Raw genomic sequence first — 288,358 nt, forward strand, 5'->3', positions numbered from 1 at the left:
ATTTTCAGTTTCATCAAAAAATTTGTCACATTTTTCAAATAATTGCTTATGAATACCAAGTGGTCTCTTACTGAACTATCATTGTTCTTTCTAGTGAAGTACTTCATCAGTAATGTCAGTTAAGTCATTTAAATGATTTATAGTTAATGCTAACTTCCTTGTACCAAGTTTCGTGATAACACTTTTATCAACATATAACTGCATACTCTGGTCAGTATTCACCACAGCAGATCAAAAATGTGTAGGAATATCTGTTGTTTCTATTAGGACAAAACTTATGGCACTATCTGACTTTATAATATGCCAATCTTTGGGCAGCTTGATCCCCTCTATGCACTTAAGAAAGCCATTACGTCCACGAAACGTCTTTTCCTGTTCATATTGGCCATGAATTACAACACTGGCTGCGTTAGCTATATGTAAGTTGCCGTTTTCCAGGCGCTCCCGCATCTCATGCCCACTTTCGTTTGAACACGAACCTGACGAAAGGCACTTTGGGCAATTAGGCAGAAAAGATGGTAAGGCTCCTGGTTAAGGCAAGGTTTCGGAAGAGGCACAGAATATTTCTTCCCTGTGGAACTGTCGAAATATTCACTACGTCTCAGAATGAGGTCCTCAGTGAAGTGGAGCTCGCAGACCTTGAAATAATGAGAAAAAATTTTATCAGCTACGTATGATAATACTAAAGGGAAATGATGCCACTAGGTACTAACACAAACACAGGATTAGTGTCAGTTACTTTCAGAACAAATCGATTAATAGTAACTCAGTGTTTTAAGTTATAAAGCTAAAGACATTCCTGCATAAGAAAATCACAGGCTGCCAGTGATTAAATACTGCATACAGTGGACTTGCTCTGCTATAGAAAGGCATCAGGTGAACCGAAATCACGTTGTTACTGAACAACTAGATATCATGCTGCCCTAAACACTCGGTAAGTTGCTCATGCTCTCTATATTAAAACACACATACCCTAAGGCAATCTAACTAAATTGTAAAGACACCAAGCTTACCTTCGAGTTCTGTATGACCTGGAAATTTTCACCGTGTACTGCAACTACCCATTTCTGCTGGAGTTCCGTGCTTTTAGGAAAAGAAAACACCGCTACTCGCGGTCCATTTTGATAATTTCCTCTGCAACGTGGCACACAACACTTGTGCACCATTTTGAATGATTACATCGAAACCTCACAATTAAAACAGATGTACTTTTGTACATCAAGTCTCACGATCAAACAGTATGTTTTGAAATCAACGTAAACGGTAACCAAAGTTCTGTTTACTGTGTAGGTTACGCAACATACACAATTTATTCCGAATTGCTTACTCAGATAAATCCACAGAAATTAACCAGAGAAATATACACCGCAGGATTTTCACTGCATATTGTTTAGTAACCGTCGCTTCTTTCTCTTGCAGTGCTTCATATATTAAATGAAATGAACAAAGCTTCAATCTGTGGCTTTAGTTGCACTGTTGGTACGGCCATTAAATCCAGCTCTGGCCATCAGAAGCGCCAGTTGTAGCAGATTCTGTTGCCCGTAAACGGCGTATCGGAAATGACGTCACATAGCTCACTCGTCTTGGTGGGGAGACCTGTATGTTAGAAGGTTTTGTCACTAAGCTGCGTGGCATATCAAGTAACGTCGGAGGTGACGTTACATGGGAAGCGAGTGTGGCCAACAAGGAATACAGAAGAGACTTCAGCAATGTAGTGTTCGAGGCCAGCGATAAGCCCTTTAGTTTGTTGCTTGGTTTAAAAGATGGGGGAAGGGACCAGACTGCTAGGTCATCTGTCTATCCCTTTGGTCAAATCTTTGACAGTGTAGTAGGGAAGCTTTTAGCAAAGATCTTTGATAAAAGCTAGAGGGAGGGCCGTTGTTTGCATGCCGATTCGCTTGCTTTAGTGCACTTAAGCAATAAAATGACGAAGCACACCGACTACCAAAACTGTAACAAGCAGTTGCAATCTTACGAGGAAATAGTTGCAACAAACAGCTGTATTCGAAGTTGTCACACCGTGGATGATGTGAAGCTTACATATAAAAAGAAACGATGTGGAAGGAGACATAGATGTAAAAACCAAATTTGCTCATAGGATACATAAATGAAATAAATTTATTTAATTGTATTCTAAATAACCTTACTTAACCTTCAGAAATTCGGCATTATGTGATTTATAAATTGGCTCATTGGTTTCTGGAAAAATATGTAAAATGGTACACAGGGATTCGAGTACTGTATCGCAAGCTGGAATAGCTTTCTCCTGTTGCTAGTAATAGCATCCATGATTTAAACGCTGAAAGACTGCGAAAATTACGTATTTTCACAGGACGTTTTGTGAGAATTTATTCTCATGATCAAGCACAAATGTTTACATAGGTATTTTATCTAATGTTTCGGAAAATCGGACAAAAGAAATTTGTCTGATTGCAGTAAACCATAAACTGCAGGGCAAGAGAGGCAAAACAACACACATACAAGCGCCACATAAAATACCTATGTGAATATTTTCTTTTGATAATGAGAATAAATTCTCGAAAAGCCTAATAATAAGCCTGAAAAAATACTAACTAATGCAGTGTTTCATTATTTAAATCACGTATGACACAGAAGCTTTCCAAAAAGCATCGATTAGGAGGAAGGAAATTAAGAAAGGCTTTTTTAAACGTGTATTATCTATGCGAATGTCAGGGACTACTTTCATTGGGGCAAACTGAAACAGTTTTTCGCCCATTCTCAAAAAATCGTTGCTGTTCCTTATGTCCTCGCACTGCAGTTCACGTAACTAATTCTGGTGAACACTTGAAGCCTCTCCTCTAGTTATCTACGGTTTCATCCACTAGTGTTTCAATTTCTCTTTCTTTTCAAGTAGTGCACTCGCCACCAAAGTGTGTGAGGTCATCCATATGAGTGCTAAAAGGAACGCGTTAAACTTCGGTTACACGATAAATCAGCCTAATCTAAAAGCCGTAAATTCAACTAAATACCTAGGTATTACAATCACGAACAACTTAAATTGGAAGGAACACACAGAAAATGTTGTGGGGAAAGCTAACCAAAGGCTGCGTTTTATTGGCAGGACACTTAGAAAATGTAACAGACCTACTAAGAAGACTGCCTACACTACGCTTGTCCGTCCTCTTTTAGAATAGTGCTGTGCAGTGTGGGATCCAGACCAGATAGGACTGACGGAGTACATCGAAAATGTTCAAAGAAAGGCAGCACGTTTTGTTTTATCGCGAAATATGGGAGAGAGTGTCACAGAAATGATACAGGATTTGGGCTGTAAATCGTTAAAAGAAAGGCGTTTTTCGTTGCGACGGAATCTTCTCACGAAATTCCAATCACCAACTCTCTCCTCTGAATGTGAAAATATTTTGTTGATACCGACCTACATAGGGAGGAACGATCACCACGATAAAATAAGGGAAATCAGAGCTCGTACGGAAAGATATAGGTGTTCATTCTTTTCGCGTGCAATACGAGATTGGAATAACAGAGAATTGTGAAGGTGGTTAGATGAACGCTCTGTTAGAAACTTAAATGTGATTTGCAGAACATCCATGTAGATGTAGATGTGCTGTTGTTATCCATACCCAAACACCTATGACAAAAATTTTACTATCGTTAATAACTCCAGTAAAATAGTCTGGTCAAAGAAGTTTGACGAAATCTTTGACAAAATATGCATTTGTGTAGGGCGGCAGTTGACACTAAACTGCTGACGTCACACAGACGTGCACGTAGGCCAGTGTTTATCGTTGGACACGGGAAGCCTGACAGCCGAGCTGTGGCCCTGTGTGCTCAGCTGCTTTGGCGGCGGAGCGTTACTGTCTATGTAGTCTAGTATTGACGCAAACTGTTCTGAGTCATCAAATGGTTCAAATGGCTCTGAGCACTATGGGACTCAACTGCTGTGGTCATAAGTCCCCTAGAACTTAGAACTACTTAAACCTAACTAACCTAAGGACAGCACACACATCCATGCCCGAGGCAGGATTCGAAGCTGCGACCGTAGCGGTCCTGCGGTTCCAGACTGTAGCGCCTCTAACCACTCGGCCACTCCGGCCGGCTATGAGTCATCATCCGGTAACTATACTAATTTCTCGGGAATGTCTACAGGGAACTTCGCCTTCAGGAATTCTTAACACTTCTTCATGAGGAATTGGCTCGTCTCAATAACGAGTTTTATTTAAGTATGTCTCAGAATATTGTCGCAGACTACTCTGTTTAGCATGAAAGGTCTCAGGTGTGAGTACCTGTGTCCTAAGCTCTTCCTGATGGTACGTTGACCAGTACTCAGATAGAAAACAGAAATGCACTTTCAGATTGTTCGTATGTGCCGTGTCAGTGATCCAAATCTTTGCTTAAAGTGACTTTCATCTTCGTCGGTTCTTACTTTACACTGTCTCGCTTAGACACAGAAACTATGACGTTTCACTTACGACACGTTCAAGTTCTGGATTTAATTTATCATTAATTTCTACATCCTTGTGCGAATGCCATGTTCGATTCATGCGTGTTCGATTCATGCGAAGTATCGTCCACTGGAACATTTACTTCACGTGAAACATCATCGGGTGGAATAATTGCATTACTTGGAGGAATATCGTTACGTACAACATCATATAACCGATCACCAATTACAGCATCTGTACACTTTCATAGGGCGGTTCTAGATCGAGTTCTGAAACGCATGAATTTTCAGTTTCAGCATTAGTGAATTCGCTTTGTTCCACCGTCAAGTTCCATGTTGCAGTTTTCTCTTGTAGGCATGGCAATGTTCTTTCCTATTTTGACCATAACACGCAGTTTAAACTAAAAATGTTTAAAAGAATTTTGAATAACTTAAAATCTGAAAAGGTATCTAGTCGGTAACAGTGCTTAACATTTACGGTTATCAGAACCAGGAACTAAAGATCGTGCGTACAACAACAGAAAATGTTCAAATGTGTGTGAAATCTTGTGGGACTTAGCTGCTAAGGTCATCAGTCCCTAAGATTACACACTACTCAACCTAAATTATCCTAAGGACAAACACACACATCCTTGCCCGAGGGAGGACTCGAACCTCCACCGGGACCAGCCGCACAGTCCATGACTGCAGCGCCTGAGACCGCTCGGCTAATCCCGCGCGGCGTGCGTACAACAATGTGGCGTGACTTCGCCATTACATGGAGTATGTTGCTATAACGGCCATCTTGTGACCGGAAAAACTGTCACATAATTTAATTTATTTTACATATAGTTAAAAAATTTTACTTGTAATGGACCAAGATCTTGATGTCAAAAGTTGTACACACAGTAAAAATGAGGAAAATGTCTTTACTTTAAGTTGTGAAGTCTAATTAATTCGGAAGAACAATTCCCTTCTTTTTCCTTTTTTTTAAATTTATTACCGTTCTTTCTTTCCAATCATTTTCCTTTCCATGGCTTAGTTTAGTACTTCTTCCCATCATAATTGTTCTCCATAGGGTGTATCGAACATGAGATACGAAACAAGGTGAGATATCTGAACGGCCTGTCGTTGTCTCGCCATTATAAGTTCTTATTGTCTTTAGTGAATAAGTCAATGTTATTTGTCTCACATGATTAGCAAGAAGAGAAAGTGGTATTATTTTAATGATGGGACCGACGGTAAAATCCGCACAATCAATAATTGTTGATCCATTACTAACAGAGCTATGTCCGACGGTGAGAAGAAATATAACTATTTCAACGACAGTATTTGCGTCGAACTTCATCAAACGAATTTTGAATCAACGCAGGTTCTTTTATTGATCACGCAATATCCATTTAAGGCATGTTGTTGTTGTGGTCTTCAGTCCTGAGACTGGTTTGATGCAGCTCTCCATGCTACTCTATCCTGTGCAAGCTGCTTCATCTCCCAGTACGTACTGCAGCCTACATCCTTCTGAATCTGCTTAGTGTATTCATCTCTTGGCCTCCCTCTACGATTTTTACCCTCCACGCTGCCCTCCAATACTAAATTGGTGATCCCTTGATGCCTCAAAATATGTTCTACCAACCGATCCCTTCTTCTAGTGAAGTTGTGCCACAAATTTCTCTTCTCTCCAATTCTGTTCAATATCTCCTCATTAGTTATGTGATCTACCCATCGAATCTTCAGCATTCTTCTGTAGCACCACATTTCGAAAGCTTCTATTCTCCTTTTGTCTAAACTATTTATCGTCCACGTTTCACTTCCATACATGGCTACGCTCCATACAAATACTTTCAGAAAAGACTTCCTGAAAAGACTTCCTGGCACTGAAATCTATACTCGATGTTTACAAATTTCTCTTCTTCAGAACGCTTTCCTTGCCATTGCCAGTCTACATTTTATATCCTCTCTACTTCGACCATCATCAGTTATTTTGCTCCCCAAATAGCAAAACTCCTTTACTACTTTAAGTGTGCCAGTTCCTTATCTAATTCCCTCAGCATCACCCGAGTTAACCCGACTACATTCCATTATCCTCGGTTTGCTTTTGTTGATGTTCATCTTATATCCTCATTTCAAGACACTGTCCATTCCGTTCAGCTGCTCTTCCAGGTCCTTTGCTGTCTCAGAGAATTACAACGTCGTCGGCAAACCTCAAAGTCTTTATTTCTTCTCCATGGATTTTAATTCATACTCCGAATTTCATAAGAAATGGTAGTTTCGTCGCGATACCATGTATCTAGAATGTCTAGACTTCCCCCTATCAAACTATAGATATGTGGCGTCTCGTTTGCCTAGTCCATATATTAAAAGCAGCAGCTTCTGACACAAATTCCAGTCACTTCTACTGTAGAATGCTTTCTCTAAGCATATCCATAAAATCTGTATAATATTTTTAAACTAATACGACATATTCCTGTAGGCAACGAATTATAACGTGGTTTGTGTGTTGAAAGAATCAGATATTTTTCCATACAATACACTTAGATAAAGCGTCGAGTCACTATTAGCTTAGTGTAGTGTACACGTTTCCACCGGAATGCTAAAATAGGTTTTCCAGTGGTTTGTATCTAATAGTGATCCACGTGCTTTTTTCCCCCTTGCTTTTCGTTTTATGAAATCATTCTACTTTAGATTGCTTTGGCTGGTTACTTCCAAAAATTTTATGACTCCACAGCTTGTGGCTATTGGGAAAGAATAACACAGCATTCAGAATCCAAATAAAGAATGTCTCACAAATCACACTCCACTAATCTAACACCAGTATTAAAATGACTCGAGGGAAGAGGACTTAGCAAATTTCAGCAACTTATCTCCCCGTGTTTTACATACAGAACCAGAGTACATAGCACTTTAGCAAACGAATGGATGCCTACTAGCTTACACTACAACAGACCCAGTCAACCTTCATGTACCGTTATTATCATTATTCCCCCCTCTCAGTAGACAAACTGCAGAACGATATATTTAATATGGGGTGATTTAAGTCTGCTCTACACATTGGTTGCTTTATGTGTCATCCACCTCTAACTAGAACTTCGATGCATGGTATATCACTGTAACAATGTCATGGATTGAGAAAAGATATGTTTCCCTAGCTTTAATGTAGCACTCATGTAAAATATCTCTGTCGTCTATGTTAACAAACACCTTCTACGATACGTCTGTCAGTTCCCCCAGAGTATCCTACAAGTTGCATTATGTGCACCTGTCACTCTCCTTTTTCTAGTAGAGTATAGCTGTGTGGCACTGCCCCCCAGCCATTCAGAGAATTACTATAGACGACCTTTGTTAACAAAGATTCGAAACCATGAATTGGGTATTACACAGGGTGGTCCAAGTAATAGTGGCCTGGAGAACAGAGTTCCAGGGTGCAAAGAAAAACAGCAGAGAAAATACAGTACTAATCTGACTATAGCAGATATTGAAAGTGACCAACGTCCATCTCTTGCCACTTTTGGCACCTGGTCAGTAAATTGATGAAGGCGGATTGAAGCTCTATACTGCTGAATGCTGCAGTCTCATCCGGAATGTTCTCCTGCAGTTCTCGTAGATCATGAGCGTTGTTGAGATACTCCTTAGGCTAGAGGGATCCACACACAAAGTAATCGCACACTGACACTTCAAGTGACCTGGATGGCCAGCTAGGGTCATGACAAGACTGACTTCTGTTAACAACTCTGTCAGGCGTGAAGTCCGTGTAAATGTGCTCCAAGGTCTGACTGGCTGTATGCATCATCATGTTGGAAGTAACTGTAGGTCTCTTCCTCCTCCGTTAATGATGACATAAATGGTCTCAAAATGTTGGCAATGTAATGCGCTGAAGTCACCATCTGATCAAAGAGGATGGGACCAATAATGCGGCGTGCAGACACCGCACACCAAACTCCAATCTTCTCATATGCTGTGGTATTTTGTGGAAGTTATACAGATTCTCTGCTGCCCAGAACCTGAGATTCTGTAAGTTGACATACCAACTCAGGTGAAACCTGGCTTCATCAGACATAAAGAACAGATGGAAGTCCAAGCTATTCATTGTTATCTCATTGAACAGACACTCACTGGAGGCGCTGAGGAGCTTCTGCTGGTTTTAATGAATGAAAAATAGACACTCTGTGTGGATGCATTGCAGGTCCAGGTGGCGTATTCGTCCATTTGATCAAAGTTATACGCCAGTCTCTTGCGACAGACATTGGGTTGATTTGATAGCCCTGTGAAGCACTTTCTGGTGAACTGCAGCCACCTTTTCTGGTGTGCGGGCACGCTTTGCAATGTTTTTTGACTCGTGCAAAACAGGTTCTGTCTGACGCCGTTTTCGGACTAAGCATTGTATGGCACTCTTTGCTCACACTTTGACACCATTAAATATCTCAGCAGACAACTGACCACACCGTTTCCACGACTTTGTTGTCACGTAATTTTCCACAACGAACACCAGCTGCTCCACTTTCAGTACCGCTGCTCCGTTCTCACTGCTCCACTCACATTGACACAGCCTGCACTATGCTCTGAACCGGTATGGATCACGTGGCGGGCGTATACGTGGTGTGTGCATCAGGGGGTGTGGTTATCTACCGTACATTCATGTCTAGTCATATCCACCCGTCTGGGCCACTTTTATTTGAACCACCCTGTACGTAAATGTAGTGTTAAAAGGGTGAAAATATATTTTTTCTCAGTACAGGACTTTGTTAAAGTGATGTAACATACCCTGAAATTTTAAATCGTGATGGGTAATACCTAAAGTAACTACGGCGTCGAGCAAACTTAAACCACTCCCTATTGAAGATTTCGTTCTGCAATATGTCCACAGGGAGGGAAGGAGGGCGGAAGTGGAGGAGGTGGATAGTGGCAATCATCATCATCAGCTATCTGCTGTACAGGGTGTTACAAAAAGGTACGGCCAAACTTTCAGGAAACAGTCCTCACACACAGATAAAGAAAATATGTTATGTGGACATGTGTCCGGAAACGCTTACTTTCCATGTTAGAGCTAATTTTATTACTTCTCTTCAAATCACATTAATCATGGAATGGAAACACAGAGCAACAGAACGTACCAGCGTGACTTCAAATACTTTGTTACAGGAAATGTTCAAAATGTCCTCCGTTAGCGAGGATACATGCATCCACCCTCCGTCGCATAGAATCCCTGATGCGCTGATGCAGCCCTGGAGAATGGCGTATTGTATCACAGCTGTCCACAATACGAGCACGAAGAGTGTCTACATTTGGTACCGGAGTTGCGTAGACAAGAGCTTTCAAATGCCCCCATAAATGAAAGTCAAGAGGGTTGAGGTCAGGAGAGCGTGGAGGCCATGGAATTGGTCCGCCTCTACCAATCCATCGGTCACCGAATCTGTTGTTGAGAAGCGTACGAACACTTCGACTGAAATGTGCAGGAGCTCCATCGCACATGAACCACATGTTGTGTCGTACTTGTAAAAGCACATGTTCTAGCAGCACAGGTAGCGTATCCCATATGAAATCATGATAACGTGCTCCATTGAGCGTAGGTGGAAGAACATGGGGTCCAATCAAGACATCACCAACAATGCCTGCCCAAACGTTCACAGACAATCTGTGTTGATGACGTGATTGCACGATTGCGTGCGGATTCTCGTCAGCCCACACATGTTCATTGTGAAAATTTACAATTTGATAACGATGGAATGACGAAACTAAAATGAGCTCTAACATGGAAATTAAGGGTCTCCGGACACATTTCCACATAACATCTTTTCTTTATTTGTGTGTGAGGAATGTTTCCTGAAAGTTTGGCCGTACCTTTTTGTAACACCCTGTATTAGCAGGTCCTTTGCTTCTCCATTTTCTGCGATCCATTGCTTCCTTCTTAAGGCTGCTGTATGTTGTACCGTCCATCATGCCCTCCAGTATCTGGAATCTCTTCCTTCCTCGCTTCCTTTTCCCTTCTACATAACCTTCTAAAACTGTTTTTATCAGTCCGTCATTCTTTCTTAATATATGCCCGATCCAATTTCTTTTTCTTCTCTTTATTATATAGTGGCAATAAGGACACACAAAAGTTGACTGGTTGTATTGTGGTGTATCCATTCGTTTGCTGAAGTGCTACAGTTTCCAGTGCTATCCATAAAAGTGGAGGGATAAATGTTTATGACATGATAAGTCCTTTTGCCTCAAGTTATTTTACTATGGATGTTAGTTTAGTGAAGTAACACTTGTCAGACATTCTTTATTTGAATTCTGAATGTTGTGGTATTCTTCCCCAATACGAACGAAGTGTCAATAATACGTATTTGCAGCTGCAAACTACGTGCATGCGCAACATGAGTAGCAAAGTCCCGCCAGCAAATATCAAGTGATTATCGGCAGTAGCGTAACAGAACAGTAGCGTTTCAGTTCGCCTCTTTGTAGGCAATACGTTGCATTTACCTGTGTCAAGATGGCTGTAGCAATCATCCATTCTCTACGATTCGATATTAGATAGAAACCACCGGAAATTGTATTTCACCGTTCCAGAGACAACATTTTCACTCAACTAAGCTAGAAGCAACTCGATGCTGTATTGGAGTGTATTCCATGGGAACATATCAAATTCTGTCACCACACAAACCATACTTAACATAGGCTAAAGAAATCGTCAATCTGAAGATTGTTTTGCATGCCACAGTGCTTTACTAGGCATGGTCCTGTTCGCGGTGATATGTCTTTGCCTTTCTCTGACCTTTGAACTGACTGACCTGGATAGTTATAGGGGACACCTATAGTTTAACGTGGACTGCAAACTACAGTCAATTTGGTATTTCTCACATCAACAAGCATTGCCGGAGGAGAAAGAAATGATGAGAGACAAACATCCCAGGTTTGACAGGGCATAGAACTCAAGACGTTTTCATCTGTAGTGTGCACTTTATCACTCAACCACCCAGCCACTACCAGTTATAGGTCGCTGCCTACAGTCATATGTCATATTAGTGGTGTTGGTGTGTCCCAGTGACACACTGTGTCATATATAATTTTGCATTGTGAATTAAGATAACATATACTACTATTCTTAAGTAGGGTAATCTCTCTCTGATGATCCTTCCTGTATGATCGACAGGCCTCGAATGGCGAGGCTCACACAGTTGCACTAGAGAGGAAAAGAAGAGGGGTGAACTTGATTTTGTACCTATTTTAAGTCTTTTAATTGGTCAGATCAAGGGCACGGAGGAAATACGTGGGGAGGAGAATGGGAAATATTTTCCCACAAATTTTTAGTCACGCAATAGGTGGAAGGGTGTTGGAGGAAGATTGCCATGTGACTGGTAACAGGTTACATCCTGATGTGACTCTTCAAGTTTTGTCGGCGGATATGTTGTAAATAAACTGTACGGGTTTGCCGCCGGATCACGTTGTGCAAATTCCGCAATATTTCCTCGGAGCAACCTTCCGACATCTTCAGGTGGTTCAACCTTGCTGGTGGCTAGGTACGACTGACGGTATCCGCTCGTCGACGCCCCGTTTCTAGAATATGTATGCAAAGAATGCGCAGAGGCGGAAATCGCGCATGCGCAATGATTTGCAGATAGATGGTGTCATATTCACACACCCTCTGCCGAAAATCGCAAAGTGGCTCTCCTGCACGTGTGCTGTACACTGCGTTTGCCGACAGTGCGGCCAGAAGTTACTCTCCAACGGCCCTACTAGACCAATGTTATGACGGGCCTGTTATCAAAGAATCTTGATTTTCGCGTCGTGACTTAACAGCAGCCGATGCAGGGTTACAGGCTGTGCTCAGTTGAAATCCCGCATCCCTGTTGATGAGATTATGAGCTGTACAGATATGTATCGCCTCCTTAATGATGCAACCCAGAAAGATGATGCCGGGGATAAAACTTCTGTCTTTTCATAAATCATGCAATGTCCTGTATTCAGACAGTGTTCCGCAATTGCTGACCTTACGGTTGACGAAGGTGCATATGACACTGATGTTCATCGCAGTGTTCTTGTACTGTGCAGCATGTCTGACCTATGTACGCTGCCCCACATTGACAAGGAATCCTGTACACACCAGGCCAAGGTCATCCTTAACTGAACCCAACAGGTTTCTCAGTTTTGCAGCTGGTTGAAAAACACACTTAATTCCACATCTTCTGAGGACTCTTCTGATTCTTGACGACATGGCACCAAAGTACAGGAAAAAGGCCAAAGTGGTGGGTGTCTTCGTATCTTCGTGCTGCTCTATAGATTGAACTCGCCTGGGCCTGAATGCGTTACGTATCTGTATCTCAGATCACTGTCTTCAAATGTTGCCTTTCACTCGACAGGATTTCAGGACCAGATACCACATGTGTTGCGGTATGTGGATGATACATTTGTGGTGTGGCTACATGGACTTGATGCTCTACCTACATTTCATCAGCATCTGAATTCGCTCCATCCGAATATAAACTTCACAATGGAAGTGGAAAAAGGTGGTATCTTAGCTTTTCTTGATGTTTTGGTACAAAGGAAAGCCAATGGAACCTTGGGACACAACGTCTAATGCAAGCCAATGCATACAGATCTATATCTGCAGGCCACAATCTGCCATCATCCTGCACAATGCGGTAGTGCATTACGTGCATTAGTTCATGTCTGAATACAGCACATCGCATGATTTATGAAAAGACGGAAGTTTTATCCCCGGTATCGTAGGGGGAGACCAAGAGATGAATACACTAAGCAGATTCAGAAGGATGTAGGTTGCAATAGGTACTGGGACATGAAGAAGATTGCACAGGATAGAGTAGCATGGAGAGCTGCATCAAACCAGTCTCAGGACTGAAGACCACAACAACAACATCATCTTTCTGGGGTTGCATCATTAAGGAAGGAATACATATCTGTACAGCTCATAATCTCATCAACAGGGATGTGGGATTTCAACTGAGCACAGCCTGTAACCCTGCATCGGCTGCTGTTAAGTCACGACGCGAAAATCAAGATTCTTTGATAACAGACCCGTCATAGAATTGGTCTAGTATGACCATTGGTAAGTAACGTCTGGCTGCACTGTTGGCAAATGCAGCGTTTAGCACACGCGCAGAGAGCCGCTCTGCGATTTTCTGCAGAGGGTATCTGAATATGGCACCAACTATCTGCAAATCATTGCGCATGTCCGATTTCCGCATGTTCTAAAAACGGGGCGTCGACGTGCGGATAGCGTCAGTCGGACCTAGTCACCTGCAAGGTTGAACCACCTGAAGATGTCAGACAGTTGCTCCGAGGAAATATTGTGGAATTTGCACAACATGATCTGGCGGCAAAAGTGTGAAGACTATTTACAGGTTACTTTCTGACCTTGAATACTCATATATCTCATGTAATTGCTAGACAGGTGTGGGTGGGATAGGTTACACTGTGTCCTTGAGATAAGATATCTGTACCAGAACCCACATTCATCCACTACTAATACGAGGGCAGTTCAATAAGTAATGCAACACATTTTTTTTCTCGGCCAATTTTGGTTAAAAAACCGGAAATTTCTTGTGGAATATTTTCAAACATTCCCGCTTCGTCTCGTATAGTTTCATTGACTTCCGACAGGTGGCAGCGCTGTACGCGTTGCAAACAACGGGCAGTGATCGAGTTTCTTTTGGCGGAAAACCAGGGCATCTCAGATATTCATAGGCGCTTGCAGAATGTCTACGGTGATCTGGCAGTGGACAAAATCACGGTGAGTAGTTGGGCAAAGCGTGTGTCGTCATCGCCGCAAGGTCAAGCAAGACTGTCTGATCTCCCGCGTGCGGGCCGGCCGTGCACAGCTGTGACTCCTGCAATGGCGGAGCGTGCGAACACACTCGTTCCAGATGATCGACGGATCACCATCAAACAACTCAGTGCTCAACTCGACATCTCTGTTGGTAGTGCTGTCACAATTGTTCACCAGTTGGGATATTCAAAGGTTTGTTCCCGCTGGGTGCCTCGTTGTCTAACCGAACACCATAAAGAGCAAAGGGGAACCATCTGTACGGAATTGCTTGCTCGTCATGTGGCTGAGGGTGACAATTTCTTGTCAAAGATTGTTACAGGCGATGAAACATGGGTTCATCACTTCGAACCTGAAACAAAACGGCAATCAATGGAGTGGCGCCACACCCACTCCCCTACCAAGAAAAAGTTTAAAGCCATACCCTCAGCCGGTAAAGTCATGGTTACAGTCTTCTGGGACGCTGAAGGGGTTATTCTGTTCGATGTCCTTCCCCATGGTCAAACGATCAACTCTGAAGTGTATTGTGCTACTCTTCAGAAATTGAAGAAACGACTTCAGCATGTTCGTAGGCACAAAAATCTGAACGAACTTCTCCTTCTTCATGACAACGCAAGACCTCACACAAGTCTTCGCACCCGAGAGGAGCTCACAAAACTTCAGTGGACTGTTCTTCCTCATGCACCCTACAGCCCCGATCTCGCACCGTCGGATTTCCATATGTTTGGCCCAATGAAGGACGCAATCCGTGGGAGGCACTACGCGGATGATGAAGAAGTTATTGATGCAGTACGACGTTGGCTCCGACATCGACCAGTGGAATGGTACCGTGCAGGCATACAGGCCCTCATTTCAAGGTGGCGTAAGGCCGCAGCATTGAATGGAGATTACGTTGAAAAATAGTGTTGTGTAGCTAAAAGATTGGGGAATAACCTGGTGTATTTCAATGTTGAATAAAATAACCCCTGTTTCAGAAAAAAAAATGTGTTGCATTACTTATTGAACTGCCCTCGTAACTTGTACCTCCCAATAATGGAGTTTACGTGAGTTGTCATATGTCAGTGTGAATCAATTGTAATGGCTCTGAAACTCTTGAACCAACGTTATGGAATGGAAGTCTGGTTTGCTCCGCTTTACGAAACATGTCGTGCAAGTGACAAGTTCTTTACTCGCTTCAGGAGACAAGGTTACACCGTTTCTAGAATCTGCTAGTTTATTGCCGCTTTCTCTTTTCTCTCTAGTCTGCGCCAAAAATCTCATCTACCGGTGCCACAGGATAATGGCATTTAAATTACGAGCTGTTCTTAGATTAGCAGTCAACTTCGTTGTGTGTGTTTAGTACCTACAGGTTATTTATCAGTCTTACTAAACACACGGGTGTTGCCCCTCCGTTGTGTTGCAGCCTGCATACGTAAATTTTACCTTGTGATCGTTATTAACCATTGCGCTAGCTGACAGATCATTAGCAGAAATTTTAAGCACATTTAATAAATCTGTTACCTAAATTCTTCTGTTTTCATAACCATTCAGAGGGCAGTGGAGTTTTAGTGGTAACAGTTATGGTTAAGTACTTGTGTATACATCCAGTCACATCAATTTTTCATGTGCATTGTGACACTTGAGTACACATATGTTACGTCCCGGTTCACTGAATGTGAAGCAGCTGTACAACTAGCGATGATCGTTTTAACTTTCCGTGATCATCTTTATGTCTTTTTCTCCGCCACGCGGCAACGCCTGGCATTGTGGCCGCATCTGTTGTTTGAAGCACCGCTGCCCCTAATTGCCTTTCGCTGTGTTTTGCTTGCGCACCTGTTGCCCTTGAACGTGCCTTTCCTCTGAGAAGATGACTGAACTCTCCGGGTCGTCTTGTAAAAGCATTGTTTTTATTGTATCTGCAGCTATTCTTATTCCAGAGCTTTCGATTCCCGGTATCACTGAAGCGTTTCAAACAACTCGGGCAACATTAATAATCTAAGCCATACCCTTCACTAATATCACATTTAATGTTCCTTAATTTGAGAACAGTTGGAATCTTTTTGTTCCTACATTCTTCATCACCTACAGACGATTGCAGAGGAGTGTAATGAAGCCCTTTGGTAATGCAACTCGTCTGTTTAAATGAGGGTCTTGGGAATCTCCAGATTCTCACAGGCATTGTTAGCTATAAACGGGAACTCACAAAAGGAGTTGCGCTCTTTCCCTGATTTCTTCCTTTGGTCTAGTGTTGACACTGCACACACTGTCTCAAAGTTCATCTAGTTATAAACAAGGTTGTAGTGGTGAATTATTTCTGTTGGTATTTCACACCTTACAGGAGAAACAAATGGTAAGCGTCAGTGCACACTGTAATATAATAAAAACAAAACGGCGCAACACGAAGGAATTATCCGAATGGGACAGAAATGGTTAGATGTGGTGTACACGTACTGTAGGTAGACTGTTTAAGTTTTTATGTTGGTAACGCCACGCAGCGCTCGCTCTCTATTGAAATCGCTGACTGCGCTGTGTGCAGTCTGTGGCTGGTTGGATTCATTGTTGGAAGTTATTCGCCAGTGTAGTGTTGGGCAGTTGGACGTGAACAGCCCGTAGCGTTGGGCAGTTGGAGGTGAGCTGCCAGCAGTGGTGGATGTGGGGAGAGAGATGCCAAAGTTTTGAAATGTTAATATGAGCGGACGATCTAGACGTATGTCCGTCAGAAAAAGGAAATCTGTTAAACTGGATTTCAAGAATATATAATGACTTCTCAACATTATTAAGGTAAACACATTGTTTGTTCTCTATCAAAAGCTTTCACTTTCTAACTATGCGTCTATCGGTAGTTAGTGCCTTCAGTAGTTAGAATCTTTTATTTAGCTGTCAGTATTGGCGCTCGCTGTATTGCAATAGATCGAGTAACGAAGATTTTTGTGAGGTAAGTGAGTGATTCATGAAGGGCATAGGTTATTGTTAGTCAGGGATATTCTTTTGTAGAGATTATTGAAAGTCAGATTGCGTTGCGCTAAAATATTGTGTGGCAGCGTAGAAATAATCAGAATAAGTAAAGAGAAAACTGTCTCAGAACGTTCAGTTTCACTCTGGAGTTTGAAAATAAAGTACCATAGAAGTTTTACCAGCACAGTCATTCTTTACATCCAAAGGGGAAGTTTCATATGTGAAGATGACAAACGCTGTATGCTATGTAACAGTCATAGCCTAAACAGGAAGATGATATAATTTCATCCATTTTGACAGGAACGTACGGGAAGTAACAGCAGAAATGGCAGAATTCGATGTCAGGACCTCAAGGACCTTTGAACTTTTTTTCAAAGTGACTCCACAGCAAATTAATTCAGTTCTAAGCATGTACAGTACAGTTCTGAGTCACAAGGCGGGAAAATGGACAAATTTTCGAACCTTCCCTGTCCTAAACGGTGTTAGACAGTTTAAAATTGACGTCCACCGATATGTCCCCTCATATATCAAGGTCTGCAGATGGAAAGCGGTCGTAATGTATTAAGGATAGCCACGAACGTGTTCAGGGTGTGGCAAGGAAGGACATGTACGACGTGAATATGTGCAGAGAAGCGTGGCCGAATTACCAGTGGGAGAAGTAGCTGCCCCCGCACAAATGTCGACATGACGGTTGACATATGTTGCAGCAGTCAGGAGGGCAGGACCAAAGTCTTTACAAACTGAGGAGGTATAGGAGTTGTAAGCTATCTAATTTATGCATATATGAAATACTGAATATTCTTTTTCATAAACATTGTCCGTGTGTAACGTGCCCTTAAGATACAGTATTCAGCTACTGAGGAATACTAACTGTAGGTTGGCCCTTATTGCGCTTGAGAACAGTATTGTGAAAAAAAACTTTAATGCTAGTGAAATGCTGAATTTGAAATAATGAAAATGAATGTAATTAAATCCCGAAAGAAACTAATTCTGTTCTCAGTGCAAACTATTTAACTGAAATGCAACACAGAAATAGGCCTGCGTTATTAAGTTTCCGCAACATGAACTGCAATGTCCAACTTAAAATATCCATAAAATAAAATCTGTTCAGCTCGGAAGACAATAACTGTTTAAGATTACCTCCACTGTTCACTGTAAATTTATCTGCTTACTTAGCAGAACACCTGAAAATTTTGAGTACGTATTGTTTGCAGGCAAAAATGCCTGCAAGAAAAGTAACTTACCTCTTGTTCAGCAAGCTATTTTGTTTCTGGTGTACTGACGCTGTCGAAAGCAAATTGAAATCGGCGAATGCAGCAGCTAAAGGAAAATAATCTAATCACTACTAAATTTTTCTCTGTTTGTCAGAAGCAAGGTGTGGCTGCGTGTACATAAGGTGACATGATGGACGTAGGTTTCACTTTAAAGAAAGGCGTTCTTGAAAAATTGAACCCTGAATATTGTCAAAAAAAAAAAAAAAAAAAAAAAAAGGCTGTACAGCTCAAGAAAACTCTAACAAATACGATATTCAGTCATTACAAAAATTACAGTATTTAAAACAATTGTGTTATTTGTGATATAATGAAAACAAAAAGATCACATTAACACTAACAATGAATATTATTAGTTATGTAAGGGACAAAGATTTCCAGCAATCAATAGTTCTGACAAACAAACATATTTCATTCTCGTGCACCAATTGCTTACCTCGAAATAGTCCTCCAAAAATCTTCTCCATCCACACAGTAGAGAATATATCTTTAGAAACAAATTCCATAAAAAAAGGATAACAGTTAATTTTTCCCAGATTCACAAACATCAAATCTCCTTCTGTAAAAATCAACTGCTCACTAATGTGCCTCTAATAAGAATGGCCTAACGCTGCACAACTGTCTGGCAGCTGAGAGCACCACTGATTATATAAACACAGAGAAAGTATCTTATCCACTACTCTTGCAGCACACTCTTGCATCTTTTACCAATACAATAAAGGTGAAATATTTACATTCACAGGCAGCATATGAAAACCTCACAGAGTGACAACTGCTGGGACACACATCACACTGATAGACTTGGACCAGACAGAGGCGACAGAATCGTGTCCTGAATCAATGGTTCAACGGGCAGCCAATGATGGAGTAGGAGAAATCAGACAGGTCCCAACTGAAAATGTCAGGCGACAGGAGGTGGATGACCCGATTTTGCCAGAGCTGAGCACACTTTCAGCTCGTTAAGCGAGAAGACCACGGTACTCACCACGAAAATACAAAAAAAAAAAAAAAAAAAAAAAACAGATAGCGCCCCCAAACACAGACCAAAAGATGAGGGAGATCCATGAAAGAGATCAGGTAGCTCATCCTGCGCCTGTCCTTAAGCTGGCCACCCATCCAGGGAACCCCATCCACCCATGGAACCCCACCCACCCAGGGAATCCCACCCACCAATAACCCTACCCACCTGGAACCCCACTCACCCGAAACCCCAGCCACCCAGAACCCCATCCACCTTCACAACAGAGTGAGATGTATGGGACACAGAAAACAACACTGAACAGCCTACCCATACTGTGCCACATTGTTGGGATGGTGTCAAGGTGCCTCAGGAAGGCAAGCAGCTAGGCAGATGATGTGGAACGTGATCTTTTGGGTGGGGACATGAATGAAGAGATGATGGTAAGCGTCAGGACAGGGGAAGTGCACTGAGTTGAGGGTCACACAGATGGGGCAATGACCCACCTGTCTGAGATTAATTCAGTAGGTGCCACAGATAAGGATAGGGACATCCTGGCTCCCCCAAAGTGTACAAAATAAGGACGGACAACATCAACAGTGTAAGCAGCTGCCTGAAGCTCGACACTTTATGTCACATGCTGTATACCGCCGAGTTAGGCGTTGTCCTACTGCAGGAGTTGACAAATATACACCTCCAAAAGATTAGTTGGTATACAACTTTCACTCATCCAGCAACAGCAAAAGGTTTGGGACAGCAATACTTATGAAGGAAGGAACACTAGTGAAAGACGTGAAGCACCTGGCAACAGCCCAAGGTATTGCGTTCGCCATACACAACAACGTGCTTTATTAACGTTTACGCACCTTCAGATTCTGGCAACAGAGGTAAATGGGCGGAATGTTTTTAAGAAGAAATGACACCATTATTCGCATGAAATTACGACCGCATTATCTTCAGGAATGAATGCAATTGCATCCTGTCCCTGAAAGACCAAATGTAGCATTTTAACAATTGCCTAGAACTAGTAACTCTAATATGGCAACTGCCTTTGATTGATACTTTGAAGTACGTAAATGGCGAATGACCAGGATTTACACCTGTCACGAACCACTCTGTAAACAGACTTTGATCGCATTTACGTGACAACGGCCTTAAGTCATAAAATTTTGCAGACAGATATATGGCTGACAATCTTTCTGACCACGCAGTATGCGTTTGAACAATCGATCTCCAAAGACAAGGGACGTACCGTGGGAGAGGATGCCGGAAGTTGAACGTCTCGCGTTTGTGTTGGTCGGAATGCCATGAAATATTCGACATGAGATGGGCAGCTTGGGAAAGAAAGTGTCCTCAATATGCCTTTGCGCTAGAGTGGTGGTTAAATTGTGTAAAACCGGCGATCAGGAAAGCCCTCACCATACACTCGCGAGAGGTGATGGAACGGTACAGCCTCACGATGGATTTCTATTTTCAGGTCCTCCGTGACTTATTTTGGCCGGACGCGTCGGTTGTCGACAATCACCTTGAAATACAGAGGGTAAAAGCCACGATTATGGCGTTAACACGTAAAAAATTAGAGCGCGACTTCGAGACGCCGGCCAATGCGAACAACCTTCCACACACCAGGTGATTAGGGAGCGCATAGGTAGGCGCAGGAAGCTCATCACTAAACTACAAACGGTAGGCACACAACTACTACTGTAACATCTAGAGACCAGAGCTGAGATGAAGACATGTTATGAGACGTTCTACGCCACTACGCTTCTGGATCCGGTGGCGATGGAGGACATACCGATGGGAATAATCTGCAGGATCAACAAGACGGAGGAAGTTAGTTTCTGAATTGACAGAAGAGGAAGTGGACGACGTGCTGATTGAAGGCCCAGAGAACAAGTCAGCCTTTAGAATGGTATACCGGCGCAATTCTACCTCAAATTTAAACGTCAGATGTTACCGAAACTAACGTGTACATGTCTGAAATTGATGGACTCAAAGACATTCCACAAAATTTTAGCGAAATAACACATCAAAAAAAGTTTTGCATCACTTCGGTCCCTAGAGTTCCGGAATAGATATCAACATAAATATCATTTCCGCTATTTTTATTGCTCATGAAAACCACATATTGCATGTTGAACCACCGTACAGTGAGACCTTCAGAGGTCGGGGTTCAGATTGCTATACAGACTGGCACCTCTAATACCCAGTACCATGTCCTCTTGCATTGATGCATGCCTGTATTCGTCGTGGCATACAATCCACAAGTTCATCAAGGCACTGTTGGTCCAGATTCGGCGTACATCCCTCAGAGTGGGTCACGTCCATAAGCAGCCCTTTTCACTCTATCCCAGGCATGTTCAAAAGGGTTCGTGTCTGGAGAACATGCTGGCCACTAGTCGAGCGATGTCGTTATCCTGAAGGAACTCATTCACAAGATGTGTACGATGGAGGCGCGAATTGTCGTCCATGAAGACGAATGCCTCGCCAATATGCTGCCGATATTGTTTCACTGTCGGTCGGAGGATGGCATTCACGTCTCGTGCAGCCGTCACGGCGCCTTCTATGACGACCAGCGGCGTCCAGCAGCCCCGCATAATGCCACCCCAAAACAGCCGGGAACCTCCACATTGCTGCACTCGCTGGACAGTGTGTCTAAGGCGTTCAGCCTCACCGGGTTGCCCCCAAACACACCTCCGACGATTGTCTGGTTGAAGGCATATGCGACACTCATCGGTGAAGAAAACGTGACGCCGATCCTGAGCGGTCCATGCGACATGTTGTTGGGCCCATCTGTACCGCGCTGCATGGTGTAGTGGTTGCCATGGACATCGGGAGTGAAGTTGCGCATCATGCAGCCTACTGCGCACAGTTTGAGTCGTAACACGACGTCCTGTGGCTGCACGATAAGAATTATTCACCATGATGGCGTTGCTGTCAGGGTTCCTCCGAGCAATAATCCGTGGGTAGACGTCTTTCACTGCAGTAGTGGCACTTGGACGGCCTGAGCGAGGCATGTCATCGACAGTTTCTGTCTCTCTGTATCTCCTCCATGTCCGAAAAATATCGATTTGCTTCACTCCGAGACGCCTGGACACTTCCCTTGTTGATAGGCCTTCATGGCACTAAGTAACAATGCGGACGCGATCGAACAGCGGTATTGACCGTCTAGGCATGGTTGAACTACAGACAACACGGGCCTTGTACCCCTTCCTGGTGGAATGACTGGAACTGATCGACTGTCTGACCCCCGCCGTCTAATAGGCGCTGCTCATGCATGGTTGTTTACATCTTTGGGCGAGTTGGTGACATCTCTGAACAGTGAAGGGGACTGTGCCTGTGACACAATATCCACAGTCAACGTCTATCTTCAGGTGTTCTGGGAACCAGGGTGATGCAAAACTTTTTTTGATGTGTGTATTATACCGGTTCCTAAAACGCCAACGGGGAAATCAGCAATACGTCACCGCCCGTTAACCTTCTTAAACAGTTACTACAGGATGTTTGCTAGGAATAGCTGGGAGGCTAAAGCCGTTATCGAAGACAGTCAGAGCCGCGGAACAAACTAGTGTCGGTAAAGGCCGCTCCACATTCACGATACCTGTGTTAATATCGAAACATAATCGCGATAGTGGCCGCCTGTCGCATCCCGTTGACCATGCTTACATTCGATTTTGACATTATGTTTGACACGGTAAACCACGAGTATTTACTGAAGATCATGCAGACAAAGAACTTTCCATAACGTTCCGTGACAATAATCGTCCGAACTTTGCGAAAGTCGCATTCCACAATACTAATAAACGGTCGACCGGTGGGGTCGATAACGATCAACAGCTCGATTAGACAATGCTGCCGATGCCAGTGGCACTATTTACTATAGCCATCGAGCCACTGTTAACTGCTGTGAACAGACACTCAGAGAGTCAGGACACAGGGTGTGAGTTCGTCTGCCGTGCCTGGAGTTTCTGGTGAAAACCAATACCGAGATACAAAGGGTGAAGGACGTAGTAGAGCAGAATAGGAAGGCGACAAGAGCTAATCTGTGTGTGATGAAGTCCGGTGTCCTAAATATCGGCCGCGGACTGTGGGTTTCTACTCAAGGGCAGACAGAGGAGATCATGGCCGTGAAGCACCTGGAAGTGAGATACACTCGAGACATTCGGCGCACGGTTGCAGTCAGATACAAAGATTTACTCAATAAAGTACGCGCGAGTGTATCTCAGCATACCCTCCGAACCTTGGGCGAACTACAATGGATGCCCCTGGTGAACGCTTATCTCTCACTAAAGTAAACTGTACTGAGGTGACGAAAGTGATGGGATACCTCCTAATATCGTCTCGGACATCTTTTTGCCCAGCGTAGTCAGCAACTCGACGTGGAATGGACTCAACAAGTCGTTGGAAGTCTCCTGCAGAACCATTGAGCCATGCTGTTTCTATGGCTCTCCATAACTGCGAAACTGTTGCCGATGCAGGGTGTTGTGCACGAACTGACCTCTCGATTATATCCCATAAATGTTCGATGAGATTCATGTGTCGTAATCTGGGTGGTCAAATCATTCGCTCGAATTGTTCAGAATGTCCTTCGAAGCAGTTCCGAACAAATGTGGCCCAGTGACATGAGATCGTTCTTTGGGAACATGAAGTCCATGAATGGCTGCAAATGGTCATCAAATAGCGGAACAAAAACGATTTCCTGTCTATGATGGGTCCAATAGGACAAGGCGACCCAGCCCGGTCCATGTAAACAAAGCCCACGCCATTATCGAGCCACTACCAGCTCGTACAGTGACTTGACGACAACTTGGGTCCCTGGATTCATGTGGCCTGCGCCATACTCGAACCCTGCCACCAGCTATTACCAACTGAAATCGAGATTAAATCGAGACTTATCCGACCAGCCCACGGTTTTCCAGTCGTCTAGGGTCCAACCGAAATGGTCATGAGCCCAGGATAGGCACCGCAGGCGATTCGTGCTGTTAGCAATGACTCTCGCTTCGGTCGTGTGCTGCCAGAGCTGATTAACGACAAATTTCGCCGTACTGTCCTGATGGAGACGTTTGTCGCACATCCCACATTGATTTCCGCGGTTATTTCACACAGTGTTGCTTGTCTCTTAGCTCTGACAATTCTACACAAACGCCGCTGCTCTCGGTCGTTAAGTGAAGGTCGTCGGCAACTGTGTTTTCCGTGGTGAGAGGTAATGCGTGAAATTTGCTATTCTCGGCACACTCTTAACATAGTGGATGTCGGAATATTGAATACCGGATTCCCATGCACCTAACTCCAACTAATATCTCGCGTTTAGAGTCTGTTAATTCCTGCTGTGTAGCCAAAGTCACGTAGGAAACCTTTTCATCTGAATAAAAATGACAGCTCCCTCAAAGCTCCGCCAATGCACTGCCCTTTTATACATTGTGTACGCGATACTACCGCCATCTGTATTTGTGTATATCACTATCCCATGACCGAGCGAGGTGGCGCAGTGGTTAGACACTGGACTCGCATTCGGGAGGACGACGGTTCAATCCCGCGTCCGGCCATCCTGATTTAGGTTTTCCGTGATTTCCCTAAATCGCTCCAGGCCAATGCCGGGATGGTTCCTTTAAAAAGGGCACGGCCGACTTCCTCTCCCGTCCTTCCCTAATCCGATGAGACCGATGACCTCGCTGTCTGGTCTCCTTCCCAAAACAACGCAACGCAACTATCCCATGACTTTTGTCACATTAGTGTTCACTGATTAGTCAGAACATCATGGCTACCTACCTAATAGCCGATATGTTCACCTTTGGCACAGAAAACAGTGGCGACACGTCGTGGCATGGAAGCAGTGAGGCTTTAGTGGGTCGCTGGAGGAAGCCGGAACCACATGTGCGCACACAAGTCACCTAATTCTAGCAAATTCCGGGAAGGAGGGTGACGAGCTCTTTTGTCACGTTCAATCACATCCCAGGTATATTTGATCGGTTTCAAATCTCGTGAGTTGGGGGGCCAGCACATCAATTGGAACTCGCCACTGTGTTCCTCGAACCACTCCACCACACTCCTGACCTTGTGACATGGTGCTTTATCTTGCTGAAAAACGGCATTGGCGGCGGGAAACATGATCGTCATGAATAGGTGTACGTGGTCTGCAACTCCTTGGCCGTCGTGGTGCCTTTCACGAGCTCCACTGGATCCATTGACGACCACGTGAATGTTCCCCAGAGCAAATGGAGCCACCGCCATCTTGTCTCCATCCCGCAGTACGCGTTTCCAGGAGCTGTTCACCTGTAACATGAAGGATTCGCTACCTTCCATCGGCATGATGAAGAAGGTATCGGGTCTATCAGACCATGCAACGCTCTGCCACTGCGCCAAAGTCCAGTGCCGATGGTCACGTTCCCTTTCCAGTGCTAGTTGCCGATGGCGTGGTGTTACCATTGGTACATGGGCGAGTCGTTGGCTAAGGAGGGTCATCGTAAGGAGTGTTCGGTGCACTGTGTATTAAGATACACTTGTACTCTGTCCAGCATTAAATTGCGATGTTAGTTCCGTCACAGTTCGCCGGCTGTCCTGTTTTGAAATCTGACATCGGTAATGAGGGGTGGCCGTCTGGACGTGTTTTCACCATGGCTTCGCCACGTGTTGAAGGAACTCACTGCAGCACTTCGCGAACATCCGACAAGTCGTGCAGTCTCAGAAATGCTCCTGCCGACCCTCCGGGTCATCTGTCCTTGGTCGAACTCAGATAGATTGTGCGGCTTCCCCATTCAGCACATGGACAGCACGTTTATTGATACTACATGCACCATACGTGTGCCTGACGAGTCATTCCTCTCCAGGAGACGAGACGCTGCTATCGCATGGACGGGTTTATATCGAAAGTAGGTCAGTGGTCATAATGTTCTGTGCATATGGCATGAGTGCTCCCGCTATGCCCCGGGATAACAAACAGGGAAGACGCTAGATTCACCCCAGTAACATTTCTCCATGATGTCACTATGACGTGTATATGCACAGTTTTGACCGATAGGTACGTCTGTAGACTTCCGTTGTCGTATCGATTCTGAGTGAGACATCCGTCTTGAGTTCACGGAGAGGTGAGCCTACAGTCCCATGGTTTCACTTGAGGCCGGCCGCGGTGGTCGTGCTGTTGTAGGCGTTGCAGTGCGGAACCGCGGGACTGCTACTGTCGCAGGTTCGAATCATGCCTCGGGCGTGGATGTGTGTGAGTGTGATGTCCTTAGGTTAGTTAGGTTTAAGTAGTTCTAAGTTCTAGGAGAATCTACGTTTAGAGCATTTGCAGATTTAGAGAAAGCTTTTGACAGTATTGACTGGAATATACTCTCATTGAAATTCTGAAGGTAGGAGGGGTAAAATGTATGGATGAAAGGCTATTTACAACTTTTACAGAAAAAGGGGCGTGAAAGGGAAGCTGTGGGTGAGAAGGGAGCGAGCCAAGTTGTAGCCAATCCCAAATGTTATTCAGTCTGTTCATTGTGCAAGCAGTAAAGGAAATGAAAGAAAAATTTGGAGTAGGAATTAAAGTTCAGGGAGAAGAAATAAAATCTTTGACATTTGCCAATGACACTCTAATTCTGTCAGAGATGGCAAAAGACCTAGAAGAGCAATTGAACAGAATGGACAATCTCTGGAAAAGAGGATATAAAACAAGGATGATCGAATATAGTCAAACTAAATTACGTGTTGATGAGGGAATTAGATTAGGAAACGAGAAACTGAAAGTAGTAGATTAATTTTGCTATCTGGGCAACAATATAACTGATGATAGTCGAAGTAGAGAGGGTATAAAATGTTGTTCAACAGTTAGCTACACCTTCCAGCCACTTCCGTACATAGTCGTCGCTCTGAGTTAGACATTTGTCGAAGTATTGTACTAAGTTTCTACTACGCTCGTCATAGAAAGCAGCCACTTGTGCTTTCTGCCAATTTTCTACGTCAGGTGTAGGCAAATAGTGGCCCGCCAAGACAGAAAGAATTTTAATGTTACACTTTATACCTTTCCTGAAATGAAAAGTTAACAAACACACGCAGTCATTTTAAAAGACGCGGCCCTCTGCTTTCTTCCACAAAGTGGCCCCCGAGCCAATACGTTTGCCCATCCCTGCTCCATGCTAGTCTACAATTCTTTGTCTGTGCCAAAACGTTGTCTTCAGCGATTCACGTAATCAGAGATCAAAGAGATAAGCAAGTCCGGGTTGTATGGTGGGCGATCAAATGTTTCCCATCGAAATCGCTGCAGGGGCGACTTCACTGCCCCTACAGTGTGCGGCCGAAAACTGTTACGATGAAGGAACTGCACGACAGTTACGTTATGTGGGCTGCATGAAATCAGTCGAAATCTTACACAAGGCACTCCTACTTGTTGAGAGTCACTATTGTTCTAGGCATCTTTTCGTGCTCGCTGTACGGTCAGAACTAAAAAGAGAGACGTGATGCGATCCACAGGCATACTAGGGACACTCCCCAACACTTCTGTGAAAAGCTTCATCGGTTTTTATCTATGGCTTCCATTTCGCGACCGATCGGGCCTTAATAAACGAATAATCCTTGTACAGAAGGTGGAAGCATTCGCCGAATAGTGTCATCACCTTTTTCTACATCTACATCTACATGGATACTTTGCAAATCACACTTAAGTGCCTGGCAGAGGGTTCATCGAACGACCTTCACAATTATCTATTATTCCAATCTCGTATAGCGCGCGGAAAGAATGAACACATATATCATTCCGTACGAGCTCTGATTTCCCTTATTTTATCGTGGTGATCGTTCCACCTTATGTAGGTCGGTGTCAACAAAATATTTTCGCATTCGGAGGAGAAAGTTGGTGATTGGAATTTCGTGAGTAGATTCCGTCGCAACGAAAAACGCCTTTCTTTTAACGATTTCCAGCCCAAATCCTGTAACATTTCTGTGACACTCTCCCCCAATTTCGTGATAATACAAAACGTGCTGCCTTTCTTTGAACTTTTTCATTGTACTCCGTCAGTCCTACCGGGTAAGGATCCCACACCGTGCAGCAGTATTCTAAAAGAGGACGGACAAGAGTAGTGTAGGCAGTCTCCTTAGTAGGTCTGTTACATTTTCTAAGTGTGCTGCCAATAAAACACAGTCTTTGATTAGCCTTCCCCACAACATTTTCTACGTGTTCTTTCCAATTTAAGTTGTTCGTAATTGTAATACCTAAGTATTTAGTTGAATTTACGGATTTTAGATTAGATTGATTTATCGTGTAACCGAAGTTTAACAAGTTCCTTTTAGCACTCACGTGGATGACCTCACGCTTTTCGTTATTTAGGGTCAACTGCCACTTTTCGCACCATTCAGATATTTTTTCTAAGTCGTTTTGCAGTTTGTTTTGATCTTCTGATTATTTTATTAGTCGATAAACGACAGCGTCATCTGCAAACAACCGAAGATGGCTGCCCAGATTGTCTCCAAAATCGTTTTTATAGATAAGGAACAGCAAAGGGCCTAAAACACTACCTTGGGGAACGCCTGAAATCACTTCTGTTTTATTCGATGAATTTCCGTCAATTACTACGAACTGTGACCTCTCTGACAGGACATCGCAAATCCAGTCACATAACTGAGACGATATTCCATAAGCACGCAATTTTACTACGAGCAGCTTGTGTGGTAGAGTGTTAAAAGCCTTCCGGAACTAAATAATGTCAACCAACCATGCACGTTCATCACGTACCAAATTACCCGAAACATCTCAAATACTTTTTGACTGAAAATGCAGATAGCCACAGTCCGAGCAGTGTACAAATATCCGATCGCGCGCAAGTCGCGGGAGGTCGATTGGAACATAATATGGAAAAGTGTCCATAACTCACATTTGACAACGAGTGCTAGAGAAGCTATTTCGTCAAAAACTGACATTATATATAGGTTGACTCTTACACAGAGGATTACAGCAACTCCGTGTGATGAAACTTTTAGGTGTGTGAGTGGTGCTTTACATTATGTTCATACATATACGCAAAAAAGTACATTAAACAGTTTTCGTTGCTGCAAGATGATAAGCGACCTGAACTGGAACGTTGGTGCGGACTCTTCATTGGTACCACCACCCGAAGGAAGTTTCGTCAAGTGGGGAAACGAAACACGTAATGTAATGTAAAACGTGAACCAGCCGTCTGAAGATGAACCTATCGGTTCGAAACCTGTAACGACGCTGTTTAAATAGATAAATAGCATTGTAAAAAGTGGCTGGTTGCTGTAATCTTCTGTGTTAGAGTCAACCTATAGAGCGCTAGGGATTTGTGGTATCATGTGGTCTATAGGAGACTCGCCACGAATTCGCGATAGCATGCGATACATTTGGCGGACTTTCCCCTCTGAGCAGCCTGCCGCATGCGAGATACTGAAGAACACCAATCCGTAGGCCGAACGACGCGTGAAATATCGAAGCTGATTAGAAAACCTCCTGACATTTCTCTTACGTACGTACCCGCACAACATCAAACTTAATAGTCTATAATTTCCCAGAAGATGACCTTTACCGTAATGCGAAGAGAAACGCCGTCAACTGGCTGAAAGGACAGGCGGTATATTATACAGTCTCCAATATAAAACGCGCTGTTGGAGATTTCTGGACATACCCGAAAACACAGCATTATCGACTTCAACGAATCCCACATTACGGGAATACACACGCAGACTTTCTCATAAAAGCAATTGTGGGTCCCGTAGCGAAATGGAGAGTCTAAAGTTGCATATGATGATTGAGAGAATGGTGGGAAGGAGCGCAACAGAGTAAAGTAGTAAAATGACGGGAATATACAGGAGTGAAGACAAGGCGGCCTGAGAAGATCAACTTTACAGCTTCGCTGACCGCCGTGGGCAAAATACGGTCAGACACCAGAAGAAGATCAGACAGCGAAAAGACACGAAATCATCAACGGCGGTGGAGATGGCGAATCGGGTGGTTTCGTTCAGAGAGGTGGCAAAAATGTGATGATGCCAACCCTCATATTTCTTTTAAATTACACTGTAATACACATTTTCATCTACTGCAGGTCACTTACGTTTAGACTGTACTGCTGGGTGAAAAAGCTGAAGCATGGAAGATAGCCAGAGAGGACAAAAAGGTGGGGAGATGGGTGGGCTATGAGGGGAAAAGGGATGCCCACAATGTAAAAAAGAAAAAAAGAAAAAGAAAAGAAAATAAAAAAACGTGGTTAAGGCGACCGCTCGTGGTAAGTGGGAAATCCGGCTTCGAGTCCAGGTGTGGCACTACTAGCTGACGCCCTTGGCTTTCCCCAGGTATTTATTTTGTCAGTTTTCTATTAGAAACGAAAAAAGTGAACTCTTTATAGTGTACATTACGGACAGTTTCTGTATGTTTCTACAACGCGATTTTGTAAACGTCTCCATGGCAACACCATAACTCTGTAGGCGGCTATTGTTCTCGCCTACAGCCGTTTGCTCTTCGCAGTTGAAAGCTGTCAAAAGCACTGCCAAATGTCAGGGAGTTCCTTAAGTTGACTCGACTGTAGAAGTTTCTTAATAGTATGCAATAAGTATATTAAAATTCATGATTGATGTGGCATTTTAACGCGAATCTTTGTTTATAACGTCATATCCCTTGAAATATGTGTCTTATAATGATGTATTTGTGTAGGTAGATTCAGCGGCACATATGGATGCTTTCTGCAAGGTGTGTTACGAACAGAGCTAGTAGCACAGAAGTAATCAATCTAAAAGTCGTGCATGATGCCGCCTTTTTCACGCATCATTGTTTGTGACATCATATCTCCTGATCTGTGATAGGCTGGTGGTTCTTACCGCAACAGCGATTGTTCTCTGACGGTAACAGATATGAGTACGCAGTTTGGTTGAAACCGGTCCGATGGTTTAGGACGCGCTGTAGAACACACACACACACACACATTTTCATAATATATATTAATTACGTAATAAATCTATACCTATTACAGCTTATGTCAAAGAATTCGTATTCAGCGAATTAAATTTCGAAAGACGAAATTCTTCTTTTTCAAAAAAACATTACTCGGCTGTGAAGACAGTAAAATATTTTCTTTGGTTACTGGAAACTACAGGGTGACCCACTCGAAAGAGGCCTCACAAACAAACATTTGCTTTAAAAAACAAGAAATGAAATGAAATGAACACGCCATATCATGTTCAGGGGGGACATAAAGGTGAATCACAAAATCTGCTGGGAATGAGCGCCCTCGACCTCTGAACACAGTTGTGCTCGACGCTGCAGATTGTCCAATGTTGCTGCCAGATTCTCTGGCGTCACTGCCTGGATTTCACAGATGGTGTTGCCTCTTAAATCTTCCAAGTTTTGTGGTTTGTCCCTGTAGACCTTGCCTTTTAGCCCACCCCAGAGGAAAAATTCAGGTGGACCGCAGTCCCTTCGAAATCATTCTGTCGGCGAAAAGTGATTCGTCCTCAGCCATAGTCACTCGAGACATGTGGCACGTGGCGCCATCCTGTTGGTACCAGTCGACGGTAAGATCTTCATCGTCCAGCTGGTTCACAAATTCCCGAAGCATTTCGATGTAAACTGCGCTTGTCACAGTAGACTCGAATGAAATTGGTCCGATGATGCGACGTTGCGGTACTGCACAGAGCACGTCAATCTTTTGTGAATGCAGGGCTTGCGCGACCAGTGAAAGTGGATTTTAACCCACGATCACTCGCGTTGTTAGAAAAAATTTAACTATTATAACTTTAGTTAAACATTCCAGCACCTTTCAAAGCTAATGGATTGATAATATGGAAAGGCTTTCTTTCATATCCCGTGCTTCAATTAATCTGTGACTCGACAGTCAAATTTGAATGGCTAGTTATGCCATTATTTGAAGTGGTGCTCAGTGTTAGATTTTTTCTAACACGGGAGTTTTTACGTAACAATTACTTCTCCTTTCGTGGAGTACCGCCCCGCTTCACTTTTAGTCTGTTTCTTGTACTTGTAACATGCGGCTATGTTTTCTCCGGAAAGTGTTCACCGCATGTTACGTCTTTTATAAGAAAAGTAAGTATTCTTATTGGGTTTTACGAATTGAATGAAGCAATTGTTTATACAGAGTACATGACGATCTCTGTCGGATATGAAAATATACAAAACTTTTCAGGGAAGAAGTCATGTCAGAGGAACCGATATTGATGTGGCTAAATCAACCACTAGACGAGGAGATATTTACATAGAGGGACTGTCATCAGATACTGACACATCCTCTGAGCATGAAGGGATCGATACCGCAACAGATCAGTCAGACAGCGAATCTGATACTTCTGCTACAGCTGTTTTTCAATATACAGATCGTGAAACCTTTCTTGGTAAGGGTGGAATGGTTGAAGCAACACGCTCCTCCAGCGAAAACTGCCCGTCAGAATATCGTAACACAGTTTCCAGGTGTGAATGGTGTTGCAAAATATTCAAAAACAATTTTGGAATGCTCGAAATTATTTTTTCCAGATAGTGTAATTGGTCGCGTTGTTGAGTACACAAACCAAGAACTTGACAGAATGGCAGCATCTTATTCACGCAGTGCTCGAGACTGCCCACGGACAGATTTTGAAGAGTTATCTGCTTTCTTTGGGGTATCAGGAGTGAAAAAGGCACAGCATCTCAATACTAATGAGCTATGAGCCACTGACGGGACTGCACCGGATTTCTTTATTGCATCGATGAGCAAACGAAGGTTCCACACACTTCTCTAAGCTATACATTTTGACGACAAATCTATGAGAGCTCATAGAAAGGAAACATATAATCTTGCAGCTATTATAGAAATATTTGACGAATTTGTGAACGTTTGCAAGAAGAGCTATAGTACCGGTGCATTGACAATGATAGACGAGATGTTAAAACCATTCCGTTGACGTTGCAGATTCGGGCAGTATATAGCAAACAAGCCTGCAAAATATGGTATCAAGTTATGTGATGCCAGAACGTTTTATACGCTAAATATAGAAGTATATGCAGACAAACAGCCTACTGGGTCATATCAAGTACTCAATGGTGCAGAGAATGTGGTGTTGTGATTGATTCGAATGGTTTAAATAGCTCTGAGCACTATGGGATTTAACATCTGATGTCATCAAATGGCTCTGAGCACTATGGGACTTAACATCTATGGTCGTCAGTCCCCTAGAACTTAGAACTACTTAAACCTAACTAAGGACAGCACACAACACCCAGTCGTCACGAGGCAGAGAAAATCCCTGACCCCGCCGGGAATCGATCCCGGGAACCCGGGTGTGGGAAGCGAGAACGCTACCGCACGACCACGAGCTGCGGACTGAGGTCATCAGTCCCCTAGAACTGCTCGAGGTAGGATTCGAACCTGCGACGGTGGCGGTCGCGCGGTTCCAGACTGAAGCGCCTAGAACAGCTCGGCCACTCCGGCCGGCGCTTGATTAGACCGACTGACAAAACAGGCAGAAACGTGACGATGGACAATTATTTTACATCTATACCATTGGCTAACAAAATGTACGCCAATCATCGACTCACGGTAGTAGTTACTCTACGGAAGAATGAAAGAGAAATTCCACCGGAACTTCTGGACGTAAAGTGTAGGCAACTAAACAGCAGCATATTCACATTTGGAGAAAAACCAAGCAACAACTGCTTGATTTGCTCATACGTGCAAAAAAGAAACAGAAAAAGAATGTTCTAATGCTATCCACCATGCACAGCGCCGATCCTATAGACACTGCCAGAGTCGTTCCGAACAAACCTGAAGTCCTTACATTTTACAATCTCACAAGAAGAGGTGTAGACGTTTCGATCGTTTAAAATCAGAATATTCTGTTTCAAGAATAAGCAACCACTTGCCTCTTACACTGTCTTTCAGCTTCTTGAACATCGGAGCAAAAAATGCTCAAATAATACGTAAGGTAAACACAAATGAGTTAATTTCACGGAGAAGATTCATCACAGAATTGAGTATGACGCTTAGAAAAACCCACATGATCAAACGCATGTCGATTCCGAGGATACCACTTCGCCTGAAGAAGAAAATAAAAGGTGTTGTACACATTTGCAAACTACCGACAGCTAAAGAAGAAAATGAATCAAGGGGAGAAACAAAATGTCACTACTGCCCTAAAAGGAAAACCAGATTCACACAGCATCGCTGCCATCATTGTTCCAGCCCTATCTGTAAAGAACATACAGCATCGAGTGTTCTTATTTGCCAGGAGTGTATGTCACAAGAGGCCATATCTGAATCTGACGAGTTAAAAAGGAGTGTCCTCAACCTTAATTCACCACTTACTATAAATATTACGAACTGCTGTCCACAAGGTGTTGTAATTGTAATCAAAAAAGTTTGTGAAATCTTAGCATGTTGAAATATTTTTAAGTTTAGCAATTTACGTGTTCCATACCATGTTTATACTAATTTGTAATGCTTTGGTAATAATAAGTTATTTATTGTATAAACGTGTCTTTGTCTGGCATAAAGAGATAAAAAAGGTGCAAGCTCTCACTGTTAGAAAAAATCTGACTCTGGAGTTATCGCGTGACAACAATATACGCGAGCGACCGCGGGGTAATTACACCACAAACCTATACTGAGAGTTTTCGTAGCCAGAGACGTGGAACCACGCCTCATCACTGAACCATGTGTACTGCCGTATTCCTAGTCTCTAAACAAGAAATTGCTGAAACCAACAGCAAAATGTAATGCGTTTGTCTCTGTCACTGAAATTCAGTTCCTGAACAACTGTAAGCCTGTCGGCTTTCTTCGCAGCTCTGTGACACGAGCTTTGTGACAGTCCACATTCCTAAGATTAACATCGACCAGACTTTGCAGGAGAGGCCAACAATCGTTTCACGTCAGTCACTTTTTCTTCCGATAATGATGGCCGTCCCCCGCCGAGAAGTTCCAACACCCTTCCACTGCTCTTGTTCACTAAATTTTGAATGCAGCAGCTACACGGTGTATACTGGTCACCAAACCGTTCAGCAAACATTTGCTGAGCCAGTAATCCAATATTGTTTCACAAGAAACGCGCGTTCTGCGACAGAATAGCGATGTTGTTGTTGTGGTCTTCAGTCCAAAGACTGGTTTGATGCAGCTCTCCATGCTACTCTATCCTGTGCGAGCTTCTTCATCTCCCCGTACCTACTGCAACCTACATCCTTCTGAACCTGTTTAGTGTATTCATCTCTTGTTCTCCCTCTATGATTTTTGCCCTCCGCGCTGCCCTCCAGTACTAAATTGGTGATCCCTTGATGCCTCAGAATATATCCAACCAATCGAACCCTTCTTCTCGACAAGTTGTCCCACAAATTTCTCTTCTCCCCAATCCTATTCAATACCTCCTCATTAGTTATGTAATCTACCCATCTAATCTTCAGCATTTTTCTGTAGCATCACATTTCTAAAGCTTCTATTCTCTTTTTGTCTAAACTATTTATCGTCCACGTTTCACTTCCATACATGGCTACGCTCCATACAAATACTTTCAGAAAAGACTTCCTGACACTGAAATCTATACTCGATGTTAACAAATTTCTCTTCTTCAGAAACGCTTTCCTTGCCATTGCCAGTCTACATTTTACACTCCTGGAAATGGAAAAAAGAACACATTGACACCGGTGTGTCAGACCCACCATACTTGCTCCGGACACTGCGAGAGGGCTGTACAAGCAATGATCACACGCACGGCACAGCGGACACACCAGGAACCGCGGTGTTGGCCGTCGAATGGCGCTAGCTGCGCAGCATTTGTGCACCGCCGCCGTCAGTGTCAGCCAGTTTGCCGTGGCATACGGAGCTCCATCGCAGTCTTTAACACTGGTAGCATGCCGCGACAGCGTGGACGTGAACCGTATGTGCAGTTGACGGACTTTGAGCGAGGGCGTATAGTGGGCATGCGGGAGGCCGGGTGGACGTACCGCCGAATTGCTCAACACGTGGGGCGTGAGGTCTCCACAGTACATCGATGTTGTCGCCAGTGGTCGGCGGAAGGTGCACGTGCCCGTCGACCTGGGACCGGACCGCAGCGACGCACGGATGCACGCCAAGACCGTAGGATCCTACGCAGTGCCGTAGGGGACCGCACCGCCACTTCCCAGCAAATTAGGGACACTGTTGCTCCTGGGGTATCGGCGAGGACCATTCGCAACCGTCTCCATGAAGCTGGGCTACGGTCCCGCACACCGTTAGGCCGTCTTCCGCTCACGCCCCAACATCGTGCAGCCCGCCTCCAGTGGTGTCGCGACAGGCGTGAATGGAGGGACGAATGGAGACGTGTCGTCTTCAGCGATGAGAGTCGCTTCTGCCTTGGTGCCAATGATGGTCGTATGCGTGTTTGGCGCCGTGCAGGTGAGCGCCACAATCAGGACTGCATACGACCGAGGCACACAGGACCAACACCCGGCATCATGGTGTGGGGAGCGATCTCCTACACTGGCTGTACACCACTGGTGATCGTCGAGGGGACACTGAATAGTGCACGGTACATCCAAACCGTCATCGAACCCATCGTTCTACCATTCCTAGACCGGCAAGGGAACTTGCTGTTCCAACAGGACAATGCACGTCCGCATGTATCCCGTGCCACCCAACGTGCTCTAGAAGGTGTAAGTCAACTACCCTGGCCAGCAAGATCTCCGGATCTGTCCCCCATTGAGCATGTTTGGGACTGGATGAAGCGTCGCCTCACGCGGTCTGCACGTCCAGCACGAACGCTGGTCCAACTGAGGCGCCAGGTGGAAATGGCATGGCAAGCCGTTCCACAGGACTACATCCAGCATCTCTACGATCGTCTCCATGGGAGAATAGCAGCCTGCATTGCTGCGAAAGGTGGATATACACTGTACTAGTGCCGACATTGTGCATGCTCTGTTGCCTGTGTCTATGTGCCTGTGGTTCTGTCAGTGTGATCATGTGATGTATCTGACCCCAGGAATGTGTCAATAAAGTTTCCCCTTCCTGGGACAATGAATTCACGGTGTTCTTATTTCAATTTCCAGGAGTGTATATCGTCTCTACTTCGACCATCATCAATTATTTTGCTCCCCAAATAGCAAAACTAATTTACTGCTTTAAGCGTCTCATTTCCTAATCTAATACCCTTAGCATCACCCGATTTACACTACTGGCCATTAAAATTGTTACACCAAGAAGAAATGCAGATGATAAACGGATATTCATTTGACAAATACATTATACTAGAAAAGACATGTGATTACATTTTGCCGGCCGGAGTCGCCGTGAGGTTCTGGGCGCTACAGTCTGGAACCGAGCGACCGCTACGGTCGCAGGTTGGAATCCTGCCTCGGGCATGGATGTGTGTGACGTCCTTAGGTTAGTTAGGTTTAATTAGTTTTAAGTTCTAGGCGACTGATGACCTCAGAAGTTGAGTCGCATAGTGCTCAGAGCCATTTGAACCATTTGATTACATTTTCACGCAGTTTGGGTGCATAGATCCTGAGACATCAGTACCCAGAACAACCACCTCTGGCCGTGATAACGGCCTTGATACGCCTGGGCGTTGAGTCAAACAGAGCTCGGATGGCGTGTACAGGTACAGCTGAAGTTATTGTGAGCAGTTCAGTGATAGGCTGGTTCTCTTCCGAATCGACAACAAACCAGCAACGACAACGATACTTCAGGTACACATGCCGACGTCGCTAGCAGAAGATGAAGAGATAGAGAAAGTGTATGAGGACATTGAACGGGTAATTCAGCACGTAAAGCAAGATGAAAATCAAATACTCATGGGGGACTGGAATGAGATTATAGGGGAAGGAGTAGAAGAAAGGCTTACGGGAGAATATGGGTTTGGTACTAGGAATGAGAGAGGAGAAAGACTAATTGAGTTCTGGAATAAATTTCAGCTAGTACTCTGTTCAAGGATAACAAGAGGATGAGATATACTTGGAAAAGGCTGCGAGATACGGGAAGATAAGCAGAGATTCCGAAATCAGATATTGGATTGTGAGGCGTTCCCAAGAGAAAGTATAGGCTCACGTCACAATTTAATAGTAATGAACAGCAGGGTGAAGATTGAGAGAATAATCAGGAAGAATCTATGCGAAAGAAGTGAGATACGGAAGTACTAAAGAATGAAGAGGTACGCTTCAAGTTGTCTGAGGCTACAGACACTGCGATTAGGAATAGCTCAGTACGCAGTTCGTTTCAAGAGGCACGGGCATATCTAAAAACACCAATCAGAGAAGCTGTAAAGAAAACCATCGGTACAAAGAAGGTAACTCCGAAGAAACCATAGGTAACAGAAAAAAAAAACTTGACCGGATCGACGAAAGAAGGAAGAACAACAATGTTCGAGGAAATTCACTAATACATAAATGCAAGTCACTTACGGTTCAAATGGATCTGAGCACTATGGGACTTAACTTCTGAGGTCATCAGTCCCCTAGAACTTAGAACTACTTAAACCTAACTAACCTAAGGACATCACACACATCCATGCCCGAGGCAGGATTCGAACCTGCGACCGTAGAGGTCGCGCGGTTCCAGACTGTAGCGCCTAGAACTGCTCGGTCACCTCGGCCGGCGCAGGTCACTTAGAAATGAAATAAATTGGGAGTGCAGGGAAGCTAAGGCGAAATGGCTGTGTGAAAAATGTGAAGAAATCGAAAATGAAATGGGAATCGGAAGGACAGATTCAGAATATAGGAAACTGAAAACAACCTTCGTTGAAATTAAAAGGAAGGACGGTAACATTAAGAGTGCAATGGGAAATCCTCGTTAAAAGTAGAGGAGAGAGAGGATAAGTGGAAAGAGTACATTTAAGGCCTCTACGAGGGGGAGGACTTTTCTCATGACGTGACAGATACAGAAATCGATATAGAAGAGATTAGTGGATCCAATATTAGAATCTAAAAGAGCTCTGGATAACTTAAAATCAAATAAGGTAGAAGGGATAGATAACATTCCATTGGAATTTCTAAAATCAATGGGACAAGTGGCAACAAAACGACGCTTCACGTTGGTGTGTAGAATGTATGAGTCTGGCGACATACCATCTAACTTCCGGAAAAATATCATTCACACAATTCCGAACATTGCAAGAGCTGACAAGTGACAGAATTATATCACAATCAACTTAACAGCTCCAGCATCCAAGTAGCTGGCAAGAATAATATAGAGAAGAATGGGAAAGAGAGTTGAGGCTGTGTTAGATGATCAGTTGGCTTTAGGAAGGGTAAAGGCATCAGAGAGGCAGTTCTGACGTTGCGGTTAATAATGGAAGCTAGACTAAATAAAAATCAAGACGCTTTCATAGGAACTGTCGATCTGGAAAAAGCGTTACACAATGTAAAATGGCGCAAGATGTTCGAAAGTCTGAGAAAAACAGGGGTGGCTATAGGGAAACACAGGTAATATACAGTATATACAACGAAGAGGGAGCAGTATAGTGGAAGACCAAGAAAGAAGTGCTCGGATTAAAAAGACTGTAAGACAGGGTTGCAGTCTTTCGCCCCTACTGTTCAATCTATACATCGAAGAAGCAATGACGGAAATCAAAGAAAGGTCAAACAGTGTAACTGAAATTCAAAGTGAAAGGATATAAATGATAAGATGCGCTGATAACTAACATTGCTATCCTCAGTGAAAGTGAAGAAGAATTGCAGGATCTGATGAATGGAATGAACAGTCTAAAGAGTGCAAAATATGGACTGAGAGAACATCGAAGAAAGACGAAAGTAATGAGAACACAGAGAAACTTAACATGAGGATTGATGGTCACGAAGTAGATGAAGTTCAGGATGTCTGCTATCAAGGCAGTAAAATAACACGTCGGACAGAGCAAGGAGGATATAAAAAGCTGACTAGCACTGGCAAAAGGGCATTTCTGGCCAAGAGAAGTCGACTAGTATGAAACGTCGAGCTTCATTTGAAGAAGAAACTTGTGAGAATGTACAATTGGAACACAGCATTGTATGGCAGTGAAAGACGGACTATGGGAAAACTGGAAAAGGAGAGACTCGAATTCTTTGAAGTGTGGTGTTACAGATTAATGTTGAAAATTGGGTGGACGTATAAGATAAGGAGTGAGGAGGTTCTCCGCAGAATAAGCGAGGAAAGGAATATACGGAAAAGAATGACAAGCAGAAGGGACAGGATGGTAGGACATCAGTTAAGACATTAAGGTATAACTTCCATGGTACTAGAGGGAGCTGTAGAGGGTAAAAACTATAGAGGAAGACAGAGATTGGAATACGTCCAGCAAATAACTGAGGACGTATTTTGCAAGTGCTACTCCGAAATGAGTTTGGCACAGGAAACGAATTCGTGACGGGTTGCATCAAACCAATCAGAAGAGTGTTGAAAAAAAAAGTATGTAGAACTATGTGGTATACTTTGTTATTCATGGATTATATTTCGTATTTTGACAGCGTTTTCTCATGTTTTGTCCTGCTAATTTGTATTTGTGAGGCCGGCCGGTGTGGCCGTGCGGTTAAAGGCGCTTCAGTCTGGAACCGCGTGACCGCTACGGTCGCAGGTTCGAATCCTGCCTCGGGCATGGATGTGTGTGATGTCCTTAGGTTAGTTAGGTTTAATTAGTTCTAAGTTCTAGGCGACTGATGACCTCAGAAGTTAAGTCGCATAGTGCTCAGAGCCATTTGAACCATTTTTTTTGTATTTGTGAATACCGCGTCTTGTTATTTTGCTGTGGCTTGGACAGATGTTTCACTGCACAAATTTGAGTATCTGATGTGCTGCCGACTATCGATTGTTTACTTCTTTGTTTAGGACACGCAACAAAATCTGATGTAGCCTATTTCTTAACTTAAACATAGTCTGTATGTATGTATTTCAGAAAAGTAAAGCAAAAAATCCACTGAAGATGCTACAACTTTGGCGAAACATGTTTGGGTGTTCAAGCAAAACAATAATTTGTGCATTTGCAAAAAAGACGGACTCGTCCGTAATTCATTATTAATTTCTGCAATCACGAGAACTGAACCCAGAGCTCCCATATGGCAGATATGAACATATTTTGCAGCATTGTGCACTGCATACGGTAGAGGAAGAGTTGGCAGACGATGACTGTTTGTATCAAGATGATAATGCACCCTGTCATAAAACAGCATCTGTGAGGGAATGGTTTGTGGACCACTCTCATAAAACAGCACCTGTGAGACAATAGTTTGTGGACGCCCAGAGTTCCGACATGAGCCCAAACAGTTCACTTTCAATATATGTCAGAACATCAACTTCACTCCAGACACCATCGTCTACATTACATCATTCTCCGGTTTCGGCTTATGAGGAAGAATGAACACCCACTCCTCCACTAACATTCAGACACGTCGTTGAAAGTGACCCCAACAGACTTCAGTCCGTCATAAAGGCAAAGGGTAGACACGCCCCGTATTAATGTCCACTAACAGGTGTCTGGAGAATGTTGATCAGATAGTGTACAACGCCACTAGCAAACATGTGTGTTTTTTTTGCGTGAACTTTACTTCTTGAGTCGGTGGGTTTCTGGCGCCAGGTGATATCGATTCTTACTTCCATCTTTGATCGTTGTCCCTGTGCCTTGTTCTCTTTGCGTCTTTGAGCCAAGCTATTTATGGTAACGCGCGTGCGCAAGTCAAGGAGAGTGGGTCCGCGCACGAGCCGAGTCAGTCTGTGACGTGACGTGCTTTCGATGTCGTTGTGGGGAGTTGGCGACACCATGTCACGTGGCATAGCCGTATGCCGTGAGGACCAGTTGAGTTGGAGCAACGAAGAAGCATGGGTCGCTGCCGGAAAGTATTAAAGTTATACTGACACGGCTGGGCAGTGGCGACCAGGATTTGCTGATACCTCGAGAGTTATGTGGATGGATGGCGTGTGAATTTCACATGAAGAAGAAAAAATTAATCGCCAAGCTTTCGTGGTGGGTTCTTCCTTCTATAGTGAATATTATTGGGTACTTAAGGACTGTTGACTGTTGCAATTGGTCGTGCTAGTGGCCAGCAAAACATACACTGCAATGGTGGAAAGGCGAGTTATGTTTTGTAACGGCCATGAAATTATGTTATTAAAGTGGCTAGAAATAGCGCCCCGCATTTGTAAGTTTGGATTTGGTGCTTAGTGACACGCTTAAGGTAGCTGGTTCACTTGAACGTCATTTCTTAATTCAGTTATAGATTTAGAATTTTCTGGTTTTACGAATTAGTAGTAGTTGTTCTTTCTTAATAATTTCTTGTGTGTATCGACTGTCACGTTAGGTACTTAGTATCTAGATTTATTTATTTTTGGATCAAAGGAAACTAAGCTCCTTAATTCTGTTCGTTGGTTGACTTGTAATATGTTTATATTAAGGTATTGCTTTCCTATGCATGTATTTGTGTAACTTGTATATAGTACAGTGTGTCTGCCGCTCATGTTTTCCTGTTTTCAGAAACGTGTGTAGTGGTTGACGAGAGCAAACCTCGCCCCGCGAGCTTGCAGTGTGACAGAAATCTCAGGATTTGAACTCAGGGCCGTCCGGACCCCATTAACGCGCGATTTCTCTATTCCATTCAACGAGAGGATTTTTTTTAGGCAGAAGATTTCCTACTGCCCAAAGTTGAGTTTAAGTTCACCCTTTGGAAGGTGTGTTTGTGCAATCGTAATAGATTGGCGTTTGCTCGCGTCCATCACACGTTCATCAAATTGACGTTTTGCCTTAAGCTTGGATAAAGTCTCGAATCTTCCGGACGTTGAGTATAGTAGAATGCTAAGTGTAAACAGAACAATTAATAGTACCCTTCAGGTCAGATAGCATCAAATTAGTTTTACCTTTTCAGTAAGCGTAAAACTGAGTGAGAAAGGCGATAGCCGACATTGTAAACATTTGTTAATCTGTTGTTACCGGCACGCAAAGGGGCCATTGTCACAAGTGTGACGGTTAATATTGTAAATACTAATTGTGGATAGGGCCTTGATATGCAAATGTTGTTAATTGATTATTACTGCTGATGAATTCATGTGTATGTGTAATCAATAAAGAAGTGTTGCAACTACAAACTGGTTGTGTTACTGGTATACAAGGTTAGAGTGTGCAATCGCCACACCACTTCTCTTTCCAAATTTCTTCCTGGTTTCTTTCACAGTTTGCTCAATATACAGACTGAACAACATTGAGAAATCAGGTTTGATTCCATTAGGAAGCAGTTGTACCCAGCCACTGTATTTATTTGAATTACTAAAGACTACAGCCGTTCGTCGTAAGTATTTGTGACCGATTGCCTTACTCTTCACTACTTGGAACATGGGGATATCCTGTAATCCTGCCTCACTCCCTTCTGAACTACTGGTTCAGTTTCATGCCCTCCGAGTGTTAGAACTGTATTCTGCTTTCTGGACAAGTAAATAACCTTTCGTTACACGTATTTTACCTGACTGAGCTACGCTGAGGTGACAAAACTCACGGAATACCTCCTAATATCGAGTCGAACTTTCTTTTGCTTAAACGTAATGCGGCAACTCGACGTGGCATGAACTCGAGAAGGTGTTGGAAGTCCCCTACAAAAATATTTAACCATGCTGCCTCTATACCCGTCCGTAATAGCTGAAGTGTTGCTGGTGCAGGATTTTGTTCACGAATTGACCCCTCCTATACATGTTCGATAGGATTCAGGTGAAATCATTCCATTGAAGTGTCCAGAATAGTCTTCAAATCAATCGCGAACAACTGCGGCCTCGTGTCAAGGCGCATGTCATCCATAAAATTCCATGGTCGTTTGGAAACATGAATCCATGCATCTCTGCGAATCGTCTCCAAGTAGCCGAACATAACCAAATCCACTCACTGATCTGTTCAGTTGAACCAGAGGACGCAGTAAATTCCGTGTTAACTCAGCCCACACCATTATGGAGCCGCCATCAGCTAGCGCAGTGCGTTGTTGACAACTTGGGCTTCGTGAGGTCTGCGCCCCACTGGAAGCCTACTATCAGGTCTCAGCAACTGAAATCGGGACTCATCCTTCCAGGCACGGTTTTCCAGTCGCCCAGCGTCCGACCGAAGTGGTCACGAGCCCAGGAGAGGAGCTGCAGGCGATGTGGCGCGTCTGTCTTCTGCTGCCATGGCCCTTTAAAGCCAAATTTCTCCGCGCTGTTGTAACGGATACGTTCATCATACACCCTACATTGATTTCTGCGATTATTTCACGCAGTGTTGCTCCTCTGTTAGCTCTGACAACTCCATGCAAACGCTACTGCTGTCGGTCGTTAAGTGAAGGCCTCGGCCACCGTGTTGAGCGTAATGAGCAGTAATATCTGAAATTTGGTATTCTGGAACGCTCTAGATACTGCGCATCTCGGAACGGTGAATTTCCTAACGATTTCAGAGATAGAATGTCCCATGCGTCTCGTTCCAACTGCCATTCCGCGTTCAAAGTCTGTTAACTCCCGTCGTGCGGCAATAATCACGTTGGAAACTGTTCCACATGAAGCATCTGAGAACAAATGACAGCTCCGTCTATGCACTGCCCATTTGTACACTACTGGCCATTAAAATTGCTACACCAAGAAGAAATGCAGATGAGAAACGGGTATTCATTGGACAAATATATTATACTAGAACTGACAAGTGATTACATTTTCGCGCAGTTTGGGTGCATAGATTCTGAGAAATCAGTACCCAGAACAACCACCTCTGGCCGTAATAACGGCCTTGATACGTCTGGGCATTGCGTCAAACAGAGCTTGGATGGCGTGTACAGGTACAGCTGCCCATGCAGCTTCAACACGATACCACAGTTCATCAAGAGTATGACTGGCGTATTGTGACGAGCCAGTTGCTCGGCCACCATTGACCTGACGTTTTCAGTAGGTGAGAGATCTGGAGAATGTGCTGGCCAGGGCAGCAGTCGAACATTTTCTGTATCCAGAAAGGCCCGTACAGGACCTGCAACATGCGCTCGTGCATTATCCTGCTGAAATGTAGGGTTTCGCAGGGATCGAATGAAGGGTGGAGCCACGGGTCGTAACGCATCTGAAATGTAACGTCCACTGCTCAAAGTGCCGTCAATGCGAACAAGAGGTGACCGAGACGTGTAACCTGTGGCACCCCAGACCATCATGCCGGGTGATACGCCAGTATGGAGATGACGAATACACGCTTCCAATGTGCGTTCACTGCGATGTCGCCAAACACGGATGCGACCATCATGATGCTGTAAACAGAACCTGGGTTCATCCGAAAAAATGAAGTTTTGACATTCGTGCACCCAGATTCGTCGTTGAGTACACCATCGCAGGCGCTCCTGTCTGTGATGCAGCGTCAAGGGTAACCGCAGCCAAGGTCTCCGAGCTGACAGTCCATGCTGCTGCAAACGTCGTCGAACTGTTGGTGCAGATGGTTGTTGTCTTGCAAACGTCCCCATCTGTTGACTCAGGGATCGAGACGTGGCTGCTCGATCCGTTGAAGCCTTGCGGATAAGATGCCTGTCATCTCGACTGCTAGTGATACGAGGCCGTTGGGATCAAGCACGGCGTTCCGTATTACCCTCCTGAACCCACCGATTCCATATTCTGCTAACAGTCATTGGAACTCGACCAACGCGAGCAGCAATGTCGCGATACGATAAACCGCAATCGCGATAGGCTACAATCCGACCTTTATCAAAGTCGGAAACGTGATGGTACGCATTTCTCCTCCTTATACGAGGCATCACAACAACGTTTCACCAGGCAACGCCGGTCAACTTTTGTTTGTGTATGAGAAATCGGTTGGAAACTTTCCTCGTGTCAGCACGTTGTAGGTGTCGCCACCTGCGCCAACGTTGTGTGAATACTCTGAAAAGCTAATCATTCGCATCCCACAGCATCTTCTTCCTGTCGGTTAAATTTCGCGTCTGTAGCACGTCATCTTCGTGGTGTAGCAATTTTAATGGCCAGTAATGTATCTTGTGTACTCGATACTACACTTTTTGTAGATGTGCGTATCGGTAGCTCATGATTTTTGCTACCTCATTGTATAAAATTTCTCTAATTTTACAAATGCTGTAATCGTAGGCTTCTCTTCCTTCAACCTATCTTCAAGGATAAGTAGTAGGAGGAGTGCTGACCCTTGTGTTCGTATATTTCTCCAGAAATGTCAGCTTTTTTCTTCTGTAAATGAATTCGTGTCAATATTGAGCAACCAGTGGTTTTGTACTGATAACACTGGTCAACACTCATTTTCTTGCCAAGGAAATTTGAGTGGCTTTAGGATGGGTTAGTGGTGCTGAGGACGAATATAGCAACCATTTATGCAGTTTGGCTCTAGTTTTTGAGATAATGCATGATTTATTCAAAAAATTAGAAAAAATTGCTAATACTGAACTCGAGCGCTACAAACTACAATGAAAAAAGAAAATAATCTTTATAAATAGCTTCTATGAAAACCTGATAGGCATTTGTCCACGTATAAAACATAATTGAAAAGTTTCTCTATAAGTATATCATTTTCCGTCCATGACGAACCGCTTCCTGCACGCTTTCCTTTTATAGGTCTCTTCAGAACAGTCACGTTGCAGATTCAAGCAATAATCTTCCATCATATGCCTGTCCCATCTTCCTTTATATCTTTCCTCTATTCCTTTCATATCTTGATGGAACCGCTCTCCTTGTTCCTCACTGAAATCACCTAGATTACGAGGAAATCGATCCAAGTGGCTGTGAAGGAAGTGCAATTTTATGCTCATGTTAGCTCCTAAGTTTTGAAAGTTAGTGAGCATGTTTTTGACCAGTTCCTCGTAATTGGGAGCTTTATGATTGCCCAAAAAACATTCCAGGCCGATGCTTCAGTGACAGTCATGACACTTGTAAAATTGGTATCGTTGATGAGCCTGCGAATTTGAGGACCATCAAATATTCCTGCCTTAAGTTTTTCACTACTGAGTCCAGGGAACGTATTGCAGATGTATGTGAAGCAATTACCATTTCTGTCTAAAGCTTTGGTGAATTGCTTCATTAGTCCTAACTTAATATGTAATGGTGGAAGAACAATCTTGTCCCTACTAACCAGAGGTTCATTAATGATGTTTGCTTCACCAACAGCCATATGTTCCCTTGGAGGCATTGTTTTCTGCTTCCAATGTTCGTGCTTTGCCCTACTATCCCACATGCAGATAAAACATGGGTGCTTTGTGTATCCACTTTGTTGTCCAAGCAAGAAGTTCACCATTTTCAAATCAACACAAATCAACCACTGGTGCTGAATATACTGAATTTTCTGCAAAACCATCTTGATGTTAGCATATGCTTCACAAAGTTTTGTTGAGTGGGCAATTGGAATAGATGCGTAACGATTGCCATTGTGTAGGAGAACACATTTTAAACTTCTAGTGGAACTGTCTATGAAGAGACGCCAGTCCTCTGGTCTTTATTCCGGCAGCCCCAATTCAAGTAAAAGTCCAGGTATATTGCTGCAATACACTATAATCTCTTCTTGGTTGAAGTATGGAAGAAGGTTTTCTTCTCTCGTCCGGTAAGCTGTTATTTTAACACTTGGATGAAGACAGTTCTTTTCCTTAAGCCTGGATGCTAAGAGTTCTGATGCTTGCTTTGAAAGATTGAGTTCTCGTATCAAGTCACTGAGCTCCTTCTGGTCGAACTGCTGGGGTTGTGTCTCACGTCCTTCGTATTCCGAACCACTACTTGTACATTCCTCGCCGTGCACATCGTCATCTGATGATGTTAGCGTGGGTAATGTTGTGAAGGTTGGTACAGGAACATCGTTGCTGTGCACCACCGGTCTTCTTGCTGACTCCAAATCGGGATATTCCCACTTTCGTTTTTTGAACCTATTAAAACCTTTCACATTAACAATGCAAAAATAGCAATCATCTGTATGGTTCTTCTGCTCTCGCCATACCATAGGCACTCCGAAGTTTAAGCTTTTCCTTTTTCGTTTTGTCCACTGCCGTAAGCACTCCACACAGCATTTACAAACTTTATGGGGTGCCCACGCCTTGTCTTGATCTCCAAGTTTAATTCCGAAATATGCCAGATACGCTTCCTTCACAAAAGGAGTGATATTCTTCCTGTTCTTTTGAAGAACGTATTCACCACAAATGTAGCAGAACTCATCTGGATGGTTCACGCGAAGACGGCGTGAAGAACTCATGTTTTCCTAAAACAAAATTGCACAAATACTACATATTATGCAGAACTTTCTTGTATTTGCATGTCAATCACATCCAACAAACATCATTAATTGTTTTGTGTGAAATGAATACTCACCTCTGGCGGCCGAAGTGGCCGTGCGGTTAAAGGCGCTGCAGTCTGGAACCGCGAGGCCGCTACGGTCGCAGGTTCGAATCCTGTCTCGGGCATGGATGTTTGTGATGTCCTTCGGTTTAACTAGTTCTAAGTTCTAGGGGACTAATGACCTCAGCAGTTGAGTCCCATAGTGCTCAGAGCCATTTGAATACTCACCTCTTATTTGCTACGTCACGATGAAAAGGTTCTATCTCCTTGAAGCTGCACTGCACATGTGTGTGACTTTCGACCATCGCCATTTTTCTTGTTTACACTGAACGCTACCTATCGGATGTTGCGGGGATTACCTCGGCCAACAAATGAATGTCGAGTACCGCCGAATTCAAATCTGCACAACCCTCAATATCTTCAACACACGCACCGCACAACAGGACTGAATACATGCTGACAGTGTGATGTTTGCATGATGTAATCCTCAACCACACAGATGCACTCCCTGAGCACAATTGTTTAATAAAGATAGTACAATATCACTAATTAAAAAACAGATAGCAAATACATTACACCATATATGGACCCTGCAGTCAAAAACCAGAGCCAATTTGGAAAAAGTACAAATATACTCGGAATGAGTATCATAACAATATCCCATTTTCGTTCAAACTTCCCTGGCAACGAAAAAAAAAAATTATTTTGTAGAGCTGTGTAATTTCTCAGTATTCACACCAGTCACCACATCGAATTTGATAAAGTACGTACGGAAAACTCTGGCTGTTGAGAATTATCGTTAGAGCAGTTGCGTTTTATCAAGGACGGGGCCACATTCCGGTGCGTAACTGCCCGCGCGCTGCGATTATACGTTGAGCTGCATCAGCTCGCCCGCCGCCAGCACAGAACTGCTCTTTCGGCTAGGGCACGCGGCGGTTTGTGCAGCCCTGGCGGCCTCCGCGATCGTTAGGCGCGCGCTCGGGCGCGTTGCCAGGCGACGGCCGTGGCGTGACGCGGAGCGAGACGGCCGCTCCGTTACCCGCTCGCCGGCTCTCCGCTATTACCGCAAGATGGCGCACTTACCCGCCGGCTCGCGGGCTGCTCGCGCTACTTGCGGTCTGGCGTTGAGGGCACGGCTGACGCGGGTATTGGAACAGGTGGCAGACAACGGTGTTGTTACAAAATTTTATTGGTCAAGTTTATCAATAGATTTCATTTGTACTAGGCGAGTTTGTTTTAGCCCGTAATTGCAGGCACATAATTACAGACACAAAAAGGTGTGACGAAACATTTAGAAAATATTGCTCACACGGCGAGCAAGAAAAATCTCATATGGACATGGACCCAGAACTGTTTGGTTTTCTACACAACTATTCGGTATTTCGGTAATTTCCAAAAAAGATAGCCTATCGAAGTCACTGGGTCCAAACGATACGTATCGAACTTTTGATCGGAAATCGTGCATGAGAATTTGGCGGCCGTAAAGTTTACGTTGGTCACTACAGCAACGACAAAAGAAGAGCGTTACAAAAATACTTATAATTGCGAAGGAGACGACTTACCTTACTCGTCGTCGGTTTTGTCGTCATGTGAAAGTCCATTATGGTGGTCTGGACGGATAATTTGGAAGAGTCGAACGATGTATTCTTACTGATACTCGTTCCTTTTTCGCACTGTCCGCAATGCAATTGTAACGGTATTTCAGTATCGAAACTGTTCTCACTATGTTTTACACACTTCGCACCACCACGGTCTACACAGTCACTTCTTTCCTCTTCCAGTAGTACTCCATATTTGCTACAAAAAGTCGAACAATTTTCTACGCTGGATAAACGTGGAATTAGATTCTTCCATGTGAGAGAATCCGCCGAAGAAACGTCAAGAACACCAGACATCCCTGTCCCTAACGACATAAGTCGTGTGGGCTTCCCTAGCATCCTCACAAATAATTCGCGGGGGTATGTAATTTAGAGCAAGTAAGGGAACGACGGAAAACAGATAAAAATGACGATCACAAATAATTGATCACAACGCTCGCCACCGCTGTCGCATGATCGATTTCCGATCGTTAGTTCGATATGTATCGTTTGGACCCAGCGACTTCGATAGGCAGTCTTTCTTGGAAATTACCGGTCTTTCAGTCAGGTATCCGGTGTTTGGTACCGACGCATGAATGGTTCGGTATTTTTAGAATCCCTCTCATATCTCTAACTTAATTATTGATTTGTTATATTTTCTTCTTCTTCTTCTGCTTTTATAACTTCATTAGACCATTTCACGCATTCATTTTCTGGCCATCTTCTTTTATAGGTTTTCTTTCCGAATTCCCCAGTCTCTTTCCATTCGTTCTGCTTCATTTTCTGTTCCTCCTCTGTAAATACACTTTTTATTGCGCATTTTCAGCTTCTCACGACGAAATGATTAGTCCATTAAATTTCGGGCATGCATCTACGCAAATAAAATTTCTTCCACTGATATTTCGGTCGCGTATCGTCCGGCCATCCTTAGAGTAAGTCGCAAGACTGTCTTGTCTTGCGACTTACTCTGAGGATGGCCGGACGAAACGCGGCCGAAACATCAGTGGAAGAAATTTTATTTGCGTGGCTGCATGGCAAAAATTTAGTGGACTACGCTTTTTATTGTTTGTCTATTTTTGGTTTAAATGACATTTTCATATTTTTCAATTTCCTTAAATCGTCTGTTTTCTTTTTCAAATCGTTCAGGTTTAATTCTAGCTCTTTCATATTCTCCATCATTTCCTTTATCGACTCTACTTGTTGCTTCATGTTCCAAAGTTTCTCTACAGTGTCTGTACGCAATATGGTTTGCGGTCTCCTCACAATCTGACCAAAAAGCTGATTCGTTTTTTTTCCCATACAGTATCTATAATAGGCTCCAGGTCGCTGCGCATGACTTCATTTAGCACTATCCGCCATTGTCCGTTGCTCGTTGCTATTTTCTACTTCATTTATTAAATTTATTTCAGAAAGATACTAAAAGTTCTGGAATCTGGAACGATAAATCCTGTAGAATTGTATAATATTATGTTCACACTAGAAGAGGATACTGAATCACACGAGAACGACTGTTTCTTCAGAGAAAAAACTAACCAAGAAATCAATCTTATGTTGTTCCTAGCTAGGCGTACTGCCAAAGACTGGGACGTGTTTAATTTTTTGACTGCGTATCAGCTCTTAATTCAGACGATTGCTTTCTTGCAATGTAATTTTACGGTTTCTCAAAATTTCATTCTGATGAAGACATCCTTAAAGGTGTCAAAACCTAGGTCAGTGTACTAAACAGTTATTTTCAGCCGGTTGGCCGAGTGATTCCTAGGTTGAAATTGATATATGGTTGCTGAGAAACAGTCATGTTTAAAACTGAAACCAAGAAATGTTAAAACAAAATCGAGTCGAAAGAAGTAAATTCAAGAATGGATCACTCGTAGTCTGAGCCGAAAATTATTTTAAAGACTGGTTTGACTACGAAAACGCTCCTTTTACGTTTTTCTGTTATGTGGATGCAGAAGTAACTCATACATATGAAAACTATGTGCAGGGATCAAAGGTGGTGGGTACTGAAGGAGATTTTGATAAAATAGTGTTGACGGCCGGGAGTCCCACCTGGGGAAGTTCCGTCGTCGAGTTGCAGGTCTTTACAGGTGGCGCCACTTTGAGTGACTTCTGTGTCAATGAGGGCCAGCCGCGGTGGCTGAGCGGTTCTAGGCGCTTCAGTCCGGAACCGCGCGACTACTATGGTCGCAGGTTCGAATCCTGCCTCGGGCATGGATGTGTGTGATGTCCTTAGGTTAGTTAGGTTTAGCTAGTTCTAAGTTCTAGGGGACTGATGACCTTAGATGTTAAGTCCCATAGTGCTCAGAGTCATTTGAACCATTTTTTTTTTTTTTTGTGTCGATGAGGATTGAATGATGAGGAGGACAACACAATAGACAGTGTAAGCAGGCTGTTGCTGTTTAGGTTTTTATGTTGGTAACGCCACGTAGCGCTCTGTATGAAAATCACTGACTGTGCTGTGTGCAGTCTGTGGCTGGTTAGCATTGTTGGAATATTCGCTGTTGTAGTGTTGGGCAGTTGGAAGTGTACAGCGCGCAGCGTTGCGCAGTTGCAGGTGAGCCGCCAGCAGTGGTGGATGTGGGGAGAGAGATGGCAGAATTTTAAGAGCGGACGATCTGGACGTGTGTCCGCCAGAAAGAATAAATTTGTAATACTGGATATCATGAACTGATATATATATATATATATATATATATATATATATATATATATATATATATATATATATATATATATGATGACTTCTGAATATTATTAAGGTAAATACATTGTTTGTTCTCTATCAAAATCTTTCATTTGCTGAGTATGCCTATCAGTAGTTAGTGCCTTCAGTAGTTTGAATCTTTTATTTAGCTGGCAGTAGTGGCGCTCGCTGTGTTGCAGTAGTTCGAGTAACGAAGGTTTTTGTGAGGTAAGTGCTTCATGAAAAGTATAGGTTATTGTTAGTCAAGGCCATTCTTTTGTAGGGATTTTTGAAAATCAGATTGCGTTGCGCTAAAAACATTGTGTGTCAGTTTAGTGTTGATCAGAATAAGTAAAGAGAGTAATGTCTGAGTACGTTCAGTTTTGCTCAGCTGTTTGAAAATCAAATAACCAGCACTGTCATTCATAAATTTTTCAAAGGGGATGTTTCAACAGTCCGCTAGCCGAGAATTTCTCAAACCCGGCCGGGACTCGAAGCCGAGCTCGCTGCCTAGCAGTCACAAGCGCTAAACATCACCTAAGGAGGCGGACAGAGGACATAAGGATAGTTTATACGATAGGATCTGTATACTAAATGAAATTATGAAACAATTACAAAGTGAAGCGTCTTCGTCCACAAACTCGTTTTCGGTGGTAAACGTTTTTAAACGGAGAAGAAACGCCGCCAGAAATAAAAGCATAATGGCGTTTCCATGCAGCAGTGTCTATATATAAAGAGACTTCAGTTACATGAGTCATTATGGCTGGACGCTACAAATAAACCGAGTTTCATTATAGCAATAACGGAATCATACATTCGTTATAATTTGGAGTTTGCAACAGGCGACGACTTTTAGCAAAAAAATTGAAAGTAACAAAAACTTGTTGAAACCTAGAACTGGCAATAATATTCCAATGTTTACTGTGTTATTGTGTTACACTCAGCTGAGCAAATCGTTTCGCCAAGCAATGTTCGGTAATTTTGTCAATTTAATCTGGCAATCCCGCTCCGGAAAGGCTTTATTTTCTTGCTAGAGCACACTTTCTACAACTCTTCGAAACATTTAACGCGGGAAACACAAAGTAAAGAGACGTACTGAGCGTAGTATGAAACAGTTTCCTAAATGAAATATACGGAATGGCCTCCGTCACCAAGGATGCATGAATCAGCCGGACATCACATTGAACCCCTGATGCGCTGATGTATCCCTGGTGAACAGCGTATTGTTTTACAGCCTTCCATAATATGTGGACGAAGCTTCTGTACATCTTGTACCGGGCTTCCGTACGCAAGAGTATTCAAATGCTCCACAAATGAAAATCTGCTGGGTTTAGGTACGAAGAGAGTGGAGGCCAAGGAATTGGCCCACCTCTACCTATCTAACGGAATCTATTATTTAGAGGCTTACGAACATTAACACTGAAATGAAGAGGAGGTCCATGTGTATGAAGTACACGTTTTGATTCATTCGTAAAGGGACATGTTTTAGAAGAACGGGTACGAAATTCTTTAAGAAAGCGTGGTAAGATTCTCCGTGGAGCCTGGACGGAAGAGCGTGAGAGCCTAACATACTAACGATGCCGGCTCAATCATTGTTGACGACGTACAATTTCGTGAGAATTCTCGATAGCTCATAAGAAGGATGTAATGCGCCAAACCGTCTTCAGCCCGAAAAATAGCGCATCGGTTGTTTATATCTCCTCAACTTCTAATCGTTTTTATGTGCTAGGTGAATGAAGAATTTGTTTAGTTGTTTGTATAGTTTTCTTATATTTTTGTGTTGAAATGTTGTAGATGTGTGACACTGGCCACTATGAACGTTTGCAGGCGTTCGTTAAAGAGAGAATTAGCGTGATATGTTTGTTCGCAGAGAATGGTTCTCGGCTTCTTCTCGTTTTAGCCTTTAGTAGTATCCGAGTATTGTTCGAGTAGTGAGCTTCAAGAGAGATTATTTCAGGAGTGTGATGAGATCGGCTCACAAGTACGATACGCGAATTAGTGTGTAATGGCAATAGAACTCAAGTATGTTCAAGGCAGTTCTAAGTCGTTTAGAAATATATTTTAAGACGATTATTGGCTTGTGTAGAAAATGATCATTTGAGCGATTTTGGTAGGGTGTAGACTCGCCAGGTATTGGAAAAGCTCCGATTTATTGAAATGTGAGATTAGTTTTTCCTATGTGAGATTACTGATGCGTTGTGTCGCTTGGTAGCCAAGTGTTTGTAGGGGAACCGTATGTCAATATTTTTGTGAAATTTTCCGTTGGGTGGTGTATACGCAGACAAGTGTTCACGTAAAGTCGTTTAGTTATTTTGTGGTTGACGGATAGTAGGGGAGTAAGTAAGGGGTAGTAGCGCTGCATTGGATAATTGTGGTTGTGAAGGTGAATACAATCACTGAGGAATGTTGGCTTAGCGTTATTTGGCTAGGATTTATTGTGTGACTTCGGCGTGAGAGTCGAAATATAGTAAATTCCGGAACTCTCGGTGGATGCACTAAATGTGTAGTCTACCTACATTAAAAGGAACGGTCGTCCTACGAATAGTTATTTATTGAGAAACAATCGGAAGTTTACTGAGAACTAGATAGCTTTCCTCTTGTCCCTAAACGACAAATCAAGAACCATTCATTAGAAAACACGGTAATACTCTCTAAAAGAGATCATCGAGTGCTGCGTTTTCAGTTTAAATGTTAGTGGGTCGCGGAAGTCAGCACCTGAGGTGGTTGAGTTTTGTTTCATTATTTAAAGTTCATATAGTTGAAAAGAGGCGGTGACATTTAAGCTTTTTGTTTTTTTTTTTTGTTACACTTCCGCGTAGTGGGGTTTGGAATACAGCACCAGCACTTGTGAAATAAAGCGCTGACTTGCACCTGTAAACAATCAGTTGTGGAGATAAAGAATCAACGGTTGTTAACTGAGGAAGTCGGTATCCGACTTCTCCTTTATTCGCAAACTATTAAAAACAGTAAAAATCGAAAGCTTACTTCAAAGCACACTAATATCTTGAATATACCTTTTCAGAATAGAGTAAATGCAAAGGCCACTAAAGTAAAAGACTGGAACATTGGTAAAAGTATTAAAGAGAACGATTAGTATTTTTCAGTTAATAATTGCAACGGAAAGAATGACAATTAATCTTTATTTAGATAGGAAATGCAAGTTTACGTTTTATTAAAAAGTTATTCATTATAAATGAAAAGTTATTTCATTTAATTCTAAAACGTTGAGATTAAAGAAATAGTTTATTATGATAAAATTTCAATAGGGTCAAGGATATTGTTGTAGGAGGGCGCTAGTTATAGAGGTTATCGTTGATTGGCAACGAGAGATAATATTAAATTATTTCTTTGTCTCGTGAAGGTATTTTCTAAATTTGTAACCACGCTGATTACTTGTATATATGATTATTCGTTGAGGCTTTATAAGAGAAGCACCTACAAGAGGCAACGGATCTATATGACGTATTCATCAGTTATATACGAAAGCTTTCGTTTCTGGTGACTACGTTGCTGAGAAAGTGTTTAGTTGTGATGTCAGAGTCACAGAGTAAGCTTCCCTATAGGTTGCTGTTATTGGTAAAGTAAGTACATCATTCCTATCCCCCCCCCCCACCCCGCCACCCCCCCCCCCCCCATAGATTCTCGCATTTAGTGTTTTCCTGGTGACTGATACTAGCTTTGGTGGTAGTTTATCTCTCGAAGCTAATGTACCCTGATAGATGTGTGATAGATGCGTTGTTGTAATTACTATCCAGATAGCTACCATTGACCCCACTATACCACGAAAAGTGTTATTGTGTCCTTCCTTTAGTACGGGGTGTTCAAAACGTCTCTCCGCAGTGCCGTATGCTGCAGTGAATATACCGAAATGAAATTCAGTGAAATACAAATCATTAATTTATTGAATATTCATTTTTACTTACAAATTTTCACATTAAAAGTGTCCCCCCTGTTGTTGTATACGCTATTCAATTCGCCTAATCATGTTTCCAAACATAAGCTGTAACATTTCTTCTGTAACAGAAGCAGTGCAAGTGGATATAAGAAGAAATCGGCTAGTGTTGGGTCAGGCGATCGTGGAGGCCAAAGTCCCTGTGAAATTGTGCGATCACCAAAAACATAAGCAAGCAGTGACATCGAAACGCGAGCTGTATGCGCGGTTGCACCATCTTGTTGAAAATAACCGTTCAGTATTTCACTTAACACAAGTTCTCCTATGAATCGGTACAGAAAATCACTGCTGTATTGTTGTGAGTATATTGTTTCGTTGAAAAATATGGGACCTACAATCCGACGTCTAGAAATTGCAATCCAAACTCCTATTTTCACAGAATGAAGTGGTTCCTTATGAATACACAATGGTTTTGCAGTAGTCCACATACGAGAATTTTGCGAGTTCATGTACCTGGATAAAAGAAACCACGCCTCATCAACGAAAAACGTTTCATTAAGAATATCCCTTCCATTTTGTTGAACGACATTTTTGAACCATTGACAATAATGCAGTCTCTTGCCATGATCAGTGTTTTTCAGTTCTTGAACGACTGTCACTTTGTATGGGAAAAGTTCTAATTTTTTCCTTACAGCTGTGTGGGTCGTTCCGACACTAAAATCGATTTCCTGGGCGAGTTTTCTTACTGACTTGTTCGGACTCATGGACACTTTACCGGAAATATCGAGTAGTTTATCCTTAGATAAAACGCTAGGATGGCCACTTCTCGGTGCATCTGTCACTGAACCCGCACTCCGAAATTTGTTAGTCAAATCTCGCACATTATCGCGATGTGGGAGCGTTGTCTCCGGGAAGACTGAATTAAATGTTTGACGAAATGAAACTTTGTATTTACCGCCAGCTTTGAACACTTGTTCGACTAAAAACACACGTTCTTCAATGGTTAGCATTTTAACAATGGCAAAAACGAATCAAATGAACAAAGGAACTAAACTTAAACGTTCACGTCAACACGTAACGACACACACCAACGATACTACTGACGCTGGCTGAGATAAACGAAACAGTGGAATGTTGGGAGAGTCCGCTTGAAGGGAAGTAACCCAGGCAGGCGAACTACAGCACGCGCGACTAACAGTCATACGGCACTGCGGAGAGGCTTTTTGAACACCCCGTAGAAGTGGTGTCGTAGCGAGTTGCTGTGTGTTATAGCGTGAGAAGCTGAATATCAAATCTTACGTGACGTCGTTGTGTTAGTACAGACGATTGTTTCGTGTTAGATTACGTCGTTGAGCGTAGGCAAGCTCTCGTCAGTTGTCCTTATTGTACTGAGCTACATTATCCGACGTTGCTTGTCGCCTAGCGTATTGCAGTGCTATCAGAGCCTATTCATACAGTATATCTACTACGAGTTAGTGGTATCAAAGAGTGGCGAAGTACAAGGAACAGGAATGCATCCAAAACGTCCACGCAAACTATCTTCTTGTGGGACTCCGTTCGTGATTTCTCCCTTGTCAGTAAAATTTGTTTCTCATCCCAACATTGTTCGAATTATTCAGCACAGTTTCTTGCATTCTGTTTGTTGAGTATGATTCAAAACAATAAGCCGACTAAAATTACTTGACAGTTGACATTTTGTCTGTTGCCGCTTCAGTATGGCCGCCTTTGCTGCCGGCTACCTCTCTGTTATACCTGTAGGCGAGACAGAAATACGGCGGGTCACTTCACAAATGCTGTTAATGTTTTAACGCGGATTAGTGCTGGAAGCAGCCGCCGTCAGATATAACGGAAATGGAAGATACTTTGCCGACAGTTGATGTCAAATGACTGAACTGCGACAAACAGCGCGTTTTGAAGCCTTGAATTTAAACTCAGGGTGTTGTGTGCTGTCCTTAGGTTAGTTAGGTTTAAGTAGTTCTAAGTTCTAGGGGACTGATGACCATAGATGTTAAGTCCCATAGTGCTCAGAGCCATTTGAACCATTTAAACTCATGTCCTAATCTAATCGCGTGAAGTGCAATGGATCCGAGGAAACGGTGGTCAGTAATCTGCAGCAGAAATAAAGTCACGATTGCTTTGTTCATGGCGATTAAAGCTAACCTCTAGGAGCAAACTCTCGACAGAAAAATTCCAGTTTCAGTGCTAAAAGCAAACAGTAATTTATCGCCATCATTCCTTACCTGAAACTATCCTCTTACTGAATACACGAGACTGGCACATTACCAACCGATGAGTAGATCCGGTTGGTAGATGGCTGCAGATTATAGGCGATACGAGCGGATACCAAACAAAAAAAGAGTGATTGGATGAAAAAAAGAACAAATAAGAAAGTTAATACGATGATGAAAATGTGGCGGCAAAGCACAAAAACAAAAAAAAAAAAATACATTTAAACCAATTAACGGAATAAAAACAGTAATAGAAGGCTTTAGACTAGGTATAAAAATAATTTGTTAAATTTGTAACTCTGGTGACCCAGTCGTAACGATGATTTGGCTTCACAGAATGTGATGCGAAGTATATCTAATGCAAGCCGACCTCTGTGATTGTAAAGGCTCGTTTACGCTGGGGCAACTTCTTGCAATATTGTGGCATGCTACGGAAATGTGGCTTGCGTCATCTTGTAGTATGCTACAAAATGCAACATCTTGCGGCCCATGTTGCATGCGGCAGGTTAATTTATATAAAAGCAACAGAATTTGCGCCACACTGAGTCGGTCTTGCAAGAGAATGGGTGATAAAGTGATGGCAGCGGCTGCTTACTTGGTCATCGCAAATGCCGCTAACAATGGAAATGAAAATAAACGGAAAAGGAAACGATAGTGGAAGAAAAGAATATTTAAAGAAGGTCCACGGACGAGTATACTAGGAGACCTAGCAGCAGATGATGGTGCATTATTTAGTAATTTTAGGAGAATGTCCAATGACGACTTCAATTATTTACTACAATTAACTACACCTCTTATTCTAAAGAAAGATACCAATTGCCAAGACAGTATTTCACCAAGAATTCGACTGGCCATCGCATTACGATTTTTAGCCACTGGGGACTCCTACTTATTCAAAGTATCATATTCTGCTATTTCCCTCATAATGCCAGAAGTATGTAAAGCTATTTCATCAGTGTTAAAAAATTACATAAAGGTAAGTACACAACATTCAATACTCACTTTATTTAAATAATTTTTTATTTTCATTTCTGAGCAAGTTATAATCGAAATTACATAATTGGTATAAAATATATCACTTATTTTTAAAATCGCAAAAATTGACGGTCTTCTTCTGATGTACCTGGTACATCGATGAATTCTTCACTCTCACCAGTATCATTCTCAACGTATATAATTTCGCAGTTAACTTCTGGACAGCTTATTTCTGCACTGTTTTCCAATACGACAACCGGTAATGATGTGATGTTCGGAGTTCACTTCTCATACTCCTCCAACGCTGCTTTGAATAGCACAGTTCCAGTTATGTGCTTCACATATGTTTGTGTTGTCGGGGAAATTTTCTCACGTCATTGGCGATGAACTCTCCTTACACACTCCACTCATCTCTGTTGTTATCGGTTTTTAAAATCTGGTAAGCTTCCTCAACTCGAGCATCTCTCTCCACTTCCTGAGCTGTTCTTTTTTGGGTTTAGTAATTCTTTTCTCTGTGTTTCCCCATGAGACGTAATTGGTGTCAGAGGCACATTGTCTTGAGAAGGCTGACTTGCATCTCCATCTTTTGTTTCCGTGTCAATGTTTTACTTTTCAGATTCCAAAGGATACTGAAGAAAATTGCCAGAAATTCCGAAGTGAAGTGGAACTTCCTTCACTGTGTAGGAGCCATAGATGGCAAACATATGCAAATTATATGTCCTGCCAATACTGGAAGTGAATATATTAACTACTATAAAACATTTAGCATCGTCCATATGGCGATTGCAGAAGCTTATTACTGCTTTCAAAGTTGGTTGACAGGGCCGCATATCAGATGGAGGCGTTTTCAAGAACACTTCTTTTGATAAAGCGTTAACGGAAAATAAATTAAACATTCCTCCCACAGAATACCTTCCGGGAAGAGAAAATTTGACACCATATGTTTTAGTAGCGGACGAGGCATTTCCATTGACCGCACATATAATGAAACCGGATGCTGCGCAGTTACAAAGGTGAGTGGAAAGAATATTAATTACCAACTTTCTCGCCCACGACGTACTGTCGAAAACGCTTTCCGAATAATGTCCTCTATTTTTAGAGGGTTTAGCAATCCATTATTACTTAAAGTCGAGAGCACTGAAATACTTACAAAATCTTGTACGTATCTCCATAATTTTTTAAGACAAAGTGCAATGTCCAGAACTAGTTATTCACGTCCAAATAGTTTTTATACAGAAGACGTAGACCATCATGTAATTACTGTTGGAGAGTTGAGAGAACCTACCCGCGACTATACAGGCTTAACGAATTTGTCAGTGGTACCTCGAGGACCTTCCTGTGATGCACAGGCAGTAAGAGAGGAATTCAAAGAATATTTTATGACACCATATGGAAAGGTTGAGTGGAAAGAGAGATACCAATAATATCATCTTGTACCAATGTACATTAATTATGTTCATACTACAATGTATTTCATTTACGTAAATGAATAGAATCATCTAGATGAACTCAAACTTTTTAGTTACCGGTACTTTCTTCCTACACACTTGATTGTGTGTTCCACTGTCGTAAAACTTGTTTTACAACTACATTTTACATCTACCGATTACATACTTATTCGAAAGCATTTGGTAGAAGATACTATATGTAGCCCATTCATCACAACAATTTTTAAAAAATAGGACTTTCTAAGAACAGAATAAAATTTCCTATTTTACAAATATTGATAATTTTGTTGCCATGGTTAATTGACTGATTGATTAATTGAGAGGGGTTATGGGACCAGTTTGTTGCCATGGTTTGCTATACTACAGTACTCAGTTAAAAAATGTGGACAGTTATTGAAATCGAGATACTTACAATTCAGCTGTCCATTCCTGCGCGTGGTTCCGTCACATCTAAGATGAATTTCAATGATTCAGATGCGAACCGTTTTCTTTCCGTGTTATCCGCTAAGCCCTTTTTTTATTCGTCACACGCATGTGGCCGACCGCGGTGGTCTAGCGGTTCTAGGCGCTCAGTCCGGAGCCGCGCGACTGCTACCGTCGCAGGTTCGAATCCTGCCTCGGGCATGGATGTGTGTGATGTCCTTAGGTTAGTTAGGTTTAAGTAGTTCTAAGTTTTAGGGGACTGATGACCACAGATGTTAAGTCCCATAGTGCTCAGAGCCATTTGAACCATTTTTTGAACACACATGTGTTCGCGATGAAACGCACTCCTCAGGTTTTTGATCTTCTTCCTCATAGCATTCTCATCGATTTCGTATTTTGATGCGAGATTTCGAATAACGTCTCTTTTCACTACAGTGTTTTTATAATTACTTTCACATCCGTTCGACAGAACCTCAGCGTGTCAGTAGTCATCTATGAATGCAAAATACTTCTTGTTCGACGACACCATATTTTCAAATTTACCGCTGCCGCACAGAAAATATCGCACACGAACCCACTGAGCTCGGGATTTAGCTGCGGCACATTGCGGCAGCTTGCGACATGACGCACGGTGTTGTCTATGCCGCATGAATCATTCGACAACGTGCGTCTTGTAGCATGCGGCACTGTTGCATGCCACAATGCAAGAAGTTGCCCCAGCGTAAATGAGGCTTCATAACTGTACACGTGACACTGAATCGCGTCTTGTGCGGAAGGATCCGGTAGGGTTTGGGTAGTGCCTTGTATGAAATGTGTTTAGTCGGCACTATTTTGTGTGTGTGTGTGTGTGTGTGTGTGTGTGTGTGTGTGTGTGCGTGTGTGTGTGTATGAGCGTGCGTGTGTATGTGTTGTGTAATGGTTATCAAGCGTGAAGAAATACGGAATATAAGGAATAAAAGGGACAGGCTCAGAATTCGGGATCCAAACACATCAAGTAAGAAAGTCAGACGAGGAACTGGAAATGAAATAAGTCCCGGATCTACGATATTTCCGTATCGGGGCAGAAACTTGATAGTGGCGCCCCCCCCCCCCCCCCTCCACTCTCGAGCGTTTGAAATAGGACGTCAAAAATTTCAAAAAATCAATTTTTCAAAAAGTGTTCATTTTCTAGCGTACATGTTTCTGAAGAGTTTGATGTATAAAACATACGTGTTCGAGGAAATGTAAGATATGCTAGTTGGTCTTAAGTGTGCCAAACTGCAGTGCGACGCCTCTTCACAAAGCACTCTTCTATCGCCATGTCACGGTATTTCGTTCTGTGGAATTCAAACCCGTATATTTTGTGATAGAAGCTATCAAACCTATATTCGGGACAGCGGCAATTAAAATGTTTTGTGGTGCCTCTCCTGCTCCCAGTCGGCCGGTTAACTACCCAACACCCCTTAAAAAAAACTCACAATTAATGCTGGGTGGGATTATTTGTGACCAGGAGAACAAGAACTCTTAAGAAAAGTTGCACTCTCTGCTGCCTATTAGCTAACAACTTTCTCTTCTGGGTGACATGAAATTAAATATAGCAAAAATAAAACCAGTGAAGACAAGAGACAAGCGAAATAGTACACACTTCCTCAATCCTTAGGTCCCAGCATTTTCTTCTCTCTAGTTTTGGTACAGCTCTAAACGGGGTGCTTTCCTTTCTGCGAAAGACTCTATTACCTCATCAAAGCTCGTCAAACTATTTGCTACATGAAAAATCAAAATGTCGTTGTCTAATAATGAAGACACTGCTAATAAGAATAGTACCCAACACTGATGAGGCTTCTACATTTGATTACGTCTGTTTTGCTACTGTCTGCTAGACAAAATGAAATAGGCCTTTCTAATATTTCAGGAATTGTAACACACGTCAAATACGCGGGACTGTTTTGGCACAAATGGTCATTTTTATCTACCACATTTACATAAATAACACGACAGAATATAATTCAGGAAGTATCAATGGTTCAAATGGCTCTGAGCACTATGGGACTCAACTGCTGTGGTCATAAGTCCCCTAGAACTTAGAACTACTTAAACCTAACTAACCTAAGGACAGCACACAACACCCAGCCATCACGAGGCAGAGAAAATCCCTGACCCCGCCGGGAATCGCACCCGGGAACCCGGGCGTGGGAAGCGAGAACGCTACCGCACGACCACGAGATGCGGGCGGAAGTATCAATATCAAATGCCTATTAGACCAATTACAAGCAAAAAGTTTTACGGTAGGAAATCGTTTCACATTTCATTCGTAGTCTCCAGTTTCTCAAGCATGGGATCGAAAAGTAGTAGTAGTACTAGCAGTACGATATTTTCATATAAATTTGGAATCGTCATATTCCTCCCTATAATTTGTGTAATGTCCCCGTTTCTTCTCCTTCCTCGTTCTAATAAACAATCTTCCCATCACTGATTCTGTAACTATTCGTGCCATTGTTAAACATATTCTCCGTTTAACTTCACTAACCCTGCCAGAACCACCGGTTTAGTTATCCCGCGTTTATTCTTCGGTTAGGCGTTATTACGTGTTCGTACAAAGCGTTTTCCGCGCTATTCCGAGAACAGAAATTAAGCGGCTGCTAACCGGGGACTTCACAACTGATCCTTAGTAGTGTGGCGATCAGGCAAAAAATTTCTGTCAAAATTTCATTTTCTTGGATACACCGAGAAGATAATATGTAATCTTCCTTACCTGATATTCCTGTTAGTCGTTTATTTCCACTCTGGTCGTCTGAATCTATGGATTCCGCTAATATTTATAACAACGCTCATCATTCGTACACCCAGTCAACCACATAAGCAAACAGCGATTGGTATTCACCCGTTCAGGTTTATACGGCTCAGCTCGTATAGCGCCCTCCCGTTTGTCTGCAGGAAAGTTTTCTATTTCTTGGTGCGACGGGGATTCCCCTATTAGAGACATCACGGACGCTATGCACGCATTCAAAAATCAGCTTATGATTCGTTCATAAATCAACTTAGAAAGTGTTCAGAAATGTTAAAAGGCAACAGGGGTGCGTTTCAAAATCATATGAATAATCGATAGGTCAACATGCGCTGGATGCTAGGCGCTTTGTGAAACAAGGCCTTTTTCTTCAAGAATATGAATTTGGCGCCACCTGATTGCCGCTCGGGGCGGATACTCCAGTCTGCCCATCCCTAGATCAGGGCCTACCAATTCTTGTAGCAGTTTGGCGACGGCGAACGTTGAGAGCTCTGATTGATGGAAGCTAGTGCCAACGCGTGGAGTGTCAACTAACAAGTAATTTTAATTGGACTATAATTGTGTTACCCATGATTAATGCGATACATAAAGAAGCAGAAAATGATCTCTAACGTGCATATCTACATCTACATCTACATCTACATCTATACTCCGCGAGCCACCTTACGGTGTGTGGCGGAGGGTACTTATTGTACCACTATCTGATCCCCCCTTCCCTGTTCCATTCACGAATTGTGCGTGGGAAGAACGACTGCTTGTAAGTCTCCGTATTTGCTCTAATTTCTCGGATCTTTTCGTTGTGATCATTACGCGAGATATATGTGGGCGGTAGTAATATGTTGCCCATCTCTTCCCGGAATGTGCTCTCTCGTAATTTCGATAATAAACCTCTCCGTATTGTGTAACGCCTTTATTGAAGTGTCCGCCACTGGAGCTTGTTCAGCATCTCCGTAACGCTCTCGCGCTGACTAAATGTCCCCATGACGAATCGCGCTGCTTTTCGCTGGATCATTTCTATCTCTTCTATTAATCCAACCTGGTAAGGGTCCCATACTGATGAGCAATACTCAAGAATCGGACGAACAAGCGTTTTGTAAGCTACTTCTTTCGTCGATGAGTCACATTTTCTTAGAATTCTTCCTATGAATCTCAACCTGGCGCCTGCTTTTCCCACTATTTGTTTTATGTGATCATTCCACTTCAGATCGCTCCGGATAGTAACTCCTAAGTATTTTACGGTCGTTACCGCTTCCAATGATTTACCACCTATGTCATAATCGTACTGGAATGGATTTCTGCCCCTATGTATGCGCATTATATTACATTTATCTACGTTTAGGGAAAGCTGCCAGCTGTCGCACCATGCATTAATCCTCTGCAGGTCCTCCTGGAGTACGTACGAGTCTTCTGATGTTGCTACTTTCTTGTAGACAACTGTGTCATCTGCAAATAGCCTCACGGAGCTACCGATGTTGTCAACTAAGTCATTTATGTATATTGTAAACAATAAAGGTCCTATCACGCTTCCCTGCGGTACTCCCGAAATTACCTCTACATCTGCAGATTTTGAACCGTTAAGAATGACATGTTGTGTTCTTTCTTCTAGGAAATCCTGAATTCAATCACAAACCTGGTCCGATATTCCGTAAGCTCGTATTTTTTTCACTAAACGTAAGTGCGGAACCGTATCAAATGCCTTCCTGAAGTCCAGGAATACGGCATCAATCTGCTCGCCAGTGTCTACGGCACTGTGAATTTCTTGGGCAAATAAAACATTTTCTGAATCATGTCCATATAACACACTTTATTCTTCTATGTGAGATTCTTGAAAGTTTGGCCACACGTTTTTGTTACAGGACAATGAAACTGTGCTGTACAAGAACCAGCTGGGTTCCGTAGACAGAGGTCTCACTGGGGCTGTTCGTCCTTGAGCTCAAGAGCACCGTTGACATTGGCTCCCAGGTCAATGATTTGTTCCTCGACTTCAGGTTGGCATTTGATGCATGCCGCACTCACGTTTCGTGAACAAGATACGAACTTACCGAGTATCGAACGAGATTTGTGTCTGGATTGAGGATGTTATAGGGCCATTAATGGTTACAGTAGGCTATATGTAAATTATCTTGCAGATAATGTTAGAGTCGTTTTGCTACAATGTTGCTATCTATAGGAAGGTTGAAAAGACAGAAGACTGTCACTCACAGAAGACCTCCAGAGAGTAACTGTCAAATATTTAGGACTAACAGTTCATAGCGGTCTAAAGAGGAACGACCACATAACAGTAACTGTAGGACAAGCAGATGCCAGCCTGAGATTTGTTGGAAGAATCTTAAGGAAATGTAGATCACTCACGAAATAAGCGTCTTACAAAACTCTTGTTCGACCGATTCTTGAGAATTTTTCATCAGTTTAGTGCACTTACCAAGCAGGAGACAGAGAAAATCCGACGATGAGTGACGAGTTTCGCTACGGGATCCCCTACAGACATTCTGAGCTATCTTCGTAAGTAGGCTGTTTAGGTTTTTATGTTGGTAACGCCACGTAGTGCTCTGTATGGCCGCGCGGGATTAGCCGAGCGGTCTAAGGTGCTGCAGTCATGGACTGTGCGGCTGGTCCCGGCGGAGATTCGAGGCCTCCCTCGGGCGTGGGTGTGTGTGTTTGTCCTTAGGACAATTTAGGTTAAGAAGTGTGTAAGCTTAGGGACTGATGACCTTAGCAGTTAAGTCCCATAAGATTTCACACACATTTGAACATTTTTGAACCTGTTGGTGGACATTAATACGGGGTGTGTCTACCCTTTACCTTTGTGACGGACTGAAGTCTGCTGGGGTCACTTTCAACGATGTATCTGAATGTTTGTGGAGGAGTGGGTGTTCATTCTTCCTCATAAGCCGAAACCGGAGAATGACTGGGCGCATTATCATCTTGAAATAAACCGTCATCGTCTGCCAACTCTTCCTCTACTGTATGCAATACACAAGGCTGGAAAATATCTTGGTATCTGCCATATATATATTATGACTTTTAAAAATTATTAAGGTAAATGCATTGTTCGTTCTCTATCAAAATATTTAATTTGCTAACTATGCCTATTAGTAGTTAGTGCCTTCAGTAGTTAGAATCTTTTATTACCTGGCAGTATTGGCGCTCGCTGTATTGCAGTAGTTCGAGTAACGAAGATTTTTGTGAGGTAAGAGATTCATGAAAGATATAGGTTATTGTTTGTCAGGACCTTTCTTTTGTAGGGATTATTGAAAGTCAAGATTGCGTTGCTATAAAAAAATATTGCGTGTCAGTTTAGTGATGATCAGAATAAGTAAAGAGAGAACTGAGTACGTTCAGTTTTGCTCAGCTGTTTGAAAATCAAATAACGTAGAAGCTTACCAGCATAGTCATTCTTAATTTTTGAAGGGGAAGTTTCAACTTCAGTGGCAATTGGTTCAGGAGATGCGTTGTGTGTTACGGTGTGAGATACTGCTCAGATTCCGAGAGCGTACGTCGAAGAAGAGCCGGGTGACAATCTACGTTCTTCCACGTATGCCCCGCTAAAAGGCCGCGACTACAAAGTCAGAGCTCGTACGTAAGTTCACCGACAGCTGTTCTTGCCGCGCCACTTGCGAATGGATCACGGCAGGAGCAGGCTATAGTGGTACCAGACGTCCGTCCGCCACGCTCTGTCAGGTGGCTTGTAGATGTACGTGTAGATGTAGATGGACTACCAGTGAAACAGACTCTTGCAATATGCATCTACACTACGAAAAAAAAAAAAAAAACGACGCACCACGAAGAAATGATCCGAATAGGTAGACGTGATAGACGTGATGTATATGTACAGGCAAATAAAGGCTCACAATTTCAGAAAAATTGGATGATTTATTGAAGAGAAACAGCCTCATAAAGTGAGAAAGTCGATAATCCGTTGCTCCACCTTTGGCCCTTTTGCAAGCAGTTATCCGGCTTGGCACTGACTTATAAAGAGTTGCTGGCTGTCCATCTGAGGGAATCGTGCCAAATTCTGTCCAATTGACACGTTAGATCGTCAAAATCCCGAAATGGTTGGTCAGGCCTGCTCATAATGGTCCAAACGTTCCCAATTGGGGAGAGATCGGTAGGCCTTGCTGACCACGATAGGGTTTGGAAAGGACAATGACAAGCAGCAGAAACTCTCGCCGTATGCAGGCGGATATTATCTTGCTGAAGTATGAGGCCAGGATGGATTGCTATGAAGGGCAAAAAATGTAAATACCGTCGACTTACCATTGTGCTGTAAGGGAGCTACAGATGTCAAACAAAGAGGACTTGCTATAAAGTGAAATGACACCCCTGAACATTGCCCCTGGTTGTCGGGGCATATGTCGGGTGAAAGTCACAACTTTGCTGGTCATCGGGGTTCAATCCGATGTCGGTATCATCACAGAAGACATTCCTATTCCAGTCAGTGAGATTCCAGGCGGAATGTGACCGACACCACTGGAAATGGACTTGTTGGTGTACAGAAGTCAATTATAGTCGGCACAAGGGGCCCGTGAGTTTAGTTCCCTTTCTGTGAGCTATGTGTTAATTTTCCTTGTGGTCAATAAAGAAACACTTGCGCGTCGGCTCAGTGATAACGATGAATCCGGGGCTCTGAGTGCCTCTCTGACGATTGCTTGGGACTCACGTTCTGCCCGTCTCCATAGGTCGACCGGTTCCTTCTCGACACTGTGGTCGGCCATGGTTCACCCATTCCTGCCAACATCGTCGAATAGTGGCATCGCTCTTATTCAAACGGTTTCTTTGTGCTTTACTACACATCCTCTCTCAAATTCTGATACCTGTGTATACTATTCATCCGCCTGCCTGCAAGGCACAGTTACTGTACAGCTGATTACACGAAATGAAATTCGCAAAATACTTTATGCACTGGTATCGACGTGCCCCCTGTTTACTATCCTGCAAGGTGAAGTTACCCTCCATCTACATCATACTCCACAAGCCACCTAATAGTGCGTGGCGCAGAGTACTCTTTCTACCACTAATTGAGTCCCCCAACCCTGTTCCACTTCCGAATAGTGCACGAGAAGAATGATCATCGGTAAGCCTTTGTTCTATCTATCGCTTGCAGGGTCGGCCATGGTTAACCAGAGTTGGCATGTTAATTTTAGGGGTGACCAGATGCCCTTCCTGCCGCTACCCTGTACCCCCCCAAGACGGAATTAGTGAACCCCACCTGTCTGTGTCGAGTGAAAATCGTGGAATGTGTTGCAAATGTCTGTGAGTCGTGTAACTGGGGCGCAACGTGGGGAGTAGCCCGGTATTCACCTAGTAGGATGTGGAAAACCGCCTAAAAACCACATACAGGCTGGCTGGCACACCGGGCGTCGTCGTTAATCCGCCGGCCGGATTGGATCCGGGGCGGAGCTCCTACCAGAGTCCAGGAAGCAGCGCGTTAGCGCTCTCGGCTGTCCTGGCGGGTTTTATCGGTAAGCTTGAAACGTCCCCTTTGAACAATTATACATGACTGTGCTTAAACTGACACACAATATTTTGTTAGCGCAACGCAATCTGACTTTCAAAATTCCCTACAAAAGAATGGCCCTGACTAACATTAAACTATACCTTTCACAAATCACTTACCTCACAAAAATCTTCGCTGCTCAAGCTACCGCAATACAGCGAGCGCCACTACTGCCAGCTAAATAAAAGATTCAAACTATGGAAGGCACTAACTACTGATAGGCATAGTTAGCAAATGAAAGATATTAATAGAGAACAAACAATATATTTACCTTGATATCATCATATATAAATATAGCAGTTCATGACAAATTTCAAAACTCCGCCATCTCTCTCCCCACATCCACCACTGCTGGCGGCTCACCTCCAACTGCGCAACGCTACGCGCTGTTCACAGCCAGCTGCCTAACACTACAATGGCGAGTATTACAACAATGCAAAGCAGCCACAGACTGCACACAGCACAGCCAGTGATTTTCATATTGAGCGCTACGTAACGTTGCCAATAAGAACCTAAACAGCCTACTTACATAAAGAAAACATAAACAGCCTACTTACAAGCTCTAATTTCTCGAATTTTCTCCTCACGGTCATTTGCGAGACGTATGTAGTCGGAAGTAATATATTGTCCGACTATTCCCTGAAAGTGCTCTTTCGAAATTTCAATAGTAAATCTTCCTGTGATTTACAACGCCTCTCTTGTAACGTCTGCCAGTGGAGTTTGTTTAGTATCTCCGTAACGCTCTCTCGGTAGCTAAACAAGCCGAGCGGTTCTAGGCCCTACAGCCTGGAAGCGTGAGACCGCTACGGTCGCAGGTTCGAATCCTGCCTCGGGCATGGGTGTGTGTGATGTCCTTAGATTAGTTAGGTTTAAGTAGTTCTAAGTTCTTCTGATGACCTCAGAAGTTAAGTCTCGTAGTGCTCAGAGCCATTTGAACCAGCTAAACGATCCCGTGACGAAACGCGCCGCTCTTCGTCGAATCTTCTCTATCTCTTCTATCAGTCCTACCTGGCAGGGATCCCAGACAGATGAACAGTACTCAAGAATGGGTCGAACAAGCACCTCATAAGCCACTTCCTTCGTGGATGAGTTACATTTCCTTAAAATTTTTTCTGTGAATTTGAGTCTGGCATCTCCTGTATCCACTATATGTTTCATATGGCCATGCCACTGAAGGTCGCTCCGGATCGCTACGCCTAGATATTTTATGGCAGACGCTGTCTCCAGCTATTTGTCATCAATAGTGTAGATGTACAGTAGTGGATTCCTTTTCCTATTTGTGAGCAATATGTTACATTTATTTACGCTCATGGTCAACTGCAAGAGCGTGCACCATTCATCATTTCTCTTGAGGTCTGCAAGTCGTTACTATCTTCTGGCGTTGTTACTTTGGTATAGACAACCGCATCATCTGCGAACAGCCTTAAACAGCATCCGATGCTTTCTACTAGATAATTTATATATATTGTAAACAGTAACGGTTCCATCACACTTCCCTGGGGTACATCGGAAATTACGTTTACATTTGTCGATTTTTTTTTCCTGTAAGGACATTATGTGTACATTAAGCCAAAACGCTGCTTTGTGTAGCAGTTGTTATTATTGTGACTTTATTTTCATTGGCTATAGGCCTATTTCGATTCAAAGGCCATTTTCAAGCACTCTGCAACATATAGTACGGTATTTAGATCACATAACTGTGATTTTACGCAAATATAAATAATTATTTTGTACATTTGGCGTAAGACTACTTCCATATTACGTCGTTGACGCTCTTGCTGTCATATGTCTTACTTGGTGCGTTTTTAAGCAAAGCACAGGCGAAATTATAAATTACTCGCTAAGTAATGTCTCAGCAGTGGAATTTTTCTTTGTTGGTCAGTATCGTTAAGATCTTGTTAACATTTTGTAAGTTTGACAGTTTCGAGTTATGTCAGAGATGTTACAAGGTTACATATTTGTTTTTATAAATCTATGGAGTTGTGTGATAGTAAAATCTTTGCAGCTGTGTATTGGTGCTCGTTTTATGAAATTATCTGTGGTCAATAATTTCAATACTTCGGCCATAGATATTGGTAGACTGGTCATGACGTATATTTCGTGGCACCATCACTACTGCTATACCACGTGACTATTGGCAAAACAGTGGTGGTATCCTGTTGTGCTTATGGTTGTACCGAGCGTTTTGTGAAGGGAAGTAACATTAAATTTCACGTGTAAGTATTATTAGTATAATTTAGCGGCATTTCTTGAATACTGATAAGCTATTGTGTGTATCATATCCTTACCCAGAACGCCACAGTTACGTAAATTGGCGGTTTGAAGTGCTGTGTGTGTTTCCAGGCGCACATTGCAATCGTATATATTTCTTGAAATGGTAAGCTACAAAGCTGCTTTTTCTCTTTCGTATAGGTTTCCAAAGGATGAAGGGCGCAGGCAGATGTGGATACAGGCAGTGAAACGAAAAGATTTCAAGCCTACTGCGCACACACGCACCTGTTCGAAGCACTTTGAAGAAGATATATATATTGTGTGTGTGTGTGTGTGTGTGTGTGTGTGTGAGAGAGAGAGAGAGATATTTATTACCAATAACCCTTCCCACTCCAAAAGCAATGGCAATGTGCATTGCTACTACATAAGAAGAAAGGATGATTTTTACTATCCTGGATTAAATCTGACTTTGGTACAAGAAGGGGTGAATTATGCTGGTATTATTTTAAAGAACAATTTGCAAAAACAAGTTAGGGGTTTGATTTCTCATCAGGGTTTAGTTTTATTTTGTACTTCCCAGTTACAAAACATACGAATATCAGAAACAGATACTGAATACCATTTGCAGAAAGGTAGTTGTATGGCCTATGTTAGTTTCCAGATAATAAGCTGTAATGTATGGGATAAATAATATGCTGCTACAAAAATCTTTGGTCATTTACCAAAAAGCATTAAAAGCCTGACAGATAGCCAACCAGCATTTAAAATCAAACTAAAAGAATCTATGAATGACAGCTCCTACTCAGTAGACGATTTTTTAGGTATAAATAAGTGATTGGAAGAATTGTCATGTAATGATAGGTCTACCTTTCATTAAACTGACACGTCATTGCGAAGTATCGTATTCATGATCTGTGGAACAAGTATTCATGTAAGTAGGTACTGATTTTGTAGATATCTTATTTGATACATCTACGAAACAAACTGTTTAAACCAAAAAAGAGCTTTCAAATGAAACTGCTTTACGTTTTATGGGTGAACGACACAATTGAGTTCGTTACATTCGATGTGAACACGTGTGTTTACGTTACAGGTTTCGTTGTTTATGCCGATTTATGAAGTCTATAACACTTTCTACAACCAAGGCACTAAAACACACACACGCAATATTTACATTTTATGCAGTGCATAACGCGTATTGTTAGTAGAGAATGCATCTCATAATTGGTAACACTGAAATATTCGCGGCGAATATATTGCCGGACATCGAAAGTGTTTCAGCAGTTCACAAAGTTCATTGTGAAGTAATGGCTGTAAAACTAAATTTGTGCAGTGGTTACGCAATAATTTATCACTTCTAGCTGTGTTTACATAAGCTACATTTAATGTGGTGAAGTTAGCAGGAAATCCACTGAGAAATACTGGAAGTGAAATCAGGAATCAGAATGCTGCCTTGAACTCCCGCCGACGTTCTGCCAACAGTCACGTGATTCTATGTTGCAGCCACGCCAGATGTATAGCCGCTGCACTGCTTGCCCAGTCTATTAGTATCTATGGTCGAAGTTTCAATAACATTATCAAAATAGTTTTTATGTTTGAAATCGGTTTGTTCGTTTAAATTTTTTTCTGGATGTTTGCGGGTGTGCATATAGATTTGTATCTCTTCCAAAATGTTCAGTATTTGGCCTTTTGGTGTTATGTGGAGAATTTGCATCGAATTTTCAATCTGGTCTATGTTGTGATTTTCAGTTTTTACATGTTAAATAATGTAGATGGGTTTGTGTCGCTGTTTCTGGTATGTTCTCAGTATCTAATTTGGACATTTCTGCTTGTTCGGCCTATATAGAATTTTCTGCAGTCATTACAATTAATTTTGTATACGCCAGGGTACGAATGCACTGGTAGTTTCGTTAATTCGTGTCTTTAGGTTGTGTGCAGTGAGTGTATGCAAATCCAACTGTGGTCTTCTCTAGTAAAGCGTTACATTTGCTGGATATATTGCCTATATATGTTTGTGGTATGTATGTTAGTTTTTGTTTCGTTGGTATCTCTCTACTTAATTTTATGTCGCTATGACTCTTAGTGTGAGACGGTTTGTTTTGTTTAGTGTAGGTTTTGTTTCCAATGTTTGGATTGAAGTTGTTTTGTTGTGCTATATATCTCAGGATTTCTAGCTCTCTTTGTATTGCAGATTGTTGTGATGGAAGATTTTTCAGTCTGTTTGACACTTTTGTCGACTTTGTTTCCTTAAGACCGACGTGTTGAATTCTGTCTGCAAGGAAGGCCTGAATCTGCTATGATACTCGATAAGCTCGTATTTTTTTCTCTAAACGGCAGTGCGGGACGTGGTCAAAAGCCTTCCTGAAGTCAAGGAACATGGCATCAGCCTGATCGTCATTGTCTACGGCGTTGTTGATTTCATGGATGAACAGAGTGAGCTGAGTTTCGCAGGCTGTCTGTTTGCGGAATTCATGTTGATTTTTTTAGAGGAGATTTTCCTTCTCCAAGAACTTCAAATCCTTGAGCATAAAACATGTTCCATAATTCTTCAACAGATTGACGTCAAAGATATAGGTCTATGATTGTGTGCATCTGTCCTACGGTCCTTCTTAAAAACGGGAATGACCTGCGCTTTCTTCCAGTCTCTACGTACCCTTTGTTGCTCAAGCGATCTATGATAAATTACTGCTAGAAGGGAAACAAGTTCTGTTTCATAATCTTTGTACAATCTTATAGGTATCTCATTTGGTCTTGACGCCTTTCTACTACTAAGCGATTGTAGTTGTTTCTCTATTCCGCGATCGGTTATTTCATTATCTGCCATTTTGACGTTTGTATACTGTTACGATCTTCCGCAGTGAAACAATTTTGGAAGACTGAATTCAGTATTTCGGGCTTCTCTCTGTCATTTTCCGTTTCGGTGCCAGTATGGTCGCTGAGTGAATGAACTGATAATTTTGATTTTACATAGGACCAAAACCTCTTAGGGTTGTTACTCAGATCGGTTGACAAAGCTTTACTTTCAAAGTCATTGAACGTATCTCTCATTGCTCTCCTTAAGCCCATTTCGTTTCGTTCAGCTTTTGTTTGTCAGCCAGGTTTTTACTTCTGTTGAATCTGAGGTGAAGTCATCTTTGTTTACGAAGCATTTCTCTAACATGAATATTATATCATGGCGGGTCTTTCCGATCCCTTGAGACCTTACTCGGAACATATTTGTCTAGGCCATACTGCACTATTCCTTTGAACTTTTCCGTTTGTTTTCCACATCTTCATCGTTATCACCGAATATTTGATGCTGACTGCTCAGATACCCTGATATTTTTGTCCTGTCACTCTTTCCAAGCGAAAATATCTTCCTACTTTTCTTAACATTCTTTGTGAGACCCGTTGTCATGGGTACTATCAGAGCCTTATGATCACTGATACCTTCCTTTACGTTAATTAATTCGATAAGTTCAGGTTGCCAGGAGGTCTAAGACGTTATCCTCACGAGTTGATTCTCTAACTGTCTGCTCAAAGTAATTTTTGGGCAAGACGCCCAGAACAATGTCACACTAATCTCTGTCCCTGTCTGCAGCGTCGCACAATCATCCATCGGTCGCCAAAGTTTACAATTTTGCATTTGCCGTCATGGTTTGTCTTTTTCTTTTGTCTTAGAGAGTCTCTTGGAGCACTGTAGCTCGTTTTTCACAAGCGCTAAAGTGTCACTCCCTAAGATACGACGGCTTCGCAGGCCATTACGAAATGCCACAAATTAAACTTGGAACATCTGATGATAAATCTTCCACTTCTAACTACGCATCTTCTTATTTTTCTTGTGCCTTACTCGCGCGTCTACGAGGAGTCTGCACGTTAGGAGCTGATTTAGCAGCGTTGATTTAAATGTTAAGGTGAAGATGTATTCTTCAACTGTTTGGTTATAATGTGATGCTTATAGTGTTAGCCATGTGGAAGAGTGCGAACGTTTTCTAAATGTTTGCCAATAATGGTACGAGTGCAGTATTCAGCTTGTGGGATGTGGGAAACGGCCTAAAAGCCACATCCTGGCTGGTCGCCACCCCGGTTCTTGCCATTAATTCGGCGCGCCTATCCCAATACCGATAGCGGCGTGCTGCACGGGCCAGTCTACTTTGGTTCAAATGGCTCCAAGGACTATGGGACTTAACATCTGATGTCATCAGTCCCCTAGAACTTAGAACTACTTAAACCTAACTAACCTTAGGACATCACACACATCCATGCCCGAGGCAGGCTTCGAACCTGCGACCGTAGCAGCAGCGCGGTTCCGGACTGAAGCGCCTAGAACCGCACGGCCACAACGGTCGGCGGCCAGTCTAGTCCTAAAGACGTACAGGAAACTACAACGAAAATATGTCCAGTTTTATTCGTAAAATATATATTTCCCTGTGTCTGTGTGCCAATTGAAAACATTGTGGATTCGTTACCAATACTTTCCAATCCTTACTTTGAGCAACTAATGAAGCATTAGAAAGAAATAGAGGTATGATAATAACATAGAGTCCCATGTTGAGGGAATGAGTGTTGCGGGGCACACAGCCTGAATGTTACTTTATAAATGTATTAAAAAGTAGCCCCAATTTTAATTCACACATGAAAATATTATAAATAATTTTACAAAATGGTTCAAATGGCTCTGAGCACTATGCGACTTACCTGCTGAGGTCATCAGTCGCCTAGAACTTAGAACTACTTAAACCTAACTAACCTAAGGACATCACACACATCCATGCCCGAGGAAGAATTCGAACCTGCGACCGTAGCGGTCGCTCGGTTCCAGGTTGTAGCGCCTAGAACCACACGGCCACTCTGGCCGGCTAAATAATTTTACATATACAGGGTGCTACAAAAAGGTACCGCCAAACTTTCAGGAAACATTCCTCATGCACAAATAAAGAAAAGATGTTATGTGGACATGTGTCCGGAGACGCTTAATTTCCATGTTAGAGCTCATTTTAGTCTCTTCCTCCTACACTCAGTGGAGCACGTTATCATGATTTGATACGGGATACTCTACCTGTGTACGCTTATCAACAACAGATTCGGTGACCGATGGGTTGGTAGAGGCGGACCAATTCCATGGCCTCCACGTTCTCCTGACCTCAACCCTCTTGACTTTCATTTATGGGGGCATTTGAAAGCTCTTGTCTACGCAACCCCGGTACCAAATGTAGAGACTCTTCGTACTCGTATTGTGGATGGCTATGATACAATACGCCATTCTCCAGGGCTGCATCAGCGCATCAGGGATTCCATGCGACGGAGGGTGGATGCATGTATCCTCGCCAACGGAGGAAATTTTGAACATTTCCTGTAACAAAGTGTTTGAAGTCACGCTGGTACGTTCTGTTGCTGTGTGTTTCCATTCCATGATTAATGTGATTTGAAGAGAAGTAATAAAATGAGCTCTAACATGGAAAGTAAGCGTTTCCGGACACATGTCCACATAACATATTTTCTTTCTTTGTGTGTGAGGAATGTTTCCTGAAAGTTTAGCCGTACCTTTTTGTAGCACTCTGTATAAATAAATTTGTATAGCAACTGAAAGAAACGATGTAATAATGAGATGATGTATTTTTAATTATTGATGAATAATTTTGTAAAGAACTATCCATGAGTTAACATGTGTAAAGCAAACTCTGTGAAACAAAACGTAGCTGGCGCATTCAGTTGTCTAACAATATAAAACAGTGGAACGCGACTTCTCTCTTTCTCTTTTGCCCCTCGCTGCCAAGATAAGCTGTGTGAGTGGCACTTGTACGCTTTTGTTGAATAATTATGTTAATTTGATGTTAAGTAGCCGTGTTTCACGTCGAATGTGATTTTGATGTGAATTTTCTTTTCAGTCCAGTTTCAGGCTGCACCGAAGAGAAGTTGCTGCCGCATTGTTTTGTGGTCACTGTTAGTGTTCATTCGCCGTTTGATCCCTCAGATCATAATTCATACGTCCTTGAAACCATTTTTAGCGATCTTTTTCTTTCAAAATCCGGGTAATGTTATTACGCGAACCAGATCGGTCATTGGCCACCCTAACAATGTCGTCTACCAACGCACTCGCCGATCTGATGTACTGACATAACTGGAAGGTAGAGTTCAGCTTAATTAGAGAAGGAAGTAAAATTTTTCTGTGCCATATTTTACCATATCAATAGTATTGCCTCCAGCAGAGCAAGAAACGTTCGTGTAGTGTTCTCAACCTGTACTTACCAATTACTCAATAGTCATGTTTACTAGCAGAGATAAAACTCTGTTAACATTCCATTTTAATTAATTAATTCATATCTACCTAACCAATGATAGTAAAAGATATCTTCTTCTTTATATTTTTTGTTGAGGGACGCTGCAAGTCTGCTCCTCTAGAATAGCACCCATACGACTGTCGGATCACCGTCGGCAGCGCCGCACACCCTCGCTTCTTGAGACAGTGCGGAGAGGTTGGAATTTACTGCACGACAGCCTTTTACACTACCATCTCTCCCCGCCTTGCCGGCCAACGACAGGCAGTGAAAATTTTCCACCATCGGGATTCGTACCGGATCACCTCCTCTTCTCGCACCACCGCTCATGCATGCATTCTTCGACTTCGGCTGTAGAGGCGGGTAGAAATGATACGGGCAATTAACCTTCCTTTATTAACGTGGTATTATTTTACACAAGTGGTAGTGTGGGGTCCAGTGGATCTCCATGATATATTAATATTGCTACATAAGTATAATATTAATAACTAGGTTATTTAATACGAATTAATGTAGAGGCAACCATACAAATTGTGAAATTGAATAAGTTAATGCTTATTTGAAGAAATAATGCTTTTCATTACATTAGATAAAAGATAATACCTACAGTTGTGCTTACGCAATATGAGCTGGATATTCAGTGATTCAACAGTCTTCTTTTGAGGACTCATTACTACTACCATTTAGAAACTGATCACAGACTCTAAGGAAATCTTTCATGCACATACGAGGTGCGACAATAAAGTAAGGAGACAGATGTGAAAAAAAATGTTGCTTACCGTTTTAGACAACTTTAGTGTTGTCTCCTTCAAAGTAGTTCCCTTCTGATTGCACACACTTTTTTCCAGCGCTTCTGCTATTGATGGTAACATTTCTGGAACTCATCTTCTGTAATATCCTCCAAGACCCTCGTCACAGCTTTTTGGACATCTTGTGTTGTTTGAAAATGGTGTCCCTTGACCGCCGTTTTGACCCTTGGAAATAGAAAAAAGTCGCAAGGTGCGATATCTGGTGAATAACGTGGCTGCGGTAGTACTGAAATTTATTTTGAGGTTAAAAATTGCTGTACTGATAGAGCTGTATGGGATGGTGCATTATCGTGATGCAGAATCCAATTATCAGCAATGTTGGCATGGCCACGAGGAACTCTTTTACGAAGTCTTTCTAAAATTTCTTTGTAGTAATATTGGTTAACTGTTTGTCCAGGAGACACCCACTCTTTATGAACAATTCCCTTGGAATCAAAGAAGCACACAAGCATACACGGTCGTCCACTGCGGTCTTAATCTTCAACATTTCTTCTGCCTTCACTAAACATTTTATGCCAACGAAAAACTTGAGCTCTTGACATAACCTCCTCTCCAAAAGCCTTCTGAAGCTTACCGTAAGTTGTCATCGCGTTTTCACCCAATTTAACGCAAAAAGAAATGGCATACCGTTGCGCAATATTATGCCGTTCCATTTCCGTGACGAGACACACAAACACGTGTTAACTTATTACAGCACAACTCACGACTGAGCAGTTGCATCGATGTTCTGCTTGGACTAGAAACAGCAAGGTCAAAGATACAGTGCCTACACAAGCCTGGTTGCCACATCTTGCAAAGAAAATCAGTCTCATTACTTTATTGTCGCACCTCTTATGTTTTCCACACTGATGGCAAGTAAACTGAGTTTTTACATCCTTATTTGTAAGCCACATGATGCATCTTCTTTTCGCAGCTGGCATTTCTTCTTGTGGTGGTTTGTCATTAACAGCAGATGTTGATCCAATCATTTTTGCTGCCCTCTGGCGAATATCTCTGCGTAAGCAATCCCATATTCTCTTCTTCTTTAGCTGTTCTTGCACAAAGCCGAATCCAATTTCCCAAAGAAAATCCATCATTAACATTTTAAGCATGAGTATGAGAATATACACCTACATGTTCGGCACTATCTTCTAACGAAAGTGTTAATGTGAGAGTCTAGGAATTTCCCAGACCCTAAATAACTGTCAAACGCTAATAACAACGAGCAGTACAAGAATGAAAAACTGGTGACGGGAAGTAAACAGATGTGAGAGAGGATTGCTAGACGGCAGGCAGTGTTGCCAACTTTGTCCGTATAAATTTAACTAAACTAAATGTGCTGGGGACACTATGTTAACAATTAAAGGTTAAATATGCAGACCATAAAGCCATGTTGCCACTGTCGGAGGAATAACTACGATTAAAGATGGGAAAAAGAGTATCGAGAGACGATGATTGTGGGAAACACTGCATTGATTATCATCAAACATGAAGGTACCGTCGAAAGATCATTAGAACGAAAGACCGTGTAATAAGCAAATTCTGCTGTGACAAAAAATGGAAATTGTGTGAAGGGAATAAGAAATAGAATATTTATGGGTGCAAATGTCGACGGAATGTGGTGTGTCTCTCATCTGGCAACAAACGTGCCCCATTCACCGACGGTACTCGCTGTTGACAGTAGTAAGGCCTCTTTACACTCTTCGCCCACAAGCTCGCGTTCCGGCCGTCTTAGTTGTACGGTAGCAGTATGCGTGAGTTTACTGGTGAAGAGTAGGCCGATACGCGCCTCGAGTGTGGATTTACTAAACGACGCGTAGCTGATGTGTTCCCCCAGCGACGGCGACCACGTCACACAGTACTTAGGCACCTGAGGGTTGCTGCATTGCTCTGTGTTTGGTGTGCGTTTCGGTGATTACACGTTACAGACCATTTTTCACGATTGTGGATGTATTTTCACCGAAACAAGACAAACTAGACGCACAAAGTTTTATCTATAATTGACACTCTTGTTCCCTACTGCCTTATCTCTGACGCACGAGCGTCTACTCTGCAGTAAAGTGTGCAGTGGTTTTAATTACGTCACAAACTCACCTTGAACACAGCAGTAGAGTTGTCAGTCAGTCGAAATGTCGGAAGAAGAAGAAACGCCATCCCGGATACACACTAGAAACGTGATGGACTATTTTATCCTGCTGTAAAGCATCGAAAAACGCATCAAGTAGGATGGATAGACGGACCCGAGTCTAGCGCAATCCAAACCGGTACGGCGTCACGAGCGAGCACCAGCCTGGCGGTTTAATGTCGATCGTGTGACTAACGTGACGAGAACACCACCGAAGTTGCGTTTTTGTTTATTTGTATTCTTCCGGTACCGTTTCAAACGTGACCATCCTCAAACCGAAGTGTGCTCTAGAACCTGTAGCGCTTATTGTTACAGAAAAGGCTCCGCAGTTTTACGCGAAAACTAAAACAGAGTGCAGCTTGGCACGTTTCACAGAAATAACCTACTGTCAGAGGTGAAAGGAGGCATACATCTTCCAAAAGTATGCAAGGATCGAATGGAGATTTTATTTGTAGTCTGGTAATCACTGTTGTTGTTGTCTTCAATCCGAAGACTGGTTTGGTCCAAGTCCCCGTTGTAGGCCGGGCGGTACAAGCCTCCCCATCTCTGCGTAACTACAGCAGCCTATGTCCGTCTGAAACTGTTTAGGGTTCTGTGCACAAGCTCTGTTTCTTTATTCTTTATTGAATTTCGATTCCCTCCGAGGGGGTGGGCTGGCATCAGCTTAGTACGCTGCTCTTCAGCCTACAGAATTTTTCAAACATATGAAGATAAGAATCAATAAAAGCAGGCAATAAAACGGTGACTTAAATTGTAAAACGGCGGAAAATTGTGGAAAGTTTAAACATAAAACAAAGGGTGGGCGATGGTAATAAAATACACAGGAAGCAGACAGGTAAAATAGTAGACAGACAATTAAAAAACACGGCGACAGTGTGGTTTCTGTTCGCAAGAGATAGAAAAATCATACCCAGCGACAGTATGATGTCCGTTCGCAACACTTCGGAAAAGACGTACAACACTTAACAATCACTGGAAACACTACACTAAAAAGTCGGCACAAAGATGACACACCACAGCCAAGGACAGATTTGGGGGGGGGGGGGGGGGGACCTGGACAGATGAGGGGAAAAAAAGGGAGAGGAAAAACGAAACGGGGCCGGGAACCGACAGAGGGAGAGGACTCAAAATGGTTCAAATGGCTCTGAGCACTATGGGACTTAACATCTGTGGTCATCAGTCCCCTAGAACTTAGAACTAATTAAACCTAACTAACCTAAGGACATCACACACATCCATGCCCCAGGCAGGATTCGAACCTGCGACCGTAGCAGTCACGCAGTTCCGGACTGCGCGCCTAGAACCGCTAGACCACCGCGGCCGGCATGGAGAGGACTCATAAGTGGGTGGGGCAGGGCAGATTCGAGAGGGAGTGGGGAAAGGCAGAGGAGGGAAATGCAAAAGGACTCGGGGGAGAGAAGAAAGGCCGAGAGAGGGGGTAGGCAGGGAAAAAAAACAGGATGGAAGGGGGTGGAGAGGAAGCCCAGGTAAAGGACAGAGGAAGAGGTGAGGATCAGAGTTGATAGGAGGGATAAATGGAGGGAGAGAGGACATCATCCAGGAGGAGGAGCTGAAGGAATCCACCTTGGGGAAGGAGATGAAGGGTGTAGAGATGGATGGTAGGGGGGACACAACAGTGAAGGCGCGGCCGAGGGTAGGGGTGAGAGAGGAGAGGAGCAACCAGGGGATGAGGAGGATCAAGGCTGCGGGAGGTATAGAGTATGGGGATACGTTCGAAAAATAGGAGCAGATGGGCGAAAGGAATGAGGTCATAGAGGATCCGCGTGGGGTATAGGAGGCTTATACGGAAGGCGAGTCGGAGTGCATGACGCTCAAGGATCTGGAGGGACTTATAGAATTTGGGGGGGGGGGGGGGCAGATATCCAGGCGGGACTGGCATAGCAGAGGATGGGACGGATTAAGGATTTGTAGGTGTGGAGGATGGCTGAGGGGTTCAACCCCCATGTCTGGCCCGAGAGGAGTTTTTAGGAGTCGGAGGCAATTGTGGGCTTTGGATTGGATAGAGTGGAGATGAGGGAGCCAGGTGAGATGATGGTCAATGGCGAGGCCAAGGTAAGTGAGGGTGAGGGAGAGGTGGACAGGACAGGAGCAGATGGTAAGGGAGAAATCAAGGAGCCGGAAGGAGCGAGTGGTACGATCTACGACGATTGCCTGGGAGTTGGAAGGATTTATTTTCAGGAGCCACTGGTTACACCATGTGGCAAAAAGGTCAAGGTGAGTCTGGAGAAGGCGTTGGGACCGTTGGAGGGTAGGAGAGAGGGCAAGGAATGCGGTGCATCGGCATATTGCAAGAGGTGTACTGGAGGGGAGGAGGGGGGGGGGGGGTTTGGGTCATATCTGCCACGTACAGGAGGTAGAGGAGAGGGGAGAGGACAGAGCCCTGGACGCTCTGCTCTCCCTCTACGATTTTTATGCCTCACACCTCCATTACTAAATTCATAATTCTGTTTCATGCCAACCACGTCTTTGATTCTTTCTTTTGCAGGGGTGGGGGGTGGCGTAGGGGCCTTCAGTAATTAACGCAACAGATCTTTTTCCTCGGCCGATTTCAGTTGAAAAAATGCGAAACTTGTTTTGAGACATCGTTAAACATTGCCGCTTCAGCCACTGCAGTTTCACGAAATTACAATAGGTTGCAGTGCTATACGTAGCCTTCAAAATGGCGTCTGTAACGGAGGTGCGTTCCAAGCAGAGAGCTGTCATTGAGTGTCTTTTGACGGAAAACCAGAGCATCACAGATATACATAGGCACTTGCAGGATGGCTACGGAGACCTGGCAGTGAACAAAAGCACGGTGAGTCGTTACGCGAGGCGTCTGTCATCACCGCAACGAGGAGGTGCAAACCTGACCCATCTCCCACCTGCGGACCGGCCGCACACAGCTGTGACTCCTGCAATGTTGGAATATGCGGACACACTCATTCGAGGCGATCGATAGATCACAATCAAACACCTCGCTGCTCAACTAGACATCTTTGTTGGTAGTGCTGACACACACGTCCACTAGTTAGGGTTTACAAAGGTGTGTGTCTGCTAGATTCCTCGCCGAACAGGAGACCACAAAGAGCAACTAAGGATCATCTGCGCGGAATTGCTTGTGCGTTACGAGGCTCATCGTAACAATTTTTTGTCGAAAAATATCACATGTTCATCACTTCGAACCGTAAACGAACCGGAAATATAAGGTGTGACGCCACGCCACCTCTCCTCCGAAGAAAAAGTTCAGAGCCGCCCCCTCAGCCGATATAATCGTGGCGACGGTCTTGTGGGTCTCTGACGTGGCTACTCTGTTTGATGTCCTGCCTCGTGGTGTAACGATCAATGGTGAATTGTATTGTGCTACCCTCACGAAATTGAAGAAACCGAGTCGGCCGCTGTGGCCGAGCGGTTCTGGGCGCTTCAGTCCGGAACCGCGCTGCTGCTACGGTCGCAGGTTCGAATCCTGCCTCGGGCATGGATGTGTGTGATGTCCTTAGGTTTAAGTAGTTTTAAGTCTAGGGGACTGATGACCTCAGATGTTAAGTCCCATAGCGCTCAGAGCCATTTGAAGAAACCGACTTCAGCGTGTTCGTCGCCACAAAAATACAAACGAACTTCTCCTTCTGCATGACAATGCTAGGCCTCACAAAAGTCGCACCAGAGAGGAGGTCACAAAACGTCATTTGACTGTTCTTCCTCTTCCACCCTGCAGCCCAGACCTCGCACGTTCCATTTTCCCTCCGTCTGGCCCGATGAAGGATGCACTATACCGGAAGCAATACGTAGATTGTGGTACCATGCGGACAATAAGCCATGTGGCGTAAGGCCGTCGCATTGAACAGAGATTGTGTTGAATAATAGGGTTTTCTAGGTGAAAGAGTGTGGAACAATTTGGTGTATTGCTGTTCTAAATAAAGCCAACCTGCTATCATAAAAAAGTATATGGTGTTACTTATTGAAAGCCCCTCGTAGTGTGGTTATGTCATACATTTCCTTTTTTCTCCAATTCGATTTACTAACTCCTCATTACGTATTCAGTAGTCCCATCTAATTATTAGCATTTTCCCACAGCATCAAAAGCTTCTATTCTCTTGTCTGAACTCTTCATTTCTTTTCCGCACAAGGGTACACGTCACACAAATACCTTCGGGAAGGTGTCCCTAACACTTACATTTGCATTAGATGTTAACGAATTTCACTTTTTCAGTAATACTTTTCTTTCTATCGCCACTCTGCATTTTATATCCCCTCTATTTCGGCTATCGTCATTTACTTTACTACCCAGATAGTAAAACTCGGCTACTTTTAGTATCACATATCCTAAACTAATCCCCTCAGCATCGCCTGATTCAGTTCGACTACATTCCATTACGTTTGCTTTACTATTGTTTGCGTTCGTCTTAAAACTTCGTTTGATTCTGTTGCTCCTGGAAGTCTTCTGCCGTCCCTGACAGAATTACGCTTCATTGGCAAACCGCAAAGTTTGCGTTTCTTCTCCCTCACTTCAATTCTCTTCCCAAATTTCTCTCCGCTTTCCTTTACTGCTTGCTCAGTTTAGAGATTAAACAGTACCGAGAAGATCAAAAATCACCTCTCAATCACTGCTTTCCTTTCGTTTTCTTCGAGTTGTATAATTACAATCAGGTTTCTGTACATGGTGTAGATAACTTGTCACTCCCTGTATTTTATCGCTGCTACCTTCAGAATTTCACAGTGTACTCCAGACAAAATCGTCAAAAGCTTTCTCATGATGTATTGTAATTGCAGTTTCTTTTGCCTTAGCTGCTTCTGTTATGCTTCAAGGTAATATTTTTTGTAATTATAATTGAACGCTGTTGGCTGCTTAGCGTCTTATTTTTTTACTTTCAAGTGTCACCACATGTAGACTACGAGTTATGGATCGCATTGTATACTTGACGTTTCACTTTACTTTAGAGCTGAATGTCATCTTGCTTCACCTGTCTTAGACTGGATTATGCAACACCTAATCATTTTGCTGTGACTTCCTTAGCAGTTTTCTTGGTTTTAAGGTGCCATCTTACGTACACCATTAACTGTGGATCGTGTTGTATACTTCACACTTCATGTTACCTTAGAACTGCACGTCACCTTGTTTCACTTGTTTTAACGAGGATTATGCATGGACTAATCATTTGGTTGTGACCTTTACGTACTTCTATCATGAAATTTGTCCTTGCTTATATCCATGTGCAATATATCGCGTTACTACATGTTTTACTTACTTGTATGGCTATACTACTATTTCATCGAAATTTTTTAGTGTCTCAGTAATTTTTCTTACACTGTTGCCACATTATTATTTTCGTTTTGAGATTTTAATGTTTTCCCTTTGTAACGGTTGCTGAGAGTACACAATCATACATAGACCTCGGGCTACGTATTGTGTTGTATGTCCAACAGGCTTTTTGCGCAGTTGACCTCCTGTAATGCGTTCACCACGGCAAGTGTGTACCAAAGACACTGATATTGAATTTACTTAATGAAGATTAGCCTCTTTGTCGTAATTGACTACATATGGCGCTCTATACAGTGTAATTTCATCGTCTACTGGGTTTCTGCTGTGCATCACCGCCGTGACCTGAAGTTATACCCGCTGTGCCACTCCAAAAGCTTCGGAGAAAGGGATCTCGCCCCAGAACGCCGCCTTACTCATCGACGACGGTGATCCACGATAGTGCGAAACCGCAATTCGTCCCTGACTGCACTGCGACTCCATGCCTGAGCCATCCATGATTTCCAGTCACAGAACTACTGCAGACGCCTTTGTGTTGTGGTTTTAAGGGCAGCCTGTGCGTAGGACGGTAATTGCCTAGTCCGGCTGCTGCGAGTCTCCGACCAACGGTGTGCAGTGAAACAATGTCGCAGAGAGTCCTTACTTGTTCTCGGATGGCAGGTACAGACTTGTTTCATGCACAGTATGGAGATGTTCGCTTGTGGTGTTCAAAGGTGATCGACTGGACCTTGGTGAAGGGTGGGCCTGCCCTCACGCTTCCATGCAGTCCGAAACTGGGTCACTGACACATCTGAATACCCCAAAATTCTGAACATTGTTCTATGCGACCGTCCATCCTTATAGGAGCCCATCGTGAGGCCCCTTCCAAACCCTGTAAGGTGCTGATAACGCTGTCTCACACAAGTATGAGGCCAATTTACATACCCACTAACGGTGAGCATGCATACGAAGTTACAGTCACTTCCGCCCACATCTTCTGTGCACTTACCTTCTTCATCAGACATGTTTTGTGTTCTTTGATAGATTCTGATTTTCAAAAACCCGTAACGCCCTGTGCAAACACCCTTGCCTTACTGGTCACACCGGTTCCACTCAGGTCACCGAATTCAAGCACTGTCGGGCTTGGCTAGCAGTCGGATCGGTGACCGTGTAAGTAGGCTGTTTAGGTTTTTATACTGGTAACGCCACGTAGCGCTCTGTATGAAAATCACTGGCTGTGCTGTGTGCAGTCTGTGGCTGGGTGGCATTGTTGGAATAGTCGCTATTGTAGTGTTGGGCAGCTGGCTGTGAACAGCGCGTAGCGTTGCGCAGTTGGAGGTGAGCCGCCAGCAGTGGTGGATGTGGGGAGAGAGACGGCGGAGTTTTGAGAGCGGATGATCTGGACGTGTGTCCATCAGAGAGAGTAAATTTGTAATACTGGATATCATGAACTGATTATATATATATATATATATATATATATATATATATATATATATATATATATACTGGATATCATGAACTGATTATATATATATATATATATATATATATATATAATCAGTTCATGATATCCAGTATATATATATATATATATATATATATATATATATATATATATATATATATATATAACTTCTCAGGTCATCAGTCCCCTAGAACTTAGAACTACTTAAACCTAACCTAACTAACCTAAGGACATCACACACATCCATGCCCGAGGCAGGATTCGAACCTGCGACCGTAGCGGTCGCGCGGTTCCAGACTGTAGCGCCTAGAACCGCTCGGCCAGTAGTTAGAATCTTTTATTTATCTGGCAGTAGTGGCGCTCGCTGTATTGCAGTAGTTCGAGTAACGAAGATTTTTGTGAGGTAAGTGATTCATGAAAGGTATAGGTTATTGTTAGTCAGGGCCATTCTTTTGTAGGGATTTTTGAAAGTCAGACTGCGTTGCGCTAAAAACATTGTTTGTCAGTTTAAGCACAGTCATTTATAATTTTTCTAAGGGGACGTTTCAACCGTCTGTGTCTGCTGAACGATGTTGGCAAGTGGGGTGCCAATTGAGGCGCTGCTTGACTGAGAAGTAGCTGCTTCAGTCATGAAAACTTGACAACAGCTGGTTAGTGTGCTGACTGCAGGCCCCTCCCCACCCCCTCCCTCCACCTTCCACATTTGGCCGACTGAGCGAGATGGCGCAGTGGTTAGCACGCTGTACTCGCGTTTTGGAGGACGACGGTTTAAACCTGAGCCTGACCATCCTGATTTAGGTTTTCTGTGATATTCCAAACTAGCTTCAGGCAAATCCCAGGATGATTCCTTTGAAAGGGCACGCCCGACTTCCTTCCCTAATCTGATACGACTGATGACCTCGCTGTTTGGTCCCCTCCCCCCTAATCAATAACTAACCAACTGTTCCACATCTGATCCAGTGGCGCCTGTGGGCTGACAATGACTCGGGGATCAGTCAGGCCATCAAGGTCTGATCGGACAGAGTAACATCTTGTGGAATTCTTGCTACTATGTGTTTCCTCCATCTTCCTTCTTAATCTGTTTCATTTCTTAAATAGGGAAATTTGCTTACCATTTCAAAAACGTCCAGTCCATTGAAAGCTGTCTTTTATACATGCATATTTGCCAACTTATTATTGGGGAGCAAGCTACACTCTTATCTTTGAATCCACAGATCGACATACGCTAAGGCGTCTGGTATGCCAGGGTATCTGCAATGAGGTGTTCAGGTGCATACTAGTTAGCCACGCTTTTTTTAATTTCGAAGAAGAACAAAGAGAGTGTGGCTACTTCCCATTGCGTTTGTGACTGTGACAACAAGGTACTTCATTGCAGTGTGAAATGGTGTGGTATTCCAAATGGCTACATTTATACTCACTGAGAAAGAGAGCTATAAAAGGTGTAACGGGTATAAACGAAGATATTTTTTATGTGTGGTACGTTGATATGTTCATACATCAGTGTGTTAGTTGAATCTCCTTTGCGTCAAACAGTCTTCCTATAAACTCCTCACAAACTATACGTTATGATGTTTTCTGCTCACTCGTACTGCACCACTGAGTGGACTACGCCTGTCAATATACAACAGGGGTGCACCACATTTGGCCTGTGGGCCATATGCGGCCCATTACATCTGTCGCTATGGCCCGCGGGAGAATCTGCGAAGAATGACGACTTCCAATCTATTTTAATATAATACAATAACCTTTTAGATGAATCTGTTATGACAATAAATCTAGATATCATTTAAAAATTCTTTACCCACCAGGGTAGCAGAGGGCACTAATGCGCTGCTTCCTGGACTCGGGTGTGTGCGCCGGCCCTGGATCGAATCCGCCTGGTGGATTACTGATGAGGGCCGGTCTGCTGGCCAGCCTGGATATGATTTTAGGCGGTTTTCCACATCCCGCTAGGTGAATACTGGGCTGGTCCCCAAGTTCCGCCTCAGTTACACGACTTGCAGACATTTGAAAACGTTCGCACTATTCCATGGTTTACACTAGACGCAGAGAGCTGGGGTTCACTAATTCTGTGCCGGGGATTCAGGGTGGCTGCAGGAAGGGCATCCAGCCACCCTCTGCAACTAACACTGCCTAATCGAGATCGACCCTACGTCAACATGGGCAAAGGCCTCAAGAAAGACAGACATCATTTAAAAATTCTTTGACTTGTTAGCAGTGGCACTCTCTGTGACAGCTAGGTTAAAATAGATTTACAGTATTAAACTTATTAATAATGGAAGTGATTGCGTTAAGGTGGCAGTTCTGAGCTTGAGTCCAGTGATGCTACAATTAAACAGCGGTCAAAATGAAAATGCACTTCCAATGCACTCCAGTAAACAGGTGGTTTGCGCACAGGCCAAGTGGCCTACAACTAGTGATTTAGTGTGGGGGAAGTTACTTGATCGCCTCCTGTCCCTTGTGGACAGAGACGTGAGAATAAGCTAGTTATTTCACACGCACATACACACACACACACACGCGCACACACACACACACACACACACACACACACACACACACACACACAATGCATGTAATGGTTACACTTTCAAGCGACGAGTGATGTGTTTGCAGTAGCTAGAAGCTGTAAAACTATCTGTCCGAACAGGCCATGAAGACCCAACGGTACCGACCGGCCGCCGTGTCATCCTCAGTCCACAAGCGTCCTGGATGCAGATACGGAGGGGCATGTGGTCATCACACCGCTCTCCCAGCCGCATGTCAATTTACGAGACCAGAACCACTACATCTCAATCGAACAGCTCCTCAGTTTGCCTTACAAGTGCTGAGTGCACCCGCTCGCCAACAGCGCTCGGCAGACCGGATGGTGACCGATCCAAGTGCTAGCCCAGCCCAACAGCGCTTAACTTTGGTGATCTGATGGGAACCGGTGTTACCACTACAGCAAGGCAGTGCAATATGGCGATCTGTACAAAAAAGTTTTTTTGCTGAAAATCTCGTCTGCAGAAGAAAATGGCGGACAGAGATACGCATTGGCAGGAATAGCAGTTTGGCAGGTAAATTCAGTAAGAGCCAATCAGAATGCTCCATTCATTTACAAGTCATTCTTTATGCTGGGACGTAGGAGACTCTTCATAGTGGTGACTATGTTTACCGTTCTGAGATGTATGTTGAAAGCAGGGCGTTACGATTTTGGGAAGGGAGGTCTTGTTAGCACCATCAGGAAGAATGCGTTCGGTGTTATTTGGAGCTATTTTCGTAAACAGCTCCTGTTAGGGCAAGACATCATGAAAGCTCCTACAACAACAATAAGAGCGACTGTTAACTATTTCTGTGACACTTTACGATTTCTGTGGGTGACAGATATGTGATGGACGGGCTTTGGCATTAGGAGCATCAGGAGGAATGCATTCGGTGTTATTCTGGACTATTTTTGTTAACAGTTCTGAACGCGCTGCAGCAGATTTCTATAGCGCATCCAGAGGGAGACTTGGCTGTTATTTACATAGATATGAGACATCAATATAACACTGACAGCCTTTTAGCTGTGCCTGCACGGGTGAGTAGCTGAGCAGATATCTCTTGCTTGGCAATAGGGCCTGCACTGGACCAGCAGGTACACGTGGTGGCTGGGTAAATATGTATCCAGCTGCAGGTATCTCGCGTGTCCCGTTAGGATCGCTATGCAGAATGCACCCTGTGCTATTCTGGGAAGCATCGCAACAGATTTCTATAGCGCGTTCAGAGGGAGGCTTGGCTCCTGTTTACATAGATATGTGACATAAGTAAACACTCGAAGAATTATAACTGTATCCCCAAAAATAGGTGCAATTTTCTCATGCTGGCTGTAGGCAGCATCAGCGTGAGAGCGATGGCTCGCGCACCGGCGTTCATCTCTCCGGAGGTGGCTCACATTTGGCTCACCCTGCAAAACGCGTCTGTGAGTCAGCGGGATCGGCGTGTATCATGTTGGAACCTCTGTAGGAAACAGTTCTCTAATACATCGCAATCGAATTTGTTAACGATAGTTCGAAAGCGATTTTACTTGCAATGAGTGTTTGTGCACTGCACTATTTTCGGCTGTTTAAGCGTTGTGAGCGTGATTGCAGAGCATTATATATGCATTACTTTGACAATTTTACGTGTTGTGAACGTGCCTGTTGCATTATTTTGTGCACAGGTTTGCAGGCTGTGCTATGCATTATTTCGATAATATACGAGTTGTTTGCGTATCTGTACATCAGTGTACTGCGTTACAGTTTTACACCTGACCTGCTGCCCGGTGGAATAAGCATTAATTGCTTGCTCTTGTCAGATGTACTTGAAGATACTAAATAACCTAAAAATATACAGCTTATAATGTCCGTAATTATTGGTCTATGAATAACGTAAATACTGGCGTAATGTTGTTCAGTACACCGTCCTCAGTTACCATTAGAAGTATATGCACTTTCACCTGTTACACCCTCCATATGCATACATGACAGCAGCAAAGGTTTTTTTTGTGTGTGAGATATTTCATTAATAACAAAGCTCCTCTCTTGCAACAGCTTTGGACAAAAGGTATCACTTTTGCGTTTACTGAATATTTGCGAGCCATGTCGAAATCTCCTTGGATTAAATATCAACTGTTGTGGCAGAGTGGCTCTTGCGAATGTGATTCAGTGAGGTAGTTTCCGTTTTATTCGTGAACTGTGTATATCTCGCGTGAAATTTAGCAAGTCGGGATTTTCATTCACCATATAGGCTGTCTTCCAAGATTTTTCAGTGTACATTGAATAACTGGTCTTTGTATGGGAGTGCAGAGCAAGAGTTCCAAGTCTCTGTAATGGATATAACCTATGTAGATGGTGTATAGTCGGAGTTATATATATCTTATTGCACACCTTTCGTTTCAGATCCTTACCATTCACATACTTAGTTAAAGGAGGTACCTTTATAGTGAGATAATACTTGCGGGTAAATATGAAAACATAGCACAAATGCTTTGTGCGGAAGTGACTATACTAAATGTTTTGTGGCTGATTCACGTTTGAGTCAACATTACAAGCCACTCTCCGCCTAATTAAGCTATCTGCAGGTCGTGCAAGGTAAGACTCCTCGAGAACCGCGAGAGAGCGGATGTATCACATTCTGATTACATGTTTTGCTCACAGTGGCACTGCCAGCTCGCTGAAAGACAGTCACGTTATACATGAATCAAGAAACTTGGAACCATATGCCACTAATGACAGACGAGCTAGATATCGTTAGGAAGGCTTTTTTCTGGTTTCAGCGAAAGGACAGTTAACCAGCGACTCAAATTATTTTAGGCATCAAATATAATGTCCGTTGCACTATTTAAGCACCGGTGTCTGAGGGTCCCAGCTGTGACTACTCAGATTGCGTTACGCTGATTTGGGATTTACTCATTTATTAGCGAACCCAGCAATGCTTCGCAATTGCTAAATATGTAGGGGAACTGGATGTATGTCATAATCTCTGTCTCCGCCTCTCTGTCTGTGAGTGTTCACCTCCCCCCCCCCCCCTCTTTCTTTGTCTATCTCCTCCTCCTCCCTCCATTCTCTGGCCATCATCTCCTCCTTCCTCTCTCTGTCATTCTCCTTCTGATCCCTCTCTCTGCCTATCTTCTTCTTCCTCTTCGTTTCCTTCCCCCCTACGTCCCTTTCAATGGAAACCTTGATTGGAAATTGAAACCGCTTAAAATGAAAGGGTAGGGCGGCTGGGATCTTTGGTGTACAGGGTATGAGGGAGACTTCTCTAGTTGCTTAATCTGTGAGGATAGCATCTTCAACAACAGTATTTCGCATGGTTTTAATCTGCTAAAGGGTAGGTTTACAAAGTTTCGCAATTGCGAAATCGTAAGCCGATAAGCCAAAAATACAACTTTCCCGTTTTCTGTTAAAGCTGACTGCGAGGAGTTAAACGAAACAGCAGATTGTTATGTACGCAAACTTTGGGTAAAACTTCATAGATAGAATGTCTATAGGAGAAACAATAATTGTTTCACGATTAGACAAATTATTTGTCTAATGGTTTAAATGTGCTGATATTGTAGTTAAAACTGCCTGCGAGAAAGAAAACTGAACCACACATTTTCACATCTCCGCACAGCACAGCTTTTCTTTGCTCGCAGTCGGTTCTCACGGAAAAACTGTACACTGTTGTTAAAATGAAGCCTATGTGTGAATATTTTTAGAGTATTGTGCAAAAAATTTTAAGTAAATCAATCGAGAACTTTTCTAGATTTTTGCCAACAGCAATTGCCTGTTGTATCCTATCTGTGTTCATATACCATATATATTTAAAAAATATATAGTCTATGTCATTCAGAATCCTTATTATTGCGTAAAAATTCGAAGTAAATTGGTCAAAAACTTTTCGTGATTTTTGCTGACAACTTCTCGGTTGTATGATGTATACAGATATATTTATATATTTCATACATCGAAAAGGATACAGCCTATTATACCAGCCCCTGCCTACCTTTTATTTGATTTCGTGTGCATGTAGCGCATCAGCAGAACTGAAATTCGCGCTCGCTTCAAATTACGGCGATCGCGATAAAAATTGTTATTGCTACTAATTTGGTAGTCGCTGCGCTTGCAATCGGGCAATAATCGACCGTTAGCGCGAACTGGCTTCTTACGAAGCGAAAAGATAAATCGTGTGGCTGTGGTTGCCGTTTAATTAACCTTTCCCAAATCACAAGCAAGCACACGTGCATATGATATTAATTTTTGTGTCCCGGTTATTTTGAACACATCTTTGGCAGTGGCTAATATAAACATTCACGGTCACTAAATGGCTCTGAGCACTAAGGGACTTAACTTCTGATGTCATCAGTCCCCTAGAACTTAGAGCTACTTAAACCTAAGCTGTTTAGTCCCCCTTAAACATCCCAACAACCACCACCACCACCACTTAAACCTAACTAACCTAAGGACATCACACACATCCATGCCCGAGGCAGGATTCGAACCTGCGACTGTAGCAGTGACAGTCACTAATTTGCATTTGATATTAATAACTTTTACGTAATGAATGGAAATGCGACTGTAGGCCGCCAAGAAAGTTAATCTTTGTCAGTAACTTTGAGCAATGCTCTAATTTTCTCTCTCTGAACAAAAAAAAAAAAAAAAAAAAAAAAAAAAGAAAAAAAAAAACTTTTTAATTGCGTACACTTTAATTTTGCAAATATAAATAATAAAATAATATTTATATTCAGCTCTCAAGGTTATTACGGCCGTGTAATATGAATTTACATTTACTGTCAGTTCAAAGGCGTCTAACCGCCACTGACTAAGCAATACTGCAAGCAAACGGCCAATCCGATAATCAATTGGTACGATGGGATGGGGAAGAGGAAAATGACTTTTTGGATAAATTAAAGGTAACACATAAATTTTAGAATCTATATTCCGCAGAATTACACTTACATTCTCAGACGAGAGCAGACAGGCAGCGTTTTTACAGATTTCGTCACCAATGGCGGCGATTGAGACCTACTTCCAAGAAACGAGACCAAAGACAGTGTCCGTCTTCAACAAACGAACAAGAACAATGATAATAATAATTTTACACTGTCAGTGATTTTATCTCAATTACATAAAAACACGTTGGTTCTTTTAATGACCACACTTATATTTCAATGTTTGTTTGTCATTACTGTCTTTGACAGTGTCTTTAATTTTTATGAAAAAAGTTTATGGCAGGGATGGCAGACTATGTGCGTCCAAAATTTTCTTAGAGTATCGTGTAAAAATTTCAAGTAAACCAGTGAAGAACATTTCGAGATTTTTGCGAAAACGTTTCGGTAGCGTATGTCCGTCTGAATGTTTATTAAAGTTTCATGTAAAAATTTGAAGTAAATCGGTCAAAAACGTTTCGAGATTTTGGTAACAACAGTACCTTATGACTTGTTTCACTTTAGGAGTATAGACTGTATACCAATATACCTATATACCGTACATATTACAAATATGAAGTCTATGACTATCCGGAAGTTTACTAGAGTATAGTGTAAAAATTTGAAGTTAATAGGTCAAGAATTTTCCGAAATTCTTGCTAAAAACCTTTCTGCGTTATACAGTATATATATGTTGATGTATTGCATTCAGGCTGTTCGGAAATTCCCGTTACAAACTTCTAGGATTTGTAGAGCGCAGTGAGTACGTAATACCGGGTGATCAAAAAATCAGTATAAATTTAAAAACTGAGTAAATCACGGAATAATGTAGATAGAGAGGTACAAATTGACACACATGCTTGGAATGTCATGAGGTTTTATTAGAACCAAAAAAATACAAACGTTCAAATAATGTCCGACATATGGCGCTTCATCTGATCAGAATAGCAATAATTAGCATAACAAAGTAAGACAAAGCAAAGATGATGTTCTTTACAGGAAATGTTCAATATGTCCAACATCATTCCTCAACAATAGCTGTAGTCGAGAAATAATGTTGTGAACAGCACTGTAAAGCATGTCCGGAGTTATGGTGAGGCATTGGCGTCGGATATTGTCTTTCAGCATCCCTAGAGATGTCGGTCCATCACGATACACTTGCGACTTCAGGTAACCCCAAAGCCAATAATCGCACGGACTGAGGTCTGGGGAACTGGGAGGCCAAGCATGACGAAAGTGGCGGCTGAGCACACGATCATCACCAAACGACGAGCGCAAGAGATCTTTCACGCGTCTTGCAATATGAGGTGTTTTGTTTTGGTTCTAATAAAACCCCATGTCATTCCAAGCATGTGTGTCAATTTTTACCTCTCTATCTACATTATTCCGTGGTTTATTAAGTTTTCAAATTTATACTGACTTTTTGATCACCCGGTATTTTGAATAGGAACCCATGTCCGAACACGTCCCGTTTCCGTACTACACCCGTTTGAAAACATGTTTGCTAGGTCGGTATGCAAGAGGGTAGTCATGCTGAGGGGGGCTTACGTCGGATCGTCTGATGTCATTTGACGTCCGTTCTACCTCTCCGACCTTGTCCGAGCCTTACTGTTCAACATGTGTGTGTGTGTGTGTGTGTGTGTGTGTGTGTGTGTGTGTCAACCTTGTTATTGTGTCAACATGGTAGAGTACACATTTGCAGAATACACCTACATGATCCTTCTCAATGACGAAGTTCACGGTAAGGGAGAGCTGCTCGTCGCCTTTATCAAGATCGTTCTCCACAACGTCCAACTCCATCGCGTACCTTTTCCACCACAATTACGCAACGGCTTCGAGAAAGGGCTACCTTCACGTCAGCAAGCGTGACTGTTCACTGTAGTGCTACAAGTAGATGCCGCACAACTGAAGCGGAAAAGGACGTACCGCATCGCGTTGAAGAGAACACGTCAACGATTACACGAGCAATTGTGTGTGCATCGGATGTTGCTCCCAGCACCGTCTGGAGTGTTGTGGATCACCAACAACTACGTTCGCACCATCTACAACACTCCACGCCACCTCTAACACTCACAGACACTTGACTGAGGTTCGAACCAGATGAGAAGATGAGAGAGGTGTGATAGACGCCAAATGACGCCAGACGACCCGACGTAAGCACCCCTCAGCATGACTACCCTGTTGCATACCTACCTAGCAAACACTTTGCCAAACGTCTGTAGCACGTAAACTGTACGTTTCCGGACATAGGTTTCTATTCCAAATATTATGTACTCTCTCCCCTCTTCAAATCCTATAAGTTTGTAACGGAAATTTTCGAATAGCCTGTAGATTATAAATGTTTAGCCCTTGTCCACCCTGACGTTTATTAGAGTAACGCGTAAAAGTCTGAATTAAATCGGTCAAGAACATTTCGAGACTTTCAGTAAAACGTTAAGCTACGCCTTTTCTTTGTGAGCACGAAGTCTTGCCATGATTATAAAAATTTATAACAGAATAACCGTTTGACATAATAAGTTACATTTGATGCCGTTACATAGGTTAGTGTTACTAGATTTTTTTAAGAGCACTTACTTTAGTAAACCTCAATGTGTGCTGTCTTGGTAGCTCGGAGAATGTCGAGGCGGTATTCCAGTTCCCGACAGGTGTTTCTTAACATGTGTTCTGTCACAGTACCCACAGCAGCTTGTATCCTAGCGTTTAGTTCGTCGACGTCAGCAACTGGTGTGACGAAGACTCTGTCCTTGATATAGCCCCAGAAAAAAAGGTCAAGGGGCGTAATGTCTGGAGAGCGGGGTGGCCAGGGAATTGGACCGTTCCTTCCAATCCATCGATCCGGACATTACTCCCCTGGTAAGTACTTCATCACTTTGAAAAGAAAATATTTTCCATTGGTTTTCAATGTTCATTGTACTGGTATAGTTTATAATTTACTCATTTCTTGCATCCGTTAGGTTCTCGTGCCGTCAATTGACGTCAGCGGTCAAGTCCATTTGTCGGTGTTATTGCAGATGAGATACAGGTTTGTATTGTTCATTGAAGTTCATTACAGTGCACTTTTCCTCGCTTTTAACGAAGGAAAGGGTTCATTTTTGTCGTTTGATAGACTATTTTGTCGTTGTTCACAGATCCGGTCGTACGTAAGAACTGAAGTGCGTAACTTCAGGTGTGCCACAAGTGTTTAGACCCGGAGAAGGCATGGAGATCACTTCCGACGTCACAGTTTACTGATTTGGTTATCCAATGTTCTAAGGTTAGTGTTCGTCATACGTTGAATTATTAGCATTTTGAAGTGCTCCATAAGTTGCTCCTCCGGTCGCTTGCATGGCATTACATAGTTAGTTTCTCATGTTGTTAGTGAGTGCGGGCGCACTCCGACGATAATTGTTCGCGACAGCTTGCGCTCGTCGTCAAACGTAATTGGCATAATGTCTTTGTTTAGAGTCGTTCGGACTGCAAATTTCACCGTATCACGTCGTTGTCATTGTTCGCATTCACACACAAGACCTAATAACGCACTTGTTCATACACGCGAATAACTTCACACGTCAACACACTGATCACATTGTGTTTGACAAAAGTTTCGATTTGTAGACATTTATATATTCTGGTCCTTTTCTACACTCTTGTCCTTATTTACAGGTATAGATCAATACATTGACATGGAAATAAAATTAAGAATACAATTACAACTATATTTCTCACTCATTCATGTGAGGGTTTCATGCTAGACATGTACAATATTATTCACATTTCTCCTTCTGTTGTGATCTAGTTTTCACAACTAAATAACATAATGAAATAAGTATCCTTTGTCAACAAGGTATGGAAAGAATTGTTTTCAAATCAAAAATTCAACGAATATATACAAGTTTAAATTCACCTGAAAATAGAGACTATAAGACAAAATACATCATAACTAGAGCACTGGACCCTGAGGCGCTTATTAAACACAAATGTTACTGCGTAACGAAAAGGAAATTTATTCAGTAAATCATAACCTAAGGTAACCATGCAATTAATTGGCCACTGTGTTCGCGTCACTCAGTGTCGTGTGTTTTTGTCTCAAATCGCTGTGCTCAAGAATTTCTATTTTTTCCGCAGGCGTGCGTGTGAATCGGTGTCACAATCTACACATCGCACTGCAAACTTCTTTAATAGATGTGCCTTGCACAATCATGTATACTTAATAACAAATAATATCACTTACCTTCTATCTTAATGACTATAATATTCAGCATCAGCGTTATGCAATCATGTCTCCTTTCTTCAGTCAGGTACATAAATATTACGTCATTAATATTAGTATCCTCTGCCTGTCATTAATCAGTGCATTCCCTTAAAACTACTATTTACATGTAGTTATTCTGTGTTGTACTTTTTAATATCTTTATGCGGATATAATCCTATGATCTTGTTATTTCTCCTGTTCTATAGTAAGTACGGTCCTGGATGCGGTATCCCGTGGTTCATGTATGGACCGTCGTAGACAAGTCTCCACTTAGCATTCCTACGCATCAGAGCTGAGGATTTGTGGTGAGTAGGCAAAAGTACAAGTTCACCTTGCTTGTAGTTTAGTCTTTTCTTAGTTTGTTTACTGTAGTGTCCTTTTCTTATCTTACTTTCCCTTTCCATTGTAATGTAGACTTCTCTTAGCTTGTCTTCTAGTGGGATTTCTTCTTGTTTCAACTTCGATATTGGATTACACCATTCATTTCTTTCTGCTATGTTAAACATGATTTCCATAGGTGTATAGGTAGTGTCATATATGTTTAGATTATTGTACACCTCCTCAAATGAGTTCAATAAGCTTACCCATTTGGTTTGCTTATTTGGTATGTAAGTCCTGATAAACCGATTGAGTTCCCTAAATACTCGTTCTGCAGGGTTACCTTGTGGTGCAAATTTACTAATGAATATGGGTTGTATGTTGTTGACGGATAAAAATTTCCTCCAACGAAATCCTGTATAGTATGTGGCATTGTCTGATTTTAACAGGTTTTCCTACATGTGGTATGTAATCGTTCTTAAATCTCCTGATAATAGTATTTGCTGTTGCAGATTTCAGTGCAAATAATTTTACATGTTTGCTAAAAACATCATAAAATAAAAGTATATATTTTGCTCCCCCAGAGCTTGTAGGATGAGGTCCAGATATGTCAGTACTAATTATTTCCGATGGTTTGGTAGGCAGTATTGAATGTAGTTCTGTTCTGTGTGACTGGTTACTTGCGTTTGCTTTCTGACATATGGTACAAGTTTTGAGTGTGTTATGTACTTTTCTCCTCATGTTCGTGAAGTAACAGTGTGAGCTTAATTTAGAAAAACATTTCTTAGATCCATAATGACCAAAGAGAAAATGTGTATGCCAAATAAGATATCCTTCATATTCCTGGGGAATACAAGCGCACCAGTTTTTACTCAAAATGTGTCTTCTGTAAAATAATACTCTTCTATCTAGTTTATATCTACTACACAGTGTGTGCAGAGGCTGATCTGTGATAACTTTCCTAATTTTTGACCAGTGAGGGTCTGCCATCTGTAGTGTTTCCATGTTTGTACACAAGTCTTTGTAATACTGAGTATAGTTGCTATTCTGCATTAGCAAAATTTTGTAATCATGGAGGTTCTTTGGTTCTGTTGCATCCTTACTTAATGCTTGTGTAAGTCGTGATTGTGTGTCTGCTATGACATTATCTGTACCTTTAATGTGGATTATTTCAAATGAGTATCCTTGAAGGAAAATCGCCCACCTGGCTAATCTGAGGTGTAATAATTTACATGATAGAAGAAATGTCAACGCATGATGATCTGTGTATACCCTTGTGTGCTTGCCAAAAATATAATAGTTAAATTTCTTGAAACCCCAGACTATGGCTAATGTTTCTAGTTCTGTAGTTGTGTAAGATCTTTCACATTCGGTCAAAGTTCTGCTAGCAAATCCTATAATTCTAACTTTTTCCTTACCATCTTTATTTACAACTTGGAAAAGACATGCTCCTAAACCATAGTTGGAAGCATCACAAGCTAAACAGAATTCTGAGCTAAAATCTGGGTGGCATAATATGTCTGCATTCATTAGTGCATGTTTAATTTCCTCAAAGCCTTCCTGACACTCGTTACTCCAATGCCAAGTCTGGTTTTTCTTAAGTAGTTTGAGTAGATGTGGGTTGTTTAGAAGTGGGTGAGGTAAAACTTTTCTAAAAAATGAGAAAAACCCAATTAGTGACCTTAGTTGTTTCTTTGTTCTTGGTGCTGGGAGATTATTCAGTGCATCCAGCTTGATGGGATCTGGCCTTATGCCTTGTGCATTTATTATATGTACTAGAAATTTTATTTGTTCACAAGCCAACTTAGACTTAGATAGACTCACTGTAACACTACATTCCGTAAATCTGTTTAATAGCTTGTTAAGAATGTATGAATGTTCTTCCCATGTGTGAGTGGCTATCAAAAGATCATCCACGTAGTGTGTGACAAAATGTTTTAAGTCTTCATTCAGTACCGTCTCTAAGTCTGAGATGAAAACACCAGAGCTGATATTCAAGCCAAAAGGCAGTACACAAAATTGATAACTCTTTCCATTAAACGAAAAAGCTGTGTATTTTCTACACTGAGGTTCCAGTCTAGTTTGCCAGAAGGAATTGACCAAATCTAAGGAACTAAAATATCTTGCATCTAGAAATTTCTGCAGTTGCTCTTCAAGGTTCTCAGGCTTAGTTCTAACAGGTAGTATAATCTGGTTTATTGCCCTAGCATCTAATACAAGTCTAATGCTACCATTAGCTTTCCTTACAACTAATAGTGGGCTGCAGTATGAAGATGTGCTGGGCTCAATAATATTCCACTCCAGCATCTGTTTTAACTCTTTCCAAACTGCTGCTTTCTGTGAGTGTGGTACACTATATGATTTGTGGTGGAATACTGTATGAGGCTTCACTGCAATGTTATAAGAGTATGTGTTAATTACTCCTGGTCTATTTGAGAAAACACTGGCATATCTATGCAATAGTTCTGCTAGTTCACTTCGTTCATCCTCAGATAAGGCCGATGATTGCTGTACCTTACTCTGTATAATTGTATCTGTCTCAAACATGTCTTGCTTAGGTACTGGTGTGCATGTCTCTGTATCATTATGTTCATGTATTATCTGTAACTTGTATCCTGGACAGTGTTTATCATGTGTTACTTCTCTAGTTTCTAAGTGCATGGCGTACTGATTGCCAAAATCCTTAAAACTACATGTTTGTACAGAAAAGTCAATTATAGCGTTCTTTTCACACAAGAAAGTCCCAGTATAGCATCACATATTAAATTAGGTACAACTAAGAATGCCCAATTGATCGATCCATTCTCTACTTGAACTGGTATATAAACTTGCTTCTTAATGCTAATAGGGTTGTTACCTTCAGCAGTCAGTATGTTGCATCCTTGCACTGGAAACACATCCACTTGTCCATGTTCTTGCATTAAATTGTAAAATTCTCTGATAATACGCTTACAGCTGCACCAGTATCTAATGTGAGACTTGTAGTTATACCTCCTACGTTTGCTTTAGTGGAAGCAAGTACTACTATTTTGTGTGATGAATGGCAAATATTGTCATCATTTTCAGTGAGTTCATCTGATAAATTTTGATCATTATTATAACGTAAGAATAACACTGGTTTATGTTTGCAAATACTTCTTACCTTTTCTTGTTCAGCACTTACTGTGTCAGTCTTAAATAATTCTTGTAAATCAAAGTCGCCCCCATAGTATTTCTCAGTCACAACTTGGGGTCTAGTAATGGCTGTCATTAGTTTAAATGTCTATCTTGTGTTCGTCAGTCTGTCTTGGTGTAGGTGGATTATTGTCTAGCTCTATTATGTTTACATTCGGGTACTGTCTATTCCAGTCACCCGCATTCCTTCCTTGTGGCTGTGTGGAAGTTGCATCAGGTGTCGGTTGTGTTGTGTTCTGTACTGCATTGCTGTAATTCCTCTGCGGCGGTGGCTGTGATTGAGTTTGATGTTGCCATGCGCTGTTGTTTACATTCTGAGGCTGCGGATATGCTGGATATTTCATTCCGTAGTTTGGGTTATTACTGTACCAAACCTGCCCCTGTTGGTTTTGGTTACCGTTGTAATTAAAATTTTGTCGGTTATTTTGCCAGTTCTGGCCATTTTCATAATTGCAGTTTTGTTTATTGTTCCGCCTGCGCTTGTAGCCATTGTCGCTAGGCGAAAATGTGGGTTTAGTGTTCAAGATGGGTGGTTGCATATTAGGTACATTGTTGCCAGCATAATTTGCATTCGCTGCAGGGTCAAATTGCGGCGCAACATATGCTACGGTAGGTGGCGTGTATTGATGAGGTTGACTATACTGCTTGTTTTAATTGGAAATACGACTGTCATATTGTTTGTTGTCATGTCGGCCGCTACGCTGATCTTCAAATAACAGATCAACAGTATCTAGAGCCTGGAGAAAATATTCTATGTCGTAATCCGGGATATGTAACAACTTCTCTTTGATATAGAACGGTAAACGTGCTTTCAACGCACGGAGCAGATCTCTAGACGCGACAGGTTCTGACAAGAAATGCGTCATATTTATATACTTCTCAAAGTAACGTCTAAGATTTCCTCCTTTGATTAAATGGTTCGGGTTCTACGATCTGTCTTCTTATTCTTTCCTGCACGGTATGTGACCAGAATTCTGACAGGAACGCATTTTCGAATTGCTGAAAAGTTTGGCATCTGCCTATCTCATTATAGGCCCAAATAGTTGCGTTTTCTTGTATATAAGATACTCCAAAATTAATTTTCCTCCGCTCACTCCACGTGCGAGGAAATGCGTCTTTGAAAGCTTTCATGAAAATTACAGGGTGAATGGTTTTCTTGTCTGAAGTAAAAGGTTGAAAGGTTCGGTGTTTTATAAAACTTTCTTGCTGTCGGTCAGATTGATCTATGTTTCCTCTTCTCGTCCTTCGTCTCTGATACATTTCAGGACAAGAAGACTGTGGGTCAGAATCATTTCCGAAATTTCGGTTTTGTTCTATTTTTCTGTATTTACATCTGTCTGAGTTGTCTGAATAAGTTTCTCTCTTACGTCTGTTACGTCTCGACAATTTATGTCGGTTGTGTGTTTGAATGTAACTATCACTGTGATCTGAATTGTCTGTACTGTCAACGTCATGTACACGTTTGTTTACACATATTCTTGTGTGTGCGGCATCAGGTACTTTGCTCGCTTTCGTTACAACATATTCATCTACAGTCTGTTTGACTACTGCCGGTACGTTTATCCTAATGCATTCGTCAAGATGCTTGTCTTTTCTGTCAATTCACTCATGAAATTCTTCATTAATTTTGGAAAAACGTCTGTCTGTATCTAATTTGATTGTCTGGTCAATTATCTTTGTCATGGTTTCTAAATCTGTCTGTACTTGTGTGACACGCTTCGTGATGTCACCATGAGCAGTGACGCACTGTTCTACTTTTGTCGTCACCGTGTCACACGTGCTATTTAACTGTTTGACATTGGTTTCAAGAACATTGATTTTGGTTTCATTATGTTTTGCTAAAACTGTTAGTTTTGAAAACTTCGTGTCCAATTCATCGATCCTTTTGTTTAAGTAAGTACCAATTTTGGTTAATGTAGCGTCATTACCGTCAAGTTTTTTGTTTATTTCCTGAAATTTTTCCGCAAACTGTTTTTCATTGTTCTGTAAACTTGTATTCATCTGGTGAAAATGTTGCCTGACTGCGTTGATAAATTCTGAGAAATTTACTGTTTGAACATTATTTGCCCCCGGTAAATCGTGAGAATTTACTGCCTGTGATTCAGTTTCCATATCTTGAGACTCTATGTTACTGTCTTTTGCTACGGCTAGATTGTATAAGTTCTGCATTTCATTTAATGTTTCGCTTGTTTGAGCATTAGTGTTTTGAGCAAGCGTAATTTGATTCTGTGCTTCTTCATTGGATACGGAACTTGCAGTAGGCGAACTGTTTATGTTATCCATTCTATTTGCCATACTACGAGTCGTGACCATATCAGTAGCATAAATGTAATAAATTTTTTTGAAAATTCAGTAAAGTAAATGCATGAAATATTTTTAAACTCGTCTCTACAGCCAATGAGTATCTACAATGTTTAGCTTCTATGTAACTGTTATTCAAACAATGCATAGAGTTGATCTATTATTGACCATGTTGCCTGTACTAAGCTGTGTACCGGCCATATTGCAATAATTATTGTTGTACTTTGAAAACCTGAATAAAATTTTGAAAAAATCACACTCATTAGTAAAAATCACTTCTTTTTGCAAAAGTTCACTATATATCGCGAGTTAATGAAAGATTGCGCCAGAGTCAAATGCGATAGATATGATAAGTCTGTCCTACCTTCTCTGTTGTGGTGATTGTTGTCACAGTCTGACCAGATTTTCCATTATGCTTTCTGGATTTAATATTCTTTCCATTCCTTCTTGGTGATTTCTCAGAGTAATGTTTGCGATGAAACATGAAACAAAAAAAAAAAACAAAAAAAAAATATTAGCTCACAAATAACGTCCTCACCAACGTGTCGCCAATGTAAATAATTGAATAATATATATATATATATATATATATATATATATATATGATTGTTTATATTATTTTGGTTTTTTTATAATTTTTGTTGAACTGAATTGAGATGGATGGAAATATTTAAAAATCAGTGAATATATTTAAACCATGATAAGGTGGCATCGGACGTATACTTTGAGAATTTCGTCGCCGTAAGAAGGAGGTTCGTGGGCCACATTATTTCTGAGATAAATACTGAAAATACAGTTTACATACAATGTTGAAATTTTAGGATCTTGGATTAAACAAATAATGAAATCACAATAGCGTTAATCATAACTATAATTCTGAAGTGCACTATGCTACTTACATTGGGAATACAATATTAATCACTAGTGATATGTTGATTATCCGCACGTCGGTATCTCGCCGTGCACAGTGGAAATTTCCTTATATAATTACTAGTATGTGCGAGTATGCGCCCTGCAGTACACAGTGACTTTAAATAAAATTAAAGAGTTTAAATTAGAGCGGCCAGTCTAACGCGCGAGGCTCTCCCTCGACTCCATTCCAGAACAGATAACAGAAGAAGTAATTAACAAAAGACTAGACACCCTTTCTGTGTCGCACCAGCGATCACATGCGACCGCTCACAAGATAACTTGCATTGGCTTTCATGCTTTGTTAAACAGGGTTCTCTGATTAAGAAAAAATAGATTTACATGCTATGGTTAAAAATGTGCCTTAAAAATGTGCATACTAAAATTCTCAAACAAAAGTTCAGTTAACTAGAATCAGTACAAGATTTAATTCAAAGGCACAAACGATGGTCAAGGTCCAGCTTCAGTTATTATCTTAACAACGCCGCAGACTCATACCACCACAATAGGCCCTCGATGCCGCTAAGGGGTACTGCTGCGTTTTTAGAAGAAACGCTACACGGTTACGCGAAGTGTTAAGGTATACAATGCAAATACAATTGCCCCACTATAAATCACAGATTTGGTCAGTTACTATCAAGGAACGGGGGCCAATGTTGGAAAAGGCGTGCCGTACATAAACAAGATACGCTCAGGTTTCAAATATAAAATCAGATACTCACCGCTCACTGCCCTTCGACCACAAAACAACGTCAGCAAAACAGCAGCCCTGCACATAGATTTGAGCCCGTCAGTCGCACCTTGCCTGTGCACAAGCCGTGACATACGTATCTAACCAGCCTGGACCACAACACTTCCACCCCACTTGTCACTGGCCGCAAAAGTGTGAGGGGAATTCTATAACTAATGCACTAATTTTTTTTTCTGAAAGCAGCTTGGTTTTTATTCAGGATTCCAATACATCATATTATTCCCCACTGTTTGGGCTATAAAGTACTATTTTTCAACGTAATATCGGTTCAATGCGACTGCCTTACACCATCTTGCTAGGGGGGTCTGTTTGCCTCCATAGTAAAACTCTACTGATCGACGTCGGAGCCAACGTCTTGCTGCATCAATAACCTCCACAGTCAGCCTCGTAACGCGCAAGAAATTCCGAACAGTTAATCCGCCGTTGCTCTTTATGGTCTCCTTTTAGGCGGCAAGGAACCAAGCGGTCACACACCATTGAGTACCCCAACTGGTGGACAGCTGTGTCAGCACTACCAACAGAGACGTCCAGTTGAGCAGCGATATGTTCCACTGTGATCCGTCGATCACCTCGAATGAGAGTGCCCGCACGTTCCAATATTGCAGGAGTCACAGCTGTGTGCGGCCATTACAACGATGACAGACGACTCGCCCAACGACTCAGCGTGCTTTTGTTCACTGCCAGATATCCGTAGACATTCTGCAAGCGCCTATGAATATCTTCGATGCTCTGGTTTTCCGCCAAAAGTAAGTCAGTAGCAGCTCTCTGTTTGGAACGCATCTCCATTACAGAGCGATTTGGAAGGCTGTGGAGTACATCGAAAAAGTTCAAAGAAAGGCAGCACGTTTTGTATTATCGCGAAATGTGGGAGAGTGTGTCACAGAAATGATACAGGATTTGGGCTGGAAATCATTAAAAGAAAGGCGTTTTTCGTTGCTACGGAATCTTGTCACGAAATTCCAATCACCAACTTTCTCCTCCGAATGCGAAAATATTTTGTTGACACCGACCTACATAGGGCGGAACGATCACCACGATGAAATAAGGGAAATCAGAGCTCGTACGGAAAGATATAGGTGTTCATTCTTTTCGCGCGCAATACGAGATTGGAATAATAGAGAATTGTGAAGGTGGTTCGATGAACACTCTGCCAGGCACTTAAATGTGATTTTCAGAATATCCATGTAGATGTAGATGTAGATGTAGATATAGATGTAGATGTACATACGTATAGTGCCACCATCTACTGGAACTTCATGAAACTATAGGCGCTGAAGCAGGGCGTCACTGACTTTTAGCGGAAAACCAGAGCATGGAAGATATTCATTGCAGAATGTCTACGGAGATCTGGCAGTGAACAAAAGCACGGCGAGTCGTTGGGCAAGTCGTCTGTCATCGTCATTATGGCCGGACCGCACACAGCTGTGACTCCTGCAATGCTGGAACGTGCGGACACTCTCATTCGAGGTGATTGACGGCTTACAGTCAAACATCTCACTACACAACTGGGACGTCCCACAGCAAAATTCCGCATTTTTTCGGCGGAAACTAGCAGAGAAAAGAAAGTGTTGCATTACTTATTGAATGCAGCTCGTTTCATCTCCCAGACGCTGCCAGCGATGACGTTAATGATTAACCACGTGAAGAATGAACAGGACATATTGGTGCCCAAACACATCATTGAACCAACGCTCAGAGTTGTTTGGGTCTCAGAGATCCACAAAGCCACTCGTTCTAGTGCTTCCTTACTCAAATCGGTAGCGACGCCAAGAGAACAATAAATACTCGGCGGCCGGCTGCGCGCTCTTCTGAGACTGTGTGGGGCCGAGGGAGTTTCAAATCGTTGCGCGCGTAGTGACGGCTAGGACCGTCACACCACGAGTACTTGGAAGTATGTGTTGCTGAGCACTGCATTCATCACATTCGTAACTTTCAAACATTGGGTGAGATTTAGCAGTTTTACAGTTTATCGTGTCTCCGTAATGTCTCGTAAGGTGCTGTGAAATCAGTAAGTGCAACGCAGGCGTTGGTTGGGTGGTGCTTGGCGGTTAACAGTAGGGTAGCGTGGGGCTTTCTGAATCGTGAGCCTGCGTGGGTACAAATGGAAAATATTCCACTGCAGAACCCGTGTGCGGAGCTTCGACACCATTACATCACGGGACCGCTGCTAGACAAGTCGCGCACAAGCCGCAACAAGCTTTTTCCAAATATGTTTAGTCCAGACAGCAATCATCCAGAAATAAATAGAAGAGGTAAGACAGCATTGCTTATAACAACCCACCATGCAATATTAGATCTGTTTAAAATAAGACCTGTTGTTGAAATAAGTGAATGATAGTTATAAATCTTCCCGCTACCAGTTATTTAGGATCTCCCACGTCGGTAAACAGAACAACTAGCGGAATTGTTATACATTTGAGCAACTGCTTACATTTAAAAAAATAATAACAGAATGGGACTGTCAATCTGCCTTCTTGGGGCTTTCTTAATCTGAATATAATATCCATTACTTCTTCTTTTTTAAAGTATTCATGCCGCCTGAACGGTAAAATTACTACTGGTTCACCAAAGGTTATTAATCTCAATCAATACACAAAATGTAAAGTGGAAGTAGGTTCCAAGGTATAACTGGTGAAATTACACACAATCTTCAGTAAAACTTTTTATTCAAATTTGGTTCAAGACCTTACGATATTTAAAAAAAAAAAGAACAATCATTTAACAAATAAGTCTCAATTTACGATAGGAAAGGACTTTTAAATTATTAAATTATTATAAAGAATTCCACGCCAGTAAAAGGCAAGTAAAAGGCAAGTACACCCACGCTCAGGAAGATTCCTTTCGCGACGAGCAGTTAACGCCCCATACCACGGAGCCGCTGCTCGCGTCGCTTACGCTGATGCCGCGGTCTGCGTGCTGTCCCTGTAGCACCAGCAGAGAAGTCGCTTCTCGATGCCCCGACTGCCAACTCTCCACGAGAGCCCATCCAGCCACTTCTTAAACCCACGCGAACAGCCCACTTTTCCCCTTTCCCGCTAGAGGGAGACACCGAAGCCTTCAATTGCGGCAAAGGCGCCACCGCCAGAAAACGGAGGTCGACTGCTTCACGCCACGCGCTGCGGCGCGCTTTTCAAAGCTAATTTTACTACGGCTCACCGCCTAATTATGCACAAGAATCCCTCAGCCGACATCACAAAAAATTTCTTTAGTAAAGTTTCCGATGTCGTCTGCAAATCTGTAGCTAATGTCAGAAATGTTGTGAAGAGATTTGAACCCCAACAAAATAGCATCACACAAATTCCCTCCTTCGTCCAAATTCCTGAATGATGAATCCCTCTCTTTTAGCACAGAATTAGGAGTAAACCCAGGCCCTGTATCTCTCTCTAATCTTCCGAGAAATTCGGGAAGTCGGAGCTCAGTAACACTATCTTCACTATATTCTTCTGGTTTGCCAACCACAACTAAAACCACACCTACAAGGAGAGAGAAACATTCAGCTTCTCATCTGACTTTACCAGTTCATATCAGAGAAAATCCCATTTTTAAAACTCCCAAAGAAAGGTCAAGTGCTGCAGCAATGCACTGGATGTTCAATAGAAACTTTCAGATACAGAAGAGGATTTATTTTCATCTTCGTATGAAGCTGAGTCGGACGAAGAACACATACCTTGTGGTTTCTCCAACATCAGATATTAAGGCCCTAGTAGACCTGTGAGGAAAGGAATTGGACCAGGTGTGATAATTGCAAGATATGGTTTCACGAAATTTGTATGGGGACTGCTAGCCCTAAACAGTTCCGCTGCGAAAAATGCCTGTAACAACTACTGGAACAGTTAAGAAGTTAATCTTTCGTATTGTGCACAGTTTACCATTATTCACGTTGTCCTATTTACGATTCAAATAGCCACACAAATTTTCAATTTTTTCACTGTTTCAACATTTTAGATTTTGATTTTTACAGTGAAGAAGAATAGATCTTGAAGAATGTACGTTCACCACACAAAACGTATAATTTAACTTGCATAGTAAAATATTTACCATCCCTTCGGGGTTCAAAATATTCAAATGATTCATTTAGCCGTAGCTTAACCTACTACTGGCGCCAGAGATTCCTTTAGGATTAACATCACGTCGACGATGATGTCACTAGCGACAGAACACAAACTCGGATTATCGTCTACAATTTTTGGATCTCCTGGTACATATCACGCCAAGTTTCTAAATAAAGGGTAAGTAAACGGATGTGTTATTGTCATCTTCCAATGAGAAGACTGATTTGATGTATTTCTTGATGGTAGTCTGTACTGTCCAAAACTGTTCATCTCTGCGTTAACTGGACCCTGCGCTCAAACATAATGAGGTATCTGGAGCAGAATGACCTGCATACCAGCCATCATGGATCGTATGAAAAGAAACTTGCACTTTTCTCACGTGGTTTCCTGAAAGCCATGGATCAAGTTGAAACTTGCCCATTGAATGTAAAGAATGACTGTGCTGGTAAAACTTCTATGTTACTTTATTTTCAAACTCCAGAGTGAAACTGAACGTACTCTGTACTGTGACTGTTTTCTCTTTACTTATTCTGATCATTTCTAAACTGACCCACAATATTTTAGCGCAAAGCAATCTGACTTTTAATAATCCCTACAAAAGAATGGCGCTGACTAACAATAACCTATACCCTTCATGACACTTACCTCACAAAAATCTTCGTTACTGGAACTACTACAATACTGCCAGCTAAATAGAAGATTCTAACTACTAAAGGCACTAACTACTGATAGGCATACAGGTATCAAATGAAAGATTTTGATAGAGAATAAACAATGTATTAACCTTAATAGTGTTCAAAAGCCTTAGCTTATGGTTCATTGTTTTGGAGCGTTAAAAAGTAATTGCTGAGCATTTGTTTCAGCAGTACGTCAATAGAAGGTTCAACTTTTTCTTTTTTAACCGGTTCTCCATATTTTCTTCTCTATGCTCCGTATTGAGATTAAGTTTGCAGACGAAACATACCTGAGTACAAACGACAGAAGATCCCGCCATCAGTTTTTGTGTCCCAGTATCTGGCACATGCTTAGTGGCTTCTTCACCACCGATCGGTATTGTGGAAAAATTAAGAGTATAAAAGTTTCTCTTTTTTGAATTCAGCTCAAATGATCATTTTTGTCATAAATATTTCTTTGAGTACTGAAAATTAATTCAGAGAATCTAAGCTCGTAGCATGTCAAGTTTGTTTTTTCTTTGAAATAATAAAACAGTTCAAATTACATGAAGCCAGTTTGGATGCTCATCAATGCGAATCACTACTTTCTCCATAACATCCTGTCTGTAAGCAGCTTAAAAGCACTATTTGTTATGATATGATGTGCAGTACAAATGACAGAAGGAGCTGTGTACCTGTATTGATGAGGAGAGTAAATCCGCCACGTTTATGACGCCACTTTCTCCAGTCCTTATATGCCTATAATTATTCATGCAGATCAACACCCGCGTTATCGGGGGTTTAATTAAATAATTTATTAATGATCATTTCAAATTTTTTGGCTGGCCAAGCCTTTGCTCTCCGGGCTAAAATCTCTCCAGGGTGTGTGTGGAAAGTGAATTTGCCGTATGTAAATGCAAAGTGAGCGATCTCAGACGGTCATGGCAACAAACGTAGTAACTATCACAGACTTAGGTTTACTGGCTAGTCTCAGAACAGGTACAGCAACCTTTTATGTGCCAACCTTGTCCCAGAATAATACATTACCTTAAATATAAATAGACGACTAAAATATTGTATGGCGTTGCATGAAAAATTAGTATAAATGTGGAAGTAAAAGAAAATTCATGAACAATGTTACCTGAAAATTAATTTTTGTCGATACCTTCAAAACCTGGCGTGATGGCGGAAAATAGTTTTCAGATTCCAAACCACCATAAAAATCCACTGGAGAAAATCCACTAGCTTGTTTATCAGTGTCATGTGATATCACACACAAAATTCTTGACTGGAGGAAGGGGAACGCAGCTTATTATGCTGGATCGAGAAAGACCGACAGAAATAGAAGTAACTTCACGAATTCCCCAGGGACGTGTGTTGTGGCCATTGTTGCTGATGTACGAGGAGTATTCAGTAAGTAAAGCAACACGTTGTTTTTCTGAAAGCAAGCTGAATTATTTAGGATTCCAAGACACCATATTATTCTTGACTCTTTTGGCTATAAAACCCTATTTCCGAACATAATCTCCGTACAATGCTACGACCGTCGGCCAGATTACTGAGACAGCCTGTATGTCCGCACTGTACCACTAATGGTTGACGTCGCAGCCAACGTTTTGGTGCGTCAATAACCTCCACATACTGCTTCCCGCAAAGTGTGTCCTTCATTGGGTCAAACACACGGAAGCCGGAAGGTGCGAGATCTGGGCTGTAGGGTGGATGAGGAAGAACAGCGGACTCATTTTTTGTGAGCTGCTCTCGGGTGCGAAGATTTGTGTGAGGCCTTGTGTTGTGGAGAACGAGAATTTCGTTTGCATTTTTGTGGCGACGAACACGCTGAACTCGTTTCTTAATTTCCTGATGGTAGAACAACTGTATGCGGTTGTCCTTCGCTCGGGAGATCGGACAGGTTTGCGCGACCTTGTTGCGATGATGATAGACGCCTCTGCCATCGACTCTCCGTGCTTTTGTTCACTGCAAGTTTTCCGTACACATTCTACAAGCGCCTATGAATATCTGTGATGCTCTGATTTTTCGCCAAAAGAAACTGAATGACAGGTCTTTGCTTGGAATGCCCCAACGTTATAGATGCCATTTTGAAGGCAACGCATAGCGCCGAAACCTATCGTAACTCCACGAAACTATAGATGCTCACGCGGGAATATTCCACGAAACAACAATTTCCGCATTTTTTCAACCGAAACTGACCGAGAAAAAAAGTGTTGCATTATTTATTGAACGCTCCTCGTATATAGTGACACCGTTACATTAGACCGCTCTCTCACAAGTGACTGTTTTTCCCTCGATTGTGCGCACGCCGGTAACTTGGGACGGGAGAGTCCATTTCCTCGGAGGTAAGGTAGGTATGTCAACAACGTGTGCTATCAGCGACAATAGTGGATTCCATAGCATAGTGTCTCCACAGCAGTGTTGCCATTATTTAAGTTCCATCCTACGTATGAAAGTGGTCCAAACATTGAGAACCTGTTGTGTACGTCAGAAATGTAAAGTTCTGCACTTTATGAAACTTCCTGGCACGTTAAAACTGTATGCCGGACAGAGACTCGAACTCGGGAACTTTGTCTGGTAGAGCACTTGCCCGCGATAGGCAAAGGCCCCGAGTTCGAGTCTCGGTCCGGATCACAGTTTTAATGTGCCAGGAAGTTTCATATCAGCGCACACTCCGCTGCAGAGTGAAAAATCTCAATCTTGTGCACTTTATAACGCTGAAAAGTAGAATCGTATGACTACATATCAAGTAGTCAGAAAAGAAATCAATTATCTGGTACAAATACCTGAGGAAAATCTGGAACGATCACAGGGGTTCAGTCGCGGGTAACTTCGATTCGTTGGCAGGATACGGGCAAAATGCTGCCAGTCTGCAAAGAAGACTGCTTACGAATCACTTGCATGTCCCTTCTTTGGATACTGCTCAAGTCTGTGGTGCGCGTACCTTATCAGTCGCGCGGTTCCGGACTGAAGCGCCTACAACCGCTCGGCCACCACGGCCGGCGAGGGGAGAGGGGGGGGGGGAATAATCTTCTCCACCTTCCTCAGTGTTGGCAGGACACATACGATTTTTACGTCGTGCCTGTCAACTACTATTGTATCAGGCATGTGGCACACACAAATAATGTTTCGTGGAAGCACATTTTTACAGACTCGTAAACGATCAAACATTTTGTTAAACGTAACTATGCTTGCTAAATATTTGACCGTGTACGGTGTTGTTTGACGTGTTCGTCAAGCATATATCGTGTTTGACGTATTTGTGAGAAATTTTGATTGACGGAAAGTTTGACAAGATTGCGTACGTTGTTCGTTTCGATGCGTCAGGAAGTGTTTTATTACAACTTATCTTACTGTATCGCGAGTTTCCACAACTATGAAAGGCACAGTCAAGTATGAAAACAAAATAGCACTGAAATTACTAAAATGGTAGAGGTATCTCATCATTCCCAGACACATACTGCTCATCAAGAGGTTATGAACAAAATCAATATTATATGCATACAGTAACATACAAGCGGGGTGGAATGAAATAACAGAAATAGAAATTTTCCGGTTCTTCCACGGGTGTTGTGATATTTTACTGAAATGTCATTAGAGGACCAAGTAGACGAGAATAAATTTTGACGTACTTGTCTCTTCTTTTTCAATGTGAGGATGAAGAAACGCCAAACAAATTACTAAACGTTTCACAGTCCATCCGCGGAAAGTTGATATAATCATTAGATTATGAGTATAACATATGCTTTAACAAGTTTTCAGTTGTATATCGCTCATTTTAAACAATTCCCTGGACCAGTGTCTTGCTTTCTTCTTCTTTAAACACAGTGCCAGAAGCAGCGTTAGAAATACTTTACCTGCATTTGTAGCCATTCCACTAATGCCAAAATACAGCATACACGGAAAGCGTCTGCCTCAAAAGTAAGTCCGCAGCTCGTGGTCGTGCGGTAGCGTTCTCGCTTCCCACGCCCGGGTTCCCGGGTTCGATTCCCGGCGGGGTCAGGGATTTTCTCTGCCTCGTGATGACTGGGTGTTGTGTGATGTCCTTAGGTTAGTTAGGTTTAAGTAGTTCTAAGTTCTAGGGGACTGATGACCATAGATGTTAAGTCCCATAGTGCTCAGAGCCATTTGAACCTCAAAAGTAAGCTTTCTTGGTATGTGCACGGGCTTGTTTGACAGCCTTGGCTACATAAGAGCGTTCTTGACAAGCCACTTTGCTCTTTTAGGAGGGTCTTAAGAAGTTTTAAAAAGTTTCATTGTCCATTCGAAGAAAGTTGATGTAATCGTCGGGTTCTGAGAGTAATATTTCCTTTAGCAGATTTTCATGGGTAAATCATTTTAAGCCATTCCCTGGACCAGATTCTTGTTTTCTTCTTCTTCTTTAAACACAATGCCAAATTCAGTGCCAGGACTCCTTTGTCTGCATTTGTGGTCGTTCTCATTTTCAAAATACACACGAACAACAACAGCGTCTCCTTCGAAGTGAAGTTAAACTGACAAACATTGTTTGAAAGTATACGGGCTTGGTTCGAATGGTTCAAATGGCTCTGAGCACTATGGGATTTAACATCTGAGGTCATCAGTCCCATAGAATTTAGAACTACTTAAACCTAACTAACCTAAGGACATCAACACATCCAGGCCCGAGGCAGGATGCGAACCCGTGACCGTAACGGTCGCGCGGTTCCAGACTGAAGCGCCTAGAACCGCTCGGCCACATCGGCCGGCGTACGGGCTTGGTTGGCAAATCCGTGGCTAGATAAGAGCGATTTTGTCAAACACGTGTGATTGTGTATGGGCGGCTTTAGAGACACACACCAACCGTGTGAAATTTTCCTTCCTTTGCAATTCTGAAAGTAGCCAAGTATGAAGCTCTTGCTAAATTAGTATCAGAGTTAATATCATTTGCCATGCATTTGGATTCTTTTTTACAAAACGCAGATTCCCTTTGAAGTTAGTCAATAGTTTAACCAACTACCTCAGAGAGCTTGGAATTTTGGGGATGTTTTAATAAAGAAGGCTTCATACTTTGATTTGAAAGCATTTCTAAGCATACAACGCATTCGGGGATTGGCTATCGTTAGTTTCTGTAACGACGTTTACTGAAAAGCCAGATAATAAGTAGCTTTCATCATACTTGTGATTAGGTATTGGTTTAGGTTTTTTGATTGCATTCTTCGAAATAGAAGTAACTTCTTGATGAAAAGTCGCTTAATGGTTAACCTAATACAGATTCTCGTACAAGGCAAACAGTCAAGTTAAACCTCACACCACAATAATAGTAGTCAAGTCGCTTAACGTGACACCCAACAAAGCGACAATATCAGCAATAAATCATTCACAGCGTAATGGCCACTGCAGCTCCACACATCGGTACACCACATAAGCAGCAGGTGCACTAATACTTTCGAATTCTTACCGACAAGACACGGTCAAAATATCGCCAACGTCAAACCAAGATGATCACTCCCTGCCACGTGTAAGGTGCTCCTTCTGTTCAAGCCACATTTTATTTCCTTATCTTCCAGTATTGTAATTCTATATCGCGTCTCTCAGGTAGCACTCAGCGAGTAAAGCGGTTCGTGCTTAAGGGGGGACGTTGAAGAAAAACACACACTATTTCAAAAATGCACCAAATCTGCAGTTTTGGAGATATGGCAATGAAATTTTGTACCACGCTTTACATGAAAGTAACACATTTACATATAAAATACTTTGATTATACATATTCAACTTTTTTTAAATGAAATTTGAAGTTTTATTTTCAAAAAATTATGTATGTTTCTTTTTCTCAGTAAGTATTCAAGAGATCTCTACAAAAATTTCTCTGTTTTATCTCTTCATGTTTTAAACTTCTCTCACGAGGGTTTTGGAATAGGTCAAATAGAAGAATTTTCATAATTTTTTATTATAATTCCACAAGTACAATTTTAAATTCATGCAAAATTCCAAGCACTTTGCCCCATATCTCAGCTTGCAATCAGAATTTCAAAATTTGGTCTTGAGACAACGTTTATTAGGTTTACAGGAATATGTGTACAAAATTTCATAATTCTAGCATTCATAGAATCCGAGGAAAAGGTACATAAACTTTAAAAAACAAACTTTTCAGGAAGCTCAATTTAAAGTTCAACCTAACTTTTTTCCTTCTCTCACTTCTTCAGAAGGCACCACATTTGTTCTCTGGGTCGTCTTTCCCTTCAAGGCTTCTCTTCTGGTTTCTTGTTGTCTGTCTTCTTTCCTTTATCAGGTCTTCAACTGACTTTTCAGCTCCAGAGACACGCTGTAATTTTTTTTTTTTCTCAGGATGTCTTGAGTAAAATTTCCTATCTTGAAGCCCCATTGTTTCTAATACCTTCATCCTCTCATCCTCCCGACGTTCCCGTCATTAAATGCAATAACTGCATCATAAGTTGCAATTCTGACAACTGTAGCAGAGGCAAATGTGCTTTTAGGGCATCGTTTCCATATGAGTGACTTTAGAGAGCCGTTTATAAGATACGGAACAGTCAAAGATGATCTATAAAACCAAAGAGTATGTATCATGGACTTCTAGATGCATCACGAACACGTTTGGTTGAAAGTAATACACAGAATCGTTGTTCACTGAGCTGGTATTGAAGTGCTGCTTCAAAACGTGGGCGTAGCAGGGAGGCCGCGTCACACTTTTAATTAATTTTCAGGCACTTCGGATGCGATTTCAACATTGAAACTTTGTGAACGTATTGTCCATGAGTTGTACTAAGAAATAAAAAATAAATTGAAAATTGACATTTTTGTTGAATTTCATCAACGTCCTCCCTTAATTAACTGAAAACTAATACTTTACTGAGAGCATGGTCTTACGACAGAAGCAGGTAAGAAGGCATCTTATCGGCGGCTGGCGACTAGGGCACGCAGGGCTATTGGGAAAGTAAGGTCCGATCGGTTGCTAAATAGAAACCACAGTGAAAGTCAAAAGTGTTTCATTTGTAACAGTTAGATACACCTTCCAGCTACTTCTCTACATAGTCGCCAATCCGACGTAGATATCTGTCGTAGCGTTTTACCAATACCCTCGTCGTAGAGGACAGCCGCCTGTGGTTTCCACCAATTCTCGACGCTGGTCCGAGCCAAAATGTCGTCTTCATAGCCAGCGGTTTATGTGAGCAGAGATGAAAGCCAGGAAGAACTAATTACGGCCTGTATTGTGGACGATCAAACACTTCCCCACAGAAAACGCTGTAGGAGCATCTTCATTGCCCTGTAGAGTGCGCCCGAGAATTGTTATGAATAAAGGAAACGCGTGACTGTTACGTTGTGTGGGCTGCACGACATCGGGCGAAATCTCTCACCAGGTCTTCATATTTGGCAGGAGACACTACTTTCTAGGCATCTATACGCACTCACTGTGCGCTCAGAACTGAAAAGAGTGACAGGCATACTAGAGGCACTGCCCTACACATCTCTGCATAGTTTCATCGGATTTTCACTGTAGTTTCCATTGTGTGCCCGTTCGGACCTTATTTTTCGAATAGCCCTCATATTTGCTAATAAAAGTTGCTTTTTCCAATACACATTTTAGGACAAGCCTATAGATGATAAGTACTTTCTTACGACGCCAGAAATTGATCACTTTCATAAATAAACGAATAATGACTAAGCTAACGAAAATATACGAACATCTACGGAATGTCACGAGTGCGAAGTACGAAGTATAGGCTGCGTGCCCTAGTCGCCAGTCGCCGATAAGATGCCTTCTTACCTGCTTCTGTCGTAAGACCATGCTCTCAGTAAAGTATTAGTTTTCAGTTAACCATCATTAATTGTGTCGATACTATCAGTGTTTAGTAAATAAATACATCGTAAAGGCTTTCCTTTTTGAGTAGTATAGCTCTCCGCTTCATCACTCAAAATCACAGGAAGTAGAACTGTACTTTACAGAGAACCAGACGGCGCTGATACTGCTTCTGCGAGGGACATGAACTTCGAAAGTTTCTCAGCTCAACAGGTAGAAACAATCCTACACGACGGGTCACTAAGATTGTGCAGTGTCAGCAAAACGCGGACGGGAAAGCACGTCCGATCATACTGTATTTCTCTTATACCGTCCTCTACTGATTCGCTGGCCAAATTTATGCAAGTTTAGTACATATGAGAGGTTCTTGTACAAGGCAGCGACGACTAGTAGGGCGCTACGGTCGCAGGTTCGAATCCTGCCTCGGGCATGGATGTGTGTGGTGTCCTTAGGTTAGTTAGGTTTAAGTAGTTCTAAGTTCTAGGGGACTGATGACCTTAGATGTTAAGTCCCATAGTGCTCAGAGCCATTTGAACTAGTGGGGGGGGGAGGGGTGGAGAGGGTACAGTTCAACCTTCCTGTGTCCCGTATACAGTTTCTAACAGATATCCTGCGGGAAATCCATCTTCTTTAACATTATACAGATACTTTTTTCTGTCAGTTTACTCACTGTCGTTTAACATAAGAGAATTATTTTACATATGCCAATACGTGTTTTGTTTACTTGTATGCGAATCGCCCGTAATGTCCTTACGTACCAACAGTGAGAGGCTACTACCGTGTGGCAGCCCCTGCTGTAGACCCTTTCCTCAGTTACTTCAATAACCAGGCAAGTTTTACGAATATATGAGACAGAGAGTGAAACGTTCTGTTACATATCCCAGTCTAATCGTGGTCATACTGAAACGCAAGTTTGCAAATACTCTGCGCAACTTCAAATAAATTCAGCAAAACAGGTAAATGACAGTTAATCTGCAACGAATGACATTCAGAATATGTGTGAAGTACTAGAATAATATGCTCTGAACAGGTAAGACGGTGAAAAGGGGAAACACAAACTCGACATCTACAAACTGCCTCATATAGCAGAACCACCGTCCTACTGACACAGGAACACGAGTAAGCAATTATAGTAAGTCGGTGACAACTAATGGCGACCAACCACATCGGGAGAAAATTCCAATACAATAACTTTAAGTATGAAAATTTACATATGGCACCTTTCTCACTTGAACATTTAATTTTTTGCGGTTTTTTTCGATACAGATGTTGCCCGTATTGCAGATGACGTGCTGCGTTAGCCATAGACATGAGGCCGAACTGGCTGACTGTCACAGAAGACGGATAATGTAATGCAAGGCAACGTTCAGTTAATTATTATTAAATTTTTAAGTTGTTCGAAACATATGGTTTCCAGTAAAGTAGCGATTTCAGGCCACAGACTCCGAGACGTATCCCAGATGTGATATTTCTCACACTTTGGATGCCAGTAACTCTTTGTTACATGTGCTAAACGTATAATAGGGTGACCAATTTTCCTGTGTTTCGATGGATCTGCTACCTATAGGCTAACTCCACTAAAACTTGGTCCACAGATATTGGTGAAATGGAAAGTGTTGTACGGTTTTCAGAGAATGGATTGTAGTCCGGGGCTCGTATTGTTAGCCAATAAACAGACTGTAATAATAATAAGAAAGCGTTTTTTTTGTCCGAACATACACTTTTTAAGTGGAACAATGCCTGCTGACATTGACAGACTAAAAGTAGGGTAAATTAGAATGTCAGTGGTGTTTGTTGCAGGATTCTTGTGCGAGGCGTTTACGAGATATCGTATTTTGAAAAGTTTATCCACCGACATTTGTTTGTATCATTCAACCTTCATAGTTCAAATGGTTCAAATGGCTCTGAGCACTATGGTACTTAACATCTGTGGTCATCAGTCCCCTAGAAATTAGAACTACTTAAACCTAACTAACCTAAGGACATCACACACATCCATGCCCGAGGCAGGATTCGAACCTGCGACTGCAGCAGTCGCGCGGTTCCGGACTGCGCGCCTAGAACCGCGAGACCACCGCAACCTTCATAGTTGCTAGGTACGATCCTCTTATTTTTTCTTCCAGTGTGCTTGTGTGCTAATTGAGTGTACTGCGACTTGCTAGTCAGTTAGTGCGTGACAGCTTAAGCAGTAGGCTGTGAGCGCACGATGGGATTTATCAACGTGGAAAAAGCCGACATGCTCATGGTCTATGGAGCGTATAAGGAGTATGCAGTTCTTTCGTGTACGGTATATGCGGCAAGATATCCCAACAGACGTCAACCATCTCGGCAATTATTTATCAGCCTCTTCCACCAGCCCGCAGCTCGTGGTCGTGCGGTAGTGTTCTCGCTTCCCACGCCCGGGTTCCCGGGTTCGATTCCCGGCGGGGTCAGGGATTTTCTCTGCCTCGTGATGGCTGGGTGTTGTGTGACGTCCTTAGATTAGTTAGGTTTAAGTAGTTCTAAGTTCTAGGGGACTGATGACCATAGATGTTAAGTCCCATAGTGCTCAGAGCCATTTCTTCCACCAGCTACGTCAAAGTGGTAGTGTAACACTAGGAAACGTAACAGAAGGAAACAGAAGAAAAGAATGTTCTTGCTGCTGTTGCAGTTGATCCGCACGTTAGCTACTGTGCAACTGCACGAGGAAGTGGCGTGAGTCAGGCGGGTGTCCTACACATTTTCTATCGTCACAGATTCCATCCCTCCCACATTTCTCTCCATTAAGAGCTGCATGAAAATGATTATGACAACCGTGTTAACTTCAGTACATGGGCATTAAGAGAGGATACTCCAGATGTATCATGTACACTCCTGGAAATTGAAATAAGAACACCGTGAATTCATTGTCCCAGGAAGGGGAAACTTTATTGACACATTCCTGGGGTCAGATACATCACATGATCACACTGACAGAACCACAGGCACATAGACACAGGCAACAGAGCATGCACAATGTCGGCACTAGTACAGTGTATATCCGCCTTTCGCAGCAATGCAGGCTGCTATTCTCCCATGGAGACGATCGTAGAGATGCTGGATGTAGTCCTGTGGAACGGCTTGCCATGCCATTTCCACCTGGCGCCTCAGTTGGACCAGCGTTCATGCTGGACGTGCAGACCGCGTGAGACGACGCTTCATCCAGTCCCAAACATGCTCAATGGGGGACAGATCCGGAGTTCTTGCTGGCCAGGGTAGTTGACTTACACCTTCTAGAGCACGTTGGGTGGCACGGGATACATGCGGACGTGCATTGTCCTGTTGGAACAGCAAGTTCCCTTGCCGGTCTAGGAATGGTAGAACGATGGGTTCGATGACGGTTTGGATGTACCGTGCACTATTCAGTGTCCCCTCGACGATCACCAGTGGTGTACGGCCAGTGTAGGAGATCGCTCCCCACACCATGATGCCGGGTGTTGGCCCTGTGTGCCTCGGTCGTATGCAGTCCTGATTGTGGCGCTCACCTGTACGGCGCCAAACACGCATACGACCATCGTTGGCACCAAGGCAGAAGCGACTCTCATCGCTGAAGACGACACGTCTCCATTCGTCCCTCCATTCACGCCTGTCGCGACACCACTGGAGGCGGGCTGCACGATGTTGGGGCGTGAGCGGAAGACGGCCTAACGGTGTGCGGGACCGTAGCCCAGCTTCATGGAGACGGTTGCGAATGGTCCTCGCCGATACCCCAGGAGCAACAGTGTCCCTAATTTGCTGGGAAGTGGCGGTGCGGTCCCCTACGGCACTGCGTAGGATCCTACGGTCTTGGCGTGCATCCGTGCGTCGCTGCGGTCCGGTCCCAGGTCGACGGGCACGTGCACCTTCCGCCGACCACTGGCGACAACATCGATGTACTGTGGAGACCTCACGCCCCACGTGTTGAGCAATTCGGCGGTACGTCCACCCGGCCTCCCGCATGCCCACTATACGCCCTCGCTCAAAGTCCGTCAACTGCACATACGGTTCACGTTCACGCTGTCGCGGCATGCTACCAGTGTTAAAGACTGCGATGGAGCTCCGTACGCCACGGCAAACTGGCTGACACTGACGGCGGCGGTGCACAAATGCTGCGCAGCTAGCGCCATTCGACGGCCAACACCGCGGTTCCTGGAGTGTCCGCTGTGCCGTGCGTGTGATCATTGCTTGTACAGCCCTCTCGCAGTGACCGGAGCAAGTATGGTGGGTCTGACACACCGGTGTCAATGTGTTCTTTTTTCCATTTCCAGGAGTGTATATTGTTTAGTGATGAAGCCACATTTACCAATCACGGCCAGGTAAACCGCTGAAACATGCACTACTGATCTGTCGACAATCCCCGTTGACTTAGTCAAGTGGAACGTTAACTGTATGGAGAGTAAACGTGTGGTGCCTGGAATAGTGAACCATCACCCTATACGCCCGTGTTTCAGAGACGGAACACTTAACGCGAGCAAGTATCGCAGTTTCCCAACAGACCATCTTCACGGATGCTAGAAGACGTTCCTCTGCAGGCTAGGAGGAACTTGTGGTGCCAGCATGATGACTGTCCAGCCCATAGTGTACGAAGTACTATAGCATGTCTTCACGAATTTTTCCCAGATCGCTGGATTGGATTCAGACGGCCTGTACCTGGCTGGCCCGTTTGATGCCTGTACAGTTTTTTCTGTGGGGAAAGCTGAAAGAAACTATCTGCAAGGACATACCAACTACACCAGTTGATATGCAACGACGTACTACTGCAGCCTGCTCGAGCATCTCCGCTGAAATGCTAGCACGTGTGCAGCACTTGTTCCATACCAGAATGGGAGCTGTATTGCCGCTGCCGGTAGTCATTTTGAACACAACCTGTGATGGTCAGTTTTCTCGTTGCTGGTCAGAATCTACATAACAAGCGCATACACTTGTGCTATTCTTTAGTGTGTGCTACCACAGGTATTGTGTAAGTACCGGGGTGGGAACTTTTCAAAATACGATATCTCGTAAACAATTAGCACTAGAATCCTGCAACAAACACCAGTGACATACCAATTTGTCCTACTTTTATTTTATTAATGTCAGTAGCCACTGCTCCATTTAAAAAGCGTATCTTTGTACAAAAAATACACTTTTTAAGTATTATTACAATCTGTGTATTGGCTAACAATACGAGCTCCTAACTACCAAGCAATTCCGGGAAAACCGAACATCAGTAGCACTTTCCTTAACCGCAGTATTAGCGGTGCAAGTTTTAGGTGATTCACCCTGTATAGCAACACTTTCAGACAGAACATGCAGGTAGGCGGCGGATGGTGCGTACACCAGATATGGATGATGTTCTACAAGATATCGAGACGAACCCTAGTACAAGCCCCAAATGTGGTTTATGCACAGTCCGCCGCTTCCCTGCACAACAGTCTCTCTGAAATGTCTTGAAATGTTGTGTGATGTGGTTGGCGTCCGTGAGGGTACTTGTTTTGGTGTAGTTGTGCTGTCTCTCGACCGTTTCCATCGGCTTGGCCGTACAGTAACACTATTTCGACTTGTTCCCGACATGAGTACCGGACCATTTTGCTGTTTACGGTACGCTGCGTCAATCAAACAGCCCACAACACACGAGAAACACAGGCCACGTTGTCAGAGGAACTGTCATTCGTCAGCGCCATCTACCTTGCCAACGATGCGTTTCCGGACACATGTGCATAGCACATTCCAGCCGGGAATCGGTCCCTGCAGTTCGTCTGTTTTATTAATGTTCATCCTGTATTTGCGCATTATATGCGATGAACATTAAAATGGTTTGATTAGATTCGTTTAGTTTTATTTTTCAGTTCATAGACCCAAAAATGAGGGGGTTGTCGTAGGTGCCGAACATGTCAGAAAACATAACAAAAACATTTAGAAAGTTTGATCTCCCCTGAGTCCTTTTTGCTCTCCCCTCCACTGCCTTTCCCAGTCCTTCTCGCGTCCGCCCTGCCCGCCCCCCTTTTCTATGTCCCCTCCGTCCATCATCGGCTCCCCCTTTTTTCTTTTCCTCTCTTCTCCCCCTTTTTCCCCTCATCGGTCCGGGTCCCCCCCCCCCCCCCCCCCATCTACCGCCGTGTCACCTGTATAGTGCTGTTTTAAGAGAGTGTCCAGTGTTGTGCGACCCCTGTCAGTATGCGAACGGCTACCATACTGTCGCTAGTTGTGTAATTTCTCTTGCTCGAACAGAAACCAGACTTTCACCTTTTTTTTTAAATTGTGCCTGTCTACTTATTGTGTGTCTTCATCCGCATCGTCACCACAGTGTTTTTATACAGGGTGCGTCAAAAAAATGTATACACACTTTGAAGCGTCATAGAAAGTTTATTTCCCGTTCTACAATGTTAAACTTCTGGAAATGGAAAGCTTAAAGTCCAATTGGAAAAATAAATGTACTTTACAAATGTGATTAATGTTCAAACTGGTGGCCTTCAGCATCAATACATTTCTGAGTACGAGTCACCACTGATTCCGTACATCGTACCAAAGTGTCCAATGAGATTTCTGCGCACACCGCCTGAATCTCATTCCAAAGTGTGTCCAGGTTACGTGGTTTACGTTTGTACACCTCATCTTTTACTGTGCCCCATAAGAAGAAATCCAGCGGCGTGAGGTCTGGAGAGCGTGCAGGAAACTCGATTGGTCTCCTGCGTCCTATGCACTGGCCTGGCACATTGTGATCCAGGTATGCTCGTACGTCCCTATGATAGAGCGGCGGGGCGCCATCTTGTTGGAAATAAAACTCATCATTACCGTATAATGCACGAATGGCAGGGAATATGGAGTCAGCAAGCACTGTTAGGTATGTTTCTCCAGTAGCAGTACCTTCAAAGCGGAAAGGCCCACTGAGTCGCCTTGCAGACAAACCACACCACACATTTACACCAGGAAGATTCACAGACTTTTCAGCTGTAATGTGAGGATTATCTTCAGCCCAGTACACACAATTGCGCCTATTGACAGTTCCATTGAGTTTCAATTGGGCTTCATCCGACCAAATTATGCTACCCATAAATCCCGGTTCACGTCTCGCCATCTCGTGAACCCATTCACAAAATTCTAACCTTCGATCTGGATCGTCGTCACTTAGCTGTTGCACCAGCCTTGGAATGTACACACGACACTTGTCTTTCTTCAGAATGCGTAGCACACTACTAGCACTTACATTACTCTCATGTGCCGCTTGCCTTGAAGATTTTTGAGGCGAACGCTGAAACAGTTCCAAGACAGCAGTTGTGGAATCATCACTTGTAGCTGTACGAGGTCGCCCTGATCGACCTTCATGCACATCACACACTGTTCCATGAATTTCGAATTTGTCTCGTAGACGTGTAATTGTTAACCTTGAAGGTGGTTCTGTACCATACTCACTTCTCCACTGTCTTCGAACTGCATCTACATTCTCAAACTTCCAGTACCACTTAATTATCTGCTTCGCGCTTCAAAGCTCAAACGCACGTCCGCCATCTTGCAATTACTTCCTTGCCACTGCTGCCACCTGTTGAAGAAACTTAACATTACTTTCTCACAGATATTTAACCTTGTAGAAGGGGAAATAAATTGTCTATGACAGTTCAAAGTGTGTATACATCTTTTTTGACGCACCCTGTATTTTAAATTCCACAACTTTCCGCCAATTTATAGTTTTCTATAATGCCACCGTTTTATCGCCTTTTTTCTTGTTTATTTATATTCTCATTATGTTTTTTTAACTTTTCTGTGGGCTATAGAGCAGCATATTACGCTGCTGCCAGCTCGCCCCCCTCACCTCCAGTGGGGGGGGGGGGGGGGTGAGGGGATATCGAAATGCAATAAAGGAAAAAAATAGAAAGTTTGAGTGTAATATTAATTTATGAATTTACACCATAAATGAGTCTTATAAGCTTTTGCATTCTAAAAACTTCCTTTTGCTTTGTAGCCCAAAATATGACACCGTATAACATAATAGAGTAACAGCAAGCAAAGTATGTTATCTTTCTATACTTTTATCTTCATTGCCACCAATTCCAATAAAACGGGAAGCAGATGTGCAGCTCAAATTCATTGCAACTAAATCTCCCTTAAACCTCTAATAAAATCGTGATCAGATGTTGGTCATCTCCCTAAGAATCGTAATCATATGTTAGTCGCCCTAGCGTATAAGTTCCTCATAGTCCTCGTTTTGTGATTCAGAAAATGAAAAAGAAAAGAAAATGATCCTAATTACGCCGATCGTCGTACGAAGTCCTTACCCTCGGGCACTTACTGGCTTACTGATTTGGAAAGTCCGTCTGTTTTTGGCCGATGTCGGTCGTCGGTGGAATGCCCCGATGTCGGTGCCACTGTGACTGCGGCCTCCCAAAGCTCGTATCCGCTATCGGAACAGGAAGAAAGCTTGACATGTGGCAGACTCTCCCACGCACTTCACAGTGATTTCCACAGTATGTACCGGGTGGTTATAATTAAACTCTCCCTATTTAACACGTTATAACATGGACACTAATTACAGCATGAGTACCAAACTTGGTAGCATTAAGGACAAGGACATGGGGAAGAGAAATAATGGAGAATCAGTCCAATCCAAACACGTTTAATGTGGTGCTACGGTACACCATTCCAAACATACCAGTACCATTACAGCTACGAAAGAGGCTCAATATGGTGTCCATCAGTGTCCAGAAGAGTCTGAAAACGTATGATTGGATTCTGCACAGCAGAACGAAGCATGTCTCTAGGTATGCTGGCTACCTCTCTTGATATGCTGTGCTTCAGATCAGCACATGTGTGAATGTCCCGTGGTAAAACCTGTCCTTCAGGTGGTCCCACAACCAAAACTCACAGGGAGTGAGATCAGGTGATCGTACCGGCCAAGCATTTGGAAACGATCGGCTCATAATTTGATGGTTTCTGTTGTGTCTAGACAAGACAGCCTAGACACAATGAGAGGAAGCCGAAAGGCACGCGCTTAAACTCACGCCGGCTGGCGTGAGGTCTGAAACAGGATACGTAATGAATGCTATAAAGAAAAGTACGTAGCTGCTGGAATACTTAACTTTAATCCACAATTGGTGAACATTGGTCTTGTTGATACAGTATTATCATCTCAATATAACTTGGTGATGGCGCCTTGCTAGGTCGTAGCAATAGACTTAGCTGAAGGCTATGCTAACTATCTTCTCGGCAAATGAGAGAGTCTTCGTCAGTGTAGCATCGCTAGCAAAGTCGGCTGTACAACTGGGGCGAGTGCTAGTACGTCTCTCTAGACCTGCCGTGTGGTGGCGCTCGGTCTGCGATCACTGACAGTGGCGACACGCGGGTCCGACGTATACTACCGGACGGCGGCCGATTTAAAAGCTACCACCTAGCAAGTGTGGTGTCTGGCGGTGACACCACAGTTTCCAAATGTGTTTCGGAGAGGTAGGTGAACATCACGAGCGACGTTCGGTGGGCCCCCACTTTGCATGAAAACGTTGAGTTAATTGCGTCTCTCTACTGTGAGGCGGGTATGACATGCTGGCGAAACATATCGTAATAACGCTGGCTAGTCAAACAGCACGTCTTTCGTACTTGAGCACCAACATGTTCAAAAAGAATGGGCCAATGATGAACGTAGCCGTAAAGCCACACCATACGGTGACACGTGCGCCATACAGAGGAACTTCAGGCACAATGACTGGAGGTGTAGATCCTCATATTCGGCGATTCTGTGTGAGCCTGCCGCTGTGGACGAGCGGTTCTAGGCGCTTCAGTCCGGAAGCCCGCGACTGCTACGGTCGCAGGTTCGAATCCTGCCTCGGGCATGGATATGTGTGTGACGTCCGTAGGTTAGTTAGGTTTAAGTAGTTCTAGGGGACTGATGACCTTAGATGTTATTCCCATAGTGCTCAGAGCCATTTGAAACATTTGATTTTGTGTGTTCACCTCACTCGTCAGAAGAAATGAGCTTTATGTGTCCGTAGGATGGTCCAGGGCCATCCCTCGTCAACTTCGGTCCTTGCTAGAAAGTGGAGAGTAAAGTCAAGGCGTCGTTGTGCGTCCTGTGGTGCAAGCTGGTGGATGATGTGGGTCTTGTACGGACACCATTTGAGAATGGTTCGAAGCAGTTTCTGTACAGTGCACTACGGGATGTTCAAATGCAGTGACACGGCACGCGCACTGCCTGACGATTACGTGCAACGTGGTCTGCCATAGCAACAGCGATTTCATCAACCACCTGCGGTGCAACCGGTCGTCGGTCTTTTCGGAGCGACGCCCATTTCTCCAGTTGATTCGAACTTCTTCTGAATGCTCCGCGTAGTAGGCGCAGAAAGAGAACCCTTCTGTAATCCTTTCAACCGGCCATATTCTCGAAGTGTAGCTGCAGTTTGCTGTTGTTTTGATAATAGAGCTTCACCAATAGTACCCCGCTCCTTTTGTCCAAGCTCGTGTTGACTCGTCAACAAATGCACTGCGACTGGTCAGGTATCTGAGACTATGAATCACAATGACTGCTCACGACAGCTGGTGGCCATAGTTCGAACTGGTCGGTGGCGCTGTGACGCATGAAAATCGTGCACCCCATACTCTGGACATCAATGCTACCAAGTTTGGTACTCGTACGGTAATTAGTTTCCGTGTTATAACGTATTAAATAGGGAAAGATACATTATAATCACTCAGTATGTAGATGCAGATAGACACACCCATTTGAATGCGCTTAAGTTTTCCTGAGGAGCTAATAGCACGAAATTGCAAAGAAGCGTGTCCGACGGCTGGCTCGTATTGTAACAGCTTGTTGACTGACGGCGTGAGGGAGCTGCTGCCCTTATAGGGCACTCAAGAGCAGCACCACCGTTGGGGGAGACCAGCAGGCACCAGGGGGGAGAATATTTAATTTGGTTGGGCGCGAGGGGCCGGCCGTGCTACCACCACTGTACGTGGGGGAGAGACGAGTCCCCCCCCCCCTCTCCTCCCCCCACCACTACGTGGCCGGGTTCGCCCAACACCGACTCAAAGGAAGGTCTCGGAGCTTGTTGGTGACGTCACGTCAGCTAGACCGGCGAACGGCAGGTCTGTTGCAGGCAGAAACGCCTGGGCGTGCTTATCACTATAAATCTCTTATTTTTGGACAAAACGTTGGTATTGTTTTGGATTCTGTAGTTTTATTTAGATGAAAGTCTTTCTCAGTATTGTAAAGCTACAAATGAAGATCATAGGTCTGTATTATTGAATCCTGTCGAAACAAACGTAGATCAATATGAGAAGTTGCTCTGCCCCATTGCAAGTTTCGGAAATTTTACGTTCAAGTAACTATATTTACTTGATCCATTTTGTTATCGAAACTTATCCCAACCCCCTTACAATTAACTCGTTTCTTTTATTTATTTATTTATTTATTTTCGTTTGAAATGGCTCTGAGCACTATGGGACTCAACTGCTGAGGTCATTAGTCCCCTAGAACTTAGAACTAGTTAAACCTAACTAACCTAAGGACATCACACACATCCATGCCCGAGGCAGGGTTCGAACCTGCGACCGTAGCGGTCTCGCGGTTCCAGACTGCAGCGCCAGAACCGCGCGGCCACTTCGGCCGGCCTTTTCGTTTGACATCGTCACTGGAAATGTGAGCTAATTTACATGTGTAAGTGTCCAACTGTTGCCAGTCATTAGATTACAGTCGTTTTCAACGAAAGGAATTCTAAACAGGGAACAAAATAGCTTCATACATCGAAAATACTGCTGAGCTTAAACTTTTTTAAACATGCACGTTAGAAAAGATAAATATTCCCCTCTTGCAACTGAAAGAAGAAACTTTATACAAGTATCTCTCTTTTGCCTCTTCTTCTGTCCCCCACCCCCTCCCCCAACGTGTCCAATCGCAAGAAATTTCATTAACATTCAGTGCTCCTCACCCCAAAGTCAACCAAGATACCTAAAGAAGAACACCAATATGTTCACAGTTTCTTGTAAAAGCAACCCAGTACAAACGTAACTTCCTCAGATTTACAAATAAGGTAAAGAAGCACGAATTCTGTTGTTTCTGGACCATGAAGTTACTTTTGTATGTCAATCCTTTAAACAGGTGGTAATTGAAGTTCAGGAGTACACTATTTGTTAAGAAGTGTAACGAATTGCACAATTAACTCAGTGCAGAAATCTCTCAGAACAATGTGTGTTGGTCAACTACCGCCACTAGTTTCACATTTTCGTTTGTCAGGAAGGGAGACACCACCATTATGAGTATGCCTGCAACAGACCTGGCGTTCGCTGTGCCTAGCTGACGTGACGTCACGAACAAGCGCTGAGGCCTTCCTTTCAGTCGGTGTTGGTTTGCCTCACCTCGCAAACGCCGCCAGCTCAAACGGGCGCTTTCGCCGGGGTAACGTGAGCGATAGCGCAAAAATATAACCGTGCACCCAGATCACCACGAGGAACAACTTTTCCGTTTTCACAAATACATACAAGTATAATATATTTTTCATATACACTCAGTCGCAAAAGTATTCGGACAGCACGTAACGGCGCATAATTTTGCAGTTTGCCGCATGAACAAATACAGAAATTGCACTTTGTAATGTATTTGGGACTCTGGGTACGATGTCGCAACGTGAAACACGCGTCAAATACGAAGAATTGTTGTTGGACATGTGTCTGTTACGTAATATTTCCTGAAAACGGCATGGGAAGGTGCAACAAAAGTATTCGGACAAAGGCGGACAACGTGAGAGAATAGTTCATTTCGAGACGCACAGAGGGTGAAGCGACTGCAGTGTGTCCGACATTTCCGAGAGACGACAGCGATGATTGGTAAACACGTATCGCGAGCCTGTGCAGGCCGACGATGGGACGCGGAGGGAAGTGTTCTACGTTCGAGCAAAGGCAACTTGTCGTTTATCATCAAGCGAAGGGGAAAACCTGTTGGGAAACTGCCGCAATAGTGAACATGAAGAAAAGTACAGTTCACGACATTATTAAACGGTTCGAGAAAGAAGACCGATTGGAATTCCGTTGCAGTACAGGACGGCCAATGACATTTTCACAGAGAGATGAACGTGTGATTGTGCGAAAGGTACAACAGAATCCGAAAATATCTGCCACAAGAATTGCTACTGAGGTGGAGGGAGACCTTGGCATAAAAGTTCATCCCGAAACCGTGCGGAGAGTACTACGACGATCGCAGTAGCATGGCCGAGTGGCACGGCGAAAGCCATTCATAAATGCAGTGAACCAGAAGAAACGTATGAAGTTTGCGAGAGAACACGCCGAATACGATCAGGCTTGGTGAAATCGGGTGATATTTTGCGACGAATGCAAATTTACAATATGGCAAAGCGACGGAAAGGCAAACGTGTGGCGAAAGACCAATGAAGAGCTGAATCCCAGGAACCTCAAACCAACAGTAAAGTTTGGAGGTGGGAGCATCATAGTGTGGGGATGCATGTCCGGCAATGGTGTGGGTGATTTAGTGTTCATTGATGATACGATGAACAAGGAAGCGTATTTGAATATACTGCGAGGACATTTGAAGCAGAGTGCACGACATCTAGGTATTGCGAACAACTTTCATTCTTATCAGGATAATGATCCCAAGCATACCGTGCATATTGTACAAATATGCTTGCTCTTCAATTGCCCGAAAGTATTGCACCCCCCTCCCCAATCACCAGACCTTAACCCAATCGAACATTTGTGGGATGAATTGAAACGGACCCTCCGCGCGGACATCTATTCGAAGGAGACCTTGAAAGAGAAACTGCGCCAAGAATGGGCAAATATAGGCCCAGATTTCACGAAAAAACTCGTGGAAAGTATGCCTAGTAGATTGGAGGAGGTATTGAAAATGAAAGGTAGACCCACAAGGTATTCACATTTTCGTTATACAACTTATACACAGTTACTGGACAGTGTCTGAATACTTTTGTAGCACCAGGGGGTGCAGGATGTTTCATTTTTGTTGTAAATTTTTCTGTTATTTATGTTTTGGAAACGAAATACTACAATAATTCTTTTGTAATTAATGTTGTTACACATATATAATGCTAATAAATATGTTTGGGTTTCATAGTCAGTGTTTCTCGAGTACTCATTGTGAAACTTCCCGCCGGCCGGAGTGGGCGAGCGGTTCTAGGCGCTACAGTCTGGAACCGCGCGACCGCTACGGTCGCAGGTTCGAATCCTGCCTCGGGCATGGATGTATGTGGTGTTCTTAGGTTAGTTAGGTTTAAGTAGTTCTAAGTTCTAGGGGACTGATGACCTAAGAAGTTAAGTCCCGTAGTGCTCAGAGCCATTTTTTGTGAAACTTCCCACTGTCCGAATACTTTTGCGACTGAGTGTAACTCTTTCTTTTATCCTTGTGAATATACTGTGTTCACCACAAGAACAAACCTCATGTAAACATTACACTACGTAGTCTTCCGCATTTGCTAGAACCTCGTTGGATTTCGTTTCGTGTGGAGCGGTAGTCAAGCTGTCTCGAGTACAATCAAGTACGATAATGAGGATACGTTTTTTGCTGTGCGTTACGGGTACATCGACTCAGCTATGATACGGAGCAACAGCTTTACCGACGCAGTTAACTTGGACAGCACTGGCCAGACAAGTGACCCAGCTAACCTGCAGTGATGTGAACAGCTACAGCAAAAACATAAAAACAGATGCGCTCAGAAACAAAGTAACTTCGAATATCATTTAATTTTTTAAGAGAATGAAATAATATTCGGCAAAACTCTAGCAATACTCCAAGCTTCTTAGGCAACCAGACGGAAAGCCGCGCGGGGTAGCCGTGCGGTCTCAGGCCTCTTGTCACCGTTCGCGCAGCTACCACCGTCGGAGGTTCGAGTCCCTCCCTGTGTGTGTTGTCCTTAGCGTAAGTTAGTTTAAGTTAGATTAAGTAGTGTGTAAGCCTAGGGACCGATGACCTCAGCAGTTTGGTCCCATAGTCCTTACCACAAATTTCCAAAATTTCCAGACGGAAATTACAACACGCTCTCTTTCTTAGCTAACATAGTATAGGAATTAAAAACAAGAGTTATGGAAATTCCTAACTTAAACAAAGGGTAATTTCTTTGCGCGAGATATGTGTGACGCAAAAGCGTATTGCATGGATTTCGCTGTATAGTTAAATATGGAACCCACTGAAGATATTACTCAAAGCCTGTCGTCTGGTAATCTCTGAAATCCTTCCACAACCGAATCAGGAAATACGTTTCTGGAACTGTCATTTGCTGTAGTGGTACGGAGTCGATCGACAATAGAATCCACGCAGCCATAAAAAAAAAAAAGTGTTCAAATGACTCTGAGCACTATGGGACTTAACATCTGAGGTCATCCGTCCCCTAGAACTTAGAACTACTTAAACCTAAGACATCACTGAGGTCATCAGTCCCCTAGAACTTAGAACTACTTAAACCTAAGACATCACACACATCCATGCCCGAGGCAGGATTCGAACTTGCGACCGTAGAGGTCGCGCGGTTCCAGATTGAAGCGCCTAAAACCGCTCGGTCACTACGGCCGGCGTAGCCATCCAAGCGCCACGTTTTTTCCTCTTCTTTTATTACTTACCGTCCTGTTTTCTCCAAGCGTTCGGCAGTGCGTTAGTTCTAGCACGTCTCGCAGCTTAAATGCCTTGTTATTTCTCGCTACAAACCCCTTAACTTAGCTCTAGACCAGTTCTCTTGGATTCATAATGCATGGTGCGGTGGCAACTGTAAAAATGCGGCATTTGTATGGTATGATCGATGCTGCGAAAATTATTGTTTTCCATGTTCCCACGACGCTTATCACTCTGGCTCATGAGATACCACATCTGTGGCTAAAACAATGGTCATAGTCCAAACATAAAGTATCTGATTTTTCATTTTTGTTCTAGAATTTTGACTTGTTATAATTTCTTAATTTAAACAAACTATATTAAAAATCTGTTATAAAATGTCGATAATTATGAACTTATATTGACGATAAAAATTGGAATTTAAGTGCATTATGTAATTAGAAACAAGACGACGTGCGTTTTCCATTAAAATGATGATTTTAATTTTAATACATAATAATTCTTCGGAAAATTTGAGCTGTAAGCTTGTGAAAACATTAAGAACAACTTGTTTCTCGCCAGTTTTTACGATATTAAACGCACGTGTTTCATTGCGGAGTCGGAAGCAGCGTTAGCCATTTTCACACTATATATTAACAGCGCGACAATCAGAGTACAACAGTACAGAGACTGCGACTGTGCACGATTTTTAAAATAAAAACTACTAAGCTAAGGCATGATAAAGAAAAAAGTTTATGGCTGTTAATACATTACAACAACTTAAAGCTTCATATACAGCAAAATAGCAACAAGATATCTAATGCATAAGCAGGACCTACTTCCGAAACTGTAACCGTACCAGTGTATGTATGCTACAACTGCTGACCAATCATCGTGTTTGTGTTTGTTTACATCAGGTTTATTCTTATGACGAACAAAGTTATAGGATCACGTGGGGACCTCAGCTCCTCTTCCCTCTTTGTTATTTCCCACTTTTCCAGTAGGCCTACTCCTTCATCTTCTATCCATCTTGTCCTTTCCATTCTTCTGTCCTTGTTCCCCACGATTTCGTAATTATTCTGGCTTGAAAGCCTTTCTGAATTTGGTATCTTTTCTTAAGGAAGTTTCTTTCTGTTGCTCGAATAGCCTACGGGAATGCTGCCAAGTGAAGTTGAAACGTCATTGTGAGGTCGTTTCATAAGACGCTTGTCTCACTGGATTCGGTGCATGCTATTCTGTCCATCACCTGATTGCAGTTTAATTTATTAATTCTCCCAGAAAGACTGAGCAATCAAACTAAGGCTTATTAAATGATATTATGTTTGATTCTTTTGTGTTCCATAGGAAATCATGACCTGTATTTATTACGTTATCACTTCACCTTACCCTATGTGTGCGTGAATGTGACTGAATGAGTGTTTTTACGTGTGATTTCGGGTTTCTTTTGTGGGGGACGCTGTTGGTTGTCGTCTGGTAGGAGCAGGTGACGTTTGCCTCTCGTTTGGAGGGTAGCACAGGATGACCAACTTAGGATCCCAGTACCTGGACAGAGAGGTTTACCCCCTTTAGTCTGAGGTTGGTTTGTCTGTCAGATTGGTGGCGGAAGCCTGACCGTCTTGTAGCTTCCGTTGCACCGGTAGTTAGGCGAAGCTCGGTGGAGAAAGGACACTCTGCAGCTAGAGGTTGGTGAGAACAATCCTTAGTTCCTAAAGATGGTTTCTGCTGATAGGAAGTAGGTCAAATTAGAACTTCCCTGTGTTAAATTCATGGCATATTTAAGTACTTGAGCTTAACTGAAGCATTTGTGGTTATGTATTTTCGGAATGTGGCATAATTATTTTGTTCAAAATCGGCGATGATGGTGGTTGAAATTAAAAGCGTGGAAGTTGCTTTGTTCCTTTCGGACAGTCGTGGGCACGTAGATGGAATGATTGAATTATTGTGTTCCACTACCCTTTTGTGTGTTTTTCCTTTTTAATTGTGCGATTCTAAAACTTTTTGCGAATTATTTAGTTAAACTTTTTTATTCAGGCACCAGTCATGTGTATTCATAGGATGAGCATCAAATTCAGTAATGAAATAAATGTGCTACGTAAAAGACAAACTCTGCGTTCTCACTGATGCCAGTTTTCAAATTAATGTTCTATTCCCTGGTTTTTTAAAGTTAATCTGCTTGCTTGTGATGAACAAAAATGGGAGGAAAAATCAAAGTCAACGGTGTACTGTTTCAAAATTAAGAAATTATCACATTTAATTTAACAATCTCATTGATATATACATACAATGCTGTTCATCTTGTTAGTGTCTTTAAAAAGATTGCATTCTTATAATTAAATTCTTAATTTAATTAAACTGATAACTTCCAGTTCGGTCTTTTCTTAATTGTTGGGAAGGGCGACCCCAATTTATAATTGTTCTTGTGAGGTGGCTTAACCAGAAATTGCGCACAAGGGTTACATCTCCACTATTCTTAGTATGTAACGTATGTCAAGCCTTAGCTAGGATCCGTTTACAATTCTACATACTTACTTCACTAAGTCTTAGACACCCGCCGATATTTCGGACAGGTGCACTTCCTGTCATTTACGAGGCACAAATGCAGCAAGGAAACTCTGTGCAGGGGAATTTAAAACCTCGATACGCAGAGCATTTCTGAAAAGACACACACACACACACACACACACACACACACGCACACACACTGTAAATAGTAGCGCCCTCACACAGCGAAAGATGAGCGAGTCCATCTCTGTAACAATACGGAGATTCTGCAAAGCCGGCCGGCTCAGCTCGTATCGATTTCACTTCCAGGCAGGCGCCTTCCAGCGTGCGATTCTCGTTTGGACACCGCTGGGAGGAAGTTGGGGCTCAGAGCTGAAGCGGTAGGGACGACGGTTGGCTGGTTGTGCGGGAAGTGACCAAAGGCTGCGTTCTGCGAGAGGCTGATGGCTTTTAGCTTTCTGTCGAAAGCATCTTGCCGTCGCCCGTTGTTTCCCTCCGTCGAAGTGACGTGTGGGTAACAAGTTATAAGCTGGCTATTCACTTGCAACCTTTTCCCTTTCCTGTGCTTTCATCGGAAACGAGCGTTGATTGGTCGGTCGGTTGTTTCAGCGGACGACGTGTATTGGGTCTCTTGGCCGCTTCTGGGTTTTGTGTGCCCCTGACTACTTGCAGTGCATTCCTGTAGTTGCACAGTGACTGGTACTCGTGTTGTTTAGTTGCTTGCGGTACTGTTTTTTGGTGGTTCAGTGAAGAAGTTCAACTAATAGGAGTCCTACTGGGATAGACGGGGCAGTTATTGCGCCTGTACTCCGTTCATCATAAGAATAAACCTGATGTAAAGAAATACAAACGCGATGATTGGTCAGAAGCCGTAGCACACGTACGCTGGTGTTGTTGCGCTCTGGGAAGTAGGTCCTACTTACGTATTGTTACGTTAAAAGAACCTTCAATACATTCAAATGTGTTAGCAGTCGCCAACGTTTGCCTTAGTTGCGCTTTAGTTATGTAGTTTTTATTTCAAATATCGTGTATAGTCACAGCTTCTGTACTGTTGTGCTCTGATTGTCGCGCCGTTAATACGCAGTATGAAAATGGCGGAGGCTGCATCCTGTTCCGCAGTGAAACACGCGCATGGAACACGCTTAAAAAGTGCCGAGAAATAGGTTGTTCTTAATGTTTGTAATAGACTTACAGAGATACTCGGCTTTGAAGTTTTCCGACGGACTGCATTATACAGTTGTGACTCATGTGTACAGTGGAACCGGTGGAAGGAAAAAAAAAAGCATTGTAGCTTAAACAACTCGCTGCAGTAAATAGTTCGCTGGTTCAAGCGTCGCTTGAGTCAATTTTTTTTCTCGTTCAATTTGAATTACCTACATCTTGTAATTGTAAATTTCATCATTTTTTTGCGAATAATGCACGTCTTCTTGTCTTTAATTATATACTGCACGTGAAATTAGTGGTTTCATTTCAAATATAAAATTTAAATTATCGATATTTTATGAAAGACTGTTAATAAAGGTTGCTTAAATTAAGAAATATAACAATTTAATTTTTAAGGCAAAAATGAAAACCTATATGCTCTTTATTTGGGCCATTTCCATAGTTTTATACCACTGATGTAGATATGTGTTGTAGAAACATGAAAAACAAATGATTTCCACAGCATCGAGCACACCATAAAACTGCTGCATTTGCTGCTATACCATTACAATATGAACCCAACAGAACTGACTTGGAGCCAAGTTATGCGATTTCACCCGAGAAATAACAATACTGTTAAGCTGCCAGACACACTGGAATTAACGTACGCAAGTTTTTCGCATTTCACTGCCGAACGTTGGCGGGATATACTAAGGGCACGCCATAGAAGAGGAGAAAATACGGCGCCTATGTGGGTTCGTGGCTTCTGTTGTTGATAGACTCCTTGTCAACGTAGCAGATGACACTTCCAGTACTGAAGTATGTTGCTCGGATCCGGATAAAGGAGCTAAGAGTTTACCAGACGACTGACTGTGGCTTCAGTATTCAAGAGTACGGTGAAATCCCTGCAGTATGCTTTTGCATCGCTCATAGCTCGCTCAGAAAAGTTATCCTGTGTTTAACTTAGGGATTTTCATCATATTTGTTTGTAATTAGGTATGTCAGGTGAGAACCAGTGCATTTTATACTTTCCGTCTGGTCACCTAAGAAGTGCGCGGTAATGCTGGAGTTTTGCCGGATGTTATTTCATTTTCTTTCAAAGTTAAATTACATTGGAAGCTATATTGTTTTTTTGTCCGTCTTTTTTTTACGTCAAGATGACTAGGTGTTTGGTATTTAAGTTGTCCTCATTATTTCATCATCATTCATGCAATTGGCGAGATTGTACTGAGCGAAGATTGGACATTTGTACGGGCGCTGGTAACCACGCGGTTGAGCGCCCTACAATCCAAACATCTTTTTACGTTTGAACTGCAACTGCTCACATAATTGCAGGTTAGTTGGACCGCTGGTTGGCCAGTGCTGTCGAAGTTTAACGCGCCGGTACAGCTGTTGTCCCGCACATTATCACTCAATCGATGTGCGTGTAAGACAAAACGTGCGCTTATGATCTTACTTGACTGTACTGGTCACAGCTTGGCTTCCGCTCCACGTGAAACGAAATCCAATGAGAGTCAAGCAAACGCGGAAGAATAGATGGCGTAATGTTTACCTCAGATTTATTCTTATGATGAACAAAGGATATAGTTGTTAAACTGCGTTTTGGAATTAGGTTGGCCCTCCCTAGCCGCACGGGGAGGCGGCTATCATGTAGCGGACACTGTGGACTATGCAGTATTTGTATGTAGCGAAATTTTTGAATGAGCGGTCAGTCTCAACGCTGTCAGAGTACCGCGTTTGTGGAGGCAACTTGTTGTAGTTACTTTGGATTAATCTTGTTGTTTTTTTTTTTTTTTAAAAAAAGGAAGGTGATCAAGTTTGCGGAAGGTTCTAGTGGTGAATTATTATTGTATTTCACGTGCTTACTGTCGAAGTTGATCTAACACTAATGCCAGGTTGTCAGTTTTGCAGGCTGGCCTAGTTAGCTATATTATATGCTGATCCAGCTCTTCGTTGAAATTAGAATTAATTTAATACCTTCAGCTGCTGACGGGCGTTGATGTATATCAACGGGGACAGGTGAAAATCTGTCCTCCACCGGGACTCGAACCCGGGATCTCCTGCTTACATGGCAGGCGCCCTATCCATCTGAGCCACCGAGGATACAGAGGATCGCGCGACTGCACGCACTATCTCGCGCACGCCTCCCGCGAAACCCACATTCTCACCTTGTTTGTCCACACACTACATTCGTAGTGTCCCACACCAACCCACTCATTACTCGTGGAAGACGTTCTTACCAAGTCCCGTAAGAGTTCGGGGAATGTGTGTGCATCCGCACAGGAGGTCATGGCCGGTATTGCCAGAACTACGTACTTATATGGATATGGTGTCTTTCTTCGCCACATGGTGGGCGCTACACGATATTAAGCAGGTGTACCAGTTTCTTTGGCTCTTCAATGTATATCAGGTGCTGCTGAAGGCAAAGGTAAATACATATCAGAAACTGAGGTCCAAATCAAAATCTAAGAAATCACTACAGTATGTCATTTCATAACAATGAATCATCTTGAATAGCCGCGTACGTCTCCTAGTTACGACTGTGGACGCTACGAGGTGCATTCAAGTTCTAAGGCCTCCGATTTTTTTTCTGATTAACTACTCACCCCAAATCGATGAAACTGGCGTCACTTCTCGACGTAATCGCCCTGCAGACGTACACATTTTTCACAACGCTGACGCCATGATTCCATGGCAGCGGCGAAGGCTTCTTTAGGAGTTTGTTTTGACCACTGGAAAATCGCTGAGGCAATAGCAGCACGGCTGGTGAATGTGCGGTCACGGAGAGTGTCTTTCATTGTTGGAAAAAGCCAAAAGTCACTAGGAGCCAGGTGAGGTGAATAGGGAGCATGAGGAATCACTTCAAAGTTGTTATCACAAAGAAAGTGTTGCGTAACGTTAGCTCGATGTGCGGATGCATTGTCTTGGTGAAACAACACACGCGCAGCCCTTTCCGGACGTTTTTGTTGCAGTGCAGGAAGGAATTTGTTCTTCAAAACATTTTCGTAGGATGCACCTGTTACCGTAGTGCCCTTTGGAACGCAATGGGTAAGGCTTACGCCCTCGCTGTCCCAGAACATGGACACCATCATTTTTTCAGCACTGGCGGTTACCCGAAATTTTTTTGGTGGCGGTGAATCTGTGTGATTCCATTGAGCTGACTGGCGCTTTGTTTCTGGATTGAAAAATGGCATCCACGTCTCATCCATTGTCACAACCGACGAAAAGAAAGTCCCATTCATGCTGTCGTTGCGCGTCAACATTGCTTGGCAACATGCCACACGGGCAGCCATGTGGTCGTCCGTCAGCATTCGTGGCACCCACCTGGATGACACTTTTCGCATTTTCAGGTCGTCATGCAGGATTGTGTGCACAGAACCCACAGAAATGCCAACTCTTGAGGCAATCTGTTCAACAGTCATTCGGCGATCCCCCAAAACAATTCTCTCCACTTTCTCGATCATGTCGTCAGTCCAGCTTGTGCGAGCCCGAGGTTGTTTCTGTTTGTTGTCACACGATGTTCTGCCTTCATTAAACTGTCGCACCCACGAAAGCACTTTCGACACATCCATAACTCCATCACCACATGTCTCCTTCAAGTGTCGATGAATTTCAATTGGTTTCACACCACGCAAATTCAGAAAACGAATGATTGCACGCTGTTCAAGTAAGGAAAACGTCGCCATTTTAAGTATTTAAAACAGTTCTCATTCTCGCCGCTGGCGGTAAAATTCCATCTGCCGTAGGGTGCTGCCATCTCTGGGACGTATTGACAATGAACGCGGTCTCATTTTAAAACAATGCGCATGTTTCTATCTCTTTCCAGTCCGGAGAAAAAAAATCGGAGGCCTTAGAACTTGAATGCACCTCGTACATATGGTCCCTTTACGCCACCCAATTTTGGTGGATCGGTTACAGAAACCTCTAGCAACTGGTCTCAATTTTGATTCTGCGACTTGTGAATAATAAACAATAGTCACTGGCTTTCCTCTGGGAGGGAGTTTGTCTTTACCACTGATGGCCTTCCGCTAGAGTCTCATAGCCACATTTTCTGCTAACAACTATTGTCTTAACCGTTTAAACTGTTATACAGCGTGTCTGGGCTACGAATATACGCAAACCAATCCTTGTAACTTATGTTGTGCGGTAAATACGTAATCGACAGATGTACTCTCCAACATGTGATCCCCACCATTTCACGAACAGCACTGAGTCACATGGCGCATGTGCGCCAGTGACAGGGTACAGCTATGTCAATATGTTGACGAACTGTGCAGTTCCACTGATGCCTCCCGACGTCATTTTCCAGCAATATGGTGCCCTCACCCCCTTATTGTGACGGGGATGTTTACCATATGCCTCTGAGACGTTTCTTGAGCGTTGGATCAGAAGGGGGTGGGGGTGGGTTTTCCCATTGCCTGTTAAACTGTCTCCGAATCTGACTACACCAGGTTTCAATGCATGGCGGTTCATCAAGGACGTAGTTTACAGGTTTGATACATGGTAGTTTTGAGACAATAGGTCTATGCTACAGTTCAGACAATAACTCCTGTCATGCTCCTTGTAAGCATACGCTTTATCTGAGGTGCTTACAATCAGTGAAAGTTGTAAAATACACATATTTTTAATATATGTACATATACGATTGTGTACGCAATGGTAAGGGGAACTGGGCTACAGAGTGTTGCAGGAACTGTCGTCGTAGGGATGCCAGACTGGAGCAGAAATTGTTAACGAACGAGTTAACCACAACAAACAGAAGATTTACTTAACTTTTATTTCTCCGAGTATATGAAGACTCATTGCAAACAATGCAGCACGAAACAGAGTCCAGCACATACAATAGCAACCAGGAAGAGTCTCCAGAAAGAGGCTCCAACAGCAAGTGGTCTGAGCGGCTGCAACTGGCCCTCGTACATCGCAGTGGCAGAGCGCGCTCGTAGTCCAGAGCCGCTGGAGGCGTGGCTCCGCAGGTGCGCACCATTGTGTCTGCCACACCCCGTGCGGCCACTGTCAGAGTGAGACGGAAACTTGCTGTTCCGTTGCCAGCTGTAGAACGCCGGTGGGATGATACTGATATGTGATACCACACTTACGAACATGTGGCGATTTGGCACATTGATCTTTACCGACGTGTATAAAAATGTTTGAGCTCCTGTGTGCCGTATTGGACAGGGGTTTTAAACCTTGATAGGTACTGAAATAGAAACAAATGTTATTACATACTTCTAGCCCAGACACCTTGTACAACGTATTTGAATGAGTTCTTGTTTTTAGTTGTTACTGAAAAGATTGCTGGCCAGTTCTAAAATCTTTTGTATTGTAAGAGGTCTGCTACGCTAAATTTTATTATAGTTTATTTATTTTTTTATTTACTGATATTTCATCCCCTTCGGAGGCGCACAGACAGAAGAGGGATGGCGAAGGTGGGGGGGGGGGGGGGGGGCGCAATTAGTAGTCAGATTAAGAAATCGTAAAACTGATTTAAAAATATAAAAGGGAATTAAATTACATAAGGCACGTAAGTAAAGTAGCGATGACTAGCTTGAAGTTTTTCTTGTGATTACTTAAGTAAAATTAGTATCGTCCATTGGTGTTTGGCGTTGTTGTGATGGTGGTGATGTATCATTCTGGAGCGTAACTAGGGAGCTGTGGAGGAGAAATGGGAGCTGTTGATCTGATTAAGAAGTCATCAGTATGTGATAAGGTTTTCGCGTTTTGGGAAGAGTGCTGGATGGAAAGGTTGGGATGATGTTTGGTTTGTGGGGCGCTCAAATGCGCGGTCATCAGCGCTCGTACGAAATCCCAATTTTTACACAGTCCATTCTAGCCACTGTCACGAATGATGATGATGAAATGAAGACAACACAAACACCCAGTCCCCAGGCAGAGAAAATTCCCAAACCGGCTGGAATTCGAACCCGGGACCTCATGATCCAGAGGTAACAAAGCTACCCACAAGGCCACGAGCTACGGACGGAAAGGATGGGGATAAACAGCTGCAAAGGGAAGACGGAGAGTGAACAGCACAGCAGAAACATTCGTTCCCATCGGAGAGAAACCCTTTTCAATCCACTCCATCCCTCTAACTCTTTCCCAGTCATTTTCATTAGCACGAACCCGATTCTGGAATGGCCTTCCTCAGTATATCAGAGGACTAAATAACAGCTTCAGCTTCAAAAGACAGTTAATGGTACATCTATTCAAGCAACAACAATGTCTGCCTTTGTCCTGTACGTACAGTCGTGGCTGTTCCACTAAATACACTTTGCCTGTCAGTGTAGACTTATCGTTTTGTGTCCACGTATTCACACTGCAGCTCCTGACCTACTGCCCAGAGGAAAATAAACATTAATGGCTTGCGCTTGTCACATGTGCTTGGGCATATTACCCTCTCTAGAAACATATAACTTGTAATTGCTATAATTATTAGTCTGTAAATGACGTCAATAATGATGTAATGCTGCTCAGTACACAGTCCTCAGTCACCAATAGAAGTATCTGCACGTACACTCTCTTCACCTTCAATGCGCATAATATTCAGATGTCACATATATTTGGAAGCAACAGTTATTGTACAGCTACACGCTGTCGCTGAGCCGTCTGTTCAATCTTAAGTTGACGGATGACTGCCTAGAAAATTTGAAAGCCACTTCACAACAAAATATCATTAAATATTGTGGGGCGCTAAAACTAAGTGAGCGGCACGTAAGAGATAACTTGGAATTAATGTCTTATTGATCTGTATTCGCCTTATTCATCACACAATGTGATTTTCCTCTTTACCCAACCAAAACTATGTTCTTGAGGCACCAACATCAAACGGAGAAATTTTGCCTGGAATTGGATGGAAAACTTGTAAAAATGTATACATTTTAAAGGCGAACATTCGAGAAACAATAAAACGAACGGATTTGTGAAAAATCTTCTCATTTACAAGCCGTGTCACTTCGAATAAGACACTCGAGCTTTCGACAGATGTCTCTTCCGCAGCTATCGAACGCTCATGCGTATTATTTGAAGTCACGCCGCTTGTAAACTGAGAAGATTTTATTTAAGAATGCCACCGCGAAAGAGTTCAAGGGCGCAAAACGCACAGATTTTTAACTTAAGGTCAATAATTCCCTAATTCCCTGCAAAATGTAAGCCAGATAACCTCTAATAGTATCAGTTAATAAATGTGCTTTCTTATGTTAAAATTCGAGACTCCGAACCTCTCAGAGTCAATCATAATTCGTAAACTCTGATAAATATTACATCTAAGGCGAAATTTACGATAGAAGTATTTCAGCGATTTGAAATAAAAACTAGTGTTAGTGTTTAACTGCGATTTAGAAAAGAACGCAAGGATTTGGAATACGGTGCTGAAAAATCACATGTATGAGCCAATGATTCAACGAAGGAAATCAAAAGGAATTAAGGTAAACTGCCTCACTTTTGCACACAATTTTACAATACTTGCATAAAACATGACAGAATGTCCCTAAACAAAAAACTTCTGGAAAGTCTAGCCCTTAGAAATTGTCTCAGAACGTTAGGTAAAAGGAAGTTCGTTGGAGACATGAAAAATGCTTCATAATACATAGAAAAAAACAGGTAAAATAGAGCTTGTTAGTAAATTTAAATATGCATCATGATCGTCTGAGGAAATCTGCAATAGATGTAAGAGTTAATAAAATGGAACCATATAATTTGACGAAAAATCTACAAAAACAGCGTATCTTTGAACTTCAGAGAGTTAAGTAGGATATCTCTTTCTACGCTCAGATCATTGCATAACAAGGGTGGTGCCTTATCGGAAGGGAGTACACGCTCTGGATTCCCTGCAGACAAAGTTCTGCTGCGGTGCAGATAATAGGTGCGTCAGGTTTCGCGTCTGGAACAGCACGTAATTGGAAGCGTACTCCAAAACTGAAATACGGGGGACAGGAGGATTCTTGGGGGGGGGGGGGGGGGGGGGGAACGAGTAGGTTGCACACAGACTGACCGTTATATTCTGGCGATATATGGCTCAAATGCAACTTCGAGTGCAGCTGTAGGAATGTGCTGCCAAAAATTTGACCAGGGCCGGGCAGTCGCGGCTGATGCTGATCGGGAAGTCCAGACCTTGCACCATTTCGTGAATACATTTAAAATTTTCCTTTGCAATGGACTGAAGCAAAAAGTCAACAACAACGCATAATCACAAAGCAACAGAAGTTTTAGAATTTACTTTAAAGGATTTGGAATACGGTGCTGAAAAATCACATGTATGAGCCAATGATTCAAGGAAGGAAATCAAAAGTAATTAAGGTAAACTGCCTCACTTTTGCACACAAGATCAAAGTCAATACTCACCAAGCGCCAGAAGGGCTAGAAATTTTCTTTGAAATTTTTAAGTATTAGAACAAGGAAGAACCCTAAGGAAATGCAGTGCGAAAACAAAGGAAGTAGGTTACAGTACACTTGTTCGCCCACTGCTTTAATACTGCTCACCGGCGTGGGATCCGTGCCAGATAGGGTGGATAGAAGGAAGAGAAGATCCAACGGAGAGCAGTGCGCTTCGTTACAGGATCAATCAGTAATCGCGAAAGCGTTACGGAGATCATAAACTCCAGTGGAAGACTCTGCAAGAGAGACGCTCAGTAGTTCGGTACGGTATTTTGTTGAAGTTTCGAGAACATACCTTCACCGAGGAGTCAAGCAGTAAATTGCTCCCTCTCGTGAAGAGAGAGGATAAAATCAGAGACATTAGAGCCCAGACAGAGGCATACCGACAATCTTTCTTTCCACGAACAATACGAGACTGGAATAGAAGGGAGAACCGTAGATGTGGCGTGGACTCGACCATTCTCTGAAGTAATGGTGAAGGGAATTGCTGCCATGAATTCTGCAGGGCTGTCCATAAATTCGTACGAGTGTGAGAGGATGGAGATCTCTTCTGAACAGCACGTTGCAAGGTATCCCGGATATGCGCAATAATGTTAATGTCTGGGGAGTTTGATGGCCACTGGATGTGTTGAAACTCAGAAGAATGTTCCTGGACCCATTCTGTAGCAAGTCTGGACATGTGGGCTTTAGCACTGTCCTGCTGGACTTGCCAAAGTCCGTCGGATTGTGCAATGGACATAAATGGATGCAGGTGATCACACAGGTTGCTTACGTATGTCACCTGTCACAGCTGTATCTAGACGTATCAGGGGTCCCGTATCACTCCAATTGCACACGCCCCACACCATTACAGAGCCTTGAACAGTCCCCTGCTGACATACAGGGTCCATGGATTCATGAGGTTGTCTCCATACCCGTACACGTCCATCTTCTCTGTACAATTTGAAACGAGACTCGTCCGACCAGGCAACGTGTTTCCAGTCATCAACAGTCCAATTTCTGTGTTAACGCGCCCTGGCGATACGTAAAGCTTTGTACTGTGCACTCGTCAGTAGTACGGTAGTGACGTTGTCACTCCACTGTTGATATCAAATTGATATGAAAATTAATTAAATTGATCAATTAATCACCCCCGCCCCCGGCCACGCCCACACCCACCCAAGATGACGTCACATGTTTTTCTCAGCTGCATTTGTGCCCCAGCCCCCTCCTCCCCCCTCACCCAACCTACGCTATTGGCAGGAATTTCGAATTTTGGAGGCAAGTCCAAATTTTCACTGTACAAATCGTCGGCTCAGAGGACATGATATTAACGGAAGTTATTGATGGAAATTGTTCATGAAACGGGAATAAGTGGTAGAAATCGGAAACGAAAACAATTCAGAGAACAGGAAATCTGAGAATTATGCTCTGAGAAGGACATAATTCCCATTTCGTAGGATATGGATACTCTTGTTTAACTTCCGATCGCTCATCACGTCGTATATTGTGATCGCAAAGTGATTAAGATGCTCCGCGGTGCGCTGAGGGGCTCGCACATTGCTGCTGTCACCTCGTGTAGGGACTTCGCCATTGTAGCTTCCGTGCGGCATCCAGCCCCCCTCCCAGCAGGTAGCAGCTTGCCAGCCCGGCGGCATTCACGGCAGATGCCTCACGCGACATACCTACCCGACGCCCCTCCGGCCTGCTGCGGGCCTTTAGACGTGAAAGGTGCTGCGACACACGAGCTAACGCGAGTGTCGTTAGGCGGCCTAACGACACAACCGTGACACGTGCGCCGCTCGGCCACGTGTCCGGCTTTCTCTACTGATGACCACATATCTACCTCCAGCAGGGGTGGGGGGCGACAGCCAGCAGCTGGAATCTGTATACAATTCCGCTCTCAAGTCGCGCTTTGTTGGTCATTACCGGTTTCGAAGGTTAGCGTCTTCCTTCCCAGCTCTATCCTAAGGGAAACAGCAACATATATTTCGAGGGATGCAGCTGGCATTGGTCGTGTCTGAGCCGTGGTAAAAAATCGCTGTTTTGAAGAGCGCGCCGCAGCGCGTAGTGTGAAGCAGTCGCCCTCCGTTTCTGGAGGTGGCGCCGCTGTGGCAATCGCGGCTTTGGTGTCTCCCTCTGGTGGGAAAGGGGAAAAGTTGCCGGTTCAGGTGCATTTAAGGGGCGCTATAAGCTCGCCACTCAGTCAATTGGTCATCCGGGTTAGTGTGGGGCAGTCAGTGTCTGTCGTCCGGAGTGCTAGTATGTGTTAGGCCGCCAGTCTGCTCGACTTCGTTCAGGCAACGGTCATTGGCGGTTGGATCGATCGATTGGTCGGTCGCGCACTGGGACACAAGATGACTTGTCCGTCTTGATCGTCGGCGATTGTGAGGTCGCCACGTTAGTCCAGTGGGCCGCGCCGTATAGCGAGGGGTAGCGGCTTCGCGGCCGACACGAGAGCAACAGGAGTCAACCCACGACATCGGTGTGGCCGGGGCGAGCTGCGACGCCGTGAGACGGGACATAGGCGCGCCTTCCTGCGTCCGTTGAAGCGGCTGGCAGCGGACGGTTCCGGAGAGCGTTTTGGGGGTACTGCGCCAGGTCTTCGCCAGACATCGCAGTTTATTAGAAGGGTAGTGATTCGTCATATGTTGTTTCATTTACTTGTTAAATTCTACTTGTTTTCTTGGTCAGTCTCTCGTCCCCAGCTTGCTCGTCTGTCTCTCGTCCGCATTTGTTAGGCAGTCAGTGTCTGTCTCTGTGTCGGTCTGCCGTACGTTAATAGCTGCCTCTGTCATGTTTGTCGGATTCGGTGCTACCGAATTTATTGCTTGAAGTGTAACGGGCGAATTCCTGAAAGATGCTTGCCTATCATCTTGAGAGGCGGTGTATGTGTAATGTAGAGCATGTTTGTATGTTTTATGTAACACTGCATTTCATGGGTTTTTATTTAAACGGTCATTTTAGTTTATAAAGTTGCCACCCTTCCACCGTAAGAGTTTCTTTAAAATCAAGTTGCAACTTCGGTGGCAAGTTAATTATTTTAATGTTAGAGTTTTGTACCATTTCCATTCCTACTACGGGGTGCATAGTTTATGTGCTTATGAGTTGTTAAAATTTTTAGTTTAAAGTAATCTGGTGTGTTGCAGATTTGCACCTATGTAGTCTTTCAGAGGTTGTTCTGAGCGGTCGTGACTACGGCCGTTTCAAAAGGGAGCGGCAAGGTTGTCAGCCCGAAAGCTCAGACTGTCAAAATTTGTTCTTTCTGCCTCAGAATGAATTGTAACTTGATATTTACAGGGTGATTTCTGATTATAATTTTAAAACTGTTTAAAAAAAAGGCTTTTAGGAATAAAATTTCCATTTGTTGAAAGGAATTGAATTTTTCATCAGTTACCCACTGGCAACTACTTCCACGCTCACATAGTGCGATTAAATGTGTTAATGTTCTTGATGAATCGCTAATAAATAAAGAATTAAGACAAGGTTTTGAAAGTAAATTCACGGTTCAGTGTCAAACTATCCATCTGTCTCAGAATGAACTTGAGTGTTTTCCTAAAGCTAGCAGCTGCATTCAATATTCCATCCACTTGCTGGCAAACATAGGATGTATGTCTCAGATCTTTCTTTCCTCCCCCCACAAATGTGATATTTTCCTCAAACAGCTGCACCAAGCCTGCTTGAAGAAAAAAAAAGAATGCAATTTATAACTTGCTGGTATGGCACTCTGAGTTTCTATTGTTGCTCTCAAAATAGTGTGGAGTCTGATGCTACATAAAGTCCAACCCCCACCGCAGTCATCATCAGTCTTTGACAGTGCATAGTCGTGTCAGCGTTTAATTCGTACACCATGAAACGCTCAGCCAGCAGTGATGCCAGCGGCAATGGTGGTGGGAAACGGCCATGCAAGTGTTTATAAAAAAGAAATTATGAGATCGAGTTACGACAGTTATAAAATTTCGTAGCAAACTATTCAAAATTTTTCGCGATTGTAATACATTTTCGTAACAAGTGGTTATAAAAGTTCTTTTTTCTTACTATTACAGCATTCATTCCCGAAATGTTGTTGCAATTAGAACGCTAGCTGGAAGCTGAAAGTCTCCAGCAAGCGGAGGAGGTTGTGCCAGCATCATGTAAAGGCATCTCAAAATTGTGTGTGTTAGCTAAATGTTCAGAAAGCGTTTCTTAAAGTGTTCCGATCGTAACAAGTTCTTATAACATTTCTGCTGTTCTAGCATTAGAGCAGCAGCAACTGGAAACTGAAACTCCCCATCAAGTGGAAGAGCTTGTGCTAGCATCATGTAAGTACATCTCCAAATTCTGTGTGGTAGTTTACATGTTCAGAAAACAGCTCTTGATGTACTCAGGGCCGGCCGTTGTGGCCGAGCGGTCCTATGCGCTTCAGTCCGGAATCGCGCTGCTGATACTGTCGCAGGTTCGAATCCTGCCTCCGGCATGAATGTGTGTGACGTCCTTAGGTTAGTTCGGCTTAAGTAGTTCTAAGTCTAGGGGACTGATGACCTCATATGTAAAGTCCCGTAGTGCTCAGTCATTTGAACCATTTTGATGTAGTCAGGTCTTAACAAGTGTTCACAAAACTTTCGATGTCGCTGTTGCAGCATTAGAGCTGCTGGTGCTGGAGTCTGAAATGCAGCAAGAAAGTAAGTACAGTTGTAATATATTGCCGTTAGACTCTTTTTTTATCATCATATACAGTTGTGTGAGGTATATATAAACATCATTGTTGTAGATGTTGCTACTGCTCAAGAGAAGGATGAAATTCATGTAGAGGTATGCATCAAGAATAATAACCAGGAGTCAAACTTCCATTTGGTATGAACTTTAGTATGAACTTTTTATTTATTTAATTTTTTCATAGTGATCTTTAATCAATATCTCGCTGTAGTCAAATTCAATAAAAATTTTCTTGTTGTTTCTAATGTTCAAAGGTGTGTGAAATCTGATAGGACTTAACTTCTAAGGTCATCAGTCCCTAAGCTTACACACTACGTAACCTAAATTATTCTAAGGACACACACACACACACACACACACACACACACACACACACACACACACACACACACATGCCCGAGGGAGGACTCGAACCTCCGCCGGGGCCAGCCGCACAGTCCATGACTGCAGCACCTGAGACCGCTCGGCTAATCTCGCGCGGCTGCTGTTTCTAATAATCAATATCTTGTTGTAGGCGACTTCTGTGAGATGGATCTATGGCTCCACAACAATAATTCCGGCGAAGGTGAGATGGCTCTACCCACCGGGTTGCTCCTGCGCCACCTACCTCAGGACCAACACCATCCCACTCATCGGGGACGTCCGTCCCCGGTTCTAAGCCGCGCGGTGGCACCCACCGCACCGCAACCTTCCAGCTCTGCGTATTAGAACGAGGTGGAGATTCTGGCGTCCGCTGAGGACTTCGATCTCGCCGGTCCCTCAGACACCATGGATAGCACTAGCACAGGTGCTCAATCGTAGGCAGCAGGTGGCCCAGCGGCGTAATCTGCCTTCCCAGTCCCTTCAAGCCTTTCTCAACCATGGACAATCCTCCAGTGGAACTGCAGCGGTCTCTTCCACCATCTAGCTGAGCTCCGACAACTTATCAGCCTTGACCCTTTCTTCTGCATTGCTCTTCAGGAAACTTGGTTCCCAGCAATGCGAACCCCCGCCCTCCGTGGCTATCGGGGTTATTATAAGAACCGGGAAGCTTATGAAAGGGTGTCTGGTGGCGTCTGCATCTATGTCCTTCACTCTCTTCACAGCGAGTCTGTCCCTCTACAAACACCTTTAGAGGCTGTCGCTGTTCGGGTGTGGACGCCACAGGCTGTTACCGTCTGCAGTCTTTACCTTCCACCGGATGGTGATGTCGCGCAGCATGTCCTGGCTGTGCTGATAGCCCAATTGCCGCCACCTTTCTTGTTGCTGGGCGACTTCAACGCCCATAACCCTCTGTGGGGTGGGTCAGTGGCAACAGGTCGAGGCACCACCGTTGAGCATGTATTGGCACAGTTCGATCTTTCCATTTTAAATGATGGTGCCTTCACACATTTCAGTGTGGTGCATGGCACGTAGTCCGCCATCGACCTTTCGATCTGCAGCCCTAGCCTCTTACCGTCTGTCCAATAGAGTGTGCATGACGACCTGTGTGGCAGTGACCACTTTCCAATCTTTCTGTCACTCCCTCAACGTCACTCTTCTGGACGCCCTTGCAGATGGGCTATGAATAAGGCTGACTGGGACTTATTCTCCTCCGTTGCCGCTATTGAGCCTCTTTCTAATGACGCCATTAATGTGGTGGTTCACTCGGTCACCACCGGCATCATTAATGGCGCAGAATCTGCCATTCCCTGTTCTTCTGGGTCCCCTAGGCGGCGGACTGTGCCTTGGTGGTCGCCTGCGATCGCAGAGGCGATTAAAGATCGCTGGCGGGCGCTTCAGCGTCACAAGCGACATCCCTCCATAGAACACCTCATCACCTTCAAACGGGTGCGTGCGCGGGCCCGCCGCCTTATCCGCCAACGCAAGCAGGAGTGCTGGGAACGGTATGTCTCTACCATTGGCCTCCATGTCTCTCCATCGCAGGTCTGGGCCAAGATTAGACGCCTCTATGGCTATCGGACCCCTGTCAGCGTCCCTGCGCTCTCACTGAATGGAGCAGTTAGTACTGACTTCGATGTAATTGCAAACCGCTTGGCAGAGCATTTTGCTCTGAGTTCCGCTTCTGCGAATTACCCACTGGCCTTGCGCTCCATTAAAGAGCGGATGGAACGTCGGAGCCTTTCATTCCACACTCACCGTCCCGAGTCCTACAATGTTCCATTCAGTGTGTGGGAATTTCACAGTGCCCTAGCTGCTTGCCCTGATAAAGGCCGCTCTGCCGCCGACAATCTGGTGAGCCTGGAGTCAGCCATCCGTACAGCCTTTGCCAGCCGTCAGCACCTGGTCGCTGTCTTTTCCGACATGCAGAAGGCATACTATACGACATGGCGTCATCACATCCTCTCTACGCTTCATGGTTGGGGCTTTGGAGTCCCCTGCCGATTTTCATCCAAAATTTTCTGTGGCATCGTACCTTCCACGTGCAAGTCGCGGCCTCTCATAGTTCATCCCAAGATCAGGGGAATGGGGTGCCACAGGGATCTGTTTTAAGTGTCTGCCTGTTTCCAGTAGTCATTAACGGGCTCGCTGCGGTGGTGGGAACGTCTGTCTCAGCGTCCTTGTATGCTGACGACTTCTGCCTTTACTATAGCTCTATTGGCATTGCAGCTGCTGAACGTCAGCTGCAGAGCGCTATCCGCAAGGCGCCGTCTTGGGCTGTAGCGCATGGCTTCCAGTTTTCAGCAGCCAAGACCTACGTTATGCATTTCTGCCGGCGACGCACTGTTCACCCGGAGCCGCGGCTTTATCTTGATGGCGAACTTCTTGCTGTGGTGGAGACATGTAGGTTTTTGGGTGTGGTTTTTGATGCCCAGTTGACTTGGCTGCCTCATATTCGGCAACTTAAACAGATGTGTTGCCGGCATCTAAATGCTCTGCAATGCTTGAGCCACACCAGCTGGGGCGCCGACCTATCTACCCTCTTACGGCTCTACCAGGCGTTAATCCAGTCTCGTCTGGATTATAGGAGCCTGGCCTATGGTTCAGCATCCCCTGCGGCGTTGCGGGTGCTGGACCCAATCCTTCACAGCGGGATACGCCTTGCCACTGGTGCTTTCCGGACCAGTCCTGTGAACAGCTTACTTGTGGAGGCAGGTGTCCCTTCACTGCAGTTACGGCGCCAGCGTTTAGTGGCCGCTTATGCTGCCCATGTTTTTAACTTGCCTGGGCATCCAAATTATCGTCTTCTGTTCCCGCAATCGGTCATTCATCTGCCAGAACGTCCGCCCCGGTCGGGCTGTACGATCGCAGTCCGTGTCAAAGAGCTTCTCTCCGAGCTTGGGGTTTTCCCTTTTCCACCTCCTTTCTGGGACCCTTTGCGTACACCCCCGTGGTGTGTTCCTCGCCCTTGCCTACGGCTCGAATTGGAACAGGGCCCGAAGGTCTCAGTCCCTCCGGAGGCCTTCCGCCGCCGTTTTTATTCCATCCTAGCCACGTATCAGGGCTCTGGCATTGTATACACTGACGGTTCAATGGTTGCTGGTCGGGTCGGTTATGCTCTAACTCTAGGGGACCATTACGAACAACGATCCTTGCCAGCTGGCTGCAGCGTTTTCACTGCTGAGCTGGTCGCCATCTTTCGTGCTCTAGAGTATATCCACTCCTGCTCAGGTGAGTCCTTCGTTATCTGTAGCGACTGCCTGAGCAGATTACGAGTTATCGACCAGTGTTTCCCTTGCTCTCGTCTGGTGATGGCTGTCCAGGAGTCCCTCCATGCTCTTGCCCGTTGCGGACGCTCTGTGGTATTTGTGTGGACCCCAGGCCATGTTGGTATACCCGGCAATGAACATGTCGACCGTCTGGCCAAACAGGCCACCAGTGAACCAACTCCGGAGGTAGGCCTCCCAGAGACTGATTTTCGGGCAGTCTTACGCCGCTAAGTTTGTGACCTTTGGGACACTGAATGGAGCAATCTGCCCACTCCCAATAAACTCCATGCTATCAAGCAGACGATGACTGTGTGGCAGTCATCAATGCAAGCCACTCGCAGAGACTCAGTTGTCCTTTGTCGGCTCTGCATTGGCCACACCCAGCTGATGCATAGTTATTTACTGCGTCTTGAGGTCCCGCCTCTTTGTCGCTGTGGCGCGGCGTTGACGGTGGTCCACATTTTGTTGGCCTGTCCACATTTAGCTATGGTCAGGCAGACATTTGCGCTGCCTGATACACTCCCTGCCCTTTTAAAAGATGACACTGCGATGACAGGCTTAGTTTTGCGTATTATGGGCAGGGGGCTTTTATATCTTAATCTGTTTGTCCTTTTTTGTGTTGAGTCTGGCATTTAGCCTACGGTTTTAGACTGGGTTTTTAATGTTCAAACAAATTTCGGGCTTGCAGCCGGTCGTCGTTCAATACTTCGCACGATATTTCAACTGGGCACCTGCCAGTCATCTTCAGGTGAGCCGTCGCAAACTGGGTTTTTAATGTTTCTCGGTGGTTGGTTTTTCCTTTTTTGTCTCTATGGTCGGCCAACCACTGTCACACTCTGTGTGATTTTAATTCGTTTTGTCTGATCTCTGTCTGAGTCTTTCTTGTCCTGTGTCGTCTGCCGTCTTTTCTGTTGTTCGTTTTTTATTCTCTGTGAGTGTTTTTAGTTTTTGAAAAAAGGGACCGATGACCATAGCAGTCTGGACCCTTTAATCCAACCAACCAACCAACCAAAGGTGAGATGCTTCAGCGGGAACGTGAGATGGTGGCTGCTGAAAGACAGTGCGAGCTATCCTTTCTGGAGCAGGGGATGGAGGTATTTGACTGGGTGGGAGAACTACCTGGAAGATCGACTGAACTGCTCAATCCTGGGACACAGAATGTAAATTGTGATTATAATGTGACCGTCGTCATTTAAGCATATAATTATTATTCAGGAATGACGATTTACTTAATTGTCATTGTTTGTTTATAGCATAAATTTTTAAAAGGTCTTGAACATTATGCTTAATTTTTCCCATTATTCATGTCTTACAGAGGTGACACCAACACCGCCATGAAAGAAGATGGCTGTGGCACGTGCACCTAGAGCGGTGGTTCTAGGGGTGGATGTCACCCGAGCGGCATGCATCGTCGTGCAAAGTGCCGCTCATTGACATGCAGGAGGCGTGTGTGTCTGCTGCTGTGCCTGCCCCCGAACCATCACATACCATCAGGCGTCCTCGGGTGATTCAGTCAGAGCAATAATCTCCCCCCCCCCCCCCCCCCGAGGCTTCCCTCCCTTGGTGCAACGGATCCAGCAATCCCTCCATTCTTTTGCTCATGATGGCCCTCCTGTTAGCTTTATGTGGGTTCCAGGCCATGTAGTGCCTGGGAATGAGGCTGCTGATGCTGCAGCCAAGGCTGCAGTCCTCCTGCCTCGTCCAGCCTCCCTTTGTGTCCCATTGGCTGACATTAGTGGGGTTGTTTGTAAGAGGTTTGTGTCATTATGGTGGGATACTTGGTCGTCACTTCAAGAAAATGAGCTCCGGGCCATAAAACCGTCCCCAACAGCTTGGACAACCTCCTCCCGACCATCTCAGCGAGAGGAGGTAATTTTGGCCAGGTTGTGAATTGGGCATTGCCGGTTTAGCCACTGCTACCTGCTATCCGGTGACCCCGCCCCGCAGTGCCCTTGTGGTCATGCATTGACAGTGCACCATGGTTTATTGTCGTGTTTCCATTTTAATCAATCTCGTGTTGTCCTGTCTCAGCCATCTACCTTACAGGAAATTTTAGCTGATGACGCTCGAGCAGCTGCACGTGTTCTTCGTTGTATTACTCTGACGGACTTGTCCAAAGACATCTAACTCTTTTAATTATTTTATCTGCGTCTTTGTAAGAACTTTCTGGTGTCCCCCCCCCCCCCCACCCTTGAGTTTTACCAGATTATATGTGCACTTACATTTGTGACTGGGCGCTAATGACCTTAGTAGTTGAGCGCCCTAAAACCCTACAAAAAGACCCCCGGCTGGCGACGGTGTACACTCCACTATGCAGGAGCATCAAGGAGGTCCCCGCCGCAGCCTGGGTGCTCCCACACGACGTCACCGTCACAGCCTCGTACTACTCACGCTCCGGCTGCTCGCCCTCGCCGGCAACGAAAGGTATGTGTGCCTCGGCGCATACCCCTTCCCTCCGAAGGCGCCGCATCCCAAGCGCCCTCATCCACCAGCTGGACGCAGTCGTCACCTAGCTGTAGTATTAATGATAATGAACCTGTGGCTAGCGGTAGCGCTCCATCCTGATCTGATAGTGACATCATGAGCCCTCTAGAATACTCGGTGGTTGGGCCATTGAGGGGCGTATCACATTTAGCAGAACTCAGAATCCAGCTGGGGGTGTATAGTGACCCAGTCAGGTTTTTAAGAAGTGTGCCTCTCGGTGCTAGAGGCAGAGCTCCTGAAAGTCCTAGACGATCAGAGATATATTGTCATTAAATGTAATGTAGTGCTCTGCTGCGAGTTGTCTCACCCACCCAAACAGCATGGCACTGCTGAGGAGAAGACCTTACACTACATCTGGGGTGATTATGGTGCTATATCTCAGAGTACATCAATCACTGAGTGGTATCGTCAATCCACTTTTGGTGCTATACTGGCCCAATTTTCCGAGATGGAGGTAAGAGGGTCAACAAAGCACTCAGCCAAATACCACTTCCTGACATCCATATTAATGTTTATGATCCGTTAAATGGAGGGTCCAATTATATCAAACTGGGGGAAAGCATGGGGGGAAGTGTGGGGGGAAGGTGTGTGTGTGTGGGGGTGGGGGAAGGGTGTGTGTGGGGGGGTGGGGGAAGGGTGTGGGGGTGGGGGAAGGGTGTGTGTGGGGGGGAATGTGTGTGTGTGTGGGGGGGGGGGTTGTGGCGGCTTGTACCTAATAGTATGACTCTTTCATCATAGTTTAAATACTGCATGTGTGATGTATGCTGTGGCTAGATGTGTGAGTGCTTATGTGCATCTGTGTGTTCACTTTCGAGTGCACTTGAACGTGGATATCTGTGTAAATATATTGTTTTTTCTAAATAAGTACCATAATACTATATAAGCAGTATGTGCTAGGAAAAATTATAAAAAATTATTAAAAAATTAAAAATGTGCAATGTATATAAAATATTTAAGAAATTGAACCAAAGTCATCAAAAAAGTTAAAAAATGTAAATGAAGGAAAAAAATAGTTTATTGTATTTCTGTGTGTCTATCCAAGTCATACTAGTTTTAAGTGTAAATTGCACCTAGTTCATTTTAATGCAGCTGTCTGAGATGAACATCTTAGAGCCATCCGCTTCATTGTATTATTAAATTATTTCAGCTGCTTGAGATGGAAACTGTTTAAAGCCATCCAGTTCAAAGTATAAATTAAGTCTTCTGTTTTGGTGGAATTTCACTAGCAGTAGTATTAGTGTAAGAGAAACCACACCTCCACAATAGCTGTAAACAGTACAGCAGTGTAAGTACAAAAAAAATTTGTCAGTTATATTATTTTTAAAAACTATGAACTGTAAATAAAAGTTTCAAACAGTTACAAGAAATGTGGATTTAAAAGCAGTATTACTTCGTGTATTCTAAAAACAAGATTTGTGGATGTAAATCTGTATTACTACTGTATTTATGACTGAATAAAAAATTGTTATTCATTACCATATGTCTTTATTTCACAAATCCCTACCCTTACAAATAAATATAGGGGCTGTGAAAGATGCATAAGATATCAGTTTAAAGCACGAGGGTAGGTGACGTTTTGAGCTGGAGGAAAACAAAATATGTAATAATTGCATGGGATTTCGCCTATCGTGTTGCACGTATAGGTTTTTGGGAACAGGAGGCTCTTGATCATGTCCGCTTCCAAAGACATATAGCAAACATTGCTGAAATTATGTCTCCTGTGCTTGAACAAAGCAACAGACATAGGATATGGCCAAAGCTACATACTAAGTAGGAGATAGGTAGAAAGAAAAATCACAGAATTTCAGGTAAAAAATTTATTTTCATTAATACAACTGAAAAGTAATTTTACATTTTCGTAAGCAGACACAACACTATTTTCAAACATCTTCTTAAGCTTATAGATAGCAGGGCACCCAAAGAATTGAAAGTCTCGAATACATGCAAACTTTAAGATTCGTTGCATCCATGTGATCTTCTTCTTGCCTTTGACGTAGATGACGATCTCAGGATAATCGAATATTCGAAGTGACGTCATCATTTATAAGGTATACCAGGATCTTAGCAGTTGAGTCCATGGAAGAAACTTGCTAGCCACTTTGCACTCCGTGTTTCAGCCCAGTTCACATCCTTGAAAGGCCTCGGTGATACAATTCTTGCTGAGAATGTGTGTATTATGGCAGCAGCTTCGGTGTATGCTATGAGTGAAACATTTTTAAATACGAATTCTCTACGCTCGTCGTCATAGAAACCTTGAATGTCGGCAACGATGTTCACATTCCAAGTTATTGTGAAATGCTCTGGGCATGCCACAGCACTTGGTCATTTATACAGCACGCTGCGCAACAATAGTAAGTGGACAATAGTTAATCACACGGTCATGTAGAACTAGAGCATACGCTTCAGGCTGTTCTGGGGAATTTGATGAAGATTCAAATTCGATTTGTACATCCATTGGTCCTGATTTAATTATCTCATTCTACTTAGAACAGTCCATCACGATGACTGGTCCCAGCTCATTGAATTTCCGTGGACCGAGTAGGCATCTTTCCTCTTCAACACCTTCATAGTAAGAAACAAGGAACCTCACATACATGTCAAATGCTAGACTGTATACATTCTGATCCCATTGTAGTAGTGAATTGTCATACGGATAGAATTCGGAATTCAATTAGAATCTGACGTTAGTTAAATTACAGTTGTCAAATACGGTGGAATCATTTGCTAAATTCCCCCTTCTATTGGTTTCGAATGCAAGTATGATGAATCTTGATGTTTCTAGTTGCACTGAGGTTTCAATAGCCCATGTTTGTCTGCTCGCTGACGGTAGCACCGGTTACTCAAAAATCCCCCATGAGCGGAAAGTTAATGGCAGATATGTGCCGGTATTCAGAACATGTAAAAGTTCCAAACGCTCCTTGTCTGCCACAGTGATGTGCGGCATTTTCCATATAATTTTATTGACGGTGATCTGATTCTCCTCTGGAGCTCCTTGAATGTATGAGTTGCTCTCTGTTGCGCTCCGTACCAGAGTAAGCTCCTGTTCAGCATTCGTAATAATTCGCTGCATGTCCTCAAAGTACCCCATAAGCATTTATTTTTAGAGGTATACATACAGTAAATTGGCTGTACTCTTCTGCTGTTCTGCCCACAGGTTCGTCTATGAACCATCCTACATTTTCTAAGCCATTCAAATCCGAGGGTGATGATGAGACATACGTTTTAAGGGTTGATGCTATGCCAGTCTTACATGTACGATCAATCTCTACCCTATTAAGTTCACAACGTATTTCCTGGAACAGGAATGCCAAAGCATTACGTCTTGATCCCACTGTGTGACTACCATCCTTTTTCTTAAAGGGTCCATCCAAATATATGGAACTCTTACATGTAAGAGTTAAAGCGTTCTGATGCTGGATCACAATCCTAATTTCATCGTTCTTGTTAAGTGTCGATGAAGCATAAGTTTTTACGCGAGAAGTATTCGTGGCATATGATTCGCCCATCATATTCCATTGGGTGAGATATATTGAGCGACAATGTCATTGCGATTTTTCAAGCCCACTGATTTAAGAAACTTACAGTTCGCACTTGTTATCACCTTGCGGTTCTGCTGCGAAGTACTATGCTGTGCGCTGCGTGCGGTGGTTTTATACCTTATGCCCATCTTGTCATAGATGTTGTCGTACAATGATTTCCCCACCACGAAAGTCAACAGGTTGGTTATTCTGATCCACAATACGCAGCTCCAGATAGTCCATTGTCTGAACTGACACTGTAAGGCATATAGCGGTGGTAGGAGTTTCAACAATCTTATACCCTGTTCCAACTGATGGGAAGAATCCGTAAATTGAATGAACCAATCTATCGTTGAGATATGAGTTCGTTGCAATGTTACCCTCAACACGGTTTGAACTGGCAGGGAAAATATCCACTGTCTGATCAGATTTTTAAAATTTATTGCGCTCCATCTTCAAGACCTGTTACTTTGTAAAACCCAGTAGTGGGCCTATTGAACCTTTCTGCTTAAAGTCAATTGAAGCATTCACCGTCCTTATTTCAGACATAAGTGTACTGATGTTTCACGGAGCTCAATTACTTTTCCAGACTGTTTTAAAACTTCGTTTAAATCGTCAATACCGTATGCACCATCTACATCTACATCTACGTCTACGTTTATACTCCGCAAGCCACCCAACGGTGTGTGGCGGAGGGCACGTAACGTGCTACTGTCATTACCTCCCTTTCCTGTTCCAGTCGCGTATGGTTCACGGGAAGAACGACTGCCGGAAAGCCTCCGTGCGCGCTCGAATCTCTCTACTTTTACATTCGTGATCTCCTCGGGAGGTATAAGTAGGGGGAAGCAATATATTCGATACCTCATCCAGAAACGCACCCTCTCGAAACCTGGACAGCAAGCTACACCGCGATGCAGAGCGCCTCTCTTGCAGAATCTGCCACTTGAGTTTTCTAAACTTCTCCGTAACGCTATCACGCTTACCAAATAACCCTGTGACGAAACGCGCCGCTCTTCTTTGGATCTTCTCTATCTCCTCCGTCAACCCGATCTGGTACGGATCCCACACTGATGAGCAATACTCAAGTATAGGTCGAACGAGTGTTTTGTAAGCCACCTCCTTTGTTGATGGACTACATTTTCGAAGGACTGTCCCATTGAATCTCAACTTGGTACCCGCCTTACCAACAATTATTTTATATGATCTTTCCACTTCAAATCGTTCCGCACGCATACTCCCAGATATTTTACAGAAGTAACTGCTACCAGTGTCTGTTCCGCTATCATATAATCATACAATAAAGGATCCTTCTTTCTATGTATTCGCAATACATTACATTTGTCTATGTTAAGGGTCAGTTGCCACTCCCTGCACCAAGTGCCTATCCGCTGCAGATCTTCCTGCATTTCGCTACAATTTTCTAATGCTGCAACTTCTCTGTATACTACAGGCGAAAAGCCGCATGGAACTTCCGACACTATCTACTAGGTCATTTATATATATTGTGAAAAGCAATGGTCCCATAACACTCCCCTGTGGCACGACAGAGGTTACTTTAACGTCTGTAGATGTCTCTCCATTGAGAACAACATGCTGTGTTCTGTTTGCTAAAAACTCTTCAATCCAGCCACACAGCTGGTCTGATATTCCGTAGGCTCTTACTTTGTTTATCAGGCGACAGTGCGGAACTGTATCGAACGCCTTCCGGAAGTCAAGGACAATAGCATCTACCCGTGAGCCTGTATCTAATATTTTCTGGGTCTCATGAACAAATAAAGCGAGTTGGGTCTCACACGATCGCTGTTACCGGAATCCATGTTGATTCCTACAGAGTAGATTCTGGGTTTCCAGAAACGACATGATACGCGAGCAAAAAACATGTTCTAAAATTCTACAACAGATCGACGTCAGAAATATAGGTCTACAGTTTTGCGCAACTGCGCGACGACCCTTCGTGAAGACTGGGGCTACCTGTGCTCTTTTCCAATCATTTGGAACCTTCCGTTCCTCTAAGAGACTTGCGGTACAAGGCTGTTAGAAGGGGGGCAAGTTCTTTCGCGTACTCTGTGTAGAATCGAATTGGTATCCCGTCAGGTCCAGTGGACTTTCCTCTGTTGAGTGATTCCAGTTGCTTTTCTATTCCTTGGACACTTATTTCGATGTCAGCCACTTCTTCGTTTGTGCGAGGATTTAGAGAAGGAACAGCTTTGGAAAAAGGTGTTTAGTATTTCAGCTTTACGCGTGTCATCCTTTGTTTCAATGTCATCTTCATCCCGGAGTGTCTGGATATGCTGTTTCGAGCCACTTACTGATTTAACGTAAGACCAGAACTTCCTAGGATTTTCTGTCGAGTCGGTACATAGAATTTTACTTTCGAATCCACTGAACGCTTCACGCATAGCCCTCCTTACGCTAACTTTGACATCGTTTAGCTTCTGTTTGCCTGAGAGGTTTTGGCTGCGTTTAAAATTGCAGCGAAGCTCTCTTTGCTTTCGCAGTAGTTTCCTAACTTTGTTGTTGAACCACGGTGGTTTTTTTCCGTCCCTCAGAGTTTTACTCGACACGCACCTGTCTGAAACGCAAATTACGATTGCCTTGAACTTTTTCCATAAACACTCAACATTGTCAGTGTCGGAACAGAAATTTTCGTTTTGATCTGCTAGGTAGTCTGAAATCTGCCTTCTATTACTCTTGCTAAACAGATAAACCTTCCTCCCTTTATTATATTCTTATTTACTTCCATATTCAGGGATGCTGCAACGGCCTTATGATCACTGATTCCCTGTTCTGCGCTTACAGAGTCGAAAATTTCGGGTCTGTTTGTTATCAGTAGGTCCAAGATGTTTTTCTCCACGAGTCGGTTCTCTGTTTAATTGCTCGAGGTACAATTTCTTCTTTACCATTAATTTCCAGATGCAGTTTATTGTTAGCATAATAATGTGTCCTCGATGGTACTTCTTGGGGTGCCGATCGAGCCACCCTCCTCCGTTCGTACCGGTCGCTTGTCCGTTCGAAATTTGACTATCGGTGCTTTGTTTATGCTCCTGCACGCCCACCTCTCTTACGCCGTCTCAGCGCTATCCACCATCGTGCCATCCATTTGGCCACGGGCGCCCTTTTCACCAGCCCGGTTGAGAGCCTGTATGCTGAAGCTGCTGAACTACCTCTGTCCTATTGCCGTGACTTTCTCCTCAGCAGGTATGCATGCCGTTTGTCTGCCGTGCGTGGCCACCCATCCTATGCCTCCTTCTTTGATGGTTCCTTTGATCGTCAGTATGGGGATCGCTCTTCATCTCTGTTACCTCCTGGAGTCCGCTTTCAGCACTTGCCGCGGTGGCTTAACTTCACACTACCTGCGGTTTTCCCGGTGGGTGTTAACCCTTCACCACCTTGGCTTCGAGAAGCGGCGCATGTTCATCTTGGCCTTCATTCGCTTTCTAGGGACACTACTCCAGCCTCGGTCTATCACCTTCAGTTTCACGACCTTCTTTGGGAACTTCTATGCAGTTCACAGTTTGTGTGCGCTGTACACCGCCCATCCCTTAGTGCAACGGGTCCAAGAAAACTGTCAACTGCTCACTCTTGGTGGAGCCAGTGTGATGTTTCTGTGGATTCCTGGTTATGTCTGTCTACCAGGAAACGAGGCTGCTGACGCTGCTGCCAAAGCTGCAGTCCTTGTACCCCAGCCTGCGAGTTCCTATATTCCCTCCGATCATCTCTGTGTTGGCGTCTGTCAGTAGGTGCTGTCCCTTTGGCATCGCTAATGGTCCTACCTTCACGGGAATAAACTCCGTCTTATTAAGCCTCTCCCAGCGGTTTCGACGACCCCCTCTCGGCCCTCGCACTGGGAGGCTATTTTAACTCGGCTGCGTGTTGGACACTACCTTTTTAGCCATCGTCATTTGCTAAGTGGCGCTACCCCACCACTGACTTCAGTACCACTGCTGTCCTTTAAGAGGTAGCTTCTAAGATTCGTTCTCTGCACTTTGGATACTGTGACTATCTCGGTTGACCAGTTTGGTATGTATAACTTCTCAAATGTTGTCTTGTGTTTTGAAATACGTACTAAATCACCTACATTAAATTGCTGTTTTCTCAGATCTACCATTTTGATACGATTGTATACTGTATCTCGAAGTCTAGTATCGCGAACATCGATTGGTCTCCTTTTTACTGCACGATGTTTGGTTCGATTGCACTACGCAATTATTTGCGGGAGGATAGCGATCCATCTGTGTGAGCCACGAAGATTGAATTGCATCCACATCTGTGTTTTCACTGTTGTGTTCAGACGTTCCACGAGTAATGATTTATTCCATACCGCTCCATCATGGCCTTGAAATATTTATTACAGTATAAAATTCACCGCCATGATTTGTTTAAAGGTTGTCTGGGATTCGATTCGTCCCCGTCTGCAGCAATCCATCAAACACACGCGCGACTTCCTTCCCTGTTTTCGCTTTCACGGGTAATACCGAGGCATATTTAGAATAAGTATCAGTGACCATTAAAATATATTTGAATCCGTTATTCACACGTGAGCAGTCCCTCATGTCGGCAATATCCGCCTGCCACAGGTCGTCCAAACCTTTAATCATAACATATCTTCGAGGATATGTTTTGCGTGCTGGTTTGTGCGGTTCTCGAACTATAGTCTCCAAACTTATTCGGTGATGCCTCTCTCTCTCTAAGCTCAGAAATTACTGAAACAACTTGATTCGAATGAGCTGTATTACCCACGGCAGCTGATGCCATGAGCAATCGTGGCCGGTCTATTAGCTCATTGAGGACGTCTAATAATATACTGTGGCCGGCCGGAGTGGCCGTGCGGTTCTGGGCGCTACAGTCTGGAACCGGGCTACCGCTACGGTCGCAGGTTCGAATCCTGCCTCGGGAATGGATGTGTGTGATGTCCTTAGGTTAGTTAGGTTTAAGTAGTTCTAAGTTCTAGGCGACTGATGACCTCAGAAGTTAAGTCGCATAGTGCTCAGAGCCCTTTGAACAATATACTGTGGGAGTCGATTGCTCACTATTTTAGCTGAATGTCAATACCATCACCAACGCTATTTTTTTCACCATCTAAAATAGGTCTTATAATGGATTTGTATTTCACATTGCTTCGATTTTTTGCATTCTTATGCAGATCAGTTAAAAGCAGTATTTCACTATACATTTCCAGATTTTAGGCTAATAATTTACACTTTTTGTGGGTAGTAGGAAAATAAGATTCAGCAGACCAGGTGTTCCTTGAAATTGTTTATCCCCGATGTGTATCGTGTTTTCATTTAACGTCATAGGCTGTGTACCCAATATGTATGGTTTCTCACCAGTAACACCGAATTTTTTGTCTATCCCAGCGTCGCTGTGACGGTTAATGAAATCGGCAATAGTGTTATCGTCGTCGCTGCAGAATTTCGCGGAGAGTTCATCGAGAGATTCAGTAACTGGTTTAAATATTTCTCGCTGTGTCTGCTCCCGTTTCAAATGCCCTAACCTCAAAAACTTCTCGCGAACGGCCTTCAGTGCCCTGATGATTTTATGCTTAGTCAACATCTCGTTGCATACTAATCGTACATCTATGCAGCGTGAGATTTTATACATACGCTCTTCTTCTTATGCTGCTCTCCCTTCAGTTAAGCTGCCTATTTAATTTTCAATTGCGTTCACCCGTTCGTTCAGTGTCCCGTTCTCAACGACAGCTATTTCCCCTTCAGTTAAACCGTTTACTTTCTTCTCGATTGTATTGACCCTATCATTCAGTGTATTGCTCAGTCTCTGAAGGGTTTCACAATACGTCTCCACTTCCTTGCGCACACCTCCAACTTTATATTCGAGAGTTTGAATTTTCGCATCCACATACAAGAGAATGTTTTGTCTACGTACATCCCTCCTATCAAACTGAGCTCCCGGCATGCGTGCGAATTTATCCATGGTGCTGCGTATACTGATGTATTCGCCTCTTGGCGTGGCTATATATGGGAACTCCTGGAAGTTCTGTCTGTACCTGCCATCATTCAGTTTTCTTGTTTTATCAATAACGAGAAACCCATACTGTGACTGATTCCAGCAATCTGCACGTATCTTTACAAAATCATTGAACGACATGTCGGTTCCTACATGAGCCTGGTAAATGTGTTTTAAATCCAGATTGTCCTGTTTGAATGCTATAATTAGGTTTGCATTATCCCTCACTAGCTGTTTTGATATTCTGGAATATATCTGACCCAGATAAAATACATCAACAGCCATATAGCGAACGAAACCGAAATATCGTCTAATTTGATCTTGGCTTTCCACAGCAACATCGTCAAGTATGAGCACTGTGTTTGGCTTTACTTTTTCCGGTAGAGGGATATCGCTGCTCTCACTGAATGTCGTGTATGCATATGTCACACAGTCTACACCCTGCAGAATCTCTTGTAATAGTTGGTATTTCGGCTGAAACAGTGTTTTTGAAAATACACATACATGCTCAAAGCGGACTCCATGCGGATGTATCAGCAGCGACATGATAACATCTGTCTTGCCGCAGTTGGATGGACCTACGATTATTGCACTTACGTTGTCGGGAAGGAGTGTGCCATTCTTCTTCTTCCGGTCTTCTTGCACACCGTCACAGCTCCAGTCGCTTACAACAAAGTCTTGATGCTGAACCCACCCTGCCACAATACCTACTACGTCAGGCACCGGCGTGCAACGGGTTTTTATGGAAAATAATGAACACTATGCCCTTTCCCTGATACCGACCATTGCAGGTACTGGCGTGCAATGGGCTTTTACGGAGAATTTAGTTAAATGACAGAATTCTCTGCTGTTGCATGTTTCCAGTGAAAATACTGCGGGAATAGCTGTAGTACTTGCAATATAATAAGAGGTAAGAAATGAAACAGACGTACATGATAAACATTTTTTTACTCAGTAATCATACACAGGATGCACTGCATCAACTGGCTCTTTCTTTATCTTAGAATATTGTGCACACAGAATCCAGCATATATTTCTCTCAAACTTATTGGCAGTACATTAGTTTTCGCCGGCGCGATAGTGACCCACTGTTCGAAGTCGTCTACATGCACACTGTTCATACTTAAGATACTCTGCAATGTCTCTAAACACTCCTTTAACACAAGGCAGCCATCTGTCCAGTTTTTCCAACACAATGGATAGTACCATCTATAAAGCGAAAAGGTATTGAACGGTGGAGTGCTGTAGATAAAGTGATGTGTTACCTGATTTCACACGGAGTGCAGAGTCATTGTACACTGTTGTAATTGATATAATAAGAGCAGCACAGTAAATGTCCGGAGGAGGTCGGCTCGGGTGATACTCGGCGGTCAACAGCTGCATGATACACGCTTTTGCACGACAGAGTTCATCTCACTCCACCTCCGTAAACCGCACTTTAATACTTGAGGCTGCATTATCGATCTCTGTCACAATACGCCACTCTCTGTCTGTGGCTGCTTCTATACCAATATGCAAATGTTTCGAACCACTAGCGGTTACCGAGCGGTCTAGGGCGCTGCAGTCATGGACTGTGCGGCTGGTCCCGGCGGAGGTTCGAGTCCTCCCTCAGGCATGGGTGTGTGTGTGTTTGTCCTAAGGATAATTTAGGTTAAGTAGTGTGTAAGCTTAAGAACTGATGACCTTAGCAGTTAAGTCCCATAAGGTTTGACACACATTTGAACATTTTGAAGACTAGCGGTTAAATTAACTACTGAAGAGAAGAGTAATGGTGCACAGGGCTTAACAGGTATCTTCTCATCCACTACATCCTCACTGTGTCCATGCAGTATCACTGGAATATTCTACGATGGCGCGTATGATGGAGGCCAGTACCAACCTGCGTCATGCTGATTACGACCCCCGGTGGACGTCAGCGAGTCAGGAGCTGGCTGGGTGTCTTCAACCGACAATAGCAGCTGATTGTCCTGCTCCATCAAGCTGGCCAGGTACGCGATATGATCCCAGGATGTCCGCCCTGGTAGCTGAGCGGTCAGCGTGACAGACTGTCAATCCTAAGGGCCCGGGTTCGATTCCCGGCTGGGTCGGAAATTTTCTCCGCTCAGGGACTGGGTGTTGTGTTGTCCTAATCATCATCATTTCATCCCCATCGACGCGCAGGTCGCCGAAGTGGCGTCAAATCGAAAGACCTGCACCAGGCGAACGGTCTACCCGACGGGAGGCCCTAGCCACACGACATTTCCATTTCCATCCCAGGATGCTGCCGCTGCTGCGGGTCCCGACGGGCTGGAACACATCACTGTTGCAGACCTCGACAGGCTGGAGGACGTCGCATCCGCTGATGAGCAAAGAAGAAAAACTGTCAAAAGCGATGATAGAAGCACAAAGACCCTCACACGGCAGTAAACACACATTAAGCAGGGGCTACTTATTCGCTGCTCCTTCATATTCTGTTGCTGCTGTGGCTGGACGGCGCTGGACGATCTTGACTGCCGCTTCATTCTGGGTGACTGACTGCAACTGAGGCTGGAGGGCTGCTGGGACCGCCTTATACGACGTGCATTCAAGTTCTAAGGCCTCCGATTTTTTTTTCTAATTAACTACTCACCCGAAATCGATGAAACTTCTCGACGTAATCGCCCTGCAGACGTACACATTTTTCACAACACTGACGCCATGATTCCATGGCAGCGGCGAAGGCTTCTTTAGGAGTCTGTTTTGACCACTGGAAAATCGCTGAGGCAATAGCAGCACGGCTGGTGAATGTGCGGCCACGGAGAGTGTCTTTCATTGTTGGAAAAAGCCAAAAGTCACTAGGAGCCAGGTCAGGTGAGTAGGGAGCATGAGGATTCACTTCAAAGTTGTTATCACGAAGAAACTGTTGCGTAACGTTAGCTCGATGTGCGGGTGCGTTGTCTTGGTGAAACAGCACACGCGCAGCCCTTCCCGGACGTTTTTGTTGCAGTGCAGGAAGGAATTTGTTCTTCAAAACATTTTCGTAGGATGCACCTGTTACCGTAGTGCCCTTTGGAACGCAATGGGTAAGGATTACGTCCTCACTGTCCCAGAACATGGACACCATTTTTTCAGGACTGGTGGTTACCCGAAATTTTTTTGGTGGCAGTGAATCTGTGTGATTCCATTGAGCTGACTGGCGCTTTGTTTCTGGATTGAAAAATGGCATCCACGTCTCATCCATTGTCACAACCGACGAAAAGAAAGTCCCATTCATGCTGTCGTTGCGCGTCAACATTACTTGGCAACATGCCACACGGGCAGCCATGTGGTCGTCCGTCAGCATTCGTGGCACCCACCTGGATGACACTTTTCGCATTTTCAGGTCGTCATGCAGGATTGTGTGCACAGAACCCACAGAAATGCCAACTCTGGAGGCGATCTGTTCAATAGTCATTTGGCGATCCCCCAAAACAATTCTCTCCACTTTCTCGATCATGTCGTCAGACCGGCTTGTGCGAGCCTGAGGTTGTTTCGGTTTGTTGTCACACGATGTTCTGCCTTCATTAAACTGTTGCACCCACGAACGCACTTTCGACACATCCACAACTCCATCACCACATGTCTCCGTCAACTGTCTATGAATTTCAATTGGTTTCACACCACGCAAATTCAGAAAACGAATGATTGCACGCTTTTCAAGTAAGGAAAATGTCTCCATTTTAAGTATTTAAAACAGTTCTCATTCTCGCCGCTGGCGGTAAAATTCCATCTGCCGTACGGTGCTGCCATCTCTGGGACGTATTGACAATGAACGCGGCCTCATTTTGAAACAATGCTCATGTTTCTATCTCTTTCCAGTCCGGAGAAAAAAAATTGGAGGCCTTAGAACTTGAATGCACCTCGTATCGCCAATGTGATCGGTTGCTGTGTTCCTATTGGCTACTGCCAATTTCAAGCGGATCTGGTGTTATAATTGTGTTATCGGGGTGCGCTCGGGCTTTCCATCCCATTGAATCTGGTTTCAAGTCCCGGAAACGGCTCCGCCATTTTTAATTTCCCGGCAGTTCCAAGCGCCTCTGGTGGTTTAATTGTGTTATAGGGTTGCACTTGGGCTTTCAGCCTGGGAGGACCAGGGTTCGAGTCCCTGAACCGCCAATTTTAATTTTAGCCAATTCCTTGAAGGGGGTGGGGTAAGACGTCAGCACAGCCCTAGGACAAAGAAATTCCCACCAAAATTCGAAATTTCCCCCAACAGGGCAGCTTGAGAGTGTGAAGGTTGAGGGAGGGTGGTGAGGCTTATGTGCAGGCTGAGAAAAGCACGTGACGTCATCCGGAGGTGGGGGCGGGCATGGTGGAGGGCGGGAGTGGGTGGGTGAGGTTGTGGGCAGGGTTGATTAATTGATCAATTTAATTAATTTGTGTTTCAGTTTGATATCAAAAGTTGAGTGACAACCACACTACCCTACTGTCGTCAAGGGTACACGAGTGGGCCATCGGCTCCAAAAGCCCGTATCGATGATGTTCCGTTGAGTGGTTCGCACGCTCACACTTGTTGATAGCACAGCATTGAAATCTGCAGCAATTTGTGGAAGGGTTGCATTTCTGTCACGTTCAACGATTCTCTTCCGTCATTGTTGGCCCAGTCCTTGCAGGATCTTTTTCCGGCGGCAGCCATGTCGGAAATGTGAAGTTTTACTGGATTCCTGATATTCAGGGTACACTAAAATGATCGTAAGGGAAAATCCGCACTTCATTGCTACCTTGGAAATGCTGTCCATCGCTCGTGCGCCGACTATGACACCAAGTTCAAATTAATTTAAATCTTGATAACGTGCCATTATAGGAACAGTAACCGATCCAACAACTGCGCCAGACACTTGTTGTCTCATAGGCGGCGCCGACCCCAGTGCCGTATTCTGCCTGTTTCTACAACTCTGTATTTGAATACGCATTCCTATACCAGTTTCTTTGTCTCTTCTGTGTATAAAGTAATATGTACATCTATTATTAACGATCTTGAGCTTTTTTTATGAGTTCTAAACTGAATAATGCTCTGTTAAGAAGTTTTGTAGTCGTAATTTTACTTTAGTAAAGGTCAACAGTAGCATCATATGAGTGACAGACAGAGTACAAAAACCACAAAACTAGATCAAGAGGTTCCATCATCAGTCGGTCCTACTATTTTAGGAATCTTTAAAGGTAGTAGGAAGGTAAGGGCATACCACGTGCAACAGGAACATACCGAGCAAAGCGGTGTGCTGCTCACATCGCCCTTCGGATTGAGTAAAACTCTACTTTAACCATTACAATGGATGTCAAACTTTAACCTTTGTAGGATAATATCTCTAGAATTCCGTATCTTACAACAAATGTCTCACGCGAAACGTATTAGGAACGAATTGGCTCGCAAGGTAATGGTTTTAGTTTCATCCTCATTGGAGCTGTAATCGGTGAAAATTAGATCTTTTCTTTGCCTCCCTTTTTGTTTATTGCGTGTGAAGTGTACACGCAAGGTTCTTGTTGCGCACATCAAGTTAATTTCACTCTAATTGTCACGACATTAAAAAAGTTTAGTTCCACAAAACACTATTTACATGGATTTTTTATGTTGGTGACAGCCTCCGTAGCGAAGTGTTCAGCAAGGATGACCCGGGTTCATTTCCCGGTACGGTCAGGAATTCTTCCTCGGTGAGGGGGCTGAGCAGGATGGATGCAGCCTCGTGACAGTAACTTCGGAGCTACTTGGGTGAGAAGTAGACCGTTAGGTCTGTGAACCTGGCAACGGCCGGCGTCCTAACTGTTTACCCCTTCTTACAGGATACGAGTGACGTCATGGGGAAGGGGGGGGGGGAGGACGACGAGAGATACTGAATGGTCCGCCGGGACCTCTACGCGAGCCTGGTTACTTATTATATAGAATCATGGCACATAGCGAAAATGTATTAAAAATGTTCGCCAAATTTTTGACGATGACCCTAGGGAATGGAAACAAACTTCGAAGGAAAGTTATTCAGTTCTTACCACTGGATCATAATATACCATAAAAAGTAAGAAGTCTCATTCAGAAACGAAGATGACTTCGTTTCACCGCGTGTAGTGCCAGCACGGATAAAACTAGTACGGCTACTGCCTTGTGAGTCGCTTTCGCAGCAAATGACGTCTGAAACATTTTACTACGAGAATGTACAGCTCTCGAAATATTTTTATCTGAAAACACTTCTGTTGTCAAAATGTGAGTACATTTAAAGAGAAATAAGGCTCCAGCTATATGATTATACTACAGCTATGTGTATTACACAACTTCCAACGATTGTAAACACCTCAAGTAGATCCAGAATGAGATTTTCACTCTGCAGCGGAGTGTGCGCTGATATGAAACTTCCTGGCAGATTAAAACTGTGTGCCCGACCGAGATTCGAACTCGGGACCTTTGCCTTTCGCGGGCAACTGCTCTACCAACTGAGCTACCGAAGCACGACTCATGCCCGGTACTCACAGCTCTACTTCTGCCAGTATCTCGTCTCCCACCTTCCAAACTTTACAGAAGCTCTCCTGCGTGAAGGCAAAGGTCCCGAGTTCGAGTCTCGGTCGGGCACACAGTTTTAATCTGCCTGGAAGTTTCAACTCAAGTAGATGCTTGCAATGAGTCGCATATAGATGTCACTGATGATCTTTTTGGTTCCTTTGCATGGTACGCATGGCGTCAGTTAATTAAATAATCACCATACGGATAGTGCAAGACGTTTGGCGTAAGTTATGATAAAGGAATTTTAAGTTTCCTTCTCGTTGTCGCCGTGTTTGGACGAAAGCAGCGATTGAGGTGGTAGTTTCAGGGGTCCTGCCGCAGCTTGTTGCAGTTTCGGCCAGGGTCAAGATTCACTAGCCGGTGCTGGGGGATGCCTCCCTGAGATTCCACCGAGATTCAGAATTCCACCAGCAGGACCGAGAGGGCGCCTTACGCCTTCCCATCTGCCTCTGGGTGGCGGCGATACGGCAGAGCAGGGAACTGATTGAAGAAGTAAGGAGATTTCATTCAATTCAGCCTCGACAATTAATACCCAGTCCTCCACTTCCGTCACAGTTGTCTTCAATTTTATTCATACCTACTATTTTTCAGCAAATTGTAAAATATATTTCTCAGAATACAGTTCAGTCCTCAGTTGCAAACATTTTTTATTTCGCTTTAACGGTTTCGACAAATTAATTTGTCACCTTCTGAAGCCTACAAGATACTATAAATCTTTATACCTTGGCTACACATTTACGTTAAGTGTTGGAAGGATATTACAGAAACTTACTTGGTATTGCTTTAGCAGATGTTGTTATCTTCTTCACAGAAGTGTAAGCCACGATATGCCCAAAAATGTACATATTGTATATGACTTCTGTAAACACAGATTGATAATTTACAGTAAATGAATCACATGCATGTACATCTCAAGCTGTTATTCTAGGAGCAAGGAAGATATACACCGAAGCACCAAAGAAACTGGTATAGGCATGCGTATGCAAATAAAGAGATATGTAAACAGGCAGAATACGGCGCTGCGGTCTTCAACGCCTATATAGGACGACAAGTGTCTGGCGCAGTTGTTAGAACGGTTAGGTGCTGCTACAATGGCAGGTTATCAAGATTTGAGTGAGTTTGAATGTGGTGTTATAGTCGGCGAACGAGCGATAGGACACACCAACTCCGAGGTAGCGAACAAGTGGGGATTTTCCCGTACGACCATTTCACGAATGTACCGTGAATATGAGGAATCCGGTAAAACATCACATCTCCGACTTCTCTGCGGCCGGAAAAGGATCCTGCAAGAACGGGACCGACGTCGGAAGAGAATCGTTCAGCGTGACAGAAGTGCATCCATTTCGCAAATTGCTGCAGATTTCAATGCTGGGCCATTAATAAGTGTGAGCGTGCGAACCATTCAACGAAACATCATCGATACGGGCGTTCGCAGCCGGAGGTCCACTCGAGTACCCTTGATGACTGCAGGACACAAAGCTTTACTCCTCGTCTGGGCCCGTCAACACCTACAATGGACTGTTGATGACTGAAAACAAGTTGCCGGGACGGACGAGTCTCGTTCCAAATTGTATCCAGCGGATGGACGTGTACGGGTATGGAGACAACCTTATGAATCAATGGAATCTGCATGGCCGGCTGGGGTGGCCGAGCGGTTCTAGGCGCTACAACCTGGAAACGTGCGACAGCTACGGTCGCAGATTCGAATCCTACCTCGGGCATGGGTGTATGTGATGTCTTTAGGTTGGTTAGGTTTAAGTAGTTCTAAGTTCTAGGAGACTGATGACCTCAGAAGTTAAGTCCCATAGTGCTCAGAGCCATTTGAACCATTTTTTTGAACCTGCATGTCAGTTGGGGACTGTTCAAGCTGGTAGAGGCTCTGTTATTGTGTGGAGCGCGTGCATCTGGAGTGATATGGGACCCCTGACACGTCTACACACGACTCTGACAGGTGACACGTACCTAAGCATTCTGTCTGATCACCTGCATCCATTCATGTCCATTATGCGTTCCGACGGACCTGGGCAACTCCAGCAGGACAATTCGGCACTCCACACGCCCAGAATTGCTACAGAGTAGCTCCAGGAACACTCTTCTGAGTTTAAACACTTCCGCTGGCTACGAAACTCCCCAGAGAAGGACAATATTGAGCATATCTGGGATGCCTTGCAACGTGCTATTTAGAAGAGACCTTCACGCCTCGTATTCTTACGGATTTATGGATAGCCCTGCAGGACTCATGAAGTCAATTCCCTCCAGCACTACTTCAGACGTTAGTCGTGTCCATGCCACGTCGTGTTGCGATAGTTCTACATCTACATCTACATTTATACTCCGCAAGCCACCCAGCTGTGTGTGGCGGAGGGCACTTAACGTGCCACTGTCATTACCTCCCTTTCCTGTTCCAGTCGCGTATGGTTCGGGGGAAGAACGACTGCGGAAAAGCCTCCGTGCGCGCTCGAATCTCTCGTGGCCGGCCGCGCCTTCCTGAACAAGCAGTGGAACAAACCCGACGAGCATTTGAGCGGAGCGCTCGCAAGTCTACGCGTCGTGCTAGCCGATATCTTGCGTTACCGCGCATGACAGTGGGGTGTGTGTTACGGCGTCGTTTAGCCTTCAAACCATACCGATTACAACTGGTACTAGCTCTTCCAGATACTCACAAAGTGAAGCGAGTGGACGTAAGCAATGCTATTCTAGAGGACATGGAAGATGAAACTTCTATATCACATATTCAGCTATGAGGCAACTTTCCGTATTAGCGATAAGGTTCACCGTCATAATGTGCGTATTTGGGGGCTCGAAAATCCTCATGAAACAATTGAACACGAACGTGATTCACCAAAAGTGAATTTTTTTGTGCTGTTTCGCAAAAGCAAGGTTTATGGACTCTACTTTTTTGAGGAAGAAACCGTAACAGGGCAATCATATCTTGCAATTCTACGGAACTGGTTATTCCCACAACTTGACTCTGGCAATTTCATCTAACAGCAAGATGGAGCACAACTGCACTGGCACAACAACGTGTGCAGTTTCCTCAATGCCAACAGGCCTCAACGTTGGATAGGGCGTACAGGACTATGAGACCAGGCTTTACACTCTTGGCCTCCTAGGTCCCCTGATTTAACACCATGTGATTTCTTCCTGTGGGAATATGTTAAACAATGTGTTTACGTTCCTCCCTTACCTCGTGACATTGATGAACTAAAAACCAGAATGTCAGCTGCTGTAGCTTCAGTTACAAATGACACCTTACGCTCAGTTTGGGATGAATTCGGCTGTCAGCTAGATGGCCTTCGTGCAGCCAATGGAGGACAAATTGGACATTTATGATGGATTTTTATAAACTTCTGTCTTTTCTGAGTAATTTAGTATGCAATTTGTTGGTGTTAAGCCCTTCTGCCTAATAAATAATTCAATTTAAAATCGGGTTATTCTTTTTGGGACACCCTGTACTACAGGGAGACTCGTCTTAGGAATTACAGTTGGGAAGTCGAGTAGACAAGCAAATAGATCAGGGAGGATAGAGAGCATTCGAAGATCTAATAATAACTCTAATGAAAATTAGTCAGGAGAGCATGACATGCAGCCACGTGGAAGCATGGAAGCTGTCTGCAGTATCCAAGAACTACGAACAGAGCGAGAGCGAGACCTAACGCAAGGCGGCCAGACAAAATTAGAAAGTCTGTTGTGGCGTCAGAGATGTACGTAGCGACACTGCTGTACGTTACAGTTGTGTCGCTTTGTGTGTGCCGGAGTCATGTCTGGAATAAAAGTTTTGGCAGCGGCACAAGTAGTGACGGAGTTAGTGCTTGTCTACATGAATTCGCTGCGTAAGAAGAGTAATGAGGGACGTGTTTGGATTCCTAACAGGATACAAAATAGACGTCAGCTCCGTTGCTCTGCGACTTTGTTGACAGAAATTATTGCGGTTGTTCTGTGTTAGGCGACTAATGCGTGGCGTATCCGTGACTGCGCTCGAGTGGCACATATCTGATAATTTCAATACGGTTCTGGTTGAGCGTCTGACCGCCGGCTCAAGCTAGGGAACGATAGCCCGCTTTCACGCACAGAATTAAAGTGAAGCCCACACCTGGTGTCATACTGTCGTGCCAGCGCAGGGCTGCCGCAAACTCCACTTTGTATCACAGTTTACAATAAGGCGCCAGCTGAAATAATTCGTGCGGGGATTTGTGACAGACTTTAGGTAACAGTTAAACAAAAGGAGAAGAAAAACCAAATGTTGGACACGGAAATGGATTTCATGGAGGAATAAAATTGTGGCAAGAAAAACACACTTATAAAAGAAGTAACACTGAAAGACGATACTACTGTCTGCCGTGGTAAACCAGCTAAGTGTTGGCTCATAAATTTCATCCGCAAATGCACAACTATTCTGTGGTTTTAGGTTCAGATGGCTCTGAGCACAGTGGGACTTAACTGCTGAGGTCATCAGTCCCCTAGAACTTAGAACTACTTAAACCTAACTAACCTAAGAATATCACACACATCCATGCCCGAGGCAGGATTCGAACCTGCGACCGTAGCGGTCGCGCGGTTCCAGACTGAAGGATCTTAATGTGTTCGTTAATGTAGGCGCTTTGAATACTTCTAATTTTAATTTCAGAATTGTCACATCACACTCGGCGGCCATTTCGAGCATGCAATACAAAATATTTACAGTACTTTGTCTCTCAGACCATTATCTTCATGCCACTAGCTTTCTTGCTCCCCTTCTTCTTCTTCTTCTTCTTCTTCTTAGTGGATGGATCGCTTAGGAACACCGTAATCAACATTTGTTGACCTTCCTTTTCGCCCAGTATTCCTTCATACGCAACGAATGGCCTCGTTTTCGTTGCGCAGACCACGTATGTCGGTTAGTTTTTCTCTGTTCTTCCTCAAAACCCCGTGTGTTTGTGATTTCATTTCTGTCATGTAGATTTGGAAACCCTAATTCTCTCAGGTCTTTTTCCGTCTGTTTGTACCAGTCCGGACTTGTAGTTTTGTTCTTTAAAAATGTATGGATTTTTTGCGTTAACCTGTTTGAGTCCATTCTTTCGTAATGCTCCATGAACTGGATACTTCTCATGCGCATTATGTCTGTTACTTTGGAGATATTTTTATATATACACACCATCTTTAATTCTTGGTCCTAGGATTTTCCTCGTTATTTTACGTTCTTTCACCTTTAATTCTGTGTATAAGATTTAGTGGCTCAGATGCGTAGAGAGCTTCGGGTTTAATTACTGTTGTGTAGTGTCGCATTTTCCAGTTCCACGAGAGACAATTTTTGTTGTAAACGTTGTTTGCTAACTGAAACGCCGTCCCATTTTCTGGGCTCTTGATCTGACAGATTTCTTTCCATTACAATTTTCTGCACCCCATTCACGTAAATATTTAAATTCTTGTACTCGAGAGATGTAGTTATTACCAATTTTGAGATCAGAAGGTGCATCTTTGATGTCAGTAATAAATTGTCTTTTCAAATGAAATTTCTAATCCTATTTTTGCTGCCTACTCTTGTAGTAATTCTAGCTGTGTCTGTGCATCGGTAATGTCTTGGGCGATCAGTACCATGACGTCAGCAAATACCAAACAGTCTAATTCTATGCCCTTACGTTTTGGTTCCAGTCTGTGTGCTGGTGCATCTGTTTGCTCCCCTATTTACTTCACTTTTTATTTATACAAAAATCTTTACAAATCGTCACGTGCATGATTTGTTTATACACTATGAGGTAAAAAAAACGACGCACCACGAAAGAATTGTCCGGATGGGACGGAAATCGGTAGGTATGATGTAAGATGTAGAGACAGACAAATGAATACAGTTTCAGAAATAATGACTGATTTATCAAAGAGAAGGAGCTTCACAAATTGAGGAAGTCAATAACGCGTTGGTCCACCTCTGGCCCTTATGCAAGCAGTCATTCGGTTTGCCGTTGATTGACATTTGCCGGCACGGTAGCTGAGCGTGTTCGGTCAGAGGACTGGTTCTACATCTACATCTACATACATACTCCGCAATCCACCATACGGTGCGTGGCGGAGGGTACCTCGTACCACAACTAGCATCTTCTCTCCCTGTTCCACTCCCAAACAGACCGAGGGAAAAATGACTGCCTATATGGCTCTGTACGAGCCCTAATCTCTCTTATCTTATCTTTGTGGTCTTTCCGCGAAATGTAAGCTGGCGGCAGTAAAATTGTACTGCAGTCAGCCTCAAATGCTGGTTCTCTAAATTTCCTCAGTAGCGATTCACGAAAAGAACGCCTCCTTTCCTCCAGAGACTCCCACCCGAGTTCCTCAAGCATTTCCGTAACACTCGCGCGATGATCAAACCTACCAGTAACAAATCTAGCAGCCCGCCTCTAAATTGCTTCTATGTCCTCCCTTAATCCGACCTGATAGGGATCCCAAACGCTCGGGCAGTACTCAAGAATAGGTCGCACCAGCGTCCTATAAGCGGTCTCCTTTACAGATGAACCACATCTTCCCAAAATTATACCAATGAACCGAAAACGACCATCCGCCTTCCCCACAACTGCCATTACATGCTTGTCCCACTTCATATTGCTCTGCAATGTTACGCCCAAATATTTAATCGACGTGACTGTGTCAAGCGGTACACTACTAATGGAGTATTCAAACATTATGGGATTCTCTTTCCTGCATTAATTTACATTTATCTATATTTAGAGTTAGCTGCCATTCTTTACACCAATCACAAATCCTGTCCAAGTCATCTTGTATTCCCCTACAGTCACTCAACGACGACACCTTCCCGTACACCACAGCATCATCAGCAAACAGCCGCACATTGCTATCCACCCTATCCAAAAGATCATTTATGTAGATAGAAAACAACAGCGGACCTACCACAGTTCCCTGGGGCACTCCAGATGATACCCTCCCCTCCGATGAACACTCACCATCGAGGACAACGTACTGGGTTCTATTACTTAAGTCTTCGAGCCACTCACATACTTGGGAACCAATCCCATATGCTCGTACCTTAGTTGGAAGTCTGCAGTGGGGCACCGAGTCAAACGCTTTCCGGAAGTCAAGGAATTTGGCATCCGTCTGATACCCTTCATCCATGATTCGCAAGATATCATGTGAAAAAAGGGCGAGTTGCCCTCTATAATAAAAAAATACTGAGTAAATCAATCAACTACCAACGTGAACGGATGTCATGTGACGTCCGCCCAGACCAAAACGCAACGAACAATACCGAAAAAAAGAGGGATATCGTGCCAAATTCTATACAACCGGCGCGTTACATCACCACAATCCCGACATGGTTGGAGGGTCCTGTCTATAGTGCTCCAAATATTCTCGGTTGGGGAGAAATCTTGCGACGTTGCTGGCTAAAGTCGGGAAACTTCATGCATTAGAAACTGTAGCAGTGTGTGGGCTGGCATTATCATGCTGAAATGTAAGACCAGAATGGCTTGACATCAAAGGCAACAAAGCGAGCCGTGGAATATCGTCAACGTATCGCTGTGCTGTCAACGTGCCACAGATGGAAAGAAATGGCACCTCGGGCCGTGACTCCTGGTTGTCGGGCCGTACGGAGGGCGACAGTCCAGTTGGTTCCCCACCTCTGTTCAAGGCGTCTCCAGCCACGACGTCGATCTGGAATCTCATCCTCTGGAGTAGTCTTCAGAGATGAGTCCTGCTTCGAACTGAGCCCCTATCACCAGCGAAGACGTGTCTGGGGACGCCCCGGACAGTGGCGGGATATCAACATGACTGTCGCCCACCACACGGCCCAACAACCAGGAGTGATTAACTTCAGTCCCACTTCTCTTCATAGCAGGACCCGCTTGGTTCATATCCGCAGAACCCTTACAGCACAGCGGTACGTCGACGATATTCTACGGCCCTTTCTACTGCCGCTCGTGGCAAACTATCCTGGGCTTATATTTCAGCAAGACAGTACCCACACGTACATGGCGAAAGTTTCTACTGCTTGTCTTTGTGTTTACCAAACCCTACCTTGGACGTCAGTTTCGCTAGATCTGCCCCCAACTGAGAATGTTTGCTGCGGACAGGACCCTCCAACGGTCTTGGGATATAGAAACGATGTAACTTGAGAGTTGGTCAGAATTTGTGAATCCAATTTTTCAGAAGTTGCAATAATTTTTTTGTCTGTACATGTACATCATCCAATTTTTCAGAAGTTGCAATAATTTTTTTGTCTGTACATGTACATCCCCTTCAGTACTGAGGCTGGTTTGATGCATCTCTCCATGCTACTCTATCCTGTGCAAGTTTCTTCATCTCCCAGTATCTACCGCAACCTACATCCTTCTGAATCTGCTTAGTGTATTCATCTCTTCGTCTCCCTCTATGATTTTTACCCTCCGCGCTGCCCTCCAATACTAAATTGGTGATCCCTTGATGCCTCAGAACATGTCCTACCAACCGATCCTATCTTCCAGTCAAGTTGTGCCACAAACTTCTCCCCAATCCTATTCAATACCTCCTCATTAGTTACGTGCTCTACCCACTTAATCTTCAACATTCTTCTGTAGCACCACATTTCCAAAGCTTCTATTCTCTTCTTGTCCAAACTATTTATCGTCCATGTTTCACTTCCGTACATGGCTACACTCCATACAAATACTCTCAGAAACGACTTCCTGACACTTAAATCTATACTCGATGTTAACAAATTTCTTCAGAAACGCTTTCCTTGCCATTCCCAGTCTACATTTTATATCCTCTCTACTTCAACGATCATCAGTTATTTTGCTTCCCAAATAGCGAAATCCTTTACTACTTTAAGTGTCTCATTTCCTAATCCAATTCCCTCAGCATCCCCCGACTTAATTCGACTACATTCCATTATCTTCGTTTTGCTTTTGTTGATGTTCATCTTATATCCTCCTTTCCAGACACTGTCCATTCCGTTCAACTGCTCTTCCAAGTCCTTTGCTGTCTCTGACAGAATTATAATGTCATCGGCGAACCTCAAATTTTTATTTCCTCTCCATCGATTTTAATTCCTACCCCGAATTTTTCTTTTGTTTCCTTTAGTGCTTTCTCAGTACACAGATTAAATAACATTGGGGAGAGGCTACATCCCTGTCTCAATCCCTTCCCAACCACTGCTTCCCCTTCATGTCCCTCGAATCTTATCTATCGATTTTCGTTCCATTCGGACAATTCCTTCGTGTTGCGAATTTTTTTTCTTGCAGTGTACGTACAGTCTAAATTTGAACACACACACACACACACACACACACACACACACACACTTTCAAGGGGACAAAAAAAAGTTACACACTATAATGACAGGCCAAGAAATTTTTAAAAGGTGTAGGACTTTGCTTCCGCCGTTTCCCCCAACATTTGAGGCTTCAATGAAACAAATTGGTTACACATATATCATTCAAAGTATTTTCCATCGCTGCCCACAACTTTCTGCCATCTTTCGGGCAGTGTACGAATCCCGCGTCGAAAAAATTGTTCGTCTTTTGAAGCGACCCACGAATCGATCGGAAGTGTTGATCAGCCAGGCCATGCGCCATTGATCTAAACAGGCGACAGTCAGAGGGTAGCAATGTCTGGAGAATACGGCGGGTTGGGTAGGACTTCACATTTCAACGTTTCCAAGTACGTTTTGATCTCTTTTGCAACGTGGGGTCGAGCGTTGTCGTGCTGAAAAATCACTTTACCGTGCCTCTCGCTGTACTGCGGCCGTTTGTCTTTTAATGCTCTGCTCAGACGCATTGATGCCTTCGATAACGAGCATCTGTGATTGTTTCACTTGGTTTTAACACATCGTAGTACACGACTCCGAGTTGGTCCCACAAAACGCCGGGGATGACCTTGGAACCGTGAATATTCGATTTGGCCGTCGACGTGGAAGCATTTTTCGAGTTTACGGTTATCGTAATGAACCCAGTTTTCGTCTCCGGTCACAATGCGATGCAGAAATCTCTTCCGTGTTTGCCTCTGAAGCAACTGTTCACAAACACACAAACGCCGTTCAACGTCTCTTGGTTTCAGCTCACACGGGACCAAAGTTCCTTCGTTCTGAATCATGCCCATAGCCTTGAGGCGTTTCGAAATGGCTTGCTGTGTCACTCCCACTAATCGTGCCAATTCTTCTCGAGTTTGACGCGAGTCTTCACTCAGCAATGTCTCCAATTCTGCATCTTCGAAAACATTCTCTCTCCCACCACTATGCCGGTCTACGACGTTAAAATCACCGCTGTTGAAGCGTTGAAACCACTCACGACATGCTCTTTCACTAATAGCGTCCCTACCATGCGTACTTGACAGCATTCGATGAGACTCAGCCGCTGCTTTCTTCATACTGAAACAAAACAGTAACACCTCCCGCAAATGACGAGAATTAGACTCGTAAACTGACATTTTAAATCAAGAACAACTGATGCAGACACAAATCGACTAATGTTTGAATGAGGTTGTGCTGACCGAGATCCATGCTAACTGCCTGACGTCTGCGATATGTTTCTTTCGACCGCTAATTACCGTTGTCGCCACCTATCGGCAAAGGGCGGAAGCAAAGTTGTACACCTTACGGCAAGAAAGGAAGAATGAGTTGATTGTTGGTGTTAATAACGATCGTCCTCCTCTACCTCCTCTGCTATACTGCAGATGACGTGTCACTGAGCACATTTGTACTGTGCATGCAGTACACGTGAGGCGCCTAGTTGTTTCCACTGCACTGTGTGGAATACGAAGGTTCTGTTATAGTTCACTAACCTGCTGTCTTCAAGTTGATGTCCCCAGCGCAGAAAACAACACGCAGGTCGTAGGTTCTGTATGTTGAGGCTGAAACTGACTTTTAGCGAGGTTCTCTTCTGAAATAATGTATCACTTCTTTGGGGTGCCACTCGCGTATTTTAATATAGCCACACGAGAAGACTACATGATCTTAATACACCTTCTGATACAGCGAAGTACATGATCAAACACAATGTTCACGGAAATGTATCTTTACACTATTTATGGCACGTGTGTGTGCCTCATGACTACCGGAGTGAATCTTTTAATACTGAATACTGGCAAACACATCCTGCCACAGACAACATGACTGTACATCTCGACTGCCTAATCCAGAGTGACGAACAGTAACTTAAATAAGAATTGGAAACACATCCTACGACAGACAACATGTCTGTTCTTCTCGTCTGCCTAATTCAGAGAGACGAAGAGCCCGAAACACTTCGCGCGCCATACCAGAAAAGGTGTGACCCGAACGCTTCCGAAGTGCTTCGTCTGCAATTTCTCAAGTCTTTTGTTTTTGATTTAAATTGTTTTTAATAATTCTAAAATGACTGGTTGATAGCTGTTGAGAGATATTCATATTAAAAATTGAAGTCATTCCAATGAGTAGTTTAACTAATAATAATAACTATACTTCAACGTTTTGGCGCCGTTGCTCCGAACACAGCAGCCAATCACAGAGCAGTAGCATTATGCAGGCGGTCCCATTCTCACGGGAATGGTACCGAATCTAACATCTGTCAGAGGTACCTCACACCACATTTCGTCATCTATATAACCCTTGCATCTCCACTGCTCTGGGAACAGCTTCTTGGAGCCTACTATGATGAGTGACTATGCCAGAATTATTACAACCTTGTATTTAAAAGTGAAACAGATTCATGACATTAATTTTCAACATAGTGACCAAGTCTTTGTAAACAATGGTGGAAAGCAGAATTCCTCAATGAGAGAAATTCTTCACCGAGCCATTCGATAATCGGCTGTGTGAACGTTTGAAAATCTTTTTCCCCTAGATGTTGTTTCAGCTTGCCGAAAAGAGGGAAATCTTGTGGTGCAAGATCTGGACCATTTGGTGGATCGGTTATCACACGCGTTTGTCCGGCCTCAGTGAAACTGTTACCATCATTTCACTACTGCTTGACGGAACATTGCATTTCGTCCACACATCGCCAGAATTTCATGGTGAATGTGTGTGCATCTTAGACAGTTCGCCCGTATGGTCGCACGTGCTTAAACTGCCGAGTACGTTTCCAACTGTCGACCCACTTCACTCGCTAACTACACTCCTGGAAATGGAAAAAAGAACACATTGACACCGGTGTGTCAGACCCACCATACTTGCTCCGGACACTGCGAGAGGGCTGTACAAGCAATGATCACACGCACGGCACAGCGGACACACCAGGAACCGCGGTGTTGGCCGTCGAATGGCGCTAGCTGCGCAGCATTTGTGCACCGCCGCCGTCAGTGTCAGCCAGTTTGCCGTGGCATACGGAGCTCCATCGCAGTCTTTAACACTGGTAGCATGCCGCGACAGCGTGGACGTGAACCGTATGTGCAGTTGACGGACTTTGAGCGAGGGCGTATAGTGGGCATGCGGGAGGCCGGGTGGACGTACCGCCGAATTGCTCAACACGTGGGGCGTGAGGTCTCCACAGTACATCGATGTTGTCGCCAGTGGTGGGCGGAAGGTGCACGTGCTCGTCGACCTGGGACCGGACCGCAGCGACGCACGGATGCACGCCAAGACCGTAGGATCCTACGCAGTGCCGTAGGGGACCGCACCGCCACTTCCCAGCAAATTAGGGACACTGTTGCTCCTGGGGTATCGGCGAGGACCATTCGCAACCGTCTCCATGAAGCTGGGCTACGGTCCCGCACACCGTTAGGCCGTCTTCCGCTCACGCCCCAACATCGTGCAGCCCGCCTCCAGTGGTGTCGCGACAGGCGTGAATGGAGGGACGAATGGAGACGTGTCGTCTTCAGCGATGAGAGTCGCTTCTACCTTGGTGCCAATGATGGTCGTATGCGTGTTTGGCGCCGTGCAGGTGAGCGCCACAATCAGGACTGCATACGACCGAGGCACACAGGGCCAACACCCGGCATCATGGTGTGGGGAGCGATCTCCTACACTGGCCGTACACCACTGGTGATCGTCGAGGGGACACTGAATAGTGCACAGTACATCCAAACCGTCATCGAACCCATCGTTCTACCATTCCTAGACCGGCAAGGGAACTTGCTGTTCCAACAGGACAATGCACGTCCGCATGTATCCCGTGCCACCCAACGTGCTCTAGAAGGTGTAAGTCAACTACTCTGGCCAGCAAGATCTCCGGATCTGTCCCCCATTGAGCATGTTTGGGACTGGATGAAGCGTCGTCTCACGCGGTCTGCACGTCCAGTACGAACGCTGGTCCAACTGAGGCGCCAGGTGGAAATGGCATGGCAAGCCGTTCCACAGGACTACATCCAGCATCTCTACGATCGTCTCCATGGGAGAATAGCAGCCTGCATTGCTGCGAAAGGTGGATATACACTGTACTAGTGCCGACATTGTGCATGCTCTGTTGCCTGTGTCTATGTGCCTGTGGTTCTGTCAGTGTGATCATGTGATGTATCTGTCCCCAGGAATGTGTCAATAAAGTTTCCCCTTCCTGGGACAATGAATTCACGGTGTTCTTATTTCAATTTCCAGGAGTGTATGACGACCCTGTCATCCGTATGGCAGCAGAACTGTGTCTGCAGGAGGCGTAGGAAATTTACTCTCTTCTGAGAACGCGCCACTCTTGTTGTGTAGTGGTCTTAGAGTGGAACGACATGTGTCACTTACTGTCTAAGGTCCCAACGTACTTCTACAGAAAATTGGGCAGTAGTGTCACTAAAAGAAAGAAAAAAAGGATGGGGTGGGGGATGGAAATGAGAACACATTGAAATCGAACAGCTCACAGCTGCAGTCTTGCCACCAAATGTGGGAAAGAATTCAGGTGTACAGTCACCAGGCAGCGTTAGAATGGTGCTACATACTAGTGGGCGAAGGCTAGTGGCCTCGTTTCACTACACGTAACAGAGTTGAACTTTTTGAGGCATGACAGAAAGAGGCGCCACTGCAGTGACAGCACCGAGAACCTCGTGTAGACACGTGCAGCAGCGGTGGAACTGCAGTACGCTGCGAGCGGTGACGTCACTTATGTTGCGTGCGAGGCCTGCGAGAGAGACAGGCCGCGGCGCGTACGTCACGAAAGTAGTCCTGCGCTCGCCCACTCGCTCACATCAGCAGACAAACTACGTTTCTATAGCTGTTAACTCGTAACAAAACGAAAACTGAATCTTCTACTGGAGTCCGCTATTAAGGAATCTTACTGTTATTAGTCCTATAATGATGGGATGTTGTAGGGGATCCGTGATTCCACGACCATAGATGCTAGTTTCCGACGCCCAGGTCGATAGTAGACGGGAGTCGATTGTCGGCGCTGCAGGACGCAGTGGGACTAGTGTCGAGTGGGCTAGAGATGGGCGAACTCGTTCATTCCCGTAAACTACTTCATTCATTTCACTCTTTGCCGTGAAGCGTTCAAATGAAGTAGTTCATTCATGAAGTACGGAAGCCTGGCGAAGTTGCCCAGTTCGCCGCTCAGCTGCGGCTACGCTCGCTTCGCCTCGCTCGTACAATAAAGCTTCGTAATACTTCATAATTTTACCAACAGATGGACGAACTATGCAGTAACGTGCACGTAACGTTTTACACTCTTACAGCGTATGAGCTAGCTTAAATAGAGCATGGTCGAAGGAGACAAAGGGAAGATAAACAGAGAAGCCTGTCACATACAAAGAAGGTGATACATTTAATCTTGCTCGACATTTTGTCATGAAGCGCCCAAAAAAGTCTTTATCTGCCAAGTGAAACATTATTAGTTGTATTCATCGACTGAAAACTGGGGCTACCAACGAAATGCAGTCCAATTTTATGTTCCTTTTAAAATTTAATCAAAAATAGAATGAGTATGTTTACCACTGTCACAAAGTCTGTATATCTACGTTAAGTAATTATTCAGAAGTTTTCCTGTAGATTTTATTTTTGTCGAGAATAATAACCCTCCAGATTCAAAACGTAAACTGTCACCTGTAGTCATTGGTACGATTTCAGGTAAAATCCCTCTTTCAGTGTTATTAACAAACCTTTTATTTTCATGTTGGCTGTGCGTGCTCACACAGCCAGCCTCTTCGCTTGTATCTGTAATATTCATTTGTCCGCAAGCGCTGCCAACGGTAGGCTACCGGCAGACGCGAAGTATAACTGCACAAACAGTGACGGGTAATGATGTCAGCACTGCAGGAAACAGCTGACGCTGCCTTCCCCTCGCCCCTCACATCCCCAACCCCTCGCAAACCTATAGTTTCCCTCAAACGCCGCGCGATTCGTCGACAGGCAGTAGAGGGGGGAATAAAGTGAAGGGAGAATGAGTGACGTAGCGCCGATGTAATGGGATGAGGGAGAGGGGAAGAGAGTGAGTCAACTAGAAAAAATTGTGGAGTGTGTTATCTGTGAAGAGTTTGAAGTACCAGTTCATTGAAATTGAGTGGTTAGTTCAGACTTCACTGGAGTGAAGCGTTCATTTGAACGACTCATTCACGAGCTCCTCATCACTAGAGTGGGCAGTAGTACTAGACAGTGTCGAGTGAGAAGTAGGGCGGGAGAGACAGGCAAGAATGGTGGTCGAGTGAGTTGTAAACGGTAAAATTCATCGGAGTATGACGAGTGAGCACGTCCCCCTGATCGTCGTGGGGTTGACCCTCACTAATACCGACTCGCGAGTGATATGAAACAGAAAGTGACAAGTGCCGAATTACGTGTTTCGCGTCAACCGCGTCGGCCAGCAACAACCATGGATTGCAGTGAGGATTGTTGTGAATGTTAACCATCAGCATTGCGTGTGACGAAGTACTGAAAATCAACAACCAATAAAAAGATATAACTGTGATAAGACGTGTAAGGCGAAGGTAGCAACTGCCTCAGAATTTGTGTGTTAGTAGGAAATACACTCCTGGAAATGGAAAAAAGAACACATTGACACCGGTGTGTCAGACCCACCATACTTGCTCCGGACACTGCGAGAGGGCTGAACAAGCAATGATCACACGCACGGCACAGCGGACACACCAGGAACCGCGGTGTTGGCCGTCGAATGGCGCTAGCTGCGCAGCATTTGTGCACCGCCGCCGTCAGTGTCAGCCAGTTTGCCGTGGCATACGGAGCTCCATCGCAGTCTTTAACACTGGTAGCATGCCGCGACAGCGTGGACGTGAACCGTATGTGCAGTTGACGGACTTTGAGCGAGGGCGTATAGTGGGCATGCAGGAGGCCGGGTGGACGTACCGCCGAATTGCTCAACACGTGGGGCGTGAGGTCTCCACAGTACATCGATGTTGTCGCCAGTGGTCGGCGGAAGGTGCACGTGCCCGTCGACCTGGGACCGGACCGCAGCGACGCACGGATGCACGCCAAGACCGTAGGATCCTACGCAGTGCCGTAGGGGACCGCACCGCCACTTCCCAGCAAATTAGGGACACTGTTGCTCCTGGGGTATCGGCGAGGACCATTCGCAACCGTCTCCATGAAGCTGGGCTACGGTCCCGCACACCGTTAGGCCGTCTTCCGCTCACGCCCCAACATCGTGCAGCCCGCCTCCAGTGGTGTCGCGACAGGCGTGAATGGAGGGGCGAATGGAGACGTGTCGTCTTCAGCGATGAGAGTCGCTTCTGCCTTGGTGCCAATGATGGTCGTATGCGTGTTTGGCGCCGTGCAGGTGAGCGCCACAATCAGGACTGCATACGACCGAGGCACACAGGGCCAACACCCGGCATCATGGTGTGGGGAGCGATCTCCTACACTGGCCGTACACCACTGGTGATCGTCGAGGGGACACTGAATAGTGCACGGTACATCCAAACCGTCATCGAACCCATCGTTCTACCATTCCTAGACCGGCAAGGGAACTTGCTGTTCCAACAGGACAATGCACGTCCGCATGTATCCCGTGCCACCCAACGTGCTCTAGAAGGTGTAAGTCAACTACCCTGGCCAGCAAGATCTCCGGATCTGTCCCCCATTGAGCATGTTTGGGACTGGATGAAGCGTCGTCTCACGCGGTCTGCACGTCCAGCACGAACGCTGGTCCAACTGAGGCGCCAGGTGGAAATGGCATGGCAAGCCGTTCCACAGGACTACATCCAGCATCTCTACGATCGTCTCCATGGGAGAATAGCAGCCTGCATTGCTGCGAAAGGTGGATATACACTGTACTAGTGCCGACATTGTGCATGCTCTGTTGCCTGTGTCTATGTGCCTGTGGTTCTGTCAGTGTGATCATGTGATGTATCTGACCCCAGGAATGTGTCAATAAAGTTTCCCCTTCCTGGGACAATGAATTCACGGTGTTCTTATTTCAATTTCCAGGAGTGTATATATCAGTTTGTACATCCCAACCTTCATGGTCCTTTCAATCATTTCACAATTCAGTCTCAGAACAACCGCACTCGGTTGGAATACCCCCTAAACCACAGCAGAAAAACCGATAGCCTTTCATCCATTAAGCACACGGTCATATAATTATAATAATTAACTGTTTGGCGGCTTCGATAAATTACACAAAATCCAGTAAAGGAATTAAACGGGGGTGTTTCAATGTCCATGGGCATATTTATAATTTGTTACGGCTGTACTGGCGTACAATAAAATAAAATAATACTAAAATGATTATCAGTTGCATAGGGCACCACTTCCAGCATCTAATGAGTACTGTTAAGCAGAAGAGAACGAATGCTATAAACAAGCCGTTATACCATGTATATCGAGTATTGATCTTAAATTAAATTTTGCTGTAGTACTGTTGATCAGTAACACTTCATAATAGCAGATTCCAGTGGAAGATGCAGTTCTTGTTAGTACTTACACGCCCAGCTGCGAGTTAACAGGTTTAGAAGCGCATTTTGTCTGCTGAGCTGAGCGAGCGAGCGAGCTCAGGACTACCTTCGTGACGTACGCGCCGCGGCCTGTCTTTCTCGTGGGCCTCGGGTTTCGTGTGTGGGCGCGGCTTAGAGGTTTGCCGGTGGCGCCGGATTTACGTACCTGGCGGGCCAGCCTGTGGCAGGAAGGAGACTTCCGGAACGGCGTGTGAGCGGCGTGCAGTCAGTGCCCCAGTGCCGCTACCCTGTTGCGCTCGCCACTTGGCGGTCTGCCCCACTAGACGGGACGAAATGGAACCAGACGACCATTGTGTTTCGAATATTTACTCTCATTTGCGTGCTTTTATGCTTAATTTGTAAATCACTGGCAATGATAACTCATTCCTGAGAGATCACTCTCGTATATATGCAACGGGAACGCCTCCCGGTGGGTCAGAGTCATCTCTCAACACTTCCTGCACGAGGCTCAGGAGAAAGACCGACTGTGGCGCGTACCTCACAACACGTGACACTGCAGGTCTTTAGTGTTTGTGTGTGTGTGTGTGTGTGTGTGTGTGTGTGTGTGTGAATTCCTAAGGGACCAAACTGATGAGGTCATCGGACCCTAGACTTACACACTACTTTAAACTAACTTATGCTAAGAACACACACACACACCCATGCCCGAGGGAGAACTTGAACCTCTGGCGGGAGGGACCGCGCAATCCGTGCAAGGCGCCTCAAACCGCGCGGCTCTTTAGAGTGCCAGCAGCCGTCTCTCGCAGGGAGTAACTAACTACTTCAGACGACTTAACTTATTCTTGACTGCCTGTTCAAAGGACCGGCCGCGGTGGTCTAGCGGTTCTAGGCGCGCAGTCCGGAACCGCGCGACTGCTACGGTCGCAGGTTCGAATCCTGCCTCGGGCATGGATGTGTGTGATGTCCTTAGGTTAGTTAGGTTTAAGTAGTTCTAAGTTCTAGGGGACTGATGACCACAAATGTTAAGTCCCATAGTGCTCAGAGCCATTTGATTTTTGAACCTGTTCAAAGGCATCCACGTTCTCGATATTAAGAGATTTATTGGGTACCTTTTCAGTATATAATAATGTCGTGTGACTCGGGCCTCCCGTCGGGTAGACCTTTCGCCGGGTGCAAGTCTTTCGATTTGACGCCACATCGGCGACTTGCGCGTCGATGGGGATGAAATGATGATGATTAGGACAACACAACACCCAGTACCTGAGGGGAGAAAATCTCCGACCCAGCCGGGAATAGATCCCGGGCCCTTAGGAATGACATTCCGTCGCGCTGACCACTCAACTACCGGGGGCGGACACCTTTTCAGTTAAATATTGGCTTCCCGTGGGCTCTGCAAGGACCCGAGCGTTCGCGAAGTTTGGCTGACAAGCCGACTGCCGTGACGTCACAAGGTCGCCGCAGGGCCCGTATATCTCGTTGGCCCCGCTCCCTGCAAAGTGACATCATTTTGACGTCATACGCAATATCGAAGGCGGAAAGAGTTGTCTTCTCGTGATCGAATGTTTCACAACACGTGATGCGAACATGACGTTCAAAACAATAACATTCACCTCATGTAGAGAGAACTGGAGGTTACGCTCTTCCTTTACTGCATAGTACCCCGCATCTCGTGGTCGTGCGGTAGCATTCTCGCTTCCCACGCCCGGGTTCCCGGGTTCGATTCCCGGCGGGGTCAGGGATTTTCTCTGCCTCGTGATGGCTGGGTGTAGTGTGCTGTCGTTAGGTTTAAGTAGTTCTAAGTTCTAGGGGACTGATGACCATAGATGTTAAGTCCCATAGTGCTCAGAGCCATTTGAACCATTTTGAACTGCATAGTATATTTACCTCGAAGTTAGATTGTTTATAAATATGTAAATCGTTCATTTATGTGGACTGGACTGTAGATAATGGAGAAGTTAAAGTGTTTGCAAGAATTAATTCCGACCTTACTCAAAAATTGTACTGTTTTTCCTCATACGTCTCCACCAACACCAATTGTGGGATGAATTGCTGTATGCAGCACTGAAACTATTGAAAGTACAATATATATTCAACAGCGTTCATTATGGTCACACAACAACCTAAGTTGACTTTACAAACTCTCGAAACTAATTTCAAGAGATGGTCTGTGATTAAAAAGGGTGGGCAGCCATTCTAGCAGACTAACTAAAGCGGCAGCTCATTTAATACGAGAGCACCACTGTGTTGAGGATCTCTCGAAAACGTGTTGGTATTGCTACAGTTTCTTGTTATAAAATAACAAAAAACGTCTTATTGGTGGTAAAAGATGTTCTTCAATTGAAGACTTTCTTGCCGGCCGCGGTGGTCTAGCGGTTCTGGCGCTGCAGTCCGTATCCGCGGGACTGCTACGGTCGCAGGTTCGAATCCTGCCTCGGGCATGGGTGTGTGTGATGTCCTTAGGTTAGTTAGGTTTAAGTAGTTCTAAGTTCTAGGGGACTTATGACCTAAGATGTTGAGTCCCATAGTGCTCAGAGCCATTTGAAGACTTTCTTGTTTAACAAAGAAGTGAACTAAAGGAGCTACCTCGAACACTTTCTTTTAAATTTTATGTATAGCTGAGACCTAGTTACCATTTAATTCGTTGGCAAATGTGTCAGTTTTACCTATGCCCGTTGCGTTTTGAATATTTACTCGCATTTGTGTGTTTCCTGCTTAATTTGTAAATTATTGACAATGATAACTCGCACTTGACAGAGTATTCGTATATGTAGGCTATGTAACACGGACTTAATAGTACTTGTATTAAATTAATAAGGAAGTCATAGAATCTTTCAGAAACTAGAATAAAATTGCAAGCAGTAAAACGCGAAACAGCAGCCTCCAATCTCCCCCTACACGACTCCACACTCATCACCACTAGGCCACTATGAGATTAGGGAAGTTTAGATTCTGAGCTGTAATTCACTATGTTTACATGGGCTCCCAAAATCGGATTTCGTAAACTAATTTCTCAATACCGTTTTGGTTGGTCATGTAAACACTCCAAAACATATTCTGGAAATCCGTTTCTTGTTGCCGGTTTTCCACTTCCACAATGAATTTTCGCTACCATGCTAACGCACGCCGTTTTCGAAATGTGATTAGTGTGTCAGGTTACGACTTGTTATAAAAAATTTCCGCTAATATGGACGCAGTGACTTTTTGCACAATGACGGAGAAATAGACATACTACACTTGAAACGTCCCCTTTAAACAATTATACAAGACTGTGCTTAAACTGACACACAATATTTTTGTTAGCGCAACGCAATCTGACTTTCAAACATCCCTACAAAAAATGGCCCTGACTAACATTAAACTATACCTTTCACAAATCACTTACCTCACAAAAATCTTCGCTGCTCAAGCTACTGCAATACAGCAAGCGCCACTACTGCCAGCTAAATAAAAGATTCAAACTACTAAAGGCACTAACTACTGATAGGGATAGTTAGCAAATGAAAGATATTAATAGAGAACAAACAATGTATTTACCTTGATATCATCATATATAAATATACCAGTTCATGACAAATTACAAATCTCCGCCATCTCTCTCCCCACATCCACCACTGCTGGCGGCTCACCTCCAACTGCGCAACGCTACGCGCTGTTCACATCCAGCTGCTGCTGCCCAACACTACAATGGCAGACAACAATGCAAACTAGCCACAGACTGCACACAGCACAGCCAGTGATTTTCATATTGAGCGCTACGTAACGTTGCCAATAAGAAAACAAAAACAGCCTACTTACATAGCCCCCATGCTCCCCACAAAAATTTTTTTACAAATGGTGTTGGGCACTGGCCAATACAGATTTGACAAAAATTTTTCACAATTACAGTAACAAAGATACAAAATGCACACACTTATTGATACAACGTTGGTCAAAAGCTCAAATTTTCTCACAGTCCCTAAAGACAGTCCTAATCGTACATAACAGGAGAATAGCAGTGTTTGTCTCAAAGTCTGAGCAGTAAAAGAAAATGCACACGGAAGTAGTGGATTTCCATGCAGTCTTGAAGAAGTAGTGTTGTCCTTCCAATGGAAAGACAGTGCTGACTCTTGACATGCTGACAGGTAATGGGCCACAACAGAGCAAACCCACTGCAGAGTCAGTCGAAGTTTTGATGAATATTGGTAGGTAGGTCATCACAGAGCAGACCCACTGTAGTCCTGGTAGGGATTACGATATTGGTGGGCCACCAGAGGCGCAGACCCACTGCAGTCCTTGTAGAAATAATGGTATTGATGGATCATCAAAGATGTAGACCCACTGTAGTCCTTGTAGAGATAATGGTATTGGTGGGCCACCAGAGGTGCAGACCCACTGTAGTCCTTGTAGAGATGACCAGCAGCCATCTGTTGCGATTGTGCAGGTGCACATACACCATCGAAGAGTCTTGCGGAGAATATAGCAAGTCTATAAACCACCACTTGTGCACTCACAAAGTTTTTGGAATTGTCCTTAGAACCAGCAATGCTGTTATCCAGTCCCTTGCTGAATCATTAACACACATGCAAACACTATCAGTCCCTACTTCTCACATATTGTCCATATACTATGACCAACAGAAACGTGTGCAGTGAAATGTAACTAACAAGTTAATAATATCATGAACTGGTGACAATTACAATTTTATAACAGAAGAATACAATAACAAAGGTACAAAATACATCATTAAAGAACATAACAATACAGATAACATTTGTAGTAAAACAGGCGTTACAAAAGAATAGAAATAGACATATACGTCAGTGTTACAGGAATTATGACAGGAGTACATACATAAAAGATCACAATAACTTTTGAAACATCAACTTCACACATTAGCATTAACACAAAACAGAGTAAATACTGTCTAAACATCTTTACAAAGTAAATAACATATTATTAATGCCAATTATATTCGAGGATAACAGTATTCCTCATCATAGTGAATGTAGCTTAATATTAAAAGAAGAAAAAATTCTATGAAACTACACAGAGACAGGAAGAAAACAAATATACAAGGGTACACAAACATATAGTGGGATAACACCAATAGGAAATGACAGGGTTCGTTTTCAGTGTAACATTTGGTACTGCAGTCCAACCCAAAACTTCATATATCTTTCCTCTTATTTCATCCTTTGTTTCCACCAAAAAAATTCTATCTAAGCATGCTTTCTGTATTTATATGTTCACACATTTCTTACCTCAACATTTATTTCCAAGAAAATCCTACCTATACCTGCTTTCTGTACGTTTTTCGTATAGATTCTCAATGCATTTCTTCCAATTCATCGCAACTCATTCTCTTCTATAGACTACCCCCTCTTAAGCTAACTTAAATCTACTGAGCTCAGATGCTAAACTAAGGGACGAGGCAATGCAGCATCACATAACAAATCAACACAAACAGCAATGCAAAAAATGCAAATTGACAAAGCTAGCAGCATAAATGAGCAAAAGTCAAATTCAATAACACTATGCCTGGCAAACAGCAGCAACTTATACCTAAACATGACATAGCGCAAGCAAAAAAAATAATACAGTAAAAACAACAATGCAGATAAGGGAAATGTATATTCACATCTTAATATCTATGTAATTAAAGTGGTGCACCACAAATTATTCTACAAAAGAAATTACCAAGTACTTGAAAAGAAAATTATAGATGCAGTTACTGGTATTAGTCCCTTCTTATTGTTCTCTCCATTTGAAGAGCTCCTTTTTCGAAGAATGTGGATCAGAAAATAATTATTTAATAAATCTGTTGACAGAAAGTGTTCACATTAGCAAATGCATTTCATTTTATAAAAGCAATGCTGCAACACAGCTGGAAACCAGATATCAAGTGAAATAAGCAATTACGCAAACCAAAGCATAAAAACATCATTCAATAGTCATGTGGCATTTCGTAAGTCAGTAGCTCTCAACTCTCATAGAAAGACACTTGTCATAATCAGGTGTGCAGATGTACGAATATTTCCCATCAATTCATAAGCATTTCAGCAATTAGCACAAAGTGCGAGTAATCATATGTTTTCAAGTAACGAGGGTGTCGCATTAGCGATGAAAGGCACACCCTAATGGCTTGTTCTCCAGGTGTTTTCCTGTGCTCTGAAAGGCACGCGCTAATGGCCTTTTCTCCAGGCGTCTGACACAGCTGGGTGCCCACGACGCATTATGTGTAGGTGGTCCGTTAACTTTCTTACGGAAATATTTACGACAGCAGTTTCCGCTACAGAGACAGTCGCATATAAAAATATTTCACAGGTCAAGAATTTGCGTTACAAATCTGTAGAAACAAAATGCTATTGATATAACAGTGTCCAAAAAAAATTTTCGTCTGCATTGTAATACATTCACGAATATACACACACATTTCATAACTCTTAAAGTGCGTTTCTTGGTTTCCAACATCCTTTTCATAAATCAGAGTCCCTAAACACTACTCATTATTCCTTACCTCATTACACATATACGTATCCATCGACACTCGTCAATATTTCGTTATTATAAATATGAAGCATAATCAAATAACTCATATAGCCTCAGCCTATTAATCGTAAACATACCTCAGCAGCATAATACACATCGTCGTCGTAAAAATAACATCATAACACCTCAGTCAAATCTCAAAATCGTCGTAGCTTCCTCCAATAATTAAAAAAATTCTCTGCTCATGTCAAAAATGTCATCTGCCTCAAACGTACTTTAAAAATCATAATCCCTTTACCAAATACATCATTCAAAGCTCTCATAGTATCACAATGGTTCCGAAAAAATATGAACAGTTTACAAAGTACAGACAAAATACAGTTTCGTAAGTGTGAAGTTATCCAACTGTGTAATTACGTAAACATCTGTCACTGATATAGTAAAAGCGTTTGTCTGTCTCAGTTAAATGATCAGATAGCTGTGTAATTATGTGTTGGAGAAATATGGTACCGATGTGTAAAGTTGTATAAGCAAATACCATATTAGCTAGGGTTCCTTGTGGTTGCCAAACACATGGTACACAAAGTAAGCGTGTAACCCCCTGAGGATTAATGTAATTATACCCTCAGGTGTTACAGATTACACCAATGGAATGAAATATATCACGGAAAACTTTCTTTGTAATTCAAAAATCTTTAAAAATAAATGTTTTAAGTATAAAATTGATCACTGAAATGCGTGTCCTGTAGCGCTAAATGTGCATCTTGTTGTAAGATAATCTCTGTGGAAGTGTCGTAGTTATTTTCCTCCAAAAGCTAAGTTCTGCAGAAGCCAATGTACTTACCTCATGATAAACAAAAGTGAAATGCTTTGCGTATAGATATCGTAGTTATTATGCTTATTGGCGTGATGAAGAAAGTACTGTACAGTAACGTAATGTTGTGCCACGAAAAAGGGTGTCTCATTGTTGCTATACCACAAAAGTTACTACTAAAACATGTTTTTCTTTCCAGAAGAATTCAGAAAACTGTGCAGATATAAAACAGATACACCGCAAAAGCAACATTGTAAATTGTCACTCATTAGTAGCGTCGTGATAAAATCGTGTAGTTGTCACTTAAACTAACACTGTGTCATCTGGTATCTCACAGAAAGTACTTTAAATTCAGAATGTATTTTCAAATAAACCAAAATGTTGCATTAAAATCTCATTAGCAGTACTGGTAAATGTTCTAAGTATGTGAGCCTTATAGTCGTTACGTAATCGTGCAACAAACAAGCAAGAATGTACACACACAATAACACTGTGACGTCTGTTTACTATAACAATGCATTCGTCATTTCTGTTTAAATAAGTTCTCTTGGTTCTTGATTGGATATTTAACTTCAAACATTGTTGCATGGTAACAGTTTCTAAAGCATACTAGTAACGTGAAGTGAAACGTTTTATGGCAAAGATAAAGTTAAAAGGCAGATTATCTGTCAATAAATGGTTTTACATGAGAAATGTGGTGTAAACCTTTACTCTTCCTAGTACGCAGAGTTTCAACTTCAACGCAATTATCATGTGGTATACGTCGGATTCTGTAAGGTCCATTGTAAACTAGAAAGAATTTGTGACTCAAGTGTTTCTTCTTATGTGACAATGAATGAGCTTTAATGAGAACTTTCTGACCAATATACAATTTCTTTGTATTTGCTTTACCGTGTAGTTTTCTCCTTTTGTCTGCTGCAGATTTTATATTTTTAAGAGCCAAATCAATTATGTCTTTGTGTCGAAGTTTACGTGTATTTGGGAAAGGTACAAGCTCTCTGATTCTGTTCGGTGGTTCTTCATTCTTTAGTACAAGAGTAGGTGGTAAAGCAGTGGAATCATGAGGCATTTCATTCAGCACATTTTGAAATAAGTGTAAATATCTGTCCCAATGCTGATGCTTTCTGTGACAATAAAGTCTGCAAAGCTTATTGATTTCTTTCATAATCCGTTCAGACGGGTTACAATGTGGTGAGTACAATGAAATAAAAACAGGTTTGATTTTATGATTCCGAAGCGTCCGTGACCAAACTGCAGATCTAAATTGCGGTCCGTTATCTGAAATGACTTTACTAACGTGTCCAACTTCACGTAAGAAATTTTTAACAAAGGCGTTGGATACAGACCGTCCAGTGGCTTTACGTAACGGAGTGAAAGAAACAAATTTTGAAGTAAGTTCAACAGCGACTAGAACGTACGAAAATCCATTGGATGTTCTGACAAGCGGTCCCAAGAGATCAACAGCAGCAAATTCTTTTAATTTAGCAGGAATAATAGGAAACAACAGAGCACGATGTGAGACAGTAGATGGTTTCGCCTTTTGACAAAGTTTACAAATAGACAAGACTCTTCGAATTCGCTTTTCCATATTGTTAAAATAACAAGTCGTTCGAAGAATATGATAACATTTTCGTGGGCCAAAATGTGCGTAGCTGAAATGAATGTACCAAATGAGCTTATTAACAAAATCGTCTGGAATGCAAAGTACCCATAGCTTGTCATCAACAGTGCAGCGTTTGAAGAGTATGTTGTTTCTAACCAGGTAATAATGCCGAATCTGTGTGTGTGTCTTTTCATGCCATTTGCTCTTGATGTCTTTCCAAATCGGATCTTTATCTTGTTCATGAGCAATGTCCTTTAAAGATGTGGTGATGAAGTTTTCAAAGGCGACTTTCTGAATGTAAAGAATACTGAAATTTTTCTCGAGGTTGCCTTCTGTGGTACTTTTCTCAAGCCCAGCCGGTGCGCGTGACAGTGCGTCCGCAACAATGTTCTCCTTGCCGGGAATGTAGACTATTGTGAAGCGGAATTCTTGCAGAAACAATGCCCAACGTTTTAACCTGTCATGATTTAATTTTGAAGACATAAGTAATTGTAATGCACGATGATCACTGTATACTTTTACGTGCTTACCAGAAAGAAAGAAACGGAATTTGTTAAATGCCCAAACGATAGCTAAAGCTTCTAATTCAGTAACGGAATAATTTTTTTCAGATTTTGTTAGCACTCGGCTAGCAAAAGCAATGGTTTTCTGAATGGTAGTGTCATTTTCTATGGCTTCTTGAAATAAATGGGCACCAAGACCGACTTTAGAAGAATCCGTGCTAAGGCAGAAATCTTGTGACAGATCAGGATGAGCTAGTATTGGCGCGTGAAGTAACGCTTCTTTCAAAGAATTAAATTCCAACTGTGCTTGTTCGTCCCAGTTCCAAATAGTATTTTTTCCAGTGAGAGAACAAAGTTTTGGTGTAACTAGAATTTGCATATTCAGAAAACGACGGTAAAAATTTACGAGACCTAGAAAACTGCGGACTTGTCTTTTTGTGGATGGAACTGGAATGGCTCTGATTGCTTCTAACTTTTCAGGATCCGGCTGAATGCCTTCAGAAGAAACAATATGTCCCAAAAACCTCACCTTTGACCTACCGAATTCAGACTTTTCCAAGTTAACTGTAATTCCAGATTCTGCAAAAATACGTAACAGACTGTTGAGGATGCGATTATGTTGTTCCCATGAAGCTTCCGCTATTAGAATATCGTCCACATATAAGGTGATGTGACGTTTTAAGAACTCAGGTAATATGGAATTTAGCCCGCGAATAAATGCTGCTGAAGAAATGTTCAAACCAAAGGGAAGTTTCCGAAACTGATAACAAACGCCGAAACAAAGGAAAGCTGTGTATTTTCTGCATTCTGGATGAAGTTCGATCTGATAAAAGCTGGATCTGAGATCAATGGAAGACAACACTTTTACACCATTAAAATTTTGAAGAAGTTCTTCCATCGTCTGCGGCCTGTCTGTTTCAGGAATAATGATAGTATTGATTTGTCTCGAATCTAAGACAAGTCTGATCGATCCATTTTTCTTTTCAACAACATGTAATGGATTGTTGTATGAGCTTACTGCAGGCTCAATAATGCCCTCGTCAAGCATAGATTGTATTTCTGTTCTAACACGGTCCCTATAATGTGCTGGAATTACATATGGTCTAACACAAAATTTAGTATGCTCACGAACACGAAATTGGTATTGAAATCCCTTGATTGTTCCTGTTTTATGAGTAAAAACTGTGGGATGTTCTTGTAAAATCTCAAAAAGGTCCTGCCTATTAGTGTCATTACAATTCTCAATTGCTTGAATTTTATTCTGAATTAACTCATTAATTTCAAATATGCCGTCGATGTCATCCCTGTCAGTACTTGCAGAGTGATTGTTAGTGTCAAGTTCCGTCGAAAATTCCGAACTGTTGTCTAACAGAACGTAAAGCCGATTAATTTCCTCATCATGGTTTGAGAGCCAATCTTCAAATTTCAAAGCTATTGACTTACCTTCTTTTTCTAAAGTTATTTCAGCATCGTGAAAGTTTAAGATTGCTTTGAATTCATTCAAAAAGTCTACTCCCAATATAATTTCCGTCGACAATAATGGAACAATAAGAAAGTTCGTAGAGAAGCTGTGGCTTTGACAAAAGAATTCTAAGTTGGTTTGTTGGCGTACATCTACACTTTTTCCAAAGATTGCACCTTGTAATTTAATCTTACGTAACGGAAGTGTGGGGCAATCGTTCGATTTGTTGCATTTGCTAAAGGCTGTTTCACTGATTACTGAAATGGGACTGCCAGAGTCAAGTACTGCCGTAAATTTTACGTCATTTACTGTAATGTGAATCACAGGATATGCAATGTTGTTATGTTTTATGTCGTGTTCCTGGAGTAAGATGTCCCTAATGTCTTCCATTTTTACGTAATTACTAGCTACGGCAGCTGCGTCGTCAGTTTCATAAGTATGTTTTGTGGCTGCCAGCGGTGTGAGTCATTGCCTATTGTCTCTTTGTTGGCGCGCGTCGTTATTGAGATTTGGAGACCTAACTTCTACAAATTCACCGTGACGAGAGGGCCCTGCTCTGTTTGAATCCCGCCAGTTCTGATGCAATTCAGGTCTGTCGTTACGATCATATCGTCTGTCGTCATGTCGGTAGATGCCATAGTTTCTTTCTTGTCGGTCACGTGGTGGAGAATTTCTCCCTGAATCGAAACTGCGCGCTGGACCGTTACGTCTAAAGTTATTCTGTCTCCCCTGATAATATTTATTTTGGTTCCCATATTGTCTGTTTCTCTGATTGTCTCTGTGATAGTCATTACCACGGAGAGGTGATCTTTCCCTGTAGTTATTACTACTCTGCCAACGGTTGTCATACGGGTGGTGTCTGTTTTGGTCACGATTTGTGTTGTGAGAATAGCCTTGTCGCGCCCAGTTATTATTTCTGTCGTCACGGAATTGTGACGGATGTGACCTGTAATTGTTGTGTCCTTGTTTTCGCGTTCCGCGATTGTCAGTGTCAATTTCTAATTCTTGTAAGAGTCCCTGAAATGCTTCAATGTCGTCTTTGCAACGTCCTGCCAAAATAATATGTCGTAAATGTTCAGGCAGTTTGATTAAGCAAATGCGGATGAGTTCTGAGGGGCTGTATGGGTTTGAAAGATACTGATTCTTATGCAACATGTCTTCAAAATATTTCATAAGACTGGAAAATTCAGATTGTTCGAAACGTTTCATCATTATGATGCTATGTTTTACACGGTCTTGTGTGGCTTGAGACCAATATGCTGAGAGGAAGGCATGGTAAAACTCTCCTTCACTGTGGCAATCGTGAATTACCGATCGCATTCTTACAGCTGGTTCATTCTCTAAGTAGCCACACATAAATTCTAATCTGTGTTCCAACGACCAGTTGGGAGGAAAACAATGAGAGAATTGATGGAGCCACGCTTGTGGATGAATGTCGTTGCCAGAATTCTTAAATGTTTTGAATTTACGTGTAGTAATGAACAGCTTATAGTCAAAATCATCATGTCGGCGAGTCGCATATCGGTCATTGTTACGTCGTTTCGGCGGTTCCATCTCAAAATTCGGCGTACCTTGCCAACTTCTTTCACAATTTCCGAAGTGCCCTGTGTTGTTATTTTTTGTCTGTTCCGTATTTGTATGTCCCTCTTCCCGTATTGGAGCGCGAGTGTCCTCTGAAATACGTAATTCTTGTACTACTTGTGCCAACTGATCTTGCACTTCCCGGATTTCTCTTTTGTACTGTGTATTGATTTGATTTTGATTTTGTTTGAATTTTCTAATTTGTTCATACTCTTCTGTGTCAGTGAAGGCTACAGGTGTTGTGTCATTCAGATCATCATCTACCTTTGTAGATAAGTTAGTGAACTGATCTGAAAGTTCGGCTACTTTATCCGATAGTGAAATCATTTCCTCTCTATGTTTTTCTGAACCAAGTTTCAGAGTGTCCATTTGTGTTGAAATCGTGTCTACTGTGACCTTTAAGTTTTCCTGAGTTTTTGCAAGTTGCATAACCGCATCGGTAGATGCAACTGAGTCAAATTTTGCTTGCAAGGTCTCATGATTTTCATGAACAATAGTTTGCAGTTCTTTTATGGCTGCTTCGTGATCCTGTAGTGCATTTTCATGACGCGAAAAAATAGGTTGGAAATGCTCACAAATTTGTGTTTTTACGTCATTACAGACTTTTTGACATTTCGATTCAATGTGATGTAACTCAGCAGTTAAATCCTCACGTGTTCGTTCAAGAGTTTGCTCCAATGAGTCTAACTTTTTCAGATTTTGTTCCATTGTGTCTAACTTTTGAAGCTTTTGCTGTGTTTGTCTCTGATTTTGTTCCATTGTGTCTAACTTTTGAAGCTTTTGCTGTGTTTGTCTCTGATTTTGTTCCATTGTGTCTAACTTTTGAAGCTTTTGCTGTGTTTGTCCCATTTGTTGTATTAATTGTAATAACAATGCATTGGTGTCTGAAACATGTTCCTCAGTGCTTTTCGGCAGTGAATTTGCACCCGAAACATTGACATTTTGACATGCAGAAAATGTGTCTTGACTTATTTGAGAAAACGGCGAGAACCCAAAACCTGAGTCTACAGTATTCGCAAAATTGTGTCCTGTCATTCCCGATTCCTGAGGCAAGCTGTTGCCGACCGATCGATCGATAATGCGTCCCTCTTCACTAATTGTTTCACTGTCCCCGCCATTGTTTGCCGCCTGCTCCATTTCCCTATGAACAGTTACCAAATTACTACTTTGAATGTCTGTTAATTCATTACTCTGCGGCGCTATCACACTGCTTTCGTCTTCACTGTCATTTCTCAGTTTACTTTGGAGCCTAGTATTACGTTTTTCACACGCCATTATTGTCACAATATTTCACACGACAACACAGAAAAACACAATTTGAAGATCAAAAATAAGAGAACACATTAACACAACACTGAAAATAATATCTAGTTAATTGCAAGCGCAGCTGCGAAATACTTGGTGCAAATCTACATGCATGCCACAACTGTTTTACTGTACAACAATGAAAAACTACAACTACAAAGGAAATTCTCTCTATGATTACGCGCTACCAATAAACAAAAGCTACACTAAATACACAAACTACAAGAAAAAATCAGAAGATTCCAGTGAGGTATCCTAGGCTAAGGGTCGACATATGAAACGTCCCCTTTGAACAATATTACACGACTGTGCTTAAACTGACACACAATATTTTTGTTAGCGCAACGCAATCTGACTTTCAAACATCCCTACAAAAAATGGCCCTGACTAACATTAAACTATACCTTTCACAAATCACTTACCTCACAAAAATCTTCGCTGCTCAAGCTACTGCAATACAGCAAGCGCCACTACTGCCAGCTAAATAAAAGATTCAAACTACTAAAGGCACTAACTACTGATAGGGATAGTTAGCAAATGAAAGATATTAATAGAGAACAAACAATGTATTTACCTTGATATCATCATATATAAATATACCAGTTCATGACAAATTACAAATCTCCGCCATCTCTCTCCCCACATCCACCACTGCTGGCGGCTCACCTCCAACTGCGCAACGCTACGCGCTGTTCACATCCAGCTGCTGCTGCCCAACACTACAATGGCAGACAACAATGCAAACTAGCCACAGACTGCACACAGCACAGCCAGTGATTTTCATATTGAGCGCTACGTAACGTTGCCAATAAGAAAACAAAAACAGCCTACTTACACACTGAGCATGAAACTGCCCACTTATAATATTTAATTGAACAGAAATAGTGATTGTGCCGACTAAGTCAGAAACTGGAGCAGCTAATTTCCAGACGCCCTGTTTGACTAGGCAAGCAAATCCGCTTCAGGTCTTAATATGTAAGCACGATAGCGAAAAACGGTTTCCGAAATTCGTTTGCGGGAAGATGTGTCTCGTGTAAACGTACTGACTCAGATCTCATCAAAGCTTTTATAGTTTATAAGCAAATTATCCTCCCATGAACAATGGACCTTGCCGTTGGTGGGGAGGCTTGCGTGCCTCAGCAATACAGATAGCCGTACCGTAGGTGCAACCACAACGGGGGGGTATCTGTTGAGAGGCCAGACAAATGTGTGGTTGCTGAAGAGGGGCAGCAGCCTTTCCAGTAGTTGCAGGGGCAGCAGTCTGGATGATTGACTGATCTGGCCTTGTAACACTAACCAAAACGGCCTTGCTGTGCTGGTACTGCGAACGGCTGAAAGCACGGGGAAAATACAGCCGTAATTTTTCCCGAAGGCATGCAGATTTACTGTATAGTTAAATGATGATTGCGTCCTCTTGGGTAAAATATTCCGGAGGTAAAATAGTCCCCCTTTCGGATCTCCGGGCGGGGACTACTCAGGAGGACGTCGTTATCAGGAGAAAGACAACTGGCGTTCTACGTGTCGGGGCGTGGAATGTCAGATCCCTTAATCGGGCACGTAGGTTAGAAAATTTAAAAAGGGAAATGGATAGGTTAAAGTTAGATATAGTGAGAATTAGTGAAGTTCGGTGGTAGGAGGAGCAAGACTTCTGGTCAGGTGAATACAGGATTATAAATACAAAATCAATTAGGGGTTATGCAGGAGTAGGTTTAATAATGAATAAAAAAATAGGAATGCGGGTAAGCTACTATAAACAGCATGGTGAAAGTATTATTCTGGCCAAGATACATACGAAACCCACGCCTACCACAGTAGTACAAGTTTATATGCCAACTAGCTCTGCAGATGATGAAGAAATTGATGAAATGTATGATGAGATAAGAGAAATTATTCGGATAGTGAAGGGGGACGAAAATCTAATAGTCATAGGTGACTGGAATTCTATAGTAGGAAAAGGTAGAGAAGGAAACGTAGTAGGTGAATATGGAATGGGGGTGAGGAATGAAAGAGGAAGCCGCCTGGTAGAATTTTGCACAGAGCATAACTGCATCATAGCTAACACTTGGCTCTTCAAGAACCACAAAAGAAGGTTGTATACATGGAAGAAGCCTGGAGATACTGAGAGGTTTCAAAAAGATTATATAATGGGCCGTCCGCGGTAGCCGAGCGGTTCTAGGCGCTTCAGTCCGGAATCGAGCGACAGCTACGGTCGCAGGTTCGAATCCTGCCTCGGGCATGGATGTGTGTGATGTCCTTAGGTTAGTTAGGTTTAAGTAGTTCTAAGTTCTAGGGGACTGATGACATCAGATGTTAAGTCCCATAGTGCTCAGAGCCATTTGAACCATTTTAATATAATGTCAGACAGAGATGTAGGAACCAGGTTTTAAATTGTAACACATTTCCAGGGGCAGATGTGGACTCTACCCACAATCTATTGGTTAAGAACTGTAGATTAAAACTAAAGAAACTGCAAAAATGTAGGAATTTGAGAAGCTGGGATCTGGATAAAATGACAGAACCAGAGGTTGTAGAGAGTTTCAGGGAGAGCATTAGGGAACGATTGACAAGAATGGGGGAAAGAAATACAGTAGAAGAAGAATGGGTAGCATTGAGAGATGAAATAGCGAAGGCAGCAGAGGATCAAGTAGGTAAATAGACGAGGGATAATAGAAATCCTTGGGTAACAGAAGAGATACTGAATTTAATTGATGAAAGGAGAAAACACAAAAATGCAGCAAATAAAGCAGGCAAAAAGGAATACAAACGTCTCAAAAATGTGATGGCCAGGAAGTGCAAAATAGCTAAACAGGGATGGCTAGAGGACAAATGTAAGTATCTAGAGGCGTATATCTAGGGGTAAGATAGATACTGCCTACAGGAAAATTAAAGAGACCTTTGGAGAAAAGAGAACCACTTGCATGAATATCAAGAGCTCAGATGGAAACCCAGTTCCAAGCAAAGAAGGGAAAGCAAAAAGGTGGAAGGAGTATATAGATGTTCTTGAGGACAATATTATGGAAATGGAAAAGGATGTAGATGAAGATGAAATGGGAGATATGATACTGCGTGAAGTCGAACCAAGGCCCCGGGAGTAGACAGCATTCCATTAGAACTACTGATAGCCTTGGGAGAGCCAGCCCTGACAAAACTCTACCATCTAGTGAACAAGATGTATGAAACAGGTGAAATGCCCTCAGACCTCAAAAAGAATATAATAATTCCAATACCGAACAAAGCAGGGGTTGATAGATGTGAAAATTACCGAACTATCAGTTTAATAAGCCACGGCTGCAAAATACTAACACGAATTCTTTACAGACGAATGGATAAACTGGTAGAAGCCGACCTCGGGGAAGATCAGTTTGGATTCCGTAGAAATATTGGAACACGTGAGGCAATACTGACCCTACGACTTATGTTAGAAAGCAGAGTAAGGAAAGGCATTTGCAGACTTGACTCGAATATTCTGTTTTAAATTCTGAAGGTGGCAGGGGTAAAATACAGGGAGCGAAAGGCTATTTACAATTTGTACAGAAACCAGATGGCAGTTATAAGAGTCGAGGGGCATGAAAGGGAAGCTGTGGTTGGGAAGGGAGTGAGATAGGTTTGTAGCCTCTCCCCGATGTTATTCAATCTGTACATTGAGCAAGCAGTAAAGGAAACAAAAGAAAAATTCGGAGTAGGGATTAAAATCCATGGAGAAGAAATTAAAACTTTGAGGTTCGCCGATGACATTGTAATTATGGCAGAGACAGCAAAGGACTTGCAAGAGCAGCTGAACGGAATGGACAGTGTCTTGAAAGGAGGGTATAAGATGAACATCAACAAAAGCAAGACGAGAATAATGGAATGTAGTCGAATTAATTCGGGTGATGCTGAGGGAATTAGATTAGGAAATGAGACACTTAAAGTAGTAAAGGATTTCGCTATTTGGGGAGCAAAATAACTGATGATGGTCGAAGTAGAGAGGATATAAAATGTAGACTGAAAATGGCAAGGAAAGCGTTGCTGAAGAAGAGAAATTTGTTAATATCGAGTGTAGATTTAAGTGTCAGGAAGTCGCTTCAGAAAGTATTTGTATGGAGTCTAGCCATGTATGTAAGTGAAACGTGGACTATAAATAGTTTAGACAAAAAGAGAATAGAAGATTTCGAAATGTGGTGCTACAGATGAATACTGAAGGTTAGATGGGTAGATGACATAACTAATGAGGAGGTATTGAATAGAATTGAAGAGAAGAGAAATTTGTGGCACAACTTGATTAGAAGAAGGGATCCGTTGGTAGGACATATTCTGAGGCATCAAGGGATCACCAATTTAGTATTGGAGGGCAGCGCGGAGGGTAAAAATCGTAGATGGATACCAAGACGTGAATACACTAAGCAGAGTCAGAAGAATGTAGGTTGCAGTAGGTACTGGGAGATGAAGAAGCTTGCACAGGATAGGGTGGCATGAAGAGCTGCATCAAACCAGTCTCTGGACTGGAGACCACAACAACAACAAAGCACATTATGTGACGTTTAATCATAATAATAATTATAAAAAAATCGTATCAAGAACTACGTGGTTTTATAACTCTTCGATACCGTCTATGGTGTTAAAATAACGTCACATCTGCACGAAGTCTTGTGAGTAGTTCTCTGCCTCGTGATGACTGGGTGTTGTGTGATGTCCTTAGGTTAGTTAGGTTTAAGTGGTTCTAAGTTCTAGGGGACTGATGACCATAGATGTTAAGTCCCATAGTGCTCAGAGCCATTTTTTTTCTTGTGAGTAGTTACCCGTGTTAGGAAGGCCCGCATTGAACGCTAATGAAAAACCATAGCAGCTCCTGAGGTTGGCGATATTGTCGTCTAAATGACGTTTGCATGAAGCCTTGTGAAATGAGCGTTCCCTATCCGATCTTCGGTGGAGAGTTAGCTCTGAGCGCTATTCCCCCACTGGTTCTATGCCGGCTTAGAAATATTCCTTTCCGCTCCGGTTGTCCTTTCTGGTGTCGATCTGAAACGCGCGAAAAAGAGCCTACATTAATACTTTATAGAAACATGTTGTTCCCTCCAGCACATGTAGACGTCACATTGTAAGCTGCATATTGTAGATAGACAATCCACCGCTAACGTCGCATTTCTCTTTTGGCGTGCAATTGGTGGCGGCTGCCGCGTAAAAGTCGATTCAAAAATGGTTCAAATGGCTCTGAGCACTATGGGACTTAACATCTGTGGTCATCAGTCCCCTAGAACTTAGAACTACTTAAACCTAACTAAGGACATCACACACATCCATGCCCGCGGCAGGATTCGAACCTGCGACCGTATCGGTCACGCGGTTCCAGACTGAAGGGCCTAGAACCGCACGGCCACACCGGCCAGCAATGGATAAGGTAAAGAGGTTCTACGTATTGCCTTATAAATATTGTTTAATGTGTCTGTATGTACAAATGCTAAGGAACAACTTACACTTGCTACAGAACTAAATGCCTGTCGCTACGGAGCAAACGAAAATTGCCACGGAACACCCGATTAATGATAGTAAAAGGAAATCTACAGCGCAAGACGTGTTGACTGCAGCAACGCCTGTGCACAAACGTGGTGTATACATTCGACAGTTCATGAAGTCCGGTGTTTGACGCAGGTGGTTGTGGAACCGATTAGTGCGGCAACATTTCTGAAAGATATCATTTGAAAACTTACGACCGTGCAAGAACAGGTGGATGGCTCCAAACCGGTCAAAGGCTCACCACTGTGGCCACAGTAATGAGTGTGACCAAAACTGTCATCTCGCGATTAGAAACGGGCGCTGAAGGCGGAAATGCAACGCGAACGAATCAGCACACCGCAAGAGGCTCGGTACGCAGTCGTGGTGGCGAAAAGGAAGAGACATCTAACTGCCAGAGAGATCGCTGCAGACCTTACAAATGGCCACTAGTTGGTGTGGAGAGAGAGAGAGAAAGAGAGAGAGAGAGAGAGAGAGAGAGAGAGAGAGAGAGGAGCACGTTGGACTCCACAGAATGTGTATGAAGGTCATTGGTATGGCCTAGGCGTGGTGCGGGCAGGTATTATGCACAGTGGGCGAACTCCGCTCCATATCTTTGCGCAACGCACCGTTACAGCACAGCGCAGCGCCATTGTTGTGGATCATGTCCGCCCGTAGAGGACCGCTGGAGATGTTGAGGGTATGGATTGTCCTGAGTACTCCCCGGACCTAAATCCTATGGCGCATGGGATGCTCTTGGCAGACGTGTTTCTCAACAAACACCCACTCCCCAAATGACTGAGAATCGACCACAGAGCATGCCAGTAGTAAACACCATCCAGTATATGGACTTTAACTGGATAATGCATGAAGTGCCTAGGTCAATTAGGCCTCTATTAGTATCGTAGATTACATTTTACCGTAGTATTCCTAACTTTTGTTGAGCAGTGTAATTATTAGTTTGGGTTCGTCTAATTACAATGGAATGAAACGAATTGCTCCTGCCGTATTCGTTTCGTCTTTATTATTTGAAAAGCGTCAACAGCGACAAATTTCGTGAACGATTCTCTGCTTGTGTTCTTGATACAGTTTTGTGGCTGTTCTTCTGCTTATTGCCATTCGCAGTTTCATTTGGACAGCAACTTTCCTTCAACAACATTCAAAACACCATGAAGTAAGCAAGTGCTCATTTCTTAGTTCTGTGCAAATGAAACAGTTGCGAGTGTTTTCAGAGTCGGTGGCATTTCGATAAATGCTACAGAGATTGGGGAACTGAGGGAATTGTTGGTTTTTGGGCAGTTACGGTATGATTAGGTTCTCGTGGAACGTTGAAGATACTCGTTACAAGAGCGACGAGGGACGCAACGTTGCACTTGAGACAAGCCTCCGCAATACAAACATCTAAGGACTGACGACGTCGGAGTTGCTGACTAAAATACATTCCGTAAGAAACAATAATATATGTATTTGGTAACTTCTCTACATGCTGATAGGTCAAATCCAAGTCACGCTAAAGAAACTGACTTCACTATAGTCGCTGCTGCGCAGATTTGGAAGTAATGGAAGGAATAAAATGTGAAGATAACGTCGAAAATAGAAAATTCAATATGTACGAAGCAAAAAGCTTACAATTATCTGGAAAAAATTTGGCATTTATGAACTTTAGATCGCAATACTACAAAATATATTCTCTTTCATTATAGTTCCTTGAACTCTTGTTAAGATCAGTGAAGCCATTCTTAGATGTCTGGAGTAGCAACTGGATTAATATGAATCCACCAAAATTTCGTCGCTGACCATCCGAGCTAAACTTCTCTTTATCCAACGAGAATTCAAACAGGTTTGTTCTTCTTCCCATGTACAGATTTGAAGCAGACAAGTCTGAACTCCGTCACTGCCAATTTGACTGCCACAAATTTCATTTCATGAGGAAGGCGGAGCTTCGGTGCTCACAAAATACCGAAACTGAAGTGTACACTGATGTCGTTGTGTAGACAGTCACTTTCGAAACTAGTTTCGCAACGTTTGATTCAAGGCAGAACAATGGAGGCTCGCATGCGACGCTAGAAAACTATTTAAGCGATAAGAGGCAGTTACTGACAATGCATGTACGGTGTGATGCGTGGACGTGCAGACGATGGGTTTAGTGCTCAAATTAAGCTCAATCGTGCGTGCTATCAAGATCGTAATTATGGTCACGAATAGGCGATATGTAGACTTCAGTTGTCTGAATGTGAAAGTAAGCTGGATTCATGTATGACAGCAGCTGCAGCACCGAGGAAGAATTGTTTCAGAATACATTTGAATTTTACCAGAACTAAGTTACTTGAATCTGTACAATAGAAATCTATCATTCCCTCCCAGTTGAACTATATGGGGACATTCAGCTGCCCCTACCGATGTTGTTTTATGCAACCTGAAATTCTAAACCTGACCTTCAAAAACTGCGCGAGAGACCTTTCATGTTCTATCGCTCGCTAGGTGCAAACTATTAGTCCTATAGAAAAAGCGAACAGGACCATGTAGTTAAATTTTGTACTGGGATACATTTTCGCTGGCGACCACGGTTTTCAAGTAGTTCAAGAAAAACGTTCAAAAGTGACCTTCAACCACATCTCCACGCCGACACTCATCCTTCACGAGTCAGAATTTCTAGTTCATTGTTCATGGTGTACTAGTGTGCAAAAATTTTCAATTATACGAACTACTCCCGATATTCGACCTTCTTTAGTCTCAGTTGATACAGTTATTACGACACCAGCATAGTAGGCCATTTCGTTAACATTACTAATTTAAACGTGGCCCTCAGGGTAATGAAAAGAAAGATGATAAACATTAGGCTGAAACTAATTACGTTGACAATTCGATCCAAATTTAACCCTTACAAGCATAATTGTTTCGTAGTCAGAAGGGCTGAGGAATAAAAGATGTAGTCGTTTATTTTATGCTGCTTAAAACCAAAAAATTGTAAGGTAAAAATTACAAAGAAGTCAGGTTTACAATTTGGAGGTCCTCCACTAAGGCGGAGGGGCAATAACGCCAGTCAATGAAGACCGAAAAGGTTTGAAAGTGGGAAATAATTCGTGCTGTCGCAAGTATTTGTCGAATGGTGGGAGGGAGCTCCCAGCATAAAATTTAACTACATTAAATTTCCTAAAAGAAGGTCCTGTTCACTTTCTCTGTAGGATTAATAGTCTGCTCATAGCGCGCGAGAGAATATGAAGATCTCGTGCGTTGTTTTTGAAAGCCAGATAGAGAATTGCGGGTTGCATAAAACGACATCGGTAGGGGCAGCTGAATCGCGCTGTATGCTGTGCTGAAACATTTCAGTATACCTACAGCAGCAGTCCCACAGAGCAAGGAGCAGCTTCAGCTAGGTGGTATAGCACAGGCCACGGCCGCAGAGCATGGACTCACATTTTTCGCCACCGCTGTCCCAGCCGGACTGCTTGCAGCCTTGGTAGCGTTGAGACACTGCTGCACCCTGGTGCTCAGATTGCGTAGGTATTTCTTCTGAGATCTCCTACATTTGTCGGAGTTATCGGCCGATCGCCTACGGGGATCTACACACGTTCAATATTTATTGACAATACTACTTTGCCAAACCTTCAATACATTCAAACGACGCTCACACTTTCGATAATATTGTCAATATTTTCAGTTCGCAAGGTAGAAAGTAAAGTCATGTGGCACTGTTGGCTGGGCGACCACGAAGGGCAGTTTCAGCCACTTTGGAAAGATTTTTCTGTCACTTGCGCACACTGATACTGATGTTTACATCAGTTTACAGCTTGAACAATTAGCTATTTTTCGACATAATCACCATTTCTGTCATTGCAATTTTGTAGACGCTGTGACAGTTTTTGTAGGCCCATGTCATACCAGCTCGACGCCATGCTGTTTAAAAAGTTATGAACCTCTTCTTTAACCTCGTCGTCGGAGCTGAATCGCTCTCCGGCCAATTGTTCTTTTAACCTAGGGAACAGGTGACAGTCCCTGGGCGCCATTTCAGGACTGTAGGGTGAATGGGTGATTATGTTCCACTGAAACTGTTGCAGGAGACCAACGGTTTGCCGAGCGATGTGTGGGCGAGCGTTGTCACGGGAAATGTGTACGCCCTTGCTCAACATTCATCTTCTCCGGTTCTGAATTGCCCGTTTGAGTTTTTTCGGAGTCGCACAGTACCTGTCAGCATTAACTGTGGTCCCAGTGGGCATAAAGTCGACCAACAATACGCCTTTCCGATCCCAAAAAAAAACGGTTGTAATGACTTTACCGGCAGACTGTGTTTGTTTGAATTTCCGCGGCTTTGGCGAAGAAGGATGCCGCCACTGTCGTGATTGTTGCTTGGTCTCAGGTGTAAAGTGGTACGCCCAGGTTTCGTCACCCGTGACAGTTGAGTCCAGAAAGTTGTCCTGTTCGGCTGCAAGGCGGTGAAGAAATGAGGGGAAGCATCAGCTCGTTGCCGCATGTGGTCCTCAGTCAGCATGCGTGGCACCAATCTTACGCACACCTTCCGGTAGTTCAATGTTCCCGTTAAAATTCTGTGAGCGGTGCGTCGGGAAACCTCAGGAACCAACGTGCAGAGATCATCCAGGGTGATCCGCCGATCTTCACACATGCTTTGCGCAAACTTCAACACTGTCTCCTCAGAAACTGACGGTCTCCCGCTCCTTTGTTCATCGTGAATTTCGGTCCGACCATCTGCAAACTCTCTACACCACTTACGAACATTTTTGACATCCAAGCACGACTCACCATACAGTTCCGTCAACTGACGATGGATTTCAATCGGCGCAGTGCCCTTCGCGTTCAAAAATCGAATAACAGCGCGAAATTCGCACTTGGCGTAAATATCCAACGGAAGCTCCATTCTCAACGGCTGTCAAGCCAAGACTGAGCGCCTCAGCGCGGCGTACGCATGTTTACACATGCTTCGTAACAGTGTGACCAACTGCCACACAAACAGAGTTCTGCACTTATAAAAAAATAGGAGACCTTACTTTTGGGATTACCCTCGTATATCTGGTACTTGAAGGTGATTGTAATGTGTGCGTGTAATGTGATGTCATGTTTGTTACGTATGATGATGTTGAGAGAAGGAGTGTGTAACCTGCGGCCGAGACATAAGCTACTCCACTCTACTAGCGCTAAGTGGACCGCCAAGTTTAACGTCCCTCCCCGCCCCGCCAGCAGAGTCACACTGCACAAACGTTTGGAGTTTAATCCAGCACAATGGCGCAAACTCTGGGGATCAGGAACTGTGTGTCATCACGTTTTGCAATAAACGCAACAAGCAACGCAAGCACCCAACACAACACTGCGTTACGACGCCGAACACACTAAAGGGTTACTGATTTATGTGCAGAAGGTTGCAATATTAAACAAGGCTGCAGCTGCTCTTGTTTGGTAGTTAATTGTTGTTGTTGTTGTGGTCTTCAGTCCTGAGACCGGTTTGATGCAGCTCTCCATGCTACTCTATCCTGTGCAAGCTTCTTCATCTCCCAGTACCTACTGCAACCTACATCCTTCTGAATCTGCTTAGTGTATTGGTAGTTTGTTTGTTATTGTTTTTGTTATTGGTTGTTTGTTGTTGTTGTTGGTTATTGTTGTTGTTATTGGTAGTTAAGGCCATGCATTTAAGAACGTAAGATGCAATCGATGTCACCTTGGGCTAAAAACAATAGCCTGCATTGAATTATTGAGCAAACAATCGCTGTAGTATGCGCCCTGGAACAGAGGTGGCTGGGCCATTGCAACAATTTGAGTTATTGAAAGCCTGAACACAATTACGGGGAAAATGGATATTTATTGACTGCTAAATGTTAATTAAAATACTTGTGAACATGATCAAATGTGAGGATTGCTGGTGCGTGACATATATTAAGTTCCATACTTCATAAAACTTAATCATAGCTTCTGAGCATGGTACTAAATTCGTGGCTTATAGAACAGGAATGTAATCAACGATGGGTTAGTCATATGCGCACTTAACACCCGTATGCAGTTTATGAGAGCCGCGCCAAAAATGTTTTTTTTCCGTCCCCAAACGCTCGGCCATCTGGAGCTCCCACTTACGTCACTTTCAATTTTGACCTCGCCCTACGTATATCATAAAGCTGAAAGAAATCGGTCTTGATGGCTACGCGCGGTCCCCTTGTTACAATTGTTTTGAGGGTACTGGCAAAGTGCAGAGCACCTGAAAAGAAAAGGAAATCTTGTACAAGACCCTAGTGAGATCAATTGTAGAGTGATGTTCCAGTGCTTGGAGTCTTTATCACGTAGACGCGACACACACGGAACGAATTCAGAGTTGTGCTGTTAGCATCGTGACAGGTTGCTATAGCCCTGACGACAGTGTAAAAGAAGTGCTCGGGGAACTTAAATGGTAATCCTTGGAGAAAGATGGCGTAGTTATCGCGAAACGCAATTTGTTAGAAGATATCAGAATGAGATTTTCACTCTCCAGCGGAGTATGCGCTGATATGAAACTTCCTGGCAGATTAAAACTGTGTGCCCGACCGAGACTCGAACTCGGGACCTTTGCCTTTCGCGGGCAAGTGCTCTACCAACTGAGCTACCGAAGCACGACTCACGCCCGGTACTCACAGCTTCACTTCTGCCAGTACCTCGTCTCCTACCTTCTAAACTGGCAGAAGTGAAGCTGTGAGTACCGGGCGTGAGTCGTGCTTCGGTAGCTCAGTTGGTAGAGCACTTGCCCGCAAAAGGCAAAGGTCCCGAGTTCGAGTCTCGGTCGGGCACACAGTTTTAATCTGCCAGGAAGTTTCATGTTAGAAGATATCGTCAACAATTTTTCTTCTTTAGTGCCGGCAACATAATATATGTCTGATAACGACATGATTATTAGAATAGATGCAACAAATAACTGCTTGTAATAAGTAATATCTATTCACGATAGACTGTTTCGGCCTTTATGGCCATTGTCACGTACGTCTAGATTGATGTGACGTCCATATTACATCATTAGTGAACTGTCTTATAACTGTCACTATTTTGTAAATATTTTGAAAACAAAATGTTAGTTACGGTGCGACAGTAGTTTGACAGTTCCTCTCACACACCATAATTAACATTTGTATTTGCATCGTTTACCATCTTATTGAAACAGTGATAGAAGACCGTTCACTAATGACGTAATATGGACGTCGCATCAATCTAGAGGTACCTGACAATGGCGATAAAGGACGAAACAGTGTGTCGTGAATAAAGATTACTTATTACAAACAGGTGTTCGGTGCATCTATTCTAATAATCATGTCGTTATCAGCTATTTCTTAGATTTAGAGAACTTGTGTTCGAAGAAAACTGTGCCACCTTAATGCACTATCCGAAAAAAGTATCGGGGCACCTAAATTAATACGGCATGTGTCCAACTTTCACCTTTGTAACAGCAAGAAACCTGCTTGGATATCTTTCAGTGAGGTGCCCCAATGCCTCTTTAGAAATGGCAGCCCATTCTTTCCTCAAGACTCGAAACCGGAGAAGGATGTGATGTCGGACGCTGGGGTCTGGAGCAAATGCGGCGTTCTACCTCATCCGAAATGTATTCCATATGGGGTCAGGTTTGGGCTTTGCGCAGGCCAATTTATTGCAGGAATCTTGCTGTCCTCAAACCACCGTCTCACAGATAACGCTTTATCACGGGGTCCACTATCATGCTGAAACAATCGTCGACTCTGCAGTGTTCCTCTACTGTATGCAGTACACAATGCTATAAATTGCGATCATATCCTTCCGCTTTTAGCGTTCTCTTCAGCGCAATAAGGGAACCCCACTCTGACCACGAAAACCACGCACTCAACGTAACATCAGCTTCTCTGTACTTCACCAACCCCTTACACCGATAGGTAGAGCATGTTTCATCACTCCAAACGGCTCGTTTCGAGTCATCTGCTGTTCAGTGGCACCAGTCTTTGTCGCTGAGTATGACTGCATAAAAGTGTTGAAACGCCCTGCTTAAGTCCGCAGGACGGAACAGGTAGCTGGAATTGTGGAAAGCGGCCAAAAGGAGGCTGTCAGTTACACTCAAATATATATAACTTTTCTTTAGTTGTCCAATGAATACAGCAAAATTTTTGAACTTAGTTATCGGCTGAATAGGCCACGCTATCTTATGCCTTAACGGCACAACCACTTAAATTTTAAAAACCGCTGAAGACCATTAACTTAAAATTCAGACTCAAAGCAGAATATTTAGAAGGCAGAAGGCCTCACGTAAGTAAATTCTATAACTTGGCTGAAGGCTCAATAAATCTAACACTTGAAAAGCAAACAAGTTTATTTTAAAGACGGCTGAAGGCCCATGATTTAAGGCTGCAGGTAAAACTAATTAAAAAAAACACAAGGCAGAAGACCTTATCTTCAATTAGACTGAAGGCCCCACACAGTCTGATACTAGAAAGACAAGAAATTTAATTTAAAAACGGCTGAAGGCCGTCTATTTAAAACAACTAAAATAATTTTTACAACATTTTACAATCTATTTTACAATATATTTTACAAATTATTTTACAGTATTTTACACAGGCTGAAGGCCCAAACAATCTAAGACTTAGCAAGTCGGGAATTTTAATTTTAAGACGGCTGAAGGCCCATAATTTAAAAGTCAACTAAAAGCATACAAATTCAAACCATCGGCTATCAGCCATCAAAATACACAAACAAACACCAATAAGAAAAGGTAGTACAGCCAGCGGCGCTCAGAAGTTTCCGGGAGTCAGTCTGCACTTGAAATATTAACGTTCGCTTAAGGGAGACAGGTAGTCGGCCCAACTACACTCCTGGAAATTGAAATAAGAACACCGTGAATTCATTGTCCCAGGAAGGGGAAACTTTATTGACACATTCCTGGGGTCAGATACATCACATGATCACACTGACAGAACCACAGGCACATAGACACAGGCAACAGAGCATGCACAATGTCGGCACTAGTACAGTGTATATCCACCTTTCGCAGCAATGCAGGCTGCTATTCTCCCATGGAGACGATCGTAGAGATGCTGGATGTAGTCCTGTGGAACGGCTTGCCATGCCATTTCCACCTGGCGCCTCAGTTGGACCAGCGTGCGTGCTGGACGTGCAGACCGCGTGAGACGACGCTTCATCCAGTCCCAAACATGCTCAATGGGGGACAGATCCGGAGATCTTGCTGGCCAGGGTAGTTGACTTACACCTTCTAGAGCACGTTGGGTGGCACGGGATACATGCGGACGTGCATTGTCCTGTTGGAACAGCAAGTTCCCTTGCCGGTCTAGGAATGGTAGAACGATGGGTTCGATGACGGTTTGGATGTACCGTGCACTATTCAGTGTCCCCTCGACGATCACCAGTGGTGTACGGCCAGTGTAGGAGATCGCTCCCCACACCATGATGCCGGGTGTTGGCCCTGTGTGCCTCGGTCGTATACAGTCCTGATTGTGGCGCTCACCTGCACGGCGCCAAACACGCATACCACCATCATTGGCACCAAGGCAGAAGCGACTCTCATCGCTGAAGACGACACGTCTCCATTCGTCCCTCCATTCACGCCTGTCGCGACACCACTGGAGGCGGGCTGCACGATGTTGGGGCGTGAGCGGAAGACGGCCTAACGGTGTGCGGGACCGTAGCCCAGCTTCATGGAGACGGTTGCGAATGGTCCTCGCCGATACCCCAGGAGCAACAGTGTCCCTAATTTGCTGGGAAGTGGCGGTGCGGTCCCCTACGGCACTGCGTAGGATCCTACGGTCTTGGCGTGCATCCGTGCGTCGCTGCGGTCCGGTCCCAGGTCGACGGGCACGTGCACCTTCCGCCGACCACTGGCGACAACATCGATGTACTGTGGAGACCTCACGCCCCACGTGTTGAGCAATTCGGCGGTACGTCCACCCGGCCTCCCGCATGCCCACTATACGCCCTCGCTCAATGTCCGTCAACTGCACATACGGTTCACGTCCACGCTGTCGCGGCATGCTACCAGTGTTAAAGACTGCGATGGAGCTCCGTATGCCACGGCAAACTGGCTGACACTGACGGCGGCGGTGCACAAATGCTGCGCAGCTAGCGCCATTCGACGGCCAACACCGCGGTTCCTGGTGTGTCCGCTGCGCCGTGCGTGTGATCACTGCTTGTACAGCCCTCTCGCAGTGTCCCGAGCAAGTATGGTGGGTCTGACACACCGGTGTCAATGTGTTCTTTTTTCCATTTCCAGGAGTGTATATCCGATCTGCCGGCAACCCAACCAAAAGACAGTCAACGGACCCACTGACAAGACGACTTGCTTTCCACCCAACCAGTACACAAAGAACTCCAAAGCCAAAACGTAAAAGGCCACAACCAAGTATGCGTAAGCTGTCAAAATTACACACACGTGTTGGACAGCGACAACACGGTGAGGAAAGGACACTGCCTGAATTTTACGTCAGCGGCCAGGGCAGGTAATCGGAACGCTAACGGCCCAAGGCAAAATACAGTTGAGCTCCACCGGACGATGGCCAAACTTCGCCAACTCGAACACTCGCTGTTGCTCACAGGAATACCCCCAACAGCCAACCATGAAAACCAGTGGCACAATGTGGTCTGGCTTCGGTAATTAAATCAGCACTCAGCTTTGATGTCCTGGGTCGGTGAGCCACGAACCCCGCAACAATCGGAACAGCTCCCACACACTCCAACAATGCGTAGAGACCGCCAGCGGGCCCGGCCAACACCGACTCAAAGGAAGGCCTCGGTGCTTGTTCGTGACGTCACGTCAGCTAGGAACGGCGAACGCCAGGTCTGTTGCAGGCATACTCATAATGGTGGTGTCTCCCTCTCTGACACAGGAAAATGTGAAACTATTGGCGGTAGTTGACCAACAAACATTGTTCTGAGAGATTTCTGCTATCAATTAATTAATTGTGCAATTCATTACACTTCTTAACAAATAGTGTACTCCTGAACTTAAATTTCCACCTGTTTTAAGGATTGACATACAAAAACAACTTCATGGTCCAGCACCAACAGCATTCGTGCTTCTTTACCTTATTTGTAAATCTGAGGAAGTTACGTTTGTACTGGGTTGCTTTTACAAGAAACTGTGAACATATTGGTGTTCTTCTTTAGGTATCTTGGTTGACTATGGGGTGAGGAGCACTGAATGTTAATGAAATATCGTGCGATTGTACACGTTGGGGGAGGGGGAGGGGGACAGAAGAAGAGGCAAAAGAGAGATACTTGTTTTATCAAATAAAATTTTTTTTGTCTTATAAAGTTTCTCCTTTCAGTTGCAAGACGGGAATATTTATCTTTTCTAACGTGCATGTTTAAAAAAGTTTAAGCTCAGCAGTATTTTCGATGTATGAAGCTATTTTGTTTCCTGTTTAGAATTCCTTTCGTTGAAAACGACTGTAATCTAATGACTGGCAACAGTTGGACACTTAAACATGTAAATTAGTTCACATTTCCAGTGACGATGTCAAACGAAAATAAATAAAAGAAACGAGTTCATGGTAAGGGGGTTGGGGTAAGTTTCGATAACAAAATGGATCAAGTAAATATAGTTACTCGAATGTAAAATTTCCAAAGCTTGCAATGGGGCAAAGCGTCTTCTCATATTGATCTAAGTTTGTTTCGACAGGATTCAGTAGTACAGAACTATGATCGTTATTTGTAGCTTTACGATAGTAAGAAAATCTTTCATCTAAATAAAAGCGCAGAATCCAAAACAATACCAAACATTTAGTCCAAAAATAAGAGACTTATAGTGATAAGCACGCCCAGGCGTTTCTGCCTGCAACAGACCTGGCGTTCGCCGTTCCTAGCTGACGTGACGTCACCAACAAGCGCCGAGGCCTTCCTTTGAGTCGGTGTTGGCCGGGCCCACTGCGCCACGCGGAGATCTCCTGGCTGATCCACACCAACCGACCGACTCACTGCCAGTACGCCGTCAACATTTAAAACAAGTTGTCAGTGGAGATGACACCAACTATACACACAGTTTGACAACGCTCGCACGAAGACTTGAACGACACTAAGCAGTGGCTGAGCAATCACGAAGACAAATCGGGAGTCGATTCACACACACAGCCAACCCATAAGAGATCGGCGGGCCAATTCACATCGTCCGGTAGGACAACCGACCGACGATCTACGGTGACCGTCCCCAGCTCAAGTGATGTGTGGCGGCAACGGTCGAGCGATCCATGGACATGCGGGCCTCACTGCTGCTCCAACCAGACTGAAGTAGTGCCGCGTTCCAACTCCCCGACTGGCAGGTCCGAGCTGCACTCCTGGCGCGTTCCAACTGACTCCACGACAGACGTCATCCGGGAAGTAATAGCAGTGCAGCAAAGGTAATATCGCAGGACTTATATCGATAAGCGCTGCTGCTGCCGCTCAAGGGCAGGAAAAGTAGCAACTCAGTGACACAAGTAACTGAAACTAACATAACGAGGTGGCAGTACGGCAAAAACAGGATGTTAAATAAGAGATGGCACGAACACGAGCCACGCACGGCTCAAGTGTGGCTTGTAAGAAGTTGTTCTACCACGGTATCCCAGTCTTTTTAACACTCTACACACAGTCACTGCCGGTAGCGCTTCCAACGCTTTGAAACTAGTGATTCCTTCAGCTAATTTCTTGCCTTTTGTACATCCACCGTCTGCAGTGTTCGACGGTCCATGTATGTCGGTACGTAAGCTCTGCCTCGACTTGGTTCATCTGTGGTTGTTTCTCCGTGTTTCCACTTCAGTCTCGTCATTAACAGTCGACTTGATCAGCTTTACAAAAGTTGAAATGTCAGAGATGGGCCTGTCATTCAAGTGACATTCAGTGACCAGTCGACTTTCGAAGTCACTGAACTCTCCCGACCGACCCACGCTGCTGTTGCTGCCTCTCTACTGACAGCAGAAGATTCCCCGCCTTCTTTTATACTAGTGGGTACGTCTTGTAAGCATATAGCGCTGATATCGATTATGATGACAGCACTTCTTCTTTTTTTTTTCGCTCCAGAACGAACGAAGGAGTCACGTGGTGGAGATGTTTAACCGTGTGCTTGGTGTGAAGATGTTAACGAATCAGGCTAAGAGAACAAGTAAATATTGTGACTATAAACGTGTTTGATGCTGTGTAATCATTCGTGTACCTCACGAGACGTAATCCGCGGTTGGCGAAGTCAAAAACCACGAGAACAATCGCGAGAACATGATTAGATGCCCGCGAGTATCTCATCCGCGCCGGTAAATGAAACTTGGATTACCTATATTGCCACGAATGCCGCATCTGGATTGCAGTGTGGGATGATGTGTTATGGTGTAGTGTTATTGTATGTATCAGTGTATGTTACTTTGTGACGCCTGTAATACTGCAGCCCTGTGTAGTGCAAGTGTTACAAAATACATCAATGGATTATACTAGGCTGAAACTTAAATTTCAGTAATTGGCACTCCTTTATTCCCCTTGTTAGTTATCATTTATTACAGCAATAGTCAAGCTGCTGCTCCTAGACTGCAAGGGAAGAAGCGAATGACGATTGGATTTACGAGGTGAGTGGGTAGGAATAGCTAACCAGTGGAAAATATAATCCTACCCTCCCCCATTCCCTTGCAGTTTCTCGTGACAGCTAGCGATCGGTTGCCCATTACATAGAGGTTTCCTGATACTTTTGATAAGATAGTGTATACGTAGGTGCAGAATGATCGAGGACAGCCTGTGTCTGCATGAATCAGCGATTTTCTGACCGCCACAATATGTGTGCTCGCCTTAGCAGCACTATTACCCTTCTGACACGAGCACCCTTGCCTGTTATATCCCACGCTGGGGCTTGTAATCCAATAATAACACTGCTCGCTTGCTCGCATCCGCCCCCCGCTCCCCCCCCCCCCACCCCCTCCCCAAAGCATTTCGTTTCGCTCCCCTATGCTCTTCCTCGGCAGCCCTGTTTGTTCGTGGCGTTACGCGTCTGTGGGGTAGTCAACGGAGAGGGAAGAGGGTGTATTATATTACGCTGCTTTGACCAAACCCTAATTTTTCGTAATTCCATTATGACATTAATTTTATGAAGAACGTTTGCTTGTATTAATGACCGTTCATACCTACTGATAACTACCGGAGCTGCAGCTCCTGTTTCCAGGCTGTTGTTATTTAAAAGCGTTTATCTTTTTATTTTCTCAGTAGGTTCGCCCTTCCATTACATTTTACCAACGAAGGATTTCAGTGCTTTCGTAACAGATTTATCCTTTGCAAAGAATATTAGATTCTTGAACCAGTGGTACCTGTATACACACTCTAATATCTTTGCCTAAAAAGTGAATCGTTACATAATATATGACGCAGATTGTATACTAATTTTTCACTACATTTTACCAATATCTAAACTTATCTCCATAAAAAAGCCTCTTTCTCATAATGTAGAAGTACTCGTCAGAATAACTTACTAGATAAAGTATTCAAATTTCGCGTACATTCAGAATCAATGTTAAAATATAGGTTTAACCACCTTTCACAACACGAATTCACAAAAATTGAAGCTTTTCGAAGAATCGAGTCTTCATCATTAGAATTATTATACAACACCCATAAAAGCGATGACGATAGAAATATAAATGAAAATATTAAAATTTCTTGGTCTTCTTAAAACGTGGTTCCACATCATTCGTTCAATCGATAAAATAAACTAAAATGAATCGGCAGTTAAGAGTGTCGTCAAAGCCACATCAACACCTACTCGCGTGCACGATCCTTATACCATCAAGAAACACACGCACACGGAATAGAAACACTTCAGCATCTGTTCTGGATACAATCTAAATTCAGAATATTCACATATATGGGGTAGTCACGGTATATTATAAAAAATTATTCTTTCTTCTCCAAATATTTCGTATAACCATTCACACGTCCGTTAGGAGGCTGATCTGATTATTACCAAGACTAGTGATTATACAAGGAGCGAAAGAACCTGAACTTAGTTTTTGGGAAGCTCAGTAATATGCTTCTTCCAGTTCAAGTTTATTACCAAGTTTAGCGATTATATGAAGACCGAAAGAAGCTGAACTTAGTTGTTTGAGAAGCTCAGTAATATGCTTCTTCCAGGTCAAGTTGAAGCTCAGTAATATGCTTCTTCCAGGTCAAGTTGAAGCATATTACTGAGCTTCTCAAACAACTAAGTTCAGCTTCTTTCGGTCTTCATATAATCGCTAAACTTGGTAATAAACAGATCAGCCTCCTATCGTACTTTGCATATTTCCACTCAATAATGTCTTATGGAATAGTTTTCTGGGGAACTCACCATTTAGACATAAAGTATTGACTGCACAAAAGAGAACAGTGAAAATAATCAGTGGTGTTCACCCAAGGATGTCATCTAGGCACCTTTTCAAGGAGTTAGGTATTTTAACCGCACCATCAGAGTAGATATATTCTCCAAGAGATGGCGGAGTGTCAGACAAACTTAAAGATGTGTAAGTTGCATCTCTTTGACAGTTTGTAATAATTCACATCACGTACTAAAGGAAACCTGAATACGTCGGCGATCTCAGTTAATGAGGCGCTTCACAACAATATTTTAGCATACGACATAAAAGTTTTCTGGGTATGGTACAGCGTCATACTGTATAAAACTACTGCTGGAGAAAACCAACGTTTCGGTCAGAGCGGTCTTCTTCTGGGTCTACTGGTGCGTTACAGCTACGCAGTGTCCCTTATATTTTGTTATTACTATTCGCATCCTTTAGGAGCATGTCCCGCTAGACATATGCGACCTGGTTGAGTCGTGTCAGGCTTCAACTTACTTCAAATGGCAAGGAAAATACTACTAGCAGACAGACGGCGTAGCAGTGGGGTCTCCCCTATCTCCGCTGGCAGCCGACATATTCATGGAAGCCTTTGAAGCAAGGGCACTTGGTTCAGCTCCTTTACGCCCACGTTCCTGGTTCAGATACGTGGACGACACGTTCGCTATATGGTCCCATAGTGAAACGGAGCTACGTAAGTTTCACAAATATTTTAACAACATGCACGGGAAGATACAGTTCACACTCGAAGTAGAGAAGAATGGTGCAACTCCATTTCTAGACGTCGAAGTATACAGGACAACGGAGGGAACACTGGGGCACAGCGTATATCGCAAGCCTACACATACAGACAGGTATCTGCACCCCCAATCCTACCACCACCCACCGCAGGAGAACTCGGTCATCCGTGATTTGGCAATCCGTGCGCAGCGCCTAAGTGATGCTCGAAACATAACACCCGAGCTTAGAAGGCTACGCACAACGTTTCTAGCCAATGGCTACAGCCATTGAGTCGATAGACACAGCCTTGTCGACGAATACAAGTAAACAAGATAAGCACGAAATAGACAAACTGCAGCCAGCAGTGCGCTTATCTTATATGAAAAATGTTACTGACCGAATATAGGCAAACACCTTCGCAAGGCTGGGGTGCGGTCTATCTTCTATAGTGGTCGCAGGATCCAGGACGTGTTAGGCCCCACTAAGGACAAGATGGATGCATTACACACTGCAGGCATGTACAAGGTGGAATGCGAATGTGGAGAGGCATACATCGGCGAGACTGGCAGGCCAATAGCAACGCCCATTCGGGAACACGAGCGCTATAGTCGTCTAGGGCAACACAACAAATCTGCAGTGGTAGAACATAAGCAAGATTCGGAAAAGAAATAAAATTTAGCGAAGCCTGTTTGTTGACCGAGCAGCCGGTTACGGCGAAACGCAAATTCAGAGGGACCATCGAAATACTCTAAGAAAATGAATAGAGAGGATGGACTCAGGGTTTCCCCATCTTGGCTGCCAGCAATCAGAGTCCAACAGACCGAACTGTCAACACGAGGCACGAGCACTACCGGCGAGTAACTGCCGCCGCGCGGCCGACGTCCAGCACTTGGTAAACAGCAGCAAACTTCTCATTCGACTATGGCCACCAATAATGGCACATAATACACTCCTGGAAATGGAAAAAAGAACACATTGACACCGGTGTGTCAGACCCACCATACTTGCTCCGGACACTGCGAGAGGGCTGTACAAGCAATGATCACACGCACGGCACAGCGGACACACCAGGAACCGCGGTGTTGGCCGTCGAATGGCGCTAGCTGCGCAGCATTTGTGCACCGCCGCCGTCAGTGTCAGCCAGTTTGCCGTGGCATACGGAGCTCCATCGCAGTCTTTAACACTGGTAGCATGCCGCGACAGCGTGGACGTGAACCGTATGTGCAGTTGACGGACTTTGAGCTAGGGCGTATAGTGGGCATGCGGGAGGCCGGGTGGACGTACCGCCGAATTGCTCAACACGTGGGGCGTGAGGTCTCCACAGTACATCGATGTTGTCGCCAGTGGTCGGCGGAAGGTGCACGTGCCCGTCGACCTGGGACCGGACCGCAGCGACGCACAGATGCACGCCAAGACCGTAGGATCCTACGCAGTGCCGTAGGGGACCGCACCGCCACTTCCCAGCAAATTAGGGACACTGTTGCTCCTGGGGTATCGGCGAGGACCATTCGCAACCGTCTCCATGAAGCTGGGCTACTGTCCCGCACACCGTTAGGCCGTCTTCCGCTCACGCCCCAACATCGTGCAGCCCGCCTCCAGTGGTGTCGCGACAGGCGTGAATGGAGGGACGAATGGAGACGTGTCGTCTTCAGCGATGAGAGTCGCTTCTGCCTTGGTGCCAATGATGGTCGTATGCGTGTTTGGCGCCGTGCAGGTGAGCGCCACAATCAGGACTGCATACGACCGAGGCACACAGGGCCAACACCCGGCATCATGGTGTGGGGAGCGATCTCCTACACTGGCCGTACACCACTGGTGATCGTCGAGGGGACACTGAATAGTGCACGGTACATCCAAACCGTCATCGAACCCATCGTTCTACCATTCCTAGACCGGCAAGGGAACTTGTTGTTCCAACAGGACAATGCACGTCCGCATGTATCCCGTGCCACCCAACGTGCTCTAGAAGGTGTAAGTCAACTACCCTGGCCAGCAAGATCTCCGGATCTGTCCCCCATTGAGCATGTTTGGGACTGGATGAAGCGTCGTCTCACGCGGTCTGCACGTCCAGCACGAACGCTGGTCCAACTGAGGCGCCAGGTGGAAATGGCATGGCAAGCCGTTCCACAGGACTACATCCAGTATCTCTACGATCGTCTCCATGGGAGAATAACAGCCTGCATTGCTGCGAAAGGTGGATATACACTGTACTAGTGCCGACATTGTGCATGCTCTGTTGCCTGTGTCTATGTGCCTGTGGTTCTGTCAGTGTGATCATGTGATGTATCTGACCCCAGGAATGTGTCAATAAAGTTTCCCCTTCCTGGGACAATGAATTCACGGTGTTCTTATTTCAATTTCCAGGAGTGTACAAGAGCCAATAGACAACAGATGTTACGCTCTCCCTCCACCGGCCTATTAAAATGAAGTCCTCTCTCCTTCTCCCTTAAGTGACCAATGAAATGAACATTTTTTTTTTTAAATTATGACCCAATGGAATGCGCTACTGTTTTCTACTGGCTACATATTTTTATCTATTTTATTTATTGATTTGCCACGTGATTTACATCTTTTTCATTATGCAGATATTTGTCAGAATGTCGTGTTCTCCACATTTATCCGGTAAATGATCACAGCATCAATAACTCACATTGTCATATTTCGGACACCACGATTGAAAAGAGAACCGAGAGACGCTACTGTCAACAAGACATACATAACTGTTTAAACGTGTAGCCGCCCTCCGTCGATCTGCTTTCGTCGACTTCTCTGACGTACGATATCCATGTTGTTATCTACTGTATATGCCTCACTATTCGTTGTATCCGTACCTCAGATGGAGCAGCCATAAAGATCTTCACTGTAATGGTGGTTAAATTTCAGGTTTTCATGATAATTAATGTTAACGTTTTGCTCAGTCGATCACTCTTCATTTGTTGCTGCGTTACCGAAGACACGAGAGTTAATAAATTCTTTGGATGTTATTTATTAGTTACTAATAACACATAATTATGGAAAACACTTAAGTTTTTTATTATTAACAACATTCAACAATAATTAAATGATCATGAATGATTCCGTTTTGTATAGAGGCAAAAAGACGGTTGATCGTACAATTACTCTCAGCAATTACGCCAGCTAAAATGTCCGTGATTTTTTGTCACTCAAAGATATAGCAAAGACTATGGACCATTACTATACTTCGATACAGTCCTTCAAACTTCGTACGCTTTTATTTTCACAAAGCTAAGTGTCCAATCTTATATTGCGGTGTGTCCGATCTTATATTCAATTTAACATCCCTTCGTATAGTCCACAGATCCTATTATCAGTTATTCGACATGTAATAGAATTTAATACTGAGCGCTACTTTTCTCGCGCACACAATTCCTCAGAAATTCTTAGTCCTTGACCTTATGGCAAAAGTCTGTCCCGTATAAATTAACTACAGTTAATTTTCTTGCAGTTTAACAAAAGTGCCCTGATCCCTTCCATAGCATATCACATCAAAAAGCCCGCTATATCACACGCCGCAGCTACGTATATTTATTCAGAGAGCAGGAAACAAGACAAAAGAGCTGAAAATACCCACGCATATTTTATGTAGTAGGATTTAGAAACAAAAGTAGACGCGTTAAACCCTCTTTGATTTCCCTGAAGCGTTACTTTGCTGCGGCCATTATACTGATGAGAGGTTATATATCTATAATTTCAGTTAAAACCTTTTCAGTGCTTTTAACTATTACTGATATTATCGATCACCTCTCCCCTATATGAAAATAAACCTGATAATATTGTTCTCAATTAAAAGAGATGTTATAAACGGTACTTAAGGACAATCCAGTGTCGTTAATGATGACCACACTTGCGAAAGAATGCTGGCTTGTTTATTTATGAGGTAAGTATTACTTACATTTACTGTAAATGATCTGAGCGAAACAGAATTTTTTGTCATTTCTTTATTGATATACTGTTTTCATATATTTGTTTGGTCCAGAAAGTGGTCAACTTGATAAGATGCTGTCTGTAGTGTTTCATGAAGATGTAGTTTTGGTGGGGACGGCCTTCAGCCCATGGAGAAACAGCAGTACTGGAACACAATGGGAGTCAAGTAGGGACTGGGACTTTCCGAATGACAAACTCAAGGGAACGATTCTGGACAGTTTGTTGCAAGTTCTGGACGAAGGCAGACCTGTCTAGAGTAACGTGCGCGATTCAGTCGTACAGGTGATTGTTTCTGGTTGATGAACGGTCAAAAAATGGTTCAAATGGCTCTGAGCACTATGGGACTTAACATCTGTGGTCATCAGTCCCCTAGAACTTAGAACTACTTAAACCTAACTAACCTAAGGACATCACACACATCCATGCCCGAGGCAGGATTCGAACCTGCGACCGTAGCGGTCACGCGGTACCAGACTGAAGCGCTTAGAACCGCACGGCCACACCGGCCGGCGATGAACGGCCGCTACAGTACTCTAACGTTTGAACGGACTTTGTAGGACTCTCAACGTTTTTCGCTTGCATACGGAACTGAGGACACACAGAGTGTGAGTTACGTTGTGTCGTATGCGTTAATTTGTGAACCATCTTGTTGAGCTCTGAACTGTTTTGAGCTGGTGAATGTTTCGTCCACTGTGATCACGAAATAGACTTAGTTCTCGCATATTTTTGGTGACTGTTTAGTACGGAGATTTTGCTATGATTCTCGTATCGCTCTCAAAGTAATTTTACTGCATTTTTAAGGGTACTTTCGGTCTATTTTAATATCATAGTGCCACCCTCTCGTTAATTTGAGATATCCTTTCTTGAATAAACATTATTCAACATAATTCTCTGTCGTCTACAACAATTTCAGACGTTAGAATAGAAACCTTGTTAACTTCTATCTTGCATTTCTGCGAATTTTACTAACTCGCAGTTCCAGCCAATGCGTAGACTATTTGACTGCAGGATCACAGCTACAGCCTAGTATTTGCAGCGAGTTAGCTGCAGGGTATGGAAGCAGACGTGCACAGCTCGACCGTGTATATCCCAAGTACCTAAAGCACGAGTAATCACAAGTAAAGAGGCAGTTGGTTTGCTCGTATTGGATGATGTTTAGGAAGAGCAACTACACCCACAGTTGCAAGTGCCTCTCGAGACAGCAAACAGTTTAGTTACCTCGGCTACGGAAGCACTCCACATACGAGCAGTAAAAGTTTGCCAACGTTCGGATTCACTTAGCTGCGACATAATCCGTTCACAACTACACAGAACACTGTTCTGACGACGACTGACGCTTGCAACGTTTTGAGGACGCTACAAACGTGACGTTCGTGGTCACACACAACAACGCAATCTGCAAGCTCGGGTAGCCTCTGCATTTATGTTCAAATATGCCGTGTTTCCATGTATTTATATGCATGTGTGTATGTATATACAGCGTGGTCCATTGATCGTGACTGGGCAAAATATCTCACGAAATAAGCGTCAAACGAAAAAACTACAAAGAACGAATCTTGTCTAGCTTGAAGGGCGAAACCAGATGGCGCTATGGTTGGCACGCTAGATGGCGCTACTATAGGTCAAACGGATATCGGCTGTGTTTCTTTAAATAGGAAACCCCATTTTTTACTACATATTCGTGTAGTACGTAAAGAAATATGAATGTTATAGTTGGACCACTTTTTTCGCTTTGTGATAGATGGCGCTGTAATAGTCACAAACAGTGGCTCACAATTTTAGACGAACAGTTGGTAACAGGTACGTTTTTTAAATTAAAATACAGAACGTAGGTACGATTGAACATTTTATTTCGGTTGTTCCAATGTGATACATATACCTTTGTGAACTTATCATTTCTGAGAACGCATGTCGTTACAGCGTGATTACATGTAAATACCACATTAATGCAATAAATGCTCAAAATGATGTCCGTCAACCTGAATGGATTTGGCAATACGTTTAACGACATTCCTCTCAACAGCGAGTAGTTGGCCTTCCGTAATGATCGCACATGCATTGACAATGCGCTGACGCTTGTTGTCAGGCGTTGTCGGTGGATCACGATAGTAAATGTCCTTCAACTTTCCCCACAGAAAGAAATCCGGGGACGTCAGATCCGGTGAACGTGCGGGCCATGGTATGGCGCTTCGACGATCTTGAAATATGCTATTTAATACCGCTTCAACCGCATGCGAGCTATGTGCCGAACATCCATCATATTGGAAGTACATCGCCATTCTGTCATGCAGTGAAACATCTTGTAGTAACACCGGTAGAACATTACGTAGGAAATCAGCATACATTGACATCGATAAAATGGAGGCCAATTATCCTTCTTCCCATAATGCCGAACCATACATTAACCCGCCAAGGTCGCTGATGTTCCACTTGTCGCAGCCATCGTGGATTTCCCGTTGCTCAATAGTGCATATTATGCCGGTTTACGTTACCGCTGTTGGTGAATGACGCTTCGTCGCTAAATAGAACGAGTGCAAAAAATCTGTCATCGTCCCGTAATTTCTCTTGTGCCCAGTGGTAGAACTGTACACGACGTTCAAAGTAGTCGCCATGCAATTCCTAGTACATAGAAATATGGTACGCGTGCAATCGATCTTGATGTAGCATTCTCAACACCGACGTTTTTGAGATTCCCGATTCTCGCGAAATTTGTCTGCTACTAATGTGCGAATTAGCCGCGACAAGAGCTAAAACATCTACTTTGGCATCGTCATTTGTTGCAGGTCGTGGTTGACGTTCACATGTGGCTGAACAGTTCCTGTTTCCTTCAATAACGTAATTATCCGGCGAACGGACCGGACAATTGGATGATGTCGTCCAGGATACCGAGTAGCATACATAGCACACGCCTGTTGGGCATTTTGATCACAATAGTCATACATAAACACGATATCGACCTTTTCCGAAATTGGTACACGGTCCATTTTAACACGGGTAATGTATCACGAAGCAAATACCGTCCGCACTGGCGGAATGTTACGTGATACCACGTACTTATACGTTTGTGACTATTACAGCGCCATCTACCACAAAGCGAAAAAAGTGGTCCAACTAAAACATTCATATTTCTTTACGTACAACACGAATATGTAATAAAAAATGGGGGTTCCTATTTAAAAAAACGCAGATGATATCCGTTTGACTTATGGCAGCGCCATCTATCGGGCAACCATAGCGCCATCTGGTTTCCCCCTTCAAGCTAAACGAGTTTCGTTCTTTGTAGTTTTTTCGTTTGATTCTTATTTCGTGAAATATTTGGCCCGGTCACTATCAATGGACCACCCTGTATATAGTAGAAATGTATTTGTACACACCTACATACATATGTATGTGCAGAAGTCACTGGAAATGTGTTACGGATTTATCTTAATATTTAATCACTATACAGAGGATGTCCAATAATTATGTTGAAATACACTTTTGACACGTTCCGGGTCTGTGACGGTAGTAGAGGAAGAGAAGACATAAGGATTGAGTTTATCATCTAAATATTGATTACTCAGGAAAAAAAATTACAACAGTCTTCGAAAAAGTTACAAAAGATGAATGAGAAGTTACGCAACTAGCTATTAGCCCATAAACTTAAGCTACCATGAGCAAGATAATAGACGAATAGAGCATGTTAGTAGCATAATAGTGAGAGACTGGGTCCCTCCAGTGTCATGTCAAACATTTGGTGTCAGATTACCCGCTTGGGCGACATATATTCAAGACCATCCCTCACCTGGAGAACCATCAGAAATTGATCAAGGTCACCCAGCGAGATCATCAGCTCTTCCCCTCCACTCCCCTTCCCCCTCGCACCCTCCTTATTGGACCAATAAGGATCAAGCATCCTGCCCATACCTTCATCTTTTGTAACTGGGACACTTGAGTGTGAGGGATTCACTCTGCAGCTGAGTATCATAGTGAGAGGTATAGGTTGTGTCTGTTTGCTAATAACAAATTACGTTAAATCGCGTCATTCGAGGCCTATTTGTTAATAACAACATGAAATTTAATCATTCGAGGCACCAGCAGACTCCACACCCAGGCACACGTAAGTGCTCTCATTTGTCCATATTTTTCACAATTTTACGCGTTTTACCCGATTGCTTGAGTTCTGTCTTAACGTCACATCATCTTCGGGTCGTGTCGTGTCACGACAACACGACATCGTGTCGTAGCGTCGCTTCGCGTCACGTCACAGCATCGCCTCGACGTCATGATGATCCCAGTGTAAGCCTGATTTATCTATCATTGGTAAGCCACCACTCCATTGCTAGTGCGTATGTGGTGCCGTAGTGTCCATTCTCGAACAGCGCACGGAGAAAACGAACACCTCTATCTTTCCAAGCGAGCTCCGATTTCCCTTACTTTATAATGCTCATCGTTTCTCCCTGTGTAGGCCACCGTCAACAAAATACTTTCGCATTCGTAGGAGAAAGTTGGTGATTGAAATTTCGTGAGAAGATTCCTCCGCAACGAAAACGCCTTTGCTTTAATCTTGTCCACCCCAAATCCTGTATCATAGCTGCGACTCTCTCTCCTCTTTTTTCTCGATAATTCAAAACGTGCTTCCCTTCTTTGAACTTTCTCGATGTACTCCATTAGTTCCATTCTGCGCAGCAGTACCCCAAAAGAGAACGCACAAGCGTAGTATAGGCAGTTTCTTTAGTGGATCTGTTGCATCTTCTTTCTGTTAATAAATCGCAGTCTTTTGTTCGCCTTTCCCACAAAATTTTCTGTGTGTTCTTTTCAATGTAAGTTGTTCGTAATTGTAATTCCTCGGTATTTAATTGAATTTACGGCCTTTAGATTTGATTGATTTATCGTGTAACCGAAGTTTAACGGATTCCTTTTAGCACTCACCTGGATGACCTCACACTTTTCATTATTTACGATCAATTTTCGCAACATACAGATACCTTTTCTAAATCGTTTTGCAATTTGTTTCGATCTTTTGCTAACTTTACTCTACGATGAACGGCAGCAACATTTGGAAAGAACCTGAAAGGAAATTACAAATCCAGTTGTATAACTGAGATGATTTTTCAGAAGGAAGCAATTTGATTACACGCACCTTTTGAGGTACAGTGTCAAAAGTCTTCTGGAAATTTAGAAATACGGAATCCATTTGAAATCCCTTTCAATACCGCTCAACGCTTCGTGTGTTTCACAGGAACGATGTTTTCTAAATCCATGTTGACTGTCTTTCATTAGACTGTTCTCTTCGATGTAAATAATGAAGTTCGAACACAATATATGTTCAAAATCCTGCTCGATATCAATGTTAATGATATGGGCCTGTAATTTAGCGGATTACTCCTATTGCCTTTCTTGAATATTGGTGCGACCTGGACAATTTTCCAGTCTTTGGGTACGCATCTTTCGTCGAGAGAGCGGTTGTACATGATTATTAAGTATGGCGCTATTACATCAGCATACTATGAAAGGAACGTAACTGGTATACCGTCTGGACCGGAAGATTTGCTTTTATTAAGTAGTTTAAATTGCCTCACTACACCAAGGTAAACTACTTCTAAGTTATTCATGTTGCCAGCTGTTCCTGATTTGAATTCTGAAATATTTACTTCGTCTTCTTTGGTGAAGGAATTTCGGAAGGCTGTGTTTAGTAACTCTGCTTTAGAAACGAACGCATTGGTAGAAATAAAGATGTCACACACACGTACTAGTATTAGAGTGACGGCTTACCAATTATAAATAAGGTACATATGCAGACTGAAGCCATGAATGAAAATTTGAACCCCGGTATTGGCTTCAGCCTACATATATACGTCATAGATTTTTAGGATTGAGAAAGGTCTCTGTCTCTGGAACCATATAGTTTCATTCGTTCAATGATAAATAAATTAGGCCTATGCTGCATTGTGATTGGTTGAGAACATCATGACGTCGACACGATGCGATGTAACGCTGATGCAACGCTGTGACGCGACGTGACGCTGCAACAGGATGCGATGTTGACGTGACGTTGAGACAGAAGTCACATAATTGGGTAAAATGCATAAAACAGCGGAAAATATGGAACAATGAGAGTAGATACATATCTGTCTGGTTGTGGTGTCTGCTGGTACCTCGAATGACTAAATATTATACCGTTATTAACAAACAAGCCTCGAGTGATGCGACTTAACGTAATTTGTTATTAACAAATAAACACAGCCTATAACCTCTGTGATACTCAGCTACAGAGAGAATCCCTGCCGCTCAGATGTCCCGTTTATACAAGATGAAGGTGTGGACGGGATGTGTGATCCTCACTGGTCCAGAGGGGTGATGAAGGGAGGGGGGGGGAGGCTGCCGATCTCCCTGGGTGACTCTGATGCGTTCCCTGTGGTTCCCCAGGGCTGAGAGCGTGGAGGTGGCCTTTAACATAAGGCGCCCAAGTATGAAACGTGACACTGGATGTGTAACATGACACCGGATGTGATAAGACCGTTATCTGGGCTCGTTCTCTCACTACACTCGCCTTTTGGTCGGAGACGGAACGAGTGTGTCAGACTCGTAGTACTCGCGGAACGATGGAAGCCAGTATAGCACTGACGGAAAGGGGGCGCTTTGGTTTTTAGTGTACGCAACCCTCCAAAGTAGCGTCGTACTCGACCTTGTTCCGTTCCCGATCTCTAGTAACGACACATTGAATGCAGTGATATTACAGCACTACGACACTACGCAGAGCTGTTCCTGCAGGGATGACAACCACATCACAGTAGTTCTGCATGTGCTCCGTGAACTGTAATAGGGGGCGGATGCACTTGGCGAAATATTTTGTAAATACTGGTTTTAACTTTGAGCGTATTGTATACACCGGTTTTAATTATGCATCTTTCGTCAGCTGTGCAGCTAATTAAGATATGGGGTACATTTACAGCGCAAATTTGCGACGTATATTAACCTGGGTTGAAATCAGATGATGGTAACTCTGTTTACCAAAACCGATCATCGTAAATTAAGGTTTTACGAATGCAATCTTGGCTGAGAAGTTGTTTTTCTTCAAGCTGAATATTTACAGACCGCCCCTTATGACTCAGCAAGAGCAGGTTTCATTTTTTTTTTTTCGTGGGCTCTAAAAAATTTAAAAACCTCTCTCACACCGGCCTGATTTAGCTTCACTGATCAGGATAGTAAAAACATGCGTATGTTACGGGAATTTTCATTCACAAAGCAGGCTTATCACATTCACACAGTTCAATACTGTTCTATCCTGATTAAATTGAGCTTAACTTAAATTCCATAAGGCAGTGAAGCAATTTCGAAGTCTCGGTGCGACGAAAATTGTCAGTCGATCTCCTGAAAACATTTATAATAATTACTAACTTTCGGTGATCACATGGGGAAGACCGGAGATCTGCTGGTAAGACCGTGTTAGCCTATTTATTTGAAGTAACTGGATATCTTGAGCATACAAAACGGCAGGTTCGTCCAGTGTAAATCAGACGTTCCCCACTGATCCCGTGCAACACAGCGTAGTAAGCAGACACTGTCAATAATAATCAGTATGTCATATCCGCGATATGAGGCATATAACTCATTGTTTACAATTGTCCCTGTTGGGGCGCAAATATTTTGTTTATTTCTATTCAAGTAATGAAACTTTTAGCTTAAGGTTGAACTGAATGCTATAATGCCTACAAATTTAAAATAAATAATTTTTCTTTAATCATCTTATTTCAGGAACGGAATTATTGTACCTATTTTCCAGCTTCTCAACTGGCTGCACTGTATGCCTACTGATAGTTTCTGTACAACAATTAATTGTGATGTAGTTGTCTTGCTGTCTTTGGCATGAACATACGGATGTTCATGTAACATCCATTATATTTCAAATTCCCTGAAGTAAGTGCAATACCAATTTACCAGAATGAAAAATCATCCTAATAATAGTACGAAAAAGGCAAATATGTCCTGGGCAAAGTTAGGGACGTAAAAGAAGCTTTTCGACTTATCTCGCAGCTTCAAAGACATTTATATGAAACATCTTGAGACTATCGCGCTTTTTTACTTGCTGGTATTAGTACCCATAATGCATCGCGTCAAGTAAAGTAACATGTCGTACATGTCGTACAACAAGACACATGGCGTCACATCATCCAACATGGCATCTGTCATATCGTGCAATATCACACAGCGTATCATTAAAGTTGCATATGACATCAGATATTCTTTAATATGATTGGCGAATCTTCTCGATTTTGGGCAAAGGATAGGTAGCCCTAGCCTATAATTTGCGAGATGCAGGTGTACCAACACTTCGCAGCTAAGGGGAAGTAGGGTTACCGCATAAAAAAGTGCGAATATGTCAAGATGTTTCGATTTAAATGTCTTCGAAGTTGCAAGGTAAGTCTGAAAGCTAGTTCCCTTCATCTACATCCAGCTCCATAACTGAGGGGTCAGTTGATGCACAAAATCCTGCACCGGCAACACTTTCCCAATTATGGAAAGGCAGCATGGCTCAATATTTCTCCAGTGGACTCCCAACATCTTGTTGAGTCCGCGTCACGTCGAGTTGCTGCAGTACGCTGGGCAAAATGAAGTCCGACACGATCTTAGAAGATATGCCATGACTTTTGCCGTCTCAGTGTATACAAAAATTACTATTTACAATCTTGAGATCTGCTTGCTTCACATTGTATGAGATTTTCTCCGGGGTTAGGTAGTAGAGGGAAATAATCTCTTCCATATTTTGCAATTCCAACATGCCGCATCGACTTACAAAGTTCTAGCGGAATGGGAGAGGAAAATGTGTGAGGAGACGAAGCTGCTGACTTAGAATTGGTGATTATTCCACCCAACGCAGATGAAATAACAGATGAAGAAGACAGTGCAGAAAATGTATTGAATGATGACCTTATTGCACAAGATGTAGCACGTACTGCAGAAGGTATAACTATCAGGGATGAAGCCAATGTTACCGATTTACCTTCAGAACCTAAGCGAAGAAGAGCATTAGGACATGGAAAGAAAAGTGGTGCTTTACATCTAATAGGAGAGATGCGAACCAAAGCTCCTTGTTTTATACGTAAAAAAATGGGGAAAGGAAACGAACGAGGATTCTATGACTACATCTTTGACAAAGAGAGTGAAGTTCTGGTAGTGAAATGGAGGGACAACAAATCAGTATTGCAGCCACAAGTTACAATACTACTATTCCTGTGAGCTGTGGTAAAAGATACTCAGGGGCGAAGAAAGAGGAAATATCTGTTCAATGCCGTATCTCTTCGAACACAATACCCATGTGGGTGGCGTTCTGATCTACTGGACAAACAGAAATCACTTTATATGACGAGAATAACATCAATGAAGTGGTGGTGGCCATTATTCACCCAGATGACTGATATCTGCTTGGAAAATACATGAAGCGCATGGCAGATTTCTAATCCAAATGAGCAGCTCTTACTTTCCGGAAGGAAGACAGTAATGATGTTACTTGCAAAGAAAACAGGATCAACACCGAAAAGCAGAGGACCACAAGGAAGCGAACCGGTGGGAGGACGGGTGAGTATGGATGTACGACTAGATCCAGAAAATCACTTAACTGTGCCAGTAAAGCAGAACAGAGATGTGCATATTGCAAGAGAAAAACGTCAAATGTGTGATGGCTGCAGTACTGGTGTACATGACAAGTACTTTGTTCCATGAATAGACACCCATTAAAATTACAGTGATTTATTTTGTTCTCTATGTTTGTTATAGTTTTCTGCAATGACAATAATATTTTCCATTTGACAGCTATTTTTTGCCTCTGTCCCAAAATGGGGCACTGACATATTGAAAATTTTGAGAACAGCTTTTTCTTTCATTTGCACGCAGGGTACCACATTAACGCAAAAAAAATTGAAAAATAAAATAATAAATTTCTGTCAAGTAATGGGGTAAGACTGAAAAAGACACAAGTTAAATTTGAGGGACGGGCTGGGCCAGGAGGATCATTAACAAACTATGACACCTTGCAGAAACTAACTCTGGAACCACGTGTGCTGAGAACCAATCCACAACAACAAAAACAACAACAACATGTTGAACTGCTTGCTCTAATAACTTAACATGTAGTGGAAATAAAGCCTGAACAGGAATAGATGTAGTTGGAATGACAAAACCGTCTTAGGTTTATTGGACTTCCTCCTTTAAGCACACATATTTTGGCATTGCTAGTGTTACATCTGAATTCAGAGATGACACTTCAATTTCATAGGAATTATCGGAGAAAAAAATTGAAAAGGAGTTCTGTTGTTCAAATACATTCCCCGATAAGCAAACAAGTGATTTTTATGTTTAAATTTTCTTTACAGTCAGTGTAAATCGGAAGAAACACACAAAACCAAAGAACAAAGCAAAATTTTTCTCCCATAGTGTAGTACAGTCTGATACGAACTGAAGCATGGAGCTACACATAGTCCAGCATTACACTCACTGTAATCATATACTCGGACGGATTTCCCGATTTACCTGCAGAAAACCCTTCAAGACAACACAATTTACGAAAATAATACGATAAACGTGTAATCTAAATCTCCATCAAATATATCGGTTCTCTTTACCTGCAGACTCATCAAGGACATTGTAAATCATTTGCATCAGGAGTTTCTCCAAATCACTGCACTTTTTGAGCACAAAATTAATACAGAAGCATGAAACAGACAGAATTTGAATGTGTGCTGACGCTTAGGAAACAATAGACGATTGCAAAGCTTTTAAAACGACTAATTTTTCCAGTGATACTACTACCATCTAGCAGAAACTGTGAAGTCTGGAGACCTTTCAGACGTTTGCGGGAGCCGTAAATATACGTTTGACACCATGGAAACTCATCCTAACTGGAATGACGTAAGACTACGTCCGCCGCACATTCCCATTTCCCGCAAGCGCCGTAAAACTACGTCAGCCGCACGCTAAGTGTTAATGTCTATTTTTTTTTATTGTAAACCTTGTAATGTCTCTTGCAGCGGTCTCTCCGCGATATTTTCAGAAATTTTATAAATTATATAACTCAGTACATATCTCGAAATATCTCTTCTTATCTTACCGATTATCAATGCAAAGTAGTTTCAAGCCCAATCATCCCTTGGAGCGTCCATTTACTCCATGGAATAGCTTCTCTGCTATCTATGTTTCCTCTTAGGAAAAGAATGAAGGAATTCTTGCCGATTAGTCGTGAAAGGAGGAGGATGTATAGTTCTAATAAAACTGTGGTATTAAAAATTAAAGTCAGAGGCGCTCAAGCCGTGAACGGTCTTACGGCCTAGCTGCGTCTACAGTGCAGTCTTTCGTTCGCCGCGGCTGCCTTTGAGCCCTGGGAAACATCCCTGGTACTCATTTGATAGCAGGCTGACTGAACTTGGTGTCGTGCTGGAGCGACTGAAGCGAAGAAATTTCTCCTCTCATACCCGGAACTGAATAAGGGACGTCCTCGGACGGAGTACGGCTCTGTCCCAACCCAGGGTGATTCAAAATGAACGGGCAAAAAGAAAAGTATTCCTGTGACTATAGTAATGACTTTATTTCAGAAATACACGTACAGACTGAAAAGTTAAATCTTACGGTTCCTATGGACATTCACAGATGTTCGATATGGGCTTCAGATATCTATCCGGAAATGTATTTCCTGTCAGATCCATTCCAGCGTAGCTTCATCAATGGGGTGTGAGGTCAGGTGATCGAGGGGATCGCAACACGAACGACACATCGCTCGACCCACCACGATAAACCGAGCGCGGTGGAAGATGTTCGTTGAGGAGACTACGTATGTGGTTATACCAGTGTGGTGTGGTTCCGTTCTACTGCAATATAAAGTTGAGAACTACTTCTGTCAGCTGAGGCAACGACCCGGGAGGAAGCACACCGCGCTACGTTGTGCCAGTAATGGTAGATTCTGCGAAGAGGAAAGCACGAAAGACACTGCGGATGGTTATGGCGCGGAAAAAACATAAAGCTCTGGAGTATCATGTTCATGTTCCAAAGAGGCATGTGGTTTTGTGTAACTCATATCCTCAAATTACGCTTGTCCACTTTTCCGCTTGAATGAAATGTGGCTTCGCTAGAATAGAAAATCTATCTGCAAAATCATACAGCTCCATCCGTGTTTGAAAAGCACTGCGTAATTGTCTCCGCTTTAGTTTATCGGTTAGTTTTAGCGCTACAATATATCAATTATGTAATGAACTCCAAGCGTTTGTGCAACATACGCCACACCGTTAATTGCGACACATTCACTTATCTGCTTGTACGAAGCGCGGATTTTCTGGGGTTTCCTTCGTAGGTCTTCCAAATATTCTCTACCACCTCGAACTCGACGGGTGGCTTAGTTGCGGCTTTCTTCTCGCATATGCATCTACATCTACATCTACATCTACATTGATACTCCGCAAGCCACCCAACGGTGTGTGGCGGAGGGCACTTTACGTGCCACTGTCATTACCTCCCTTTCCTGTTCCAGTCGCGTATGGTTCGCGGGAAGAACGACTGTCTGAAAGCCTCCGTGCGCGCTCTAATCTCTCTAATTTTACATTCGTGATCTCCTCGGGAGGTATAAGTAGGGGGAAGCAATATATTCGATACCTCATCCAGAAACGCACCCTCTCGAAACCTGGCGAGCAAGCTACACCGCGATGCAGAGCGCCTCTCTTGCAGAGTCTGCCACTTGAGTTTATTAAACATCTCCGTAACGCTATCACGGTTACCAAATAACCCTGTGACGAAACGCGCCGCTCTTCTTCGGATCTTCTCTATCTCCTCCGTCAGACCGATCTGGTACGGATCCCACACTGATGAGCAATACTCAAGTATAGGTCGAACGAGTGTTTTGTAGGCCACCTCCTTTGTTGATGGACTACATTTTCTAAGCACTCTCCCAATGAATCTCAACCTGGTACCCGCCTTACCAACAATTAATTTTATATGATCATTCCACTTCAAATCGTTCCGCACGCATACTCCCAGATATTTTACAGAAGTAACTGCTACCAGTGTTTGTTCCGCTATCATATAATCATACAATAAAGGATCCTTCTTTCTATGTATTCGCAATACATTACATTTGTCTATGTTAAGGGTCAGTTGTCACTCCCTGCACCAAGTGCCTATCCGCTGCAGATCTTCCTGCATTTCGCTACAATTTTCTAATGCTGCAACTTCTCTGTATACTACAGCATCATCCGCGAAAAGCCGCATGGAACTTCCGACACTATCTACTAAGTCATTTATATATATTGTGAAAAGCAATGATCCCATAACACTCCCCTGTGGCACGCCAGAGGTTACTTTAACGTCTGTAGACGTCTCTCCATTGATAACAACGTGCTGTGTTCTGTTTGCTAAAAACTCTTCAATCCAGCCACACAGCTGGTCTGATATTCCGTAGGCTCTTACTTTGTTTATCAGGCGACAGTGCGGAACTGTATCGAACGCCTTCCGGAAGTCAAGAAAAATAGCATCTACCTGGGAGCCTGTATCTAATATTTTCTGGGTCTCATGAACAAATAAGGCGAGTTGGGTCTCACACGGTCGCTGTTTCCGGAATCCATGTTGATTCCTACATAGTAGATTCTGGGTTTCCAGAAATGACATGATACGCGAGCAAAAAACATGTTCTAAAATTCTACAAGAGATCGACGTAAGAGATATAGGTCTATAGTTTTGCGCATCTGCTCGACGACCCTTCTTGAAGACTGGGACTATCTGTGCTCTTTTCCAATAATTTGGAACCCTCCGTTCCTCTAGAGACTTGCGGTACACGGCTGTTAGAAGGGGGGGCAAGTTCTTTCGCGTACTCTGTGTAGAATCGAATTGGTATCCCGTCAGGTCCCGTGGACTTTCCTCTATTGAGTGATTCCAGTTGCTTTTCTATTCCTTGGACACTTATTTCGATGTCAGCCATTTTTTCGTTTGTGCGAGTATTTAGAGAAGGAACTGCAGTGCGGTCTTCCTCTGTGAAACAGCTTTGGAAAAAGGTGTTTAGTATTTCAGCTTTACGCGTGTCATCCTCTGTTTCAATGCCATCATCATCCCGTAGTGTCTGGATATGCTGTTTCGAGCCACTTACTGATTTAACGTAAGACCAGAACTTCCTAGGATTTTCTGTCAAGTCGGTACATAGAATTTTACTTTCGAATTCAATGAACGCTCCACGCATAGCCCTCCTTACGCTAACTTTGACATCGTTTAGCTTCTGTTTGTCTGAGAGGTTTTGGCTGCGTTTAAACTTGGAGTGGAGCTCTCTTTGCTTTCGCAGTAGTTTCCTAACTTTGTTGTTGTACCACGGTGGGTTTTTCCCGTCCCTCACAGTTTTACTCGGCACGTACCTGTCTAAAACGCATTTTACGATTACCTTGAACTTTTTCCATAAACACTCAACATTGTCAGTGTCGGAACAGAAATTTTCGTTTTGATCTGTTAGGTAGTCTGAAATCTGCCTTCTATTACTCTTGCTAAACAGATAAACCTTCCTCCCTTTTTTTATATTCCTATTAACTTCCATATTCAGGGATGCTGCAACGGCCTTATGATCACTGATTCCCTGTTCTGTACATACAGAGTCGAAAAGTTCGGGTCTGTTTGTTATCAGTAGGTCCAAGATGTTATCTCCACGAGTCGGTTCTCTGTTTAATTGCTCGAGGTAATTTTCGGATAGTGCACTCAGTATAATGTCACTCGATGCTCTGTCCCTACCACCCGTCCTAAACATCTGAGTGTCCCAGTCTATATCTGGTAAATTGAAATCTCCACCTAAGACTATAACATGCTGAGAAAATTTATGTGAAATGTATTCCAAATTTTCTCTCAGTTGTTCTGCCACTTGTCTCCTCGAATTTCTTGCCTGTCTGACAATGTTGTGACGGCATTCTGCCAGTTTACCAAACTTGGTGCGAATATATCTTTGACGAACGAATATTGATGATGTTTTTGCATGTTCTAAGACAAAACACGCCTTTTTTTATCGCGTATGCCACTATTTTAAGTAGTAACGCCAGCGATGAACATAAAATGGCGATTTTCCGTTGTTTCATTGTTGCCAACCTAAACTGTGAGAGTTAACCTCTCAGCCTATTTCTGAAGTAAAGTCATTACTGTAATCACAGGAATACTTTCATTTTGTCCCATTCATTTTGAATCAGTCTGTAATATTGATAATAATAAATTGTTTACATTGGTACTTAGTACATCGCTTTAGAATAACGTTCACGACATTGCACTTCACCGAAATATTGCTTTTGGAGAACTTTCGTCCGAAGTTATGCTCGACGAATAACTCCAATCTGCAGACTATGCATGTTACAAGAATCCCCCACTTATGCTAAACCTGCAGAAATGTCTGTTTACTCAGTGAGCCCGTAAAGGACGGTATAAGAGCTGTACAGTATGATTGGCCGTGCTTTTCCATACGAGTTTTGCGGAGATTAAACGACAGTCGGACCTTAGGGTATCTTAGTGCGTTGTCGCGTAGGATTCTTTATACCCGTTTTGTCAAGAAGCTCTCTAAGTTTATGTCCTTCGCAGAAGCAGTATCAGCGCCGTCGGATTCTCTGTAACGTGCATTCTCCTTTCTGTGATTCTACGTGATGAAGCACGAAACTATATAATTGTGAATAACGTTCAAATGGATCGCATTATGATATATTTATTTATTAAACATCATAAAATGGTAATATCGACACAATTAATAATGATCAATTGAAAACTGATTCCTGCGAGCATGGTCTTACGACAGAACTATGTCGAAAGCCATCCTACCAACGACTGGCGACTATGGCGCACAACCTGTTTCTCATTAACATTTCGTAGCCGTTCGTACATTTTCGTGAGCTTAAACATTGTTCATTTATTTATTAATATGAAGCCCGCCCGGTTGGCCGTGCGGTCTAATGCACAGCTTTCCGGGCGGGAAGGTGCGCCTGGTCCCCGGCACGAATCCGCCCGGCGGATTTGTGTCGAGGTCCGGTAAACCGGCCAGTCTGTGGATGGTTTTTAGGCGGTTTTCCATCTGCCTCGGCGAATGCGGGCTGGTTCCCCTTATTCCGCCTCAGTTACACTACGTCGGGGATTGCTGCGCAAACAAGTTCTCCACGTACGCGTACACCACCATTACTCTATCACGCAAACGTAGGGGTTACACTCATCTGGAGTGAGACGTTCCCTGGGGGGGTCCACCGGGGGCCGAACCGCACAATAACCCTGGGTTCGGTGAGGGGCGGCGGAGGGGTGAAGTGGACTGCGGTAGTCGTCGTGGGGTTGTGGACCACTGCGGCTGCGGCGGGGGCGGAGCCTCTCCGTCGTTTCTGGGTTCCCGGTTAACATACAATACAATATTAGGATGATCGAATTCTGGTGTTGTAATATTGCTGTAAGAAAGTTCTTACGATTTCTTCTGATATCTGCACTGGGAAAAGCGACTTTTAGTAGCAAATATTAATTAAGCAAGATTATTTGCTCCGCACCAGAATAACTTCGCTTTCCCTACGTACGTACCTGCTGACGTAACGGCCTTCATCATGTCTAGGCACACCGCCTCACACCACAATCCACTGGCAACGCCGTATGGTTCACCGGATCTTTCAGCCAATGTGAGACCCTCACTCCCGACTGTGTTCGTTGTGCAGTACCGCTTTACTTCCTGAATGCTACATGATACCTGCAAACGCGATACAAAATTGTAAAACGTAAACAAGGAAATAAAATATGGCTTGAACAGAAGGGGTAACTTACGCAACCCCTTCCGTAATTTCTTTTGAAATTTTTTTAAACAAAATCGTAATTTTGAAACACTAGGAACAAGACTGTAAAATGTAGGTCAGTTTATTTTTACGCCAGGTTTTTTTACGTATTTCGCTTTTTTCATCAAAATAGTATTTTGTTGTGAGATGTTTAAAACGCAAAATCTATTTATTCATGAGGCACTGTTACATTTGCGAATAGTAAACAGCTTTTCTTAGCTTTCCGACAAATTGTATTAATGGAACGTATGAATTTTACCACCCGTGGTCTCGTAAAATTATATATCATCATTCTTTCAACCACAAAATCATTGAAAATTAACAACATATCAAAAATAACACTTCAAATACAACATCAAAGACAGTGAACGTCAGTTTCAGAATACTGATTATCCACATAAAATTTACTCAGAAGTCAGTAAAATATTGTTTTGATTTTAAGGATTTTTAGAAAATTAATAAAAACATTTCGCTCACTTTCTTCCAGCGGCTAGCTGGGCATCCCAAAGAATTCCATTGGAGCATTTTTTTTCCACATATTACGCTATACAGACACAATATAGACGGAATACACAGACGCATTAAACACAATACACACGGGAAATTTATTTCTCTTTGCCCTACTATGGAACATTACTGCTCACCATGACTTTTTTTTATTTTTTAAGAAACACTTACGACTCAACCGGCTGGAGTGGCCGAGCGGTTCTAGGCGCTACAGTCTGGAGCTGCGCGACCGCTACGGTCCCAGGTTCGAATCCTGCCTCGGGCATGGATGTGTGTGATGTCCTTGGGTTGGTTGAGTTTGGGTAGTTCTAAGTTCTAGGGGACTGATGACCTCAGAAGTTAAGCCCCATAATGCTCAGAGCCAACTTACGACTCAAGGTCTTTTTTTTATTTTCTTTTCTTTTATTGTTCCGTGGGACCAAATTAAGGAGAAGTCTCCATGGTCATGGAACGAGTCAATACATGAAATTATAACACGATAGTAAATACAGATAAAATGAAATACAAGAAACGTATTCAGGCGACAATTCGTAAGTTTAAATAAAGAAAATCAACAATGTAACACTGGTATTTGCTTAATTTTTCAGCTCTTCCAGGAGCTCTTCGACAGAATAGAAGGAGTGAGCCATGAGGAAACTCTTCAGTTTAGACTTAAAAGCGTTTGTGCTACTGCTAGGATTTTTGAGTTCTTCTGGTAGCTTATTGAAAATAGATGCAGCAGAATAGTGCACTTCTTTCTGCACAAGAGTCAAGGAAGTGCATTCCACATGCAGATTTGATTTCTGCCTAGTATTAACTGAGTGAAAGCTGCTAACTCTTGGGAATAAGCTAATATTGCTAACAACAAACGACATTAAAGAAAATATATACTGTGAGGGCAATGTCAGAATTCCCAGACTATTGAATAGGGGTCGACAAGAGGTTCTCGAACTTACACCACATATAGCTCTAACAGCCCGTTTTTGAGCCAAAAATACCCTTTTTGAATCAGAAGAATTACCCCAAAAAATTATACCATATGACATAAGCGTATGAAAATATGCGAAGTAGACTACTTTTCGTGTTGAACTGTCACTTATTTCAGATACTGTTCTAATGGTAAATAAAGCAGCATTTAGTTTCTGAACAAGATCCTGAACATAGGCTTTCCACAACAACTTACTATCTATCCGAACGCCTAGGAATTTGAACTGTTCCGTCTCGCTTATAATATGCCCATTCTGTCTGACCAAAATATCAGTTCTTGTTGAATTGTGAGTTAGAAACTGTAAAAACTGAGTCTTACTGTGATTTAGCATCAAATTATTTTCCACAAGCCATGAACTTATATCATGAACTACATTATTTGATAATGTTTCAATATTACATACAAGATCCTTCACTACCAAGCTGGTGTCATCACCAAACAGAAATATTTTTGAATCACCTGTAATACTAGAAGGCATATCATTTATATAAATAAGAAACAGCAGAGGCCCCAGCACCGACCCTTGGGGAATGCCCCACTTAACAGTGCCCCATTGGGACTGAACATCACTACAACTCTCAATATTGCGGAGAATTACCTTCTGCTTTCTGTTCTTAAAGTAAGAGGCGAACCAATTGTAAGCTTCTCCCCTTACTCCATAATGATCCAACTTCTGCAGTAATATTTTGTGGTCAAAAGCTTTCGTTAAATCAAAGAAAACACCTAGCGTTCGCAACCTTTTATCTAATCCGTCCAAAACCTCACAGAGAAAAGAGAATATAGAATTTTCAGTTGTTAAACAATTTCTAAAACCAAACTGTACATTTGACAGCAAATTATGTGAATTTAAATGCTCCAGTAACCTTGTATATACAACCTTCTCGATAACTTTAGCAAACACCGATGGCATAGAAATAGGTCTATAATTGTCAACATTATCCTTGTCTCCCTTTTTATAAAGTGACTTCACTACCGAGTACTTTAATCGGTCAAGAAACCGACCACTCCTAAAGAAAAAGTTACAGATATGGCTAAGTACTGGGCTAACATACACAGAACAATACTTCAGTATTCTGCTAGATACCCCGTCATATCCATGAGAGTTGTTGGTCTTTAGTGATTTAATTATTAACTCAATCTCCCTCTTGTCAGTATCATGGAGGAGCATTTCAGGTAACAGTCTCGGGACACTTTTTTCTAAGAGCGCTATATGATTCCCTGTTGGGACTAGGTTTCCATTTAGTTCACCTGCTATATTCAGAAAGTGATTATTAAATACAGTACATATATGCGACTTATCAGTAACACGGACATTCCCACTACGCACTGATTCTATATCCTCGACCTGTCTCTGCAGACCAGCCATTTCCTTTACGACTGACCATATGGTTTTAATTTTATGCTGAGACTTAGCTATTCTATCTGCATACCACATACTCTTTGCCTTCCTAATAACTTTTTTAAGCACCTTACAATACTGTTTGTAATGGGCTGCTGCATTTAGGTTTTGATTGTTTCTAACGTTTTGATATAATTGCCACATTGTTCTACAGGGTATTCTTATCCCTCTAGTCAGCCACCCAGGCTGCCTGTTTGTGCTAACACCCTGTTTTGAACGTTCTAACGGAAAGCAACTTTCAAAGAGCACGAGAAAAGTCTTGAGGAAAGCATTATATTTATCGTCTACTGTATCAGCACTATAAACATCTTGCCACTCTTGTTCCTTGATAAGGTTTACAAAGGTCTCTACAGCAACTGGATCAGCTTTCCTAAAAAGTTGATAACTATATTTAACATGTGTTGCAGCACAAAACTCTTTTAGAGTTAAAACCTGTGCATCATGATCTGAAAGGCCATTCACTTTTTTGCTAACAGAATGCCCTTCTCGTAATGAGGAATGAACAAAAATGTTGTCTATGGTTGTTCTACGGTTCCCTTGCACTCTCGTTGGAAAGAATACGGTTTGCATAAGATTATATGAATTAAGGAGGTCTACCAGCATCCTTTTCCTTCATGAGTTCTTTGAGAACTCATGACACTGACTCAACTATTTTACCTGAAACAGTATTATTCGGCGGCCGAAGTTGCTGGTCCTAGGCGATGCGTTTCCACAGTGTTTCCCTGATGACAGCCATCATTTGCGTGTGTACCAACCGCGTCTTCTTGTTGCTGATTGTTCATCTGGTTTGGCCCACAGTGCACTCATCTGGTAATGTGTGCCCCGAATTTCCTCAAGTTTCCATCCACCATTACATTTAGTATGAGTGCATGCAACAAAAACACATATTTCAGAAACAAAATAAGAGCAAAAGTTTACATTTTCCATACAAAGAATATTTTAATAAACATATTTCTTATTCTGATCAAGTGGCAAATTCAAAAGGCTTCTCAAGCTGCTAGTTGTATTAATTACTGAATTCCTTGTTCTTAAATATTCACTGATCAACCAGAACACTATGAACATCATTGGCACAGATGAGAGCAGCGGCGCGTCGTGGCATGTATGCAATGAGGCCTTGGTAGATCGCTGGAGCCGGCCGGTGTGGCCGCGCGGTTCTAGGCGCTTCAGTCTGGAACCGCGGGACCGCTACGGTCGCAGGTTCGAATCCTGCCTCGGGCGTGGATGTGTGTGACGTCCTTAGGTTAGTTAGGTTTAAGTAGTTCTAAGTTCTAGGGGACTGATGACCTCAGATGTTAAGTCCCATAGTGCTCAGAGCCATTTGAACCATTTTTTAGATCGCTGGAGGGAGTTGGCACCACATCTACACACAAAATTCACCTGATTCCCGTAAATTCCTGGGAGGGGGGCGATGATCTCTGACGCCATATTCAGTCACATCCCAGACGTGTTTGATCGGGTACAGATATGGCGAGTTGGGGTGGAGGGGGGGGGGGGCGGCAGCAAATCCAGCATATCAATGGGAACTCGCCACTGTGTTCCTCGAATCACTTACGTAGCTAAGGGTGACAACGAGCGTAAATATTCCGGAGTGGTACGAAATCAGCCGACTTCCGCCGATCACAGAGGAGCCAAGTAAAATAGCGCATTTAGCATTCTTCGGCTGATCTATTTATTAACGGGTTGAGACGCATCCTTGATTACGTCACGGCGCCCACACATTCACTCATCTGGATGCGTCAGCTGTGTCTGTTCGAAGTCCATTACCGCTGCACCGTCTGCACTGCTTCTTTTACCATTTACCTAGCCCTGTCCGTGATATTTGATATCGTCTCTATTAGTAACAAAACACTTTATTTTAATGAATTTTTATTACTTTTCCAAACTTGTAAAGTTATTCATAATTTTGGAAAATTTTTTAAAAATTTACTTATGGCTTTGTGTTGGTGTACGTTCCCTCCCGTAAGAGCCTCGCAACCCGTGCGGTTAGAAGTACTCTTGTCCGCCCCCGGTAGCTGAGTGGTCAGCGTGACGGAATGTTAATCCTAAGGGCCCAGGTTCGATTCCCGGCTGGGTCGGAGATTTTCTCCGCTCAGGGACTGGGTGTTGTGTTGTCCTAATCATCATCATTTCATCCCCATCGACGCGCAGGTCGCCGAAGTGGCGTCAACTCGAAAGACCTGCTCCAGGTGAACGGTCTACCCGACGGGAGGCCCTAGCCACACGGCATTTCATTTCATTTCAGAAGCACTCTTACAACAACCAGATATCCGTCTGCGCGGCATCGGTTACGTTATTGGCCATTGTTGACTCATGCTGTTATTCTTTCAATGTTCAACTGTCCTCCTTGTGATAAGCACATGTTTATTTTGGTGCATAACGGTTGTCTGTTCTACAAACCGAAAATGTTGAGGAGAAGAGGACTCTCAAATCAGTAGAGAGGGGACTTGTGGGTGTAGTGTTCTGTTTCTGAAAACGCACCTAGTGAACATAACTCTTCAAGTGGTAACGATAATAGGTAGATGTCGCTGAAAACTCAGAACTACTCGAAGATGATAACCATGAAGAATCCCTGTACGTAGATAGGAGAACAATAAATTGGTGTAAATTCTGTTGGTGTGACTTACTGTTTTCTGTTAATGGGAATGATATATGGGCTGCAGCTCCTCAAGCTGGAATTTCTGGTAGGCATAGCAAAAAGGGTGCATCGAAAGAAGACCAGGGACCTACAAGTTATTCGATTAGGAACTGTGATAATGAAGAATCTTGTTTTATGTTGTTCATTCGTGTATATCTCATTGACAAAGTGCGTTTGTGGACCAACAAGGAACGTCGAATCGTATACGCGGACGATGGATATAGATATGCATGAAATGAAAAAGTTTCTTGGCGTTCTGATCCTGACTGCAGTTTACAAGTCAAGAAATGAAGGTGTCGGTCAGCTTTGCAGTGCTGAGAATGGCCGACCTCTGTTCAATGAAATTATGTCTCGCAACTGCTTCCACGCTGTTCTGAGTGTGTTGTGCTTTGACAGTGCAGCAGTCCGATGTGAAAATAGATCAAGTGACAAATTGGAACGAATCAGAGAAATATTTGAGATGTGGGAAATTAACCTTAGGGATGCCTACATTCCAGAATGGTGCAAGACCGTGGATGAACAATTGGTCACATCTCGAGGTCGCTGTCCAATGTGACAATACATCCCGTTAAAACCTGGTAAATACGGAATAAAGTGCGGGGAAAATTGTGACAGTGCGACAAGCTACTGCTGCATGATGAAAGTGTGTTTGGGGGAGGAGGAAGAAACCAGAACCATGGGTCTTGGAGAGAATGCTGTGAAAATCCTGGTGACTGAAGTTGAAGAGTCTGGACGTAATATCACCTGTGATAATTTTTTTATATCACTCGATTTAGCTCATTATGTGTTGTCGAAAGATCTGAGTCTAGTCGGTACTATAAAACAAAACAAAGGTGAACTGTCTGGCGATTCTATTACGCCTAAAGGACAAGAAGTATGCTCTACACTATTTGGTTTTCAACCAGATGTGACGATAGCCTCTTATGTTCCTAAGAAAAACGAAGTTGTTGCCTTCCTGAACTCTCTTCATGACCAACCAACGGTGTCGTCACCACAAGTACAGAAGCCTGAAGGTATAATGAGATACAACACCGTTAAGGGCGGCGTTGACACCATGGACCAAAAGACGCGATGCTGCAGTCTGAAGAGAAAAACAAACGGCTGGCCGTTGTTTTTTTTTTTTTCAGCATGGTCGATATAAGTGCAATTAATGCATATGTAATTTGGATGATGTGGTTACCAATAAAAATGAGACGTCATCAATTTGGGAAAGCAACTAGCAGGGGTAAAGAAGTCAATGAATCTTTTAGTAGCACCTGAGCTAGGAAGGGTAATGAAACCACCAGGTAAGAAAAGGAGAAGATGTGCATATTGTGTAGAGAAGAAAGATATAAAAAATCAATTTACCTGTTATAAGTGCACCGAACCTGTATGCTCGGAACATTGTGCTATTGTCAGTAGACCCTGCGCGAATTTGCAATAAGAATAAAAGCCACCAGTAATAGTAAAAAATTGCGTTTTTTAAAATGTAAACTTTAAACAAATAAAATTATTTTAAAAGTATGTGTACCTCGAAAGTCACTCGCATCATAAGTAGCCAAAGTAGTGTCAGTTTGTGTAAATTTAAACAACACGGGCCTGAGAGGACCGACTGGTAGACAACGCTACGGAGATTTTCTGGTAAGCAGAGGACAAAACTGCTTCGCTGACGTCACAGCACGCCTGACACAATCCTCGCGCAGTTCACCCGCAAAATTTAACAAAATGGAGTTACGAGGTTTTCATTGCATACCATCTATGTCATATCCGGGTCTTTTATGGCATACTTCATATGTTTGTTTACTGGAGAGATATTCACACTAATAGCTACTATTCGAGCTAATCAGATTGCTTAAGCTTCCCATTAACTACTGTGAAATCTCTTACCATCAACTACATTGTGTACACCTCCTATTATTTTCGATTCAATAAGTGCCACTTCTGCTGGATTTCGGCTATATACCCTGGTCATAATATACTGCTCTTCAAAACGCCCTTCACGTATATTTATTTTGTCCTTCAGGTTGAAAGCTTTATCGTCGTTTTCGCTTAATCTTGTACATTTCGAAAATACGTTCTGTTCCCTTGAAAACAAGTTCTGTAGCCCTCCTTTCACAGCTTCGTAAGTTACTTTTATTCTGTCAGTAACATGGTAGACCTATACCGTCCTTCTTCATCACGCTTATACTACTTGAAAATACGTTTATTTTACTATTTTGTTAATCATATTAATTTCCTTTACTTTAATTCTCCTGTCACAATATGCTAGGTTTGTTACACTAAAATTCTGAGTATTATTTTCCTTTTCCGTTGTAATTTTACCTTCATGTCAATAATACTAACTGCTATTTCTTTACACCTAATGTAAATTAACATTCGTTTCCTTATGCCACCAGTATCAACAACTTCAAATTCCTGCACTGGTAACAACGGTACGCTCCCCCTACTTATTATTTGCTCATAAGTCTCCTGTCACACTGGCACATATCTTGCTAACTTTCGCAATGATCGCTATTGTTCCAGTAGCGCCAACTTCAAACCCCACACTCAACTGATAATTTTCTTTATTTTCATTCCTTGACTCCTTCCTCTTACCCATACTTCCTTCGACACTACTAGTACATCGTCTGTTATTATGAAATATTGAACTCGCACAAACGTTCTCTCTGGCAAAATCGTCATTTTATCTGCAATCATAAAATGTAAGTTCTCGTCGTGTTTTCTGTCACAATCATGATTTTGTTTACTTCCACAAAAACATAAGCCCCTTCGTTTCATATCCGCACCTTATCTGGGAAAACCATTAGGCTGCCATATCTTTCATTTATAGGAATATTGCTTACCTTATTACTTTGTTCCCATTATCCTTTGAGTTCCACCACACACCCTTCGAACCGCGACCTTGCGTTGCTTTCTTTTCCAAAGCAACCACCTGACCGGAATCCTTGAAAATATACCCAGATTTCTTTCTATGATTCCCGATATGGCATACTTTTCTCTAAGTGACTACTACTACTGCGAAAGCAAAGAGAGTTTCACTCCAAGTTTAAACGCAGCCAAAACCTCTCAGACAAACAGAAGCTAAACGATGTCAAAGTTAGCGTAAGGAGGGCTATGCGTGAAGCGTCCAGTGAATTCGAAAGTAAAATTCTATGTACCGACTTGACAGAAAATCCTCGGAAGTTCTGGTCTTACGTTAAATCAGTAAGTGGCTCGAAACAGCATATCCAGACACTCCGGGATGATGATGGTATTGAAACAGAGGATGACACGCGTAAAGCTGAAATACTAAACACCTTTTTCCAAAGCTGTTTCACAGAGGAAGACCGCACTGCAGTTCCTTCTCTAAATACTCGCACAAACGAAAAAATGGCTGACATCGAAATAAGTGTCCAAGGAATAGAAAAGCAACTGGAATCACTCAACAGAGGAAAGTCCACTGGACCTGACGGGATACCAATTCGATTCTACCCAGAGTACGCGAAAGAACTTGCCCCCCTTCTAACAGCTGTGTACCGCAAGTCTCTAGAGGAACGGAAGGTTCCAAATGATTGCAAAAGAGCACAGGTAGTCCCAGTCTTCAAGAAGGGTCGTCGAGCAGATGCGCAAAACTATAGACCTATATCTCTGACGTCGATCTGTTGTAGAATTTTAGAACATGTTTTTTGCTCGAGTATCATGTCGTTTTTGGAAACCCAGAATCTACTATGTAGGAATCAACATGGATTCCGGAAACAGCGATCGTGTGAGACCCAACTCGCTTTATTTGTTCATGAGACCCAGAAAATATTAGATACAGGCTCCCAGGTAGATGCTATTTTTCTAGACTTCTGGAAGGCATTCGATACAGTTCCGCACTGTCGCCTGATAAACAAAATAAGAGCCTACGGAATATCAGACCAGCTGTGTGGCTGGATTGAAGAGTTTTTAGCAAACAGAACACAGCATGTTGTTATCAATGGAGAGACGTCTACAGACGTTAAAGTAACTTCTGGCGTGCCACAGGGGAGTGTTATGGGAACATTGCTTTTCACAATATATATAAATGACCTAGTAGATAGTGTCGGAAGTTCCACGCGGCTTTTCGCGGATGATGCTGTAGTATACAGACGGCTTACCAGAGAGGACATTATCATCGTTGATAAAGAACGTCCGTCCTCAGAGACCAAAAACAGGAAAAGTTAACGTAATATTGGTAAACTGCAGGAGTATCCAGGGCAAGGTTCCTGAATTAGTATCTCTTATTGAAGGAAATAGTGCGCATATAGTATTAGGAACGGAAAGTTGGTTAAAACCGGAACTGAACAGTAACGAAATCCTAGACACAGAATGGAATATATACCGCAAGGATAGGATAAACGCCAATGGTGGAGGAGTATCTATAGCAGTAAAGAATTCAATAATATCCAGTGAAGTTATTAGCGAATGCGAATGTGAAATAATCTGGGTTAAGTTAAGTATCAAAGGTGGGTCAGATATGATAGTCGGATGCTTCTATAGACCACCTGCATCAGCAACCGTAGTAGTTGAGCGCCTCAGAGAGAACCTGCAGAACGTCGTGAAGAAGTTTCGTGATCATACTATTGTAATAGGGGGAGACTTCAATCTACCAGGTATAGAATGGGATAGTCACACAATCAGAACTGGAGCCAGGGACAGAGACTCTTGTGACATTATCCTGACTGCCTTGTCCGAGAATTACTTCGAGCAGATAGTTAGAGAACCAACTCGTGAAGCTAACGTTTTAGACCTCATAGCAACAAATAGACCGGAACTTTTCGACTCCGTGAATGTAGAAGAGGGTATCAGTGATCATAAGTCAGTGGTTGCATCAATGACTACAAGTGTAATAAGAAATGCCAAGAAAGGAAGGAAAATATATTTGCTTAACAAGAGTGATAGGGCACAAATCGCAGAATATCTGAGTGACCACCATCAAACGTTCATTTCTGAGGAAGAGGATGTGGAACAAAAATGGAAAAAATTCAGAAACATCGTCCAGTACGCCTTAGATAAGTTCGTACCGACTAAGGTCCAAAGCGAGGGGAAAGATCCACCGTGGTATAACAATCATGTACGAAAGGTACTAGGGAAACAAAGAAAGCTTCATCATAGGTTTAAGAGTAGTCGAATCATAGCTGATAAGGAAAAGCTGAACGAAGCGAAAAAGAGCGTAAAGAGAGCAATGAGAGAAGCATTCAACGAATTCGAACATAAAACATTGGCAAACAATCTAAACAAGAACCCTAAAAAGTTTTGGTCATATATAAAATCGGTAAGCGGATCTAAATCCCCTATTCAGTCACTCGTTGACCACGATGGCACCGAAACAGAGGACGACCGAAGAAAGGCAGAAATACTGAATTCAGTGTTCCGAAACTGTTTCACTGCGGAAAATCGTAACACGGTCCCTGACTTCAGCCGTCACACGGACGCCAAAATGGAAAATATTGAAATAAACGATATCGGAATTGAAACACAACTGCTATCACTTAGTAGCGGAAAAGCATCCGGACCAGACGAGATACCCTTAAGATTCTACAGTGATTATGCTAAAGAACTTGCCCCCTTTCTATCAGCAATTTATCGTAGATCGCTGGAAGAACGTAAAGTACCTAGCGACTGGAAGAAAGCGCAGGTCGTTCCCATTTTCAAGAAGGGTCATAAATCAGATGCGAATAATTATAGGCCTATTTCGCTTACGTCAATCTGTTGTAGAATAATGGAACATGTTTTGTGTTCTCGTATTATGACGTTCTTAGATAATACAAATCTCCTTCATCATAACCAACATGGATTCCGCAAACAGAGATCATGTGAAACTCAGCTCGCCCTACTTGCCCAAGAAATTCACAGTGCCGTAGACACTGGCGAGCAGATTGATGCCGTATTCCTGGACTTCAGGAAGGCATTTGATACGGTTCCGCACTTACGCTTAGTGAAAAAAATACGAGCTTACGGAATATCGGACCAGGTTTGTGATTGGATTCAGGATTTCCTAGAAGAAAGAACACAACATGTCATTCTTAACGGTTCAAAATCTGCAGATGTAGAGGTAATTTCGGGAGTACCGCAGGGAAGCGTGATAGGACCTTTATTGTTTACAATATACATAAATGACTTAGTTGACAACATCGGTAGCTCCGTGAGGCTATTTGCAGATGACACGGTTGTCTACAAGAAAGTAGCAACATCAGAAGACTCGTACGTACTCCAGGAGGACCTGCAGAGGATTAATGCATGGTGCGACAGCTGGCAGCTTTCCCTAAACGTAGATAAATGTAATATAATGCGCATACATAGGGGCAGAAATCCATTCCAGTACGATTATGCCATAGGTGGTAAATCATTGGAAGCGGTAACGACCGTAAAATACTTAGGAGTTACTATCCGGAGCGATCTGAAGTGGAATGATCACATAAAACAAATAGTGGGAAAAGCAGGCGCCAGGTTGAGATTCATAGGAAGAATTCTAAGAAAATGTGACTCATCGACGAAAGAAGTAGCTTACAAAACGCTTGTTCGTCCGATTCTTGAGTATTGCTCATCAGTATGGGACCCTTACCAGGTTGGATTAATAGAAGAGATAGACATGATCCAGCGAAAAGCAGCGCGATTCGTCATGGGGACATTTAGTCAGCGCGAGAGCGTTACGGAGATGCTGAACAAGCTCCAGTGGCGGACACTTCAAGAAAGGCGTTACGCAATACGGAGAGGTTTATTATCGAAATTACGAGAGAGCACATTCCGGGAAGAGATGGGCAACATATTACTACCGCCCACATATATCTCGCGTAATGATCACAACGAAAAGATCCGAGAAATTAGAGCAAATACGGAGACTTACAAGCAGTCGTTCTTCCCACGCACAATTCGTGAATGGAACAGGGAAGGGGGGATCAGATAGTGGTACAATAAGTACCCTCCGCCACACACCGTAAGGTGGCTCGCGGAGTATAGATGTAGACGTAGATTAGAAAATTGTAGCGAAATGCAGGAAGATCTGCAGCGGATGGGCACTTGGTGCAGGGAGTGGCAACTGACCCTTAACATAGTCAAATGTAATGTATTCCGAATACATAGAAAGAAGGATCCTTTATTGCATGATTATATGATAGCGGAACAAACACTGGTAGCAGTTACTTCTGTAAAATATCTGGGAGTATGCGTGCGGAACGATTTGAAGTGGAATGATCATATAAAATTAATTGTTGGTAAGGCGGGTACCAGGTTGAGATTCATTGGGAGAGTGCTTAGAAAATGTAGTCCATCAACAAAGGAGGTGGCTTACAAAACACTCGTTCGACCTATACTTGAGTATTGCTCATCAGTGTGGGATCCGTACCAGATCGGGTTGACGGAGGAGATAGAGAAGGTCCAAAGAAGAACGGCGCGTTTCGTCACAGGGTTATTTGGTAACCGTGATAGCGTTACGGAGATGTTTAACAAACTCAAGTGGCAGACTCTGCAAGAGAGGCGCTCTGCATCGCGGTGCAGCTTGCTCGCCAGGTTTCGAGAGGGTGCGTTTCTGGATGAGGTATCGAATATATTGCTTCCCCCTACTTATACCTCCCGAGGAGATCACGAATGTAAAATTAGAGAGATTAGAGCGCGCACGGAGGCTTTCAGACAGTCGTTCTTCCCGCGAACCATACGCGACTGGAACAGGAAAGGGAGGTAATGACAGTGGCACGTAAAGTGCCCTCCGCCACACACCGTTGGGTGGCTTGCGGAGTATAAATGTAGATGTAGATGTAGATGAAGTGTCTATCTTGTGTAACCTAACTACCTTCAAATAATGGCTTTCATTTCCGTTTCCTTGCTATAGTTACTTGTATTGCGTACTTTTAATAGCGAATTTAGAAAGTAACTATATTTACGTCTGGTCTTCTTTGTTAGCATCTCCACTTCTGTTATTTACTGCAATAAGCTTTCTTAATTTTGAATCTAATCTTTCTTCTATTCTTTCAGCAAAAATATCAGTACCTCTGGTAATAAAATCACTGATTTCCTGCAGAATACCATCTACAGTGTCAAATATCTCTTTAGTACTAGTTTTTATAAAATACTGTGCTGACGCAATTCTATTAGACAATGCTGACTCATTTCATCGAATCGTTTATTTAAATTGGAGATTAACACATCATGGTTTTCAATCTCCTTACTGAAATTTTCATCCAAAGTTTTAACTATCTCTCGTATTTCATTTATAACGTGCTATCATTTACTGCTGATACTTCCCCAACCGTGAATCTCTTTGACAGATCCTTAGCTACTGCCCTCTGTTCCTTTACTACATTCTCTATTTCCTCGTCTACCGCTTTAAATTTTTTTTAGTCTCCCTGGTTTAATTCTCTAATTTATCAATAGTTATTTTGTTAGTTTCCTGAATGACTTTCATTAGCTGTCGTTTAGTATCTCTACCAGTTTCTTCTCTGTTATTGTTAGTCGCTTCTGGTCGTCGATTAGTCTCAACTAGGTGTTGTATAGTTTTCCTAGCAGTTTCTTCTATTCCATCGTAAGCGGCTTCTAGTTTACTTACCAGTCTGCAAACATTTCTTGCATGCTAAATTCTATGCCTTTATTTATGTAAGGTTCACTTCCTTTAGTCGTACGCTCACTCACAACTCCCTGAGGATTTGAGTCAGCCATGTTTACTGTTGCCTTTAAACTATTTACTAGTATGTCATGTTCCTCGTTTCCTGTAATATTACTCATTCTAATTATTGGTCCTTCCCTAGGGTTTGCTGGCGGAAACATTCCACGATTCTCTAACAAATCTAAGTTTTCCTTGTGCCATGTTTGGCTCTACACTTAGATCACTCGTCTTAATTTTTTGTCTCACTCCACCGCTTCTACGTAACATTAATTAGCATCAAACAGTGTTAATCGGACTGAATTTAAACTTATTTTGGGTAAGCTTCAGTACTGTAATGGGCGACGAAACGCTTCGATGTCTCGCCGTGCGTCGAATTCCGGACCTCTATGTGCGTGCCTCCAGCCACCACCACCTAGGTGGTGGTGCTCCAGCGCGCCCTGTCTGCCGCTGCTCCCTGTTGAACTACTTCCCTCGCGATGCCTTCGCGTCGCGTCGCGACGTTTCCTCTGGTTACGCGGCGTGCCTTGCCACGTCGGACGTCGATATCTTCTCTTTCCTCTAATGGTTCAAATGGCTCTGAGCACTACGGGACTTAACCCCCCGCCACATCTGGATACACACCTGGTGCAGCTCTCCACGCTAAACAACCCCGTCCACGCCAGTTCACCTCTACATAACTACTGTTACCTGCATTCATTTGACGCTGCTTCGTCTCCCTCTACAATTTCAGCCACCCCTCCCCCACCCCCACATTCACATGCTTCACACAACTAGCACACTGACTCCTCTTCCTTGGTCCTTGGTGCTCTAATGTAACACAACATTCCTCTTCTTGTCTCACTTTTCACTTCCATATTACGCTACATCTTCCCCCATGAACCATGGAGTGCAAAAATCTTAGAGGGAGACCAAGAGATGAGTCCAGTAAGCAGATTCAGAAGGATGTAGGTTGCAGTAGTTACTTTGAGATGAAGAGGATTACACAGGACAGAGTGGCATGGAGAGCTGCATCAGACCAGTCTCTGGACTGAAGACCACAACTAAAACATAAGGCTACACTCCAGACTCTCAGGAAAGACTAAAACTTAAATTTGTACTTAATGTTAACAAATTTTTCTTTTTCTCAAACGCTTTTGTTGCTACATGCACAGTAGCAGATCGAAGTATCCATACACTTATTGGTGGGCATTAATTATATCCACCCTTCTCCTTTATGACGGCTTTGAAAATCCTTTCAATAGGTGTCTGAATGTCTGTGGAGGAATGGGAGCCTATTCTTCCTCAAGAGCCGAAACGAGAGGAGGTAGTGGCACTGGACGCTGTTGTCTGACTTAAAACTAAGGTTTTCCATTAGATCCAGGTTGCGACGCTGAGCAGGCCGTATATTTCAGGACTGTTGTTGTCCACAAACCATTACCTCACAGACGCTGCTTTATGACAGGGTGCATTGCCATCCCGATATAGACAATAATAATCTCCAGTCTGTTCCTCTACTATACGGTGTAAAATGTGTACATGTCTTTCCGCATGTAGCCTTTTCTTAAGCGCAATAAGGGCGCGACATAATAACGACGAACAACACCCTCACAGTAAGACTACCACCTCCGTACTTCACTGTTGCCGTAGAACACGATGGCAGGTAACGCCCTCAAGGCATTCGCCAGACGCAAACCCTGCTGTCGCGTTTCCACGGCTAGCCTACAGCGTGATTCGTCACTCGAAATGACTCGTTTCCAGTCATCCACCGTCAAGTGGCGTCCCTTAGCACTGGGAACAGAAATGTGTGCCTTACGAGGAGCTGCTCGAGCGTCGTAGCCCACTCTTTTTATCTCGTTACGCACAGTAATCGTGCTACCTGGACTTCTGGAAGCACTATAGAATTTACGGTGTTATCTTTCGTTGGTCTCATTTACATCTACATCTTCGTGATTACTCTGCACGCGGAAAAAACGAGTAATTAAATTTTTCTGTGAGAGCCCTGATTTCTCTTATTTTATTGTGATGATCATTTCTCCCTACGTACGTGGGTGCCAACAGAAAGTTTTTGCAATTGGAAGAAAAAAACTGCTGATTGAAAATTCATTAGAAGATCCCATCGCAACGAAAAACGCCTTTGTTTTAATGATTGCCACTCCAATTAACGTATCATGTCTGTGGCACTATCTCCTCTATTTCGCGATAATAGAAAACGAGCCGCCCTCTTCTGAACTTTTTCATTATCATCCGTCAGTCCCACCTGATACGGATCCCACACCGCACAGCAATACTCCAGAATAGGGCGGACAAGTGAACTGTAAGCAGTCTCTTTAGTAGATCTGTTGCACCTAGATCTGTTGCACCTTTTAAGTGTTCTGCCAACGAATCGCAGTCTTTGGTTTGCTCTACCCACATTATTATCTATGTGGTCGTTCCAACTTAGTTTATTTGTAATTGTACTCCCTAACTATTTAGTTGAATGTACAGCTTTCAGATTTCTTTGATTTACCGCGTAATCGAAATTTAGCGGATTTCTTTTAGTACCCATGTGAATAACTTCACACTTTTCTTTATTCAGGGTCAATTGCCGCTTTTCGCACCAAACAGATATCTTACCTAAATCATTTTGCAATTCATTTTGGTCATATGATGACTTTACAAGACTGTAAATGACACCAGCATGTGCAAATAATGTAAGAGGGCTACTCAGATTGTCTCCTATGTCATTAATATAGATCACGAACAATAGAGGGCCTATAACACTTCCTTGGAGAACGCCGGATATGACTTTTGTTTGACTCGATGACTTTCCGTCTATTACTACGAACTGTGGCCTTTCTGACAGGGAATCACGTACCCAGTCGCACAACTGAGGCGATATTCCATAGGCACCCAGTCTGGTTAGAATACGCTTGTGAGGAACGGTGTCGAAAGCCTTCTGAAAATCTAAAAATAGGGAGTCAATTTGACATCCCCTGGTGATAGCACTCATTCCTTCATGAGTATAAATCCCAGGCGATTTTCAACAACCACCTTCCGCAATGCTGGACGGTTCCTCTCCGTCATTATACGAAGTCTGCGTGGTTGCCTGTTTAGCTTTCCATTTTGCGGTCACAGTGAAAGTTCTCTTCAAATAATGGAAATATGACTGACGTACTGTTACTGATGATAAGATCTGACCTGTAACAATAATAGAACTGTCGTAATTTCATACTGTAAAAGTTATTAAACTGACTGCAAGAATTCTGAACAGTAAAACTGCCTGTGACATAAAATCTACAATAACTAGTTTTGCAAAACTGATCACAAAAATTGTCTCTGAATGACATACGTTGGCCCTGCTTGAATAAATAAAAAAAACATCAAAAATTTAGTCCTTACCTGTATTCTGCACAAATTTGGATAATGTGTTGCAGTACTGCTCTGTCTTGCGCGCGGCTATGCTAAAGTTGCAAATTATGTAACTACACAGATACACACGTGATGTGCAATGAGTTCTCTGTTAGATGCAAATCAAAGTATTTTTCCATTAAAAGAAAGACACGATCAATTGAAAATTGTAAGAGAAAAGTAGGTAAAAAATGGAATATGGGCATAAATGACAACACAGTTTTTTTGTATACTGTGAAAAAGTACTCATGCCTCATCTCGAATTTAATGAACGTCTTAACATCCAAATAATTCACTTTCCTATCTTTCAAACCTGGCATCTCAAAGTAAAATAACCAAGTTAGTCCGATGGCGCAGCAATAGTGAAAAAAAAGTAACATCATTATAATACTGTATTTACGTATTCTGGTACACACTTAGTTCCGTTTAACTTCCTCCTTCGCAAATCAGTTTCCGTTACAATCTTGATATAATGATGTTCATTAAACACACTGATAAACTGAGACTTCACATTTGAAACATAACATTACAATTCCTTTATCACTCCAACAAAGCTTAACATTATCCGACCCTGCGCCTCCGCGCACACCAAAGATAATAACCTAACTTCTGCGATATAGCTTTACAACATCGCTTCTCGATCACAATCGATTCAAAAAACGGTTCAAATGGCTCTAAGCACTATGGGACTTAACATCTGAGGTCATCAGTCCCCTAGACTTAGAACTACCTAAACCTAACTAACCTAAGGACATCACACACTTCCATGCCCGAGGCAGGATTCGAACCTGCGACCGTAGCAGCAGCGCAGCTCCGGACTGAAACGCCTAGAACCGCTCGGCCACAGCGGCCGGCAATAGATTCAGATACCAAAATTATACATGACACGTATCATCATCACCAACATTCGAGCCGGACAGCTAAAAAGGGGGAGTTGAAATGTTCCTGTCGGATTTGTTACTCAGGTGACATGGGATGACTACTCCACGTTCGAAGTCACTGAGCTCTCATAACCGTCCGATTCCGCTGTTACCGCTACTGTACTGCCCGCCTCATTTTACACTGGCGGGGTTCGCCTCTCACGACATCTCGTAATCAGTTCTGTATTACATAGGAATATTCGGAAACTTTTGGTCAGAAACTGTCAAACACCAAATACATTATGTCGATACTGCTGTCAGAATTAATCGACAACCTGAAAAGTCAGGCTGACGTATTTACAAGTATCCTACGTGTCATTACATAGTTAGTACAACTAAAAATATTCAATTTACCAAAGGACATCTGTATTGGGAAGTAACACCATAGTGCGCCCAAGTAAAAAAATAGTGTGACTAGGAGAACTAAACAGAAAAAGTAGCAACCACATCTCTCTTTCCCTTACTGGTGCTGAATTTTTCTTCTCTTGCGACGTTTTGTCTCATCTAACTTCCGTACAATTTATCTGTGTGGTCCATCGTTACTGTCCACATGACTGTTGTTTCTAAAAATGGTTCAAATGGTTCTGAGCACTATGGGACTCAACTGCTGAGGTCATTAGTCCCCTAGAACTTAGAACTAGTTAAACCTAACTAACCTAAGGACATCACAAACATCCATGCCCGAGGCAGGATTCGAACCTGCGACCGTAGCGGTCTTGCGGTTCCAGACTGCAGCGCCTTTAACCGCACGGCCACTTCGGCCAGCTGTTGTTTCTAGTTTCATTCTCTGTTTACGTATTTACATATATTTCTTGTAACCTTCCCCACTGTATGTTTCTCTAATAAATTTATCCCAAATTTACCTCCCACTCAACAAAAGTCTGTGTATTACCAAAACTATGTAAAAAGGGAAATGGATAGGTTAAAGTTAGATATAGTGGGAATTAGTGAAGTTCAGTGGCAGGAGGAACAAGACTTTTGGTCAGGTGAATACAGGGCTATAAATACAAAATCGAATAGGGGTAATGCAGGAGTAGGTATAACAATGAATAAAAAATAGGAGTGCGGGTAAGCTATTACAAACAGCATAGTGAACGTATTATTGTGGCCAAGATAGACACGAAGCCCAAGCCTAGTACAGTAGTACAAGTTTATATGCCAACTAGCTCTGCAGATATGAAGAAATGTATGATGAGATAAAAGAAATTATTCAGGTAGTGCAGGGAGACCAAAATTTAATAGTCATGGGTGACTGGAATTCGAGAGTAGGAAAACGGAGAGAAGGAAACATAGAAGGTGAATATGGATTGAGGGTAAGAAATGAGAGGAAGCCGTCTGGTAGAACTTTGCACAGAGCATAAATTAATCATAGCTAACACTTGGTTCAAGAATCATGAAAGAAGTTTGTATACATGGAAGGATGCTGGAGGTACTAAAATGCATCAGATAGATTATATAATGGTAAGACAGAGATTTAGGAAATAGGTTTTAAATTGTAAGACATTTCCGGGGCAGATTGGTTATGAACTGTAGATTAAAACTGAAGAAACTGCAAAAAGGCGGGAATTTAAGCAAATCGGACCTTGATAAACTGACTAAACCAGAGGTTGTAGAGAGTTTCATGGAGAGCATAAGAAAACAATTGACAGGAATGAGGGAAAGAAATACAGTAGAAGAAGAATGGGTAGCTCTGAGGGATGAAGTAGTGAAGGCAGCGGAGGATCAAGTAGGTAAAAAGACGAGGGCTGGTAGAAATCCTTGGATAACAGAAGAAATATTGAATTTAATTGATGAAAGGAGAAAATATAAAATTGCTGTAAATGAAGCAGGCAAAAAGGAATACAAACGTCTCAAAAATGAGATCGACAGGAAGTAGAGGCTTGTCTCAGTAGGGTTAAGATAGGTACTGCTGCAGGAAAATTAAAGAGACCTTTGGAGAAAAGAGAATCACTTGTATGAATATCAAGAACTCAGATGGAAACCCAGTTCTAAGCAAAGAAGGGAAAGCAGAAAGGTGGAAGGAGTATATAGAGGGTCTATACAAGGGCGATGTACTTGAGGATAATATTATGGAAATGGAATAGGATGTAGATGAAGATGAAAGGGGAGATACGATATTGCGTGAAGAGTTTGACAGAGCGCTGAAAGACCTGAGTCGAAACAAGGCCCCGGGAGTAGACAACATTGCATTAGAACTACTGACGGCCTTGGGAGAGCCAGTCCTGACAAAACTCTACCAACTGGTGAGCAAGATGTACGAAACAAGCGAAATACCGTCGGACTTCAAGAAGAATATAATAATTGCAATCCCAAAGAAAGCAGGTGTTGACAGATGTGAAAATTACCAAACTATCAGTTTAATAAGTCACAGCTGCAAAATACTAACGCGAATTCTTTGCAGACGAATGGAAAAACTGGTAGAAGTCGACGTCGGGGAAGATCAGTTTGAATTCCGTAGAAATGTTGGAACACGTGAGGTAATACTGGCCTCACGCCTTGTCTTAGAAAAAAGATTGATGAAAGGCAACCCTACGTTTCTAGCATTTGTAGACTTAGAGAAAGCTTTTGACAATGTTGACTGGAATACTCTCTTTCAAATTCTAAAGGTGGCAGGGGTAAAATACAGGGAGCGAAAGGCTATTTACAATTTGTACAGAAACCAGATGGCAGTTATAAGAGTCGAGGGGCATGAAAGGGAAGCAGTGGTTGGGAAGGGAGTGATACAGGGTTGTAGCCTCTCCCCGATGTTATTCAATCTGCATATTGAGCAAGCAGTAAAGGAAACAAAAGAAAAATTCGGATTAGGTATTAAAATCCATGGAGAAGAAATAAAAACTTTGAGGTTCGCCGATGACATTGTAATTCTGTTAGAGACAGCAAAGGACTTGGAAGAGCAGTTTGTAGTGTTGGCAGAAGTGCCAACACCGTGTTGCTAAAGGAGGCCGAAATGCACGCTTTAACTCACGCAGACTGGCGTGAGGTCTGGAACAGTTAAGAGAATGAATAGTAGCAAATAAAGTACGTAGTTGATGTAATACTTAACTGTAATCCACAATTGGTGTACATCGCTCTTGACGGTACATTAATAATAATCTCAATATAACTGGTAATGGCGCCTTGCTAGGTCGTAGCAAATGACGTAGCTGAAGGCTGTGCTAACTATCGTCTCGGGAAATGAGAGCGTAGTTGTCAGTGATCCATCTCTGGCTAAGTCGGCTGTACAACTGGGGAGAGTGCCAGGACGTCTCTCTAGACCTGCCGTGTGGTGGCGCTCGGTCTGCAATCACTGACAGTGGCGACACGCGGGTCCGACGTATACTAATGGACCGCGGCCGATTTAAAGGCTACCACCTAGCAAGTGTGGTGTCTGGCGGTGACACCACACAGTTGAACGGAATGGACAGTGTCTTGAAAAGAGGATATAAGATGAACATCAACAAAAGCAAAACGAGGATCATGGAATGTAGTCGAATTAAGTCGGGTGATGCTGAGGGAATTAGATTAGGAAATGAGACGCTTAAAGTAGTAAATGAGTTTTGCTATTTGGGAAGCAAAATGACTGATGATGGTCGAAGTAGAGAGGATATAAAATGTAGACTGGCAATGACAAGGAAAGCGTTTATGAAGAAGAGGGATTTGTTAACATCGAGTATAGATTTAAGTGTCAGGAAGTCGTTTGTGAAAGTATTTGTATGGAGTGTAGCCTTGTATGGAAGTTAAACATGGACGATAAATAGTTTAGACAGGAAGAGAATAGAAGCTTCCGAAATGTGGGGCTACAGAAGAATGCTGAATATTAGATGGGTAGATCACGTAACTAATGAGGAGGTATTGAATAGAATAGGGGAGAAGAGGAGTTTGTGGCACAACTTGACAAGAAGAAGGGACCGGTTGGTAGGGCGTGTTCTGAGGCATCAAGGGATCACAAATTTAGCATTGGAGGGCAGCGCGGAGGGTAAAAATCGTATAGGGAGACCAAGAGATGAATACATTAAGCATATTGAGAAGGATGTAGGTTGCAGTAAGTACTGGGAGATGAAGTATCTTGCACAGGATAGGGTAGCATTGAGAGCTGCATCAAACCAGTCTCAGGACTGAAGACCACAACAACATCATGTACCCACAAACTGTTACCCAAACTCGTATGCGAACCTTTGACTAAACAAAAGATAATTTAAATTGAACTGCAGCTGGTCTGAATACAACTTGTCTTCACATTACGTACACAACTGAAGTAAAACAGTAATCTGGCGCTAATCAAAATTTCCACTTACCTCGCGTCTTGACAACATTGTTGCAGATTTCTCGAAAGCACAACAGCAAACAGCGAGCAGGCAGCGGCTAAGCTAGATTTCTATTTCCGAAATAAAATTACAAAAAATATTCAACCTGTTGCATACCATATTGTGGAATGTGGTTGTGCACAATGCTAAACCTTCTTTCAACAGTGAGATGGGGAGAGTAACTATTCCTACGAAATGATATTCCAAGACAAGAAGTTTAGAATGAAGTATGTCTTCCAAAAGGCAGAGTAAAACTTAGCGTGATCTTTGCACAACATTTTGGTCCAAACAATGCTATTCATAACAAAGTGAACAATGATTCTGAAAGGATACAATGTTAACAGAGAATTTCTATAAAAATCAAGCAGCTTAATCGGTAGAAATCTTAATGGACGATTCAGGGCATTGTGGTGGTCTTTCTCTCAGCTCTGAGCAAGTGAACAGAGTTAACCAGCCGCCAATAATCATTTCTGCAACTTAAGCGCGCAGCGCTGCTGTCTTGCTGCTCTTCAACATTAATCAACATTTAATTTCCCTTCGCCTCTCAGTATATACATCATATTCATCCTTGCTGTCCTTTAAAATAAATCTTTCTTTATCTAACAGATATCACAAAAGTCAACATGCCACTACTGAATACTTCCATCACCTATCACATTTCAACTAAAAATGTATCAGACTGCGGAGAGGAAAAGACTGTGCCACGACAAGACCAAACATTGTATAACGGTAACGTAACTTGCTCTTTCTCTGACGTACACATCAGTAACGTACAAATAACTAAAATGACAACCACCGTACAGTTTCTACATTGTCTTTAAAGATGTCTGTAAATCGATACTATCTCGTTTGCAAGTTCAGCACTGATTCTAGCTCAGTGTATTGTTTTCTGCTATGTGTTTTTCTGATGAGCTGTTCGCCAAATTTACTGGTATTTGGCACAATATCTTACTCCCTCTCAGTCTTCTGCCAAATGGTTACTCGTTTGGTTCAAGACGATGAGCAGTTAACTGTTACGAACACCCTGCAATATGACGAAGTATTTGCATATTTCATTTGCCACATTGCTACCAAATTACAGTAGAGTGTACGCCGTACATGTGGCTAAACTCCGTCCGATCAGGCCTTGGAAGGCCCAACGGTACCGACCGTCCGCCCTGTTATTCTCAGCACACAGGCGTCACTGGACGCGGATATGGAGGCGCATGTGGTCAGCACACCGCTCTCCCGGCCGTATGTCAGTTTACGAGACCGGAGCCACTACTTCTCAGTCAAGTAGCTCCTCAGTTTGCCTCACAAGGCCTGAGTGCACCCCGCTCGCCAACAGCGATCGGCAGACTGGGTGGTCATCCATACAAGTGCTAGCCCAGACCGACAGCCCTTAACTTCGGTCATCTGACTGGAACCGCTGTTACCACTGGCGCAAGGACGTTGGCGTAACGGAGCTATTACTAAGCATAATTATTCTGCAGGGCGTTTATAAATGAATAGCGGGGTTTTAGCGCTTTATAATATTTATTACATTAAACTTACAATTATAAATGATGTGTCAAATGAAAGAGCAACTCAAACAGTTTTACCAAGAACCTTATTAATGTTCACTGGCATAGCGAAGTACGAGATTGTTTGAACTTCACTGTACCCAAGCGCTGGATAGGCCGTAAGGGGTCCAATGACAGGACTTGCTTTGTATGTCCTCCACGTTCACATGACCTAACGCCATGCGATATTTTCCTTTGGGGCTTCATCAAGGATCGTGTGTACGTGCCTACGCTACCAGCAGACCTCCCTGAATTAAGGAACTGGATTGAAGCAGCTGTTGCAACAATCACTGAAGACACACTTTTTAACGTTTGTGAAGAACTCGGCTATAGACTTAATGTGTGCCGTGTGTACATATTACTTTATACACTGAAGAGCCAACGAAACTGGTATAGACATGCGTATTCAAATAGAGATATGTAAACAGTCAGAATACGGCGCTGCGGTCGGCAACGCCTACGGAGGACAGCAAGTGTCTGGCGCAGTTGTGAGATCGGTTACAGCTGCTACAATGGCAGCTTATCAAGATTTAAGTGAGTTTCAACGTTGTGTTATAGTCAGCGCACGAACGATGGAATACAGCATCTCCGAGGTAGCGGTTAAGTGGGGATTTTCCCGTACAACCATTTCAGAGTGTACCGTGAATATCAGGAATCCGGTAAAACATGAAATCTCCGACATTGCTGCGAGAACAGGACCGGCGATAACTGAAGAGAATCGTTCAACGTGACAGAAGTGCAACCCTTCCGGAAATTGCTGCAGATTTCAATACTGGGCCATCAACAAATGTCAGCGAGCGAACCATTCAACGAAACATCATCGATATGGGCTTTCGAAGGCGAAAGCCCACTCGTCTACCCTTGATGACTGCACGACACAAAGCTTTACGCCTCGCCTGGGCCCGTCAACACCGACGTTGGACTGGAAACATGTTGCCTGGTCGGACGAGTCTCGTTTCAAATTGTGTCGAGCGGATGGACTTATACGGGTATGGAGACAATCTCATGAGTCCATGGACCCTGCATGTCAGCATGGGACTGTTCAAGGTGATGGATGCTCTATAATAGTGTGGTCCGTGTGCAGTTGGAGTGATATGGGACCCCTGATACGTCTAGATACGACTCTGACAGGTGACACGTACATACGCGTTCTATCCGATCACCTGCATCCATTCGTGTCCATTGTGCATTCCGACAGTTTTGGGTAACTCCAGCAGAACAATGCGACACCCCACACTTCCAGAATTGCTATAGAGTGACTCCAGGGACACTTTTCTGAGGTTAAACACTTCCTCTGGCCACCAAACTTCCCACACATAAACGTTATTGAGCATGTCTGGGACGCCTTACAACGTCTTGTTCTGAAGAGATCTCGACCCCGTCGTACACTTACGGATTTATGGACAGCCCTGCAGGATTCATGGCGTCAGTTCCCTCCAGCACTACTTCCGACATTAGTCGAGTCCATGCCACGTCGTATTGTGGCACTTCTGCCTGATAGCGTGGGTCCTGCACGATATTAGACAGGTGTATCAGTTTCTTTGCCTCTTCATTGTATACAGGATGGTCCATTGAAAGTGACCGTGCCAAATATCTCACGAAACAAGCATCAAACGGAAAAACTACAAAGAACGCAACTCGTCTAGCTTGAAGGGGGAAACCAAATGGCGCTATGGTTGGCCCGCTAGATGCCGCTGTCATAGGTCAAACGGATATCAACTGCGTTTTTTTAAACAGGAAACCCCATTTTTTGTTACATATTCGTGTCGTACGTAAAGAAATATGAATGTTGTAGTTGGACCACTTTTTTCGCTTTGTGATAGATGGCAGCACAATAGTCACAAACGTATAAGTACGTGGTATCACGTAACATTCCGCCAGTGCGGACGGTATTTGCTACGTGATACATTACCAGTGTTAAAATGGACCGTTTACCAATTGCGGAAAAGGTCGATATCGTGTTGATGTATGGCTATTGTGATCAAAATGTCCAACGGGCGTGTGCTATGTATGCTGCTCGGTTTCCTGGACGACATCATCCAAGTGTCCGGACCGTTCGCCGAATAGTTACGTTATTTCAGGAAACAGGAAGTGTTCAGCCACATGTGAAACGTCAACCACGACCTGCAACAAATGATGATGCCCAAGTAGGTGTTTTAGCTGCTGTCGCTGCTAATCCGCACATCAGTAGCAGACAAATTGCGCGAGAATCGGGAATCTCAAAAACGTCAGTGTTGAGAATGCTACATCAACATCGATTGCACCCGTACCATATTTCTATGCACCAGGAATTGAATGGCGACGACTCTGAACGTCGTACACAGTTCTACCACTGGGCACAAGGGAAATTACGGGACGACGACAGATTTTTTGCACGCGTTCTGTTCAGCGACGAATCGTCATTCACCAACAGCGGTAACGTAAACCGGCGTAATATGCACAATTGGGCAACGTAAAATCCACGATGGCTGCGACAAGTGGAACATCAGCGACCTTGGCGGGTTAATGTATGGTGCGGCATAATGGAAGAAAGGATAATTGGCCCCCATTTTATCGATGGCAGTCTAAATGGTGCAATGCATGCTGATTTCCTACGTAATGTTCTACCGATGTTACTACAAGATGTTTCACTGCATGACAGATCGGCGAAGTACTTCCAATATGATGGATGTCCGGCACATAGCTCGCGTGCGGTTGAAGCGGTATTGAACAGTATATTTCATGACAGGTGGATTGGTCGTCGGATTTCTTTCTGTGGGGAAAGTTGAAGGATATTTTGCTGTCGTGATCCACCGACAACGCCTGACAACATGCGTCAGCGCATTGTCAATTCAAATAGGAACATTACGGAAGGCGAACTACTCACTGTTGAGAGGAATGTCGTTACACGTATTGCCAAATGCATTGAGGCTGACGGACTTCATTTTGAGCATTTATTGCATTAATGTGGTATTTACAGGTAATCACGCTGTAACAGCTATTAAACGTCCCATTTGAATAATTATACATGACTGTGCTTAAACTGACACACAATATTTTTAGCGCAACGCTATCCGACTTTAAATAATCCCTACAAAAGAATGGCCCTGACTAACATTAAACTATACCTTTCACAAATCACTTACCTCACAAAAATCTTCGTTACTCGAACTACTGCAATACAGCGAGCGCCACTACTACCAGCTAAATAAAAGATTCAAATTACTGAGGGCAGCCGAAGTGGCCGTGCGGTTATAGGCGCTGCAGTCTGGAACCGCGAGACCAGTACGGTCGCAGGTTCGAATCCTGCCTCGGGCATGGATGTGTGTGATGTCCTTAGGTTGGTTAGGTTTAACTAGTTCTAAGTTCTAGGGGACTAATGACCTCAGCAGTTGAGTCCCATAGTGCTCAGAGCCATTTGAACCATTACTGAGGGCACTAACTACTGATAGGCGTAGTTAGCAAATGAAAGATTTTGATTGAGAACAAACAATGTATTTACCTTAATAGTGTTCAAAAGTCATAATATATATAGCAGTTCATGACATCCAGTCTTACAAATTTCAAAACTCCGCCATTTCTCTCCCCACATCCACCACTGCTGGCGGCTCACCTCCAACTGCGCAACGCTACGCGCTGCTAACATCCAGCTGGCAGACAACAATGCAAACTAGCCACAGACTGCACACAGCACAGCCAGTGATTTTCATACAGAGCGCTACGTGGCGTTACCAATAAGGAAACCTAAACAGCCTACTTACACAGCATGCGTTCTCAGAAATGATAAGTTCACAAAGGTACGTGTATCACACTGGAACAACCGAACTAAAATGTTCAAACGAACCTACGTTCTGTATTTTAATTTAAAAAACCTACCTGTTAGCAACTGTTGGTCTAAAATTGTGAGCCATGTGTTTGTGACTATTACAGCGCCATCTATCACAAATCGAAAAAAGTGGTCCAACTAAAACATTCATATTTCTTTACGTACTAGACGAATATGAAATAAGGAATGGGGTTCCTATTTAAAAAAAAAAAACCGCAGTCGATATTCGTTTGACCAACCATAGCGCCATCCGGTTTCCCCCTTCAAACTAGACAAGTTTCGTTCTTTCCAGTTTTTTCGTTTGACGCCTATTTCGTGAGATATTTGGCCCGGTCACGACCAATGAACCACCCTGTATATGGTGGTGACCGGTCCCTAGGCTTACACACTACTTAATCTAACGTACGCTAAAATTCCACGTGGGAATATATATATATATATATATATATACATATATATATATATATATATATATATATATATATATATATATATATATATATACTGCCGTGTGCCCAGCGCATAGTTACGATATGATTATATTTGTAATTATGCGCTGGGCACACGGCAGTGTGTCAATATAAGTTTCCAGAATATTGGTTTTTTTGCGATCTGGATGACACAGTAAGCACAGAGAGTTTGAAAAAATGGAACTGTCACACAAATTCGGACAAAGCCTATACAATAAAAGTATGCTTCTTTTTTTACAAATATAAATACAAGAATCAAGTATTATTATATACTGATTAGACTGGAGTCACGATTCGGATCGAAGAACGTTACACTAAATAAATTGTCAACAGGAATAACCGAAAAAAACTGACCAGGTGCGAACAGGATGGGCGCCCTGTGGTTTCTGCACAAACCTGGTGATTCAGTTACCCTTACTGCTGTCGTTTTCTGCAACCCACAATCTTACGTCTGGCCTTCATAACCACGTGTAAGATTTCCTTATTCTGTCACTCGCTACGCGCAAACTGTTAGTCCTACAGAAAAAATGAACGGGATCTTTTTGTAGGAAATTTTATGTAGCCATATTTTGTACAGAGATAAGTCTTCGCTGGAGGCCACGGTTATCGATTTACACTACTCGCCATTTAAATTGCTGCACCACGAAGATGACGTGCTACAGACGCGAAATTTAACCGACAGGAAGAAGATGCTGTGATATGCAAATGATTAGCTTCTCAGAGCATTCACACAAGGTTGGCGCCGGTGGCGACACCTACAACTTGCTGACATGAGGAAAGTTTCCAACCGATTACTCATACACAAACAGCAGTTGACCGACGTTTCCTGGTGAAACGTTATTGTGATGCCTCATGTAAGGAGAAATGTGTACCAACACGTTTCCGACTTTGATAAAGGTCGGATTGTAGCCTATCGCGACTGCGCGGTTTATCGTATCGCGACATTGCTTCTCGCGTTGGTAGAGATCCAATGACTGTTAGCAGAATATGGAATCGGTGGGTTCAGGAAGGTAATACGGAACGCCGTGCTGGATCCCAACGGCCTCGTATCACTAGCAGTCGAGATGACTGGCATCTTATCCGCATGGCTGTAACGGATCGTGCAGCCACGTCTCGATCCCTGAGTCAACAGATGGGGACGTTTGCAAGACAACAACCATCTGCACGAACAGTTCGACAGTTTGCAGCAGCATAGACTATCAGCTCGGAGACCGTGGCTGCGGTTACCCTTGACGCTGCATCACAGACAGGAGCGCCTGCGATGGTGTACTCAACGACGAACCAGGGTGCACGAATGGCAGAACGTCATATTTTCGGATGAATCCAGGTTCTCTTTACAGCATCATGATGGTCGTATCCGTGTTTGGCGACATCGTGGTGAACGCACATTGGAAACGTGTATTCGTCATCGGCATACTGGCGTATCACCCGGCGTGATGGTATAGGGTGCCATCAGTTACACGTCTCGGTCACCTCTAGTTCGCACTGACGGCACTTTGAACAGTGGACGTTACATTTCAGATGCTTTACGACCCGTGGTTCTACCCTTCATTCGATCCCTGCGAAAACCTACATTTCAGCAAGATAATGCACGACCGCATGTTTGAGGTCCTGTACGGGCCTTTCTGGATACAGAAAATGTTCGACTGCTGCCCTGGCCAGCACATTCTCCAGATCTCTTACCAAATGAAAACGTCTGGTCAATGGTGGCCGAGCAACTGGCTCGTCACAATACGCCAGTCACTACTCTTGATGAACTGTGGTATCGTGTTGAAGCTGCATGGGTAGCTGTACCTGTACACGCCATCCAAGCTCTGTTTTACTCAAAGCCCAGGCGAATCAAGGCCGTTATTACGGCCAGAGGTGGTTGTTCTGGGTATTGATTTCTCAGGATCTATGCACCCAAATTGCGTGAAAATGTAATCACATGTCAGATCTCTTGGTGTAGCAATTCTAATGGCCAGTAGTGTATTTAAGGAAAACGTACTAGAGTGATCTTCAAACTTACTACTACTCACACATTTAACGCCCGTCTGGGAGGATATCTGGTATGTTGTTCGTTGCACTCCCTCCTGCATTGTACAACAGTTTCCAACCAGACGAATTACTTCCTACTGTCCACCTTTTTTTGTCTTCACTGCCTGTCCTAACTGCACCGGCCTTATTGCGTTACCGACCTAGTCGACCACTGAAAAATTGTAAAATTGACGTTAGTGTAAATTTTACCTACCAGTTTTGTGAATTTCAAAAGCATAAAATAAAAAATTACGTTGTTTTATTCGTCAGGCATTCTGACTACGAAGGTACTGTTCTTGTAAGGATTGAGCGTGGATAGAATTGTCAACGAAATTAGTTTCAGCGTCATGTTTACAAAAGTTGTTTTCATTACCCTCAAAGCCATGTTTACTTTGACCTTATTAAAGAAATAACTGACTATGCTGGTGTTGTAATAGGCCAAACAATAGAGACTAATTAAAGTCGAATATCGGGTATAGTTCTTGAAGCCAGGAATTTTTTTTACAGTGGTAGGAGGGATTACAATGGACTGGTGACAGATGAGTGCGGGCTGGAGATCCGTTTCAATCACTTTTGTAGGTTCTTACTAAAAGAGTGTATTACTGCAAAAGTAATGTACTAAAGTAGTCCAGACTAAAGAAGTAAGAGTTACTACAGGAGTAATTTATACTATATTACAGATGAATACACTAAGCAGATTCAGAAGGATGTAGGTTGCAGTAGGTACTGGGAGATGAAGAAGCTTGCACAGGATAGAGTAGCATGGAGAGCTGCATCAAGCCAGTCTCAGGACTGAAGACCACAACAACAACAACATGTTTTGTAAATAAATTTGCCTTTTCCTGCACAAACAAACTTGTTAATTTATACTAGTTTAGTGCTCGCCATCCTTAATTTTCTACACAAAGGTCCTGCTCGTTTTTTTTCTGTAGGACTAACAGTTTGCGCATAGCGAGCGAGAGAATCTGTAAATCTCGCGTTTGGTTTATGAAGACCAGATGTAATATTGAGGGGCAGCTCAATCACACTGTACAGGCAGTTCATCTACTCCGGGAATCGAGAATTTGTACGATTTTTGCCTGTTATCGACATTGATAATGGCAACATATCGCTCCCAGGAATTCCAAGACTTTAGACTGCGGAGCCGAATAATAAATGACAAAAGAAATAAATATATTTGCGTGTGATATAATTACAAATTAACAATTTTCTGAATGTTTTCCTTCACTCGTATTGTGTAACCTTGCTCCCTTCCAAATTTCGTGATTACAGGTCAACGTGAAGTATCCTATAGGTTTTGATGAAAGGGCTTGCGAGTGTCAAAATATGTGATATAAATGGCCGTAGCTTTTCATTGCAGTGACTTATAATCTTCAATATTTTAGACCACCAAGGAATCCAAGAGCTGAGTATGTGGCATGAATTTCAACTTGATACGTCTACCCATTACTGAGAAAAAGGATTTTTAACAGTCGGACAGACGGTCAACAAAATGATCCGATAAGGGTTCCGTTTTGATCGGCTGATGTACGAAATGTAGATTAAACTGAAGAAACTGCAAAAAGGTGGGAATTTAAGGAGATGGGACTGGATAAACTGAAAGAACCAGAGGTTGTAGAGAGTTACAGGGAGAGCATAAGGGAACAATTGACAGGAATGGGGGAAAGAAATGCAGTAGAAGAAGAATGGGTAGCTCTGAGGGATGAAGTAGTGAAGGCAGCAGAGATCCAATAGGTAAAAAGACGAGGGCTAGTAGAAACCCTTGGGTAACAGAAGAAATATTGAATATAATTGATGAAAGGAGAAAATATAAAAATGCAGTAAATGAAGCAGGTAAAAAGGAATACAAACGTCTCAAAAATAAGATCGACAGTAAGTGCAAAATGGCTAAGCAGGGATGGCTAGAGGACAAATGTAAGGATGTAGAGGCTTATCTCACTAAGGGTAAGATAGATGCTGCCTACAGGAAAATTAAAGAGACTTTTGGAGAAAGGAGAACCACTTGCATGAATATCAAGAGCTTTGATGGAAACCCAGTTCTAAGCAAAGAAGGGAAAGCAGAAAGGTGGAAGGAGTATATAGAAGGCCTATACAAGGGCGATGAACTTGAGGACAATATTATGGAAATGGAAGAGGATGTAGATGAAGATAAAATGGGAGATATGATATTGCGTGAATAGTTTGACACAGCACTGAAAGACCTGAGTCGAAACAAGGCCCCTGGAGTAGACAACATTCCATTAGAACTAATGACAGCCTTGGGAGAGCCAGTCCTGACAAAACTCTACCATCTGGTGAGCAAGATGTATGAGGCAGGCGAAATACCCTCAGACTTCAAGAACCATATAATAATCCCAATCCCAAAGAAAGCAGGTGTTGACAGATGTGAAAATTACCGAACTATCAGTTTAATAAGTCACAGCTGCAAAATACTAACTCGAATTCTTTACAGACGAATGGAAAAACTGATAGAAGCCGACTTCGGGGAAGATCAGTTTGGATTCCGTAGAAATGTTGGAACACGTGAGGCAATACTGACCCTACGACTTATCTTAGAAGAAATATTAAGGAAAGGCAAACCTACGTTTCTAGCATTTGTAGACTTAGAGAAAGCTTTTGACAATGTTGATTGGAATACTCTCTTTCAAATTCTGAAGGTGGCGGGGATAAAATACAGAGAGCGAAAGGCTATTTACAGTTTGTACTGAAACCAGATGGCAGTTATAAGAGTCGAGGGGTATGAAAGGGAAGCAGTGGTTGGGATGGGAGTGAGACAGGGTTGTAGACTATCCCCGATGTTATTAAATCTGTATATTGAGCAATCAATAAAGGAAACAAAAGAAAAGTTCGGAGTAGGTATTAAAATCCATGGAGAAGAAATAAAAACTTTGAGGTTCGCCGATGACATTGTAATTCTGTCAGAGACAGCAAAGGACTTGGAAGAGCAGTTGAACGGAATGGACAGTGTCTTGAAAGGAGGGTATAAGATGAACATCAACAAAAGCAAAACGAGGATCATGGAATGTAGTCGAATTAAGTCGGGTGATGCTGAGGGAATTAGATTAGGAAATGAGACACTTAAAGTAGTAAAGGAGTTTTGCTATTTGGGGAGCAAAATAACTGATGATGGTCGAAGTAGAGAGGATATAAAATGTAGACTGGCAATGGCGAGGAAAGCGTTTCTAAAGAAGAGAAATTTGTTAACATCGAGTATAGATTTAAGTGTCAGGAAGTCGTTTCTCAAAGTATTTGTATGGAGTGTAGCCATGTATGGAAGTGAAACGTGGACGATAAATAGCTTAGACAAGAAGAGAATAGAAGCTTTCGAAATGTGGTGCTACAGAAGAATGCTGATCACATAACTAATGAGGAGGTATTGAATAGAATTGGGGAGAAGAGAAGTTTGTGGCACAACTTGACTAGAGGAAGGGATCGGTTGGTAGGACATGTTCTGAGACATCGAGGGATCACAAATTTAGTATTGGAAGGCAGCGTGGAGGGTAAAAATCGTAGAGGGAGACCAAGAGATGAATACACTAAACAGATTCAGAAGGGTGTAGGTTGCAGTAGGCACTGGGAGATGAAGAAGCTTGCACAGGATAGAGTAGCGTGGAGAGCTGCATCAAACCAGTCCCAAGACTGAAGACCACTACAACAACAACAACAACAACAACATGTACGAAACCCTAAAAAGATGGGAATGAGCGGAAAGGAAAAATAACAGGAAAACATAGAAGAAGAAACGAACTGCCACTGTTACCAAAATGTGTGGAGGAGGCGCCAACATTGACGTAAACATGTCATTTTTTACTATGTATCCTGTCTCCTTCTGGACATGTCCTACATGGATTCTGGGCAAGTCTGAGGTGTATAGAAGCTTTTCTCGTTCATTTTTTATCAGCTCAATTTTACAATGTATTGCGTTTGCTGGGGAGCACATGTAAGATTTAATGGAGCGCAACTCTAGATCATTAGAATTGGAGAAGAAGCTCGGATTGGACAGGGGCAGGATAACAACGCGGCAGTGGCCTTTTCGGAGGAACCACCGCGGCATTGGCATTAAGGCTAAGTAATTTAGAAAGCCCTCCTCTCCCCCCCTCCCCCCCCCAAAAAAAAGTACCTTCCATAACAGCGGACCTGTGGCCTGTTAACCACTGCGACACCACACCAACATAAAGCATGCAGATTTATCGTGGTATGGGGTTTTGAACTGTCTGACGCCTCTAGCGGTCACTCAGTCACACCGCACAAATCCGCAAGTTGAAGAATTTAAATCCAAATAAAAATGAGCGGCGTAATTTTTGGTTGTTTTGCATCATTAATTTAAATCTTTTCCGTGAATCGCCATTATTACAGAAACTTGGAACTGCAGGACGCCTAAAACACATAACGTGGAAGTCGTTAAAAATAACGAAAGACTGTTATCGGTGTTGCTTCTGTCTCAACATAAATTATTTTCCTGTACTTAGACTTACTCGTATTAACGAAGCACTCAGCCAATATTTTTTCTAAAATCCAGGCCGAAAAATAAATACGCTGAACTATTACATGCGCAGTAAGTATTGTTATGTAGCGTGGTACAGAAATAGACCTACTCCTTATTTGAAAATAACAGCATATTAATTTTATTCATCAGTACCTACACCGCGTGACATGTGGTATTAACTGCAGTTGGTCTCTTCGTCGATTCGTGATGCCCCAGATCACGCTATTATCACAGTCTAACACAGACTAGACGGTATCATTGCATTATGTGGTTTGAGGCAACACGCTATACAGAGAAGCATGAGCCCTATTGGAGACACAAACATTTACTTATCGTGCTTGTGCTGTATTACTGTTTCCGGTAATATAAATTAAAGAAGAACTGTTACAAGATACGCAATTCTGTACCTATGATATCAGATAAATGAACAGGAAACGGTGGCATATATAACGTTCTCTTTGGCTCCAATTCTCGCGACCTCCGTGGCGGCCATTACGAGCTTGCGTGTTCTGCTTTCTGAGCTGCATCAAGTAAAATACACATTTTGAATTATCTATATTTGCTCTGTTACATATTTTGTTTCGCTTTTGTTCTTATAAAACAAATTAAAATAAAAAACCAAGTTTAGCAATACTCGGCGTTTCACCCACTAACAGCGTTGAAAGCATTCTGTTATTGGACGGAAACATCACCACGGTAAGCACTACTGCTACTTCGCAAGAAATCCATATGAAATAGCTTCTGCACGTTGATTGAACTCTTAAATCGTTTAAGGATAATAATAAGCTGTCGCTACGGAAAATACCATCTATATTGCTGTCCATGAGCTATATTTTTTATTAAAAAGTACGGTATCGACAAAATACTATGTATGAAGCATGACTACGCAAGCACCATCTATCGGATTATCATGCAGTTGTGACCAACAGATGGCAGCACCATACCTCACGCTGCGGATGCTCAGGAATTCATCCTGCCGGCGGTAGATGGCAGCACTGCAGTAAGATTAAATTTAGGCCTACGATTGTGTGTAACTTTTATTTAATGCAAATAACAACCAAATGATGATATCCGTGATTATCATAAGCGAGTAGAACGTTATCTGAAATACGGAAGAGTGGTTCTGTATGCTGAGAGCAATAGTAGGCCTAAAACGTCGTACTGTTCAAACAGTCCCTGGCGGACTACTGTAGCTTAAACTGCTAAAACATTGAATTGTGACCGCTGTTTTAGAGATATCAAACAAAGTAATATGTGTATTCAGGACGGACAAATATCTGGAACTCATCTGTTATGATAATACACGAAGTTGTACCGTTTGCTGCTTCATATTTATCATCCTGTCAATGTTTATTGCAATGGCTGCTTCAGGTTGTGAAAGGCGGATGTCTAACGTTTCCGAGGGCGTGAGCTCCGCCTCTTGGAGCAAATAAAGTGGCTTCTGCAAGCTCGAGCAAACTGTGAGGGAAGGTACTACAATCAAAAATTATAAACGTATTTTGTACGCGTAGCAAAGTCAATATTATTAGAATTGCAGGTTTAAAATGTTCGTTTGACCCCTACTGGCGTAGCAACAAGTAAGGCCTTGATTGCGCTAAAATTGTCGCTCGTATGTTTTAACGTAACTCGTCTTCATCGTAAAAGTATTAGTTGTTTGTACAAACTGAAATTTCTTGCGTACAACGCACGAATACAATAAACATCTATATAAATAAACACGTAAATTGCATTGACTGTTCCGTCGGGTCTTGGTAGAATATTTTATACGTAGGCCATAATAACAAGGTGAAACATGAACTATTACATACCATCCACAAGTGAAGGAAGATGAACTATCTTAAAATAATGGAAATTACTAAACATATGTCCATCAACCAAGGCTTAATACTGAATGACCAGACACAGTTATCTTAATCGCCACTTGCAACTGCAGATACTACACGTAATCCCATCCAGCCGTGTTGTAAATTATCCCTCTTACTCACAGGCCCCATTTCCCTTTATGTCAGTTACTGTAATTTCTCTCATTGTGTTAAAAAATTTCTGTAATTACAGCTACTTCACTCACCGCTTAATATTATTGTTATATCTTATCTGTTTGTAATTTAGGACCTATTACAGACAAGATTATTATGTGAACCACATCTTTGGAATATGTCACCAGAGTTCATTGTTAAATTATGTTTTTCTATTGCAATTCTTCTGTTGAAATTTGTTTACAGTTCGTTAGTTAATGTGTCACATATTTTGTCTTAGTTAAATAATGTTACATCACATTTTTATTGAAATAATACCTCTTGTTTTATTCCTGATCCTAACACTAAAATTTTTCATCTCTGGAACTGGAGATACACTGTAGATGCACTAGTTTAAAATCTTTGATCCCACAAAATTTCACTTCACCACATACTTACCTTCGTATCTGATGACGGCGTAACAAGTAATAAACATTGTAAAATATTACACCAGTGTTGTGTGTGTTTCTTTCATAAAAATGTAAATGTTCGTCTGTTCAAAATCTTAAATCTCCGGAAGTTCTTCACCGACCCCTTTCAAATTTTGACAGAACGTTGTATTTGATTAGCTCTTGTTTTATATGCACACTGCGGCGCCATCTTGTAGTATACTGCTTTATATTTTTACACGTTACTCTAATACACATTCGGACGAACATGCCCTACGCATCTTTAATATCTAAATCTATATACAATTCATAACACAGAAATGTTGTTAAGAAAAATCTCGAAGCGTTATTGGTGAATTTAATTCATATTTTTACCGGATACTCCAATAAACATTCGTATGGACGGTGGCTAATTTTCTTGTAAACAAGAATGTACCGCTTTTCTGCTAAAACGGACTGCGAGAAAGAAAATGCTGTGCTTTGCTCTGCTGTGAATATGTGTAGTTTTCTTTCCCTTCTCGCAATTAGTTTTAACGACGACAGTAGGGCATTTAAACCATTGGAAGAATTGTTTCTCCCATACACATTCTCCTCATTATAATTATGTAGTTTAAAACAAAAATTGTATACACAACAGAATGCTATTTTATTTTCTTCAACGCAGTCGGTTTTCACAGAACACATAATAGATATATTTATGGCTCATCAGCTTATGATTACAATGCTACTACGCAATCTGAAATTGCAACAACAATAAACAAGGTTCAAGATCAGAGAGGGGGAGGAATAGAAGGACAGAGAGAGGCGAGGTGATGAAGAGAGAGAGAGAGAGAGAGAGAGAGAGAGAGAGAGGAGATAAGAACATACTGTGTATACAATTCTCATAGACATTTAGCGGTTTAGAAGCATTCATATTGCTGGGTTTGTTAGTAGGTGATAAAATCACTTACTTCCAATACTTATAAGAGACGAAAATATGCTCACAGACCCTTAAAACGAGAATGAACAAACACCACCACAAGATTAATAGCCTTTAACAAAAATGACTCGTTACGATCGCTACTATTTTTGCATGGTAAGTATTTGAATCGCGTATTTTTCCTGATCGTAGTTCTTTCGTGACGTTTCGTGCAATTAATTGAAATGGGAAATCAACGTCGGTTTTTTTTATCATGGTTCACTATTACAAGATGTTCCGTTATTAATGATGTAAACGTGAGCAATAACTAATCGATATCCGCGTAATGACATCGCCCGCCTCGGTATATATCGCTTGCAAGTGATGTTGGAAATTACCGAAAGACGTTACAGAGTTTTTTTTTAAAGTTTTTTATCTGGAGACAATGACAAGTTACCGCTGTTAATGTTTGCAACACATCTTGTTTCAGCGGTATTGGGAAAAGATTTAGTTACACATTCCGTGCAATATTCGTGTATAGCTCTTGGGGTACATTAATTTTCGTAAACGGGGATTACTAACATGTCCGGCAACGAAGTTTGCTCATTACTGAAGAATTATTTTCTCAGCAAGTGTCGTCAAGTAAGTTCTGGAACTTCCAAGTGTGTGTCCCTCGCTGTTGTAGTATGAAGTGTAGCACACTGATTAATTTTGTACTTAACTACGTATTTAGGTTGTAGCTAGGTATAGGTGTTTCCTGCAAAGAATGAAGTTTTGTAAAATATGGTGTTTTTAGGTCAAATCATGAGAATAAAACTGCGACAAAAAAGTCTCTCTCACCAAATGCGATTGGCATATGTTTAGTGGCGATCACACATGAAAAACAGTGTAACGTCGTTTATTTACCTATCAGAAACCAGTGCGGTTAATAAGCATTTGATTCATAGTTCTCTCAGCTGGTGTTAAACGAACGGACACCGCTATTAAGCTTTATCCACAGTTCTGTCTCCGCCACATATTGCCTATAGCGCAGTTAAATATGTTTTCCATTTCGTGGCGATTTGTTTGATGTCGTGTGTTCCCGGGTACAACATCGTATCCACACACATGCCCAGCTTTTAGCTCCCAGATTGCCTGTAAGTCTTCCATAGACTCCAATCCTCGCCCCTATACTTTGTCAGTACACACAATGTCAACTTTATTTACAGTAGGATACTTCAAACTATCCTCCACTGTGCTTCTGCTGTCTTCTTCGCTGAGGTCATTGCGTGAAATCTTGCTTTCTATGTTGGTGACAGGAGTCTTCTTTTACTTTGTCTTCTCCAGGTTTAGTCTTTAGCATGTCGTTATTCTTATACTTATTCTTCCCTTCGCTTTGTTTATCGTTATTCTAAGTAGTCCGTTGATTCTATTTAACAGTTGTTCCTTATATTCAATCATAAACCCCTGTATTTCACTTTCTTTCTGAGAGATTACTCTAATATGAAAGAATACATTTAGTTCGCTTAGCAGAGCTTTATTTTCAGTAAGAGTTTGTTTTAATAAGTGCTGTCCATTCTCTACAATTAACTCAGTAATTTTCTTTTCGCACACAACAATTCGTAATTTTCTCCTGTGATTTACATGCGTATGGTTCTGTGGCAGATCAGTGTTATTTTGAGCATGCAATCCTGTAACGGCAGACTATTTTAAATGCGAACCGTACGTTATTCCATGCCAGATATTAAATTGACCTTAACACTCACCCCTTCAGCTTGACCTTGTCTATTCATGGTCAAAGTTTCCTGTTAAATATGAGAGGTGGCATGAGCCCCCTCTCATATTTCTATCTTACGATTCTCCTCTCTAATTGCATGCGGTGGAAAGTTGCTATTCCTTCACACGCGGACTTCCCACGCAGCGTCTCTCGTCACCCAGGTGGTCCGGTGACTGGCGGGCACCACTGATCTCGAGAGGGTTAAGCCGACGTGTGTGAGGCAGTCGAGTGAATGCTTTCCAGACGCCGACATTGTCAAGAGACACGCCCGCCGGGGCCTGAAGTAGCGGCTGGGCTAGAGGTTCCGTTACTTCGCAGAAACTTAGCGAAAACACTTTCTGGCGGGCTACCAGCGAGACGTGGGAATGACTTGTGTACCCAGGCAGTTGTGGCGGGAAAATTCCCGCGCTTTCTGCAAAATAGTAACTGTGATTGGCTTGCTTAGGGCATAGCTCCGTGACGTAGCAAAATCAGTGCAGAAATTGGCGCCAAGAATCTCCATTGGTGGAATGGTACTGCTCCGGCAATAGAGTGGAATTTTCCGCCGGTTTTCGAGTTGCTGATTGGAACGTTTAACCACGGCCACTGTCGTGGGGGCGGGAATGTTCTGTGTTCGGCCTGTATGGGTGCTCTTGTGAGTAGTCGGTTCTCGCCTTTCGGTCGAGGACGTCGAAGCAACCAGCCATCGCCTGCGGTACGCCAGATCGTGTTCTGGCAGTTAAGAAGACAGTTTGGTAATGTATGTCCGCAGCACCGGCAGACAGGGATTTTCCTAGGTGATAATCAGAGCTCAGCAGAGCGCGCCTGTTCGTCTTT

At 43.3% G+C, this 288,358-nt stretch overlaps 2 non-coding genes across 2 annotated transcripts; one reads left to right on the top strand and one right to left on the bottom strand.

Moving 5' to 3' along the window:
• Positions 1–173,777: 173,777 nt before the first annotated feature.
• Trnas-cga (transfer RNA serine (anticodon CGA)) lies at positions 173,778–173,852 on the bottom strand. Its single transcript has one exon. It is a non-coding gene; the product is annotated as a tRNA-Ser (tRNA).
• A 43,634-nt stretch (positions 173,853–217,486) lies between these two features.
• Positions 217,487–217,561, top strand: Trnal-caa (transfer RNA leucine (anticodon CAA)). The gene has a single exon. It is a non-coding gene; the product is annotated as a tRNA-Leu (tRNA).
• Positions 217,562–288,358: the final 70,797 nt, after the last annotated feature.

Source organism: Schistocerca serialis, chromosome 6 (assembly GCF_023864345.2).
Source record: "Schistocerca serialis cubense isolate TAMUIC-IGC-003099 chromosome 6, iqSchSeri2.2, whole genome shotgun sequence".
In the NCBI taxonomy this organism is placed as follows: Eukaryota; Metazoa; Arthropoda; class Insecta; order Orthoptera; family Acrididae; genus Schistocerca; species Schistocerca serialis.